Source organism: Cyrtonyx montezumae, unplaced genomic scaffold (genome assembly GCF_038088225.1).
Source record: "Cyrtonyx montezumae isolate F1298 unplaced genomic scaffold, pur_monq_1.0 scaffold_0, whole genome shotgun sequence".
In the NCBI taxonomy this organism is placed as follows: Eukaryota; Metazoa; Chordata; class Aves; order Galliformes; family Odontophoridae; genus Cyrtonyx; species Cyrtonyx montezumae.
The window spans coordinates 9,364,299-9,614,175 of NW_027071824.1; the positions used below are offsets into that span (position 1 = coordinate 9,364,299).

General features: G+C 39.8%; 4 protein-coding genes across 7 annotated transcripts; all 4 read right to left on the bottom strand.

Moving 5' to 3' along the window:
- Positions 1-1,316: 1,316 nt before the first annotated feature.
- Positions 1,317-69,716, bottom strand: SYT14 (synaptotagmin 14). The gene is made up of 8 exons (XM_065752079.1): positions 69,703-69,716; positions 51,537-51,701; positions 45,831-46,049; positions 22,279-22,547; positions 19,874-20,323; positions 5,702-5,891; positions 2,733-2,789; positions 1,317-1,630 (listed from the first exon to the last, which is right to left on the bottom strand). The coding sequence occupies exons 2-8, from the start codon at positions 51,646-51,648 to the stop codon at positions 1,317-1,319; spliced, it is 1,611 nt and encodes a 536-aa protein (XP_065608151.1). The 5' UTR covers positions 51,649-51,701; positions 69,703-69,716.
- Positions 69,717-110,581: 40,865 nt separating this feature from the next.
- UTP25 (UTP25 small subunit processome component) lies at positions 110,582-123,287 on the bottom strand. Its single transcript, XM_065750639.1, has 12 exons — positions 123,169-123,287; positions 122,496-122,535; positions 121,192-121,441; positions 120,196-120,408; positions 118,227-118,315; positions 116,657-117,067; positions 115,534-115,753; positions 113,764-113,966; positions 112,272-112,454; positions 111,790-111,902; positions 111,137-111,382; positions 110,582-110,858 (listed from the first exon to the last, which is right to left on the bottom strand). The coding sequence occupies exons 1-12, from the start codon at positions 123,267-123,269 to the stop codon at positions 110,612-110,614; spliced, it is 2,316 nt and encodes a 771-aa protein (XP_065606711.1). The 5' UTR covers positions 123,270-123,287; the 3' UTR covers positions 110,582-110,611.
- Positions 123,288-129,092: 5,805 nt separating this feature from the next.
- Positions 129,093-134,405, bottom strand: MRPS10 (mitochondrial ribosomal protein S10). The gene is made up of 7 exons (XM_065750774.1): positions 134,363-134,405; positions 132,587-132,645; positions 132,411-132,483; positions 131,085-131,224; positions 130,546-130,654; positions 129,514-129,603; positions 129,093-129,225 (listed from the first exon to the last, which is right to left on the bottom strand). The coding sequence occupies exons 1-7, from the start codon at positions 134,396-134,398 to the stop codon at positions 129,139-129,141; spliced, it is 594 nt and encodes a 197-aa protein (XP_065606846.1). The 5' UTR covers positions 134,399-134,405; the 3' UTR covers positions 129,093-129,138.
- A 1,820-nt stretch (positions 134,406-136,225) lies between these two features.
- TRERF1 (transcriptional regulating factor 1) lies at positions 136,226-234,599 on the bottom strand. 4 transcript variants are annotated; one of them, XM_065751692.1, is made up of 17 exons: positions 234,356-234,592; positions 207,045-207,100; positions 168,210-168,307; positions 157,100-158,734; positions 156,489-156,535; positions 155,622-155,772; positions 154,447-154,695; positions 150,909-151,278; positions 149,499-149,559; positions 148,615-148,754; positions 147,789-147,892; positions 146,537-146,612; positions 141,194-141,282; positions 140,263-140,376; positions 139,309-139,497; positions 138,612-138,820; positions 136,226-137,951 (listed from the first exon to the last, which is right to left on the bottom strand). In XM_065751692.1, exons 4-17 carry the CDS (start codon positions 158,468-158,470, stop codon positions 137,633-137,635), a joined length of 3,489 nt encoding a protein of 1,162 aa, XP_065607764.1. In that variant the 5' UTR covers positions 158,471-158,734; positions 168,210-168,307; positions 207,045-207,100; positions 234,356-234,592; the 3' UTR covers positions 136,226-137,632. The 4 variants fall into 4 exon arrangements, with proteins under 4 accessions (XP_065607764.1, XP_065607851.1, XP_065607933.1 ...); XM_065751779.1 differs by lacking the exon at positions 234,356-234,592 and adding an exon at positions 234,063-234,284; XM_065751861.1 differs by lacking the exon at positions 139,309-139,497 and having other exon boundaries at positions 234,356-234,599.
- Between the last annotated feature and the right edge of the window lie 15,278 nt (positions 234,600-249,877).

The window sequence follows — 249,877 nt, forward strand, 5'->3', positions numbered from 1 at the left end:
CTTGTGATACTGTGGCTTCTCAACTGTGTTGTTAGAAAGCTGTGCCTCCCAGCCTGAACATAACCAAAGAACAATTCTATTTTGGGCATGAACTTCAATTGCTGGCAAATTACCAAGAAGAAAATCCAGAAATTCACTATTGCTCTCTTACCTAAGAAGAAAGGTAAAAACTCCTGGTCCGCTCGATACTTCCAATGAACAGCACTGAGTAGTCCCTAAAACAGCTCAGAAGAGTTTCAAATGGATGTCTGTTGTAACCAAAGTCATAATGTTTCTCGCTCATTCTGCGTTGTTCAGCTGCTGCCACTATCTTCAGTCTTTCAAACCTAGCTTCTAAGTGCTGACATTTTAAATAAATCCATATCAATTTGTTTAACACAAAAATATTCTTGTAAAATCATGCTCTATGAGCTTCCTACATTGGAATACATCAACACAGGAGGTGCTTTCAACAGAAAGTTACATAGTTTTACAGTACAACCTGTCTAAGGAGATTTGGAAGGGACCAAACTACTGATCTGGTCTCTTTGGATTACGCAGAAGTACAGGCAAAGGGGAAAAACCCAATTTATGCCATATATAGAGCTTGTTCCTGTCACATATTGAAGAAACATTTATTTTATGTCAAAGTTCATCTGATGCCCAAATGCTAGTATTTTTCAAACTAACTGCGTATCAAAAATGAAAACTTAATTGTACTAAGCTCCTGGAAAGAAACTCAGTGTAAAACATAAGCATATTCATATGTGTCATATTAGTAAATGCTCTTCTCCCCTGGTGTGGGCTTTTCTCTGTTTGTTTGCTATTGGTGTTTTTTTTTTTTGTAGGGTTTTTCTTTCTTTCTTTCTTTCTTTCTTTTTTTTTTTTTGCTTTACAGGGCATTAACTTATTCTCATAGTGCAAATTATTGACCCTTACTCTGAATGCAGGCAGGTCAGAAGCTACAGTATTAGAGCACTATAAAAAGTACACAATAAGGAGCTTACAGCAATTTGGAAAACTTCACATAAAATATTACTGAATTGAAAAACACAAAACAAATCCAAACAAATACAGCCATCAGGTGGATGGGGGTAGGACTGCTAACATATCTGCATACAGCAAGACTCCTCTGACACCAAGGAAGTGTTTGATACTAAGTGAAGATTACATATTAAATCCCACCATTTTTCATGTTGTGCACTCTTCTGGATGGAATGTTGATCTCAATTTTCCTTTTTCACTTCCGCAACAGATCTGCAGATTGTGACTTGAAATGATCATCATCTTGAAAGACAAAAATTTCTCAAAACCACAACTGCACTTGGAACTGTTCATTAAGATTCTAATAAAGTATGCCATCTACATACTTGCTGTCCTTTAGACTCCTTCATTTCAGTCCAGTGATTGAGTTCATCTTCTCCTGAGCTGTTGAGACCTAAGGATATCCACCCTATCATCTCCTTTCGTTTCATGCTGCGCTTGTTATATACAGACAATATGAGCGTTACATCCGAAAGCTGAAACAGTGCCACCTGGAAAACGAAGGTTTCTTTGTACACCGGGTTTGGCTGTCCTCGTCGGATTGAAGTTTTGCATTTGGACATCTCTTGTCCCATGGAGTTCAGGAGTGTTAATTTAACATATGTATCTACAAAATAAATCAGAAATTTGAAATTTCAGATACCTTGGTTTTTTATCATGACATATTTACAAGATTCAAGGATATGGTGTATACCAGGCTGGCTGAACACAGCTAGACTAGACACATGAGAAAGATGATGTGTAAGCAAAATATTACAAACACAATAACAAATTAACTTGCTTCAGTACTATGTAAATGGCTTAAATCAAAGGTATACCTCATAATCCTTCCCATCCAGCCCCCGTTTGTTTCAAGCAAACTTACATGGCATTAACAGTTAGCAAGCTTAAACTAGCCACAACACTGTAAAGCATACCACTGAATGTTCAGAGAGTAACAATGAACAAAAATTGAATCGAGATAAGGTAGTGAAGAGAAAAATAAAAAAATAAAAAGAAAATACACATGTTGATATGCAGTGATGATATCACAACAGCCAAAATTAAGTGCTTCAGAATAATCTCTGCATGGATGCGGTTCTCACTTTGGGTTTTTTGATTTTATTCCTTTTAAAAACCAGAACCTCGCAAAGCTGGAATTTTGCACAATACAAGCTTTTAAATCCTAGATTCATGAAATAATACACTTTTGTTTTTTAACATAATTCAATATGCTTGCACAAAACATAGCTTGTTTAGTGATCTTAGGAAGTAGATTTAGGAATCTGATGCAATTAAATGTGAATGCTAGTATATGGGTATAAATGCTTCTTTCTAAAGCTCTGTTTTCACATGACTAGAAGCACTAAGTCATGTTCCTGCAGAAGGATATGTACTCAAAAAGTTATAATTTTAGGAAATACACAACTATGTTAAGAAATCTGTTTTTTTTTTGTTTGTTTTTTTTAACTGTACTGTTACTGAATAATGTTAAAAGATTCAAGTTTCTGTAAAAAGAAACGCATTGCACACTTTCACTTTGGAAGTACATTGAAATCCCACCATCCATAATCAGAGATAGATGCAACTTGTGAATGAGAGAGTGCAAGAAATAATAAGCATACACATTGATAAACCAGTATGGTAGGCAGCTGTGGATAGCTTTACTGCTGGCAAGTTTTCTTTTGCATGAAAAAGACAACATCCAATTAGTTTCTACAGGAACTCACCTCGAATTATATAAACCTGTCCACCTATCAAGTGTTTTAGACAACAGAACAGTCCATCTGACAACAGGGGGTGGAAAGCAGTAAAAGAAATAATGACCAGATGTCAATAGCTGGGTGAGAGAGGATCTAAGGTTAAAGTTTAAGAGGAAACGCTATTCACAGGACTGGAAGAACACAAAACCTTAGCAGCATAGATCAGGAAAAGGATTGAACAAAAGGATTGTTGGGTAAAATTTCATGAAATGATGCTTTTGTGCAGTTTTTGTGTAATCTTGAACAAAAATTACACTGCTTGTATAATGGGTTGTCTTAGCAGTTACGACTACTGGGTTCTAAAGCACACCAAACACAGGAAGAATCATGCAAATGGTTAGGCTATAGAAGACTGAGTAAAGAACACTACCCATTTTCTCAACCCTTATGCTTTTTCATGCAAACTCCAGCATATTAGAAAAACTGCATACAGTGCTTATACTTCTTACATGAAAAGCAATAAAATGAAATATCACTGTATTAAAACATAAGATTCTTCTACACTTAGATGTTACAGTTACAGCTACATGATTGTAATACTTCACTTCTTGAGTTGTGATGGAGTTGGGCATAAGAATTACTCTAATCTAAGTTTTGGAAAAAACTAAGGGAGGCTTATATCTGAATTTTATATATGGATCTCTCTATACAGAGTATACAGATCCCACTTATTAAAACTCATGTTTATGGATTTTGTGTGTGCATACACACGTGTATTTAACGTGCAAAAACTCATACCTTGTTTAAAAAAATGATTTAAGAGATACTAGGAAATATTCTTCTTTTCTCTGACAAAACATACACTGTCACAAGAGAACATCAAGACACATTCTAATATGCTTGGACTGCTTACAGGATTTGGTCTATCTGCTTGTACTTAGTTGCTAAATGAAACACTAAATAAGGTAAGAAATATGCAGCAGAGGCGTATAGACTACCAAGAAGCAGAAACGTAGAACTTGATCCTACTTGCTGCAGAAGCATTTCATAAAAACTAAATTAAATAAGCTAATGAACCCTAGAATAACTAAAGGATTATCTGTGGGAAAGAATAATTGCTACCCTTCCTATTCTAATGACCTTAACAAAAATTAACCTGCGCACATGCTTATCAGCACTTCTAAATACTCCAGACCACTGATGGTTCAAGAAAAAAAAAAAAAAAGAGGTCAGAGCACTTCATCATCAACCCTATGTGCTCTCTGTGGAAATTGTGAGAGAGGCTGGTGTATAGCCACAATGCACTTGGCAGGGAGTTAGGGAATGACAAACATGCACCTGGTTCCAGGAATTTCCAGGGAGTTCTCACTTGGTGAGGATGCACAAAACAACCCATAGGAGAAAGTGGAATTCCACAATATTCTCCACTGTCTTACCAGACCTAAAAGCTGCATTAGCTTCCAGCTTTCTAGAAATAAAACTTCAAACCCACATTTGTGTAAAAAAGACTTACTATGAATATCAAAACTTCTTCCTACCTTTCAGAGGGGATGACAAAAAGACACAGTGCATGAGTAGTTATTTAGAAACTTTTGTCATCAAGGAATCTTTCCTCCAAAAAGGGTAGGACAGAATATGCTAGTACAGGGCTGTGTGTCATGTTCTATGCAATCTGAAACTGGAAAGTTTGACCCCAGTTGTGTACGTAACTGTTAACACAAGAGCAATCTTTGGGAATTCACATACCAGGGCATTAGCATATCTGACTTCAAAACAAGTACAGACTCTCCACTCCCAACTAATATACATATTCCAAATGGAAAAACTTGACTGTCCCTAGAGATGCCATTGTTCTTAGCTCTTCTTGGCTTTTCCCATCTATCTCTATGCTTTGTCTCCCAGTAGGTGACTCTGGGGGAGCTACCTAATTATTAAAAAGTATATGAGATTCATCTTCGGCTTTCTTTCTCTGGTAGTGTTAATGAAGGCTGGCTAAGTCAGTATGGAAAATATACAGAGAGCAAAACAGAATACAGCTGAGCCAAATGTAATTAATGATTGGAATAAAACACAGGTCAAGAAAGAAAGACGACAGCGTCAGTCTCAAGTTGTTTGGCTTACTTCCTAAACTCTGAAGGCAAAGTGAGATGTGAAAACCGCTTACAAAATGTTGGCAGCCTGCTGGATAATCTAGTAGTGCCATACAAATCTGAAGATTAGGAAACAGAAAGGCTAAAACCTGAACCTTAAGACCAAACTAAGAGGAACAGGTAGGTAAGTCTGGCTACAACTTATGTAAATCAGGCTCAACATCTAACGAATAATTTTAAAAGTTGGCTACTGAGCTTTCTCAAGCTTTATCAAAGAATTAGAGACAGTAAAAATATTCCGCGTGTGACATTCCATCTGGCTCCATTTAAAAGTATAGAAAGTTCACAGATATTTCAGACAGACATATTTTTGAACAAATGCTGATTATAAATCTTCCTTCTGCACAGTATATATGCCAAAGGTCTCAATTTGCTTCTACATTGTCTTCAGTGACATTCTTAAATCAAATACGTTTCAACCACATACATGCAGTCGCATAAGCAATCAAAGGCTGCACTATCAAGCCCTCTAGGAACAGGGATAACTGTTCATAGTGTTTATGTTAATATCAGCTGGCATGTACTTTCTCATCAAACACTAACTTTTTATTCTTGGCCTCTGATGTGAGGCATTAGTAATTTAGCAATTAATCAGTATGATAAAGGTAATTTATTAGTCAGTCATCATGAAAAATTAAAGCAGTCTTGTCAACTTACAATTAATATTTTGAATTTTAGATTTTTGCTATTTCCCAACTGATTAGAAATATAAAACATGAAACAGATTAGTTGATGATTGCTCTATTTCATTTTGATAGGGCAAGACTAAATGATAGCATCGAAGTCCTTACTGCTAAGAGTACCACCAGTACAGAAGCGTTAGGATGAAAAAAGATTTTCACTCACTGGGTGGTCTGTTTGCTGCCAAGTTTTTGAAGTGGCTGCCTTTTATCACTTCTGCTGATAATCTTCCAGTTGTAGCATTATAAAGGAGGCCAATGAGAATTTCTGGAGCTGAGCCATGCACCAAAGACTGACAAGAGGAAGTACTTTCACTGCAGGACACTTCTGACATGCTCATTTGAGAGTCACAACCCTATAAAACACATAAGAATTTCTATAAATTCTATTTAACAATGTTATTGGGAAGGTAATTTTTAGAAAAACACATTAGAAACCAGAAGAGCAACTCACTGACAATAACAGAAGTTCCATTCAATCACCCATGAAGAAATGTACTTAATATACTATCAGTTCACACATGCTGGAGGTAACAAAAACTTGAAGTTGTCTGGAATTAAAATAATTCTTAATTTTGTATTTACATTGCCTCGTCATTCAGGAGAAATAATTGCAGAAGATGAAAAGAAGCTTTTATGGTCCCTATTTACTTCAACTGGTATGGTAAAATGTAATATGATTAGTTAGCTTCTTGGATAATATTAAACACTGCATCCTTCCTTTACTCTCCAAGAGTGAAAAGCAGTAGTGGAATTCTGAAGTTAACAAAATGCAGGAAGTTCTTATTCACTCCTTCTAAGTGTTATTCTCTAGACTGAGATTTTCTGACTAGTAAAATAACAGAATAGATGCAAATAGAAAAACATACTCTCTCTAGAATAAATTAGCTTACAAGGAATTTAATTGGTCCAGAGATACGGAAATGTAATAGAATCCTTGCCCTGAATGTGAAAGGAAGAATGTTACCCCAAGAGTCAGAAATGATGCATTAATTTTTACCATGCAAGCTCCCAGAAAATTCAGATCTCTCACACATACATTCTCACTATATCAAATCCTTGACTGGAGTTTCTAATATTCACGTTGATCATTTTAATCTCCCCATTCAAAAAAAAAAAACCCGAAACAAAACAAAAACAAATAAACAAACAAAAAAAATCAACCAAACTAAACTTTCTATAAACTGCCACGGGAATCACAACAGTTATTTCTACTTTCATTTCCTGATTTTGTGCACTGGCACATCGTACCTCTGTTGATAGCCAAGAACAGAACTTCGTATTATCAGCACAACCCTTCATGATTATCAGAGGGGAAAAAAAGACACATAAATTAGATCCACAGATTTTTAAAATATGGCTTGACTCATGTGGGAATCAGTCAGAACTCTTTCAAGGAGTCATGATGATTCTGTGAAGCTGATTGTTCCTGATTCCAAATGTCGCTACGATTTCCATCAACAGCTGACGAGCATAAGATCAGTCCTGTAACCTAAACAGCACCCATCCTCATCAAGATAAAAGTTAATTTCAAAAGCAAGCAACTTAATTCAACATAAAAATCCAAATTCATTCAGAAACTCTAATTATAGAAATGGTAACAACAAAAAATAAGTGATGTACCTACAACATCCTTCATACCGACATTTTAACTAGATCTTCTCTGCAGAACATTTCCAAGATGTTTGTTAGAAACTTCTAATAGCAATCTAGTTCCTCATTACTAAGCTCTCAGTGGTGTCAGCAAATACATTCTTACAACTAAAGAAGGGACTGAAGAAAATTCTCTGATTCCAACCTCCAAAACGGCAAACTCTGATTTAAAATCTTTGGTTACTTTTCTAAGAGTTCTTTACTCAATTCCAAGAATAAATTTAAAATGGGCTATAAATTTGAAATTCTTGAAGGTTAATTATGCATTAATTAATTATGCACTCTCAAAACAGGAAACTTCTGATTCAGATCTTCAGCATGAGTAACAAAGCAGAAAGTCTAAAGAAATGACGTATTGATTCAGCAGTCAGTATGTACTGCACACACAACTGAAAATCTCAGCTTGTCACTGCAGGTATTATTTACAACTTCTAGTCTTCCAAAATTTAATATTTTATATCTACGGTCCTTAGTCATCTTATTTTTTGGGCCACAAATTTAAACACAATCATCCTGACGCTGTTTCAAAGCTCTGTTGTCTAATTTGATTGCAATCATGCTGTAAGCCCACAAAGAAGACACAACACAAGGCAAACAGCTGTGCAAACACTCCCACCCAGTCCCTCAAATAGGTCTGATATTGGTACCAAGAAGATGATAGCACTTTTCCCTGGGTGCAATTTATCTATACAGATAGCAATATTCTATTACTCCTGAGCCAAAAGGGCTCAGTTTAAGCAAACTTATGCAGAGTTAAACTGATTACAATAGAATAGATTATAATCAGAATAACATTCAACTAACAGTAAATACTAAATGAGAGGCAATTGAATGGGAATGCGTCCTGAAGTACCTTGAATGGGAAGACAAGTAGCTTCCATGCTATAAAACAAAGAGGAAACAGCTAAAAAACTGTGGTATTTCAAAATTACATAAGGATGTGCAACCTGGTCTAGGGAGCCTGCTTTGGCATGGGGGTTGGACTATAGATGATCTATAGAGGTCCCTTCTAACACCTACAATTCTGTGATTCTGTGATGAGCTATATTATACTTTAGATGTTGTACTTCACAGTAGAATCCTGACTGACTGAGAGTAAGACAAAACTGCACTTGCCAAGGCCAGACAACAGGATCTCAATGGCTGAATAGAGATGATAGAAACTTAGCTGATGTTTTGGATCTGTAACTGGGGTGGAAAGTAAGTAAATGGATGTGCCATAGGACTGCTGAGCAGAAATAATGTGTAGATGTAGCCTTGATGAAAAACTAGAGAGGGTCAAACTTAAGTGCTTTGCTACAATATTTTCTAAAACAAAATATTTTGCCTTTTATTTTGAAACAGGAGGTAGGTTTCAAACATAAAGAATACCGCTCTATTCCCAAGATGTAATAAATTTATCAATATCTTTCCTATCACATGCTGCAGGTGACAAGTTTAAAGACTTTAAAATAACATGACTGAAGAAAAAAAATCACTAAAGAAACAACCTGAACAAATTGTTTTTTTTACCACTGCACACACACACACAAAAGACTCCAAACCTTTTATTTCATACTGAATTCAGCATATTTTTTCAGTTCTGAACTAAAAAATTCTCACATAGAAGAAAATGAGAGATAAGTAGAAAAACGAAGCAGTCAGATGTGAAGCAGTGTTGGAGACATGTCAAAACAAGGTGAAACAACATAAACCAAAACTCTAATTTCTGTGCCTGTAATTAGGGAGAAAGCAGAACTGAGGCAAATGGTTAAAAAAATGTGAGGTAATGAGAGGAAGAAGGTGAGGCTATATTTTGTTAAGGTTTTTTTTGTTTGTTTGTTTAAAGAAAATAGAAAGACTGTGTGGAAGTGAAAAAGAAACTGGAAAACTGTGGAAAGCCCTTCACTGTTTTAAGCAAGGCATTCTGTGATATTCACAGCCATTATCAGGTAAGTAATCTGATTTTGTAGAAGTCCACGAGCAACACTGTGACTGAAAATATAACAGACTTCTCCAAATTCAGTTCAGCTTTTTGTTTGTTTTTCCTGTTTACATAGACAAAATACAAGAAGAATGCTTACACGTCAAGAAACGAAGTTGCATTTTTTCCTGTTCAAAATATAAGCTTCATGATCAAATGGCAGATTATAAAATGTTAATGCTGTGATTTCTAACTGGTTCAACACAAACAGAAACTCTGCTTTCATATTGTGACATTACAGTACTACCAGACTGCTTTAATGTATATAAACCTGCACTCAACCCAACTTTAACTTACGTTTATTCTACTTGGACACTCTAGTTTCACTGTGAGAAATGTAATATTTAGACCCAAAATGTCCATTTCTTCGAAATAATCTGTCTACATAAATTTATCTTCATAATTCTCTCTTCCACTATAAACACGGCATGTAGTCTAATATGCAGGAAAAATAGACTTGAGGTTTTGTAACAGGAAAGTGCCTCTTAAGGTCAGTGAAGTACCAGAACAGGCTAGTGAGAAATGTAAAAAAAGCTTAACTGCAGACTTTAAAGAACTTAGATGAAATGGCAAGGTATAGATGATCTTGTCAAAGTACAAAGAGCTGAACTGCCTCTTGATGTTCTTTCCAGGACATGAATGAGAAAACTCTAACCTATTCTTCCTCAATTTAGCCACAGCAAACAGATTTTATTCACAATAAATGTAAACAAACAAAAAACTTCAGGCAAAGTCCCTTCTTAATATCTGGTTCAAAGTTCTGATGGTGAATTATAATTTTTCAGCTTCAATTTTGTAACACAGAGCTTAGCCCTAAACCTTTCCTGTGAACACTGCAAGATAGTACTTAATGACAAAGCCAAGCTGATTTTATTTGACCAACAATTACAAGAATTACTGCTTTTCACTGCATTACAGGAGTAATATATACTACAAAACTGTAGTTACTCCAAAACATTCTCCCTAATGACACTGCATGCTTTTATCTAGCAAAAAGACCATCATTTCTTAATATACATATAATAAAAACATTCCCATAAAATGATATTTCTATTTCACATATTCCTAGCATACAAAGTCAGTAATTAAAGATAACACTTTTTTTTTCTCCACCAGAGCCAATCAAATGGAACACATACCATACATGATGCAAGATCTGAACTTCTAAAATGTATTTTCTAATAATCTTTTCACTGCTCTCTGACAACACTGAGAAACCTATGCAACAACAAGAATTCATCTTCCTTGAACATAATTTTACTGAGACAAGGTACTTGTTGTTTACATATTCATATCCTACTGTTTTTTTACTCTGAATTTCTACTTACAGATTCTCTTAAGCCAACTGAAGTCGATCACAAAGAACAATGGGACCATGTTCTGAGGACAGTTAGAAATTCATTCCCCTCACTGGATAAGTTAAAATCATGCCTCTGCAGGCTTGCAAAACAAGAACATCTGAGTCTCTTGGCTTTCCAAAATATACACAGGAAAGATGAAACCTTGCTGACAATCCTTCAAGCAACAAAAATCTGATTCACAGCATGTTACTTGTCAAATTTTAAATGTTAATGTTATACCACTAATCTTATAAAGAACTTTTTTGCACGTTACTTTTTTCTATTTCTATGGCAATACAACTCAGAGATTAGAGAAGTAAATTTCAATCCTAACTTGGCAAAGCAGGAACTGAATTCAGGCCTCCAACATTTCAGATAAAAGCATTCATGCCTTCTAATCACCAGAGCCAGAGAGAAGAGAAAATGGAACCTGGAGCCTCCACGTACTCCATTCCTGACTTAAACACTATACACTTTATTAAAGCATGTTTCAAACCTAAAATACTTTTGAAAATGTATTGGGATCATTCCTGGGAAAAAACAACTTAAAAAAAAATAAAAAGGAGCATTTTAATTTTTCATTCTCGTATCCAAAACCCATTTGCATACTATAGCGGATGCTTTGATATCTCTTGGAAATGTGGACCTCAGCTTCCCAACCCTTGGATTACAGTAATCGTATTTCCCCTAACTCGTGGAATAATTGTGAGGATGGATATACATAAAAACTGGAAGTCCTTAAAAATACCATAGTTGTAACAAAACAGTTCCTTAAAATAAATGACTGATACTCTTTCTGTATATTAATACCTGCAGGAAGTATCAAGTTTTTGCTTTTAAAGGTAGAACTCAAAAGTTATGTAATCATTATAACAATGTAATATAAAATACTCTTCAAATAATATTATTAATAGTAACACCAATGATAAGGTTTAGTAAAGACACTGCAGAATACCAATTAAAGGAAAAAGCAAGGGTTGCTTTTTGGTGTTTTTCTTTTTTTTTTTTCTTTTTTTTTTTAACATCTCTTCCTGTACTGTATTCCGTTGTCATTTTGAAGTGTCAACAATTCCTAAGAACATCCAATTTTAAATGCCTGTCAATCTCTTCACAATCTAGTAAAATCACTTTATTTATTTTAAAGAAATTCAATACTTTTGAAGCTGTATCAAGTTATCTATCTTCACAACACACTAGGGAAAAAAACTTCAATTTCTATTGTAGTGGTCAGTCCTATAGAGTCTAAGTAAGAAAACACATAGTTCATTAGTATTTTACTTTAAACTAAAAAGAGGAATTTGGAAACAAAGAAGCATAGTTTTATCCATCTCACAAAGACTCAAGCTTAGGAAAGCATCATTATTTATGACAAGTAATTACTTGCTGGGTTGTTTTGGTGTCCTTTCTTTTTCTTTTTTTTTTTTTGCTCAACTGTTACCTTGAAGTAGATTCCAGTTAGGTATGGTGTGTACTTTTATTCATGTACTTAAACACTTTATGGTATTAATATCTAAGTCAACTTAAAACACTAACATGGCACTAAATGCTCTGATACTATGCCTCCTACATAGCTTTGTTTTAGTAAACAGTTCATTACTTATTTCAGGTAAAATGGTATGTTTAAAAATTACCATGATATTTTATTCACAAATTTCAATTGGAGAGACTTTAGCAAGTAAATAATTCAACATTAATGGCACTCCTCACATCAAGTATGGATGTTTAAAAATTATTAACCTATTATTGATGTAATTAAAAATATAAAAACTGATAAAATGCATATTTCTCATCCAAAGCTTTACTCTGTCTTGTTTTCGTAATTCTCAAGAAAACACTTATGGATGTAGTACAAAACAAGTTGTTCTGTCATAAATGGAGGACTGGAAGATCAAATGAAAAATGCAGCCATTTCAAACACTACAGACAAGTGTGATTTAACCCAGCAAGCAGCTGAACTCTGAACCCAGAGCAGCTGAACAGCCCTTAGCTCACTTTCAGCACTTCTGGTGGGATAGGGAATAGAACTGGAAAAATAAAAAGTACAACTTGCAGATTGAGATAAAAACTATTTACTAAAACATTGGTGTTTCGTCAATGGTTCATCTGCTAAAGCTGAAACACAGCATCATACCAGACACCACGAAGGAAATCAGTTCTGTCCTATCTGAAACAGGGACAACAGGAAATAAAAACCTTCCATTTCTATATACAATTGTAATTTACTTCAGAAACTATGATGTTACTGACCACAGAAACACAATGATTATATGCCAATTTTACTTCAATGCATTTGCCAATAAGAAAAATATAGTATTACTAAAGTTAGCTTTCAAACCTTAGGATGCTATTAATAATTGAGTCATAAAATGACAAATATTTAGCAATGGCAAAACAGAATGCCATTTTCCTGAAAGAATTCAAATAAGTTCACAGTGACATTTCCATTGCTTTTTGTATTTCTTGAGAATTTGCTAGTAGTGCTTTCTGTCTGAAAGTTTTTTAAACTCCACAGAACGAAACATTAACTGGCTGCAGATACAGAAGCATTTTAAGTTCACTATTACTTGACTGTTTGCATTTTAAGTTACAGCTTTGGCTTCCTTGCCATATTGTGAAAACACACCTAGTTGCTCCAGACTTAAAGGGCCTGAAATTTGCACAGCAAGCCTGAGCAGCAGAGGAAGGAATTCAAAATAAATGTACAATTGGATTTACAGCATTTACAAAAGCGTTCTGTTTTTGCATTGCAAAAGCCTGCTCACTGTTTATACAGCCATAGGCAAGGGAGAGAAACTAAAATTCTGTTTTCTTAACTAAGACACGCGACATAAAGAAACACTGAAGTACTAAAAGCTGTTAGCTTGTGCTAGCAGCATAGTTAAGAATACCTGACACAGAACTGAGACATTTTAATTGAGACATTTGTGTAACAGCTCCTGCCCACTCACATCTCCTCTCTTCACTCCCTCTTAAACATGACAACAGAGGAGATGTTACTGTGGGACAGCTTGAGACCACCTAGCTCTTAAATGGCAGACAGTTACTTTTACAGTTCCAAAGCCACTTTCAGAGCACCCAGGCTCATTACTCAGCTCTGCATCCTTGCTTCCTGCTACTTAGAAAGCTTCCTAAGCACATTCATCTTTTAAGGTATTCCAAAGCATATGCTTACTAGGGAGAGAGAGCAGTGGCTAATAGTTTGATTTCTCCCTTTTTTTCCTCTTGATTACACTCTTCCAAATAGAGAATAGAGAAAAAGGTTCAGTGATCAAACAGTAAGAATAATTTATGAATAGTCAATCTAAGGACTAGTACTTGATTGCACATGCAATCAGTCATGCAACTGTTTTTCTACAATGACCAAATCTATAACATAAAACGCATGTCTATGATGAATTTGTCAATTAAATTATTTGCTTTTAGTAGTTCACCCAGCTCTAATTATGACTGCTAGAGGCAACCCTTTTGATTTATTCAGGTCACGTTTAATCTCAGGATATGAGGATCACTAGGTGCCTGCAGTTGGAAAGGATCTGCTTCAGTTCTTAGAGCAGTAACTACAAAGGGCAAGAACTGGAGACAAGCTAGGTTCTCCAGGGGCCAGCTGACAGCCGACTGAGCACAAAAGAAAGACAAACTGCATCACGAAAGATGCAGCTCAAGGTCAGGCACTGAGGGCTATGCCTAACAAGAAGCTCACACATGAGGACATAAAGATCCCTTGCAAAAGATACCCTATGAACAGAAATCTTAGTATGTGACACCAAACACAGGCAGCTCCAATATATCCCCCAAAGAAATTATCTGGGAATCAAGTCCAAAATGAAGAATGCTAACTCAGAACACTTAATGTTACACTGCAACACTCTGGAGAAGAATCATTTAGTAAATAGACTGAAAACTAACATTAGAAGTTTCACTAGTATTCAACTTCTGAATGCAGGCTAGATAACTTGATCTGTTTGTGCAGAATCTCTGTTCAGTGTTTCCCCTGGAAATGGAAGAAAACAGTGCACATGCCTTTGCTGAAAGGGGCTCAAAGCTGCAGATGTAAGCAGCAGCTTGTAGACTTCAACAGAGAAAATTTCATGTTAGTGATAACCCTGAGAGTACTTTCTTTTAAGTCCTACAAAGCTACATCTAGGAAATGTATAATGTTTTCCAGTTTTATTTTGCTTACTGCTCTTTTAAATTGCGATCTGAGTTCGGAAATCATACCTATGGCACAGAGAATGAGAGTCTCAGAATTTCACAGACACTTGATCAAATTCACATTTTTCGTAGCTTTATGTATTGATTTCTTCTAGGAGTACTTTAGCTTTATGTAGATTTAAAACAACAAAAACAATACCAAAAGAAATGTAGTGAGCCAAACTAAACCTCTAGTTTCAAGTAATATCTAAGGTAACTGAGTATTGCTCAAATGCTTTATTTTACTATAGAATGGTTATTCACAGTCTGGGACATTTTAGAAACTAAGAACACTAAAAACAGCAATACTCTGTCTGAAACATAGTTTTGATTATTTGCTGAAGCAAATATCAAAGACTGATAATCTATCTAAGTAAATAAGTTTTCTCTAATAACACTGATCAAAGGCAAGAAGATACAATTTGTAAATCGCTATTTTATACAGTTCACATTTAGTAAGATATAGACACAAGGAACGATCTTCATTCTGGCTATGTGACCAACTGAGGATTTTGACATACACATTAAACTCAAAGAATTCCCCAAATATCCTACATTCTGGGTCATGGAAGCATACAAAGGTTCGTCTCTACAGAACTCAAATGGCTTCGCATCTCAATGACCACAAAGATCACACAGACCCAAACCCCTACCATGATCAGGGCTGGCCCCCTGCCCTACCTCAGGCTGCCCATGCCCCATCCAACCTGGCATGGGGCACCTCCAGGGATGGGGCACCACAGCTTCTCCAGGCAGCCATGCCAGTGCTTCACTGCTCTCTAAGTGAAAAATTTTCCCTTAACATCTAATCTAATTCTCTCTTTTGGTTTAAAAAGGATCCCCCTTGTCCTAACACTATCAATATACAAAAATATAACTAAAATACTGTGAAAAAAATCATCTATTTCCTAGACAAATCTTAATTATCATTTTACTGAATTATTTAAAGTATCAACATGGTAGCTACTGTTTAGTAAAATGCAATAAACACACAAACTTTAATATTTAGCCTTCCAAATAAAAGCCTGAATAGATCATACTACAGGCATATAGCAGTGAAGTCATCAGTAGGACAAAAATACCAGATTTGCACAAAACGTGTCAGTTCAACTCTAGAGGGGCCAAGAATTTCCATGGAAAAAATGCCTTTCTGAAAGTTTTTTTCATTCGTTTATGAAATGATAGACATGCATTAGAAAGAATAGTGAAGACACTAAAAGCAGCGTGGAAAAAATTCCCTAAGCACAACACATAAGGAAGTCCATATGAGATGATTAACACAAACAAGTATTAAATTATTAAGCACCACTCTCAATACTGAAAGTATTTCTATATGTTGCATGAAGAAATACTTACATCATTCAAAAATGTAATTAAAATATTTCTCAGACAATCTGGTTATTTATAGAAAAGATACAAAGAATAATCCTTAATGCACAAATGACTGCTCTAACCATTCACTCCTTGACATAAGGGCCACATTTAGGAGTCCAGTATGGTAAAAATAGAGAATATTTTGGAAAGAAAAAGTTAAATTTAATTCTCCACAGCAAACATAAGGTTGTTGACAATGCAAGATAAAAGATTACTAAATTTTCTTAGCAGAAAGATATATGTTTTTATCTTCTAACTTCTATACTTCCAAAATAAATAAAAAATAGAAAAGATACATTTGTTTGTTTTCATTCTACACCAGAAAAGAAACCTGTGAGATAATGAAAAGGACTACAGTTTTTGGTTGTTTTTGTTGTTGTTGGGTTGGGTTTTTTTGTTTTGTTTTGTTTTTTGTTTTGCTTTTTATCATTTCCAAATTGATTTTACTCAATAAAATGCATATAAGGTTTTATTATCACATCATACTAGAGGCTATTCTTCACTGTCAGGAAAATTTCTTTGAGTGAGAAGAACAAAGTGCAACTGAGAACAATTCTACAGGGACTTCTTGAAGAAAAACAAACAGCACTGAAATGGATTCAGAATTCCAAAACAAGTGAACAAAAATTTGACTACTAATTCTACTGTATGAAATGTAGAATTTCTCTAACAGCATCAGGTCTTCCTAAGCAAACTATACTCAAAGTAATACAATGCACACCCCTGACATATTAACTTTGATGCAATGGCCCATTTCATTTAAATTTAAAAGGATCATGGAGTTTCAGATAACAGCGATGTATACACTCTGTCTAGCTCATTTTGGTTCTGTTGCTTCTTCCCCATATAATGAATGTGGAAGGAAGTCTGAGATATTTCAGTCAACGTGTGTTAAGTATGAGAGCTGAGAATAGTGTGTGAAGAGGAATTCCCTGGCTACGTGGGAGAATTGTAGCAAACATACCCAAGTGGTCTTAGGGAACATGATGGAAGAGTTAGAGTTATTGAGGCAGAAGTGGAGTAGAACAAATTCAATGGAAACCATGCAGAGGAAGAATGCAGTATTCAAGGAGGAACTATTAAATGAAAACATACCTTTTTATGGTACAGGAACAACCCAGTTAATGATTGTTAATGACAGCAACAAGACTGTGCTAATGCAAGACTTTATATGAAATGTAAGATGAAGAACATGCAGAAATCTTGGGTAAGAAAGTCTGTAAATATATTTGTAAATTTGAAGCCTTGTGAAGCTTTGAAACCTATTTAAGGAGCATATAAATATTGTGCATTTACCATGTCATGTACTTGTCCTCACTTTAACAATCAGCAGAGAAAGCAGCAGGCCCAGCTCATGTGTGCATACCACTAAGTGAAACACTTACCGTCTCCTGTAAAATAACTTCTGCCTGGCTTATGATTAGAAGGGCATAAAGATCATTGCTCTATTCTAGCAAAAATGAACAGTTGAGAAAGAATACAACCAGAGTGTATAACTGCACTCAGAGGCAAACACCTGACAACTCATGAAGTTGAAGGACAATGCTGGATAAGAACAAATGACTATAAGTTTGCCACGAAGAAATTCAGGTTGGAAATGAAACACCCAGATGTTTACTGATGAAAATTTGCTATCAAGCTGTCTTGACTGCTGGTAATAATAACAGCTTGAACACAGTGATAGAGGATGATACCCTGCTTCCAGTAAAACATTCAGAAAAAAAAAGACATTTTAACACTGTTCCAAAATAAAACAGATCTGTAGATCTATTTACTGAATAAGCATTACATAGCTTATTCATTATAACACAGAAATAATAGAGTAATAATAGAGAAATACATAAACTAATTTCCAAAGGTTTAAATATTGATTTGCATAGATAAAACAAACAAACAAAAAAACTACAGATCCTTATTTGAGCTATCAAGGCTACGAAGGTTTCTTTCAAGCAGTAGCCAGGTATAAGAGAAATGCACCTAAACACCACTACAGGAACAAATTCTGGAAGAACATTTCACTTCCTACAAATATTCCCTATTTGTGTTCAATCCCCCAAAATAGAAAGATGAGAGAAGAATGCACATATATTAACCCTTACCATCGCAGAAAATAAAAAACAACCTTATTGTCTATGATGCCTTCTGGAATTTGCTTATACTCTCTTTGCCACAAAAGCTCAAGAAAATTATAAAGAATGACCAATGCACAGATAGATATACCCACCAAAAGCCTGGTCCAATGCACACAAGGGACATACCCATCAAAGGCATTAGCCTCTTTCACTGACTCTAGTAAGAAGAATATATATATTATTTGGCTCAATTGAAAACACACACAAATGTAGCAAATAAATTTAAAGTATTATGTACACGTTTCATGGGACATTTATTTGCCTAGTTACTGAACTAGCAAACTCAGCATTAGTAAAGTTCACACTAGGTAAGGGAACAACTTCATCCTTGAAACAGAATGATTCAAACCTCTCAGCATATTAGAAAAATGCTGTTTTATTGGTAGTCGATCCTCTGTCAAATCCAAGTTTCAGTCTCAGTCATTGATTTTAATTAATCTATCTTTAGCCATTAAATAAAACGGCATTCTGTTGTCAATGTCTTTTCCAATACTCATATTTGACAGAAATGTTATTTCAGTTTCTTCAATTTTTTTCTGGAAAATGCAGAACGAACTCTTACCTTTTCCTACCTGAAAAAATATCTTTTTCTTTCCTTCCTTTCTCCTTCTCTAGTTAAAAAAAAAACCAAACACAAACGAACAGACAACCACGTAAATAAAGACGCCCTTGCTAAATCAACTATTTCTCCCAAAAGTCTATTATTTAAAACAGAAATCTCTTCAGCAACCAACATTCATGTACTCTTTGCCTATGAAGCCCTGACCAGAACATTGCAAACATTCCCATTCTAGACAAAAGCTTCTTTAAATATTTACAAGAAAGAAAAAGGAGATGTACTGCCCATAGAGATGTTAAAACCATTAAAATGAAGCTTAAAATCTTATCTCCAGAAAAATAGGAGATGCAACCTGAAGTTCCCTTGGGAAGAAGGGAGATTTATCTGGAATCTACTCTACCATTGGCAGCCACTCTCACCACTAAATGCTTGGACATAGCACATACAGTCAAACTCCTGTTTTTTGACAGTGTTTAAGTTTACCTTTAATAACAGTTACTTTGCTTTATTAAGAATATTACAGTTAGATCTTTTTGAGGGGGAAAATTGTTCATCAAATAAGTGGGCTTTTTTTCCTCAGTAAAAGTGCTTCCCAGTTTGGTTTACTTTTCACACTATTGTTGACTTCAGAATGAGCTAGAAATCAATTATTTACAAGGTTCTAATCTGAAGTTATTAAAAATGGCTTTGCACTCTCAGAACTGCTCTTTTCTGTATTTCTTTCATGAAAATATGTATTGAAACCAAGACATAACTGCAACAGATGAAGAGCACTGGCTAGTATAGCTTTTTAGCTTTTTTCTTCTTTAATTGAAGGTCTGTGTGTATCAGGGTAAAGATTATATTTATACATGTATATATACGTAATATGCATTTATACATACACACATATGCCTATTTATAGACTGGAAAATTCTAAGTAATTAAAAAGAAAAATGCAGGCAGCTTTTGCAGGTGGAAAGTAAACGTACTTACAGAAGCTTTAAAGAAATTATCTTTGTGCTAACATGATGACTGTTGAAAAAAAATCCAGCGAATGTGAAGGCTATAAATATAGATATCATTCTTAAAAAATTCAGGACAATGTATATCACCGCATTCTTACTCTGCTTCATTTAATACTTACAGACAGACTGTAAGAAGGTTCCAATATCACTGGCACTGACATCTTCCCTTGAAGATTCAATTTTGTTAAGTGAAAAATCTTTTCTCCCACAATCCTCTCCTTTTTCATGCGACGTACACTGTACAGTCTAAAGCGAACTGCATAATTCCCAATCATCTCTGACTCAACGTGATTAAATTTGAATGTCTCCGTGAAGACAGGGCATGGTCCCCGCTGGATGCTGGTTTTTGCTCTCTGTTTCTTTACGGGGAGAAGAACTAGGTGTACTTGCCACGAGCTTCCACCTGTCCTGCTGTATGTGGGAATGTCTGTGACAGCTGTCACTGTCACCAAAAGCTTCTGTTCCTGTGAGTCATAGTCAAAAGTCACATCCAGTGTGCCATATTTAGCTACTGGCTCAGGATCAAAAGGTTTAGGAAGCTGTGAAGATGATCCTCGAGCTGACATATCCTGAAGAAGAAAAAAAGCTTTTATTTATTTATTTATTGTATTCTATTATTAAATCTAGCATGGAAGTACGCGGCTTTCTCTAAGCAATATGAAGTGACTATGATCTTCTTGTTTATTTCATAAACAAGGTAATTAAACTCTGAAAGCCTGAAGAGATGCTGACTAGTATCCAAGAAAAAAAAATAAAATCAAAAGACTTTACCTGGCCAATACTGCCAAAAGCCAGGAGCCAATCAGACAGAGCTTGGATTAAATTACACAGTATTTATGATCTCTTCTTATATGCCCCACATGCTAAAATGCATACACATATGTTACGAGATATAATTACCTTACTTCATGCAAGTATACACACATTTTAACATTGGTAACATTTGGTTAACATTTTGTGGTACTTTAAGACCTGGCTGGCAATTGAGTGCATGGTGAAATGCCAGCAAGGGATATAGGAATTACAATACTTATTTGCACATGCAGCTAAAAAATGTTCTATAGATGTGCCAAATATTGTCACGACTTTATTAACGTAATTTTACTAACACTGCATATGACATGTCTGTTCTGAACACAGTTTCTGAACTTTCCATAAATGGTATAAGTCCTAAAACTTCATTGTAAGATTAATTTTTAAAACTGTTTATTGACGCTTTGAATTTTGAATAAAACACTGATACAATGTGTTTTTAATACAGCTAGTTTGATAATGATACTGAAACAACAGGTACAAGAGATCAACATCCTATGTATATAAGTTATCCCAAATATTTAAAATAAACATACTGTGTGTTTTCATATTATCAGATATGCTTGGTTACATAGTCACTACATATAATATGGCCTTTTTGATCTAAAAACATTACATTCTTATTTTAAACTGGACTCCACTTAGCTATGAGAACTCATTCCTCTGAAAACCTCACTCTACAAGTTGCTGTGTCTATAAAAAGTGTTGATGGTATTCTCTCATTACATGTACTTACACTATTGATTGGCGTGACACATATCGGGAAAAAAGTTAGATTTGCCATAATTTACTGTGGTTTGAGGATCATACGCACACACTATTTCTTTTCCAGCAATGAAATTCATGCAGATGTGATCCTAGCTGACCATCAGACACATGCAGGTGGCTGTCTGGTGAAGGACCTTGCATCCATATAGAAGGTGGGCCTTCCAGATACTGCACCAGCACCTCAGAATGGAACATCAACTTACCAAGAGGTTTACTAAGACAGAAACAGCTGCTGACACGTCAGTACTGCTCCCTGACACACACTTCAAAACTTCAGACAAAATCAAAAGAGAGATTTGTACCAATAAAAGCCTCTTCTGCACATTACAGCAGTAATGGAGTTACCCATTAAATGCCAGTGCAGTAACTGGTTGTCAAAGACTTGTCAAAGACAAGTCAATGACAGATTATTTCTTTGTAATAATGATTAATAAATACCATTATAACTTGGAAAAAGGGAAAATTAAGTGGTCTAAATCTCTACTGTTTCATCAAAAATTAAAAAAAAAACCCACAAACCAACAACACAAAACCTTTGTAATTGTTTTCCCCTCATGATTTAAAGATATCTTATGTATTAGGCTGCTTCAGCATGGAAAGTGTTAATCCCTTTTTTGTTTTCATTTCTTTGGCTTTTGCTTTAAGTTGGAAAAAATATGTGGAAAAAAAAGAATTTTTTTTTCAGTCCTTAAAATGACCAAGTTTTTGACTGGCTCCAGAAATAATTTGCACTCTTTAGGAACTTGCTTGAAAGTTAAGACATCATAACAGTAACTACAATTAATAATCTGAAATTCTATTATATTTTCTGACAACTTTTTTTTTTTAAGAATAAGCTGTAACGTTAGTGTTCAAATTTCTGTACACTATTTTTAAGGAAAAAAAAAGCTCATGAAAGGTTGCACTGCATGACACTTCAGAACACACAATTATTTTCACTTACCTCTGGACTAAGTACAGCTGTACTATCACTTGGTACATCCTCTTCATATCCTTTGTTGTGGAAGCTTTCTATTTCATGTCCTGTGCTTCCCTCACTTGGACACTTATATGAACATCTTGGACTGTTGCTACACTGGGAAAATTCACATTTACTGTCTCCAACTTCAGAAGGTGTACATGATAGATGAGGAGAACCACTATCATCCTGATATGGAGGTGGCTGCAGCTCATCGAGTGGAGGCGTTCTTCTCATCCTCTGAATGCAGTTAGCTGAGAATAAGTGAAAATTCTTTACTTACTTTTTGATTATTTACTGTTGAAATCGTTCTGTGGAAAATGGTAACTTCACATATCAGGAAAGAGTATTTAAAACAGTCCTTTTTTACAGTACAAAGTAGATAAAAGTACTACTGAGAAACATTCACTGAAAATGAAAGAAATGATCTTTCAGATGAAGGATGTAGGAAAAAGCAAAGTATTAAATACAGAGTAAAAATAAACTCTGAAATTCATATATAAATAAACACAACACAAATATGGTAATGGCAAAAAGTCTGCGTATGAATTCCTTAATGCTTACCTTGCAAAAACCTTTGGGTATCCTGAGGCACATTCTGCACAGGTGGGATGTAAACCAATTAAGGAAACAAAACACACTTCCTAAAGCCATGATATCTAATTTCTGATTACCTCCCATGCAGTTGCTCAGCCAGGGAGATAGTAAATTAAACTCAGAGGACGAATAAGTTACTAATAAAGGCCGAAACAAGCCTTTTCACACAGAACTCTGCTCACTTGTGAATTTAACAAAAGAAGCAGCGTCTCAGGGGCAGATTCTTTACCAGTTGTTAAAATGGCTACACTGTAGAATACCCAGTTTTAAGAAAGTAGACACTGTGTCCAGCCACTGAAAATAGCGCCATGAGCAACCGAGTATTTGGGTGAATGCCTGAAGCTCAACATCTTTTGTTTTATACTTATACTATCTAGACAGACGGAACTGCGGTTATCTGCGTTCTTGGAAAATCAACACAGAATTCAGGACTATGAATATGAAAAGTTGATTCCAAATTTGCAATTTTCAGTCTTAGATTTTATTACACAGCATTACACAGAGATGGGAAAAGACAATAAGATATGCAGTATCTGAAAAGAAATTAATACCAAGGATAGGTAAAACATGTATCGCATTTTGCTTATGTCAGCTACAGAAGTTTTAATGAAGATTTCAGTATACCTCACATGTAGGAATAACTTATGCAAAAATACTTCAAAGCAACATGTTCTGGTGTCAGACATACCACTTTCATATGTAGGAAAATCTACCAAAATGGAAGCTAACAGAGGTTTGAACTTTAGAATGACATAAGCCTTAATTTCAGACTCAACTAAGACAGAAAATACTTTTCTTTCCCACATGACATAGGTGGCACATTTTAGTATCATCATCAAATTTTTGCATACAGAATTGCCCTGCCTGTGTTCTAAACTCTCAAGTATACAAGCCTTTAATCATTTCAGTTGTAGCTACCAGCAGTTCAAATTATCACCTGGACAAACAATGCATAAGAGCTAGAGAGTTAGCCTTACAATGTTGAAGGTATAATAATGTGGTGCTCTCAGCCAATAAAAACTGGAAGGCTCCCTTTTTTTTTTTTCCATTGGAAGTCTGGACTATACCTATCTGAGCATGCAGAAACACTTCACAGCTTTTGGAGCTTGGGGCCTGATGGATGCACCAAGCACACTGGTGCACACAGTTCAAGGTGAGCAAACCCAGACACACTGGCTAGAAGGAAGTCACTGTTCACTGTAGATCTCCAAAGCTGTGATAGCATAGTTCATTATGGAGCATATCTACTGCACAGATTTTTCTCTGGCCTCAAAGACCACTTCTTTTGGGGAATTCAGAGTTCTTCCCTATTCCACTGGGCTCCTAGTGAACTTTAGGTAAGACAAACTAGTTATAAAACAATGCAAAGTGCTCCTGCCAGATGATAATGCTGTCAGGAGCCCTCTCTCCCCTGATGAACCCATCAGAGGTAGCCAACCATTCAGAGCAATCTCAAGTTACTGTTACAGCATTCATGCAAAAGGGTCTCAGCTGTTAGCTCTGTGCTCCTGAAACTTAAGTCCCATGGAGCAGGAAACAAAAAATGAACATGAAAGGAATCCTACACTCAACCTGCAGTCATCATTCCAGGAGATACACATATAGCATTTATGCATGAAAAGAAGTTCTCAAATAGTACAGTCAAAATCTTGACATTACATGGGGGAGTAATAGGAAAAATCTAATTGCAAAACATGAAGGGAGGTAGGGCAGTGCGTTTTCAGGGAGATCAAATTGCTCGTGCCTGTAAAACTAGATGACAAACGTTTCAGAATATAAACTGATATATTAATCATAACAAATATCTTTTGACTTTCTATACCATGAAAACAGGACTTTTCATTACTTACTTAAATATTAAATCAAATTCAGAGCAAAAGAATTCCTGCTTATAGTAAAAGGCAACAAATAGCCTTAAAAGGACAGTCAATACCATGACTCAGTTTGATTCTTTTTTACTTGGAGTCTCATCTGCAAAGACATTTTAACTCCCAGCTTTTCTGCAGCCTAAATAAATGAAAGTGTTCTGGATAACTATCAGCACCATTATTATCTCACACAAGTAAACAAATGGCTGTATAATTCTTCTTTTTTTTTTTTTTCTTCCTCTTTGATGAATTCCATTATATACCCCTATGGGAAAACTGCACAAGCTGCATGGCAGAAAAGGTACTTTAATCTAGGCAGGAAGGAAGTGAAGAAAGGCAGAAATATTAACCAGCTGTGATTTTAAAATCTCTGAAAAGCAGAAACACTGGGGCAGTTTTTATCTATATATTTTTGAAAGTTTATTTGCTAAACAGAAATAACATAAAAGTTTTTAACAATAAATGAATAAACAAAATCCGATACCAGCTTTAAAAATCTAAGGACACCTCTGTCTTAAACTGTTTCTGTAGAAAAGGCTTCTCTAACGTTATTTTTAAAATGACCTTCAATAGAATAAGTCCTATTTAAAGCTAATTTCCCACTCCCTAAAGAAGTGTCTCACTAAAATCATGATACCATGTTAGGGCTCTCTGAAAATGCTCAATTACATGATTACATAATTATTGATGACATCAAAGATGAATGATATGACAGACAGCAGCAAATACAGCAAAACTGAATGTCTGAGATGGGGTATTTTCCTTTAAAAAATTACATAGAACTAGGAACTATAGTCATAATCATTCAACAACATTTTACATACCTATCAAGTTTTAAAATAAGACAGCAGTGCAAATGCTTGCTGGTCTATCCCTGACCGTACTGGAGAAAGACATTTGGAGCTGAAAAGAAAGTATATCTGGAAATGTCTGCATATTTACTTACAGACTCATTGTTTATAAATATATATGGTATTTTTATTTTAAGGTGTATATTTATACATTGTTATATTTGCCCTTAACTGTACACACATACAAAGAATGCCTTCCAAAGACCACAGAACATGACTAATAGCATTTGCTGAAGAGTTATTCTTAAGCAAATAGTTACAGTGAAAACCCAAAATTAATTGGAGCATCTTTTCTACACAAGATTAAAGACACTTTCTGCCCTCAAACCAGGAATAAATTGTGCCAATTCAGAGAGCATAGGCGTCTTATCTTATCAATTTGGACTAATCAGTGGGAAAAAAAGAAAGCAAACAACAACAACAACAAAAAACAAACAGCAAACATATATCCTAAACTCACAATAAAAGAATAATCACAGAGAAATCTTGTCAGATTTAGCCAGAGGTACCTTCCAACTACAGAATGCCAGAACAGAGAAAAAACAAAAAGAAACTTACAGGATAAAGATCTCTCAACCAGTTTTTCACCTCAAGTACATAGGTTGCGCCAAAAGTAATATTTCCTATCTATTTCCATGGAAATTATAATAGCTACAAAGAGCACAATAACACTGTTTGATAGAGCAAATTCTTAGCTACAAAACAATATTTTTCAATCACTGGAAGCTATGCATTTTTTTCTTTCCAATTATCAACAAGAGCCTCTATGCCGTGCCTGTAAATGTCTGCACCAGCACAGGTTACCCATTGTTTCACAGCTGCCATGTTGGTGTCAATTATAGGAAAATGTTGCCCACGCAGTTCATCTTTCATTAGCCTAAACAGACAGAAGTCAGAAGGTGCCAAACCTACACTACATGATGGGCACAGTAGGACAGTGCAGCCAAAATTGGCAAGGTGCTCCACAGCCTTTAAACTGGAGTTACCACGTTACAAGAGATAAGTTGTTCTGTTGCCTGTCCTGAATCTGGAACTTTGAGTCTTCAGCTTCTGGTCAAAATTGCTGAAGGATCATCCCTTTCCTATCCCAAAGACTGTGCATACCACTTTACTCACTGAGGGCTGCATCCTGAACTTACCAAATGTTGCCACAATCACTTCCAATGCACTGAAGCCAATAAGAAATTACCCTTGTGGTTGTAATTCCCTTGTCTCATAAGCAATAATTAACTTCCCTTGTGCAACTTTGAGTTTATATTCATATATATTCTCATATATTCATATATATTCATATATATTCTATATATTCATATATATTCTCATATATATATATATATATATATATATCACTTAATATTCATGCAATTTAGAAAGGCAGTATTATCACAACAATTATTTGTGAATCTGGTTTCTAGTTCCTTTTAAACAAATAATCGTGATACAAATTAATAATTTTGCAAGTCATATTTTGAAATTACCATGAGTATCTTTATACTCAACACAATATTTTCTTCCTGTATCTCCACATAACACTTCAATTTTTTTTTTTTTTGTCTAAGAAATTTCAAGCTTTCACGCCTTCAAGGGGTTCTATGTAAATGTTAAGACAATTTGAATAAAACATAAAATGAAATACTTGGTTAAAAATTAAAGAAACCTTTCTTATTCTGAATGATTAAATACCCTTAGAGATTTCTGACATGCAGCACAGACAGTCCAAATGGAATTTTCATGTTTGAACTTTTTACCATCCAAAATATTACGTTGACTGAATTACTCCATGTTACAAGCAGTATAAAATCCAAACATTAAATATTGAATGAAACCTCGGGGCTCTCTTTCCCTTAAAATGAAGCTTACATGCATCTTTATGAGGGAAAAGCATGTATTTCACAATAAAATAAAACTACATTTCTATTCCAAAAGAGTTATGGCCTAAGTCTTGCTTAATGAAATAAAGGGAACACAGGATTGCTATGGTGTGATTACGGGCAATGGACAAAGTCTTTTATCAGCTTTCTTCTATTTGCCATATTTTAGACTTCTATTCATAGAAGAACTACTGCCTTAATCAAGCAATTCATTCAAAAACAAGAAATGTAATCAAGTTGCTTCATCTTGTTTTACAGTTTTCCTTTGTTTTCTAATGTGAATTTTCTAAATAGACCCTGTGAGTTTGATCCCGTACTTAACACTTAAAACAGTGTTTATAGATGTATAAGCTATAAACTTCAAGCTGCTTTTAAGTTTCTTCTTCGGGAAAGGTCTAAGACAAGCTGAAGCTGCTGATACTTGCATAATAATTTTTATTTGTTTACAACATCATGATAGTGCAGAACTACAGCTTGGTTTTGTTTACTGACAAAAAAAATTTACTCTTTTCTGCAATTACTAGACTACTGATTTGTAAGACAGTATGCTAGACAAGAAGAAATATTCCTTCTAAAGAACAGATTACAGAAAAGTGCTACACTGCTGGAGAATTTCAAGCTCTTTCTAAAATTTCCCTAAATTAGAACGCTTAACTACAAATGCATTATTAAAACATTATAGTGAACTGTCAAAGAAATTCTTTTGTTTCCTTCCCAAATATTTTGGTTGCCTTTGAATGAAAATTATATATTAGCATTCCATGAATTCATTTTCTTACAATTTAACTATCGTTCTCTGATTTCTTTTAAAGCATTTTTATTAATTTGAACAGAAAATAGTTCAATCCAGTTCTTTCTGAACAGCAATTCAAAATATACCTAAAGATTGTGTAAACTATTGGTTCAACATGTTATTTGCACGTGGATGTAAATATAAGTAAATCTGATCGAACATTCCCAAAGATTAATTTTTTAAATTATTTTAAAAGAGGTTGCAAAAACTCTGCTTTTCTAGGCTATATCCAACTCAGTTAAGCTTTTTTGGAGTAGCAGTCTTAAAGAAATGAAATCGTAAAATTGCCCATGCTCCCTCCCACAGTTTTATTTCCTTAGGTAAAGTATTTGCAATAACTATGTTCATTCAACATCCTAGACAGGAAAACTTTGTTTAATTTTGATGCTGTTTTCACTTTATGTTTTGTTGTTGTTGTTTTGCTTTGTTTTTATAAGCAGCCAACTTTTTACATTTCACTTTCAATTACTATGTTGGCTAACGTCCTAAAAGAACAGATAATCCTCTGTACCTCTGTTTACTGTTAATTTTTTCCAAATTAACAAAACTACCACTCTCAAAAAGTGAAAATAAATTCATAATGCTTTCTTTTTTTTTTTCTTTTTAAAATACACTAGAAGTCATGCTTGCCAAAGGTGACTGAGAATCAGCTTTGAAAACTTAAGAATGCCTTGGTGACAAGGTAATACTTTCATCATCTCTCTGAAACCTTACCCAAATTCAGCTTTCCAGCATTTGTTCATGCTAAAGAGAGACTTTTGAGTTTAACAGCTAAAAAGCTCTGAAGAATCTACATACTGTAAATGATTCTTAATGAGACTGCCACTTCTGACCAATATGTGAACTGTTAGTAGCTGGACGAGGACTGTAGAATATCTTTTTCTATCACTGCTATACTTCAGCTGAGACTTTCCACTCCAAAGTTTGGTTCAAATTCCAGTCTAGTTTAATACTACTACACAAGCAATACACAATGTGTGTAGCAGGATGAAGTGCAGAGAAGGTGAAAAAGATGCTACTGAGATCTAAAAATCAAATCCCAGTAAAATATTCTAATGCACAGCTAACCTTCCTGTAATGTTCTGCTTCTCATTGTATTTGGTCTAAATAAAGTATGTTTAGAAAGCAGGATTAATGTGCCCTATGTGCTGTTTTCTTCAACATTTTAATCCTTCTGGTTTATTTCAGGTACATCTATTTTTGATTTAACAAAAAATATAAAAGTTTCCAAATGTTACCAGAAAAGACCTCAAAGTTCACTGTAATTACTGATTTGATGTTATTAAATCCATGTAGTACACAGTGCAAGTACACAGTACAAGTACACTTGTACACAGTACAAGTACACAGTGCACTTAAACGTGTTCCAAAATCATCAGAATTTCAGTTTTTCGTACTTTTAGTTTAAATAACGCACACATACTACCTTTAGCAAGAACTCTTTCTGCAGTTAAAATAAATACCCCTCTTTAAAAAAAAGTTTCACTTCAGTAACCCTATTTTGTAATTCTTTTCCAAAAGTTCTGTAGAGTTCCCATGTGCTATAGCTCTCTCTTAAGTAGTATTTATTGCTACCTTGCTTGGTTAAAATGAATCAGGAAAGATACTTTAATCAATAACTGCTTCCAGAACAGAAAGGCAAAGTTGGCTTTAATTCCTTTGTGTTACTTTCATAGCAATTTTGAGAACAAATAATACTCAACAGATAACAGAAATAAAGCTGGTGTGGGACACTAACGCAGAGCCGCACAACAATGATTTTGCATGAACTACTTCTGTAGAGTATGTGTTAAATTTTCTGCCCAACCATTTAAGATACTTATGTGATGCTGATTTGGGTATCTTACAACTGCTGATATATACAAATATTATGGTGAAATAGTACAAGTTAATGTGTTTGGCATTTTACAGATAGAGAACTGAAGTACAGATTTAAATGAGAAGTAATAAAGATTGTTGTGAATATAGCTCTGAAGTGCTCATAATCACCCAGAAACCTTTCAAGGAAGTGTAGAATTAAAATCAAAATTAAAAGCACACAAGTCATTTCTTCTAGTTTATGTTCATTTTTGCTTCAAGCCTTCTAAATTATTATTAATCTAAGAATACAACCAAATTGCTTAACACGAGAATCACGCAAGCCTCCAAACCATGAGACAGAGATCTAATCCCACAGAACTTTCCATTATCATCACCTTTTCACTGTAAGAGAAGGAAAAGAAAACAAAGAAAAAATATAATATTAAGTGTGGGGAAAAATGGAAAAAAGGCAAAAAAGAGAAAGTAAGCACAACGACTCAGACAAAGTGACAGCTTGTTAGTAAATCAGCAAAGGAATGAGGAGAAATAAAGGGAGAGAAATTTAGTAGATCTGTACAGAAAATAAGAAAGAGCAAACAGTGAGAAAAAAAGAGAAGATGCAAGTAGGAAGGAAAATACATAAAACAAAATAACATAAAATAACAAAACAAAAAAGTGACAGAGAAAGAAAGGTGGAGGAAAAGGAAAATAAAACAGCACATGACATGCAAAAAGTGGTTCAGATCTGAGAAAATACAAATGTCAACAGAGCAAAGAGATAAAAGAGAAATATAAAGGAGAAATATACATAATAAAATCACAGAGAATGGACAAGGTTTCAAACTAAGATATCTTTCTTTCATGCATTCAGTAAGAAGATGCAGAGAAAAGGCACAGATTAAGCAACAAGGAATGTGTGAGTTTGCTCCACTTGGTCCAGCAAAGCCTCAAACGAGTTTCTGTATGCCCTGAGAAATATGATTATACAAAACTAAATTTCTTGCACTTCTTTGCAGTGTCTCCAGAACTCCTACCATCACAAATGAGTTGCTTTCTTAGGCTAATAAGTAATATATGATGTAGTTGTTGCTATGCTTCCATACTCACAATATAATGCACAAAATATGTAATTTTCTGAGTTTTGAGAAAACTAGATGAATGGGTGTCTTGCTGGTAAAGACATTTTCATTCAGTGATAGCTACAAGTCACAAGATTTATGCTTACAAGGGTCAGAGAACAGTGGCTAAGCAGCATAGATAAGGTGTATGTAATGATGTTAAAACCTTCATCAAACAGTAGGAGATGAATTGCTCTCCCCTGTCATCCACCCAAAGAAACAATCATACTGAACAGCATATCAGAGTACAGCATATCTTTCTCAAACCATTTCCCAAAATAATAACTGGATAACTGTGATGTCATGAAAATGGCTCTAAATTTAACGTTAAACATAATAGGTTGTATTACAGAATAAAAACATATGCATCCAACAGAAATTTGTTTCTCATGAACCTTCCTTGTATTAGTAAGGAAAAATTATATACTTAATCTGAAATTACTGTTTAATTTTGCTTGTTGAATAAGAGACTTAAAGGTAGTAAGCAGGAGCTAATTAGCAATCAAAGTCTGACATCTACAGCTGCAAAATGTTTGTATGATAATTTCAAAATTGAAAATGATTTATTTCTCTCTACATGAAATTAGTGTACACTCATTATAAAGTCTGTGATTATCTTGGAAACTACTACTGGAACATTTCATTATCTTTGCTACAGGATTAGAAAGTATACAACATATGTCTTGAGAACTATTACCATCCTACCTGTTCTCATAATTTGGTGTCAGTAGAGTATTTAAATCACTTCAACTGAAAATACAGACAGCAGAGTAATATTTAACATGGTTCACAACAAGAATGCTATTTCTGCGAGATTTTTCTTGTGGACTATTTTTTTTTTTAATCTCAACACCAAGACTTAGACTACATTTTTAAGTGGTATATAAAACTAATATATGTAACTGCATGTGCACTTTGCAATACAGGAAATTCTCATTATATGTAATAGGAAAAAAAATCTTAGAAATTAGAGTGGATATAAATTGGAAGAGGTTACTCAGACACTGCATTAACTTCTTCCTTGAAGGTTTTAAAAGCTCTGCCAGCTAGAGCCTGAAATTAGCTGCTCTCTTTCAATCAGGAGATCAGACCAGATGACCCCTACGGGTCTCTTTCAACCTAAGATTCACTGATTCTAAAATATATATTCTACAACATGTGAGGATCATGAATGGTTCCCCTCCTTCATTATGTAGCACAGAATTATCTCAAATGGATAAAGTCCCTTCTGTAATAAAGTAGTTTAAGAATTTACAGGTAAACATATTTCCTTTTACACATAGCTCTCTCTCTGTATATATGATAAACTAATTACATTTCTGCAATCTGACTTAATAAATACAAATATCTCACCAGCATAACCTTTCATTGTTTAATACAATAAAAACATATTAAAAAGAAAACAAAGCAAGAAGCAAAAGAAATTCAGAACACTTTGTTAGTCAGTGAAGTTCAGCTGTAGTACTTCTATATCACTGAAATTTTTGCTTTGATAAAATAGCCATGACAGCATACAGGTTTTAGAAAAAAGTCAACACCAACTAAAAAAACCCTCAAACTATATGTTAAATTTTTTTAAAATACATACCTGTAAACACAAATATATATGTAGACACACCCCAAGACCATATATTAATAACAAAATACTAAATATAATTAAAATTACACTGAGGAAGTAATATCCATATCAAAATGCCAATGTTAGACTGCAAATATTGACCTTTATTATTTATCAAGTGAAAGAGCCTTAATTTGCCTGTTATTCAAACTTTAACAATAAGTATGATAACTTAGATAGCAGAAAGAAAGAAAAACAGCATTTGCTATCTCTGCATTAACATTTTGACCAGTCAACAATTCCGCAGTGATGAAAAGCACAGATTGATTCAAAGTAAGATAAGGCTATTTAAATAACTCAAAATAAGAAATGGGTATTGAAACACTGGAATTTTGATAAGCGATCACAGCTGCACTAGAATTAGTTTCTATAGCAACAGAGGAAATAATGTGAAGAATTGCACTGCAATGCAAGATGGATTCCTTACAAACACTGCTGTTCAGATGGAAAACTTTAAAATTATTCACTGTATTAAAATATTTCTATTAAAATGGTTATTCAAACGTTCTATATCGTGTACTTTGTTCTATTTTTGTTCTCCAGGATTCAATTCTGGTACATCTATTCAAATTTTAGATTACATTTTCACACTTCACTTCTATTGCTTACCTTCCTTTTATAAAATTAATTAGAGAGAATTATTCTGGAAAATACTGTATCTTCAAACTGCATTCTCAACCTTTATTTATTTATTTATTTATTTATTTTAATATTATTCCCACATAGAAACGCTCATTACATTTATTTTTCCAGTGGTACACTTGTAAAACATTACAGGATGTATTGCACATGCTATTCATAAGAAGCTTCATATCTGCCACAAGAACTAATATCACTATGGAACTTCTACAACTTGTAGGTATATGAGACTTGCACAAGCTTTTATCAGTGTGCACTCTCATGCCCTAAGCATGATTAAGAAACCACAGCAAATCTCTTAGCATTCATGGATTGAGTACCCAAAAGATGGCAAGATAAAAGCCTTCCAGTTGAGCACATCTTTGGGTTTTAAATGTTGCTCATACCCAGCACCAAGAATTATTGTTTCATTGCATCATCTCTGATTCTAGCTATTTTTGGCAACTAATTAAAAGCACGTGCATGAACCTTCATTGTATTTTGCCCTTATAATGAGACCTATTACTCTGGCTTATTCTATCCGTTTTGAGTTCAAAAGTATCTTTTGAGTTACCATGGATACAAGTGATATGCTTTCTCTCATAACTGCTTTGTGTGCCTTATCAAACACCAGAAAGCTGACACAGTAGGAATCAGAGCCATCTATACAGGATGAACATCAAACCTCTTGGAAGTGTTCCTTCCCCCCCTCCTCCCAAAAAATTGACATATACCACACACAACACTTACAGTGAAATAAAGTGGCCGGGTCTTTTCTATCAAGGAAACAAAACAAAATGATACAGACACAAAACAACCTAATCAGATCAATTCTGGGACAGCATTAAGGTGAAAATAGAGTACACAGACTAATTCCAAGTTTGCAATTTGAGTTGACAGACTTTAAATATTTTTAAATCAATATATCCACAAAAAGCAGGCATTATCATAATTTGAATGAATATAAGAGAAATAAAGAGAAATATCCAGAAGAAAAAATATTGTAATATGAACTCAATATAGACTCCTTAAGAACCATCTCTCAACCCTGACTCCATTAAATTTACAGAAATACACCATTTATGTATAAATGGGTGCCAAAAAGGCAACTGAGTGCTGGAGAGCCAGAGAATGGCAAAGCAAAACGCTCCTCTTGGCCCTTTCCCTCAGTTGTCTAAACTTCTCTAAGCATTATAGCAAAACACTGCAAAAACTTAACTGGTTCTTTCATATCCACAAGCTCAGACTCACTTGAAAATTCACAGATTTTGAAGGGAAATATCTAAGCCAGAGACACTGAAAGATAAAACACAGCCTCTTATTCTTGTTTCTATAAACATCATGAGTTAAATGTATTATTCTGATAAGATTTCCACAAACAAATATATATCAAAGGCATATTAAACCTATTCATGTTCCTAACAGTGTTAATGTAGTTTTTGTATCCTAACATTTGTCTGGATTAGATAAGATACATTTCTTCAAATTTTTTAACTTTGAACTTTCTCATGTTATGTTACTTTATTTTGTGGATAAAAAACATTCCCATAACACTTTGACTGTGAACATAACTCCAACTCAAACTAAAAAATAACTTGTTTTTCCTCCTGAAATGTCTTTTAAAAGTCATTAAATGCTAGTGAACAATGAGAAGAAACTCAAAAAGAACTGCTGAAGTGGTACTTGCACAGTGACTCTTATCTGGGTCAACACAGTCATCTAGGCAATTAAAAAAATAAAAAAATAAAAAAGAAATAAAGAGGCTAACTATCACCTGATTAGATAGAAAATGACACCAGGAAAGTCAGGTGACCCCAAGCAGTAGCTGCCATTGTGAGGCGAAGAAATTTTGCTCTGATAGCAGCCATTATGAAACAGGATGATGAAAGAGAGCATCGGTTATTAGTTCTTAATAGAATAGTAATTCCTTGGTTAAAAGTGAAACTATGACCACCAACTCAAACTTTCTTCCCCAGCTTTACCAACCAAGTCTACTGTATTGTTCAAATTTTGAATGGACCAACATGATCAACCTATGACATGCAAAGAAGAAAAAGATCTCAAAGCAAAACAATCAACCTTATCATCAAGAGATGTTTTTCGTCATATATTTACTTGCAAATTTTCATGTGATTATTTCTATGCTGCTATGTAAGCAAATAAGCACTCTAAAATTTAGGGAAAATACATCATCATTCCCTCTCATTATTAGTTAAAAATCCCATTATTAGTTAAAAATTAGTTAAAAATTTAAATGCCATTCAGGCATTGCATGTAGAATTTAACATAACCAAGTAAAAGCATTTCAAGAAAAATAATTTTGAAAAGATGGTTTTAAATTGTTACCAAAAAAAAAAAACCCCAAAAAATATTTTTTTGTTTTGTATCCATTGCTTTGAAGTAAGCATAAAATATTTTTAATTTCTTAGAAATTTTCACTCATCAGATTGCCACAGATGTCACATTTGCAATACAAAGACAATACAAACACTTCACAGTATAATAAATTTTAACAACATATAACAAAGATGGCATTGTATTTTCCATTTCAGAGTTGTCTTTCAGTCATAACTCAAATGACCTCAGAAAAAAACTAAAAGGATACTAGCTATTTGGAGTCCTACTAAAAAAGTGGGTTTAGTGCTGAGGATTTCAAAATAAAGTCACACCACACATTACCAAGCTGCAGATTGCTGAGGTACAGGGAAAAACAGATAGATGAGTTATGAACAACAGGATCTACGAAACACTGGATGCAAAAAAAAGTTTGAGCAAAATCAAATGCAAGATTCCCTGAAGACAAGAAGAAATTGGTCTCAATAGTAGCGTAAATCTCAAGCCATTCAAAAAAAGTATGACCTCTCAGATATGAATGTGTTTTCTGGTACAAATGTCAACTCTTTGCAGTAAGAAACAGCAACCACGTCATCTGCTCAAGTCACGAACATAAGTGGTATTTGCTTGGGCTGAGTATTTTCAAAGGAAAGAAAACCACACCTGAAGTCAGCTTCTTGAAGAGAGATGAACCTTTTGTAGTTTTATTCTCCAAGATTTGGATTTTCCAAATACACATGCTCTTATCAGCTCTATTTTTAACCTGCCGCTCATATAGGATACTTAAAATTCTGAACATGTTTACATTATCCACACAGAAGGCTAATGGAACTGCATACCAGACAGTCATGCATAATTCAAATCAATATCCTCAGGCTTGCAACTCCAAGTCAAAGCTGCCTTTAAATAAGCTGGGTGTGACTTTAACATGAATAAAACGTATCTAATTTTTAACCTTTATCTGACAAATGGATACCTTCGCAAAGGAATGTCATAAATCTGCTTTAAAAATTGAAACAAACAATATCAGGATAATGACATCTTTTAAAACCATTTTTAAGGACAAAATTTGGAATGATTCAGTGATACCGAGCACAAAGATTACAAATAAAGAGCAGGGGAATTCTTACATAATTCTTAAACACAACATACAAATGTATACATAAAAACACACAATGTCAGAATATCAAACAGTGCAGAAGGAGAACGTCACAGGATTTCCAATTTACAAACTTAAAGATCAAGCTTTAATTGAATTGGGTATAGGTGACTCCACATAGAAAATCCTATTCCCAGTTAAGCACGTCTGCTAGCTTCTGTCTAAGGACCAGAACCAGAATTTCAGTAATAAAATATTTTTCCCTTTGGGTTCTCCCAGTGTGCTTCCACGAGGCCATTATTCCATCACAGCAGATAACCTTGAAGCACACTGAAATAACCAGAAGCATGGCAATTAAGGCAAGGATCTGTTTCTAGATTAGCCTAAATAAAGTGGAAGAAAAGTAACCGGAGGAGGGGGGACACAGCAAGGATGAGATGGGATGAGACTCCCAAGTTCTATAGCATAACTTACCCTCTTCCCCAAAGAGAATATCCCATCAAGTCTTAAAAGTTAGGGTAACTACATCATGGCAGTGTTGTATATAGCACTTTAACAAATGAGCTTCATTCAACAACAACAAAAATTAACACAGATCTTAGCCTTCATAGAAGCTACAAAAATAATTTCATGCCATATACTCAGATGCAATAAAGTCCCAGAAAATAATATAAACAATTAAGGTAGCTATGAAAAAGAAGTCTATCATTAGGGAAGTTAGAATAAAAAAAGAACATATTTGAAAAAGAACAAAATCTATCCTAACAATAAATTACATGCTACTAGAAAAAAATGGTTCATCTTCTACAACAACAAATTGTTCATTACATTATTCTGAGGGAATATAGGATATGCTAAAGCCCACATCTATAAATGAATATGTATATGCATATGGAAAACAATCCACACTGAATATGCAACAAATAAAAAAAAATTCAGTTACAACATCATTTTCTTCTACTGTAATTAGATAACAAAAAAAAAAAAGGTCCTAATGGTAACTGATCTTTAACCAAGGAGTAAAGAAAACAATTCCCTGAGTTACAGAACCACAGAATTACCAGGGTTGGAAAGGACTTCAAGAGATCACTGAGTCAAATCCCTTGTAAAGCAGGTAACCTACAATAGGTTGCAGAGGGAGATGTCCAGATGGGTACCTGAGAAATACAATGCCTATGCCCGGTAGTGTTTAGATCATATTAACAAAAGAAATATTGAGTTTTCAATGTAAGGTCTCAGATCAGAAGTACTAGGTTAATTGCAGAAGTGATTTTTTGGTTGATATATTACTACCTCTTACATCACAAATCTTTTTATTAATACGGAACATCAGTATCCAATACAAGGAATTACCCATAATCTTTTCCCAATTACTGGCAGATCTTGATCCTTTCATAAATTCCAGATGCAAATAGATGAGCAATTTAACTAAAATAATAAGTTTAAAACAAAATGGAAACTTTCCTGTAATTATTAATGTATGATTTACATCATCTCTTCAGAGACATCAAATTGCTAAAGGTGACTTTCTTCAAAGCTTTCACATCACTGCAAAATGGTATTCCTTCAAAGTCTTCAAAATGCTGACAGGAGGAACCCAGCTTGTGAGACTGTTTGGCTCACTTGCACATATCAGGAGAAAAATCCTTTCCATTGGAGGGCAGTTTTTCTCCTTTGGAATCTGATCTAGCTGGAAAAGGAATTTTCTTGTTGAAAATCTTACCACTGAATTTAATTACTAGTTTTCTCTCAGCAATAGATGACAATCATTCTGCAACATCTTTTTCCAGCATCTCTTCTGTTGATCACATAGTTAATCCATTATTTAACAATTTTAAAATTCATCCTATCAAATTATCTTGTGTTTCCTTTGGTTGACAAAATACTGTGTACATCTGGGACGTCATCTAACATTGCATCTCAGAAGTTCCCAATGTAACTCTGTTTTCTTCAAACTGTAGTTAAGCTCAGCCTTGAATCTCATAGAATCATATCATAGAATCAATCATATCATAGAATCATATCATAGAATCGTATCATAGAATAGCCTAGGTTGAAAAGGACCTTAAAGGTCATCAAGTTTCAACCCCCTGACCACAGGCAGGGTCACCAACCACTAGACAGGCAGCCTAGAGCCACATCCAGTCTTGCCTTGAATGCCTCCAGAGATGGGACATCCACAACCTCTCTGGGCAATCTGTTCCAGTACAAGTAAAAAACTTCTCCTAACCTCTAATCTGAATCTCCCCTGTCTTAGTTTAAAACCATTCCCCCTTGTCCTATCACTATTAACCCAAGTAAACAGTTCCCCCTCTGGTTTATATGCTCCCTTCAGGTATTGGAAAGCCACAATGAGGTCTCCCTGGGGCTTTCCCTTCTCCAAGCTAGGCAAGCCCTGTTCACTCAACCATTCCTTATAGGAGAGGTGCTCCAGCCCTCTTATCATTTTAGTGAATCTCTTTTGGTTTTATTTCCTATATTTACCTTTTGACAGCTACATAATATTACCCAAGAAAATTACAATAATATTCAATTATACATGGTACTTCCTATCTCTATCCAGGTATTTCATCTACTGCATATCTCTAGATTCTATTAGTAAATAACATGCTTGTGTGACATTTATGTGGTTAAAGAACCATGACCACAACATGATCGCATTCTAATATGTGAATAAATATTCATTTACTATCTGGAACCTTTCAAAAGACAAAGAATAATTGAATAGGAGGCAGAAACATATAATTGAGGATCAGAATTTTTGTTATCACTAGTATCGCATCATTACCCTTTCTCCTGTACTACATCTACCCTTAAAATAAAATAAAAATTAAAGAGTAGGTGTCCAATTAAAAAAAAAAAAATGGAGCAAATAAAGACATTTTGTAACTAAAAAAGAAAAATATTTTTTTCTCTACCAAAATGTTCAAAAGTGCACCAAGAATTATTAATTTGTTATTACACAAGTACATGAGTATCTGGAATACTTCATAGCCGTAACATGACTCAGCCTTCAAAATGCACTATGCCACATCTGGGAATTACTGCTCTGAAGATTATCTAAGACTTTTTAACTGTATTACTGAAGAACATTTCAAAGGTATCTTTAAGTATGTACTGTTTGAAGAACTATGTCTACTCAAAGCCTCAGGGAAAAAAAGAATATTTTCTCCCAACACACAACACACCAGAGAAATTTCACAGGTAATCTATAAAGAAACATCAGACAAAAATGTGGGGTCACCACCTTCTGAGATATTCCTTCCATTATATTTCTAATTTATTCTCAGTCACTCTGCAATCTTCCAACAGTAAATCTTCAGATTTGACTTGAAAACAGATCTGCTTGTATGCAAGGAATAAGGCTAGATATTAAATTGAAATACATGATTCTTGAGGGATTCATTGAGTGAGCCATCCTTTCTCAGCCTGTCCAGTGGCTTTCACCTTATCTTGAGGAAGGTATTTACTGAAAACAAATAAATAAACAAAAAACAACCTCCTTTAATCGCTTTAACAAACTGGTGAGATTCATCTGTATACCAGTTTTAAGATGCTTATGAAATAGCTTTTGCGAAAATATAGAAATAAAATCTCTCCATATGCCTAAGTTGTGCAGTGGAAAGAGTTTTCTGAAGACACAAACTAACAAGAGAGAAAGAAAAGGCAAAAAGCTGCAAAAAAGAAACAGATCCAAGAGATTCCAGAACAGTCACCTTCACGTGTAAAGATTGACACTGAGAAGCAAGGCAAACATATGTCCAACAGGCATGTCAACATAAAGTGCTGAAAGCCTAGAGAAGAACAAAAGTGGAGAAGATAAGCTACAAAAATAACATCATATTCTACCTTCACAATATGGAAAAGATGGATAAAATCCAGTAGCATATGCCTGCTAGAGCAGCAGATTCTCATTTAAGAGAACTTATGTTTTCTCACTGCAGTCTTTTAGTGCTTCCATATGCTTACAGAAAAACCTTAAGAAATGTAAGGCACTCAGGCCATTCTCAGAAATAGAGCCTCTGAGCAAATACGTTTTCAGCCACAAGACTTTATCAATTGAGACGTCAGAAAAAGACTTTAAAACAGGTTGCAGATGAAACTTGTAGTTGTATTGAGCTACTGATACATAGAGTACATTTAAGTACGCTAAGCAACTTTTGTACTTTTTCCATCACAATGACACTTATTCTATTTCAGAATTTGGATCAATTTCCTCAATTAGCTTGCTGACATTCAGTATTTTGCACAGCAAAGAGCAGGACATGCTTTAAGCTTTTATACCTGCCACAAAATTCTTATTTCATTTACCCTAACAGTTACACCTCTAAGAGCTCCAATTGTAAGGAACTTAAAAGCTTGCTTAAAGAAAGTACATTGTACTTGCCTATTAAGCTATAGTGATAACAAAGACAACAACTTGCTTGTATAAAGCTTTAGTTGTCAAATTCAGGAAGTAGCCATTATGAAGATACAAAGAGGCTCATTCAATATCACATTGTAAAATGTTTCAGAAATTGAGATTATTTAGAAAGCATGGTCTATTTAAGGTCACATCAGTACAGATACTCTCAGCTGCCGAAGTGCAAAAAAAAAAAAAAAACAAGCTTCAGATGTAAAGTTTGCAAACAAATGCACTTCTTTATTTAGATCATCATTTCATAGTTCACAGAAATATATTAATACGTTATTTTGGCAATTTTGTTCCCCCCTACTTCTGTTGGTTGAAGGAAATGTGTAATATCACAGCCTACATTAATCTTATAGTATACTCAACATGACAATAACAACATTTAAAAGGGTGGGATAAACAGGATGTAAGAGGAAAAAAAGCCACTTCAAGTATGTTTATATAATTTACTTGATAATAAGAGAAATAATATGAAGAAATTAATTAAAAAAAATAAAGATTTTTGACCTTCAGCTAACCCTGGAATTTCGTGCCTAAGCACTAAGTCTGGATTAAGTCCACATGTAAATAAAGTAATACTGTAGTTTCTTTCTCTACTGTGATTAAGAGTTTTGAGTCATTTGTTCAAGAGTCAGGCACAAAATATCTTCTGAATCATTTTGTTTTCTATGTGTACCATTATTTTGTCATTCTGTACCATTTTTATTTGTCCACATCTTTATTTTCTAATGAATCAGAGTTTCTTTTCAAGATACTCTGGAAGTAAGTCTTCCAATGAGGAGCTCATTGGAAAAAAAAATTAATGATGTGAAATCTGCAGAAACACTTGCATCTAAGTACTTCCCCCCCCCCCATTTAAAAGAGATATTAAAACTCACCAGAATCTAAATGCACCAAATCCACCATCTATAAATATATAAAGTGGTTTAGAAATTGGACGTGAGCAGGTATCTGAGACATTTAAAAACAACCTACAGTAGTATTAGAACATTTCATCATCAAAATTCACACAAAAATCCCACAAAAATATCTTGTTTTCCTACTTTAATGACTAAAAGGTTAAAAAAATGCTATGTCAGTTTGAAATAAATGTGTTGAAAAGGAAGATTAATACGGCCATCTAGAGGACAAAAGAATGATGTGAAAACATGCCACGCATTTTCAGACTTCAGATTCAGACATTTTTATAGACATGGAGCCAGAAAATGCATGCAATGAAGTAACTGACATTAACTGAATTTTAAAATAGTTTGATTGGACATGTTGGTGGCATATGTAATTAGTATTAAAAATATTTTGAGCAATGTGAGGAAAGTTATTAATACAAAGTGTATTCAGAAGGATAAGTATATATTTTCATCTTATTTTAAAATATCATGTGTGTACTGTTAAGTGTAGACGTATAAAAAAAAAAAAAAGAGGGTTAAGAAGTCTACCATACAGAATAAACAGCAAAATGTATTGACTCCATGAAAACACACAGCACACCACTGCAAAATACAGCACGTGATAAACTGCTGAAGAAAAAATAATACAGAACTTTCTGAAAATTAAATATCCTGTTTTAATCACTCATATTACTCTACTGTTAATGGAATTTCAAATGATATAATCAGAAACTGATTTCCCAGCAATGAGGAGGAGGAAAATAGAGATGAGAAAAAAATTCTCTCATCACTGTACTGCAGTACAGTTGTGGTCAACATACAGCCAAGGTCAACATATGGAATGATTGGTGCCTTAGGTTAGCAGTATAGCATAAATGTTTAAGTCTCAAAATAGAAATAATCAACTGCATATGACAAAACAGAACACACACATCACATAAATTTACTATTGTTTCTCATGTTAAACAACGCACACAGGAAAACACTTTTTTTTTTTTTTGCAATTATAAATCAAGAAATGGTTCTATCATTTGTCTTTAAACTTCTTATAAAAATAATTTAACGTTCATATAAACCAACAATTTGATGAAAAATTTCAAGGTGCCTATGGCATCAAGTCTCACAGATGTAAACCACGACCTTAAAAAACAATAAAGCTTTGAATTTTTAAAGATTACACCAAAACATCTAAAATGGCGATGGTCTCCATTTGCAACCAGAGATTTTTAACTAATAAAGTGTTTATCTGAGTACATATGAACTCTTCAATGATGTTGGTCAGTATTTCTTTCTTCATCTTTTTTTGACAGCCTGCATTCTTTTCATCAAAGTTCTCAGTTGGACAGATGACTTTCCCCGTTACGTGCATGACATAACAAGGCATACTCTGAGTTTTACTTTAGTCTAGATGTGTTTCAATTTTATAACTGTGCAAGGATTCTTGGAGTTAGACACAAAGAATATACTCATTACGCTAGTGTGCCACCTTCAGGTCACAGAAAAGTACCAGGTTAACTTGTCGCCACTACCACACAACATTATTTTTTAACAAATACCATCAAATATTTTGTTGAGTTCAATGGATTACAAAATGGAGTCAAAATCATCAGTCTCGTTTGAGAGCATTCTTAAAAGCAATTTTGCACAGATTTTTGCAAGTGCAGAATGATTGCAGGCTATCTGATAGTACTGCTGATGCTGGGAGAGAATGAATGCTCTCAAGTAGTAGCAAAAGTAAAATACAGACAGTAGTAAAGCTGCAAGTAAAAGTATGTGGTTAAAAATGTAGTTTTCTAAGTCAGGATGTTTTGATAGCTTTTGCTTCCCTCTTTTCGCCTCCCCAAACCCTGACCATTCTTTCATTATAATAAATTCAATTTGCATGCTAATTTTAGAGCAAGTATGTGTGTGTGCATGTATAAAAATGAATTTTGCATCCAGCCAGCTTCCTGAATGGAAACAGTGTTGAGAAGGGATAGCAGCTGGTGACAGATATATTTAGCAAGGGAAGGGGGGGGGGAAAGAAAAAGAAAAAAAAGAAATATAGGGAAAAAAAGGAGTAGTGAAACAATCGTTTGTTTCCTGCTGCACTTGCCAACTGGGTTCTTCTGTCTTACAGTTTAACTATAATACAGATTCCCAGCCTGGAATTTTCTATCTCCAAGAGAGAATAAGATCAGTGAGTGTGAATTTTGACTATGTGGGAGGATGGCAAAAAGACAACTATTAAACAACAACAAAAACAGACACATGCTAAGACAATGATACTGGAGCTTAACTTTAACATGGCCAAACTGAAAAGCTCAGATGACTGAGAACTTTGCACTAAGATGATAAAACTAGGATCAGTATTCTGTGCAACTGTGAAATATAAAGATGAATGTCACATATTCATTTCAATGTGACTATTTCAACAAGTGACCTCAATAGTCTGACAACAGACAAATATATCATTCTGGGTATCCAAGTGTTCTTACAGAATCTAATAAACTAAACTGAGTTTTTCATCTCCTGATAATATACATCACCATTCTATACAATCAGTGACATCAGCCATACACAAAAAGTAGTATCTTATTTACCAGCAGCACTGTTGAGAATATGAAAGATATCAGTAGACATTAAAAAATACAAATAGGAAAACATACCCCACCCAAAATACAAAATACATTTACTATCCTCTCATGTTTGTTGTCCCCAAACCTTACTGCCACCCAATCTCTCTTTTATCTCCATTCCTGTTGTCAGGGTTTTATGACACCTTTTTAGTGGAATGCAGTCTCCTAGCCTTCCTACAACTTAACAGTAAACAAAAGAATTGAAAATTCTCATAATCAGAAAATAATTTTCATATTCTGCAACTTACTTTGCTTAGGAATATCATGTCCTTTGTGTCATAGCACAGGAATCATGAATAAGCATGCACTAATTTCAAATTTTAGTGATAAGCAAACTTTATATAATTGAATCACAACATATAATATAAAGTTATTCAAGTTATTTATTCAAGTTATCCTGGACTGGATGCAATGTTTAAATATAGACTTTTCTATTACTGGTGTCCACTTTTTATTACAAAATACCAGTCTTTAAAATAAACCTGCACTTCCACATATTAAAAGGAGTGCAGCAAATATCTGACCACAATACAGTACCTATATTATAGTCTGACTTATGAACAACCCCCAGAAAGTTCAGATTAATCTAATCATTTCTTTCTGTGATTTCAATAAAAACGATGAAGATCACTCCATTACTTTATAGTGAAACACACGTGCACTAGAACCAATAAAAAACTCAGTTCACTTTCCTGTTACGACAGCTTATCAATAAAGGCATATCAAGAATTTATAATAGATTGAAACCGTCAAGAGTTATCACGTTTCCTTCCTAAACAAAAACAGTTTAAAGCAAATCCCTCAGAGAATATAATGTCTAATAATAAAATTGTATAAAATGTAATTTAGCAAGATATTACATAATTTTCAGTATTTCTGGAAGAATATGCAAACATTTCTGTGCTAATTTTTTTTGGAGCATGCATAATTATAAAAGATACCTGGATGTTCCTTGCTGACATTGATTATTTGCAAATCATGCTTTTTCTGCCTACAACTTAACGACATAATTCTGAAATTTGGAATAAAATGAATGCTTTTAAATCAATCTTACCTTCATCTATTGAGGCTTCACTACTGTATCCATCATATTCTGCAGACAGAGGGCTATATTTTTGCCTGGTTTCCCATACATAGTTTTTTTGTTGTCTGCCATCCACCACTGGCAGCCTGGAACTCTGGGTTCTAGACAAGGCCTCATGATATTTACCCAGTGCTTCATCTTCACTCTCAGATGATGAACCATGCTGATCTTTACTCATATAAGAGTTGTCTGTTTGAATAAAATAAAGCAAATCTACTACAGCTCAAAACAGAATACAAGAAAATAACCATGTGGTTATCACTGAAGATATTTAAGAAACTTCAATTAAAATTTTGTAACATTTAGAAAAATATGTATCATCTGGCTGTAATTAGAGGTAATATGTGATTTTGTAATTTGTGAGAGGTTTCTTTTTATTTTTTTTGTACAAAAACTGTAGGCTATTTAAGCCTCTAAAACGTTAGGTAATTTATACCATCCACCTTTGTAAGGCAGCATACAATGAAGTTCTCAAATGAGATTCTTCTTAAGGAAGAAAATATTTGAAGTGTTTTACATGAAGTAAATTCAGCACCTCTTCACTATCACATCTGGATACCTAACATATCAAAAAGGCAACTTCTGATGCACCATCCCCAACTGAGTTTTGCTGTGAGCATGCAGCGTGAAATAGAAGTGAAAACGATTTACAAAGAAAAGCCTACAACAAAGCTGCTTTAGGATATTTATGTTAGTAATGCTTAAACTCATTACAACAAATGGCAAAACGTCAGTAACAGATGTTTGCATGCACTATTTTATTTAACTTAAAAATAAACAGCCCCTTGCTCAATAACTGAAATTAAAGCAGATTCTAAGATACTGGACAACAGCAAAAGGTGCTCAGAAGAAAGTACCTAATTAATTTTCTTATTTCAGTTTCACTATAATGCCCATGCCAGTGGCCAACTTCATCCAGCTACATCTCTGAAGCACAGATTCCAACACAATTAGAAAATTTGGTTGAATTTTACCTCCGTAAAGGGAAAGATTTCCCCGCCCTTTTCCAAACTTCAAATGGATTCTGTACAAATTTATCATGCTATCTTTTGTTTTATAGACCTGAAATTCTAACAGGCACTAGAAAAGCTCACGTAAACATAATGAAGGTCATAATTATCACTACTCTACGTGAGAAAGTCAACAGTGCAAGATTTGTCATAGGGTTTTCATTATCTACTGAAAACAGAATTCCAGGACGCCTGTAATGCTCCTGTTCAGGGGAATGTTGTTTAACATGTGATCCTGTTGAGACCCTACTCCCTCTCATTCTCCCTTTTATGTCCCCCTTCTAGCTCCTGTTCAGCCCCACTAGTTTCTGTCCTCACCACCAGCCAGTCTAACTCCTCTGTGCAAGTGAACCAAAGGAATTATGGTAAAAAAGAAAAAAAAAAAAAAGCAAAAAAAAAAGTAAGAAACAACAATGCATACACACACACACACAAAATAAACCAACAACTTCATGTCAGATGGAAAGCATGCCAAATTTCAGCCCAAATATCTCAGATCTGGAATGTAACTATAAGCAACTGAAAGTAAGATATTAAAATGAAAAATGTCATGAAACCTTAACTGCAGATGGTGCTATCAGCTTCACATGCAACATGTACATAATCTTAATCCGCTGTTTGTAAAAATCTGGTGCCTCAAAAGACTCTAGGCTATCAACTTCAATTCATGTCCAACAGGTACAATGTTCCCACTGCACGTATGGCTCTAGAAGCAAATTCCATTCCACCATTCACTTGTAGAAAATAACATGTTAAACAGGAGAAATCCTTGCTGGCAGATCCACTACCAGAGGTATGATAAGAAAGCACCTCCTTCAATGCTACAAAAGAGTAAAATTTTGTATCTCGTAAATACTATCAGCAAGATCTCCATTGCTGTATGTAAAACAGGGCATGCCAAGACTCAAACATAATGCCAGACATCAGTACAAGGTACATCATTTATCGATACAAAAAATGTATTTGCAAATATGAGAATAGGTTCTTTAGTAAAAATAAAGTATCAAAAATTAAACAGTATAAAACATGCTAGCAGCATATTCAAAACAAGTGATGAAAGATATACCACTAAAAATACACCAAAGCTCATAAGCATCCAAAATTTTTCAGTGATATCTGACACTTTTTCCTCCAGTTAGCAGCATAAAAGAACAAAAAAAGCGAGGATGCATACTAATACAAGACATGAAAAAGAGACATCTTCAGAGGACTTAAGAACCTATTTAGAGTTAAAAACACACTATTTATGGAAACATTTTTTAAATAAACAGTACAAATCTGTTTCAGTTTCTTAGAAAAAAATAGCTTACTGCAACATGAAAAAAAATCCTCAAGGTTTTATTCCTTCCCTTGCCACTTGTCGTACAATTTTTCTACCTTAGTTTGAAACCTGCCTAAATAGAATGCATAATCTTATCAAAGACTTCCATTCATTTGGCTAACAGTTCATGTATTATTATTAATCTATTGAAACCTACTTACTTACTTATGATGGTACAGCAAACGCAACTTTTGATACAGAATATACTATTTCACAAACATTGATTCATGAGATATCAACAGATAACATCACACTTTATCATACAAATACACTGATCACCTAATAAGTGGAGCAAACAAACAAAAAACTAAAGTTTTGAGATAAAAGAAAACAATAACAAATTCCAAACACATGCTGGAAAAAAATACTTCCTTGATCAGATTATTCATTTCTCCACCAAAACAGCATCACAAGAAATTTTACATTACATTCTGAAAATTTACTGCAGAGCCTGTAAAAGAGTTTTGTAAAAATGCAAGATTTCACTTATGGTTCACGAGTTTTCATCACAACCCCTTCATCATATTGTTTAAAATTAGATGTTGAAGACAGCAAATTCAGCATCCATATCAATATATAGGTTATCTCTGTAAGACTACTACTTTCTTTAAGACTTTCTTGCTCAGTTCCTTCTACACTTAAAATCACTTAATTGCCATTTGTCAGTCACTCTGTCTTGAAATTATGCTACATTTGCTGGAAATACATTCTGAAGATCCAGCATAATGCCAACGTAACAGAAGTTCAATTTTTCTCCCTGTCATTTTTGCACATTTTATGCAATGTTTTTAAAATATGCAAAACAAATCGCACAACAGAACAAGTCTTAATTTTCAGTATTAATTAATCCCCAGTTTTCACCAGAAATCACACAAGAAAATTGAGAAACAGCAGGACAGATAGTATACAGAAAAAGTTAGAGAATAGGGAAGACATTTCCTAACTAGTTCTTTTGACTAATAGTTGAAAAGTAATAACTTCCAAGAAATATCAGTATAATTGGAGAAGAAAAGCCTGATAAAACAGACCTATCTTCATCCACAGGAAACATCATTATTAAAGTGAAATGTGTAAGTAAGGTGAAAAAAAGTAGGAAGTATCATAAAGTTTCAGGAAAGGCTGAAGAATGCAGTTTCCTGACAGACTTCTCACCTTTTCCTGCTGTCCTCTTATTATACAGCCCTCTTGATTTCTTCTCTGATTTCTTTGAGGTTTTCTTGTTACCTGCTCTTGAAACAGAAGGTGATGCATCATCTTCATCTTTTATTATGGATTTTTCTTTTCTGTCATCAGACTTCCTCTCTTTGATTTCATTAATGGGATGATTATAGTGCATCTTCATGCTGGAGTCTGATAACTTTTGCTTCTGTTCTTCAACAAATTTTGTTTCTAAATCTCGTGAAACATTCATACCACGCAATTCTTCAGAGTCATTACAATCAATTCCAGAATGTGGCTTGATTTTTCTATGCAAATGATTCTTAGAATTATCAGGTATTGTTTGTAGACAACTATCATGATTCTCAACAGAATCCTCCATAGTAAATTTATTACTTTTCAGGATACTATCCCTTAAAAACTTATCATTTCCAAAGTAGTCATTTCCTCCTACTGCTTCCCTTTTAAAAGGTCTTCCTGCATTCTTAAAATCCCAAGGTACTTCTGTATCTTCTAAGCTATCTTGACTTCTTAATTGGTACTGGTTTTTACCCACAATGTGGTTGGATACTCCATCCTGAATTGTGTTTTCTAAGGAAGTAGAATACTTAATCTCCTGTTCTGCACCACCTCTCTTGGCTTTCACATTGATTTCCTTAGGCTCAGTTAACCATGGTGCATTTTCTTCTCTATCTTGAGCTGGTTTATCATTCTGCATTTTGGAGCTCTCATCTTCTGCACGAAGGCCATTTATCATGTTTGTTACCTGTTCTGTCACTGAATCAGCTACACTATAGCCGACTTCTCCAACAACACTGGTCAGATCATCTACAGCACTGCTAAGAGTGTCCACCAGAGAAGACATAGAAGGGAGGCTCAGATTTTGCTGGAATTGTCTGAAAAATGCCATTTTTCCCAATCTACTCAGTGGCAAGAAAAAAAAATTATACAGAAAGATCTTCTGTTTCTAAATGGATCAACTCCATTTCTTCAACTTCTATTTCATAGCTATTTGCTTTTGCTACCTCAAATTCAATAAGTTTACCAGGGGAGGCTTCCACTTTACTCTTTCCATTCAATATGCATTGAAAACAATAAGAAAACGGCATAAATAAATATCTTGAAAAGAATCCACAATAAACGACCAAAATGGCAGTCTTTCATCAACTGCAGCATCAACTAGCCACAAGAAAATCCATTATTTTCAAAAATAAGACAACTGTGTGTGGGAGGAACATGTATTTATATTCTAACCTGCAAAGAAGAAGTTGTAAGACATTTAAATGATGGCTTGCAAAGAACAATGCACTTTTCATACTATGCTAACCTTTTAACACACTAGTTGCATAAAAGCTCACATCACTAAGACTTCCTGATCCCAAAAATTGTTTCAAACATTTCAAATCATGAAGACTTGTTCTGCAGCAAAAAGAAATTTAAGAAGGAACATTTGACTTCCAGGGGCAATAGCTATTTCTGACTCAAAAAAAAACTTGAAAATTCAGCAGTGCCTTTCAAAAAAGCAGAAGGGAAAAAAGCCTCAGATTTCCCATTCTGTTCTGTAGTGCCTGCCTCTTCCACTCAAGACAGCTAACAAAGCCAATTCAATATCTGCAGCCCAGAAGTACAAAAGGGGCTATCCTACTAGCCCTCAATATATATTTAGGAGGTCTGCTCTTCTCTGATTTATCAATGCTATTTCTAAGGACAATTCCTAAAAAGTATAGAAAGGACTTACTAGCTTGATTGATTGATTTTTCTGATGTTTTACAACTTTAAAATTATTTTCCAGGTGAGTAAATGCCTTATACAAAATGTCAGTGAAGGATTTTAAAAAGCTTAGTGAAAAAAAAAAAAAAAAGACAAAACCAGGAGTTTCACTCACAGATTTATTTACGATTTAATTCTAAGCAATTATAGGATGTTTAAAATGCATTCACAAGAGTATTCGCACAGCACAAGAGAAATATCTTTCCATAAGTAAATGTCAGCTCTTTAGTTATAAAGCTGTTGATTTTCAGCAGTTTTTGATTACAAAGATTTCCTCCTTTTTACATGGTGCAAAATCTCAGGGAAAAGTCAACATTGTATTATTTCACCACTTAAGTGATGATTTGTGTACTTCTGTGCAAATTTTCTCAGTTTCTTATAACTTCATGTCCAATACTTTATATTTCAGATACTTACAGAGCTTATCTTGTGAATTCTTTCTTGTAGTGTATCCTGAATCAAGATCAGGGAAACCACCAACATTTTCAAAACACATCTTCTTATTAATATACAGGAAAAGCAGCAACATGAGGATAATGAATACCCCGACAGCAGACAGGAATCCAATTGCTTCAGGAGATACTAAAAGAAACAGAGACGGACAAAAAAAATAAAATAAATAAAAATTAAAAAGTTTCACATTTGTCAGAGTTGGACATTAATAAATACTACCAACATTCCAAATATGTATAAGACACAACTGAAACACCAGCTTTTCCGTTTGAGTAAATATTCAATATTTGAATTTCAACACATTTTTTCTTCTTCCAGTCATCTTTTCAAAGAACAGAAAGTATGTGGTCATAATAAGGGACAATTGACACTGTAAGAGCTTCCAAGAGATTCTGCAGTAGTATTAGATATAAACAACAAAACGGGGCCTCTGCAGAAAATGGAAAGAATGATAACATGAACCAAGGTTGAAACTTTTGATTAAACACCTGAGGAAGAACAGCATAAGGGACCCAAGAGTGTTCCCTCTTCCTGGAAGGAGCTGGAGGGTTGGCTATCTGGACTCAGAGCCAACTCGGAGACAGCACAGTAGGGGAAGGGACTCTGTCCTTGCTAGTAAGGCCATTGCCTCTGCCAGCTTTGTTATGCTCAGCTCCTGGCTCTTCCTTCCTTTATAATCAGCTGATCCTTACTGCTCCTTGACAAACAGGATTCTATGTGAGCAAGAAAGCAGAAAGAAAAAACAAACAAACACATGTAACAGTATGTTCTTTAATATGGTATTTGTGCCACTTGAGTATAAAACAGGAAAGAGCTAAGTGAGACACAGATAGAATATACTTCATTGAAACAAGGCAGTGGAACCAAAGCTGAAGTAGTCTGACATGCCTCTCTGTATAAAGAATACGTAATCATTACGAAGAAGACAACTGAAGGAGATCTTCGGACATCTTTCACAGGGACAGAGTCTTGCAAATACCTAAGTATATCAGTAATGACATAGTGGCCAAGATTACTTAGGAAAATATTTTTTAAAATATAACATTTGGATGTACTAAGTGAGACCACTGGGAAACGAAGTAATTAGGAGCAACTTGATTATTTGAAGGAGATTTCTGCTAGTTACGGAAGACTTACAAAGATTTATTAGATACATTAATATCCTAGTACTTCATGTTAGGAGTGTAATACTGTGCGCCACCTTGCCTCTTTTTATATAGTGAAATAAAAGTTATTAGCAGACTCCATGTTCATAGAGATGTAATTGAAAAGGACAAGAAGTAGCAACAAGGAAAGTTCCAGCTGGATATGGGGGTGGGGGGAAACTGAAAGTAAGAGGGAGTTCAGCACTGGAACAGAAGGCAGGCTGCAGAACCAAACTTTAAAGTTAGTCCTGCTTTGAGTAGGGGGCTGAACTGCACATGACTTTCCCACCAGGAGTCTTCCAAACTAAATTACTCTCTGCATCTGCCTATGACCTTTGTAAAACTGGGCATACTCATCAAGGCAAAAGTGCTTACTGTGAAACACAAACAGATCCACAAGCCCCTCAGTTTTGGCAGTGCTTGGACAGTGATATTTGCAGGATGATAGAGAACATATTTTATTGTTGCACCGTTTTTAAAAACAAAAACAAAAAAAACCCACAGCAATAACAAAAACACAGAAACAAAACATCAAAGAAATGCACCTTTCACAATCTAAAATGAACAGGTCTGATTTAAACTTCTACTAACTCTGAGCTCAACATTCAGTCCTATCTGAAACAGTGCAAATTATTTTTGTTCCAATTTCCATTTTCTTTTGTTTGTTTTTAATCTCTGACCAAAGAGATCACGTAATATTGTGCTTAAATTCTTCACTGTTCCAGCTAACAACTTTCAAAAGCAAATGAACTTCCCAATAGTTTCAAAGCACCCATCTGGACAAAACTAGTGAAGAAATACCAAAACCTAAGCAAAAGAAGTCCTAGAGGGATAAAATAAAAACCTCAGTTAAACTAAAACTGGGTGCCTCTATTTAGTCAAACTTCAGTAAATGCTTTTCAAGTTCTATTGGATCAAATAAGAAGAGTTAGGAAAAACAGGAGCAACTCTTAATTAAGTTAATTTAAGTCGGGAACATTGTCTTACTAAAAACTGAAGGCAAAGCAGGGAATGACTGGAGATTTTTGAAATTTGACCTTCACATTCTAAACCATTAAGGTCCAAGATAAAACAAGAAATGAAAGAACAAAGCATGTCTGCCGCACAGGGTAGAATAAAACAAAGGAACGTAACAACAGGGGAGAGCAGATGTGTCATTCACAATTTTAGACAGTGTAACAGAAATGAATATTTACAAAGCTACAAAGTTCCCCATTAGTACTTCAAGATGAGACACTCTGCTGCCACACAGAGCATCAAGGTGTAAAAAGGTGGGATTGCAGTCCAGACCAGAGAGGAGAGAGGGCTATATCTATGATTTCATTAAAATGAACAAATATACAAATAATTTCACTTATGAAAGATCTTGGAAGTACTTTCTAATCGAATTACTTGCCATTCTCTTCAGAAGATTGGAGTTATTACTTAATTAAAATCACTTGTTACAGTTTAAACTGATGGCAACTCTGCCTCAAATTGAAGGATTTTTTTTTTTTTAATTTAGGTTTCAAAAGATTGTTATGTTGTAATGAAGAATGAGCAGAAAAAGACTATTTTTATTTTTTAAAGCTTTAGTGCTCCCTGACTGAGGGCAAGGTGAATTTGGTAAACATCAGGCATCCATTTATCATTTTCAAGAAACCTTCCTAAATATAGAAAAGCTTTAAAATTTTTAATGAAAAGTTCAGTTTGTTTATTTCTATCTATTTCACCTTTAAGTCTAACAGAAAATCTCTCAAGATTCTGCTGGAAGGAAACATGCTCCATCCCTTCCCAAGACTGTGTATAGATAACAGAGAAAGTCTAGGGCTGACAGGATGACATTCAATTTCTTTGAGTTACTGATTCTGACCCTTAAAGGACTAGAGAGTGGGTTGAGAACAGAGCACCTTTCTTCAGTAACTTCCAGGTCTAGTATCTATCAAACACAGAGGCAGAAAGAAGAGGCTGCAATACACAAGGAGCCAAGTGGTAATAAGGCACAAGCTAATGAGGCCCAGCTTGGAAACAGAAAGTATGTTTTAACATTAGGATAGAGTGCACAAAAAAGTTGGAAAGTTAAAATATAAAAGAAAAAAGAAAAAGATCAGGTGGAAGAAACATAAAAAAAAAAAAAGGAGACTACAGAAATTCATCTATGAATACAACTGCTTTGCTACTGGAGCAGGTCATTCTAAGCAACTTCGTGCAAATTCAACACCAGAGATGCACTGAGCAGGAGACTCAACTGTAATCCAATCATTCTATGAGCCTATGACTCACCTAAAGGAAGAGGAATGTTTTCTTTAAATAGAGGAATGTTTTCTTTAAATAGATTAACTAATACCTTATGAGAAAAGTAGCTTGAAAACACAATGCTTTTTAATTTTTATTGAGTACTTCCTGGATACAAGTTAGTTAAGAGATGCTGTACACAAACTGTGTAGCTCTCTATGGAAACACAGTATCTGATGCCATCTTTCTGAAGTAAAATAAAATAGTGGCCGATACTTTGCAAAAGGGAAAGGATGTAACTTTAGCTGCAGCAGGACCAATAGTACATGTAAATCAGCATGAATATAAAACTTGAAAACTATGTTGTAGATTCAGTTTGATTCCATGTAAAGAATGTTAGGATGCTTGTTCGCAGATTAAACGTATCATCAAGTTCAAAGCCTTTGCTGTATTACCATTATATATCCAGAAAAAAAAATTATACTTCAATTTTTCACGCATAAATGTGTACAGACTCCCATCTGTGAAAGAATGTTTTATATATCACACCAATCCTTCAATTAATTTCTCACAGCTGAAGTTATACTTCAACCAGTTACAGTCATAAATAGAAAAAAAAAATGCTTCTACTCAAAATCCATCCATGCCACATTCACATCACAGGAATTAATTCAAAACACACTGTGATCAGTTCAAAATTGGTTTGGGCAATGATTGTACTGTGAAAAGCATTTATAAAATTCTCTGAGATCCCCCATGGTTTCTTCTAGAACCACTAAGCAGTAAACGGGCAGTACTCCAATGGGCACATTTCAAATTCAGATTTCAGAAAGTTCTACTTTTTGAACTTCATAATTATCCTCAACTCTTCCTAGAAGAGCAGCAAAGAATGTTTAAATTTATAACAACACAACAGCTTTACAAACACGAAAGAAACAAATGTCATACTACAAAGCTATTAGGATTAATTTAACTGATGGCTATGGAAATGACATAAGTTATGTTTATTACTGAAGTATTAAATTAACCTTAATTTACTTTTGTTATAATCACTAGAATTATAATTATTAGGAAACAGAAACTTACCATCTCTTCATCCTAAATACTGAATTACCATCTCTTTCTCAAACAGAAAAATATAGCCTCCCTGCTATTTAACAATTCTTCTTTTCCAAAAAACCATTTCAAACTCTTCAGAGAACATCTTCAAATAAATGTCACAAAACAGCAACAAAAGTCCTCAGATGTATTAAATAGCATGTAGTTTCATTACTACGTATCTACATGCACCAACCTATACTATATTTAATAACTGTTTTGTCCAGTCAGTTATTTCTGGACTTCTCACTCCGCATCATGCTGCTCACTTAACTAGTACAGTAGAAAGCCAGAGATGTTTTAATTATTCATTTACAAATGCAATACTATCTCTTCTGTGTACAAATTAAAGCAACTAGGGGATGATCCAAAGAAATCCAATTGCCTTTGAGATCACAGCACAAAAGCATTTGAAATGAAAAAAAAAGTATGCTTGGTTTTTATTTACAAATACAGAATTTAGATTTAATTTTAAATAGAATTTAGCTAACCTAACCTCTACACAGCAACTGCAGAGAGAAATACTTCACACAGTGTTCCGTTGGAAGACATGGAATTCTTACCTACATGTACTGTTTTACAAACAAGACAAACTCCATGTGGCAGCTGATGTTATTATTAAAATACTCCTCCATATTTAAAATAAATAAATAAATAATAGAAGCAACTTCACCACAAAAATTGAGTAGCTGATGCCTGCTAAACTTGGTGAAAGACCTGGAGATCTCAAAAAATGTTACATTAAACTTGTCAAAAGTCAAATTGTAACTCCTAAGCCTTCTGTGTCAAGTTCTATTAATCTTTCTTCTCTGATCAGAAACACCAGAACTTTCCTAAGACTTACTTATTCCTTCTGTATTTTACCAAAATAAGCATCAGGAAAAGTATTTTAGCATACCTCAAATCAAAACAACCAATAAAATATCCACCTATTTGTTGTGGGGTTTTTTTCTTTTTTGCTGCTGCTGTTTGTTTTTACAAAAACTCTAAATTTTGGTAACATTAAAGCCAAAAATCTTCCAAATAAAGATAGTGGCTGCTCCCTTCAATTCAAACCTGAATTTGCCTTCCATCTGGAGTACAGTCTTCTTAATTTAGGCATCTACTAATGACTGTCAGCTGATTATGATAAGGCACATGTTATAATGCTAGCCTTAGGACATTCTTTCCTATGCATTTGTTTCTCCACCATCTCATTATACAGCAAGTTCACAAACTCTCTGGTACAAATTACAAGCACATGCAACACAACATACCTGTATTTCACACTTCAAATATCTATGTCCAGTATGTTATCCAGTGTTAAGCAGTTTCAAGTGAGGATAAACCCTGAACAACTGATTTTCAGTGTACTAATGGAAAGATTATTCCCTAAATAAGAAAATTTTTTAGTAACATTAACCTTTCAGCAGTTTGAAAGACAGAATGAAATTAGGATGAGAGAGCTTATTTAATTTCCTATTTGGAATAGCATTATCCTTTAAAAATTCTATTTACACATTTTTCAAAGTAGTTCTGGGTAAAACAGAAAACTGGCATTATCTGAAGTGATACAAGATGCAATTTAAAGCATGATTTATAAAGAAAAAGAAGTCAAACACACCATTAAGAAAAGTAAAAAATAAATGTGCTTGTTTACATGAAAAACATTACTAGAATTACAGTATCACTGCAGCTAACCTTCCATAACACCAGTGTCATCTTTATTCTAGTGGAAAGCCATCTGGAATAACAGCACTTTTATCACCATTTGGATTATGTCACTTCATACTGTATGCAGTGATACAGAGATAATGTCTGACTTTTTCCCCTTCTCTTCTTTAAATCTAATTACAAATTCTAGTGTGAGAATACTAGTTTTTAAACATCTACACTCCATGATTTCCTTCATATGGGAAGAAATTCTGAAATATACTTGAATTCAAAAAATAAAAACAATGTAGGTAATTTTCATTACTTTAGTTGTCTAAATATCTACTTCAAATAGAATTCAACATACTTTTTAAATTAGTGTTAGAAAGATTTTGGCTTGAGGTTAACTAATCACATACATATCTGCACAAAATACTTGCAGCACCTTTTGCATTGCCATTGCAGATGGTTGTTTACAGGATTTTCTCCTGTTTCTTCTAAAACACCAAGCCAAAACTGTCTTTTAAAGATAAATTTAATTGTACGAAAAGGAGAACCTTGGGCTCCAAAGTACCACTGAACTAAGAAAAAATGTAGAAATTGCAGAAGCCACAGTCTGAAGGGCAGATTTCAACTCCTGACAGAGATCTTTTAATTCCTAAATCCTGAGCCAGTGCTCAGCCTGCCACCCCTGCTGATTTACCAGTCCCTCCGTATCTTTTCCTAATACAGAATCCATCAGCTTTTAAGTAGTATCTCAACAGAAATCTCTGAAAAGAAACATTTCATTGCTCCAAGGAAAAAACATAGAACAGTGAATAGTCCTGATTACCTTCAAATCCCATTAATCTGTTGCAATCACACAGCAGGTTAGATGCCTGTATTCTCCACACGGTGGATGAGAGAACAGCAGTGACTACTAACATTTAAGGGAACTCTCAAATAATCTCCCAGTGCAAAAACCAGAAGACCTGCACATCTCTAGATATTTGTGGTGTACACCTTCACAACTACCACAAAGGAACCCTCCAGTACTGGGGAAAAAGTTACATACTAAAAATCTTTTAAAGAGAAGATTTCCATGAAGTCCCTACAATGAAGTGTGAGACAACCCACAATCACTAAACAGCACAGTAATTAAATAGCACACATCACAAAGTATTGGGCAGTAAAAGCTATAACACAAAAGTGCTATGTGAAAAAAACAACACTGGGAACTTAGAACTAGGATACAGCAAAGCTCTTAGCAGGTTTTGTGTTTAAGGAAGAAAAGAAACTGAGATAGTTTGAATTACAAGATTCCATTAGATGTTGCTTTGGACAAGACTACAAAGCATAGGAGAACAAACAGAAATATGCTCTGCTTCCCATGTGTGGATCAGTAACTTCAAGGATAAAATATTTACTGCACATTATACTTTCATTAGTCCAAAATGGAAACCTGGATTTATACAACAGAGAGTAAGATCTATTATTTACTCTTGTGTTTACTCTTATTAACTCTAACTTGTATTTACTCTATTAAAAAATCACATTTTTAATCCTAATGCATTACTTTCGTCTTTTGAATATGTAGCCATGCTCGTGTTACCTAAATGTACTAAGTTTAGGACTCCTGGAACAAAATACATATTTTTTTTCAGGCTAGAAGTACATTAAATTTGATGTATTTCTCTACTTAAGTTAACATAATAACAAATAGGCTAATTACTACTTTCTGAGTATATTACAGAAGTAGCCTGAGTTGCATAGACTTTTAATACAGGGATCTTAATCATATCTGTGTAAAAAATAAGAAAGCAGACAATTTTCTGCTTTCCATTTGGAACTTCTCTAGTTGTATGTTTCTAGTTATAAAGGGAACCTCACTGATAAATACTATTGTCACGGTGTTGTCCGTGACAGTGACCCAAGGGAAAACCGAGAAGGGAGAGGGGAGAGAAAAAGAAACTGCGTCAGTGGCCGCGCGGCCGCCCGAGCAGAGCCGCGCTCCGGGAGGGGGAGGGGGAAACGGCGGGAAGGGATGGGTCGACAAGAAAACAACGGCACGATCTGAGAAGGAACGGTAACTTTACTAAATCTAATAAAATTGAACAATTGAAAGAGAGAGAAAAAGTTTCAAACCAGAAGCTATGAGCTTACGCTAAGGAGGACCCGCAGGGGAAGCACACGTGCTGAACCTCCACGGCAGCCCAGAGCAACGCGCCCAGACCGAGCGCCGCCTGCATCCGGTGCGGAGCTCCGCCCCTCCCCTCTGCTGCTCCCCCAGCATTAACTCCTTCACTGCTGCATGATGCTCTGATGTGGAATACCGGCATCAAAACCACAAAACCACAACATTCCACCCCTTATTCCACATCATCACATCATGCTTAACACACATCTATACATAACCAAACAGTAATAACATGAGTTACATAGAAACATATATACATATATATATACATACATACACACGTAATTACAGACTGCATTCCCCCAGCATCAAATTCCCTTGTGGGACACACTGGACGTCCCCATTTTTATCCATTACCCACCAGGTGCACCCAGGTCCCTGCGCAAAAACGGTTCCACGGAGGGGTTTGCCCTTTCCAGAGGCTGGAAGGACCCACACCGCTTTTCCCAACATGCTCCTCACATGTACCACAGGGACCTTATCTCCCTCTATGGTCTGCAGGGAGCCGGACTGTGTAGGACCCTCTCGGTTGACTGATCCCCTAGTGTTGACCAGCCAGGTGGCTTCTGCCAGATGCTTCTCCCAGTGCTTGAATGTCCCACCACCCATTGCTCTCAACGTGGTTTTTAACAACCCGTTGTAGCGCTCGATCTTACCAGCAGCTGGTGCATGGTAGGGGATATGGTAGATCCATTCAATGCCGTGTTCTTTGGCCCAGATATCCACAAGAGAATTTTTGAAATGAGTCCCATTATCGGACTCAATTCTCTCTGGAGTGCCATGTCTCCATAGGACTTGTCTCTCGAGCCCTAAGATGGTGTTTCGGGCGGTAGCATGGGGTACTGCGTATGTCTCAAGCCACCCAGTGGTCGCCTCCACCATGGTGAGCACGTAACGCTTACCATCGCGTGTTCGTGGCAAGGTGATATAATCAACCTGCCACGCCTCCCCATATTTATACTTTTCCCATCGCCCTTCCTGCCAGAGGGGTTTCATCCTCTTGGCCTGTTTAATTATGGCACATGTGTCACAGTCATGGATAACCTGTGCAACGGCATCCATAGTTAAGTCCACCCCTCGGTCTCTAGCCCACTTATAGGTCGCATCCCTTCCTTGATGGCCAGAGGTCTCATGGGCCCACCGAGCTAAAAATAGCTCTCCTTTGTTCTGCCAGTCCAAATCGATCTGAGACACCTCAATTCTGGCAGCTCGATCTACCTGATGGTTATTTTTCTGTTCTTCAGTAGCTCGATTCTTGGGCACATGAGCATCTACATGGCGCACCTTTACACCCAACCTTTTTGTTCGGGCAGCAATGTCTTTCCACAGTTCAGCAGCCCAAATAGGTTTACCCTTCCGTTGCCAGTTGTCCTGTTCCCACTGCTGCAACCACCCCCATAAAGCATTTGCCACCATCCAAGAGTCAGTATAAAGATATAGCATGGGCCACCTCTCCCGTTCAGCCACATCTAAGGCCAGCTGGACGGCCTTTACCTCCGCAAATTGGCTTGACTCTCCTTCTCCTTCGGTGGCCTCTGCAACTCGTCGTGTGGGGCTCCACACAGCAGCCTTCCATCTGCGATGCTTCCCAACAATACGACACGATCCATCAGTGAAGAGGGCATACGTCTTTTCATTCTCTAGTAGTTCGTTATATGGTGGGGCCTCTTTAGCACGTGGTATCTCCTCTGATGGGGATGTTCCAAATTTCTTGCCTTCAGGCCAGTCCATGATCACCTCCAGGATTCCTGGACGGTTGAGGTTCCCCATCCGAGCTCGCTGTGTAATCAGTGCAATCCACTTACTCCAGGTGGCATCGGTAGCATGATGGGTGGGGGGAACCTTTCCTTTGAACATCCAATTCAGCACTGGCAGTCGAGGTGCCAGGAGGAGCTGTGTCTCAGTACCAATTACTTCAGAGGCAGCCCGAACCCCCTCGTATGCGGCCAAAATCTCCTTCTCAGTTGGAGTGTAGCACTCCTCTGAACCCCTGTACGCTCTACTCCAAAATCCAAGGGGTCGGCCTCGGGTCTCCCCAGAGGCTCTTTGCCACAGACTCCAAGTGGGACCTTTCTCTCCAGCAGCAGTGTAGAGGATGTTTTTCACATCCTGTCCCAACCGAACTGGCCCCAGGGCCACAGCACGGGCTATCTCCTGCTTGATTTGCTCAAAGGCCTGCTGCTGTTCAGGACCCCATGCAAAATTATTCTTCTTCCGAGTCACTTGATAGAGGGGGCTTACTATGAGGCTGTAGTTTGGGATGTGCATCCTCCAAAAACCTACTACACCCAGAAAAGACTGTGTCTCTTTCTTGCTAGTGGGTGGTGACATACTGGTGATTTTGTCAATCACATCTCCTGGAATGTGACGACGTCCATCTTGCCATTTTACTCCTAGGAACTGAATTTCTTGGGCAGGTCCCTTCACTTTGTTCCGTTTAATAGCAAAACCAGCACCCAGAAGAATTTGGATTATTTGCTCTCCTTTTTTAAAAACTTCCTCTGCTGTATCACCCCACACAACAATGTCATCAATATACTGGAGGTGCTCAGGTGCCCCACCCTGTTCCAGTGTGGTTTGAATCAGCCCATGGCAGATGGTTGGGCTGTGTTTCCACCCCTGGGGCAAACGGTTCCAGGTGTACTGAACGCCCCTCCAGGTGAAAGCAAACTGTGGTCTGCACTCTGTGGCCAAAGGAATAGAAAAGAATGCATTGGCAATGTCTATAGTGGCATACCACTTGGCTGCTTTTGACTCCAGTTCATACTGCAGCTCCAACATATCTGGCACAGCAGCACTCAGTGGGGGTGTGACTTCATTCAGGCCACGGTAATCTACCGTCAGCCTCCATTCTCCACTGGCTTTACGCACCGGCCATATGGGGCTGTTAAAAGGTGAGTGAGTCTTGCTGATCACTCCCTGGCTCTCTAGCTGACGGATCAAGTTATGAATGGGGAGCAAGGAATCCCTGTTGGTGCGGTACTGCCGTCTGTGCACTGTTTTTGTAGCGATAGGTACCTGCTGCTCTTTCACTTTCAGTACCCCCACAACAGACGGATCTTCTGACAGGCCAGGTAAAACAGACAGCTGCTGAATGTTGTCTGCATCTACAGCAGCTATTCCAAAAGCCCATCGGTACCCCTTGGGATCCTTGAAATGTCCCCTTCTGAGATAGTCAGTACCGAGTATGCATGGAGCCCCCTGTCCAGTCACTATGGGATGCTTCTGCCAGGTTCTACCGGTGAGGCTTATTTCTGCCTCCAACACAGACAGTTCCTGAGAACCCCCAGTCACTCCAGAAATATGAATCAATTCTGTCCCTTTATAACTCGAGGGCATCAGAGTGCACTGTGCACCAGTGTCCACCAGTGCCTTATATCTTTGTGGCTCTAATGTGCCAGGCCATCTAATCCACACAGTCCAATACACTCTGTTATCCCTTTCCCTCCCCTGGCTGAGGGCAGGGCCCCTCTATTGGTTACCTGCAGTGACGGGAGCAATTTCATTGGTGGCTGATCTCTGCTGTAGTTCTCTCACCCGTGCTCGCAGTACAGGAGTGGGTTTTTTATGCCACTTCCTCATGTCCTCTCCGTTTTCTCGTAGGAAGCTCCACATGGCCACACGTGACATGATGTTACTGCCGTCATTTGCTCGTGCAGAGGGGCGGTTGCCTTTGGTGGCCGAGACTTTCAACAGTTTGATAAATTGCTTCATCAGATTCTTTGCGTCATGCTCGTCTTCATCAGGTGTTTCCAATACTGACACAGGTTCATCCCTATTCATCAGTAATGACAGTTCCTCCAGTATAGTTTTCTGTGTCTCCTTAATCTCACCTACTTCTTCTGCTACTATAGCTGCAATGGAAGCACGTGATGGTGGAAACTGTTGTTCAAAGTTTTGGAGTGTAATAGTCAATTCATAAACTGGGAGTCTTCTGTCTTGACCCTCGAATCTATGGAACATTGCTACCAGTGTACTTGCGTACCTCTCTGGTGCTGTTTTTGAGAGCTTGCGATATACATCAGGTGTGCACCTTACTCTATCAGGATCACGGTCCTGGTGTGGATTGTTAGGGACGAAATTGGGATCATACAGCATCTCTACTACGGCTGTTTCTCTCAAAAACTGGATGCCTTTCTCCACGGTGTTCCATCTTTCCACCTTAGGCTCCAGATCATCTTTGTAAGGGTATCTATCCTTTACAGCCACTAGTACTCGTTCCCAGAGGGTAGCGACTCCATTCAGACATCTGCCAATTCCTCTGTCGATAGCTGGGTCTCGGGCAATGCTTGCCAGTTGGCGGGCTTCGCTGCCATCTAGGGACACGCTGCTGGCACCGCTGTCCCAACACCGCAGCAACCAGGTGACAATAGATTCACCCGAGCGCCGTACAAACTCCTTTCTTGAACCTTGTATTTCAGTCATCTTTAGGGGCCGACGAGTAGTGGTAACAGTGACTCCATCATCATCGCTGTCTTCTCCATGTCTCTCACTTTTCTTAGTGGCCTTTTTAGGTGGTGGTGGTGGTGGTGGTGGTGCTGAGGAGGGCCCCTCGCCTGGATCTTCCTTTTTTTTCTCTGCTTCTTCTTCTTTCCGTTCTAGGCGCGAGGACGGCCGTGTCCATTTCTGGCCTTCCACAGGGGCAACCGACACTGATACCGGTGCTTCCTGTGATTGGTCAGGTCTAACTTCGAGGTTTTCATTTTTGCTTTGGACCTTGGTTTGGAAACCATTTCTCTCCAGAATATCAATTATGGCTCGATAAGCACAAGCCAAACCCCAAACAATACATTCCTTCTCAGATCGTCCTGAGTCACATGACTCCTTACCTAAACACTCACTGAATTTCTCAGGGTCCCACAGGTGCTCAAGATCAAAATTGCATAACACCGGGGGTCCCCACGCTTCCAATTTCTTTCCTAATTTTTTCCACCTTCCCTGCCATTCAACACTCTCTGGTTTTGAGGAACGCTCCCTCCACATGATGTAAATTACTATTGCAGAGAGTGCATTCAGAAAAACAGATAACACAGTTGCCGGGCTGACATCTTGAATATAGGTAAAGACCTGAAAAGAGTAATTGGAAACCGTTCCAAATGCCGCATAATCTGTCAAGTTAGCCAGGGTGTTTAGGTAGGAGGCATGTAACCCCCTCAGCACACTAAAGTAGCTGTATATCCACACTACTCCGGTGCTGAACGCGAGGAGCTTAAAAAGACGCCAGCATGCTATGAGGTACATGAAAAACCTTAGTCCACTCTGCACCAGATTTACAATGGAGTGCCAATACTGCACTGCCCGCATTCTCCACCAATAATTGTCACGGTGTTGTCCGTGACAGTGACCCAAGGGAAAACCGAGAAGGGAGAGGGGAGAGAAAAAGAAACTGCGTCAGTGGCCGCGCGGCCGCCCGAGCAGAGCCGCGCTCCGGGAGGGGGAGGGGGAAACGGCGGGAAGGGATGGGTCGACAAGAAAACAACGGCACGATCTGAGAAGGAACGGTAACTTTACTAAATCTAATAAAATTGAACAATTGAAAGAGAGAGAAAAAGTTTCAAACCAGAAGCTATGAGCTTACGCTAAGGAGGACCCGCAGGGGAAGCACACGTGCTGAACCTCCACGGCAGCCCAGAGCAACGCGCCCAGACCGAGCGCCGCCTGCATCCGGTGCGGAGCTCCGCCCCTCCCCTCTGCTGCTCCCCCAGCATTAACTCCTTAACTGCTGCATGATGCTCTGATGTGGAATACCGGCATCAAAACCACAAAACCACAACAACTATTTTTACCACTTGAGAGAAATGCAATTGGCAACAACATTCAGACACATGTGAACAGATGAGGACAGTTGTCCAGGAAGTTAAAGAGGACTTTGTTCTACTTAGAATATATTTCTGACAAAACAAAAATTCATACCTTCTTATCTTTTCAAAATTGTTATTAAAAATGACATCTTACATTGTCAGCCAAAGACATTGTCTCCTTGTAACTTCTTTCTTTTGCATATTAAAGAGCACTTCTGTTCCATTATTAGTCACAAAGACAGTTTGCAGAATAATTTCCTTTGTTTGTAAGACTGCTACAACAATAGAAAGAACATCTCACAAAAGTAAAAAGGTCTTACAAAAGTAATTATTAAAGAAATCTGTGCAACTCAGACCTTAGATATTCAATGTAGGTTTCCACGGATTAAACAGATTATATTACAGAGTTAGAAGTATCACTTTACATTGCTTCAAAATATAACAAATGAACAATGGAAGATGAAATAGAATTAAAAATACTGCAGTCATTTATTTTTTGCTTTAACATCACTTCTACATATATAGTGAACACGATGCATATCAGAATACATTGAAGAGTTCTTCAGTTACAGCTCAACATCATAAAAACTCATCACCAGTCCCTCATCCGTACAAACAGAACTTGAAAAGCAGCCTTAATTAAAATATTAGTCCATCTAACAAAGCTAACTCGAAGCTAAACTAGCAGCCTAGCTACAGTGCACTACACAGCCAGAAAAAGACACATTTTTCTGTTCTCAAGCTCCCTAAACTCTGCCCATAGTAAATAAACAGAGGAACAGCTTACATAATTCTCATGGCTCTCTTAAAAATACTGGGTGTTACCAGGCAGAAAAAAAATGCAAACCCTTACCATGTTAGAATAAACAGCAGATGTATACATTCCAGAAAACTTTGTTCCTCTCTTCTCCTATTACAAGAATCATTTGGGGCTGAATGAAGTGAATTAGCCACTGCTAACAAAAGTAAGAGGGTTTTTCTTTCCTTAGCTGCACCTTGAATTCATACTGTCAAACTGGTATGAAATAGAAAACAAGTATACGTACAAACTGGCATTAAATGAAAAACAGAAGTAAACAAGACATTCATCTATCATAGAAGAAAAAATATATTTTTCCATTTTTCAATTTTCAGAATTCAACAACATGAACACAAAGGCACACAAACACTGCAACCTGTGGGCTACATTACACACACAAGTCACAAATTTGAGTGCCGTATTACCAAATTTCTGAGTAACCGATCTCGTTTCCCTTAGCTGGGAAATGCCTTGTTCTATATTCTGAAGCCACTAGATGTTATATAATTGCTTCCAAATACGCACATTTTCAAGACGTGTAGTATATTTACATACTTAGAAGAGGCATTTATTCTAAAATGCATGCAAATCAGTTTTTTGAGGTTTTGCAGAAAAGTCTTCCTACCACAATCAGTTTTTTAGACATGCCTCTCAAATGAATCTGCAAAAGGAAACTTCAAGCAAGACACCACAAAAGTACTGCAAGCCTTCTTATGCAGACTACAGAAAGACCCACCACAGTCCATCTTGCGTATCTATGAAACCATGACAACGTTACATGAAGTGGATCAAGTTCTAAAGAAGACAACTGCAACACCTTTAGTAAGCAAATCTGAGTTCTGTACTGACACCATACCAAAATATTCACGTAAGAATTCAGATAACCAAAGATATTCAGTAAGCATTACAACTAGTACTGGGAAACGTTTGAGTATTAAAAGCTAAAAATAAATCTTCAACCAAAATTAGTTTGATTTATTTCAGTGGAAGCATTGTTAACTTCAAAGAAACTTTAATGATGCTTTGAAATGAAAAGCATGAAAATGAAAAACTCTTCTGCATTGTTTGCAGTCTCAGCACTGCAGCACAGAGTATCTAAGAAAATGAAAATAACGAGGGCAAGCAGTTAAAAAATAAAGAGTTCTACATGATTTTCATTTTAACTGAATATACTTAAAGGCAGAAATTTCTTTTGGGGGCTTTAGTTTTACATAAAGAAGTCTTAACTGAATAATTTGAGCTAAATAGGCTCACATAGCCTTGAAGACATTTGCAGTTCCTTACCCCATTTAAGCATCAGGTTCCTACTTCCTAGCAAAAATAAGCTGGCGAATAAATCAATTTAGGAATTTAGGAATACTAACCAGAAAGAAAAATTAATCAGCACCAACAGCTATATTTCAAGTTTTGTAATGCTTGTATAAATTCTAATTACCCTACATCACTTGAAAATGGTTTTTCTTTGCATTATTCATAGAAGACACAGGCTTGCTTGCTTTTCCCTTTTCAGTACAGGACAAATAAGATGGAACATCCCTGCTTACTGTTTTAGTTGCTTCTTGAGAAAATAAATTGAAGGACTATGAGAAATATGGCAAATGAAACACAAGGTACTTGGGTTCCTTGGAGAAGTCTGGTTACTCACACTGGTTAGTATTTACCACTAACCTTTCCTTCAGAAGTTCTACTTGGGCACTCCAACTATAGTCACCTGGCAGCAGGAACCAAACATACCACAAGTACAAACCGTACTAAGGGGACACTTCTCTTTAAATCACACTTACCCTTAGGTTAACCTGTAACCACCAATGCTAAAATACATTCTAGGCAACTATGATTAAAATTTTGTTTATAATATCTAGCCAGTGATAAAAGGAACTCAGATACCAATGTTGAAACACAATACAGAACCTTAACAGGAAAAGATGTACTTCTCCTCAACCAAGCTTCCCAGCAATAACAATAAAAAACAAACAACTGCTGCCTCCAAGTACACAGAAAACATTTTTCTTAAATCAATACAACACCCTGAAACAAATAGGGATGAGCAAGATTAATGGACTTTGCAACTCCATCAAGCAGGCTTTCCGAACTTTCTAGTTCAATGAGTTTCATTATTCAGAAAAGAAAACAGAGCCCATTAAAGAGGGAATAAAGAGCACTGTGAGCACTGACTTATCCATCAATGGAAAGACAGAGACGGCTATAAAGGCTTTGATGTTTTGTTGGTTTTATTTATTTATTTTTAAATGGAATAACTTAGAGCTTAAAAGAGAAGAAAAGTATTTTTTAATTGCAGTACCATCAAACGGCATACAACTCTGTATCACTCCACCAATAAATTACTTGGAAAAGACAACTTGTGGCCATAAAGCTAGTTTTTACCTTAACTGGTAGACTTAACTTTAAGGGTAGCAGACTGTGTGTACGTGTGTTTGGGTTTCTTAAAAAAAAATATTTTACTAAAACTTTCGGTAATTGTGATGGAACACTTTTCTGACCTAACGCTGAGTCAATTCAATGAACTAATACCTGAAGAAACATCTTTTGTTTTTAAATAAGATTAGCTTTCAGATCAGAATACAAAGATTCATCAGCAACACCACTGCAAAGGAAGCAGAAATGATTGCAGGGCTAGCAAAGCAAGGGGGCAGAAAACAGAACTGTATCTAGTCATTTTATCAACTGAACTGTACCATCAAACTGCAACATCAGTCATTTTTAACTCAGCTTTAAACCCATAAAAGCCTTCTCTTGAGCACAATTCTGTTTCATACTCTATCAATTACTGGTTTTATAACTGATAAAGTTGTTATCAAAGAATGAGTCACATTAGGATCTCAAGAAAATACAGGAAGAAACAGGCAGCCCACTGTATCACTTATTTTAAATAACCCCACAACATTCAATCATTACTTGAAATCAAATCAATCTACACAAATCTGAAAGTAAAAGGCAAAGATTAAAGTTTATGTATTTTGTGGTTTTCTACCACAGCTGAACAACATCAACAGCTTCCATATAACTCAGTGAATATTGGAAATACTTTCCTTTCCATGAAAACGCACGTTTTATTTTACAATTTCAAATTTTCACTTTATTTCTTTTTTTTTTTTTTAATTTACAGTGTCAGGATCAAAAGATTTTGCAATACAAACAAGCAACACTAAAATCCAAAACAATTAAGGCATTAACATGAAGGAGCTGATTACTCACTAATACTAACCACAAGCTGGGAAGGTAACTTTTACAAATCCTTGCTTACCTTTTCTAATGCAGATTAGCTCATGTACACCACAAGTTCGTTCTCCACCTAAATGGAGATAAATAATCAGAAAATGTTAATAAATTAAATGTAATTGGCTTCTCAGTAAAACTTGTAAGCAGTGGAAAGAAAAAAAGCAGCAAAATCTATCATTTAAGAAAAATGCAAACAATGGTTTTATCAAAAGGATATTCTATATAAATTGAAGACTTGCTAAATAAGTAAATGTATCTTTGCTTAACATTGCAAATTATAATCCAGTAGTAAGAGTTCTACAGAAAATATATACTGACAAAATTAAAAAGGCAAGCAAATTAGCAGAAACCATTCTAGAACTATTTGCGAAGTATAGAGCATAATTTCCCCTTCAAAGGATCCATCATCTACAGAATAATTTTAGTAATATGCTGAATAACAAACACAACAAAAAAGAAAGCCTGTAACTAAAGGGAGGAGGGGCTGGGCTTACCCAGAATTTCTCTTCACAAGGTTTCTTGTTGTTGCTGTTTTCTTCTTAATGAACATAAACAACAACAACAACACCTACAAATAATTTGAGAAACAAGCAAGGGAATAGCAAAGTTGTTGCAAGAAATATTGAGCTTTAGTTTAAAACATTCTAATGTTAGAACTGGTATTATGTGTTGTTTTCTTCTCTACACCTTGTAAGGACACTAAAAGGAACCACGTTGGAAGAACACATTTTCAATTACATTGAAGGAATGATACTTTTCATGTCACCTATGACACAGGTGGAACAAAACCTAAAATGACCTACACCTAAACCCTCCTAAAGGAGGAACAGGCAAAACTGGTGAAAAGATTCTTTTAATGATATTGAAGAACTAGTGAAAATGTTTACTTTTATTACAAATGTATTGAATAAATTTACACTATTCATGATCTTATTCTCTGTTAAATTGATGCATTTTGGAATGATATTCCTGAATGCCAAACCTTAAGCACACTCTCATGCCCACTAAGCCAGTTTTCACTGACCAGAAAGTACTGTTTTTATTGGAATACAGAACTGAAGGGTTCTGTTCACTCATGTTATTAGGCATGGTGCTCTGAAACTTCACAAAAACACTGTTTAGAAAATCCACAAACCACCTGTTTCATATATATTAATCACTATAGGGCTCCAAAAGTTTCAAAACACTCTAAAACAAACTGTAGGTAACAAAATAATTTCCATTTCATAAAAAGGTGGAAATGTTATACAGGACTTCCTTCATTCCATGATAAAGAAACAATGCCATACAATAAAGGGTGCTATAATCAGAGCTAATATTTAAATCTCATAATTGCTAACAGTGTCAGCTGCTGTTATAAGTTTTAAGAGGACACGTGTCTTGTAGTGAGCTTTACATTATAAAGAAATAACTGTAGGAAATCTGTCTATTAGAGAAAGATAGATAAAAGGGATGAAATAAGTGGAATAAAACATAACTCTTCTACAAAAGAATGTCTATGAAACACGAAGTTGGAAAGCATCCTCATTTTATTCAAACTTCTTTTTAAAATGCTCAGCAATCTAAAACACAACTCTTGAAGATACTTCTGAAAGGGAAACCAAATACCAGTCAGTCAGCCCAATGTTCTGTACAGTCATCATCATCACAAAAGCGAACAACTTAATAATACTCCCTTTTCAGCATCCTCTAAGGACTGACCAGTACCATTCTTGCATTTCTTTTTAAAGAATCTTTTCTCAATTAAAAAAAAAAATGTTTAAAAGAATCTTGGCTTATGACATGAAAGAAATCAAATTTGGGAAGATTAGAATATTCTTTAAAGTAGTTGCAGTCATCTTCAGGCTAAGAGAGAGAGAATGAGTGACCAAAACACTTCTCCCTCGATTCTCTCCTCCCAGTATACTTAAAACCAGAAGTGAAAAACAAACAAACAAAAAAGCCCTAATAAAAAAATATTTTTTTCATCACACCACGAGTAGGTAGTTAAAAATAAAAGATTCACCTAGAAATGGCTGTGAGAGGACCAATGAGCAGTATTATACATTCATTGTATGTTGCAGGCATTGAATTCAATAAGCACAAATTTCCATCATAAAATATTAATGTTAGTTATGGATTTTGCATTGGTTTCTTTTGTTTTGTAAAGAAAGGTGTCACTTTCAATCATTTACATTCTAAGGTATGATGAGGTTTCACTAAATAAAGCCTTTGTATTAAGTATATTTAATCGACTACGATTTTACATAGAAGATTTGAACATCATCTTTTAGTTAACCACTTAAATGTTCTAAGCAATTTTGCATAGAAAACTGCATAACAAAACAACAGACAGCTGAAACATTTGATGAACTTTCTCTCAATTTAAAATAGAGGTTTTGTACACTGAGCCTCTATTTATAAAGACAACTATCCTATCATAATTTCTTGGACCAAAAAGGTGAAAAGACATGTATTAAGGAAGATAAAACCACACCAGAATTATGCATCAATTAAATTGTACAATTCTGTATACTTCTAAAGATAGTACAATTCAAAATTCAAAGATCTACTATGTTTGGACTTTAGCTGTACCTCCACGCCACTAAATTCTGAAAAAGACTAGCTAGAAAATTTTGCATTGGCATTGTCAGAGATAATCAGACTGGGAGTGACTTCTGGCTCTATGAGGGATTACAGAGCAGGATCATCTTGACAGCAGGTTTCTCAGAGCCTTTCTGTGAACATGTCTTCCTTACACCCCACTGGGATTTCACATTTAGTAGCTCATGCCAGTTACCTCATGCTTTCACAGCGCACGTCACTTCACAAGTCAAGTACTACAGCCTTCACCAGCTCAACAGCACTCTGCTGGAATCCCTCTTTTGCTGGTCCCTCTCATACTGGGTTTACAGCCCTTTACAGAGAGTTGACATTGCTACTGAAGTGTACCGCTGATCTATCTTCAACTTTCTGATCATCAGAAATTCAGATTCTTTTGTGCATAGATGCTCCTGCCAGCCTGCTCCCAGTTTGCAGTGCTGCATATGTTTGCCAACCCTGGTGCAGGACTTCACACTGGTCACTGCTGAAGTTCACAATGGCCCCATCTTTCAGCTTGTTGAGCATCTGCCTGATAGCATCCCTGCTCTCCTGCATACTGACTGCTCCTCTCTCTGCTATCACCCACAAGCTCAGTGAAGGTACATTCCAACCTTCTCATAAATATGAGAAAGTTTCAGTTCCAGAACCAACCTTGGGGTCCAAGTCAGGACACTGTATAAAACAAGTTGTTCTTCAGTTTGATAGCAAGTCCACACATTAGTACTTGCAGCAGAATTACATCACATCACTGAAGTCTGTCATCAAGTGTGACTTTGGGGGCAGATTTTTTATGTGACAAATTGCTTTCCAACTGAGGTTTGTATTTTCATTATCATTTTCATATGTTTGGACAATGTTCAGCAAACATTCACGTAACATGAGACAATTGCTTCTTCCTTTGGCTAACCCATGACATGCTGGTGCAGAATTACAAAGCCATGCATGCTAAGCAGCATAACTGGTGAAAAATCTGGTTTTAAATGAATGGATAGCTAACCATAAAAAAAAAAAGAAAGAAAAAAAAAAGAGATAGCTGAAAACAGTTCACAGAAGAGTAATTCTTTAGCTGGTATCAGCATGGTATTTTTCTTATAAATAAATAAATAAATACAATCACAGACTCATCAACCCACATCATCCACAGTGCAAAATCACCTCTGCATTCCTGCGTCACTCTTTATAATTTTAGTCTAGAAGTTTACAATACTGCACATATAAAAAATGAAATTTTTACAGCTTGGTATAAGTTAAAAGGAAAACACTAGAATTTATTAGTAAAAAGACATCAAGTACGAAAAAAAAATCAAAACTTTCTACTTCATGCAATTATTACATGTTCACACCCTACATATTTTATGCAGTTTGGGCCTCCTCTCTGTCCCTCTACCTCAAAGGATAAAAAAAATCCATAGCAATACACAATATTTTTTGTATGCAGAGTAACATAATGAAGAAGACTCTCAGATGTGGAAAAAAACAAACACAGCAGATGGAGGACATTCACAGGTAAAATAATGATTATTCACAGCCTAACTCAATAATAGGAGAAATAAGTATCTGAGTAAATTACCAGCAAAGGTGTTCAAGGCAAGAAGTTTCAAGCGTAACAGTATTACAAAAACAGAAGAATGATTTCACGCTTCTGCTGTAAAGATCTCTCTCTGCTAGCAACATCTAAAATTCCTATTAATTCCCTTGTCTATAGATAAGGTAATCCATCTGAACCTGACATAAGAATATTCTGTCTGTTATCTGACAAGAAAAGCAGCAAGAAACATCTTTTTTTAAATATAAATTATTTAATTTTTAATTATACCTCTATTCAGCAGACAATAACCAATGAGTTAGTAATCAATGACAATTAATTAAAAATAATATCATTTCTGTTTCTCAAACAAATTGTTTGTTCAACCCTACCCCACACTGAAACAAATGGAAGATGTGTGTCCAATACTACCCACAGTGAAACAAATTGAAGCTTCTCCACTGGTTATAAGAACATGAAAATATTATCTCAGCTTCCTTTCTACCTGCAATCACAAGGCACTTCTCTTTCCTTGCTCTTCTGACAACAATTCAATTTTACTTTGGTGTCAGTCAAGTACTTCTTTCAATAAGTCTTACTAGTGAAAATGAAGAGGTACAGGATATATAACTAACATTACACATAAATGTTTTAAATGAGACCTGATAACAAAACCTCTGCAACGGTTCATTTTTTTAATAGGAGTAGAAAGTCAATCAGCAGCTACAGTAAGAATGGTTACCTCACTGTAAATGTCAGTAAGACAGAATAAACACTGTCAATCAACATACATTACCATCAAATGCTCTGGAAAAAAAATAATGTAAACAACAAAAAATTATAGTAAAGAGATGACAAAAACATTTAGTATGGCTTTCAGCTAATTCCTACAGTTTGTAGGTAGTTAATACCACTGAATCATCAGTCTAGATGAAAGTTTCATAACAGAAAGCAAGCCAAGAAACATATTCATGATTTATAATCCATGGACTTATGCATATTTTATTTTAAAAGTATACACTGTAATAAAATAGTTAAATTGCCAGAAAAATACGCTCATCAAAATATCATGCATAACCACCTTTCTCTTATTTCACAGTAAGTTCATGACACAAAGAGAAACTGTTAGCAAAAATTTATATTTCAAAAGATTCCAGTTAGAAAGACAAATGCTTATTTTAGAATACAAAACAAAAATACTTGTAAGATACGTGTCAGTCATTCTGAACTCATCATTTTTTCATATCAAAGGATGCTCCTTTGCAGAATGTAATATATTTGCCCACAAACTCAACATTCATTTGCTGTCTTACAAACAATTATGCCAAAGTTTCTCCACATCCCTCGAGAGACGAATTTACACAGACAGCAGAAAACTTCTCTCACCTCCAAGAGTTAAATACTCAAGGATTAGTAATGGTAAGGATTGAAAGCTGACTTGAAATCCGCACTCCAATCCCCAGGTGCGCATTTAGTTTGACATACAATATAAGACCTTTGCCCTCTGAACTGACAATGTTCAGGAAAAAGCCTCAAAGTGCCAACTGTGGGTTGCTCCCACCCTTCGTTACAAAAACTGGAAGAAGACTGGTGTGTTGCTTGGGGAATAACGCGAAGAGAAAGTCTGACCCAAGAGTTACAGCAGTTGAAAGATCTCCAGAAGACACCAAGACTCCTCTTAGTTAGATCTGTATTTCGACAGACGATGTAAGCCAGCACTTTTAATCAAGTAGACACTGGGTGTTTGCTTTCCTGCACGTCCATCCTGAACGCCAAAAGTTTCAATCTGCAATAACGCCAAGTATTCAAAATGAACTGGATTCCGGAATTTCACTCTGAACAGATCACCTCTCTTTTATATGAAGTATGACAGTTTCATCTCAGCCCATGGAGAATACGTCAAAAAGATGTCTGCAGAGCATTACAGATTAGGTTTAAAAGGCACTCTTCTGTGTTACCTCGAAGTAGATAGAGAACTAATAATATCAGATACCTCAACAATTGATCCACCCCACGTTTAAAAAATGCATTTAAAGTAGGTCTAACTTGTGTACAAAACGTGGCTTCCTACATTCAGCCTTTACTCAATACTGCTGCTTCTCCTTGAGGCCTCCCTTGGCTGCACCAGCTTAGATTCAGAAGCACAACTCAATCTCATTCAGCAGTCAGCCTATTCAGGTCAGCACTAACCTGAGGATCCACTTGCCATCTTACACCCCCGTAAAGCCTACAGCAGCAGTGCCTCCAGGTAAAGCAGAAGTCAAGACAAAGCTATTCCCTAGGGCAGATTCAACCTGTGGGCCACACATATGATGCCCCTACATAGGCAGTGCACGCAGCTCGTTCTTCTTTCCTTGGTTTCTTGCCTGGTTTATGAAGCTTATGACTATGCATAGTTTTAATGTAATCCTTATGAAGCAGCGTTCTAACACCTCTCTCTTACATTCACAAATGAAAAGTAGCTTCACTTGGTACTTTGGCTTTGTTTCCCAAGAAAGTGAGGGTTATATAACCAAACAGTCTGTTTCCCACCCCATTCTTCCATTGCTGATGAGTTCACAGTCTAATTAACATCAAAATTGATACAAAGTTGTATCACAACACAATACTTCTAGGATTTAAAGCTTCATGAAAATCAACAACCATCTACAGCACAGCCGCAGATCTCACCAAGCCCAGGGGCAGCCAGCCTGCTGCCAACCGAACAGCTGGCAGATGAGGAATGAAAGGGATGACATGCTTGCCAGAAACATCGGGAGCTGAGAGCACTCCAGAGACACTCAGGAGATACAGGGACAAAACGGAAGGTATTCAAAAGCTTAGACATGTGGGGAGGACCTCCACACACTACAGGAGGAACCATAAGCACATGGGAAAGTGTTACACTGGTGGGATCACGAGGAGAAAATACGAAAAGCCATCTTCATTAGCCTCATTACTCAAGCAATAATTTATAAATTAGAGCACTGTGCTGTAAATCTTTCTTCACTACTACATTCATCTATCTGTATGGCTCACTATTCTCTATGATGCTGCTTCTGAATTCTTAGCACTAATTTCACGAGGAATAAAAACTACCTGAAATGGTTCACCCTTAAATGCATTCCACTCCTCAACAAATGTACTGTTTTGCACAGCCTATACCATGTTACACGCTCAAGTGAAGTCCAAACACAACAGAAATAAATCCATGTGGGCGCACAATTCTGTTTCAGGTTACAGAGCCTCCACAGTGACCTTTACATTTCTTTTCCATCCTTCCTGCAATATGATTTCCATTGCTAGCTCCTCATCCAGAATCAAATCAAAACTCTTAAATCAGGTACCAAAGTCTTGCTATTGCTCAGAACGGGATAAAGAAACCAAATGACTGCTGCTATGAGGAACATTACCATGATGAGGCTGAAGGACTCTCAGAAACAACCCCCAACTCTTGCTCTTGCCTGTCCCAGCAAACAGCCACAGCACCCCAGGCCCAGGCAGCTGTAGGTGAGATGACCTCTATCAGACTGTCAGCCATTCTGTCTTACTGCTCTTCTTGCTTTTGGCAGACTCCCAACTGTATTTGCCATTCCCTCCATCCTGATATTCTCTGTATTGAACAATTTTTTTCTACTATAATTTGTGGAAATTTAAAACAATCAATCACATTGTATCTCAAAATACACCTGCTATCAAATACAAACAGTAACTTCATGTATGAAGAAAAATATACCAGAAATGAGAACTGTAAATAAAATTGTTTAATACCATTTACACTCAAAATCTTCCTACTAGGTTCCCCTTTGCCATTCCCTAGCAAATCTGAGATTGCCTGAACTATGCAAACTATATACCTGATGCCTGTAAAACACAAGCAAAAAAACCCTCAAACGCACAAAGAAAACAAACATTATTTTACATGACATTAACTGCCAAAAGAGAAAGATTTAATTGCTCTTGCAATGGCTAAACAAGAGTTATGAGACTGGTTGGCTGAAGAATCTTTACTTCTTAAAGGTCCAACACTAACTATAATGCAAAAAAGTAACTAAGTATTGTCACTGACCAAAACGATAAGGGTCCCTAGCCATGGACAATGGCTCCTTGGCTCTCACAAACACTTGATATAAAAAGCCTTTTTAGTTTTTAGTGTAAGATCCGATGTAAACTGGTATGCTCACATAGCAACAATGAAAAAAGTGCTTACAGACTTCTAAAAGCAGCCAAAAGCTCTACATTTTGTGCAGATCACAGAATCATATTTTAATATGAGCTCTTTAAATTCTGTGCACTCTTCACAAAATGCATATATCGGGCTTCAAAGGAATTTTGAACTACTTTACATTTATTTTTCAATTGTAAGTTTTTAGTCATGCTTATCTCATATGGCTTCACTGAATATTAAACATCCCCCTTTCTGCCCCCCCAAAAAATCTATGCAACTGCACAGTCTTTAAAACGATGCAAAGTATTTTGTTCGCTTGATTAAAAACATTTACATATTTACTTGGACATGAATTCTGTATTTTGACATTTTGGGGTGTGATCCTGCCTGAGTTCAAGAGTCTGTATTCACCCAAACCAAGCTGATGTTTTTAAACACCACTAAGCCACAGACACTGCTCATCATGTGGATACTGTAACACAAACAGGAGGGGGAGAAGTACACTGAATAAAAATTGGAGCACCTACTAACAAACCTACAGCAGTCAGCTCTTCCATTGAGAACATGGAGGATTCTTGCTGCAGAATGCACCAGAAACGTTTTGTTTTCTGTTTTCAGGACAGAAAACTAAGTGAAAAACCTGGCTGATCAGTTTCACGATCAGATACTTCTACCCTGCCTCAGCTTTAATCGTGTAAACTATAAAACAAATTTTGGACTCACAGGATTGTTTGGGTTGGAAAGAGACCTTAAAACCCATCCAGTTCCCAGCCTTGGGCATGGGTCCCTCCCACCAGGCCAGGCTGCCCAAAACCCCACCTAACCTCCCCTGAAGCACCTCCAGAGCTTACGTCCCATTATGGTTGCTTCAGATCTGCAATTTGTTCTGTTTCTGTAGTCTGGCCCTGGTGGAAAGCTATGCATTCTTTTTACAAGTTAGAATACTTCATTAATTCAAGAGCATTTATTTTAAATTTTAAGAAGTAATATCCTAAATTGTCAGAAAATAATAAAAGTTACATTTGCTGCGACTAAAAAAAAAATCTCGAGGACTTCTGAAATAATGCAGCCTAAGAGGGAAACGGAGATTTTGAGACTCTGACGATTGCCTTTCCGAGCTTGAGTTACTTAAAAACTCCAGCTCCAGCAGGCAACGCTGCTATCTATCCTCACGCTAACACGAAGCCGGCATTTCAGCACTGGCCAGCTCCGGTCCTGGCGCGCGCAGCTTCCGAGGCAGGCTGAGCGGGCAGCCCTGCCTGCGCAGCGCAACTTCTTCCGGAGGCCTGATTCCCTAATTCAAAGCAGCTGACGGCACAGAAGCATCCCGCACGCAAAATAAACGGGAGCAGCTTGTTTATTTTCCCGATAGTTCCCCTAGAGCCTTTCGGCTAGGGCGACCAGCCTAAAGGAGGCTTTCAAACCCAAGCACTGCGGTGGTCGGAGCGGCATACCTTAAAACCTAGAACTGAAGTTCTAGGATTATATTTAAGGATACACAACGAAGTGTACGATCGCTGCCAGAAGGGAGAAGGAAGGCTTCAAAACAAAGCCCACCCTTTCCCGGCCACCATCTCCAAGCAAACCCAACAAGTGCCGAGCGCGTCTCACTCCTTTGTTGCCGCTGCTCTCCCGAGTGACGGGCAGAGAAGAGAGCAGCGCGGACGCACGCAGCCCGCCGGCTCCCAGCAGCCGCGGAGGGAGCACCCATGCTCCGAGGCCATAGGGGCAGGCTGGCTGTAAAGCAGCACACCGAGCCCCGCGGGAGAGGAAGGTTTACACCCTGCCGAGCGGCCGACACCCACCCCCGGGGCCGCTCGCCCGCTCCTGCCGGCCCAAGGGCGGCTGGCGGCAGCGGGAGGATGCTCCGGGCACGCCGCCCCTGCAGCGCCCACGGGCGCCCGCCCGCCATCCGCCCTGCACTCCGCGGCTCTCGGGCCGAGCAGACGGGAGCGCGGGGAGGAGGCGCCCCTCGGCCCACCCCAGCCGTCCCCCTCCCGGCGCCCGGGGGAGGGGAGGTGGGCCGTGGGAGGAGGGGAGCGAGCGGGGACGAGGGGGAGCCCGTTATTGGCCTACTTACCATCAATCGCCATGATCCCCGCGGTGGGCCGTACCAACTGGAGCGCACGCAGGAGAGGCGCTGCCGAGCGCCGCGGTCGCCAGACGGGAGCGCCGGGCGGGGGTGGCAGGGAGCGGCTGTTTGGGGGTGACTCCGCCCCCCGCCCTGCGCGCGCTGCCGTTGATCGGGCGAGGCGCGCGCCCGTGAGAGCTCCGTCCCCGCGCGGGGACGCCCCGCCCGCTGCGCTCTGCCGGGGGCGGGGGGGGGCGAGTTCAACAGCGCTTGAGATGTAGGGGGGACACGTGACCTCCCTCCACCCTCACAGCTGCGTCGTGGAAAGGAAGAAAAGATCGTTTCCTTCTCCCGACAAATTCCCCACTTTGGGGGGAAAATAACTCTTCCCAGCAGCTGGTCAAGCCGAAAAACGCTGACGTGTTAGCTTCCCTGTGACTGAGATTCCATCAACTCCACGCACAGCACCTGAGCCAGGTGTGCGACGCTCCTGCTGTGCAGCTGCGAATGCCTGCGTGTTCCAGCGCTGAAAATATCCCCCTTTTGCCAAACAAAGCATACATCAGAATTAAAGCTACCCCTGCGCAGTGCTCGATCACTGTGCCATGGCTGAAGTTGCTCCCTCCTGTCCCATCCCCAGCTGACTGGATGCACATGGCACCTGAGAGTCAGTCCAGATTTTGTAGCAAATAAAGATGCCAGCATTCTCACTTTTTAGTTACTTGTTTCCTGCTTTAACGTTTTTTAACCATAGTGTCTTGATTTCCTATAGTTTGGGGTATAAAAACGTCATCGTGTTCACAAGCACCTTAGGTATCTTCAGTATCTTATAAACCCTCACATTTATAATTACCTCCCACAAATACTTGCGGTATATGTAACGCTAAAAGTGAAGAGATGAATTCAGAAGGGGTTAACATATTTGTGGTGCTGAACATAGCTGTTTTGGGGGTAGCAGGTTGCTGTCTGGTGGGAACTTGCCCATGGAGGTCCTCTGCTGTGGCTCACACCTTCCCCTCATGCCTTCCTGCCTCCCGCTGCTGCTCCTTCCCCTTTCAGAATCACAAGGGTCATGGAGCCCAACCCACAGGACCACCCAAAATTCAAATCTTATGCCTGAAAACATTGTCCCACCTGACTCAGGTCCTTCAGTTCCCTCATTGCTGCTTCTGACCTCCATCACCTCCTGCACTCAGAGCAGCCTCCAAGGATCTGCAGACGCAGTACCACCCCAGATGCCTTCTGCACTCTTCACCCTGCAGACATCCCCTATAAAAAATAAATAAAACCAGCAAAAGATGTGCAGTCTTTTTGCTCCCTGCTCGTGCAGCATTCAGCACAGAGTGCTTGGAATAAGACAGAAGATCTTCAAGTAACTTTTATGATTAACAGAGTGAACAGAAGGACTGGACTGTGTTGTGGATGAGAACGAGAGGAGGCAGCACATATGTAACACTCCTTTGCTGCACAGGAAAGCTGCTTGTACAGTGCTGCTATTGTTTGGAGCTGTAAGGGAACAGAACATGTTTGTATACAAAAGCAGTTTTTAGGGGTATGTATAACCTATCCAAATGAAAATTTTCACAAGACCATCAGAAGGAGCATCTTTGGCACCAATTTATTTGTTCTGCTAAATTTGCTAATAATAATTCTGCTAATAATTTGCTGTTCAAACCATGGAAACATTAATTTCCTCCAGCCTAACCGCCTTCAGAAATGTTGTCATATGGAAAATTCAATGCATTTTCTCAATTTTATTCCTCACAAAAGTTAGTAAAAGCAACATAGGAGCCAAAAAGCCAAGTCAGATTGAGCAAAACGGCCATCTCAGCAAATGTGTCCCAAAGGACAGGTGTTTGTCCAGATTAAAGTAACTGTAAAAAGGATTTTAACAGAGAAAATGCCAGCAAAGCTTACGAGCAAATATAGTCCTCTGTACCACCACTGACATTTACCTCAAATTACCCCTATGATTTCCTATTCTTTCCTAGAAAGTGTTCCAGACCTAAAGTTTTCTGCACAATTTGTCTTGTTCACTGTTTTACTGACAGCATTACCGTGTTCAGGGCAAGAACCAAGACTCCTGTGGGAGCGAGTGTGTAAGAGTTGAGTTATTCTTCTTCTCACCTTTCTTGTTGTTGGCTGTTTTTTTTTTACCATTTTCTTCCCCTTTTGGCAGTATCCCACAGCATCCCAGAACAAATGAACTACTAGTTATCAATGTCAGAACATCAGAAAACATTCCAGGGTGCAGCCACCCACCTGCAGAGAATCTGGGATTGGTCTGCCAGGTGTATAAATAGTACTATAGAAGTTTCTGAGACCCTCACAAGCTGACATATTTATGTGGTTCACATTTGCAATTAACATCATGGAATGCTTTATTTTCCTAAGGATATGCTCAAAATCTAGATATTAGATACTACTGCCTGGTACCTAACAGTCTAATTTTGTAACTGTTACCAAGAGGGACGAATCCTGAGCAAAGCTCCAAAATCCATCTATTTTGGTTTTGGTCCTATTGCAACAGTGCAAGCTGTAGCTTCATCCATTCTCCTCATAAAAGGAATGCAGCCCATCAGTCCTAAATGCATCAGAGGCTTTCTACAAAATCCAGGGGTAATTCTGAGCTGAAGGCACTTCTATGTGTTGCTACTCATCTGCCACTTGAACAGAAGTGCAAAAATTTGCAAAAATGTGAATACAGCTCAAAGGGAGACCTTAAGTAAATCAATAGGATATACAAATGATTTGCTTCTTGTCAGTGCTTTCCTGTCAAAGGGAAGAACATCACCTGTTGTGACAGCATATTTGCCAACAGAGGGTTTACCACAGTGGCAGCGCTAACTGATGCACACATACAAGTTTTATCCAGAAAACCCTAAAGCTTTCAACAAACTGCCCACACAGAAGCTTCTCCCACTGCACTGATATGAAACCGCTCCGGTGATTAATATTAAAAGCTGCTGGAAACTCTAGCATGAGGATAAATCCATTAAAAGTCATGAAGGTCTCAGATACTGCAAAAACAAGGACAGTAATACAGCATTATATAAGTGCATATATGAGATACGATATAGCCTTACAGATGTAGACTAGTGACACAACTGTGTTTTAAGACTGCCTAACATATCTTAGTTTCACCGTTTACATAAATCTCTCTGTGCTACATAAAATATTTGATCTTTCTGAGTAGAACTCTGCAACTATTTTTCTCACAACCAACACGTGCTTTTATTTTACAGGGAGAATACCCTGGAACTTTGAGTTACCTGAGCCCTGTTATAAACTGATTCTTTGCACATTTTCTTTGCATCAAACCTATCCAGATTTTCTCTTCTGCCTTAGTCATAGCCATCAGAGTATTAGAAAGTATATATTTAAAGAGTCTATGCTTAATGAAAATATAGAGCATATGAATGAAAAGTCTAACTGAAGGGTTAGGGAAAAACAGACTATCAGTGATCAGAGAGGTAGTAGCCCCAGATTAATAATCTGCACATTAAAATGCTGGGCAGATATGCTATCTATAACTGCCATGATGTGTACAAAATGGACTCATGGTTAAATAAACAGCAGAAGAAAGCTTCAAACAGCTGAATGTATATTTTCCAGTGGGACATCGCCGTTTCAACCAGATCTGTGGGTACTTTGCAGATATATGATTTCACTGAAATACTTGTGGGAGGGACAACGTTACGAGCATATGCGAGGTATTTCATTTCAGAAAAAAATGTGTTTTTCCAAGTATTTTTACTTTTTGTATTTTAAGATAACATTGAAATTTAAATGTACCATCTTAATGTTATCAGAATAAACTCTTTCTGTTAGAAAAATCAACCTTTTGCTGAAATTTTACTTAACGAGGCGTTCCAAGAGTATGTTTGTATGCATGTTCATGCAACTACTTGTGTGTGTGTGTGTGTTCCTTTTGCCTGGTTCTCTTCCAGTCTGAAATGAAAACAGATTTTGAAAGAATATACTAAAGCTCCCACAAAACTGAACTTCTGTTTTTTGGGGGCTTTTGAATTGTTTATTGAGTTAGTTGTGTTGCGTTGTTCTTTTTTTTTTTTAAACCAGGGGCCTTACAAAAGTTCCAGGGAGAAACAGGATGATGTGCAGTTCTAGGGCACTTCACTCTTGCAGATTATTTAAAGGTATGTAAAAATATCTGGTGCAGCAACATCAAAACAGACAATCCCAAAAGCTCTAAACCAGAACACTGAAGTTAAAAGCTGACCTCTGAGGTATCCTCAACTATTAGCTCTCAAAGCTATGTTTGCCCCAGCAGCTGAAAGGATGGCTAAGCTTTATAATACAGTGCTGTTCCCTTAATTGATTTGGGATATCAGTTTGCATCTCTCCGTAAGAATTCTGGCACTGTTCTTTAAGAACAGTGCCAATCAAATTAGCAACTTACGTCTGTTCAGATTAGTTTCTCGCACAAAGTGCTCTTTACTAGAACATTAAATACCTGACCTTTTAGTATTAAGGTTTGCACGATCAGGTTGTTGGCACTCAGCAAACAATCTGTGACTCCCAGCCTTAGCTTCTCACGATTTTTGAGAGGAAGGGTAGGAAAGACAGCATGGACCCTCTGTCAGGAACTGCCTAGCTATATCTGTTAACAGTAATCTACCAAATACCCTCAAGTCTGCTGTTGTTGGATGAGGATCATAAACCTGACTCTTGAAGCAAGTGATCTGGCTAAATACCACTCAGCATATGACTTCACGTTCATGAATAAATGATTGAGAAGCTCAAAAAGAATGTTTCCAGCAGTACCTTCCTTCTGTCAAATACAGGGCTCCATGAGGTCAGATTTCCAACTTAAATACAGTTGGAAAGAGACCTATAAGCTATGGCAAAGTGCAAAGATTTTTGTTCAGTTTCACATTGCTAATCTATGAGTACTGCATCTGCTACGGAAATAAAAATTGAAAATGTAAATTAAAAAAAAAAAGGATTTTGGTGCCTGTTATTTTAGCTGCCATTCAATTAGCCACGTGTCGTGCAAACTTCAGGGCTGGATAAATTTGACAGTGACTCTTAGTGGTACACTCACAACGAGCTCAACCAGCTCAGGTTACTTGAGGCAAACAGAATTCTGCTGTGTCGCCCTGCACTGTTCTGAAACAATAGCATAATGAAGACACAGTACCATTAAGAGAAGAAATGTAGGGAAGTTACAACGAAAATGTGCCTATTAGTGAACTTATTGCATCTCGCAAACAACAGAAAATATAAACTAACACAGTGTCAAAAAGTCCAGTGCCAGAAATAATACAAAACCCAAGCGGACATACCAGTTTTTCCACAAGAAGCAGAATGAAAGAAGGGGGATTCCTGCACAAAAAGACCTTCACTGGTTATCTCTTTCCTTTTGCTGAGGGGTATCCTTACCCACCCCCATCACACACCCAGAGGCAACAGCACATGCTGCAATTATTCCAGAGCTCTGTGTGCGCTGTTTGGACAGTCACAAAGCTGCTGAACAGAAAGTATAAATGACAAACTGTCATAACTGATTAATTCTCTTGGCCTTTTCTTCAATGGGGGCACTAACTTCATTTTCTCTTTCCTCTACATGGAAGTTCATTTTCATGAAAGTAGAAGGAACCTAATTATCTCTGGGATCTTGAACCTGATCAACTGTTTCAAAGCTGAGGCTCCCCTCAGCTTCGACAGGCAGAAGCGTTTGGCAAAACAAGCATATTCACATAAGCCTCATTTGCTTGGGAAATCAGGCTAGTAATTTCAAATACCAGTAAACAGCCAACACAACTTCAGCAAAGTAGGAAAAAGCAAGCCATTCAGCTACAACAGCAAAATCACATGTGCAATTTAACATACATGTGACATGAACAGCAACAAAAAAAAAACCTTGATTTTTCAAAGAGATATCACATAGGAATCTCTCAACACACAAATGGAAAGAAATTGTGGTACTTTCTTTAAGAACAGTTCTGTGGACTTCTAAGAAATAAAACCACAGCATACAGCAGCAACGTGAGAAGAGGCACAAGTGCTGCATGGACGAACAACCATCTAGAAAATTATGTGCTTTTTCACAGAATTAAAATTCTTCATCAATAAGCTATCAAAAGTAATTCCATAGAAGAAAACAAAAACAGTTACACTTATTCATACCTAAAAGATAAAAAGAAAGTGGGAAGATATGATCCAGCTTTCCTATTTAGAAAGAAGGTGATCCTGAACGTTACCATCATACTGCACTGGTTCCTGACAGCAGAATAATTGTGCTTCCAGGACCAGATCCCATAGTACGAGGAGAGGCTGCAATGGGTTTTTGTGCAGATCATGCTGTATCAACCCCTGACATAACACACACAGAGTCAGAGTTCAAGATGTCACAGTGATGAAAACTAAAAGATCACTTTGAATGGTATGCAGGATTTTCTGTGAGGATGTTGTCCAAGCTTGTTGTCCAAGTTCACCAGTTGCACTGAGAATATGCCAAAGGGAGAGATCCATCAGCGGTGGCCCAGGCAGCTTGTACAAGCAGTGCATCCACAGGCTGCTGTGGCACCGTGAAGCTAACTGCCCTCACAAGTAAAGGAAATGATAACAACATGGCAACAGTGCCATGTCAGCTGCTCCCAAAAGCATGCAATCTCTGTTTCACTGACTAGCCCTGGCTAAAACTGCTTATGGCTGCTGCTCTTAGGTAACCTTGGCCAAGTCCCCTGCTGGATTGCAGGGGCTGCTCTTGCATAGCTGATCTGTACATGGTGGAGGAGAAGCCAGTCTCAGTAGAGAAGGATGATGATATCAATCCACAAAATAAAGTGCCTGACAAACACTGTCCCCTGAGCAATCGGTGATGCTGTAGCCACAGACAGACCTCTTAGGGTCTGTTCTCTGCAAGGAACTTGCATCTTCAGCCAGTCTAATTTTTTTGCCTAATTGCAGTGACTTATTGTTCGCATCCTCCTGTGCAGCTGGGAGCTTGAGCCCAGCAAATTTAGCACCTGGCTAAATTTTTCTTCTACTGATAAAATCTTCACTGTGCCTTTTAATTATTCTGAATATACCTAAGATACATAGCAACATACGATCTACTCTGATTTCTGGACTTAGCAGAGCTGTTCTTAATTCTGTTTCTGAACATATGTTCTGTTCTTCCTTTTAAAATAACTAGCAGAATATGTCATTCATTCTGATGGCACTGCAAGTATTCAATTGATATATTAATGACACTACTGAATTTAAAGATTTTTTTTCTAAAAATATACGCAACCTGCAAAGTTGTTAAAAGTCACTGTTAAATGTGAAACCTATTTAAATATATTTCATGATTAATCTCTCTTTTGCTTTATTATTAAAAGAGGGTTTTTTTTCCATAGGGGAAAAAAAAGTTCAACACCACGTTATATATAAACTGGAAGTACAGCCTTAGTTCTTTAAAAAAGCACTTTTTTATAATGCCACAATAAGATTACGAGTTCTGCAGAAGACCTGCAGAACTGAAGTTGCAGTGTTATTAGTATGAAGTACCCAGGCTTTATTTACATCTCTTACAGTAATTAAAAAACATTACAAAAGCAGTTCATTAAAATCATTTTGTATTTCGTAGCTTTAGCACATGACTTTGAAAGTTGCCCAACCTCCAGTCTGGGTGCTATTTAGCAGGAACTACAACAAGGATTTCTGAAATGCACACACTCATCAACAGGGAACTTCACACTGAAAAAAAGATTGCTTTCTTTTGCAAAAAGAATCAGTAACAAATTAATCCAAGATTAGTTTGCTATTGAAGTACACACAATAAGCTGTTAGAGCCACCTTATTCCATAAGAAGAAACTGATCCAGACCTGGAGCAGCAAAGTAGCGATTCCCCAAGGATACTGGCACAACTGATAGCACGTGGTGGGACTAAAGCATTATTAGTTTGTAGGGGCAAGGATGAGGTGAGTTTGTAGGGTACAGAAACATATGAAGGGCAGAAACGCATTAGACAAATAGCTTTAACAACATTTTTTCTGCCTGACGAGAGCTTGACTGGCATAAATTACATTAGCCATCTAAATGTTTTTCACAGAAAGATGTATCTTAACTTCTTTGCTATCCAAAAAGCTTTAGATAATTATATTGAAGGGAAACTGTGTTTACTTTAGGATTTATTAAACATCCATCTAGTGCTCACATTGTTTCTCAGACAGGCAAATAAGCAAACACCTTTGGGCAAAAATGTGATGGAAAATTCAAAGGAAATAGGGAAAACATTCACAAATCCACTACAGAATATTAAAAATGATCAAAAAAGCAGTTACCGTGCGATATTGTTATTACAATGCTGATAAAACTGTGAGGCAACAGCTGTCTAGAATGATTCTAACTTTATGCCTTCTTTGTCCTCCTTTGAAGTATTAAATTCATTTTTTATTCTCTCCAGCTACATGCTACTCTCTATAACTGGGACCTCCTCACTGCCAATCTTAATCTACTCAATTGCACTGCCTTGGCAGTGCTTTTTGGCTTCCAAAATTGCTTTGGGTCCAAGACACACCCAAGCGAAAACTGTATCGCTCACCACCATTTCCTTTGCCAATTCTCACAAAGCCATTGGTGCCCATTGCTGGTTATCATCTGTGTGTTTCATTCCCTCTCCTCCACATACACTGTCCTTGGGAGGTCATTCTTTGGCTTAGCATTTCATTTGAACGCACTCCCAAGCCTCAACTTTGATATTCTTCCAACTGTAGATCATCCGACTCTCCAAAAGAGAAAAGTACCGAAAATACAGCACTGTAGTTTACGATGGAATCTGGCCCTTCCTCTTTAAATTATTTAATGAGACACTTACCTGATTAATCATTTGTTGCATTACAGAATATTTTGGTCAACGAGAAATCAAGACCCTTTGAATAAGACCCAATACATAAAATCTCATTAAGATCTTCTCAAACTTGCAATAATTACAGACATGGAATGAAGCTTTTTCACCACTGTTAAATTTTATAAATTCCGTAGTATTGTGTGACTGTTTTATTTTTTTTTAATCCAAAGTCTGTACTAGCTGTCATTAATACAGCAAATGAGCTAGCCAGACTATTCAGAGTTACACTGTGTATATTCCAAATGATAAGCAAGAAGAGTTGTTTTTGTCAACATCTCCTTACGTTTTACATTGGTTACAAAGGAAAAATATAAATGATGGTCATCCTAAAAAATGTTTTTGACAATCCAGGGTTTTGTGCTTGGGAAGATTTAGTTGTATTAAGTAAACAAAAAGTTGAAAACATAGTAGAAAAAAATATGTAGCAAATCATTTGAGAAAAATGGAATTATGTCTAGACTAGAAACATCAGTGAGAGATTAAATCAGATGCAACAATGATGAAAATGACTGCATCTCAAACAAATTTGAGCCTTAAATACAAGTAGTTGCTACATGAACAAATGTAGCCAAGTCTGCTCTAATTTCACATCATGTCCGTAGTATCTTACACCTTACTATCTTCATTGTATCCATGTTCATAATATTATTGCAAGGGAAGGATTAGTTTTACAGACAAATATACAGTGACATGATAATGTCACGATATACAGATAAATAACAGTGACATGGAAGCTGTAACTACAATGCTCAATAAAACAGGAGCAAGGAACCATCCTGGGTCTCTGGGATCAATTGGCACAGGCTAGTCGTCCCCACACTGTACAGGGCCCTGAGTTCTACTTTGGACTGTAGAAGCCCTGCGTAAGGTCAAAGATATTGCATACACATTTTTTCCAACTCAGAACGTCTGAAATAACGTAAGAGCTACATGCTGTCCATCCCGAGTTTATATTCATGGCCTTTTTATATGCAGGTGTGTGTTGCGTGTTGGGCATGTTATGACTGTAGAGAGATAATTAAGGGTGAAAAGTCTACTAGGAACATATTCAAAAACCATATAGGGCAAAGAGACCTGATACAGAGTTTTCTGTGCCACCTAGTAGCAAACTTTTGGTGTGACAAATGGCTTACAAGCTTTTTATGAGATTAAGGAGCTGTCTTCCCTGAAGCAGGGATCTGTATCTTTTAAATAAACCAAATGAGTAGTCTGGATGTATTATGGTCGCCTTCTCCAGCCATGAAAATCCAATGAAGTCAATTTTTTCTCACACTGATTAAGTGCAGAGCACATCTCTAGGATGTAAACCTACAGATTACAACTTGTTTTTCAGAAGACAGGTAATGCAATGATACTGATACCAGGCAATTCATACTGTGGAAAGAGACTCCCATAAAACAATTTGACCTTCCTCTGTGGAAAAGTTCCTCCCATAAGACACGAGGGAAGTTACTGTCAAACAAGTCTCATCTTCAGCAACATTTCTTATAGTGGCTGAATTCTGTTGTCATTTTGTTTTTTACTGAAAATACACTGACACCAATCTTATGCTCTACATTTAGTTAAATGGTTTGAAATGGAAACAGGTACTTAATATTTAAATAAGTGAATAAGATTTGCAATTAATGAAGTGTGAATTATTATACAAACGGAATTGATGAACTTATATGAATTCATACACTTATGTTAAATGAATTAATATACAGATTCTAAAAGGAGAGCATATGGGGCTTGATGTTGCGTGGAAACGCTTTGCCACTCAAATATATATTAACATTGCTATCAGAAATAGACGAACAGAAATGCAGTGTATACAGTCTAGTAGACCAGTACCTTCATTTAATCCATCTGAATGAACAGCGCTTCTGGACACTTACCTTGGCACAATCAGAGTACAATTCCCTTAGTTAAATCTACGTTAAGTCTGGACAGCTAACATGATAAAAAGAGGTTAGAGCTTATATTCTGGAAAAGTGATGAGGTTTAGACTACAGAATGGCCTGATTTAATGAAAATAAATAGTTTGTAAACTAGTAGGCATGATAAAAAATATGCTTCAGATGATTTGCAAACCAATCACTCACATGCTGTCAATCAGCACACTATCAACAACTATGAATGTATAGTTTCTGTTTCAATCACTAATCTACTCGGTATCTCTACTTAATATTCAGACTGATTATATTCAATTGCAGTTATTTGGTAAGCTATTAAGGAAAAGAGTAGTATATTTCTTAGTTTTATACATTAGTTTCTGTAGCATCCAGTTAGAGGGAGGACAACCCACAGGGTTTTTTGGTAGAAAAACAAACCTAATGAATGTACTGTTTTTCCAAATTCTTCCTCAGATTAAAACGTGCCCATTAAGATTATTGGTGAACAGCTTTATGAAATTACTGTTTCATTTTATTAGAGTACTAATACTACTGTTCACTGAAATTAATGCTATTATATTGAACAAGAATGATAGAAGTAATTGCCTTTTGCAGTAGTCACATAATGAAGGACAACTGATCATACCAAAATCACGACATACTCTCCTGCCATTCATAAGAGAGGAACATGCTGTACTGCTGCAAAAATAACAGTGTGCTTGGATGTGAGCCAGAGCCAGTGAGAAATACATTTATGATTACAGCCAGCAACTTAATTTACAAGAATCTGATTTAAAACAAAAACAAAATAAATGAAAAAAACACACCCCTCTGAGACAGTGCATCCAGATAAACAAGACAATTGCAATCTACTGCACCGAACACAAGCCTGTAGTTCTAAGACTTGGTTTGCCATACTTCCTGTACAACAAGCAAGCCATTGGACAGTTATTTACCATTGGGCAAGCCATATCTCAGTTGAATTGATTTGGTAATTATTTGGTAATTATCAACTTTTGGACACAGCTTAGATCTCTGGGCTTCAACTGTGATTAAAGGCTAAAGTGTGTTGCTCATACAGAATAAGCTTCAGTTGTTTCCAGAAGGAGAGATATACATTTTCAACAGTTTAGACTTTTGAAATGAACTTCAAATTTTACCTTCTCTGAAAGTATTTATACTAGTGAATTTTAGCAGAATTCTGTGCCCACATTATATGATTAAGGTCAAAGGGAGTTGAGATAATCCACCTTTATGCAAAATGACATCTATGCTGTACAAGTCCCACTCATAGGTTTTGCCACAAAATATACTGTTCTTCTAAAAGTCTGCTTTTGCTTGAAGCCAGCATATTATAACTGTATTAGAGCAGTCAGACCAGCAAAAAGAATACCATTTTCCTTCAGAATTAGTGATTAGGCATTTATATTTAAGGATAATACAGTGCTATCTGTCCTAAATGAGACAGCGATATGTGGCTGAACAGAAAGTATGCAATTACAAGCTGATGTTCAGTAGGCAGAGAATAGTCCTGAGTAACTTCAGTGATAAATGTTATCTAATGGTAGACAAAAAAAAATGCACTGAGGCACATCAGAGTTCACTGCCAATCCTTTAAAAGCTTCTGCTTCTGAAAAGAAGCAAACATTTGTCTTCGCTGCCTGAAAATGACCATAAATTCTTCTTAGTAAGAACTCTAATTAGAGTTATCCTCATTATCTTCTCCATACTATCTTGTTTTCAATTGCTTATGGAGTTGCCAAATTCAAAACATTTGATGAACATTTTCCATCTTTAGTTCCAAATTTCACAGTAACATTTGGAAAAGTTTAGACAAACTTTTTGCTGTTGCTTAGGATAATAGGTTGTGTCAGCAACATTAACCTATTCATGTCTATCTTTCTCCATCTTTTGGCTTCCCTGCTTCAATACTGGACTTGTCACAAGTCAAAGGCTACATCCAACATATTTTTTGTAGTCCCCTGTGGAAGCCACAAAACCATTCCCACAGATGCAGCAGAATCTGGAAATTTGCTCTGAAAACGTAGTGGAGTTTAATGAAATGTGCCCAAGTGATCCTGAAGTAACGAAAGACACCCAGAACACATGGGAAATAGATCTTTGTTTTCCTGTTACTCGCTTGTTTTCACTGGAGCCTTCTCTGATTCAGAGCACAAACAGAACAGAGCCCTTTAAGCAAAATCAATCTTAATTTGAAGGCAAGTCTTCTCTATAAATCTCATATTCTTTATCTTAGAAACCGAGACATGCACAGCAACAAATGAGTTGCACAGAGAGAAAGAATAGTTTTCTCAATAAAGAACTGGGCAGGCACTGGAGAACTGGCACTTATTGCCAGCTCTAACACATGCTGCTCATGCTATGCTAGACACAGCAACGTTTTTTAGACAGCTATTCCTCATACAGCTGATAGAGAGGAAAAAAATAAAGCCCATGGCTTGTTTTCAAATTGTTCATCAAAACAGTTTTTCAAGGGTTATCTTTCAAAATTTTCTCAGTTTCAAAATAATTTTTCAAACATCATTGGAAAAGATGTTTTCTTTTATGGTTTGGATGGGAAGGAGACGAGAAAGGAAAACAAGCTTTACTTTCACATGTGCATAAATTAACTTCGTAAAGGAAGAAATTCAAAGGATCTGACTTCCAAGCTTTCAAAAGCATCATCCCATATGGCTTACATTTTTGCCCAAGGGAATAGGTTCTTCTAACAGGGGACAGCGAGAGAACAGCACTTAGGCGGCATGGCATGTTCAGCAGACTCTAAGCAGCCTCTGACCTGTGAGGCTGTGCACCCACGCAGCTCCACCGTGACAGTACAGAAGCGCGTGTAGGCAGCGAGGGTGGGTGTGTGGCTGCTGAATCCATGCCAGTGCCGTCCCTCTGGCAAAGTCCCCTCTCGGGGAAGCGGAGCTGCTGCAGAGGCTCCCGCACACTGACAGCTGCAGCTGCGTGCGCAGAGTACTTATGCTAATCCTGCACAACCTGGGGATTGATCTGGGGGTGGCTGTATCACCAGCACGGTGCCTCTGCGGAACATTCCCAAAACAGAATCTATTAATATGAATGGAGAGAAATAATACATGTATTTTCTATGACAATACTTCAGCATGCCCAGGTCCATTCCCTGCCCTTTACAGCACTGCTGCCGTTGTAGAACAGAAAGTGAAAAGAGTGCCACTCCCTGAAGGGTGAGCTCTGGGGAGCCACCGAATGCCAGTTCAAAACAGCCAATTACAGGAGCTGCAAGGAAGTAAAACAGTTTGTCTTTTATCGCATTGCATGTGGTTTCTGCTTTGACACCGGTAGCACAAGAGTGAATACTGAGGACAGAAACTGAATCTACATTCTGAGAAACGTGATTTTCAAAAGACGGATCGAATCATATCCTTAATATGCTGCCACAGCGCACTCATAACCAAAGACTGCTTCATGTAAAAACAGTCACAGATCAGATCCACCTCCTGAGTTTTATCCCAGGATCAATATATTATTGAAGCACTAAAATTGATGTCTGGGGCTTTATTTTCAAAAAATAAAAATAATAATAAAAAAACTTTTAAGCTGTATTCATCTGATCCTCAGTTCTGTTGGAGATCATTAATGCACAAAAAAAGACTGCCTGTCTTCAGGTATTTCTTTTCAATAATCTGTTACGTGGTTTCACAGAGTATATTTCATGGCCTGGCAAGCAGAGAACTGCTACGGTGGGACCCTTTTAGAGTTGGAGAAGACAAGGTTAAACTACTACCAAGCACATCCACTGTGGGTCTGTTTGCATAAGAGTTACCTAATGCTAAATTGGACGATTTGACTTTTTAAATCATGTGAACTTACAGAACTGCTCCAAGATAGGTTTTTTTATCCAATGCTCATTAAAGATTTCCATCTTTAACAGCAGCAGGATGGAATAATAACTTTAATGATATAGAAAATTATAGAGAGTTTTAATTCTGTACATACTTCATTTTTCATCTTTGAACATAAATTAATTTTGCAAACGCAGAATGAATACACCTTTATATTTCTGCCAACACCCACCTTAGTTCACTCCTGCTAATAGAAAAACTATTACAAGTGCTGAGGTTCGTAGTATAAGAACAAAAACCTCCCATGTCTCTGGGTGGCCTGTCACGGAAATCCATAGGAGGAGTTTTTAAGAGATCTTGGGTGGAAAATTACAGTGACAATTATCAGCTTCCAATCTGTGTTCTCACAAATTGATGCAGTGACATGTATTTGCATTTCTCTGATAGGGAATGATAGAGCATGCTATAGCTACTGAGTAGTCTAACAATTATTTAAATTCAGGTTAACCCTAATTACATTTTCTATTAAATCCAGCAAGTGATTTCCCCACCTCCAGCGAGAAGAGCCTCATGATGAGGCTTGCACACGGAGGTCCCTCCAGTCTATCTCCTGCTGGGCTGCACTGGGGAAGCCCTGAGCATGCCATGGCTTCTGAGCCCCTGCTCCTTCCCCCAATCCTAGGAAGAGATCAGAAATGATCAGGACAGGGGCTGCTTCATAACAGCTGAGCTCTGCTGATCCTCTTTGGCCTGACAGCCCAGGTGCCCCACTGGGCTCATCCAACCCATGTGAACAGCCCAGAACCCACATTCTGCCATAGAAGTTGGGCACAGGGAAAACAGCGGAGCTGCAAGTGAGGACAGCAGTGCTGGCTCACACAGCTATCTTCGTGCAAACTCTGATTTGAGCCTTCAGCAGGAGGCTGCTGAGGCCATGTCACAACCCTATGTGCAGCAGACATCTGTAGAAGTGCTTTCTGTTCTTCCCTAAATGCCATGAGGAAGCCCACAGGCACAAAGGACCTCTTCTGCTGAGCAGAGCTGATGAAGATTTCCTCTCCAGACTCCTTTGTGTATTTTTGTTCAGCAACAAAACACAAGATCTTAAGGAAAACAATCCCCTCTACATCCAAAAGAACAACAACAATAATAATTAAATATCCTAGAATGTCAGCCCTGCATCTTCTTTACCCTGCAATTCATTTATTACTAGGAGATAGTTATTGAAACACACACACACGATCCATCTCTATTATTTAAAGTGAAGGTTTTCTTCAGAAAGCCTTGACACGGTATAATCAGAAACTTGGCCACTGTTCACTCTCACTGTTAATTAATTTAATTTAGATTTAAATGTACGATTAATTTCAACTCTGTGGGGCATTAATTATGTTTGTGTTCAAATAATCGGCATTAACCTAATTAGTGACCATAAAAAATCCCAGACAAAGCGATTATATCAGAATTAAGATTGCAAATATTTTCCTAATGGAAAACTTCTAGTAGAAAACTAACACGCTTGAAGGCTGCAGCCACAAAGAATGTGCAGCTTTTGAACAATGATTCACATAGAAAATCTGTGGTTGTTGCATAAGATAATAGGGTTTGTAACACGATGTTAGAAACATAGCCATACATAACAAGTAAGATACACAATTACTTAAATCAAGGCATTTAAGCATCACCAAGCTCGTAGAAATCCTTTTCGATAACCTACTTCTCTGCCTGGCAGGCAGAGCAGAAGCCCTGTCTCATTCCTAAGGCCACTGAACAATGTCCTGCAGACAGGACCAATCCCACCCGTCAGCCACTCCTCCTTCACACCCAGTTCCCTGCCAATAGCTCCATTTCCTCGGGCTTCTTCCTTCATGCTGGTGTTTCCCGATCCAGTTTTGACACAGGAAATACTTAGTGCAGAGGCTGCAGCAAGCTGGTGCAGAAGGCTGCATCACTATGGATGGCAAATAACTCAGACATTTGCTGCTAGGTCCTGGAAAACACAGGCCAGAGGCACAGACTAGATGAGTCAAATAGAGAATGCCACAGCTAAGTCACCACAAGATAACAACTGGTTTTACAAATAGAATGACAACCTGGAAGAGAAGATCTGCTCCAGGAGATGCACAGCCTTTGCAACCTAAGCATGGCTCTGTTGTAAGGAGCTTCCTCACATGGTGCTCACAGAAAACCTAAATCCTCTTTCTTTGTCAGAAAGTGCTGCTCTGCTATGTTACTGCTGGTATGCTCTGCTACACAGCTCTTCTTGGAATTATGTGACATTGAATCATTAGTATTCCCACAGGATAATGCAGTTATTCATACCTTAATCTGACCCTCCTTTCATTTACTGTTAGAAAAAGCTTTCTCTTACATGACTCGTTAAGAGCACTATCCCAGACCTAAGCCATTTCTTAATACAGGGAATGTATTGCTCAGTATGACACCACACAGGCTACTTAACTGTTCCCAGGTACTGCAATGACTGCAACTGAAATATTTATTTAACATAAAAGCTTTGTGCTTTATTAGAAATTGATCTTTAGCTTAACCAGATAGTATCGTTTTATGTATCCATACACAGGTCTCCTTTAAATACTTCTGCATGCCACACATGAAAAAAATAATACTTTAAAATGTAATTTTCAGCTTTTGTGGGACTTCAAGGTGAACAGGAACTGGTGCTATCGTTATGTCACCTTCCATATCTGGTTCAACACTTTATCTCAGTTACCAGCTGTATGCAAGGAGTGCCAGGTCTATGCAACAAGTCAGTAATGCATCTTATCAATTACACGTTGTCTCCTAACACAGAGCAGATCGTGAAGACATAAAAAATACATGCACCTGTTCCTGAGCTTGGTGGTAAACACACTTGCATTTTTTAGTGGTGTCCAAGGCAGTTATACAGGTGGGTGCACTAATGGATGGCTGTGTTCCAGCACATGCCAGGAGCTGCTCACTATTCTGTCTTTCACTCCACTACTTTCAAGGTCTTGTGATAGGATATCATTGATGATAACGTTAACACATAATGGAGTTGTTCTAGGCTGGAAAGATCATTAGGAAATGCTTTATGGAGAGCAAGAGTCTGATGACAGCCTTCTGGTATTGAGTTTTGGGGACTCATATCCTAAAAAATCTGTATCAGTTTTCAATATCCCAATGTATCTCACAAGACATACATTTCAGAAACTTCTATCACACCAATCTCTGTGCTAATGGAGCTTTGTGGTTTTCCTTTTTTTTTTCCAGTCATCTTTAGGTTGAAAATCAATTTACTCTACCAAAACCCTGTTGTGTTTTCAGCCCTGGCTTCTTGAAAATCAAGAAGTTAAGTCATGAATAATTATCACAATCCATTTATCACAACAAGAAATAATTCAAAGCCAACTTTATGAGTGATACTTATTAATGGAACAACTTTATAGCTATATACTTAATTTTGAGGCTAGTGACATAAAACTTTATAAGTGCTACATATGACTGAATTAAAATTTCCTTTTAGGTAGTGCCAGTCCCTAAAGCCCTGCTCTGTCTCCTTCAATCACACTTCACAAGTTTAACCATCAGTTTGGCTCCAGCATGGCACTCATATCAAGCTCACATGTATAGGTCTAAAAAGACCTAAACCCCTCCAGGAAAATGGTATAATGCTTGCAGACACTAAACTTAAGGGTGTATTTAAGATACTAATAATAAACTCATAATTCTACCTTGGAGAAGTATAGCATATCAATTTGGATATTATTTACTAACGTGAAATACTTCTCGCTGCCTTTCCCTCTACCATCAGAATTGTAATGTCTAGTCTAGGCCTGAGTGTTTTCAGTTCAACTCAGATGTCAACAAATGGACAAGTACTACATGAATAATTAAAATTGCAAAACAGGAAATGGAAGGCCTAAAAGCATTATACAGCAATGTAAGCACAGACAAAGCACAACTGTTGTTATCTTCTGTGCTGCTAGCAGAGCAAATGAATGGAGATGCATTCAGGAAACAGTGATGATATTTTGTGCCCCCCCCCCCCCCACTTGCTTGTTTTGCTTTTCAAGACCGCTTCCAGTGAAAGTAATCTAAGATAGCTCTAAATTATTCACAGAGACCAGCCCTGCACGTGGCTGACAGACCACTGGGAAGCAGCCTACCTTTGCACGCTTCACACTGCCCTCCAGGGAGGCCTCTGGGGTGGGTCACCAGGACCATCTCATTCTTCTAGTCAGCTGCAGGGTGAGTTCTGAGGAAACAGGATTGCTTCCTGCACAATGAGAGTTACAAAAATAGCTCTGAATTGCACAAATTAAAGTACCAGGAACTTTTATATTTCACAGTGGGGAAAAAAAAAAAGTACTTGCTTTTGTTCTTCTATCAGGAAAGAGCAGCTTTATAAATTCATTTCACCATTTGGAACAAACCCAAACACATAATCATATATATAAATTCACCTTTGAGTCAGCGTCTCGTGTTTCAGCACTTCTAGTCACAGCATCTTTCAGAACAGTACACCACCCATATGCTTCATATACATCACTTACCTTCTCAGTAAATCATAAGATGAATGCTAAAATACAGAATGCAACCTCAAACATTCCTTGGCTTCTTTAGCAAATCTTACTGATAACGTTAGTCAAGAATGTATTTTAGTATGAGATGGCAAGATTTATTTTATAACTCAAACAAAAAATTATTGGAATGAGAAAGATTATCAAGTGAGGAGAACTTGCAATACCTATCCAAGAATCCCTAAACTAACAGTAAAAACAAAAATGCATGCAAATACAATGAAGAATAAACTCATTTTAACTGTAAATTGCATGCAGTGTGAGAGAGAGGTATAAAAGCATCAGAGATTCAAAATAGTGCTTTTGTTTCAAGATCTGTGTAGGTTGCTCTTTTTTGTTTGTTGAATATCATAATTATCCTGCCCCCACTCCCAGAAAATAGCTTCAGGATGAGGTCTCCTATAGAACAGATTTGCTTAAAGTACATTTGCTCAGTAGCTAGCACAAAATGGAGGCTGGCCATGACCAATAACGAATGCAGATCGTAACTGATATCCTTGTGAGCTTGTTAGTCTGTATCATCCTTTGAACTTTTCTTCAGATTAGATCCTTCAGATTAAAGGAGGCTAACTGACAAAGCTTACTGAACTTCCTATGGCACATGATCAAACCCCTTTACTTCTATAATGCCCAAATAATAAATATTTCCGTCCTTCAAGGCCTGTTGCCTGCCACTTTAACTGTGTGGACTATGTCTCCATTACTGTATGTCTCAAGCATCTCTCAAACCAAACAATGACATTCAACCCTAAGTCACCTTCATATCCCACTAATATGATGCCCCCTCATACATATTATAGGAACATAATTTAGGTCACAATGAAAAGTTATTAAACGAGACTGCAGAATGATTTGAATATCCATAGCCCTTACAGACCTTCAGAATCACTGCATAATGTCTTAAGCGTACTTTTCAAACTGCATTCTTATTCAAAATCATCTGCTTTACACTCACAGCTTGTCTCTTTCATTATCTGCTTCAAAGCATCACATAATAAACCAGACCAGTTCTGTTAATGCTTTATTGACAGAGGACGCTTTATACTCTGTGTTTCGTGCCTTCCAGAGGTCAGGAAGGAAGGAGGATTTGCTGCATTTCCAAGCAATCGGGCCGATGATGGATGTAAATGTTAATAATAAGATGAAAAGTTATACCTGCCCTTACTGAGGGCTCTAAACGTAATCGGCTTTCTTCCTTCCATTAGGTTAAAGAGAAAATTAATGCTATAACTCATCTGAATAGGAACCTCAGGAAAGCTGTCAATTTGCAGCTTGTGACTGAGCTAAGAGGATGCCAGTTTTGAATTGGTTGTACTTTTCCAGACCAGTCCTCTTTTATTTGACATTGAGATTTTACATGAAGCAAAGCTGTTAATTTTACAGATTAAGCAGTGATGTGTGTGATCTAAGCCAGTGTAGCTCACAGTTTGAAAAGTAACTGTTGGTCTCAGTAAGTTTCTTCATCATACCATTCCTTTAGGTCAAGAGCAGAGAGCAAATAGATTCACAACAATTCTTATTTCCTGCCCTGCTTCTATTGGTAAGGAGCTTAAAAAACCAAAATAGCAGTAAATTGTATAAAGAAATTAGAATTATTTCACCCGTATAGTACTTTGTGTGATAAACATGAGTCTATGGAAATAATTTCTCCTCCATTTAACCACTTAAAAGGACTGCCCATTTAGTACAACAGGCAACTTTGTGGTTTAAGACCAGAAACAAAGATCATTTTCCAAATAAAGGCTCACCCAAAACTCAAGAAAGCAGAAATGCCTTTAGGAGCAGCACCTAATCATCACACCACTCCTGAGCAGCAAAAGCCTTTTGCAGAGTTTTGGAGGAGGCAAACTGGTCAGGAGCTGAGCAGAGCATCTGCCAAGCAGCTGTTTCCTCCTTCCCCACACATATTTGTAAGCAGGTAGTTTCATCTTGTATTATTTTTATTGACACTCTACTTCCACAAAAGATGCATACTCACAGAAACAAATATTCAGCTACAAATCTTGCATTAAATCTATTTCAGAGAATTTAACATAACTTTATCAACTGTTTTAATATCATTTTGGAACATTTGTTCTCAAAGCAGCCATGGAAGCTTGATTTCCAAATGTAATGGTTTTCTTTTCAGTTAGCACTCACAGTTTTTGAGAGAACAGTTTATTAGTGGTACATCTTTTTTTTTTTTTTTTTCCACAGAAAACCTCCAAAAAAACCAAAACAGAGTTTGAAGAAGAGGATGAGTAATTTAGTGGGTTGTATTCAGTTTGTGAATACTGATACCCACACTGAGAGGAACACGTTTTCTCTGTTTACTCTTCAGTTGATTGAAAACTGCCTTCAAATATTGTTAGCGTACAAGTACAAGCAGGAAGGGTTAGAGCTGGTATAGTTAAACAGGCTTGCAAACATTCAAGCAAACCATGAAGACAAGAGCTATTCAGGCGCACTAGCACTCTGTCCTCCCTCCAGTCCTCATTGCCCCGGTTTCCTGAGCACATCCATTTGGTTTAAATGCTGGTCTATACCACGTATTAACATGTTTGTTTGCAATAATGTTTGACTAGATACCACGCTGTGTGTGACAGGTTGCTTGGCAACTTAAATTCATTTGGCAAAATTTAATTTCCTTTACATTATTATTTTTATTCTGTAACATGCAGGGCCAAGTTAAAATTCTTACATTTTGCTACCAAGAAAGCACAGCATTTGGTAAAGCTTTCATTTGGAATGAACATAAGAGCAACTCAAAAAAGGAAAGGAGGGAGGGAGGCACGTTAATAGACCAACATTTTGACCCAGCTTTAAGTTACAGCGCAGCGATCGAATGTCACAGTATGCTGATTATTTAATCAACCCACACCTTCTCCACTGTTCATGTATTATTCTATCAGTTGAGCACCATCTGCCCTGACAGAAAAATGTTCCTACAGTGTACAGAATATTTAGCTGGCATGTAACTAGCACTGCAGTTGTGAACCTAAGAAAGCCTGAGGAGCCTGGGGACACTCAGAGCACCCATAAGGTCAAGAGATAACTCCTATCTCAAACAGGAGAACAGCCTTGTGTTGAATGACAGTCTGGTAATGTACTCCAGAGAAAGAATTTTGGAAAGGCTGTTTAGTAAGTGCAGGTTATAAGTGAGTTTTACCATGAACTGATGAAAAGTGTAAAGCCTCACTGTGTGCAGTGAATAACACAGAGCTCATGTGAAAATGGGATAATGTTATTTGACTACTTTTTTTCCCCACTATTACAATAGACAGACACTTCTGAAACTTGGACCTAAATTGCTAAAGTTAGAAGAAGCACAGTTGGCCTCCTCATCATTTTTCTAGCAAATACTGCTTGTTATGGAATCCTGGCCAGCACTCCAAATAAGTAGGTAGAAACATTGCATATGCTGTATGAAGAAAAACAAGCACTAAGGCAGCCAAAATTTCTTCGGGCATTGTTTAGGAACAATTTTTGGAAGAAAACAACTCTAGCTGATAGATCAGTTACTAAATCTTGATCCGTTGCCTGGTGCTCTTTAGTCTTGCAGGCTGGTAGGGAGCAAGTAAACCCAGCTCCAGGTTGGAGTTACAAAAACTGGTAAAGAGCTGCCAGTAAAGCACGGGCAGATCCACCTACCAGGTGGAACAGCCACACCCTGACAGCTCTACTGTCCTTGTACTGAATTCCTTGGAGAGGGACCAGGGATTTCCAGTGGGACTGGAACTAGGCCCAGTGTGTCAAAATCCCAACCATCCATTGGTTAAACAATGACAAGGGAGTCTCAGCTGGATGCTTGTTTACTGACTACTGAGAAAGGAAAAAAGAGATGTCAGATGCTATGGTTTGGGGATGTAAGTTGGACATATTAATTACAAATTACACGATACATTACAAAATAGAGATGAGCCATGAAAGTCAGTTTGGCTGCTATTCTTGGTATATGAAAAAATGATAGTTCAAGAATAACTGTAGAGACAAACAGAGACATAGATGAACAAAAAAAAAACTGCATTAGGTTATTTCATTATGGGTATCTATGTGTTAATGGAGATAGTTCTTCTTCTGCCATACGGGATAGTGGACTAGAAAATTGTTTATGTAGCATAAGTGCTTCCTATAGCAAAGCACGTGCTGAGCCAGCACTGCCCCAGCATACCTCAGCAAGAAGAGCAAATTAGTTGCCAGAGATGGCAACAAGGGCTGGCCAAGGGGCCAGCAAAGCCCAGGACCTCACAGAGAAATGTCTGCAATGTAGTCCAATGGAAGGAACAGGAAAGAAAAAAAGGAAGACACGCAGCATTTCTTCCTGTGGCCAGGCACAGAGCAGCAGCTATTTCCAGACTAAGAGTATCATTTCAACCTTGTCCTAGTAGAACTTTTTTTTTCCTCTTTCTTCCAGGTCATTCTTTGAATTCATTGAGAACTTGTACCCTGCCCTTTTTATCATTTATAAATGTAGATGTAATGCTGTAACATGATGGAAAGTACAGCAAGGATAGTAGAGTAGGCCCTAGGCTATGAAGGTATGCTAAAATGTGCTAAAATGTGGCAGCTGTAGACACGGAAACAATGGAAAAAAACCTTCTTACCCTTGAAGGCCTCAGGTATGCAGGGATCTCCATCAAGACCCCCTTGCCTCCGCTTCCAACCCTTAAATGAGGTCTGGGAAGAGGTGGATCCTGGCCCTACACCTTCTGGTGCAAACATTGCATGCACCTGAGCTCCCCTGGGTTGGCCCTGCCATCCCACCAGGTGCTCAATCACTGCTTCAGGCCCTGACTTAGCATTTCTGCTACAGTAGATAAGCACACTTCACTGTCCAGCACTAGTTACCTGTTAACATGTTAAAAGACTTGCTTGAGAATGGATTATAATAAAAAGCTGTGACAGCTACCTTCCAGGTATACTACCCACCCAATCTGCCGTCAAACCTCTTCTTCATGCCTTTTTTTCCTCACTTTTCTAAGAGGAACACTGTGCCACAGCATCACAGACCTGCAAATCAAACTAAAGAACATCAGCATTCTCTGGCTACTCATAAAAGCTTTGTTTGATGTAGTTTTTGAAGCTTTGAGCCGATGTGAACGGCTTTACAAACCTCCAACTTGGCTCCACCCCCAATCCACATGCTTCTTAAAGAGAAGCACTACCTCCCACTTTTCCCAGCCTGCTGATTCCTTGCTCATCCAATGATCAGCTTTCAGAAAGTCCAACCAGAGCTCCTGAGACTGCTTTTGACAATTCCCTGTATGCAGTCAGGCCTGCCTCATCTTAAAACAGTCTGCTCAAGTCTTCCCCAGGTTATTCTTTCCTTTCTTAGGCTCACCTTATTCCTTCACTGCTCATGTTAGCTGCACAAGCCATCTGTTCCCTGTAACTCTTTTTCAGTGAGGACAAATGCAGAAGAGGCACCAGATGCCCAGTTCCTCAATACTGCCTGTAGTGAGCTCTTCCTCTCCACTGAGGAGCAGGCCAGACCTTTTCCTGGTCTTCCTGTTACTAATGAGATAATGGCATTTTGTTGTAGCAGGAATCTTTCAGTAATAGCCATGAATGAAATAGGGCATCCAGAAGGTGTTCTTAAAACATTCCTAAGAGCTGATTTCAAGGGGGGGGGTATTTCTTGTGGCTTTTGACTCAATAAAGAAGCACTGCGAGGTGAATGAAGCAAAGGAAATGCAAAACAATTGTGTAAAACTCCGACTCTGATGGATCTCCCACAAAAACTGGGCGGGAAATGATAAAGAAGGTGCTCAATGCAGCTGTTTTCATTTCCCTTCTCCCAGCACACTGACTGTGGACCAAAAAAAAAAAGTCTCTGGAGCACACGGCCTGCACCACAAGAAAATCCAAGTTTGTTTTGAAGATGGGGAGAAAAAACCCTTCCTGAACTTTCCCTAACGCCAGCGAGATGCTTCTTCCCAGCAGAAGCGGGCTGCTACCCGCCATGCCTGCTGTCAGCTGGAGGAACAGATGGCTCCGTGCTTCAGCTCTAACTGCTCGCTCAGCCACACAGCACAAATTGCTCTAATTGCCTCACAGCGCGAGCAAAGAGCCGCACGGCCACGCTGTGAATCACTGAGACTTCTCATCATTATTCTGATGTGACGGGTCAGTCGGGAACCCACCTGTATAGAGAAAGGAGAGGGGAAGGGGGAGCACAGCACAGGGGAACACCTGAGCACTCTGCAGGTAACTGCGGGTGCCAAAGGGCTGAGTTGTCCCTGGTTTGGTTTTCAAGTGGTTTCCTATGTACAGTGCACTTTTTGGAGTATCTCTTAGCACAAAAAACTCGTGCAATAACATGCCTGAATGTAACAAGGCCCTGTATCCTGAAACTGGGAAGTAAAAGGAACTACAGAAAATCCCACCCTGATAGAGCTGAAAATTTTGAAACGCGTTACCCCACGTATCTGTTTTGATGTTCCCTCTGTGAGTTGGGCTCCTTGTATAAGTTTACCTCAGTAGCACCCACGGGTGAATCTCTGAGAAGTCTGTGCAGAAGATGAGTCCTGGCAAAGAGCTGTGGTTTAAGAGACAGCTCTAAACCTTGCAAAACAAAATGATTTACGAGATTTATCTCATTGAAAAGCTCAGACAAATGGAAGGAGTCAGCATTCTGCCCGCTGAGGACATGCAGCCTTATGTCCCTTGTGGTTAAGGAAGGTTTGGCAAATTCCCATACAGGCCAGGAAGCCTAAGGTTACAGATTTTCCACTTGTTTTGATCACTTCTCTGCTGCATACCAAATTTATTTTCACTAGTTCAACAATTTCAGTAGAACACAGTATGGTGAAAGCACAACCCTCAGCCTCCCACAGGCTGCTGGGACTCCTGCTGCTCCTCCCTCTCCTCACTTCAGAGGGAGCAGAAACACTGTGTTTGCCACCTGAGGCAGGATTTCTATATTGTAACTCATTGCAAAATTCTGTTTTGAGCTCCTGCTGCCTGAAAGCATATACAACAACTAAGGGAAAACTAAAAGAAAAACAATACCTTATACAAATCTAGACCCACCTGCTGTGCTGTAAGCACTGCTTGCTCCCACCCCAAACACACAAGTTGGCTTTCAGTCTCATTACTGTAAACAGAAACAGCTGATGGTGGTTCACTTGTCCCACTCCAGCTTCCTTCTTACCTTCCGTGCTGACCTCAGGTCCTACATGTTTCTAGAGGAGCGACACCCATTCCTGCTAAGTACACGTCAGCAGAAGGGAAACTGTATCTAGTTGAGAAAAAAAAAAAAACACACACACACACAAAAACCCACCTATTTCAGAGCTCTCATCATATGAAAGTTGCCTCAAACCATTAATTTTTATAGATTTTGATACTGGTGCTCTGTATTTTGCTGTCTAGGTCGGGCTGCCCTGTTCATGCTTCCCTTCCACCAAAAAGTATTTCTGCACTGCCTGAAGCCCCCAGTGCCGCAGGTACCACTGTTGGGACCCCTTCCATTAACTTGTCCTAATGCATTTCCCCATTGTCAAGCAGGTGGTGCAGCTGCAATAAGGCACACTGGTAGCTCTGTCATTTGGGTTTCTTTGGAAGCAGGATCTGACTGTGTCCAACAGCCACTTCAGGGCTCACCCCAGGAGAACAAGGCAGCCAGCTTCATACCCATGGCATCCCATGAACTGGTTTCAGCAAACGAGCCCATGCCAACACCTATGGTAAGCTGCTTAATACACTTTGCACACTTAATACACTCAGAGAGCCTCCACACTGAAACAAAATCTTTGTGTGCTCCCTTTTCTTTGAACTCAAGTGAAAGCCTCTGATACCACTGGCAAGTATTCCACCTGCAACAGGAATGAACTCAGGTGCTGGTTTATTCCTCCAGGCCTTCTTCCTGCTTTAGCTGCTTTTTAAACACGTACAACTCCTTTTATAAAAAAGTTTTCATGGTACAGGAGAAGAGAAGCCTGAGCTGAGCTACAAAGCAACCTGAGAGATAGGAGGCTGTGCTCCATGCCATGGACGATCTCCTGCTCTTGGGTAGGCTGACTGGTGGTGCAGCAGCGCCTTGAGCTGCAGGTTTTGCTCCTTTCTCACTCACAACAGCTAGATACTGGTGATGCTTTTTAAGCATGACCCCTGCTACCATGCTTTCCCTTTGTCAAGACAGAGAGGGGCCTTATATAGCACACTGTCGGAGTCCCATGTTAGCAGCATCTCTTCAGATTTATGCAGATATCAGTGGCAAGGGCTTGACCCAGGAAATGTAATTGTCGCATGCTGTGCGTGACATTAAATGTGATTGAGCTGTTTTGCTTCAAAGACCATGGCCAAGCATCTCCTTACCGCTGCAGTGGCAGCATTACGTTGTTAACTGCTCCGAGGTTACCATTTCTGCTCTGCACATTGTTTTCCCTAGATATGTCACAATCCTTCTCTGAAGATCCCTGCAGCTCTTTTGCATAATCACATATCTATTTTTTAAGCACCGTGCAACATTACAACCATTCCAATGTCTTCATTCTAGACACAACCCACCAACCCTAGTATGCCCAGCAAAACAAACACCACCACCTACCACAAGCACAACTGAAACTAATGATTAAATAAAATATAACCAGCTAGGGGCTAATTAATTACCCTCTACCATCAAGCTCAGCACAGATAATGAAAATTAAGTTCAGGAGAACTGAACTACACCTTGGATCCAGTGTGGGCAAAAGCATCCCCAACTGGGAAAGCCAGGCAACGGTAGCACAAATCAACCCTGTGCTGCACCTCTGAGCTAACACAGCAGCCCAGGGAGCCCTCAGCAGAGCAATATGGTAAAGAGAGGGGTCCTGTGCTGACAAGACCCCTGGGCAGGAGCGCTACCCGGCACTTCTCCCACACCTCCCATCTGGCACAGCCTCCTCTTACACCCACTGTACGTGCTTTGTGGGCCAGCTTTCTGAAAATCCTCCTGCAAAGCTAACCCTTTCATCATGCACACCTGGCTACCAAATGCAAACCAAACATCCCCTGGAAAGGAACTCCTGGGGCCAAGGCCACAAGAGCATGACTAACGCAGAGCTCAGCAATCCTGGCAGCATGGGGCAGCACAGCTGTAAACTAATTGCTAATTCTCCTGTTGTTAACAAGAGTGCTCCAGTTTCTCCCTCCTGTGATTTGTCCTGTGTCTCCCACTGGCTGCTACGAAGCTAGCAATCTGCCCCCTTACAGCCACTTTGTTGCTCTATAGAGAAATTGTCCTTAAGTCACCTTTTCCCTCCCTCAGCTGCATTAACACAGCCATGAGCTGGCTCCTATCCTAGAATTGCATTTTCATTATAATAAAAAAAAATACAGAGCTTTTTTGTCATCTTTGAAGGGAGTAACAACACATAACAAACCTATTATCCTGATTAAGTTTTACCAGTGAAGAGATCCATTATGAAATTAGCTCATCCGCTGAAAGAACATTCCTACAGAGACAGATATTTAAATGCCTTTCTCTTGGCCACATTACTAGCATTTCTTGAGACGATGAAAAGGAACTCCTCTTAAACACCTTAATCCCAATTTATTTTCACCCTTGAGTCTGAATTGCCAAGAGCTGCTAACTCTTTGGCACTGCTGTGTGAATGGCTGGAGCACCTTCTGCCTGCTGCCTGTCCGACAGCTCTCACTGTGACACTGTTACCCAAAGAAACTCAGGGTTTGGTTTTCACACTCAGAGATTCACTTGAAATGTTGATGAGAAAGGATTTTTAAGAAACTTCACCGCCTTCTTCAAAGCACAGTGTTGAAACCAAAACAAGCAAGGTTTGCTTTTAAATTTTCACTTCCCCAGGCAAGGTAATTAAGACGACATTGTTGAACTGTTGGGGAGTACTTTGCAATGCTGAGATCAGGTGCACACAAGGAAGAAAACAAAAAGGTAAAATATTTCTGTCAGAGAGCATCTTTTCTTATTTCAGGTATGTCAAAAATTAAAAACAAACAAAACCCAGATTAGATATTCCATTTCTAACAGGGACTAGGAGTGCCCACAGGAATGAACCAGGCTCAGAGCCTGGCTCACCATCAAAAACTCAGTTTTGTGCCTTGTCCAGAGCCAGCAGCTGCTCCAGCAAGTGTAGCTTTAGTATCAGTGAACATGTATCAAGGAAGGGGAAGATGCAGATTTCAGAGCTAGCAACTCACTGTATTTGGAGCCACTCTGGGACAAATTGCTTTGCAGAGCCCTGCTGTGAACTGCACAAGGGAATTGTTAAGAATAAAATGAGGGCAAAGGAGGAGTTTTAAAGACAACAAAATCCTACACCTGGCTCACCATAGCTCTACTATCAAGCAGGGCAATAGCTGAGCTGTGGGATATCACAGCACAAGGGTAGGAAGCACCTGGGAATGGCTACTCCTTCAAACCAGCACAGAGGCAGAGTCCCCTGTACCAACAAACCTTGATCTGAGGACTCTTACTGCCTCCTGGTAGAATTCCCAGCCTTGGCTTAAAGGCTCCCTGTCACAGCACATGAAGTTGTGCCAGCACAGAACAACCACCTGCATGAGCATTCCAAGGACAATCTCACATAAAACGTGTGACTGCATCTAAGGGCATCTACAGAGGCAGTAAGGAGGTATTTCCTTGTTAGTTTGGAAATCAGTATCAGGGTAATCAGCATAAAATATATACAATTTGCCTATGCATTTCAAATTTCAAAGCATAGTGCTCTTAAGGACAAAGCAGATAGGCAACAAAAATCATGAGGGTCTCCAACTACAATCTGGCCATACTCCCAACACAATGCCTTGCTGACAGCTTCAGTGGGGGAAGAAAACTCCTCACTAAGGCTCTGGAATGCAACTCTTGCTGTTTCTTTAAACAGTTGCTGCACTGTACCAACTTATCTCTGTAAGAAGCTATACTGCTTTAGTTTCCTCAGAGGTCAGTTACTCATCTGGGCTAAGCACATCCGGAGCAGGAAGAAAATGCCTTAATCCTGATTTGTGTGCCTGCTTTTATACACACATCCACAATTCTCCCACACGCAAGAGGAATCTTCTTTTGCTGCTCTGGCTGTCCCTGCTGCACAGCTGCAGATGTCCATGAGGAGAATTGGGCTTTGGCTTTTACTTCTGTGCTACTGTGAAGATACTTCATGGAAATCCTAAATTAAAAGGCAAAGCAAGAAACTGCATGGATTTATTTGCACATCTGCTGAATTATTTCAGGACTTCAATTAATGGCATTAAGTTTACAGCCTCTGAGAAATACGGGAGCCAAGAATGTAAAAAATCTTTACTGATCATTGAGTTTTTCAATATATACCAACAACTCTGGATTGATTTTCTTTATATACAGAAGAAACCTTGCAACCCATGCTTTCTTGAATGACAGCCTTTGTGTCCTGTTGGACAGAAACTTGTAAATACAAAAAAGTAATACTGTATGAACAGAACTCTGAGCAAGACGGACTAGAAAGTGTAAAATGTTTCTTTTTTTTAAGGTAACACCATCAGGAGTAAAATCCAGGCCCATCCAATTGTCACTTATTCATTTTCTCCCGTAACGAAGAGGTGCACACTTTTCTTGGACTGCAGCATTTGGGCGGTGCGATCTATGCCAACCACTGCAGCCAATTTCTGAGCATCGTACTTGGAGTAGAGCACAGTGCAGGTCCAAGTCGCATCCGCTCCACTGTCTGTGGCCTTCATCATGTTACAAATCTCATTGTAGAAGTGGGAGTAGGTTGGTAGCTCATAGAAAATGAGGTTCCTAATGCCTTTTATTGTGTACCTGTAGTAGGGAGGGGAAAAATGTAACTCTGTTGCCCATTTTTATGAAGCAACACTTACCTCCCTGAACACAGACCTGTGTACACCAAAGCATTAAGAGCTCTGCAAGGGAATTCAGGCAACATGCAAAAATGTTAATTTTTTTTTAAGAAAGAAAAAGAAGTCCTCAGTGAGATCCAGCAGGTTCAGAAAGCAGCAAAGCCCACCTGTGATTAAGGTCATTGTACTTTCAAAACAGCACACACACAGCTCGGAGGAAAACCTCACACCACAGTTTACCTTTTGTAGAAGTGGAAGCGCTCGGTGAGCAGTAAGAACTGCTTCTCTCCCTTGAGGAAGGCCCGCCTTGCTCTGCACACGCTGGCCTTTTTAGAGTATTCACAAATGTGAGTAAAATTCAGCTCCTCTTTCTTGAAGTGGTTCCGAAGTCGCACATAGTCAAAATACGATGGGACGTAAATGAGTGTGTGCGACATGATGGCATCGCGGTACTCAGGCAAAACTTTGTCGATGAAAAACTGAAACCTAAGTTAAGAACACATGCATGTTTTAAGTAGAATAACACCTGGCTTTCACCATGTCAGACAGGATTATCATCAGACACAACAGACTACTGAAGATTTTGACTATACATTCCCTTCTTTAACTTCTTAGGATTTCTACACCGGTAGAAAGTAAATGGTTAAGGCTGTATCAGTTCCAACAGATGTTGCAGAGATTGGTATTGCTTTCAAAGTTTCATTATCCAGTGCCTTTGGCAAGGAGAAATTCAGCAATCCCCTGACTGTGCAGAGCCCAGCGCACACCAGAAGACTAATGAAGACTTCTGCTGCAAAATCCCACTGGCCCTATGTTCTGCAGGAAGCAGTACGCGCCACTAAATCTGAAATTGCAGTCACGAGGGCACAGCAACATAGTCTGGAACACAGTACCTTGTATCTATCACAGAAGTTAAATTTTCAGCTTCTATCCTGCGAAAAACGTGAGGGAGCTGGACCACAACACGGCTGATGGAGCCGCAGAGCGGCACGTTGCGCACAGCCACCTGCGGGAACAAAGCAGGGTGGTCAGGAGAGCAGCGTGTCCAAGGCAGCCTTCTGCCACCAGCACACACCCATCTGCAAACTGTGCTAAAGGCTTACACGTAACTTACACGCACCAAATTAAGAGAAAACAAAACCCGACTAACGCCTTGAAACAAAAGAACCCAATAACTTGCTGCAGGAAGAGCAGCTCTCCATGCCTTTGGCACAGTATCAGAGATCATGATGGAGATCCAGACAGGAACACTTAGGTAATGGAAATTTCTGCCACACAAGTGCTTCTACAACTAAAGTATGGAATTTTTCCACACTGGCTTTTCTGTTCCTCTCCTCCTTCATTACGCCTAAGGAAGGCTCTGACACGAACTCACCTGCCCCATGTAATTGAAGCAGTGTTTGTTGAAGACAGCATTAATCTGGGGATCTGGAAGAGCACTGAACAGCAGCGTCTGGCGGTAGTACTTGGACCAGTTATTGAGGTTCAGCATTCGCACTCGAGAAAAGTCTACCCCATGGGAATCCAAGGGCAGCAGGTTCATGTGCCTCATCAGGTGCTGCAGAGACAGAAACACACTGCTGCAGACTGACATAATTGTACCCAGACTGCAAAGAGCCTTAACTGCAGCAAGAAAGTGGACAATGATGAACAAGATAGCACAGAATGTAACAGCAGTGACCTCCCAAGACACAACTGCCTAGGATTTATTGGCCCTATCAAAAGTAATTTCCCTAATTTCATTCCACAGGACTCAAAACTGCCATTTCCTCAGTCATCAGTAACAGCAGCCTTTGCTTCTAACCCTCTCCCATGGGGGAAGCCTAATGGATTTGTTTGTATGCACTGACGTCAACGGGTCTGAGGTTTCTAAGCCAGAAGCAGCCCAACTGCTGCTCACACTGTATGCAGGGGCAGCCTGGGTGCAAGTCAAGAAGTTCACTTGATTTTGGCCTCACTGAGTGATGCCTGCAACTGGTACTGCTGCTGCGTGGCAGACAGATGCACCCAAACCCAAAAAACAAAGACACTCCAGGGGTGTCATGTAGGCTCATGAACCTTCCCCAGGACTCTTTGGGGAAGGATGCTTTCAGGCTCATTCAAAGTGTGCAGTAACACCATGCTGCCAAAATGACAGGCTCAGATCCCTCAAAGGTGCTTCTGCGTGAAACACACAAAAAACAACCCCAAACTTCAAGCTTGAAAACTTCTATTAACCTACAGCCATGAAACATGGGTACTACCACATGCTGGCCACAATCCTAAAGCTTTATTCATTATACATACAGGACAAATCTGATTCACTTCAGACTTGACTATTGCTTGGCATCTCTAATGGTGGTGGCAACGAGCACCAGTGCCCACTGCTTTCTAGAGGAACCTCAGTGAGGTTGGACAAATACCTCACACAGCTGCAATCTCACTGAGACACTGTGTAGTCAGACAACTGGCAGATTTTCTCCCTGATGTGATCAAGGAACTACCACTATCTCATTCTGCAAGATAATTATAGCTGTCCAAAACCAAAAAACAAACAAAAAAACCCCACCAAGCCAGTTAACCAAAAACCAACAAACAAAAATACCCATCCCAACAACCAAACTATGATGAAATACAACAGTGAAGCACCAGATTCCAAGATTTACAGAGAACGAGTACTGAATACTACCAAAAGCTGCAGGAAAATTATTTCTAGTAAAAGGAAAGTAAATATCAGTGGATGAAAGAAAAGGAATGAACAAATGCATTTTGAAAGAAAATATGAACAAATAAAGTCAGTAAAAAATAGCAAAACTATTCGTTCTTAAAAATAATCTGTAATTGGATGAACAGGACACAGTGCAACACAAAAAATATGGAAACTGTACCAGAACATGTTCCCAGTTCTGCATTAGGTAAATATCTGCCTGATCGATGATGAGCATTTCTATGGATGACAGAAAATCAAAATCTCTCTTCTTCTCTCCCTCTGTGCCAATGACAGTCCTCATACCCAGGGGAGAGGCAATGATGATGTCTGATGAATAAAACGGTGCATATAATCTCATGCTCTTTTGAAGAATCGCAACCCCTGTCAGAACAAATAGCATTTCTTAGTCAAGGTTAAGTATCAACCATTTTCTTCCAGAAGACTCTGTAACAGTAACTCCCTACATTTCCTCTCCCTTAGCACACACTTGTGATTATAGCAGGACAAAAACAATCTGCCCAAAACTTCTTTTCCCTGAGAACGTGCTTATCCACTCATCCTCCATTTCAGAAGCCTTTGGCAGACTTTCATTGTTAGAACTCTCTCATCAGTTCCTTTTTTTTTTCCCAGCTTTTCCATAGCTTGCATGACATCATTGAGCCAAAATACATTTCTCTTGATTTAATGTTGGAAAAAAAAAAAAAAAGGAAAGGAAAGGAAAGGGGGGCTAAAAAGACAAAAAAAAAGCAGAAGTAGAAATGATTAACTACTCCTTTCACCCCCACCTCTAGGCTTTGGTCCATGCCATTATCTACTACAATAACAGTTATCTCAACCTGTCATGAAAGATTTAACATGGATCTCCTCAGTGTGGATTGCTTTCATTCACAAGGCCACTGGAGATGCTACTAAAATGCCAAGGACAAGGTTGATGTTATGAAGGCAGAAAGCATAGCCAACCCTGCGCTTCTGCCAGGGAAGGTGCTACCTGGCTTCTCAAGGAACATGCTGCAGTGTCAACTAGCTCATGCATCACCTCTCATGATAAAGAAAGGAAAAGCAAGGAAGTAAAGGAGACTGTTACCAATAACTATATGGCCTCACAGTTTTCTGATTTTGAAGTCCTGATTTGGACCAGGTTCAAACTGCCCACTACAGGCTGCCCAGCACAGGTGTCTCTGCAGCTTACTGCCCTGTCTGCCTGAAGCTGCACAGCTGAACGCACTTCAAGAATGTCACACAGACACCCACAGGGACACCTCCCACTGGCTATTTTTACCCAACAATAAAAAGAGAAAAGGTTCAATTTCCAGGAAGACACCACTTATCTCAAAACACATCGGCATATACACATTATAGAAATTCTAAGTGGTTTTGGTTTAAAAATGTGAAAGGGTGGTTTCAGTAAGGCATAACAAACATGCCCTGAATTAAATCTTAGTGCTGAAGTAACAGGATGCAAAGCACATTTGGAAGGAATAATTATACTGCTCCTATGATTTGCTTTTGCAAGTAACAGCACCCAAAGTTTCTTCAAGCATTTCTTCACACCTACTAAGAGGATCAAGGAGAACGTGCTACAGGAGAGGACTGAAAGGCAAACTATTTTGCTACAAAAACTAAGATGTTCTCAGCAAGACAGATATTCACAGGGGAAGCACGAAAAGACTGAGTGGGAACGACTTGCATCTTCCACTCTATCATTAAACCTCTTGGTATGCCAATTCATCTTTCAAGGGACAACAATTTCAAGAACCTCTTAACTGTCAAGTTAAGTTAGGAAAAAAAACGGCCTACTCACTGCGGCAGCTCCAGGAACCAAGCTAATTCTCTGCACACTGAGTTACTAAAACAGCCTGAATTTACTACAAAATAATTAAGGAAGAACCCGTTAAGATTACTCCTCACTTCTTTGTAAGCTAAAGGCATCTGTTCTGAAGCTCATTACCTATTCTGAAATGGTCATCAATGTTGCCAGCAAAGACAGCTTCGTAATCTTCAGGTCTTCTCAGGTTAGGGGGCTTCTCATCTGGGTCAGAGCCAAACTCCCCTTTGAAGCGCTTTTTATTACTTACATCTATTTTTCTTTTCTCATTCACTTCAAGAAGACTGATGAAAATATGCACGATTCGCAGAGCACATTCCCGGAAGGGCACTATCATCAGCACCTGCACAGACCAAGTTACAACAGAACAACCCAGAAAACATGAATACCCACAGCTGAGCACGTTAAGTAACTGTTTTGTCTTTGAACCACCCATACTGGGCCTCCCAGCAATCAAAACAAGCATCAGTCTCCTTCCCCAATATAATCACTGTGCCTACATGGCAAAACAAAACCCCCCAGATAGGTCTGAGCCCTACAGCCAAGCTTGCACTTCTGTCCTGAAACAGACTTACTTCCTTACTGCACATCACCAATTTGCTTCTGAGAGGAAAGACAGATATAAATGCGTCTACATGGAAGCAGAACAAGCCTAATTCTAACACACGGCAAGGAGAGGATGTGCTGGCAAACAGTATGCTCACAAACACACAGTGGCCAGCAGCTGTTTGGTTCTCCATCTCATATGCCCAGCACAGTTACAGGCATACACTTCTCTCAGTCCCTCAAGCAAACACCAGCTCCCTCAGTACGCAGATAGGAACAAAGGCTAGCACCTGAATGGCTGGCAACAATCTCTGCAAAACTCTCGGGGGTTCAAAACAGAAGCCAAGAGCAGGTTGTCAGGGGAGCAGCAAACACTGAAATCTAGCTTTGAAACTGTTCAGCAGAGTGTTGGCACAACCAGAGACAGGCTAGTCCAAGTGGAAACTACTTGATTATCAACCAGTGGGTGCAGTGGATTAGCAACATGAGCCCCATCACGATGATACTTTGGACTCTGCAGCAGAGGCCTTACAGCAGATGTCTTCCAGGCACGATCAAAAGACATCGAAAGGCATATGCCTAGGAACGAATCACGTAACAGCAGCAACAGAAACACCTCCCCGTAAACTACTGGCACACTTACAGAGCGTGACCAGACTCCCAGAGCATGCAGGGAATCACATTACTGAAGGGCTCTCACCTTTGGTCTCGTGAGCCCCTGATCCCTGTAGTCGTCACTGTCGGTCCCTGGCTTTTGGTCTCGTTTTTTGGCATTGTTGCTGAGCACCTGGGCATTTGCCTTTAGAACGTGGTTCAAGGCATGCAAGCAGTAAGCATGCCGGATTTCTTCTCCGTTTGTTAAAGCATTTCTCTCTGGATAGAACAAGTCCCTGTAGGTATTCATGATACAGAAGAGCTCTCTTTGTAACGGGGTAAAAGAGGAATCGCTTGGTTTGCTCGCTGAGGACAGGAAATGTTTATTCACTTTTGGCCAAGTGGATTCTAAAGGCTTGTGAAGATAAAGCTGTTTCACGTTGAATTCTTTGTCTGGTTTTAAAGCTGTATGCTTCTCCAAAGTGGATGAAAAAGTGAGCTGACCCAGCCTTGGCCACTGAAGGAGAAAGAAAAAAAGCAATAAGAAGAGTAGAATAGCTTAAAGCACATCACCACAGCTTGTGTAATCAACTTAATGAAATGTGAGCAGTTATCTTTTCATAATACAAGTTGAAATCTTGAAATCTTTTTTTCAATATGCAATCTCTTAGCATTTAACTTGAGCTCCCTATATCTGGATGTATTTTGCAGTGATATGGCTACAACTGTCACCATTTTGCAGATGAGAAAACTGACATCATTTCTGACAACACTGGAGTCTGACTACACGTACAGATCAGTCACACCAATGCACTGATTTTATGGGTGAAACTTTTCAGTGTAATAAGGAAAAACTCACAACTTTGCCTCCTGTCACACAATTCCCTTTCTATTTCTGTAATGTGGCTGCATCAAATTGAGCAAAGATATGCCATACAATGATTTAAGTGTCACCAGTATTTTTGGCCATCATATTAAAAAAGAAAAAACAGAAAGAAAGAGAAAAAAGGGGAAAAAAAATCCTAGCTAGCTCTCTGACTGTGTTATCATTGGGTATCTTCCAAGGAATGTCACCCAACATATGGGTGACCAGAATGTGAGGCAACACTCCAAAACAAAATCAGATGTGAAAAAGTTAAGAAGCAAAAGTTTGTCTAAAAAGAGTATTTGGAAAAACAGTATTTTTTCAAGTAATGAAATGGGTTTTTTCTCCCCATGTATTACTTCCAAAAGTATTAAATTCCTCTTTGTTTGTCAGTGCGTACAAAGATAGAACCATCTTGTTTAAGAACACGACGGTGCATCACAAGCACTGCCACCCCAGGAGCTCAGCTGCAGCACAGCTCTCTGGCACCCCATTGCTACCACCCCGACATCAGTCCTGCTTCCACCCAGTGCCAAGAGTAGCACCAAACCACCCATCTCAGGATTACAAAGCAAGTTCTAAAGCTCTGGTTTTCAGCCGTGTCACCATATGCTGACCTAACAGCAGACTTTGTATCTCAACTTTCGCTCAGCATTAAGCAAAGAAGAAACACTTCAGCAACAACAGTGATAAAACCTTGACAACTCCAGAGCCAATACCTAGTAACAGTTCTGAAACTACTTCAATTGCATACAAGAAGTTATTTTTATCCCAGCATCTTGAGGAACTCAGGCTCGCTACAGAACGTTACCTTGCTTTGACTTGAAGTTTTAGAAAGCGTAGATATTTTTTCTACTTCTTTTTCTTCGAGTTCTCTGCTCATGTGCTGTTTAAATGGATCTGTTTTAAAATAAAAAAAAAGAAAGGCCTGAGAACTATGGTAGCAAACAGCAGAATCAAAAGTTTCAGAACAGATTTGCAAGCGATATGTACAGTTTTTATGCTGGCCAACACTGCAGCTCAAGCTAGCTATTTCAAAGCTCTGGGAGACAAGAGAAAGGATGTCAAATTCTCTCTACAGAAAACAGAACAGATTTGACAGATTGCCTAAATAAAAGTTAAAAAAGAAAAAAAAAGGAACGTGGTGAAAGAAAAAGCACTTATAAAGTACTCGAACTTTATATCACAAAACAAAAGTTGGACAGAAAGGAAAAGCAATGCGCAGTAGAAAAAGATTGGCAATTTTCTGCCTGAAGCTCTGACACTGATGAACATCAGCTAGCACTTCCACTCCTTGCAGGTGAAGTGGGATGTTAACAGTAGAGACCTAAGTGAGCTTACTGTCCTCAATTTAAAGTTCTGCTGAAGGCTTTGCATTGCTGGGCTGTGATAAAGCAGATAAAGATAAGATCAGAGGAAAGGTGGCAAGGATTGCCAGAAGCGAGCAAAGGTATGTTTTATCCAATCAGCAATTCTTTCTGGAAATGAAAGAGACAAGGAACTGTAACATCATATTATATTCAGAGCCTGGTATGCACAGTCAACATGCAAAGCTTATCTTGAAAACCAAACCCTGTATACTGCTTGCAGCATGGTAGCACTCACTGCCTATGACCAATGATGGGACACTAGTGCCTGCCAAAAGATATCCAGTCCACATAAAATTATCCAGCAAAACGGCAAGCATTTGCTAATCACAACACTTGAAAATACCCTCCCAGTAACATGTGTGAACACAGTATCATTCACTCTTTAAGTTTTACTGATTCCAGCAGCTGTAAAGTCAAGGAACAACACAAAGCATTTCCAGCCATTCTAGTGACCTCGAGGATTCACTTTCTGCTGTCTCAGGTGACGCATCTTCCATAACCAATTATAAAGCCACTTCTAGAAGAATCCACTGAAAAGTCACTGTTTTTCATTTATAGGTTGCACAAAGCTTTCAGGACACCTGGCATGCAGTTGGAGAGCAGTGGTTCTCATTAAAACACAATGCCAACAGACCAAGCAATATTCTCACAGTAACAAGAATGAGCTGTTTCTTCTATCACAGGGCCCTTTGATGCTTCCACACATTTCGTGTATCAACCAGTTTGCCTCCCAGATCTAATGTCAGCTGTTGCTCTAAGATGACAAGCCAGCATCACTAGGGATGCTACATACATATTCCTCTCTCTCAAGCTACACCATCTGATATTAAAACCACAGAGCATGAAATTTGAATAGGAGCTCTGTAAGTGCCAATGTGCAGCATACCACAGAAAGATCACACACCCGTGTGCACAGCTATTTGTATTACATGTGGTGGGACAACTCCAACACTGGAGCTCAGATTTCACCCATCGATGCACTGCAGTACTGGCATTCTGGGCTACACCCTTAAAAGATACCACACAGACACTCTACTGACACCTCCCTGACCCTGGTGTAGCCAGACATGCTTCAAAACCCAGAAAGCCCTGAGCATTTGTCTAAATGGTAACCAACCATTAAAACAACACAACAAAATACCATCCACCATGTATGTTTCTAGTTCCTGCTGGTTTGGGCTTTACCAGTTACAGCAGAAACCATGCACAAATCCCCATCCACATGAGCTACAGGAAACAAACAGTTCAGCTGCTCGCATGTGTTAACTTCAAATGTCCCTTATGTAACAGGCTCACATGTGGGCAACACAACAAATAGCATAGACAAAGAACTTGGCAGCTAGACAGCAACTCATTAGAGAGTTTGATAATTTGCATGTTTACTCAAGAGGCAATTATACTACATTTTACCTTCTGAAAAGGCTTGTGAAGAATTGCTCTCTCTCTTGTCTGCATGGCAGCCTTCACTCTCCTCTTCCATGAAATTGGTTTCCAAGCTAAATTCAGCTTCATGTTTCACATCGGTGAACTCCTCAATTGCTCCATGATTCGGATCACGGGAAGTTTCCGCCCCATCAGCCTGCTCTGGGCCTAGCAGCTCTTCTGGTGGGCCTTCATTTGTGACTTTTTAGTGAAAAAACAAAGCAAAACACATTATATGCTCCTGGAGAAGCTATTATCAATAGCCACTTCTGGCTGCCTATGTCAGACACTTTTGAGTTACACTTTTTTCTTCTAAAATCTTGTGCAGAAAAATAAAAATAGGCTTTGTATTTTACTTTTTTTTTTTTTTTAAAGCTAGCTTTGGCTAGCATGCCCAAAGTTGAATAATCTAAAACACAATTTCCCTGAGAAAAATTAAGGATAAAACTTGTTTTCTCTGAATATATTTTGTTTCCAAAGAATCTAATGAGAAACTAAAGAGTGGACTCCTCCAATCCCAGAATTTCCTTGGAGACTTCATGAATGAGGATGTCTCCTCATACGGGAGGTCTCTTTAAAATGTAAACACCCTTCCCTCTGCTGTGAGGCAAACCTTTCCCTTTGCTCAGCAGCAGCAGCCAAGCCAGATGCTGTGTGAGAGAACAGCTTGCGTCTCCCAGCGCGTGGGTGAGAACCCCTGGTATGCTGCTCCATGTGGATTCCCCCTGTGCTGCCGCACAAACAACATCTGAGGAAGAAGCAGCGGGCTGGCTGCCGGGAAATGAGCACAGCTATCCTTTGCCCTGCTAAATACTCCAGCAGCTGCTGCTCACACTCACAAAGTGGCAATGGAGCAACAGAGTCTTCCAGCCAGAAGAGCACCCAGCCAACCAGCTGTCTGCACCAGCATCAGGGCTAGAAACAGACATTACTCAAACTTTCTAACTGAAACAATAAACACCAAAGCACACCAAAAGAAACTACCTTCTTCCTGCTCCTGTACATCACTCTGCTCTTCTTCATCTCCAACTGCTTCTTTGAGTTCCTGGGACCCTTCACTGTCCAGTTCCGCCTCACTCTCCTCAGCTTCTTCTGATTCACTTTCATCTTCCTCTTCCTCACTCTCAGACTCGGGAGGTGCCTTCAGAGTAGCCAGGAGCTTGTGATAGACAGATTCTTTTTCCACCTCAGTCTCAGAATCGCTTTCCACACTTGATTTATCAGAACTGTCAGACTAAAAGTAAAAACAGTAACAACAGCAGCAGTCTATTAGACAGCAAGCAAACATCCCCAGCTCTAGCTCCCATACCACATTCTCCTCTTTCCATTCCACCCTCATGTGCATCTCATTGCATCCACCTAGGTCCTGGTGCTGTCTGCACTGATTTGACTCCGAGCATCACCAAGTTTGTTTCTTTCAGCCTCAGAAAAACGCACTTGTACTCTGTGGACAAACAGACCCTTGATTTTCCTACAAAAACCAAATGTGGAAGGGCATACATACTGAAAATGATTCTGGCTTTCAAAAAGAGAAATGAAATAACCTTCAGTTGACCAAAGGCCACCAAGGAATGGTCAGGCCTAGCTCAGCATTATAACTCTAAGCTCCAAACAAGCCAGAGTCCAAGTCTGTTCTTAGTTTGTGCAAGGCTGGGACAGGACTAAGTGCCAGGTTACAGTCAACATCACAGCAAAACCAGGACTACAAGCACAGCACCATTTACTTCTTTCTTACCTCCTTTCAGCACAAAGTGAAAACTCAGTAAATACAATATAAATACAAATAGTACTAAAGGAAAAAACTGAGCAGAATCATTAATTACTTTCTCCACACTAAGACTTTGAAGCCTTTAATTAGTTTGATGATAAAGGAGGTTAACAAGTCCTAACTGAAAAAGACAAAAAGCTGAAGCACTGTAATTTGAAGAACAGGAATGAGCATCAACAGTTTTCCATTCACCAGAGAACAAAGCATCCCATTCCATAACTCAAGCACCACTGTGTATTAACAAAATTAAGTGTATTTTACTTTTTGCCATGGCTAAGTAGCACTAAAAACCAAACAAGCAAGAATAGCAACACTGTATCCTGCTTCTTCTGCTGCCTCATGGCATTGTAGTTATGAGTCTGACACTAATTTGGAATCACAAAGAAATCATCCATTTTTTCCTCCTAAAAGCAGGTTTTCTAAAAGGAACAACCGAATCGGCCAGAACAAGAAAGTCACAGTGTCCCACTTCATTGAGCTATACAATGGGGAAAGCGAGCAAGAAATAAAAATATATTACCAGTTCACATATCTGAGCTGCTTCTGGTCTTCCAGAAACCCTGAAAAAAAATCACCAAAACATCTTGCTCTGTCAACGATATTATACACGGGATAAACACAGATTAAGGGGGGAAGAAATATGTTGAGTATTAGAGCAGCTGAAAGAAAGCATAAAGCCAAAGCATCATGTAAATCTCCTTACAGAAACAGGCTCAGGACTTGGAAAGAAATTCCTTCCTCTCTCCTCGAGGGGCCAGGCTAGGCCTGAGCTACGCGAAAGGAGGCCACAGGGAAACTTCGCAGGGCTCACAGAAGTTGGGGAGAGAGCGAGGACTCGCCGGAGCTGGCAAAGCAGCAGTGTAGCTTAGCACACGTGCATTTATGTGGGTAAGCTGCACTCGGGGCACCGCGCCGTAACTCTGCCGGACGCAAAGCTGGAGCTGAGGGCAGGCTCGAGCTGGAGCACCAGCTCCCCCTGGCAGAGGCCTCAGCACGAGCGCAGCTACCAAAGCTGCCCGCTGCTCTGCGGAGCAGCTCGTACAGCAGCCGGCCACAACGCGGCCCTGCCCGCGGCGCGAAGCACCGACCCGCGAAGCGGGGAAAACAGACACGTGCTGCGGGAAAAGCGCATCGCTCAAGCAGCGCTGGGGATCCCGCAGAAGGCGCACGGCCTGGGCTCAGGCAGCGCTCACCGATCGCACACGGGGTGCTGCTCCCCGAACTGCCGCAGGTGCTTCCTCTGCCGCTTGCTCAGCCCGCGCGCCAGCTCCCGCCCGCCGCGCCGCTTCCCCATGGCGGCAGCGCCGCGCTTTACGGCACGGCCGTCAGGGGCGACCGTCGCACTGCCGCGCGGCGACCGCGCCCTCCTCAGCGCCCGAGTGCGCACCTGCGGCCCGCGGGAGATGGGCTCCGTCCGGCAGGCGGCTTTCGTTCACGAGGAGGGATGCATGTATGCGTATGTGTCCGCTCCCGTGTGCCGTTAATACCGCCTATTTTTTTGCCTTCTCACTTTACTGTATACGTTTTCACTGTATACGTTTTTATTGAAATAAATGTATCGTCACTTAAACCGCAGATGGTAGAAGGGAATTTTAAGTTCCCATTTATTTCATATACACCATTTTGTTGTGCATAACGAAGACACAGACCTCTTAAGACAGGGATCTTAAGTAACACAGAAGGCAAGGCAGTTCGTTTCTTCTCCACAGTCTGTGCTTGCCTACCTTCTGCTCTCCATCCCGTCCATCACCGACAGTACCTGGCACTTGCTGCTGCCTTCCTGTTCTTTCCCTTACACGAAGACAATCAGTATCTTGACGTTACCTTGATGTGCTATTCACATAAATGCAGAGAACAAAAGGGAAATAACAGTGAAGATCCAAAAGCAGAGCTGTGGCAGAACCTCCCGCTTTCCTAACTATTGCTGATCACTAAGTTTGACAGCTGCTGCCTCAAAATATGAAACATACAGCACAAAAACCACCTGAACTTTCTACTCTCTCACAGGCACACCTTTTAGGGTGTGCAGTTTCACCAGGTCAGTTCAGTTGAAGGACTTTCAGGATGATATATTTTCAATTCACACAACAAGCTTTAGAATATACACACAGAACATTTTAAAAACAGAATGAATTTTACATTTCAAATAACAAAATTTGGCATGATGCTATTTGGTTTGAAGGGGTTGTTTTTCTTCACTGTACTTCTAGTGCTCTGAGGGTTAAAAATTAATTGGATGAGGTGTGTAAGCACTGGTAGACAGTTTCTGTCAAGCACACTTAATGGATGTCCACTCATTTACTTAACAAGAACAGAGAAGAGGTCCTTCACTTACATTGCTACCTGTTTTTAACTTCAGGAACCTGCCTGAGAGGTCAAGTCAGAAGAATGAGCAGAAGATATAGGAAAAAAAAAGACATTTTTCCCAGAGTTCTCCCACATGATAGAAAGAAAATATGAGGCAAAACATGAATGGCATTAGACCTATATGAGATTTCATTATATGCCGTTGCCTGACACGAAGACATTTTAACTACTGTTTTTGAATAGAATATACAGAATAAATATGTTTATTAAAGAAAAAGGAGTGTAAAGTTCTTGTATTGATGCAGCCCTGAAGCCCGTGAGTGACACAATGAAAGATCAGTTTTCAATCTGTATTTTTGTGATAAAAACTGGGTTACAAACTACCCTCAAAAGTCTGATTTTCAATTCAATGTTTGGGGACAAAAGTAAAAAATGAAAGGAGAGAACAGATGGTGGATACCAGAAGCATCAGAAGAAACACCAAGTTCCTTTTATAATAATCTTTTGTGTTGCTGTGTCACAAGAGTGACTTGTATTCTTGCTCTACAAATTGTAAATCCTTAGCATTACAAAAGGCATTTTAACTGAGTAGAACGAAGTATAATTCTTCTAAGTCACATTTTTTGTAGTTAAATAAATAGCATTTCCAAATAAAGGTACTTCTTTGTTAAAGAACAGTAGGAATTTGGATTGAATAGTGATAGTGATTTCTTTCTCAGCAGAAGCAAAAAACAAAACCTGGTAATGCAGTCATCCAGGCTGTAAGAAAATGGATCTTCTAAAACACTCTTCTGTGCAAACTTTACATGCACTGCATGCAGCTACCTGAGTAAATTCAATTGCCTGTATTGAAAGATGTGGGGTATATATAGGCACTACCATGGTACACACATTTATATGCTGTCAAACACTCAGATCCTCTGAGTGTCCAATCAGTTTATTATGGTTGGCTTATGCATGCCTGTCAGAAAACCTGAAAAAATGAAGCATCTGTTTATAAAACTATTTATGTAATATATGAGTCTGTATATTCTCGACCCTCAAAGTGGGCTGGCAGCCTTTAGTGAAGAAGAACTTGCATCAGGAAATCCAACTTACATTTACCAATGATTCTAAAGACCGAATGGACTTGAAGACTTGTTTACCTACAGTGCCAGCATTAACCCAGTTCTATTTAGACTGAGAAAGTCCTACTGATAGCATGCTGAAGGTCTCTGTCATATTAGGAACTGCTTTCATGGTACTTTTCTTAATACTTACTACCACTGTTTGGGTCTCCAGGACAGCTTTATACTGGCACCTGTTTTCTGATCTATGGAAAATTATTTGCTCACATTGGCAGAAAATGCTAGAAATCTGCCTAAAAAAGCTTGAAGATGGTTGTAAAGTAGCACTCTGATTGCAAGGAACTATGTTTTAAAAACACTGCTGTTCTCTTCCTGTTAAAGCAATGGTTTGTGTTGTTTGTCTCAGCTTTTAAAGTATGGGTGAATATTTGTTCATTGTGTAACTGTCTGCATTCTTGAGCATTTTCAGTTCCCTTGCATAAGAGATGTTCTAAACTGCTCGGTGAGAGTGTACTGCAGGCTGGAATTTAAGTTACATGCAAAGGGGCAGAACTGATTTCAGACTACAAGTGCCTATTTATATGCAATGGAACAGAGGGAAACCTGAATTCTGAACTGGGCAGTGGAAAAGCAAAAGTTGGAAGGTTTATTGTTTTATTGTTGCCTAAGTTCATAAATAATAAGACTGTATAGAAAGAAAAAAAAAAGAATTAGGTTATACATTTTAAAGTCTGGCCCTCTGAATGACTGACATGGATTAATACTTGTTTGTTAGATGGGGCTAATGAAGTATCAGATAGAGATGAGAGCAGCAAGATGGAGAATCTGTGTTCTGGTTAACAGGGTGAAACTGTGCGCTACCACATACTGGAAGTTGAGCTTTGTAATGACAAAAAAAAAGGAATTGATTTTGAACTGATGCTAAGGATTCAGTTCAGTTCCATGACTGAAAACCTCAACAAGAGGGTAGAGAAAGAAGGAAGTGCTCGTTTATACGTACAGCAATACTGACAGTGCCTTGATTGATTCAGACTCAGTCTGGAGCTCTCAAAATGTAGGAATATTTTGTTGTGATGTGCAGAAAATCCTGTGTGGAGTACACTGCCTTTACTTCAAGGCATGAAATCATCGATCCTGGTGATTTTGCTGTATGAATGCAAAAGCAGGCACTTCAGACTGATCACAAATCTGTCTGGGTGTCATTTAAGCTTTGGATATCCATCTTAAAAGAAAACAATACAGCATGCTCAAATACTGATGTGTAATAGTAGTGTGAACTTCCTCTAAAAGTTGACTTTTTTTTAATCAAAAATCAGAGGAGATGGTTGGTAGGTAAAAAGGACTTGAGAAAAGACGTGGAACGATGACTGCAACGTCGCTTTCAGCACTTGCTAAGAAAGCAGCAAAAATGCAAAGCTGTAGAAATGTGTACTAAAAGAACAGGAAAAGAAGTAAAGAATTGGAAGGGTTACTGACAACATGGTTAATCCAAAGCTCTTGAGAGGATCAGGAATTTGCTGTGAAAGTCAGAAACCACAGCAGTGGGGGAAAAAAGTGATCAGAACACACTGCAGTTAACATGTTATGCAAATGCATAACCAGAGATAAAGGTGTTGCTGTGCCTTTGGAAATCCCTAATCATGGAGGGAAGGTAATGAAGGATTGCAATCTTCAAAAGAAAAAAGCTTTGTGCAGGGAAAAATAAGGATGAGAAGTCTGGCCTACACAGCAGTGCTGTTAAGTACTGTCCTGTAACAATCAGACTCTGCACAGGCAATTCTGCTTTCTCAGGGTGGAGGCAATCTGCAACAGCTGTTAAGTACAGTACTGTAAACATCGGTGATGTCCAGAGATCCCTTTAAAGGTAGGCTGGCTTTCCCTGGTATATGGTGAGGCTGCAGGCAAAAAATTCTCCAGTAGTAACACCTTTCCAAAGTTAAAGTATGCCTTCCTGCCTGGGGGCTGCTTATGTGGGTTAATATTTACTGCAGCTGCTAGCTAAGTCTGATCCTATTAAACTCTGACAATTAAAACTGTCAGCCAACTGAAAAGCCACACTGACTGGCCATTCAGCCAGGAACTGGAGGCCCAGAATAGAACACCAAAGACAATAAGAGACAACCCTTTAACCTTACTAAGCATCAAACTAAGAGGTGGAAGACAGCACTGAGCACAAGTGCATTTTGATACTATATACAGCTGGGATTTGTCAGGTGGCTTATGCAAAATTAAGACATGGCAAATTGTGATGAAAATATCATACAGAATTGAAAGGAGCTGTTCTTCTAAAGCATCAGTTTTATTTAACCAGGTCAGCTCAGAGTATCTTCCTTCCTGTTACATAATATCTGATATGATTTTAAGAAGTGCTTTTACTACTGTAAGGAGGAACAGCTTGAAATTGTGGAGAGCAAATACTTTCAAGGGATAACTAGGCAGTGTATCTTCTCCTAAGGGATTTGATTAACTACATTTTCTTGTTTTCTGGGGCATGTTGCAGAATATGCTCAGGCAGCTTCCCTTCTGTCGTGAATGATACTAGTTTTACTGTCTTGAAACATCCATCCTAAAACAGCTTTGGGCTACTCTACAACTAGAAAACACAGCTGATCTTCAAGCACAAGCTTGGTTTCCCATCTTTCAGCTACTTCCCATTAAGACTGTGCACTTCTGTCTAATAATAACACTAAGCTTCTTTTCTTTTGTGAATGTGACTTTGAGTACTGTTGGCAAGTATGGTCCAAGCTCTTTGGCTGGCTGGTCCAGGGTATTCCTTATGTAAATTACTTTAATAGCAGTTACATTACAGCCAAAGTAGATCTCCACAGCTCTGTCCTACCTGATAACCTAGTAAAGCCAAAGAGCTTAATGCAGTCTGAAGTCACTGACTGTTTTGCACCTAGCATTATCTCTTTCGATTTGCAGTGAAGTAGCCTTCAAGTCAGTTGAGCACCCTTTTGCTATCTGTAGTCTTTTTTCTCCCTCTAAGCATAGCCAGTGTCCAGCCAGACTAGGTTTCCTGAATAACCAATCCACCACTTTAGAAAAAGGCTACACCTTTCTCTGCAGTGAAATAAAGCATTTAATGCACTGTTGGTCTTATGTACAATGACACTTTCTAGTATCCATTTACTTATCAATGTGGTCCTACAGCTACGTCATAAAATCAGAGACTTAAACCTGTAGAAAGCTCACATTAGTACTGGAATTGATGTGTTCTTCTTTTAGCAAACAGTAAAAATACTGGAAATGAGGTTATTAGAACTATAAGAGCCTAGAAGTCTCATTATGCCTCAGTGTTCCTTAAGATTGCATTTTCTGACTTATTACACGTTAATATGTGATGGTACTGTAACTAACGGTAACTCCACAAGCATATAAGCTGCACGTGCAAATGGGATTTAGTTATTTCAAATCAGTGCTTACTAAAAAAACATCTAACAGTCTGGAATCCTTTACCTTAAACATTACACTAATGTGAGCAGGATTTTCTAGGTATTTCAGAATTCAGAAGCCACTCATTATCAAATGGGGATCTAGGTTATTTATAAATAGATTTTTACTTTCTAAAAACATTACAGATGGTCACAGTTGTTGACCAGAGCATGCAGACAAGCTTCTTCACTTTACAGATGTTCAGTCGGTTTACAAGTTCTGGAGCTATATTGGATCAAGAGTAACTCGGTAAAAAAAGAATATCTATGATCATTTTATAAAACAAAACTTTTATTTATCAGAGGTTGATATGAGCAACTAGTTCCAGCACTAACAGCCAAGTACCTGGAGAATTCATGATTTGACTTCTGTTTCTTCTACTTGAGGTAGCGTATCCCACACTGGTTGCTGGATGTGTTCAGGTACTTTCTCTATCCTAGTCTAGTAGGGAAGCAAGGAAACAATTTATTATAGCAACTAGTTAACATCTAACTCCTACACTCTGTTTATTTTGGTTTCAGATATTTATTGGATTAGAAGTGCCACCTAGTGACGTTTTTTAAGTAATACAGCCTCCTCCTAATAGTAAAAATGGTCTTAACAAAACTGTATGTGTTTCCTCAACTTCAAAAGACTTCAGGAATTATTAGTACTCGCATCTGGACTTAATTGGTTAACAGCATGTTAACACATTAACAGAGCAGTTAATAACATGAGATGGAAACTTACCTTTTTTACTTCCATGGCAACCCCTTCGGGTAGGTTTCGTTCAACATACTCTAAGTACACTGCAGCAGTACTGCCCGTTAGGTGTTTTAACTAAAACAGAAGTAATGTGTTTTTTAATGGTGGACTATTACTAATACTTCAAACAGAATACGAGAAAGAAGGAGTTTGCTCTGGCTTCTCTAGTTTTTGCAGTGGGTCCAAGCAAATTTCGTGCACAACTGTGTATACTGTGTGCTCACGTGTATGGATTAGGATAGAAATGGTGGCCCTTAATACTGCAGGTATCAGATCAAACTGCAGGTTATGCAAGAACTCATAGCTTTTTTATACCTTCAAAATTCAAGCTGGATAGAAAATAACCCAACTCCAGAACTCTATAATATTCTTGATTTTCTAGTTTCCCTTGGAAAGTACAAGTTGTGCTTATGGTCTGTGGGCAGCCATCAGCACTGCTCCACTGTCTGAGGACTGAGGGCAGAGACACATTTTACTAAGCACTGTACAACTGCACTGTAATAGAGCCAGAGGCCACAAAATTCTGGCAGTAAACCTTTCTTCTAAGAAAGTCAACCACAGCTGCATTCTAAACCATCTATAAGTCTTCGTCACCAGCCGCAGAGCTGGTGGTTTGCACACACTTCCTTTCTGGTATTTCTCCCCTTACAATTTTAGTTTGTCACATGATGTTGCATAGGGCAAAAGCGTTTCCAATTAATCAGGCAAACTCATGGAGAACAGAACTAGCAATGACCTGCAGCACCTTCCCTTCCTTAAGGAAGTTCTTAGCCCACAGATTAGTGGAAATCGAGAGCGTAAAACATAAAGGTAACTGTGATATCTCCCTTATTCTCAAATCATTCTTTTATACACTGGTCAAAATCAGCCTTGTAGGCAAAAATTAGATAGGGGATACATTCAGAATAATTTGTGCTACCTTTGATGTACCTAGGTCAGCTCTCTTCTACTACATTCCCAGCACTCATCTCCCCTGACTAACTGAATCAATATTTCTTCCTTTAACATCTTTCTTACCTCCAAACACAAGTAATGCGTTCTCATTTCATACTGAACTCTGTGCTTCTTGTAAATGTGTACAGATTTTAAAAGGGTAAGTCGTTCTATCGTCTTTGGAGGTCTATCTCTGTACAAAGAACAAAGAGAAAATGTTGTAATATTGAATTTTATATAAATAACATTAGTATAAATGATCTGAGATTATGGTGAAATCTCTGTTCTTATCTAACATTCAGAAGATCCACAAGGCAGCAGGTGGTACTGGTACAGTTTCTTATTAATGCTACAGCACTGATGGCTGTAACAAAGAGTACTCCTGGTATCCTTCACGCAGTTAACATACAGCCTCACTACGGCAGCGCTGCGAGTCGCACTGCTTCTGCTTTCTTATCACCACGCTACCATCTAGGAAGTGTTAGATTTATAATCTGAGAAGGAAAGTCAGATTACACTCATTTCTTCTGAAAAAGGAAATACTTGTGAGCACAGAACTTGCGATTGAGTAGATCATGTAAAAAGCATCTGACACTACATCATGCTAGAGACAGGTTACTTACACTTTTTCAACAGTTATGCCAAGTTCTTTAGCTGCAAGCACTGCAAAGAATTCATAGCTGTCCAACACAGCTTTATCATGGCCTTTAACTAAAAGGGACAGCCTCCGGTACAGTATTTCTGGTTCATCTGAAACAGACACCTGCATTTTTAAAGAAAAGGTCAGTGTTATAACTCCACATTCTTCTTTATTAATCCAATCACTACATATCTTCTCAGCCTGTGTGCCCCGTTTGTAAAAGAGGAAAAACACACACACACACACTGTTGGCTGCTCATTTGATATTTACCTGCAGGATGGTAACTGTATTAATCTCTACCAATAATGCTTCATCTTATCGTCCATGGTAAGCGTGAAGGGAAACCTAACTTCTGAATAGTCAGGAGAATTTATCAATCAAAAATGGAAAGGGAATGCCAGCTAAAAGGACAAACTTGCAAAGGCAAGAATAAAACTTGTTAAAGCAAGTCTGGAGCAGCACTATAAGCATTTTAAATAAAAGTGTGAAAATACCTGACATTTTCAAACCCTTCTTGGATATCATTATGGTCAGGTACAAGAACTGTCACTTTCCTAAAATAAGGCTATTTAAATTTACCAGTCTTCCCCAGGCATATTATCCTTTCTATCTGTCCAGGTTACAAGTCTGTGACTTTTGAGTTACAATTTTATGACTCTCAGTTTGAGCATTCATTTCTAATGGCCTGGGCTCACTGTTCATCTGAAAAGCCCTACTTTACTCTCATGCAGTTCAGAGCAATAACTCCAGCATGCAGCAGATGTGGCAGGAAGGCTGGGTTTGTGTTGTGGTTGAACCTGGCAAACAGCTCAGCACCACAAGGTTTTCACTCACTGCCCTCTCCCAGTGGAGAATGAACTGGGGGGAAACGAGATGCCCTATGGCATGGAATATTCTTTTGATCAGTTTAGGTCAGCTGCCCTGGTTCTGCCCTATCCCTGTGCCCCCCAGGCCCCCTGCTGGCAGAGCAGTACGAGAAGTTGAGAAACTGTACAGTGCTGCTCAGCAGTAACTAAAGCACTGGTGTGTTATCAACATGGTTCTTCTCCTAAAGCCAAAACACAGACACTATGAAGGAGGAAAGCAACAAAGAGGCTACTGTGAGCTACAGGAATCATGCTGAAAATAAAATCTCAAATAGCAATAATCTAAACTGTGTCTTACTCTAAGGCCAATTTGACATCATCAAGACTTAAAAAATAAGTAAGTAAATAAATAAAAAAATAAGCTGAAATAGAGGGATTTACTTCTCTCTATTCTCCTCATAATTATGATGACATACAATATCCTGTTCTATGAAACACTTACCAGAGGATTAATCTTAGGCTCCTGAGCAGGAACATGGGATCCAGAGAATCGTACTCCCACCAAGTCAAAGTTGCTACATTTATGGTAAAGGGGAGAGCATAAAATAAATGCTGATACTGCACTTTTTGAGGGAGTGTAAAGGAAAAGTTGAAGGGAGGAGGCTCTTTTAAACTTACGGAAGAAAACATTGCTTCTGCGTAATTCTGCTCGCACAGATGACTGGAAAAGACGATCCCTGTATAAAACAAATGGTCAAATTACTTTTTTTTTAATTCTCTGGAAAGTAGCTAGCTAATAACATAGGTTTATCAAAGGTTACTTTTATGAGCAACAGAGCACAACGCATTCCTTAACAGCAATTTGTCAAACTCTAAAGCTTGCTCCATTGGAAAACACAGGAAAACAGGAGCATGGAATTACCTACAATGGAGTAATAAAACTAACAACAAGGCCCCTCCACACATACACAAATCTCACAAGGCAAAGCAACAAGCAATCATCAAATGAAAACAACCAACAGAAATCCCACACATTAGAAAAATAATACAATGGTATGCAGCTATTATTAACCAGGCACACAAATAACAAAGCAACTCTTTATTAGAAAATACATTTTGTGTGGTATCAGATACCATTTTTATATATAGTAATGTTTTCTCTATAGTTTACTTTGACAGCACAGTGAAACCTCCTTAGATAAACATAAGTGAGACTTTCTGCTGTAAAAGCAGTTGAGAAGTGTCCTATGTCATCACCTGTCATCATGTCAGAGAAGACATGCCCCTAACTGTAGAAGTCAGCATTCAGCAAAGGGCTTACATTGTGTATGTGAGCACATGGCACAGAACCTACATGGATGACAAAGGGGAAATTACAGAGTGGGCAGTCATCAGGTAAGCAAAATGCTGTAACAGACAGGTCAAAGAAATAATCAAGAATTGCATCACTGCTTTGTTTTTATCCACACAACAGTCTCTGCTATATAGTCTATTACCTTATCTACCTGGCCTTAGAGAATAGATAAGTTATTTGCAGGCAAAGATGCCTTTAGGATGTGCTTTAGGACACATAAGCTACAGCCCTTGTACAACAGACAAATAAAATAGAACATGAAGCAGTAAAGCCCCACCCCACATACCAAACTCTAGTCTTAATAGCACTGCATGATTGTGTATATTATCCAAACAACACACAGACCCCTTTTGTCACTAGTACTGCAACTATGCACTGAATCTGAAGTTCCTGTGAAACTAAAATTAAAGAGCTCTTTGCAAATCTGAATAAAGCAATATGTGGAGTATCCCACATAACAAAGACGACACTCAGCACTAAAATGCTTCAGCAGCTTCTTTTGCTATCTGACTTAAATACCTGATGCCCTCTTGGTAATGGCTGTCATAAAATGTAGAAGAGACAATCAAAACAATATCAATTTGAAACACTTCCTCCTACAAAAGGTCACTCCTTCCCAGTGCCAATCAGCCTGGGTTTGTTGGAGGAGATCCTGGAGCATGCAGGAGATGGGTGCCTGCAAGGGGAGCAAGTCCACAAGCCAGCACAAGCACACAGGAGAAGAGTTTGGGGCTTCAGAAACACAAAGGGAAACAGATCACAATAAAATTCTCTCAACGTGCGAGAAGACAATTGCTTTTAAAAGCCTACAATAGCAGAAACGCCACTACTTTTTATTTGAAGAGATCTCCCGGTTTTCACGCTGTAGGTTCAAGACCAGAAGCTGTAAGAGCAGAAGCGAGCTCGGTACCAGACCTCCCGATCCCCGTCACCTCCCCCTTACAAACAGAGCAACGGTCACGACAACAGTTACAAAACAAGGCGTTCCGGAGCCCCGACACGCTTGGCGGCGGGCAGAAGCGCGGCCCCAAGCCACGGCACTCTAACCCGCAGTCAAAGGGACACCGCTGAGCAGAACCAGCCGCAGGAAACATCCCCACCTGGCACAGCCTCCTCCACACGCACCGCGCCGCCATCTTGCCTCCCGCCAGCGCAGCGCGACCCGGAAGCAGAGCGCGGCCTCATCCGCCTCCTTCCGCTCCTCGGTGTCCTGGCCATACGGAAGAGCGCCCCCCGCAGGCGGGGAGGAGCCGCGGCCCCACCAGGCGCGCACTGCGGCACTGGCGGGCAGGGCCGCGCGCGGGGGGGGGGTGGGGGCGGGGCGCCGCAGCCGGGCCGAGCCGAGCGCGGGCTGTTCTGAGAGGCCCCAAAGAGCCGGCCCTGCCCGCCAGGGCTCTGCCGCCTGTCACACGCGTTCCCTGCTGACAGCAGGACCTGAAACCAGCACAGATCACAGGCTGTATGAAACGCATCGATATTTTTATTTTGTCACTTCCTCTGCCGCCTAAAATTAACAGTTTTTTTTTTTTGCTTTTTGCTTTTTTACACTAAAGCGCCTAAAATATGTACAACCGTCTTCTAATAAAATAACAGTTAAATACTGAAAATAAGATTTTTTTCTCATAAAATACGTTTTTCTGTATGTACAGGTTTTAGCAAAGAGGACCGAGTTGAACAGTGAACAGTTTTTCCATCATCAACCATAAGAAAACAGCTTGTCTGAAACAAAACTGTCCCACATATGTACAAAGAGAACAACATGTGTTTAACAGCAGCCAGTGCCTCACTCAGGGAAGGCCGTGGAGGCCCAAACCGTGTGCTGCGTGAGAAATATGCTTCTTTTTTCCTTTGTGAATGGTTTCTTTGGTTGCTGTACGATGGCCGAACAGTACAACGGCAGCTGATTGGTATGACAGAACCAGGCACATAGACACACGTGTATGGGTATATCCACGCCAGGTGTAGCACAGGTACCCACCCAGCTGTTGCTGGAAAGGTTTCACTGTAGATTCATTAGCTGCTCTTCAGAATGGAGCCCACAAGTTCCTACTGTACTTCATTCCATTCTTCAAGCAGAACTCACGCTTCCATGGCCATTTTTGCTTACACACAGCTTTCTTCCCACCACCAAGAAGGGAACCTGAAAATGTTTCCATTTGACCAAGATAGCAGCTTTTCTCAGAAAGATCCTTGAAATTCAAAATGATACAGGTTTGGAAGAGAAAGCAGGCTCTATGCAGACTGTTGTGCCACAGTCCCCTAGAAGACAACCTGAGTCACAAGAGCTCCCGCTTTACAAACACTAAGACTTATGCAGGCTACAAGATTTACCATCAGGGGATTTAGCTGGCAGCATACAGCTGAGTATTCAGCCAGCTGAACCTGGGTTGCATGGGCCCTGTGAAAGTGATTTGTCACAGCATGGGCAGAACTGCTTTGGGAGCATGCTGACAGACAGTTCAGGAAAGGAAAGAAGGCTGGTGCCTCATCTCCTGAAACACACAGGCACAGTAATTGAGAACATCATCCATTCCATAGCAATGGGAGCAAAATCCCACCTTCTGGTCAAAACTATCTAAAAAGTCTCTGAACCCCCAGAGGCAACTAGAACAAACCAACACAGACAGGAACTTCACTAACCTGAAATTGAGAAGTGACTGCTGTTCTCCCGAAGGGTTGTTCTTTACTAAACATTTTATGCGAAGTAAAAACTTCATGTCATTTGTATTTGTGTATTTGGCTTCGACAGAGAAGTCACATCTCTGCTAGTGAGCCCCACTGGTTTTGAAATTGTGGTCCAGTACTCCTATACAAAGGTACTGTGGTTTACCCTCACTTTGCATAGTTACACAAAAAAGACAGACAGTAGAAAATAAGATCCTCCATCTCCAAGCCCACTTCAAATGTTAGAAATGTGGCAAAAAGACCTCAAAAAAAAAAAAAAAAAAAAAAAAAAGCCAAAACACACCCATAAAAAAACTGGAAACTGGAAGATCTGAAATCATTCTTACAAAATATTTTATAAAATTAGCAACACTCCTCCACTGTGCAAGAGTCACAAGAAAATCAGTGCTACTACCTGTGAAAGTTCAAAAGTCAGTGCTCGTGTTCTGTAAATAAAGGCCCATTCAGTCTACCTCAAATTCTTCCTATGGTTCTACATTTGCTAAAGATTTTGAAAGGTACAGTTATTTTGAGATTTTATTGAAGTAGAAAACCAAATCCAAATTTATATGAGAGGATTTAGACATCAGGTGGGTAGAGCTGAGCCTGAAAGAGGAGAAACAGTAATTAAACAGCAACGTCATCTCACCTTTGGAGTATGTTTTACGAAGGAAACAACACTGAATTTGATGTAACGAGGCAGCCTGAAAATGGCACAAGAACATTACACGCGTAGGGATAATAACTAACATATGCTGAAGGCATATACTCCATCAATCTCTGTTCCACAGGCAAGAATGCCTCCCTGTATTTGCCTATTAAGAGAATAAGCTCCTGCATTGCTCAAAAATAGGTACCTAAAAATCACTGAGATGGCTATTCAACAGTGTGATTTATTGTCACATCAAAATATATTTCCAGTGCAACCTGATTGCCCAGGCAGTGTTCTTGTTCCCATCAGTTGATGTGAACCACAGCGCAATCATCTCTCTTCAGTCCTTGAATTAGGTCATTTTAAAATCAGCAGATCAAAGCCTTGTTAGAAATGAAGCTCTAAAATGTACAGTGTAACCAAAGCTTTTACGAACTGCCTAACATATATGCATTAAGGCAAGACAGAACTGAAAAAGTACTGTGATACTAAAGATGATACAGTCAATCCCGTATTTATTTCAAAGTTAAAGCAGATTTTTTTTCTCTACTTCCCTTAAAATGACAGCACAAAGAAAAAGAACCATAATCATCTCCTTAATAAAGATGACATTTAGTTTCTAGAAGATGCTGGAAGTGATCCAGTGCAGGCAAAAAATTAAATTAAATTAAAAAATCCACCAGAAGTGTGTGAAGATATCCTTGTAAGTAGGGCAAAGTGAAACCTGGAAGAGTTAAAGACTAAAGATCCTGCCGAGGGAAATGACAGCAGAACCGTGAACCTCTCCGATTAGTGGCCTTGGAAAATACCAGCAAAATAAGCCCAGATAAAACACCTTATAAGAATATTTGTACCAAGTATTTATTTCCCCCCAAAAAACACAAATTAATAAAAAAGGGGAAAAAAAAGCATATTTCTTTTCTGGACCTGGATAAAAGAATTATCATTTTTCATCAGGTAGTTTACAATCAGTGGGGAATAAACGAACAGTCCAGGTTCCCTGACTGATGCGTTCAGGGTGTGCTCAGTAGCTGTCTTTATCAAACAACTTTATTTACAACTCAGCATCATCCTGCAGTAGATCTGCATCTTCATCATCCAATAAAAGGTCAGCATCCATGACTTCATTCTCTTCCATGACGCCACCTAGCTCCTGAACAACATCGTCATCGATGTCGCCGACATTTCCAACGTGTTTAACCAAACTCATATGATCCAGAGGGATCAAACTATGCCCAGCTGGCCCAGTAGTTCTCACAATAGTGGCTGCCATTTCTGCTGCCACTGCAGCTTTCTGAGCCTTCTGCCTTTGCTGTTCTTCTTGTCTGTGTGTCTTCATATGAGCATTGCGGCTTTTGATTTTGAAAAATACTCTAAAATTTTAAAGGAAAAAAAAATCAGATAAAAGTACATTGCTTTTGATGAAGGGAGCCAAAAAACACTCAACAACCTATCAGTACATTTGCCTCCTTGTCCTGAAATAGAAGTCTGCAATGCCATGGTGAGAATTTCAGGGACAGACTACCAGATTTGTACATCCTGTCAGCATCAGAACGGCTTACTTTGACTCTGCTGAAGCTATTTTGCAGTTCCCGCAACTGCTTCAGTATCTATGCACATCCTAAATCTGCCTGAGCTTAGTTTCACTATATTCTTACACAAAAGTCAGAAAGTGAAGGCATCTCACGTTAAGAGTGGACAAACTCAAGCAAAGAAATAGAGAAAGTTACCACACCCATGCCATGCAAGTCTGTAATGAAGCAGGAAACTGCAGTGTCGCATGTAGGAACTCTAATGGGGAAGTAAATTCAGGAATATTAGATTAAATGCTGCAGGGGAGGCATCCAAACTGTCATGCAAACCTCCAAACTGTCATGCAAAACCTCTGAAGAATTTGGTAAGAGAACATGACATCTTATGGGGAAACTGTTCTTTCGAGACCATGAGAGCAACACAGTTTGTTGCAACACTATTCATTTGAAATGTAAATAGGCAAATGTGGTGCAGTACTGCAGACAGTTATATTCACTTACCTGCCACACTCCTTACAAGGAAAAATTGTTGTTGGGTCGGTCTCACCACTTGTTGTGCTGTGGGCAGGTGAGCTCTTGATGGAGCAGTACCCGCTCTGTGTGCCAGATTTCTGCTTCGTGCCTGCAATGGTGCATCGTGGCTTTGTCACCTGATTTGTACCTCCATGGATGCGAGCGTGGCCATTTAGTGCTTGTCGGGAACTGAACACCTGATGGGGAGCACAGTGGAGAGAAGTAAAAATAAAAGTCAAGACAGACTGCATTGGAACAGGAACTGCATTAAGAAGTACACCAAATGCAGGTTATAAAAAACAAACGTACGTGTCAGAAACGCACACAGACAATTTTCCTGTTCAAATGTTGCTTGCTCTCAGCTATTTCCCATTAGAATTAAACTAACTTAGTCACAATAAAGGAAAATCAATGAGCTATCTTATTATTATAGTTATTTAATAAGAAGGTGATCGGGGCTGGTACTATATAGCACTTCTCATCCCTACATCATACAATTTTATGGACAGGTCAGCACACTGCCTTACTGAATGATAAGGGATTTCAAAGCAGACAAAATCATTCATCCAAAGATATTCTGCAGGCATCACTGGCCAGGAATAACCTAAACATCCAATTTCCAAAAATCACTGTATGTTAAGATACAAAGCCCCTGCTATTATTTGAAGACATCAAACACACATACAGCACCACAGTTTGGCATTTCACAGATGAAAGAAGATGAAGAAAGTGAAAGACTCTGAAGGGTAGGCAGGTCTATAGGTCCAACAAGAGGGATAGCTGGTGGGTCAGGAGACTTCTGCATTTCCCTTTCTTCCTTTCTGTCTTCTTCAATCTCCTCATCTTCCTCTAACACTTCCTCTTCTCCACTTGTCTGAAACAGATGGAGCATTTAGGAAATACTAAGAATATGGTGAAGTACAGACACTAGTGGACAGCAGCACATGGCCAAGACTGCTTCCAGGGTTCACAGTTTTTCCCCATTCTGGCTGAAATTCTGGTTTCGCTGAAGCTACCACTCCTACACAGATAAATTATAGGTAATGATGCTTCACCGCTGCACTCAAAATGCCCTCTAACTATAGTACAGAGCTGTGGCTCCAGAAGCCTAGAGATGCCACGGTGCAATACTCCCCACCACTTTTAGGATGGTGATGTACACTATAGTCACCGTTTAATTAAATGATTTCCCTTGAAATAAATAAATCCATCATGCCTCTTAAGAATGCTCAGAGTACCCATAATTCAGACCCTGTATTGCTATGAATTCACTGCCAGCCTGTATAAGTGCTAGTTTGATCACAGTGTCTGAGCACTCTTCAGACACGTGTGGTCACACACACATACTCAGAGGACTGAATTATAGATGGTTATCCGTTTAACCCATAGCAAAGCCATAACTGTTGTACTAGAGTTAGACACTGCACTGCTCTAAATGCTTTTATCCCACTACAGTCCAGGAATAGACAAAACCTCAGTGTAGCTGAGATAGCATAATGATCATACAGAATATAATTTAGACTTATGGAATAATGTAGGTCAGAAGAGACCTGTGTCATCCAGCTCAACTTCCTGCTCAAAACAAGATAAGCATCAAAATTATCAAGCGTTACACTTCTATTATTTCTTCTAGACTTACCATGCATTCCTCTCTTTTCTTCTCTAAACGTGTTCTGTGTTTCCGCCCCCAGCGCAGGATTTTCTTCCAGGTATAGTAGTATTCCACACATTGTGCAACCGTCTTTGACTTAACCTGTAGTTAAGTAATTGCAGAAATAGCTCAATCTCAAGTTTGCATTTTCATTCAACACAACTTTAATATATTCCAAGAGGAAGGTTTCATTTACTAAACATTCAACTGGACAAATAAAGGCAATTCAAATTCAAACAAAAATGCTCTTGCAGAATCATTTTTTTAATTAGTGTTTCTCAGTCAAATTTGTGTTGACTGTTTCAGCTCCAGTACACTTCCCTGGAATTCTCCAGACTCTAGTTAGGTAATGACTGAGGATGTACACTTATGGCTCACGAGTACTGCATCACCAAGAATTAAGATTTGATTTTCAAAAGCCCAAACGCTTTCCAACATCTTAGCAAACAACCAAGGTTATTTAATTCTGCCCTGTCACACGCACAGTTTGTCCTTTTTGCTTTGTGACACAGCACAAAGATTAAGCTCAAACACAGTCTCCCTTCATGAACACATTTCGAGCCTTCCTGGTGCCAGGCACAACACTTGTGACACAGGTCAACAAATTAAGAAACCACTGGAGAACACGAAGGCACTCGTCGGTCACTGTGTGTGTCCCACACTCGCAATGCCGTGACTTCGATTTCAGATGTGCCAAGTTTTACATAGAATAACAAGAGGAACAGATTTTTTTATCTTTTTACTGGTGCTTTAGTTGCATAAAGAAGTACATCAGATGGAAAATACCACTTCTTACGGCATCCTTCTATCTGCTACTGGCTCTATGCCTGCAATAAACTGGTCTGTCACTGGAGGGAAACTGAAGGGGAACGGAATGCAGCAAATGGAAAAAGAGTTGGTAAAACAGAAACCACCTTACCATTTTCTGTACAAATATAAAATCTTTGCTGTAGGTGGACAGTGCCTCTTTGAACAGCCTCCTTTCTTGATGTGTCCATTTGTCAGAGCCTTAAAAATACAACACACACAGTGAATTCATTAAAAGCAACAAAAACCTACCACCTTTATGTTGATGTAGCACCTAGAACAGAAGTGGGAAACCTCAAGCATATGTTTGTGACTGCTGCTACCCAAATGCAAGTATGGCAGTACTGACTCAGACTTCAAGTCCACCTAACCAGCGTTCTGTCTCCAGCAGCAGTCACAGGCAGTTGCCAAGGAAACAGTAAAATCAGGGCAAGCAAATATAACGCCTCTCCCTAACTTCTCGTAGCCTCTGACCACTTGCAGTTCAGGGGATTTCTTGAATCTGTTGCAATTTGCTTATTTCATAACCATCCTTCTAAGTGCTGATGCAATCTTCATTCCAATTAATTAGGTCTCTTGCCACCACAACATCCTTTACCAAGGAGTTTGACAGATTAATAGACCTTCTGCATGAAGAAACCACCTCCTTTCCCTTGATTTCTAGCTCCCAAGTAGCTTCACTGGATGACTACTTGTTCTTCAAGTAGAAGAGAACACGAACCCATTCTCTACCATCAGCTCTATGCTATTTGGGGTTGCATGTCCCTTCTGTCACTTTATTTTTCCCCCTCTCCAGTCTAATCAGCCTAAGTCACTTCGACACCATCGGTCGTGACTGCTGTCCTTCTCTGAACACTTTTTAGTACTAAAACATTCCTTCAGAGACAAAGGGACCAAAGAAGCATATAATACTCAATCTGCAGACTTACACAGTGGTATTGCCATGTTCTGTGTCTTAACATCTGATTTGTGGGTGTTTTTCTTTAAGCTGTTGTAAAATACAAATCACAGAATCACAGAATTGTAGGGGTTCGAAAGGACCTCTAGAGATCATCTAGTCCAACCCCCCTGCCAGAGCAGGCAATGTAGAACTACCATCATAATCCCAAGGTAACTTACTAATGGACCTAATCTAACTAATCACCACAGAGCTCATCATTTTAGATGCAATGCTTGTTCTGCCTAGTCCTACATACACTGCTTTATCTTCAGCTACACAGAAGTCCATCTGTACTGTTTAATTCTCTAGACACTAACTCTCAAAAAATCTCTTTGCAGCTTTTCACTTGTATGGCTTGAGGTAAGACAAATTCTGTGTGATTGAGGCTGCAAGTAGACAGAGAGGGTATAGCAGTATGACAATCATGCAGAGTGCTTCCTGACCAGTTAATGGAAGCTGTATATAAAGCTTTCAAATATTATTATTCTGTTTGCTTCACCAGCCTAACTGCCCATGAAAATGCAAAATCAACATTTAAATTGAAATGAATTTCTGCTTCCTCACTATCGGTCAAACAGAAGGAACACAGATTTGCTCTACTGCATCAAATACCAGTGTCTTGATTGTAAGAGCAGGCATCACATACATTAAAAGAAGGATATACAAGAAGCCATAAAGCAGATGCCTTTGAAATGACACTGAGAAGATTCTAATGCAGTTTGTCTGAGAGTATGCAAAACTTTCATCATGAAAAGAAATCCAAAATATTCCTATCAGTGTTACCATTCTCCACAGAAATGCTTGCCTCTGCATTGAACTCAATTAACTTGGGCTTGCCACTATGTCTGGTATCCAACTCTGCAGGTTATTTAAGCCTAATTATATCTTATATATATAATACATATATATATTATTAACTGCAACTGTTTTCTTTTCCAGTGTCAATTCCCAGGCTCACAAGGCTAGAGAGAGTATCTCACCACTCTGTTATGTACTGAAAACTACACAATTAACTTTTCTGCAACCTGTTTTCTGTATGCTTTTCCAATACTGGCTATAAGCATGCATTAGCTATTCCCTCAGAGATTTACAGTAAAGCTCTCTGTCTAAGTGTCAGAAAAAGGCACTGGCTTCAAGCAGCAAATTTTATTTATTCTGTTATCACCCAAAGATCTTTCTGCTGACACACTGCATGGCTGTCTTTCTCTTCCTGTACCAGCGTTGTTCCCTTTCTACACTGCCTTCCAGTCATTTGCTTTCACCCTCCCTTTGAGAAGGGGCAAATGTACTGATTCAGTCCAGAAACCTACTCTACTATGCCAAAATAACGTTCAAAAAAGCTTGACAATAGCCAAGGATGGATTTCTTAGTTTTCAGCAAACCTCTCCAGTTCTCTCCCCACCCTCCTGAAATAATAATAATAATGATAAAAATCACTTCTTTGAACTAATTCTATTGTACAACTATGGAAAATTCAAGCCTTGCAGATTTTCCCCAATAGCTATGGTATTAGCAGAAACCCTTATAAGATTATGAGGGTTAATTGGAAGTAACCTAATTAATAGAATAAATCCTGCGTTAGGAAAAGAAACAGAAGAAAAGCTGTTTTTAACTCTGGTTGCTGGGAAACCGCTTTTGCTCTTGTTAGCTTGAGGGAGACATACAGAACGTGTATAGAGAAATCTGCAATGCAGCAAGAAAGAATTTTGGACTTAGGAATACAGATCAAATTTTAAAGCTGATCTTTATGCTTAAAAATTTACTATACATTTCTGCCATATTAAAATACTGGTTTTGCTCTGATTAACTCACAAAAATATCTTCTAAGGATCTGGGGGCTTTTGGCCCAATCTGTGGGTTTCGAGGGAACTACACTTCCACTCAGAGAGCTCCCCTTGAGAGGCAGCTCAAATTTATTACATTCAGCATATACTGAGTCTGATCCACGCCCTATAGCATCTATCAGAAGTTTTCAGACTGCCTGAGGCACACTATTTCAGAGGCCGCCTCTCCCGCCATCCTTAATGCAGGAGAACTTCAGACCTGAGAAATTCTACTGCTCAAATGAAAAATAAATCAAGCATCTGAAAAAGCACCCCTCTTGTATTAGGTATGTGCTCCCTCTCTCTTCCTTAAATACACCGTCCAGACAAATCATAGAATCATGAAATGGAAGAAGGGTTTGGGTTGGAAGAAACCTTAAAGCTCATGCACTTCCAAGCCCTTTGCTATGGGCAAGGCTGGTCCTGAATGCCTCTGAAGATGGAGTATCCACAACTTCACTGGGCAACCTGTTCTTCTGCATCACCTATGAGTAAAAAATGTCATCCGTATATCTCATCTAAATGTCCCTTCTTTTAGTTCTAAACAATTCTCCTTTATCCTATAACCATCAGACCAAAAAAAACAGTTGATCTCCCTCCTGTTTATAAATTCCCTTTAAGTACTGGAAAACTGCACTGAGGTCTCTCCAGTGCCTTCTCTTCTCCATCAGATAGCAAAGGATTAGGATGAAGAGATTAGGGTGCTCTTCCAAGCAGCCCTCAGTCAACATGCTCCACTCTCTTGGTGAACAGAAAGGTCTGTACAACTTCTTCTCACAAACCAACAGGTTTCAAGGACAAGCTATCACTTGCATCCTTGTCTGAGGGCAATGCTGAGTGTGGATATTTACTGCCTGTGGTATTGGTTGATTCTCAGGAGTTCAACGCCATGCTCAATTGTGGTCTACTCCACCTTAAACTGTGGCTGTTCCTGATAGCTGTTACTTCTGAATAGAGAGCAGGAAGCCCAAAGAGTTAACTGAAACAGATACCACTTGAAGTTATGTGAAAATATTCACACATTAGATTTTGAGAAATTCCCATATGCCTCAAGTGGCTGCTTATCAACCACAAAGACTATAATTCAAAAGCTATGCAGTGCTAGAACATAGCTGTCAATGTAAGCTGCAATCACATGCTGCATTCAAGAGCATTACTTAATAATGCTTTGTCTTGTTATTTCCTGTTGCTTAAATTCACACTGGTGAGATTTTGATGGGCGATATAGAGACAATTTATTTTCCTCCTTAAGAAGCAGAGTTACTCTAATGTCCGCAGGTCTCAGTGCTAGGTACAAGTACTAGCATCTTCTCATGTGAAAGACTAAACAAAACGATGTTTCCTAGCTCCTCCTAGCATCACAATAATGTACTTATTAAAACTACTGTGAATGTGCTTCAGCAAAGACTATCTCTCTTCTGCCACACAAGCAGAAATTTCTCATCTGCTCAGCCAATTGAACCTCTCACTGATGATGAGGCTGCTAGGATCTCTCTTCATCTTCCTGGTTTCTTCCCCTGGACTAGCTTACCATATGCTTTTGTGTTACCTCTTCAGACAAGAACCCCCAGGAACCCTGGTTACAGCTACGGGCTGACATCCTCCTCCATCCAGCCCCATGTCCATCCTTTGGACTGCAATGGAGTTGTTTTCAAAGGCACAAGGCATCTCCCCCAGCTAACAATCAAATCTGATCTTCACCTTCATTCACTCTTGTGATTAGCTGCCATCAGACATGTCTCTGTTCTTGTCTCAGGCCCTGGCTAGGAGTTCATTACAGAAGAGTCCTTGTTACTTACAAATCTCTGCAGTGAGCTGCTACAGTCAGCAAGTAACTTGATTCTACACTGAAGTGACACAATGAATATAACTGGAAATGAGTATATGACCCTGAACATTGTGATTGTCTGACTGACTACCAGAAGATTCTTGGCTTATTACCATCAGAGCCTAAACTGGAGATAAAGTCTTAAGTCCCACGTGTCAAAGTAGTTGTTAGGCACTACAAAGCCTTGAGCAACAACGTGGATGTCTGCAGAGACGAGACATTTGCTACCTTGAGCTGTGTTTAGGTGATGATAACATCACCCTGTGTATTTCATAGAGCACCAAAATGACATTCTTGCTGTGTTTGTTAAAGGTGACACCATTCCAAACCTGTTTCTTTTTAGGCTAGCTCCATGCAAAAAGAAGCTCTGTATTCAGCACTAAGACACAAGAGAGTTCTAACGTGTCCCTTTCAATGGATGCTCATGATTATCACATTCACTTTTCATGCACCACCTATATCAGAAGAGAAAGGCACTACAGCAGACATTTCCATACCAGAGGAGGAAAATCTTACTGTTTGTAAATCAAAAATCTATGAATAGTAGCAGTTTTAAAAGAAGATCAATATATTAAATTTTAGTTAAAAGAAAAAGAATTAGCCGAGGCAGTTTTAAACCTACAGAACCCTACACAGACACATGAATACAGGGTTTCTGTACAACATTAGTCAGGCAAAACTGTCAAACTTGTAAACAAAAGGCTCTGGAAGTACCACTCAGCACTATCCACAGTCACCCTCCATTAGAGGCTGCCATCCCAGCAGCAGACAGCAGAGAGTGCAGCAGGATCCCACACACCAGTCTAGGATGTCAGCCTTGGGCTCTGGATGCAGAGCAGATACAGAGATTGCAAAGAAACGTACCAGCGTAGTGGTAATTTGCCAAAGGATGACACTTCAATCTCACTGGCTTCCTCAACAGCAGCTTCTCAAGAGTTACCTTAATGAATAAGCAGAAGAAAAAAAAAAAAGAATTAGCAAATGCATTCAGTTGCTGCACAGATTTGTATTTAGAAGTCTATTCGGTAGGATAATATGAAATCAGTTTGTCTTTTTTTTCCTCATTAAAAAAACAACAACAAATTATTCCAAAGCCCATTAACACTGTAGCTCATGTACAAGCAACTTGTGCACACTTGTCTACCTTTAATTAGCACAAATGTGGCTATTACTCCCAACTTCCAGCAATTCCCTCCCTTTTCTTTGCAAATGATTACAGTGCAAATGCGATTACAGTGTCTAATTTGATAGTATTAATACTAATATTTAATGGCTGATTTGGTAGCTTTATTTTAGAACATGTGCTTAAGTCAACATCTGCAAGGAATGACATCAATAATTATTAATTCTCATTTGGATCATGAAGATGATTTGGGGGGTTCCTGATTTTAACAATGCATACCCCCACCTACCAAATTTCAGTTCCTGACAGTAAGCTCAGTCACCTGTCTCAGAGCCCTAAGGTATACCTAATGGAGCCTGCAGAAACTGAGATGTGAGCTGAAGAACACTATCAGCCAATCTTGTGAGAGTCATTCCAGCCCTGTGTTCTGTCGTATTTTGTTTTAAATTGGCTTTCCAGAAGCTGGGGCAAGACCTTGTCTTTCCTGAACACTGGGCAAAATGGAGGTTTAGCCTTAGTTAGTAATGTTCCCATCATGAAGCTAATGCAAATATTTGAAATACATTATTTAGATGAGAACTGTACACAATTACCTTGCAGTTCTGAATAAATAAGTAGACACGACTGCTGCTACAAAAAATGCAAGTTTTTGTAAGGGCTAAAAGAGGACTAAGCTCTCTGTGACCAAATACAAAGCTTGTAAAATATCAGGTCTGGAGAAAGCACTAGGAGACATTCAAAGCCCCAAGGCTATAAACTAAGTAATCTTATCTATCTGAAATATACAGTAAGCCTTCAGATAGGCAGCGCTTTGAAATTTAAATTTATTAAAGAATAGAAAAGTCATTCCCCAAAAATGTTACAGGATGTTTAAAGCATCACTGCTAATCAATCAGAGATCTCTTTTTTATATAACCGTATCTAAATCCATTTAATAAAGCATGCTAACTTATCTGCAAAGAGGAGCATCTCTCCCTTTTCAGCTTATCTTACCATAATATCTCCTTTTGCCTCAAAGAGAGAGTGCAAAGCATATTCTGAGTTAGTTCCTCCACCAGGTAACACACTGGAACAGCTCATATTTAAGAGGTCTTCCACTGTCAGAAACAAGTCCACATGTTACTGCCAATACAGTACCTGTCAGTTAAACAACCTGAGACAAAGATCCTGCAACGTCACTCATAAGACAGTGTAATTCAGGGCAGCAGCTTTCATATGCTCCCTCCCCAGCAACTATCTCCTGGATTCAAGATCACTTTCTGAGGAGAGGATGTGCCTGGATTTGCAGAGTGTATCCCAGAGGTGAGATGGGCTATTAAAGAGCTAAAGGCAGAGGTCTGGCTGTGAGTAGTGGCTTGCACAGGTATATATGGTCAGTGATGCAGCTGCACCAAGAAGATTCCAACCAGGGTAGAGAAAGAGAAATGAACTGCACTCAAAGCAGGAACAAACTCTGCTCAGGTCGAGAAGAAGTCATTAAGACTATCAAATTTGATCTATGTTATGGTCACAGGACAAGCCCAGGAGCCACCAACTGCATCGCATCTGTGATCTCTGCCCTTATCAAGCAGTTCATTGCCCAAAAACCTCAGCAATGACCTTTGCCTGTTGGCTACCAGAGAACACTTCACCCACGCTTCACTTTAAAGGCGTATGTTACTCTGAATCTGTAACACGCAGTTCAGGACTTTTGCTCTGAGCTCTCAGTAATTAATGCTCTCTTGAATGTTTTGTACAGTATACAAATGAAAAATCAATGGGAATTTCTTCAGCAGGCACAAGGTGATGTATGAGCTTCTAAACCAGCAAGCCATCGTACCTCTTTGTTGGAAGACTTTGTTCTCCAGTTCTGGCCAGGGCTTCCAAACCAGAGTAGCTTTGTGCACATCTTTGTCCATTAGCAATTTATCCTGCAGCTCAGGAATATCAGCCTGGAACCTGGACCCAATATTAATTCGTCTGTAACAACAAACAAACAAATAGGTATTCAACTATGCAACATGCAGAAAAATCTGCATTTTTGCACTAGGTGCTCACTTTGTTCCCCAAAAAACTTTTATTATATTGGAGTGGCAGGAAATTGTGTCAGATTGCTTTATGCAATGTTTTACTCTCAATAGGATAAGTGTTTTAAGAGAGAATTGATCTCTTCAGAGAAAACTAAAATTTCAATGCATGATTTACACTATATCAAGACATCGTACCTTACAGATACCCCGAGTGTGCCGATGCACGTACTGCCTAGCAAAACAGTGAGATGCTGGAAACGCTAACTTTATGTTCCACAGAGAATGATTCTGTGGTAAAGAGCAGAAAGACGTTACTGCTGGGAGGGCAACCTTGTGTGCAGACTGCCCCAAGGAATCCACCAGACAACATCTCCCTCCAAAGCTCCAGAGGCACTGTATATATAAAAGAGAAGTAGTGGAGCTGCACATGTTCTTGTGACCCTTTCCCTGGACTTTACCAAGAGCTTTCCATCTTCAGCAGCTCCCACTAAGCCTTTCCTGGCTTTTTAGAACCAGAACATGTGTACCTCCCACAAGCACTGCTCCACCATGCAGCAGTACCCTTAAACACATCCAGTCCAACATGACTTCAGGAAGCTGAACACTACCTGCTTGGTCCAAAATATTTCATGCACACTTCTAGGCTGAAGCTAGTCTACAAAAGCAAACACAAAAGCAATATTGTTTTTCTTACGGTTCAACTGTCTGTTCGCCAGGCCCAGGTGTCACCGGAATTACACTTCCATCAATACTATCTGAAACAGAGCAGAATTCCTGAGTTTACAAAGTACTTTGGTAACAGCTGCATCCCTGCTGATGCTCCACCTCCCAGGCTATATTGCCACATTCCTTTTAACATCCTGCAGAAATTGCTGAGACAAGAGGGTACATGTGAGACAGCCAGCAGGATGTGTTTGGCTCAAAATTACCTTGTTGCTACATAATCAGGTATATTTCTCATGAGAAAGAGCAATCGGGCACAATACATGGGATTAAGAAACAGCTGGGATGTTAAAACAAGTTCACTTTAAAGGTCGTAGCATCAGTAATAGCTAAAACTTTTCTGTGCTCTGCTGGTCTGCATCAGTCAGGGCAGTAAAACTGCTGAATATAAAGAACACGCAGTGTTTTAGGTACCTTAAAGCAATCCTTAATCTGGTATTTGGATCTGTAACTACAAATACAGAAATCAGCTACACACACTTCTCTTTGAAACATAAACTTAGTTCTTTTTTCCTGTTTCTATCTGAAAAGAGGTGGTTTTACATCAGTATGCTGTAAGTTTACACAGCTCAGCGACCACAGCTCTGTAAGGCCTCTCTGCAATGCCTCGCCCCTGCCTCTGACTGTATCCATCAACATTACATCGTTGTTACACCTTCAGTAACTGCTACAGCATTGTTCGACTTGTTTGCCACAGTCTTTAACCCCTTTTCAAAAAAGTCTCTGCTGTAACTCTCTCTGTAAGATTTCGTCTTGCTTGACTTAAGACTATAACCTCTGGAAGTCAGAGGGACCAACACTTCCTATTCTGAGAAAATCCTTTCACTAAAGCACCAAGAACTGCTTTCTTTTTTTTTTTTTTTTTTAGGAAACTAATGACTACATTTTACCAATATTAAAAGAACATAAAAGATTTGTGCACAGACCATCTTCCTGAAGAAAGGAAAACGGAGAAATATTTAGATATCGAAATAGTCTAAATTGCTACAGGTAATAGAAACGTCCTCACTTGCATGGGTTTCTACTACCATGATCAAACATGATTAGGTACCCTTTCTTGTGAAGCACTGAACAAAATCAGAAAATTAATCCTATGTCTCAGAGCAAATCTTTTCCTTCCACTTCAGAAGGCCTTTCTGGAGACACGCCCCATGGAAAAATCATAGCTCTTTTCACTAGTTAGGTTTCTCCACTCATTTTTTGCTTCCACTGCCACCTCTACAAAATCCAACAAAAACAAACAAACGAGGACGGATTTTTATGGCGTTGTAACATTACAAGCCATGCACACGTGTACATGTAAAATCATCAACATGATAACACCAGAAAAGACCACAGCAGCATTTGCTACGTACTGCCACGCTCCAAATATAACACTTACTGGACCGACAGAGGAGCACCCGTGGAGTTGGTGTCAGCGGAGTGAGAGGCAGCTGAGTGTGCGAGGTGCTATGAGATGATGTGATAACACTGCTGAAGAGACCAGACCCGTGGCGAACAGGACTAAGCATTGGTGGTGGAGTGTAGGGGGGGAGTTCGTGTGTTCGGTCCAGCAGATGGTCTCCAAGGACACGGGGAGAGCGAAGCTGGCTCTGGTACAATGTGGCACCAGAGAGGGACGTGCTGAAGTTGAAGGAAGGAGGAGGTATGAAGAGAGGTTCAGGTCTGTGCCGATATTTCTTCTTGTCTGGTAACGGTTTGAAGTTTTCTTCCAATTTTGCAGCATTTTGATGAGGCTTTTTGCTTATTTCCTAAATGAAAACATACAAAACTTTAATACTTAGCTACGCTTAAGTGTGGTTTGCATTGCACACAATCCTCTCCTTCCTGGGGCATATATTACAGCCACAGCAAAGCTGCTACCAGCGGGCAGTTATTCGGGTGCTGCCACAACAACCTTGGCTGGTACACAAGCTGGGGCTACCCAGAAGGCACAGAGGAGAGAGGAAAGTCAGACAGAACGGCCGTCCCCTCCCACATGGACCCCTCTGGGTCAAGGCAGGGCTGAGCCCCAGGCATGGACTTGGGGAGGCTGCTGCTATAGCTTTTGAAGGTACAAAGAGCAGTCCTCCCAGGGCTGCAATCTTAAGCTCAATCGCAGCACCTCAAGTACTTCTGTTTGCACTGAACACATATAGGCTATTGGAAATTGCTTCCCTATCTAGTCCCACTTTATGTAAGATGTTTTCCAGTGCATTTTTTTGTTAAGACTACGAAGGATGTATGAGCTCAGTGAAATTACTGCAGCATTCAGCAGCAGGGAAAGAAAAAAAATGTAATAAATTCAAATTCTTCAGCTCTTATCACTGCATTCCCATCAGTTTGAGTACAGTCCAGCTGCAACAAATCCTAAACTTAACTCTCTCCACTTTTCCTGGAGGAAAAAAGGGTAGCAGACACCCATTTGGGAAATTAAGGCACTCTAAACCTCTAGAATTTAATGTTAAAAATCATTTAACACTAAATCCCCCAAAATCATAGAAAGTAAAAGGTACAGAAATGGTGCAATCCTCAAATCTGGATTTCCTGAGGGCGAGCAAGAAAACAGTTCACAGTGTATACTTAAAAAATGGACAGAAGTTGGAAGGGTAACACAGCCATAAGTACACCACTTTCAGGTGTTCAGACTGTAGATCTTACTTAGGATTAACTTCCAAAGCAGAAGAAAATTTTTGACAGATACTCCAGATGAATTACTCCAGAATGCCTGTATCATCTATAAATACTATTACTGTATAGAAGTAAATTACTATGATGTATGTTTAGACAACATATATCTTTACACCATGGGTGGTTCCTGAGAATCACATTCACCCAATAAAACTCATGTTAAAGGAGCATTAGTGCTGTCACCCTTTATCCCTTATGTTAATGCATTCCAGCTTGTGGAAATGTTTTTGATTACAGAGGTCCTGTCCTCTCTGTTAGATCATGTCTGTATCCTCTCCAACAGCTGCTGACATTTTTGCTCTCCAAAAGTTAAGTTTCAGAAAATTCTTCCTTTTGTAAGAAAAAAAAGTAGAGAGCTGTTTTACAAAGAATTCTGTAGATAACGAGCACTCAGAATAGCAAGAGGGTGAGAGTCACCTACAACCAGAGACACAGTCCACCATCATGGTGAACATTCAGTGTTCAACAGAGGTCAAAGGGGAAAACTCCTAAACATAAGAAAACAACAAATACAAACTAATGCTAGTATTAATAAAAGAGATATGGATGTTCATGGGCTTTCAATGCAAAAATCACACCAATACTTTTCTGAAGCTCCAGGAACTGGTGTCCGTTATTCAAGATTGTATGCAATCTACATGGGCTCTGCTGTCCCACAACGACAAATGCAGTCCTCACCAGACTGAACCCATCACCTCACCATCCTGTACTCTTGTTGAATATTCACTTGCTTTTGCTGTTTGATTTTCACTGATTGCATCAATTTGTGAACACTTTTCTGGACAGCTCAAAGCAGAGTACAAATGCAACACAGCTCCTGTTCTTTAGTATAAAAAAAAAAAATGAGAACACAGTTCCTTTACAGAAGAAAAGGGAACTGTGGATCTTTTGATCTCTGAATATTCCCAGTGCTATTGCTTATATAAAAGATAGGATCTAGAGAGGAAACTCTCTGAATTTAGTTTGCTTGAGCAACGACAAAGGCTTGCGAGCATAATTTTGAGTGAATGAATGTGCATTTAGCCAGACACTGGTAGATTTAATCACAGTCACTTTATAAACGCTGCAGAAATACACAAGCCCAAGCCACCTACTCTGGTGTCTCTAGAAATCTCCCACTCAGAGCTCACGAATTCACAGAAGACTGTCCCTTTCCTCTCCAGAAACTAGAAATAGAAAAGTGAAGCTGCACTGCTGAGTTACAAGCTAAGTACTGTGACATGCTGGCTTCCAGAGTAGCATGGAAATTAATGCGTAAAACCTCCATCTGAACAGACAAAAGATTTTCTGTGTATTTAAATTAATGTGTATGTCCAAATGAAGGGCTAGGAGAGAGTGATAAATACACAGATACTGTAAAGAGTTCCTCACGAATGTACATGTTGTTGCCTCGTCTAGCCACCAGATTCATGAGGAGGAGGAAAAGAAAATCACCAGAGTATTTCTCTATATCACAGAGATAATACTGCAGAGTACTTATACTCCTCAGTAATCCTTTATTGTGACACAGTCCGCAAGTTATGGACTCCAAGAAACAAGCAGCATTTACTCCTGCACTGGAATAGGAAATAAACAATACTGCCTGCTCCAGGACTCTTGAGGAAAACAATGAAGAGCATTCTCATGTCTCATTCAAGGGCTCATCAGTTCCCTGTGCTGCCTGACAATTTCAGCTTTATGAGTGACATGGAAGCAGTAAGCATAAATATTTTCCCTATATCAGAACTCCCAGTGATTAACCCTCAAATCTAATGCATGCAGACAGAAAGGGAAAAATGACTTCACTGTAAAACTCAAGTCGGCAAGCTCCATACTGGCTCAGAGCACACACTTGGTAATGCACAGTGCTTTCCTATTTACAGCTGAAATGAGAAGCACATGCATTTGATTTAAAAAACAGGAAGAAATGAAACTGCTGAATTTAAGCAATAACGTAAAAACAAAGCAGTCTGAAAAGGAAAAACAAAACCAGTAAAAAGATACTAAATCCCTTTGTTTCAGTGGAATAAAAAGAATATCACATTCCGATTTCGAATGGCTTATTTTCAGCTCGATTCCTCAGTAAAGAGAAAATTAGTATCTTCAAAGGTCTGAGGACGAAATGATATGATGCCACAGACTTTTGTTTATTAGGCATCATTAAGATTCTCGAAAATGTTCTAAAATATGGACATTTTAGAGCACAGCAGCACTAGAAGCAAAGGGATTTAACAGTCAGCAGACTTAGTGGCAAGAAACGCAGCACTCACAGAGGATGAGCAGGGGTTGGCCACTTTTGGACTGCACGGTGGAGAGTAAGTCATCTTCACGAGAACGGGCATCTCATCATCTGACATAGAGTTGGCAGGCTTGTCTTTGACTGTGGCAGTGCTGGCAGAGGGCTGCGTGCTGGGCTCGGGTGACAGAAGCTTTACAGGGACAGAAACTGGCATGACGATGGGCGCGAGGCTATCCACCTCTTTAGGCAGCGGCTGCTGTGGTGGTTTCTCTCCTTCGTCCTGTACAGACAATTAAAGGCTTTCAGCCCAAGCGAGGGAGGGCCACTTCTGGGTTGATAAACTATACAATGTATGCACTGTGGCTTAGAAGAAGAGGCCAGGGTTACAAAACACACAAGAGCCTTGCTTCTTGGACTCTGTATTTGCCTTGAAGGAAGCTGACATTCTACCTGACTCCTATACAGAATCTAGCCTCGGTGACAAATAACCACATTAAGCATCTTTAAAGGATCACTTGCAGAAGGGGCAATAAAAATACATGCCCTTCTTTTACCACTACGAAGGTAACTCCCATCATTCACCTAGAACCAAAAAGATACAGATGGTGTGACTTGGGTAGATCCTTGGCTTTCTGTAGTACTCCCCCAAGAGAGAATTTTTAAAATATCAGGACGCTGAAAAACTGATTGATGGGGCAAGTTGTCTTTATTCAAAACAATTCAAACCCACATTTTTCATTTGGTATTTGTTGATACCTATAGAACTACAACACTTTGGAAGTAAGCTGTCAAAGATTCAACAATCCTGCTCCTTCAATTAAAGCCTGGGAATGCTTCCAATAAACATCCCTTAGTCATCTACATAGTCCAAATGAAAATAAGGAAGACTTGATGTTCCCGATATTTCTGATATAATAAACAAACACGAGGGGAAAAAATTCAGAAGCTTGTGCCACGATATTCTAGGATGTTTTTGAAATGTGCAGAGACACAAAGAGGCACAAATGTTCTTCTGTCCTCCACCGTCTCTCACTTTTAGGTGAGACTGTAAATGACCAGAATTACGTGTGCTTCTACATAAACAGGGTGTGACATAAAACAGTGCCGAGGAGAACAGGTTTTGATAGCAAAGCAAAGCGTGGCAAAGCAAGCAAACATCAACACAGAGAGAAGAGAGTCAAATACTGAAGTAAAATGAACTGCTACCTGTTTGAAGTTAGGAGACGTTCTTACTCCTCCATGAGACCTCATGTGACCATTCAGAGCAGGCAAACTCTTAAACTCCTTCAAGCAAACTGAACATGTAAGCTTGCTCTTCCCATCACCTCTCTCAGGAAGTGTTTCTCTGTTCAGGCCACTATTAATTTTTTTAGCATGGAACAGAAGAAGAGACATTAGTTTGGTATGTTCCCTTCGCTGCAGAAGAAGCTTTTTTTTGGTCAAGGAAGTCAATAAAATTTTAGAGCTACACCTTAATAAAGCCACAGGAAAGCTCTGAAGTTCTAGAATACATGGGTGATAATATAGATCAGCTGTTCCCAAGACAGGGAGAAGGAAATTTTGAGTAGATCATGCTTGTAAAAACATGATCCTTGCTATGGATAAATCCAAGAACCCAGGAGAACTATTGTTACAGACCTTCACAGACCAAACATTTAGATGTAATGTCCCTACACAGGGCAGACAGCAGTGCTGGAAGACACCTCAACCCTGTAAGGGTGAGAGCTTAAATAAAAAACAAAAAAACAGAAGGCTCCTGCTGTCAAGGTACAAATGCGAGCCAAAAAATGCAGTGTAAAAATGCAGTGTTGAGCATGGACTACTCCCCTGCCTGGCTCCTTTTTTGTTTTGTTTTGGTTTATTTTTTGTGGGCAAAGACAAAGCATTTGATTTTATTACGGAGGGGATGGGGAATGGAAATCACGCAACCTTATAGCCACAAAGCACAAAGATAAAGAGGTTTCTAGAAGAGAAACATCTATGATCTAAGCAGAGTGCACTCCTCTCTCTTTAAACAGCAGCACTCCACTGTATTTCTTACATTTAAACTAAAAACACACAAAAAAATAATACCTTTGTTCTGGGGACAGTGGCTGCAGTCTGCCATCTGACAGTTGCACCTGCCATCATCGGAAGAAAGGGGAAAAGAGGGGAAAAAAGCAAAAAGAATTTTTCAGGAAATACTGATATATAAATGAAGATTCTCACAGCTTTATTCTTGCACTTTGCATATGCTTCCACTAACATTACGTGCCTCTGAACTGAGAGCTAGAATTTTATCCAGCAAATCGGTGCCTCCATGAGCTCAGCTGGTGCAAGCTTTCTTACACTCACCTCCTGTTTGAAGCTTTCCCTCTGACTCAGCAGTATTTCCTCTGGAAACAAGGAGCTAAATCTATCCGCACATTCAGCCATATGAGTGTTGAAAAATGAGCAGGAGCACCTCGACTCCGAGCTCCCCAAACCCTCTCATGAGGGAACCAGTAGCCTTACAGCATGCTGCTGCCCAACTGGCCCAAAGCCAAGACAGTGACATAGACGTTTGTTAACACAGCTCCCCAAAACACCCCAGCAATGCCCACTGCTCGCATCTTGACAACCCAGCTCTACCGTAACGTTTCATTTCCATACCTGGCCGCTCTTCAGCTAAACAAGTTTGAACAGGGATCTGAAATGTCACCTACCTGAGGCCACCCAGGGCCGGGAGAGTCCTGCTGAGAGCTTTTGTTGTTCAGGTGTGCTCCTGAGGGTGGCAAAAGAGTTCGATGAGGTACAGCATTACCCGCAGAGTTGACTTCCGTTCGCACAGGATCCTCTGCTGTCCCTGGTGGAGTGAGGCCGATGTGGGAGTTCAGAGATGGAGCTCTGCCCTCACTTGAGTATTGCTTCTGCTGGTCGTGCTGCTGCAGCAAACCCTGTGGGTACAAATGCCTGTACTGTTCATGGGGGTCCTGGTAGCAATATGGAGGCGCTGCTCCCAACTGGATAAGCTGCACAGGATGACTCGGATCCTGGGGGTACTGGTGGGCTTCATGCACAGTCTTTGGATCAGGTTCCCTGTGATACGGAGGAAGCTGCAGTTGCATTTGTTGCTGTTGCTGCTGTAGCTGCATGACAGGTTGCGTTTGGTAATACTGAGCTATTTGCATTGGACACTGCCTCTGCTGCTGCTGCCGAGTTGGCTGTTGCTGCTGCTGTTGGATCTCATGTATTGAGAGTCGCTGATGTCCCTGCTGAGGCTGAGCATAGTACTGAGTCTGCTGCAAGTGCTGCATCTGTTGTGGTAAGAGCTGCTGGGACTGCATTTGTTGAACGTGCGACTGTCCTTGCTGAAAAGCAGAATGAATCTGCATTTGTGACAGATGCTGCTGGTAGTCATAGTACAACTGTTGGTGCTGCATGACTTGCATTTGCTGCTTTTGCTGTGTGCTTGCAAAATTCTGGTGTGTCTGCTGTGGCACTGGTTGATATCTTTGCACGCTGGAAGTTACAGGCTGTTGCTCAACTGCTGGCTTCTGGGACAGCAGCTGCCTGAGCGCACTGTCACCAGAATTATCTGTCATTGAAGTCTCGGTGTGTAAAACCTGAGCCATGTTGTTGACTTGAATTCTCAGATTTTGGTTAGCAAACACTTGCGTAAAGGAGTCCAATTTATGCAGGACCCCACTGGTAATTTTTTGTGATCGATTTTCGCTGGGTTGAGAATAAGAATATTGGTATCCATCGTGAGATTCCCCCTGCCCAAGAGGACTCCACATTGAGCTTTGATTACTCAAATTGTTCCGCACTGGGATGTGGTTTCCTGAGCCAGAATGTGTCCATGTTTGTCTAAGTGTATCCATTGACCCAAGACTTTTTGAACCTACAGGCAAAGCTATACTGTCTCTTGAATCTTGGGGAAACTGGGGGGAGAGAGGGGATGCCTGGGGAGCATCTACAACAGATGTCCCATAACTATGATTTAGAGATGGTAGGGAGTTCATTTGGTGTTGGTAGTATAAGTTCTCATTGCTGTTGGCAGTATGGTTAGTTTTATACAATTGCTGGTCCCCCATTTTTGGTCACTTCTGTTCCAATCTTACAGGCACGCGAACCATTGAAATCTCTATGAACCCTGAGATAGCTGAGTGAGGGAAAGGGAGGGGCGGGAAGAGAAGCTAGGATTATTTATAATTCAGCATGTGCGTGTGCAACAGAAGGACTAAGATTTTCTCCAGTCTGTCAGTAATTCCAATCAGACTTGACGTTGCTTCACATCTTCAAAAAATGGACCACAGCGCAAATCTTACACACGCTAATAGGTTCAGTGTGCCAGGCATCTATGGAGTAAGAGGAAGACAGAGTAAGTGCTGGCCTTCTACATAAAGTGTTACTGTTATTGCCTCAGAGGACACCAATATCTCCTAGTTCAAAATGCATAATCATATGCAAAATTGCAGTAGCTGGGCTATTCCAGTGCAGTTAGGTTACTTCATCTCATCCCATTACCCTGCTTCATATCTAGTCCTCATATAAAATCATTCTCCCAGATCCATAAAGTCCCATTCTTCAAGACTGTGCATTTTTTTTACTCTATTAATGCAGTGTTAGCTAGCCACATATTGCTCTTCTGTGACTAGCTTTAGATAGTTTACTATCAAACCAAACCACCTTTACTGATGTTAGTAGCAGTCAGAAGCGAAAACGCTCATTTTATAACAAAATAATAACAGATGTCTCCACAAAGGCCTGAAAAGGCAAGTAAAACAAAAGCCAGGTGTTTGACCAAAGCTGACAGTACTGCAAAGGACCAACACCTAAAAGTACAAACCAAAAAGTGAACTCCTGCCCAGAATTTGCACAGAGAACTGCAGACCTTCTCACAACCTCCAGGGTACCTACAACATGTTCTAGCGGTATGAAAATGCAGTGTCACTGAACAATAAGAAGCACAACTCATGTTCACTGCTGTAACCAAAAAAAAAAAAAAAAGAAGCCAAACCCAAAAACTCAAACTACAACCAAAAATCACAAGCACAGATACTCAAATGCATCTGTGCTTGTAGACTTATTTGGCCATCTGTTTGGAATCTGGTCAATGCTAAAACCAAACAGGTCCCTGGAAATCTGTTAACGTCACTCATCTTACACCAGGGATGCTGATTTCCAACTTCTGCTCTCCTCTCTCAACCTTCCTCAGTTTGCAATAATTTAACATACTAATTTACTGTAACTGCAACCACTTATATCCTTCTTACCATATAAACTGCAATTCAACATTTTGAAGATGCCTGTACTGTTTACAATGAACAAAACTACAACAAAAAATACAGGTATATTACAAGGTTGCTTCTCTGTTTTACACTGTGTAATGTCATACACACATGCACAGAGGCACAGTACGCCTACACACACAGAAGTGTTTCAGCACAAAATATTACTCTGAACTCTGACAAGAGAAAAAAAAAATCAGACAACCTTAACCTTGCCCCTTTCACATCTGCCTTTCTAAATGTAATACTTTCTATCAAGGGCTCCTTTGTACTTATGTCTTTACCTTTTCAAACTAAGAAGAATCCTTGACCTGGATGAATAAATGTGAGGTCACTGATAAAGAAAATTTTAACAATTGCCAGATGTATATTAACAAGATCTGTGCTAGTGACAGTAAATAAGGCTAATATTTAGCTGTGGGCACAAAAAAAACCCCAAAAAACAAAAAACACATTTCTGTTCTAGCATAATGTAAGAGAGAAAAGCACACTTTCCAATGAAGAAGGCTTTCAGTGTGAACATAGTTTTCATGTAACCAGTCACTAGCATGTAACTTTTCCACGTGACAAAAAATGGCAGAAAATAACTGCAAGCTTATTTCCCCTTTCAGAAATATACACTGCTTCCTATTTTCTCTGAACACACTCCCTTCCAAGGGAGTCAATGGTCACGTTGCCAAGAAGATTTTTTAGCCACAAGTCAACTTCAAAGACTTCCTATTAAAAGTTAGGAAGAGAAATTAAACAAAGCCTGCAAAAAGCATTCAAAGGGCATAAAAATAAACACTGTGTGGTATTTCACACTCAAAGGCCATCAACTTATGCAGGAAGAGGGGTGTGCTACAAAGGAATATGCATCTCCTTTCATGCCTGCCAAGTTCAGAAAGCTTAGCTGAGACTCTGAACATCTTTCCATGAGAACAGAGTACAAATGGACCTGTCTATGAACCTATGAACCTATGTCTACCTACCTTTTCCAGAGGACGTATGTCCTTTTCACATATTGATAATATTACAATTTACAATGAATGACTTTAGGTTTTGCCTCTGCTTTCTAAAGTTTGTTTGAAGTGAGAAGTATTAGCCAAAGGACAAGAACTAATACTGACACAAAGCAGGGAACTGAACAGACATCTCCAGGAGTCAATTAGAAGACCAGAAAAAAGACTTTCAAGAGTAGGACAATAGAAGCACTTACTCCAAAGGCAGAAAATGACACTGATAATGTAGAGTCATAAAATATCCTGATCTGGAAGGGACCCACAAGGATCATCATGTCTACCTCCTGACTCCACACAGGACCACCCAAAAAACAAACCCTATGTCTGAGAGTACTGTCCAAATGCTCCTTGAAGTCCATCAGCTTGGGGCTGTGCCCACTGCCCTGAGCAGCCTGTGCCATGCCCTCTACCCTCAGGTGCAGACCTTTTCCCTAACCCCCAGCTGCCCCTCTCCTAATGCAGCTCCGTGCCGTTCCCTCAGGCACTGTCGCTGTCACACAGAGCAAAGCTCAGCGCTGCCCTCCGCTCCCTGTGAGAGCTGCAGCCGCCATCAGGCCTCCCCTCAGCTCCTCTGCTCTGGGCTGAGCAAAGCCAGGGGTCTCAGCCACTCCTCATATGCCCTGGCCTCTGGATTCTTCACCATATTAGTAGCCCTCTCCTTTGGATACTCTAATAGCTTTATGCCTTTATACTGCACCAACCAAAATGCACCCAGTGCTGGAGGTGTGGCTTCACAGCTGAACAACCCCTCCCCTCACATGGTGGCAGTGTTGGGTCCCCAGACCCCAGGGTGCAGTTGGCCCTTTGGGCTGCCAGGGCACACTGCTGCCTTGTGTTCAAACTGCTGTTAATCAGAACCCTCAGATCCCTTCCATGTTGGGCTGCTCTCTAGTCTCTCATTTCCCACTCTGTTCATATACCCAGGGCTGACCCATCCCTGGAACAGAATCCAGCACTGCTCCTGGTAAACTTCATATGGTTGGTGATGGCCCAGCCTTCCAATTTGTTAAGATCTCTCTTGCAAGGCCTCTCTGCCCTTGAAAGAGTCAGCAGCATCTCCCAATTTACTGTCATCTGCAAACGTGCTTAGTATTCAACTCCTGCATTCAAATAATTGACAAAAGCATTGAAGATAACTGGCCCCAAAATGGAGCCCTGAGGAACTCCACTGAAGACAAGTCACCAGCCTGACAGAACACCCTTTGCGGCCAACAAGCTCACCCATCCATTATGCATTTGTCTAGCTGTAGCAGGACATTTTGTCCAGAAAGATACTGTGAGAAGCATTATCAAAAGCTTTGCTGAAATTCAAAAACATTACATCAAGTGGCTTTCCTCGGTCACTAAGGTGGGTAATGTTATCATAAACACAGATTATGTTCATTAAACAGGAATTTCCGTCATGAATTTGTGTTGTCTGTGACCGGTGACTGTACTGTCTTCCAGGTGTTTTTCAGTAACTCCTAGAATAACCTTTTCTATGATTTTGCCAAGCACACAAGTAAGACTGATAGGCCTGTAATCACCAGGATCTTCTTTCTTGCTCTTCTTGAAAACTGGGACAATATTTGCCAGTTTCCAGATGACTGGGACCTCTCCAGATTCCCAGAACCACTGAAAAATAATTGAGAGGTCTCATCAGCCATCTCTGGGATGAATCTCATTGGGCCCCATGAAATTATATATACTCAGCTGGAGTAGAAAATCCCACAGTTTGCAGTTCACTGGGACACTCATCCTCCAACTCAGGACTCCAGGGGTCCCAGAGCCTATCATCAGTGTTGGAGGCAGAGGCAAAGAAGGCATTAAACACCTCCACTTTGTCTGTGTTGTGTCCTATTTGTGTGGTGACAATCCCCATCATGATCAATGTTATGTCTAGTCCACCTTTAGCTGCTGACATATTTCAAAAAGCCATTTTTCTTGTTCCCCACAGTACTGGCCACCCTCAGCTAAGCCTTGGCTGCACAAACTTTCTCCCTACAACAATGAAAAGCATCTCTGTAGCACTTCCATTTTGCCCAACCTCACTTCCAGTAGCCTAACACTTTCTTCTCCTGCCCAAGCTCTAGAAAATTTTTGCTCAGCCAAGCCAACCTTCTACCCTGTCAGCATGACTTCTGACACTTTGGAATTGTCTTCTGTGTTCTTAAGAAGTCGTGCTTAAAAAGTGACCAGCTCTGATGGACCCCAATGCCTTCAAAAACATTTTCACAGGGGACCTTGCCAACTAGTTCCCTGAGCAGCCTTAAGTCTGCTCTCCCCACATCCAAGGCTGAAGATTTGGTGGCAGTTTTTGTCATGCTAAAGAATTTCAACTCAACTATTTCATGGTCACTGAGATAACAGATTTTTTTTTTAATACTTGAACAGGCTTAAATTCAAGGTCATGATTTTGTATACACTGAGCATCTGCAATCAAGTTTCACAAAATGCCAACAGAATACACTGCTTGTTGGATTAAAAACCTAACAAGGAAAATCTCAGTGCTGTACAAAATATAATTAAAGTCTAAAAGGCACAAAAAGTTAAGTCTCTTGCCAACTGATAAGCCATTGGCAGTGTATTTCTATTTCGTTCAATGACAGGAAGGAAAGATATTTTTTTCCCCTTTTAAGCATTCATGCTTAAACACCTCTAATTGCAATTTATCACAACAACAACTATTACTACTAAATAGTTAAATCAAACAACTTCTGAAAGCAGCAGTTTAAAAACAACAATGGTTCTGCAGTTTTATGTTTCTTTTCTTTCCAACAGTCACTTACACTACTTAACCTATTACATTTCTGACATTGCAGATATATCCCAATTACGCAATCATTACGAAGAAACAAGAAACAAATGTGAAAGGACAAAAACATTTCTGCAGACTGCCTAGGAAGAGAAATACACTGTTTAATATTACGGATGGAATCCGGACCCAAACTAATGGGAGTTCAATTGATTTCAGCAGAGACAAGGTTTCACTCCAACCCTTTTCCTTTCACTGTGGTTCCTGCAAGTTGCATGGCTTCGTTCTCCAAACTGAAAGCCGCACACTTTACACACTTCATCGGCCTTCCTCTTCAAACACAGGCAACTCTAAGGCAATACAAATAATAGTCACTCCTAGAAGCACACCATAACTTAATTCTGGTGTACATAAAATGGAAGAATATTCTGATGTTATCAGTCTTCAATAAAGATGATCTGATTTCACATCCTTCATAAATTCTATCACTGGACAGCCAGAAAATCTTACAGAAGGCAGGCAGCAAAATATCAAGGAGACAATAATTATAATGCATTTTTTTCCTTTTTCTTTCTTTTTTTTTTAAGAGCACTATCATACAACACAGAAATAGAAACCTGCAGAACATTTCAACTTCAATAAACAACAGATCCAGTCTGTCACGTTTAACTCCCTGAATCCACGTGAACTTCAGCAAGACAGCCACACCAAATAAGTCACTGGTCACAAGCTGTGCCAGGTGCAGCATGCAAAAGCAGTACTGAACGTCAGCCAATTTCAATTTCAGAACTATATTAATGGAGAGAGATGACAAAAGACCATAGGAGAGCACATGCCGAAAGAATCAGACTCATTAATAGACCATCAAAGTACTGTGACACTGATCTAATCCACTGCAACATACTGCATGGTTGCAAATCAAAATGCAATTGGATCCTATATTTTGTCCAATTCATTTCAAAATTTTCATCAGTGACATTAATCAAAAAAATCTACATGTTTTTTATAGATCAACTACTATTTAGTCTGAAAACAGAAGACAAGAAGAAAGCAGAAGCAAAAAACAAAACTACAACTCCTCCACATTCAACTGGCTTCTGCAGGACAGGGCACTTACAGCTACACACAAGCAGTAGCATTAGGAGATGCTAATTTGCTGGGGCACAATGCAGCCAGGGACTGTAGCACTTCAGATGAAATAAGTTTAACCACCACTTTCAGCAATCTAAACAGCTTTGTTTTGTTGTGCGGTTGTTTTTTCCTCTTTTTTTTTTTTTTTTGAGTAATAATTCAAGGCACGCCTGCTTACAAAAATGCATCACAACTTTGAGTTCTCCCAACACTGGAGATGTTTTAATCACGCCTTACTGCCCTTTAGTTGGACAGGCTGAGACACGGCTTCCTCACATCTGTAGTTTTGCTATTAGAATACAAGCTTCATTTTTAATTGTGCATAAGTCAAAACCCAAAACCAGAAGCTCTCTGTTCTCCTCCTTTCTTCCTTTTAACTCTCTTCTACCACTTAGCTTCAATACAAACAAAACAGGATTTATCTTTTTCAATGTTTAGCCTTGCTATTGGAATGTTTGTACTGGCCTACTTTGTAATTCAGAAACGCGCGACTGTCTGCCTGCTATTCCTACATTTAGCCAGCCATCATACACATCATCTCTGTCCCTGATTTCCTTAGGACAGACACAGAAATATACGGTAGTTCCTTTCCTGATACACTCTTCTCTCGTCACAGAACACAGAACACCAGGAGTCTCTACTACCTGGGCTACATAAAGTCCAACCCAGACAGGCATGATCTTCAGCTGAGCACTACTGATACACAGCCTCTACTAGGAACCCACCAAAGTGAGCAGCTTTAAAAACCAGGAGAGAGCTGTGTGAGAAAGGATATATCTGCATTACTCAGGGCCAGCCTCCAGGAGCAGAGCTGACACTACCCCTACCTTTTCCCATGTGATAACTGCAACAAACGGTGGATGGATGAGAAGCACAGCAATGGGAGAGGAAGAGTTGTAGGTTTCAGAGACGTCTTTGCTCTTGTATGCTGCTGAGATAACCAGGTTTGCCTCTGCAGCTCCTTGGTTAGCCACGGTCAAGCACAAGCTCCACTGTTTGTTTTGTTTGTTTGTTTGTTTGGCAGACAAAATAAGTGTGGGAAAAAAACAGAATTTCAGAAATTCTGTTCTGAAACAAAATTAATTATTTCTAATGCCAAACAAGGTGGTTGGAGGAATTGGCAGCAAGAAAACGAGGCAGGATGATAGTAATTCAAAGAACCACCCATTTTCCTACAGAAACTCTGAGGATAGATCAGATGTAACAATAGAGGCAGAGACTGAAAATAAGGGTGAAAAGATACAGAACCATGGCTAGAATAAACAGCAAAATAACAATATGAATTTCAAGGACCAACTATAATTTATATATCTCAAGGACAAATACTCAGGGCTGAAAATCCTTTTATCCTAGTTCTGGATAAAACAACTTGTATGTTTTGCACTGTGCTTGAATTCTGACTTTCTTTGAATGTCAGAGGTCACAAATCCATGCCCATATCTGCACATGAACACAAAAGTTGGAGCTGTTAGGTGAGAAGACTACAGGAGTACTCTAGTATAAAAGAAACATGAATAAAATAATTACAAAAGTGAAAAGGCGATGGAAAGGAATCAAAATATTTGGTATACTGATTTTATAGAAAGCATATAGGAAAGCTATACCCTCTAAAAATGGAAGGAGAGAACAGATTCGCTGCTTTTTAATATTAATGATAGTAATTCTTCAATAGTTGCACAAATCCTTCAAAAAATATAATTCCCTTTGCAGATGAGCTCCTACTGCAGTGCAGTTGGAAAGGCTGGTAAGTCTCATGTGGCTGCTCATTTGAGCTGCTCCCATTTCCACTCTTAAGAAAAACTAGACTAGAATGTCCTAATTCAATTTAATAAAGAACACACTGGACTTGAGGGAGGGGAAAGCAACGACACTGGGGGGGGGGAGGGTACTGAGTAATTTCTCCATTTCAGTAAAGTTTAGAAATACAACAACAACAACAAAAACAACAGTTGATCATCTCCGGAAAGTTTCTAGAAAAGGGGGAGGAGAGAGGAAGACAAACAAGTAATAACATTTTCCTCTCCTTTTGATCTAAGTTATAAGCAGAAAATGCATTCTGAAGCACTGGTAATTTAATGAAAAGTTTTTTCCTAAAACAGTACTCTTGTTATTTGAGAAGAAGAGGTTGAAGAAGAGGCTGATTTCTAAATAAAGCCAGTAACTCGATTTAGTTTAGGGCAGATAAAGCTCCATGAGTCCCAAAGAAATGAAGAAGGCTGCTTCAGCAACCCAGATCATCTTTGTTGTCAGTTGAACAGCGCTACAGTTTTGAGCTACTTTGAAGTGTTCTGAGAACTGTGACTGAAGCAGGTAGCACATTATTTCATAAAAATGACAGATATAAAATGGTGTGATCATCTCACAATACTGATGAAAAATCAAAACAAAAACCTTGATTGGGGCCAGAAAGGCACTGGAATTACGTATCCCAAGATTAAGTGATTAAGAAGCTTACAGAAGACAGGCTTTATCAAAGAGGCTGATCAGCTCTGACAAAAACAGATTTTTAATATTCATCAATACATTATTGCATATTTGATCAAGGCAGAAGTTGTCAATGAAACTTCATTTGAAATGTCTTCACCGAATCCAGGTTTACTGACTGCTTATATGAAGAAACAGTGACAGCTTCTGCTGCTACATCAAGGGCAAAACTTCCACATGCTTCTGGGAAGATGAACATGTCCTGTTATCCCTACTGCCCTCAAGTTCATACTCTAGTTTGCTGGTATTATTGAGCTGTGTGACTTGTTTTTCCTCAGCAAAACTAGCTCTGCAGACCTGGCAAGACCCCAGCATGAAGTTTATAAGGATAGACAGGTTAGATTTGCCCACTACCACAGATTAAAATCTCTGCTCACTAGTGCTGAACTAGGAAAGAAGGAGGACATTTTATGCCTTTCCACTCAAACATAAATCCATCAGCTATCATTGTGGCCATAGCAGTTGAGACACTATTTTAGCATAAGGTGAGCACTCTTATGCTACACTTGACCAGTTTCTTCCTGACCTCTTCAGTGTTTATACTCTAAAGCTTGTAAAGTGATCAACTTTTCTGTAACTGTGAATGCTGTGAAACAGTCAGTGAACATATGTGGTGAATTGCAAAAAGAGGCAAAAAGGAAACATCCTGAGACAGATAAACAACTAGAAAACAAAACAAAACAAATAATTATAAAAAAATAAAAAAGCAGGTAGAAGTATCATTTGTGGAATAGCATAAAGATAAGCTTTCTGTAGGGGGGTAGCAGCTATTTTGAGCCACTGCCTCTCTCAAAGGGGGCCAAGGTTTCCAAAATCCTGCTGATGGATCCTCTGAAAACTCAACCCTTCTAAATTATATTGACACCTAGCTATGGGGCCACAAAGAACTGAATGGCCATGCAGAACTAAGCACCAGAGCTTCTTTTCTTTTAATATGGTAATGTCCATTTTGTTCGTATGAGACATGGTGCAGGCAATTTAGGCCTTTAGGAAACATATAAATGCATGGGGATCTCCTGTGCGATACGAACTGGAGTACATAAAATGTCATGCCTTAGAGGACACAGTCAACATACAGCTAGCCTTATCTGAGAAGTCCATCAGTAAGACTACAGAGACTCAGAACCATACACCAAGCCTCATTAAACAACCCAGTCTCATAGAAAATGGACAAATAAGGTTTCAACATTACCTGATTTTTGATTACTTGTGAGACTGTTGTATCTTGCCGTGCTGTCGTCGCCATAACATTTCATGCCGTTCTCATTCTGTGATCTCAAAGTGATGTTTCTAAACATAAAGCAAAAGAACGGAAAGCTATTTTTTTTCCCTGAATTATTACCTTATAAAGTATCACCAACTCACTCCAAACAATCAGAGTGCTTGCAAGAATGAGTATCCTACTGTAATACAATAAAATATTAACTTCTTTTCATTATGGTATCCGTGCTATTCTGTTCAACTCAGCATTGCAGAGGACATATATCAACAAAGCAACTCCATTAAAAAACAGCAAGGAACCTCTTTTCCATATTGATAGTGATAGACTGCTTTGTTGTCAAATCTCTGGGACCAATACGTTCATGGTTCTTCAAATTACAAAGTAATACGAATAAATTTATCTTTTCTTCTTACTCACCTTAGCACCAACTGCAAAATGCAGAATAGGTTAAGTTGACTCAAAAAATAAAACAAGTCTGTGCCTGTTTCAGAGGGACCATAAAGATTTCAAAGCATCTGACACTTCTCTGACAGAACCCAAAGGCAGGCTGGATGCTCTCACCAAGAGGAGACCTTGCTGTCCCACAGTTTGCAGCCCAGATGATAAGCATGATTTAAACAAGGTGTAGCATTCAGGAAGGGAGGGATTAATGAAAGTCAAAGATGCACAGGAGATACAATCAGGTTGTCAACAAATTTAAAAGAGATACCTCAACAAAGCATCTTAAATTATTTAAATAAAAGCAACGCATTTGTTTTGCTGGTGCTGCTGCCAAGACAGCTTTTAGAGAAGGCCATGAATGAATCACAGAACCACAGAACCGTAGGGGTTGGAAGGGACCTCTGGAGATCAACCAGGCCAACCCCCAGCTAAAGTAGGTTGCCTAGAATAGTTTACACAGGAAAGCATTCAGGCGAGTTATGAGTATCTCCAGAGAAGCAGACTCAGCACCCTCTCTCAGCAGCTCATTCCAGTGCTCTATCAAGACATTCTTTCTCATGTTTGGACAGAACACCCCAAGTTCGAGTTTCTGCCTGTTGCCCACTGACCTGATTCTGGGCACCACCAGAAAGAGGCCAGCCCCCTGTACTTGACATCTGCCCTTTTGATATTTATAAGGATTGATAAGCATGGAAGCTGGAGTTAGGGTTCTCAGCTCGCTGATGTCAATGGAAAGCTTTCCATTCGCATCAGGCCCTGCTAGCAGATTTTGGAAAGCTGCTGCATCCATAAGGGGCAACTGTATAATAAATGGCACGCAGGAGGACACAGGTAACACCAGGCAGCTTGATAGGTATTTCCCTCCTCTCACCCACTGGCAGTTTGTCATCCCCACATCTGATCCACCTGCTGAAATTACTCTTCAGCTGTCTCTGCTAAGAGGCTCTTCTCAGTATATCCTACCTTAACGATAACTTCTTTAATAAATATGTTGAAATAAGAGATTTACCACTTTATCCATCTGGTTTTTATACCGGTATTTAATATCTTTAGATGTGCACCTTGAAACATCCCGATGACTGACTGCCATTGCTTACATTTGGAATAGGAAATATTCAGAAGCATGCGGAAAACCCATGGTTAACTCTGGTAGCATCAAAAGCTGCTCAACACAGTTGTTTAGAACTTGCCAAGATCTGTTTAAACTTCATTAAAAAATAACCGCTATATCATGAGCATCGACCACAGTCACAGTACATAGTTTTACTTACTTTTTAGTTTATCCATCTAAAAATGTCAAAGCATTCTGCAGACAGACCATCCCAGGCAGCTTCCAAGAGAGGCCAGCCCAACTGACAACAACAGCAACGCCCAAGAAAATCCTTACTTCGTTTTGTATTTCTTTTTGCTGCTTTTTCTCTACATCACCTTTTTTGCTCATTTGTTTCATTATGTTCATTAATGCTGCTGAGTCATTCACCTCCACCAGCAGAGATACAGTAATAGCCACATGCAGTTGTATGGAAATTAGCAGGCACACGCAGAGCTGTTCTGCATAATACCACAGGTAAAGAACAAAATTTTGGGCATCTCAGAGCCAGGGGTAGCAAACTAATGACTGATAACACTGAAAATAGTCCCAATGTAATTAATGCAGAATAAAACCAAACAGTACGAAAGTACGGAAAATTCAGAAATAATGTTTCAATTCCTTGAAAATAGCTTTCATTAAATTTTCATCAGCATCTCATTTTTTAAGTTTGGATCCAAAACCAGTATGAATTAATACTCCTCTATCATGTTCTTTGTTTTTTGTTCCTATCCCAACCCCTAGATTCCAGATGGAACCTAAGCACAGTAAGGAGAAGGAAAGCAATGTCTTCAGCAACATTTACAAATTAAGAGCTAAGTCAGAGATCAGCTATCCCATACACACAATATAAATTCTTCTTCTCTCTTCATTAGGATTGATGACACTGCTGGAAAATAAGGAGCACATAATACCTTTTATGGGAATGTAAAGCACGAGTGAATTAGTACGAAGAGAATGCAACTAAATCAATTTCTCATCTCAAGATAGTAATGAAGGCAATTTCTTGAACTTGACTACGTTTATACCATATTGATCAGCAAAGCTTTACGCTTTAAAGCTAAACTAGTTATTTTTCCAGGAATAAAATGGAAGCAGTCAGTAAACTCTAGGCAAAATACCAAGGGACTGGGAGCTGCACACAGACCAGCTATGTTAAGCTTCAGAAATGCAAAGCTTCCACCTACCTGCAAGTTACTATAAATTAAAGTTACTATATATTAGATGTCACAGGAAGACATCTAAACAAAGGATAGAGTGCAAAAGCCTTCAGAGAACAGACTTAAGGAGAAGCAAAAGACACACAGGTTCTCTATAAAGGATAGCACAAATGCTGGCACCGGTTCCACCACTTAGACATTACCCTGCAGTAGCAGCTCAGGATCAGCATTTTTGCTGCAACATGCCTACTCCTCTCAGCTGCAGTCTTCATTGTGACCACACCGTGCTCAAAGACATTGACCCCCTCCTGAATGAACTTCTGCTGTTGCTTTGATGTCCAGCAGCAGGCTGGGACAAGATGAAGCTTTCTCTGGAAGATGAAGTTGCGATGCCCTCCCACCACCATGAGCAGGGGCACTGAGGAAGCCATGCAAGTACACCTTACGTTATTTGAGTTGGTATAGTTTGGCCTACGTGTTTCCAAAAGCAACGCTAGACCTGCGATTGCCCAGCAGTTTTGACACAGAAAAGCTAGACAGATCAACGATGAGGATACTCATATCTTCTGTCAAAGTAAAATGACTAACAACACTGGACACACAACATTTAGAATAGTGTTATTTACTTGAATGTGATGGACTTTTATATCAATTGACATTAGGAACTCAACTGAAGTGCACGAGTTGTTAACTCAGATTCTCCACATACCATCAGAGCACCCTCAGAGTACACTGGAATAACTTATAATTTCTCTTCTCCTGTTCCATTGATTTCCACAGTTAGTCTCTTAGACAAATAGCAGATCTTACAGATTAGATGCTACAGCACAGACAGATTATGAATTCCAAAATCAGCTTTTCACGTGCAGGATCAGGCATGTCAAACAAAGGGTACTGTACAATATTGGATCATGTTTAAAGCAGTCTTAACTCCAGCTACTGGTTAGATGCCTGCCAGCCACACAAGCAAATGGGTGACTAAGGTGAAACCTGCAAGCAGACCACCATGGACATTGCTGATGCCTACAAGGGAGATGCCCACTTTGATTGACAGACACATCATGTAGCTGCTCTGCCACACTGGCCAGAAGACAAATCAGTTCCCTTGGGCAAAGTTCAGCTTGTCTGGAGACTACTCTCTGCTACAGTTCCTTGCATTTTTCATGCAGCAAACAAACTTGAGATCCAGCAGTCTTTTTCAAACGGAGTCTAATGGTTCTATAGTCTTCACAGCATATCCAGCATACGTAAAGCTGCATACGAATGTTGTAAGGAGAAAAAAAAAAGCAGTTTATAGATTCCTCATAAAGTTCATTTTGGTAAAACAAGGCTAAAAAGAAGTTATAAAAGCATATTCTTATTCTGGTATTTAATGCCAAAATGTAGCTTAATATCTTCTTACCTATGTGTTGACACTTAAAAAAGATATTCCTTTGCAGAATTGTCTAAAAGTTAGAACAGTTTTTCAGCCTGCAACATAGCCTCAATGCAGACCAGTCAAGGTGAACAAAGTAAAATTATACCAGTAATAGGCTGTCATCTGCTGGGGGAAGAAGCGCTGGCACGACGCTTATCTGAGTTTGACAGGCATTTGCTGACAGCAGAATCTCAGATTCTGACACTCCTTTTTCCATTCCCACCTTTGAAATGTGTTTCAGTAGTCAGAGCCTTCCCTGCCTATTTCTACAACTCCAGCACTCAGCTGCTTCCTTCCTTTCCCTTTTCTTAATTCCCTAACCCAGTCCTTTCTCCAAAAGTGATTCCACTTCCAAGATCCACATTCTTCTTCTCTTCCACATCATGCTTCATTGCTCCGGTACCCAGACAGTTTGCCCTCCTTCACCTTTTCTCATCTCTTCTTGCCCAGCTTCCCTCAGATCTATAAAACACACCCCCCATTTCCAAATGGAATTTGGCTAGTATCCGGGCCCAGCTGCAGGCACAAGCAAGGGAAGGCCTCCCCTCCACTGGACGGTATGTCCATTATGTGAGTACTGAAGTTCAGCTTCACAGAACATGGAGGTATGGAAGATATTCACTGCATGCAGGATGTCTATGAAATTGAGAAGTAGAACTAGATTTTGCAAATCTGACATGACACAAAATTTTTTGACAAGGTTGCCAAGAGGCTGAAAACTCACAAAAGCTCAGAAAAGCTGAGAAGGAATCCAAGAGTCATCTTACTGGTAAGGTAAAGACCAAGAAAACCACCAACAATCAAAATCTATTTCCAAAAGCAGTCAGCATCAGACTGTAAGAGATGGAGAGTAAAAACAAGGAAAACACACAGCAATATCTTGAATAAACATTTAAAAGAATATTCTCTCCCAGACAACAATGACCCTGCAGCTTCTGCAGTCAGAAGTGGCATCTGTTTTAATTTAACTGTCCACGAACCTGTCCCTTAGGTTTGGGACCCGCGCTGACAACCAGTAACCATGGACTCCCACCACAGTATCACAGTCCAAGAGCTGCGCAGCAACCACTGCTCTCTTCTATTTCACCCAGTATACCCTATTCCCTTCTTCATGACATTTGTGATTTTTGTGAGGGTGTCATGATGAACACCTCCCAGACTGAAGGTCTGCTAGTAGCTTTTTGTGCCTCTGCACTTTAAATTCTCCTTCTTCACAACATTTTGTGGTTTAGGGGAGATGAGAGGGTACTGCACACAGTACCCAAGACAGGTGAACGTCACACATTTACACAGTGGCTCATTGATGCTTCCTGTTTTGTTTTCTACTCCTCCACTAATGAATCTTGACACTCATTTTACCAATAATTACACTGCCATTTTTACAGAATTTTTGTAACTACAAAACCTCTTTCCAGAACAGCAACATCTGGTGCAGAATTTGTTTCAGCATACACGGAGTTGTGACCCCCCTCTTTCTTCCCACATGCATTACTTTCATTTATCTACAAGCAATTTCCTCTGGCATTTTATCATCAATTCACTCAGTACAAGGAGTTCTCCCACAACACATTGCTGTCAGCTCTTCTCTCCGTTATTCTTAATACCCTAAGCCTACCCTCTTGCAAAATTTCAGTTCTTTACTTTAAACAGTGAGGCGACTGAAACCGTTCAAACAAATCATCACCAAGAACGATGGCTGTAAACAACCCTACTTCTCTGAAAAACCCTCAAACAACACTTTCCCTCAGCAAAATTACTGGAAAACAACCACTCTCCTAAATGAAATTCCCCAGTCACTCAAAAATTCTTCAAGCAGGCACTCCCCTTAACAAGCTTTAACCCTAATTGTTTCACTTTGACAGAGTCAAGAGCTCGACAGCCTAAGGCTTGGAGCTATCACACCATGCCAATATGCCAGCTCTGCCCTCAGAAGACAGAGTGGGGACTCCACAGCTGAGGAAACCGCACTATCGGGTCAAAAAAAACCCCCACAACAAACAACAAATAAGCAGACAAACCTAAAATTCTAAACAGCTACTGCTCGGTTCCAGATCTTCCATGCAGAAAGTGGAAGGAGGGGAAAAAAAAAACCCACCCCTTTGCAGGCAGAATTCTATGCAGCGCCAAGAATATTTTGAAAGACAAGATGTAAAATAACTTTTTAACTGAATATTCATTTTTGAATTGAAGGGAAACATCTTCAGGGTGAGTGGGCGTAAAGAACGATTTCTCCTCAGCCATCGCACTATTTATTAAAGGCTGTGAATACCCACAAGAATTCAGCTTTGGCCTTTGTACTGTACACTAACAAGCTTAGTTTACTGACATTCACATCGCATATGGAGCTCTGCTTCAAATGATCCCTTTGAAAGGGACAATTAAATCAGACAACTGGAGATTGAACAACCAACAGAGCTAATTAAATTCCTAAGTCCTGTTTGTGTATTTATCCAAATCTTCCTTGCTACTCCTGCTGAGAAGTGGAATGGGTTGGATTGGGAGGTTGAGTGAACAGAAGTCTGCTTTTTTTCGTCTACAGTTACTGATCAGTTTGGAACAAAATTTTAGGCACTAAATCAATGCAGCTAGTGGTGGAATTTGTCTTATTGTGACAGAAATATTCCATTTTCCCTAGCTTACATTTTAAATTGCTTTCTGATATACCAAGTTATTATTTTTTAGCCCCTTTGGTTCCTTACATAATTAAATGCCATGCCATTCAACTTTTAGAATTACTTTTACCATTTTCAGAGGAACACTGACGCATAGAAGCTTTCTCAACTTTGCGTGATGAATTTATTCCCCCCAAGTATTAGCTCCACTGAGCATCTTTTTATTCACTATATTCAAAGCCCTTGGCTATCACTATACAAATCTCTTTCTTTCCTTGTATAGGCTTTTCTGTGCAGAAGGTGTTATTTGCTGATCCTCACGTTCCTCCACAACTATTCCATGTAAGCAGAAATAGCACACACAAAAAAAGCAAAAGAATTATGCTTTCTCATACCATGGTGCCTTCAGCTTGCAGGCAAGGGAGAATGGCCAAGCAAGCAAAATATAATGACTCATTTTGGTAAGAAATTCAGATTTTGCATTTTATAGTTGCAAAAACCAACACTTCCCAAATGTCTCCTAGGTCAGCTATCAACATTTTGCCTGATAATCCTATTGACACAGACACACAGCCTCTGAAGTTTTGCCCATGGACTCGTACAATTTGTCTGACCGCCTAACATTTGCAGTATGCCCGTTCCCATTCCTTCTAACTTAGCTTTCAAGGTACTTCCCACATTAACCGCAGGTCCAGCAGCACACTCTCTCTTCAATTTTGTGATGTGACACATCACAAAGGACACCCTACAAGAATACTTGACCAGTGCTGAAGTGAAAAAACAAACAAACATACATCACTCCGCAAGGAGCAAGCTCATCCTGCTTAACGCTCACCTGAGGGAAACAGAAGCAGAGAAACAGATGAGGGTAATTTCTTCTTTCCCACGTAGGCTATAGCGAATTATTTTGGCCACTGTCTTTGTGGTTGGTTTGTTTTAGTTTTTAATTTGGTTTTTTAATCTTCTAACTTAGTGGACAATCGAGGGGGAGAGCAGGGGAGAACAGAAGAGCACCCTTAGGAAAGGGCTTTTAGGATAAATAAGTGGTTAAAATTTTTGTTTCTGTCAGAACTGCCAACTAGTTTCTTGGCAGAACAATAGGATGCAGTTTCCACAGAGCACTTAACAAGCAGCAGGGAGGAAACCTTGATAGAAGGCACAGTCAAACACCATTGGATCCTCTTCCAGAAACAAATTAAGCAGGAAACAAGACAGTGATAATAATAAACTTACCTGTCACCTATGGCTCTACCTTACATAACAGGTGATCAAGTCATCTTGCAGAATTCCTGGCATGTTATCAAGAAACAAACTTCTAAGGGAAAATAGTATATGCCCGACCATTGCACACCATTTTTAGCAGTACTGCAGAACACTTGGCTAACTGTCACAGTTCAAGAAGCAAAAGGCTCTGCTCATAGTTCCCCTCTGCCCATCCAGTGCCCTGGCACACTAGTTTGCACAGAGGTGAGGAGCAGGGGGCTCACGACAGGGAGCCAAGGATCAGCACTCCTTTCAAGCCCCACTTCTGCCTGAGGTCACAGCGACCCGATTCCAGCAGGAATTATACATAATCACCCTCTAAGCAAGCGGATCTACGCCAGCTGAACCTCTCAAAAGTTTTGTTTGCTATAAGGTTTCAGACGACATATTCTAAGATCCTGTTTACTTGAACCCATCAGGTTCCTCTCTGGAATAGCCTTTCACACTGCTCCCCAGTTTCTTTCTCAAGCCATCAGATCTCTGCTATAATCTGATGAATTGCCCATCTGCTATCATCTAGAGACAGCTCTCTGAATTTCCTCTATAAACAGTCTGCAAAAGATCTCCAACAACATCAGAACAAGCTCCTGTCACTTTCAATAAATTAGGTTACATGCTTAGCATCAATACTGGTCAGATAAGTCTTGTATTCAAACCCTGCATTATTCAGATGCTCATGTATCAAGCTGAATCTCTTACTCCAAAGTCAGGAAAGCAGATGGAAGTGTTCATGAAGCAGTACTGGTCACCCCAGTACCTCTTTATTGAGCTTGCCTTCATTCTGAGCTCTCTGAAAAAGTTTCTCTCAAACTGATAAACATTATTTTTACAACAACATTTATCATCAATTGTTTTGGGGTTTTTTGTTTAGTTTTTTGTGGATTCACAGTGTGCTATCTGGAAATCCAAGCTGGTTAGATTGTGCTTTTAAAGACTTACCCTGTAATTTTCCTACCAGTTTGCAGAAAATACGTTTTATACTCTGATTTAGAAAAGAATAAAAAGATTTTCCATGGTTATCTCAGCATCAGAGTATTTATTTACTGCATTGTTTACATGTACTGTAAGCCATCTGATGAGGAAACGGGGGGGAAAAAAAGCAACTATCATCTTTAGAACACAACATTTCTGACATCATCTCTACTTAGATATCAGCACAGTTTTGGTTTGTTGTTTTTTTTTATGGAGGATAAAAGTAAGTGATAGAGACTTCAGTTTTTCATCACTTAACTGAACCTCTGGGATACAAGGCCCACTTACCATCAAGGCCTAGATGCAAGCTGTAATGCTAATTAAGGACACAAAAAAGGTAATGCTTTTTCAATAATTAGTAAGCAAGCAATTCTCAGAAGACTGTTATCTGATTTATCACAGGATTCTGGAAAGAAAATGGTGGTGTTGACACACTCGTGGTTTCCCTTCTGCTCACTTTTCTCTAACAGCAGCCTCAAGCCTCTCTGGAGTATCTGACCAAGAGATCTGACTAGAAAAGTAATTTATGACCTGGAGTAGGGTGGATGCTAACCTCTCACTACACACATCCTTGGGAACTGTCCAGGAAACAGTAGCTACAGGCACTGTGACCAAAGGATGGAGACGAAATGCCACGAACCTCAGGTATTTTTAGTTTTGAATGCAGACTTCTTCATGACTGAAGTATGCAACAGATAATGCCATTTTTAACAGCCCTCATTACCACAAATACCAGCAAAGATAAAACTTGGGCTGGAGCGATGAGGGAGGACACGTTCTAGGTTGATTTAAAAACCACAATTAAAACAGGAGACAGAAACAATTGCAACAGAAAAGAAAGGTGAGAAACTTCATAAACATGCTGAGCAAGCCAGAAGTAAAAGCAGTTCTCACAATACCAACCAAGCCTGAGCAGTCAGCACTTCAGCATCTCTTTGCCACAGGTAGCAGCTAACAATCTCCCCGAAGACAAGAGAGACGTTTGTGGGTGCAGGCATGCAGAGGCACAAGTGTCCAAGAGCCTCACAGTGAGAACTTATTCTCACTGAGTGCATGGTGGCACATTGCTGGGAGAGGACTGGCATTGCCACGCTGTGGCCTGAAGATCTCAAAGAGGTGAAAAGTTGTGCCTTCGATCCCCTGCACTAAGGAAGGCTCCTCCGAAAGTAATGCCTCCTATTCTATCACATCAGACCACTAAGTCAGACACAGATGTTGGTGGTATGGCAGTAGAGGCTGAACCTGCCCAACAATATTCCATTACACTTAGTTACCGCTCAACAGATGGCAGCAGAGGGGCAGTGTGACAAAATGGCATCTGACATGGAAGTGAGTATGGAGCAAAGCCATGTCACTGAACTCCTTCATGTGGAAAAATAGCATCTACTGACATTCACTGACAACTGCTAAATGTTTATGGAGATAAAACAGTAGATGTGAGCATGGTGAGGCACAGTTAGCATGTTTCAGCAGTGATGACAGCAACAGTGGGTCGCCTCTGCTGACACAGATTGTTAAGAGCACAGCATGCAGGCTCTTGTTCATCTCTGGTGAAAATGTATAGCTAGTGATGGTGACTGCATTGAAAAGTAGTGTTTTGTAGTTGAGAATCTGTTATATGAAGTAGTGTTAGTGTGATCTTTTTACCAGTTGTAGTTTCCACAAAAATAAACAGGAGGCAATACTTTCAGAGCAATTTATGTAATGTCAGTGGCACAGCACCTGTATTGAATGCTACGAGAACACCATGAATTCTCTTGGTCAAGCTGCACGGTCCTCAATATAGGTGCATACTGCAACACATTCTCTTTAGAGTGGTTTTTCAGCATTGATGTAAGCCACTGTAGCTCTAGAAAGGAATGCACTAGAAGTAGTCTCAGTAATGCTGTAAGAAAATGAATCCAGTGTTTACAAAAAGACACAAAGAATTCTTCTAAAAGTTGGCCGGTCACAGTACTGCACCTCTCCATCTGCAAGTCAAGATTTACCCTCACCAACAGCAAGGTCGATGGGACATGAGGTGACTGAACCCAGTGCAGCACTGGGGCATTTCACAACAGCCCTCCCTTAAGAATTTTTCTAAATGAGGAAATGTGAGCATTAGCTCACTTTTACTGCATGAATGTAATGTAAGCGTTCAAACACTGGTCACATCTGACACAGACTTCAAGCAAAGACCTTGTGAAGAAGGCTACAATATCATGAGCAGTTTTTCTCCTATGTACAGATAGCCTTCACTAATAGAAGTGCTCCTTCGTCTTCCAACAGAGACTTCTTATTACCACACTTCAGTTAAAAGGATGAGGATGGCCAACAAACAACAAAAGTATTGCATATATGATTTAAAGTTACCTCCAAATACTTGACATACAAGCATTTCTTTTCCTTCCAATGCTAAGCATTACACCAGAACAACAACTTTATTTCAGATTGTGCAATGTTTGTTTTTAATAAGCGATGGATATACCCAGAAAGAATAACAACTGCAAAGTCAAATTGTCTTTATTACAGAAGATTCAGAGATGAGGCTTCCTCCCTTGTCACAAGACCAAAGGTTATCAAAAGAGTACTGTTTTTTGCCACATTCTTAACATTCCTAAACTGCAACTTCAAGCTACATACACTACTAGCAATTGTCTGCAGAAAACATAGGATTACTTAAATCATAAAATCCTGAGATGAGTACACTTTAGATCTCTCCCATTTGAGGCTTCTGATGAATTTACTGAGAAATGCAAGATTTGAGAATGCTTGTACTTCTCCACACTTTTCATAGCCTAAAGACTAGCAAGTGCACTCTGCTCATCCTCTCCACCTCTAACAGCTATGCAGCTTCACTCTACAGTCTGTGGTTGAACACAATTTTAATTCTCAAGGGGATTATACAGTTCATTTAACCTGGGGAAAAATGACAGGTTAACTCTCTGGACATGATTTCAATGGTCCTCTGCCAAAGGTGTAGGTCTTTCACACATGCAAATATGAGCATATTTCAGATGCTTCCAAGCACAGAACACCTAGTCAGCAAGAGGTTTCTAGTTCATGCCATCTCAACATTTTCCCTACTTCTACCAGGCTTTATGTCTATTTCTGAGCTCCTTACGTGCTTTTAACAACATGATGATGCTCAATGAAAAATAAAATCACTATCAAGACATTGGACTCATTTCTACTGAAATTTTAACCGTGCCCTCAAACGAACAGTCTCCCAAGTATTGGGCTACGGTCAGAAGGAACTTGCTCTGGAGTTCAGAATGTGTCTATTGCCAGTGAGTTCAAGTCTTTTGGAAAGTCCAAAACTCTTAAGATTTAAAGTAAGATGGAAAACCCTGGCACACTTCAGTGTTTTCACTCCACTCCCATGCCTAAAAGCTCACCATAGATGGCTAGTTCTGGTCTCATGTGGCTGTTAGCATCTCTTTACTTGTAATAAGCATGTAGATGGAAAGATCATGGTATCTCCTATTCCTAAGTCTGGTGAATGAGTAAGAAAAGTGCATTCTTTCAATTCCTCCCCATGACGCCTTACAAAACATCATCCATATCAATCAAATAACTTGCCGAATGACTCATGACTGTCGTATCTGAACAAAACAGTAGCACGCCAATAACCAGAATCAGAACATTAAAAATTATATAACTACATGATTAGAGAAAAGTGTATGAGTATTATGAATTCTGAATCTTAAGAATGGGTGGCATACTGCATCTCCTCAACACTGGAACAAAAAATATACATAAATTTACCAGCATACCTCCTGCCTTACCAAAAATAGGAAAAGTAATATTCATCACAAGAGACAAGAATTCAACACATTAAGTAGTCTGCGATTAAAATACCCTGAGTAAAGTAGATAATACCAAATTAGTTAATTGAAGAGCACCAAAACAGTCATTTACAAATAAAAAGAATACTTGACTATGTTTCCAAATTAGCAACTAACTGGAATTACATTTATTTGCTGTTTTAAAATAAGCAAGGAAGCAGATACACAAAGACATCTGGATTCACCCACCCTCTCAGATACATTGGGTTTTAACATTTAGGGAGAACTGAAGAAAACACACCACCTCTTTTCTTTCAATTTAATGTTACATTTGGCACAAATCTTCATGCTCAGAGAGAGATTTGGCTAGACAGCAGATGGAGTATTCCATTAAAACACAAGTGGAAAAATGTGCCCACCCTCCCAGTCAAAAACAGCAAATCAGTTCACAGTAACATCTGCCTGCAGATCACAAGATGCTCACATGGATGCTTTCTTACAAAATACTTTTTCCTTACTCCTGTCTAGAAACATACTTGTTTATAAGTGAATTCTGAAATTAAGGAGAGATTTTATTTTTTTTTTAAGGCAGCCTCTGGTATTATTCCTAGCAACATTCAGCTCCCTAGAAATGTGTGGAGAAACTTGAATAGCTTCAAACATAGGCAGATGTACAAAAGGTGATGAACGTCCAACAGGGCTCTCGAGTACTCTGTTCAGTAACAAGTGACTATTTCTACGTAAGTGTAACTAGGAGGAAGAAAAACTTAGTTTGCCTTAGAAAAAAATGTGGCAACATTAAAAAAAGAAAAAGCAGCATATTAATTGCAATTCTTCTGTGGTTCTGCTGCATTTCAATTAGTAACCACTTCATTTAAAGCTCTCAGTTCAGCAGCAGGCAACCCAACGAGCACATTTTTCATGGTGCAATTTCTAAAGCAAATAAAAGCAAAGGTAACTCTGGAGTGGTTTGTTAACTTATATAATTAGTCAGGAAACAAACAGTACAAATGAATAACAATCATGTTAAATGCATTCAGGAAGACCAGGTGACTTAAAAAAAATAGAAAAGGACAATTCTATGACAAGCACATTTACATCAAAGAACTATCTAAAATAAGACTTTTTTTTCTCCAAAAACTGTATGAACACTTTTCATACAGGACACTTAGCATTTCAACAGCAATTTACAAAATCTCCCTTTTTGCCCTCAAAACCAAGATGTCACCACTGGAGATAGAAATCTGTCTCTCATGCTCAGCAAGTTCACTCTCAATGATCTCAGACAGATGGAGGAAGAGGCCTAACAGGTTCAGCACCCTTTTTACTATTTGCAGCTAGAGCAGGATACAAGAGGTGTGCAGGAGGAGTGTTGAAGATAAGTGGAGAAGCACAAATGTGGGAGAAACCAATATACACAAATAAGTCACAAGCAATTAATGTCTCCAAAAGGCAGCTGAAGTAACTCCCTAAAACAAGAGCAGCTCACCAAGGACCAGCCTTGCATCTTCAGGAAGAAAACTCCTGAAGCTGGTGTCTCAAATTTGCAGCTGGAGTCAGCCTGATGGCTTTGAGAGTAAACTCATCCATGCTTAATCCCCATCAGCCAGCTACTAGCCCTGTTCAAGCTTACTTCTCAGAAATGTAACATCATAGGGAAAGAGTGTTGAGCAATTTTTCATTTCATTTTTAAAATGGAAACTAAATAAACTTTGTCTGTTAGCAGCACCTTTTCAAATCATGCCAGATTCCAAATTTTCCACCTATTGAAATTCACAAGGTTGCATCAAACACACACACTATCTCAAATCCGCTGGCTTGTCAGTTCACTTAAGAAATAAATGCCTAAAAGAAAAAACAAATCCCAAATTTAGACATTTGTTTGGCAGAATGTTTTGAAACAGTTTCTAATATCCTAGAAAATGCCTATCAACAGGTGTTAGTGATGCAGAAATGGGATCTGTTTACACAGATGCTCACATGCTACTGAACACTTCACCAAAAGGAGTAAGTTATGTGTGTTATTGCACACCATCTGATTGAGTAGTTTCAGTTTGTGTTTTGCTCTTAGCAGCGAGCAGATTTAGGAGCTGACCTTGTATTTGGATCAATTCACAAATGTGTACTGCATTTACAGAAAAAATGCAAGGATATATTGCTTTAAGACGTAAGCAAGGACATTATGTTGGCTGTAAAAGTTTTTTGGTTTTTTTTTCTGCACTGGGCAAACTACTTATCCAGTATTTCAGACTCGTGCCTTCATTATTCACTCTGAAGACGTCCCACTTGACAGCCCTGGGATATAGGATGCCACTGATACCACCAGCTCAGTTGGCTTCTCCCTCCAGGCTTCCCACACAACCAGTGAAAAGAAAAAGGTTCCCAGAAAAGGAGGTGACCCAAAGCACTGAAGTTAAATTCCTACTCAGCTACCCTGAGGAAGGGCCCCTCTGCCGTTACTGATTGCAAAAGAAGCCTAATGAAATGAGCTGATCAAGTCAGAAGCCTAAACTTAGAATTGTAACGTGTAATAACCACTGTTATTAATACTCCTGCCTTTTGCAGTTGAGACCATAAACTGAAATTGCACTAAGTTCAAACCTTTTTTTATTTTTTAAACTGATATCAGCTTTTCAGGGACCAGATGTCCTTCGTTTTTCTAGATAGACTGAGGTACAATAACCCATGGCTAACAAAGACAAGTGACACACTGCTGCAGAGGTTATGAGAAAGTAGGTTGCAATAAGGCAGGTGCAATGGTACAGAACGTAGAGTAGGCAAAAGCTTCTGTAAGGCCCAACACTTTTCTGTTGTTACACTGGAGAACTGTGAGACAGCCACCTCTGGAATTTTATTTCACACCGAAACGCACAAAACCCACACACACAACTGAACAGCCCCCAAACATCCCACACACAAACACCCAGGCAAGTAAAGCTGCCCGCCCACCCCAAGCCACCCTCTAAAAGCACCCAAATTAGAACAACCTCAGGACATACCGAAGTGCTGTGTGCACTATCAGACCATCGTTGCAGCAAAGGCCAAGCAGCACCTCCAGCACAAGGCAGGACACCAAGCCTGGCCTTTCCCACTGGGCAAGGAGAGTTTCTGCGAGAATCTCGGCAGCCCTTGAAGCTGCTGTCATGTGTCTGGAGGAAAAAATCCCAGCACACAGTACCACTCCCACAAAAAAGGGGATAGAGCTTGTTCTTATGTAAGTATGTATATTATTTAACACCCAAAAACAACAGTTCCATCATATATATGCAAAACGAGAAGTTGTGAGGAGCGGAAGGACAGCAAAAAAAAAACCAACAAGTATTTCTACTCTATTGTATCTATCCATTTTGTTTATTTGCCTCAGGGTAAGTCAAGGGCCCTCAAAACAATGGAGAACAAGGACCAATATTGATTTTCCTTTTCTTCTTCTGTTCTAGCACAAGGTAGACTGAAGTGAGAATAGATGCAAACACTACATGAATTATAAACTGTTATTTCCTGGGAAATTATCTTCTGGATCTGGAAATAAACAGAACACCTTACAGGTGAGGTAAACAATTACATGCCACCATCTTTTCAAGTGAACAAGCGATCCTGCTCTTGTGGTCATCTAAATGAGTTTTGCTTAGATTAAATAAACACATGCTGCTGAAATGCACGCATTGCTTCTGAGGTGGATGTGAAGGAGAAGGCCTAGGTAACAAAAATAGCTTTCAAATAGATGTTAGTATATTCATATTGCAAAGAACATAAAAGGAGGCAGGAAGCAGGGGAGGGAAGCGTCTCTTTCATATCATATTTAAGTGACAGTACAAGTAACAGTGACTTTTTTCCTGAACTGTTCACAGATATGGGTCCATTGCATAATCCTGCAATAATCTTGTAAATTCTATTCACATTTTTTATGAACATTACAGGAATTCACAGAATTAAAAGCAAAAATCGTGATTTTTTTTTTACTCGTCACTCAAAGAAACAGATGCAAAATAGAGCAAGTTTTCCTGTAAAAACAGCTTTGTCCTACTTTGTGAACTAGTTATTCCTAACTGTAGCAGCCTCCCCTCACACAGAATATTCTGTAGTGCTAAGATTCTCCATCTCTGTATATTAGATGTGATAAACAAGTAGGTTTATTCCAAACACAAATCCACACACACAACAGTGTAACAGCTGGCTGATGAAAGCAGATGTGTCTGTCTATCTCAAGCCTAAACCCATTTGGACGAGCAGTGCTAGGAAGAGGCACCCAAGGGAAGGGAAAAGAGGCACAACTTGGCGAAGAACTCAGAAAAGGGTGAAGGGAATGACTGCACACATTTTTGAGATTTCTTCCTGGCAAAAACTTCGACTAAGATAAATTTCACTGACATTTCTGCAGATACAGGGAGAAAAATCTCTGGAGATTCAATGTGAAAAGTTATTTAAAACATGTACAAATTTCATTTGATAGTCAGCCTATCAGTCAACCTGTTTTCTGCACTTCAGTGGAACAGGGAAAAAATATTTAAATCCTTAAAAAATAATATGGAAAAAGCATTTTCAATTTCAGAACAGTATTTTTAGGTCCACGTGGAAAGTTTCCAGCAAGGATACTTTACCTCAGTGACATCTTAGATGGTCTGTATGAAACTAATGCATCCAATAAGCAGATAACTCAACAATACAAATTAAAAAACAAATGCAAGTCCAATTCAATTGTACTTGATGATGCGGATTTCTAAAGTATCACAGGAAAAAAAAGAGGGAAAAAAAAGCCATTTCTGCAGTAAAAACAAATAAAGCCTAGCAGTATTAAGTTATTTTATACTTCAATGCTGTAAGAAACTTAAAAATAAACAAAACCAAAACCTCCTACAGACAACTTTTCCGGTAGTAGTTTCAAGGCAGAACCAACACCAGTTTACAAGAACAAAACCCTCTAACTAAAAGCCACATCACTTGGTCAGGAATTGTGCCTTGAGAAGAAAAGCTGCTGTTCCCTAGCTCCCGCACTCTGAAGAAACTAAGAAATCTTTCACACATTTTACATAACGTTTTCTTCAAGAGATCTCAAATCATCCCCTCAGATACTACCATCCTACACTACTCTAACCAGACCAGGCTGCTATAATAAGACACCTCCTAACCACCGCAGAAGCTGGAGAGTTCTCACTACTGCTTGCCTTTGTAGTATTTACTTGAGAAAGATGAACACGCAGTATTCTGCACAGTTAAGTACAGGTTTTGTTTATTTGCAACTCCATTTTCACAAGACATAAGCACATTTCTTTGGAATTTTCAAATGGAATATATAGAATTACAATCCAAAATTTGATAATGTCTCTTTACCAGACTTTCAAAAGCCCTCCCTTTACCAGAGAGAGATACTTCTCACCTCAGCTACACATTATTCGTGTCACCACTTTTTGGCAGTACCTACATTTATGGGCAACTGCTGTCAAGGAATAAGCACAGAAAAATTTCATCCAAAAACTCTGACGAGCACCTTGAGAGCTCACTGAGAATTGCAGCCACTGCCATCAGACCAGCCTAGCCTGCTACTGTCACAAAAACAGGCTCATATATCCCATGAGCTTTACGGTTTTGTTGCTCTCAAAGTTAAAAAATGAAATGCTTTGTTACCTATACATATTAGCTATAATATACATGAGGCCCGCTCCGAAAGTAATGCCTCCTATTCTATCACATCAGACCACTAAGTCAGACACAGATGTTGGTGGTGTGGCAGTAGAGGCCGAACCTGCCCAACAATATTCCATTACACTTTGTTGCCATGCAACAAATGGCAGCAGAGTGTGACAAAATGGTGTCTGACATGGAAGTGAGTATGGAGCAAAGCCATGTCACTGAAGTCCTTCATGTGGAAAAATGGCATCTACTGACATTCACTAACAACTGCTGAACGTTTATATGCATGTGAGCACAGTAAGGCAGTGTGTGGTGAATTTCAGAAGTGGTGACAGCAACAGTGGGTCACCTCTGCTGGCACAGATTGTTAAGAGCACAGCATGCAGGCACCTGTTCCATCTCTGGTGAAAATGCATAGCTCGTGATGGTGACTGCACTGAAAAGTGATGTTTTGTAGTTGAGAATCTGTTTTATTAGTAGAAGTAGTGTTACTATGATCTTTGTATTGGTTGTAGTTTGCATGGGAATAAAATAGAGGTGTTACTTTTGGAGCAACTTTTGTAGATGAGACCCTAGACAATTCCTCTTCGCTTACTGTGGTCCAGGCAAGACAAAAGGTTGGACACCCATATGCAAGAGCAAAACAGTGTATACGTTAAGACCAAGAAGAGTCAAAGTCAACCTTGAAAACAAGATAACAGCCCTCAGTTGAGTTCTGGCAAAATGGATAGAAGATGGCATTTCTCCTATGATTAAATTATTTTAACAAATAGCCTAAATATAGATGTCCTGGCTTCAAGTGACATGGATGGCATCTTCTCAGATGAAGGTAGCAGGTAGGAGTGGAAAAGCTGAGGGACTTCCAGCTAGAACTCACCCAGATAAACTAAGCCACAAGTCCCTTTCAGGTAAACACATAACAGAGCAAGACATAGTCAATGGAAACAGTTTGAAAGATGTAGAAAAACAGTTCTCTGCATTCAAAAAGGACTGACAATAAATAAGATGATAACATTATAATAGAAGATTATTATTATTGATGCATTATTATTATATATAATCCAGACTCTTTTCAGCAGTGCATGTTAATAGGACAAAGGGAAACGGCCACAAACTGAAGCATAGGAAGTTCTGCACAAATGTGTGCAAGAACTTATGCAAGATAAGGGTGATGGAGCACTGGCACAGGCTGCCCAGAGAGGTGGTGGAGTCTCCTTCCCTGGAGACATTCAAGGCCCATCTGTACACCCACCTATGCAATCTGGTCTAGGGGGCTGCTTTGGCAGGAGGTTGGACTGGATGATTTCTAGTGGTCCCTTCCAACCTCTACAGTTCTGTGACCCTGTGATATGCTTAGGATATAACAAAGAGCAATGCAAACAAAGGCAACAATGTCCTGAGGGTGCATGAATTACAGATTTGATGCATGTAATTCAAATATTTTCAACATTATATAATTCCCCAAGCAAAATTTTCTTCAACAGAGGCAGAATTCCTACTTTTTTCTTTACTGCTTATGAGTATTCTGGACTTGTCAACATAAGTACATATTTTAAAAGGCTATGAATTTGACTTGCAAACAATACTTGACAAAATCCTTTTAGGCTACTAGGAAAAATGAGTTTTATTAGGGAGAGCATTTATGTAGATTAGAAAGCAGCAGAGACAAAGAAAATACATAAGAACATAAGAACAAAAGAAATAGCTTTCAATAAGGCAAAAAGAGATCATGGGAGGGACACCCTCAGCTCTGCATCAGGCATAGCAATATTTCTTATATTCTTACACAAACTGGAAAGAAGGCAATACCCCACCCCACAATAAAAACCCTGAACAGCTGAAAACTCACAGATGACAAAATTATTTACAGTTGTTCAAAACTGGAAGATTAGAAAGATTAGAAAGAATTCCAGATGAACCACACAAGGCCAGGCCAAGGGGCAAATGAAATCTAGTCCATATCAATAAAAAGCAAAGTGCATTTAAATGAAAGAAGTGAAGCACTTGTTGGGTTTAACACTTCTAGAGCAACTCAGTATCTGAATCAAGTGTACAGCAAATAAAAGAAAATCACTGCTAGATATGCAAAGATTCAGCTGAGAAATATTCTTTTGCCATTCTAAAGATGAAAACATTCACATGATTATCTGAGGGATAATACTGACAACACTGTTGTGTGGCAGCACAAATCAGTAGCATGTTCCCATCAGAATGATGCATTCAGCTCTTATAATTTGATCTCAAGAAGAACCATCAGATGTAATAAAAGAATCAAAAAATAGAGACAAGAATAATTAGGAACAAAAAGATTGCTGCACAGAAAGAAGCTGAGAAGTCTGAAGCTATCACACTAACAAGAGATGGATGCATTACCTGAGATGTACAAAAAAAACCAAAACAAAACACTGAAGAAGTATAGGAAAGATTGCAGTGCTCTAATATATTTTCTGCATGCAGAAGCAAGGATATCTTTGAAATGGCAAGATGCTTACAGCAGCTAAAAGAAAATGTGTATGTTTGTTTAGATGGTTTGGTACTGTGGTTGTGCTTTGTTGTTATTTATTTTATTTTCATTCCCTGCTCAACTTGCACCATCTTTTGCCACAAGCTATGATGAAGACCTCAAAAGTTCAGAGAAAGATAACAGTTTATACAGTCCACGACAATGAATAAATGGTATGAGAAAGATTTGCAGGGTAGAAGAATTCCATAGTGCAGAATCAAACAGAACATGTTCAGAATTTCCCTAGTAGGGCTTCAACGTAACTGCTACCTTAGGAAAAACAACATTTTGGAGTATCTGGTGCGACCCTCCTGACTGGTAGGCAAAGGACAAACATAAGTTGCAGAACTGGTCCACTAGGATTCCTAATCCTCTTCAGAAGTCCAAAGTGGTGTTTCTACACAGTAAAGCAGAGGAAGCTGAGAACAAGAAGACAGATGAAGCTTTACTATGAGGGTTCAGTCTAGGGATGCTAGATCCAGTGTAGCTGACTCAAAGATACTGTTGTCTTTGCAATGTTTGTAACAAAAACTGCATTTACTGCACAAGAGATGGCCGTCACACTGAAGAAGCCTGGCACAAATGGCCTCCGTCAGCCACTATCACTTTGCAATTTCACAAGTGTTCTCATACAAGGTGTTTACAAGGGGAGCAAAATATTTTTGCCATTAATATTGGAATGCATACTCTTCATCAACTTATTCTAGAGTGTATGAACCCTGTGTTCTTCATGACAGTGTGAGAGATTTTTGTATCTTGAAACCACACCAGAACTAGTTTTGCCTGGCAGGCTTTCAGCACTTCATTTACATATGAGTCAATGCTTCTGCAATACAAACATTAATGATGCATTCCCCATTGTCCTCCTATTTATATTCACTGTTTAACCTGCAGGCATCCCAAGTTAATTAAACAAATCAATCCCATTGAGATAATTGCATCTCAAGCAAATTAACACAATTATCCTTTTTAAAAGAAAATCCAAGTAGTATCCACTGTATTTATTCATATAAATCATAAGCTGGATCCTCTCATTCTAGCTTCAGTGCCATCTAGGAACTAAGTCTTAAAATGAAAGGTATAATGACACGCGAAACCAGCTATCATTTGTCTGCTGCACCCAGCAGCTTCTCTATTTTCATCATTCACTGCACTGAAGTCAGAGGTGCCAGTCAGAAGTAAAGGTTCTCGGGGAAGAAGGAAACGAGGAGGGATCTCATTGCACTAGGCATGCTGCAGCTGTATCACTTTGAAAAGAGTCCCTCGTCTGGCACAGTACTGGCCCTTACAACCTTGGCAAGATAAGCAATGAGCTAGTTAATTCTGTATGTTGGGGTTACAGACACTGACCATTCTTTTTTCCTTCAGCTCAAACCCTCAGAAAACAGAAAACCCTCTGGAACAAAACTGAAATTCTGCTAATGATGTTGCAATCCACAGACAAGTTTACTCTAAACAGGACTCCTTTTTATTGGACTCCTGTTCAAAGCCTCAACTGGTCCAGAATCATGGGAAATACTGTGAGCAGTCCATCAGAGGGGAGGATGGGAAGAAGGAGGGAGCAAACAGACAGAACAGCGTTATCATCCCTACCCACCCTTCTCCCCTCAGCACTTACAGGTGTTTTTGTTTTAAGATGCAGCCTCAGCACACAAAATGCACCTTGGCCTTTTCAGGTCACTGCCCACCACCCACCCAAACCTCTATCCAATTGGGACCTGGCTGGCCATGGCAGGGTACACACACCCTTCTCCCAGCTCTGATAGCCACAGAAGTCACTGTGCCCAGCTCAGGGACACAGCAGCAGGCCAAGGAGGCCTCACGCTATCGAAGTCAGCTTGGCAGGGCGACTCTCAGAGTCCTCAAGGAAAAGTCAGCAGAAGCACTAAGCACCCCATAAACTAAAAATGGGAAAATCTGTAGAAGAAGCTGATAGGCAAAACCACAGCCTTGTCAGCTGAAGTATCTCAACAATTCTGCTCTTTCAAGAGGCATGAGGGCACTTACACCCTGTCCCTGGAGGTGTTCAAAGCCAGGCTGGATTGGGACTTCAGGCAGCCTGATCTAGGGGGAGGTGACCCTACACAGAGCACAAGGATTGCAACTGGATGGGCTTGAAGGTCCCTTCCAAGCCAACCCATTCTATGCAGCACATTCACGATGGCATGGGCCAAGCCCAGGCAAATGCCACCTACAGTTACTGCTTTGGGCTACACAAGGCTGTTCAGTGCTTTGCCCAAACACAGGAAACTCCATTTTAAAGCTTGTAAGAAACAAGAGGCAGGTGTGAGAGCACGCACGTGTGTACATGCATGCAGGAGACAGACAAAAATTGTTAAGGAGCATAACCAGTAATAACTGTCTTCTCATGTCTCTTTGCAGATGATTCAGCACAGGACGAGCATGCTCCTCCTCACCGTGCCTCCCACTGGCTGCTAGGCAACTGCGGCAGCACAGGGCAGACAGGCTTCAAGCACCAGCTTGTTCCTCCTTCTGAAGGAATTAAGGGGCTTAGCAGTGCATTAGCTGCAGGACCGAGTGACTGACGACTGGTAACTGGCTCTGAGTCTCCAGGAATTGTTACAGGGAAAAACAAAAGTGTTAACAAAAGCGGTGGGTGGGAGATGGGAGGACAGCAGGGCACCAGGCACTGATGGCAGTGGGGCATGCAGGTGATTCAAGGGAAGACTCCCCCCTCCTCTCTGCAAAAGTAAAATAAAAAAAATATTTTTTTTTTCAGTTTTACTTTTCACAGGAGATCTGTTCCAGAGATGCCTCAGTCCAGACCTGCAGTCTTTACCCAGCTGGCAAGGATCACCTGTAAGCCATGCAACATGGAGTGGCACTGCGGAGGCACTTGCAGGTACACAAACACCACTCACTTGTGCTGTGCCAGGAAATGGTAGAAACAGGAACAGGTAGAGAAATCCCTTCTGCAACCTCTTGGCAAGAAGTAATCAAGAGAGACATTTAAAATATAGTAATAACATTTCGCAGAATGATCACAGGAGGTGGTTTATGCTCTGTGCTTCCATTGACTATCCTAAAAATCCAGAGAAGTTTCACTACTTTCCTGTTAGGAAACTCACTGTAAGAGAGCCTTACATGGATCAAGGTTTCAAGTCCTACTCAAATAATATAGATAAGCAACTGAAGAAGTTAGTTCTGAAATTGCAAAGTGGGACAAGCAGGCAATCCTCCCCACCTTTTTATGACCATTCTGAACTGCACACTACATTTAGCATCCTCATTACCTCAACAAACCTTTGGCACTGCCAGAAATGATTTGTTTACTTATAAAAATGTATGCTTCAGAAAAGTTAGAAGCAGAAAACTTAATTTATATGGTGCACAAGTCTTTCACTAACCTAATTTTACACGGCATAAAAAAAATAATTCAGAATGGCTAAGGATATCTGTTTCTTATTATAAAACAAACTCAACATCATGTCAACTCTCAAACTGCATAAACTTTTACCTATATATATCATTTATAAGCCAGGGTCAAAACGGATAATAGAGCAGGAATACAAAGTACTTTATTACGGGGCAGCCTGGAAAAAAGAATAGCTAGCTTATCATGAAACATATTTAGAAAACCAGTTCTGTAACACAGAATCCACAGAGGAGGGATACAGATGTCCTGTCATAAAGAATTCATTATTTACAAATATACTACAGAACACTCCATTTACAATGAAGTACCATAAATAATTCATGCTAAATATGCGTCATAAGAGCAGACAGTTCCACAGAACAGGCAGTGGCATTTTCTCTGCCATTCTTGCCAAGATCCCTATACTCAGTGAAACAAAAACTATGTGCAACAGGTATTGAATTCTCCTTAAACGACACCACTTCACTGTTCGAAGTCTCCCCCACTAACATAGTTCGGATAGAGACTTCTACACAAATACTGTCACTGCAGCCACAATAAGTGCTAATCACTTCTGTTTAAGGCATAGAATTGTGCATGAGTTTTAATTTCATCCCCGTAAATAATACTGAATTCACAACTTCAGTTCAGAGCCTGTGTGCAGGGTTGCACAGCTCTACCTTGTGTTCACTGCTTTGACCTGAAGAAGCAAACACAGAAGCAGACAGGAAACTCAAGTAGTGTGACCTCTGCCATTGTGCAGAAAATTAGGGCAGCAGTTATTGTACAAACTGTGCCAGAGACTTGACACAGTGATGGAAACATTCCTCTAGTTTAGATTAGATTGAGACAAATTTTATTTCTAAATGAAAACTGACAGACGCCATTAAAAAAATAAATAAATCAGTCATGCAGATTCATTCTAATAGGTGGAGGATTTCTAGAGCACTAGGTTTTATTTTTCCATGACCCATGCAGACACATCTATTTCCCAAAAGATTAAGCAAAAATTACATAAAGCACCTGATTGTAAGTTTGGGGGAAAGAACAGTTGCTGCTTTACGAAGCAAGTTCTTCTCCAGCAGGATACCTGTATGGATGCAAAACTTCATTTGTCTGAGTTCCTTTATCCTCCTGAAAACAAACAAACAACCTCAGAAGTCATCTTGTTCTAACTACAGATGCCCTTCTCAACACGGACAGATAGGCTGGACTAGATGACTGTTTTTCTTCTTTTGAAAGCACAAGTAAGTTTGGCAAAGAAAAAAGAAAGAACAAAATATAAACCACGCCAGCCTGGTACTGGTAATAAGTAAAAGCACAAACATCAGTCTTGGACAGCGTGTCATTGCACACCATCAGATGATCTCTATCCCTTCCACAGATCTTGAAAGCAGAACAGACCACTGTGTCCATCCATCTGACCTTCCTCCCAAGATGGGCTGAAGACCAGAACATATGTACCAGCAAAAATCTCCCTTGCTAACAGCATCTAGTTCCAATTCACAAGCATGTGATCAGGAATCTTTCACATTCAAAGGGATTTGTTTCAGTGAGTAATTTACCCTATTAAATAATTTGTGTGTTACAACTAGCCCAGATTCATCTGGTTTCAACTTTCAGCTATTCAGTCTCATTACACATCCTCCTACTAAACTGGAGAGCTTTGTGTTTTCTGTCTCCTCTATAGACATTCGTGAAATGCAGCTCAGCCACTTCCCTTAAAGTAGGCATGCTAGGCTTTTTTTTTTTTTTAATTAAAAAAAAAAAAAAGAAATCTAACAGTGAAAAAGGTTTTCTAACTGCAATCAATCTCTCAGCTTTCTGAAAATGTATGTTGTTTTTTTAAGCTTTTTTTTTTTCCTAAAGCAGGCACGTAAGTACTGGACTAAGCATTCACGTAACGATTTTGTGCTATTATACACTGGTAATACCATATACTCCTACAGTAAACATTTAGCTTTTGTGTCCAAAGACTGCATCCAATCTTTCAGTGGTATTACAAGCACTCTGTATTTTGTTAGCTTAACATTAACCCCCCCAACTTCTTTGTAATGTAAAATGCTTTCCAGAATGTAGTTAAGTATTTCCCCCTGCATAACGTACAGAGGTGGACTGGTCTGTGCAAACATACTACTCAAGTCCACACAAAAAGGGAATTAATCTCATGTGAGACAAAGAACATATCATTATTTACCATACCCCTGGTCCTTGGTGGCATTGTCAAATTTAACTAAAAGTAACTTTGTTTAGCATGACTATTGGTGATCCAGAAATAATTTTACCTCAATTCTTCCAACTAAAAGCTCATAGTTACTTCTCACTCCCCTTTGCAAACAATTGCATTGCTTCATCACTTGTTTATACTTACTGCCATTATTTCTCTACTTGTCTAATACACATAAAATACAAATCCTGGCATAAAATTTGTTCCTCTTTGCAGAAAAATATTGAAGAGTATATATTTTATGTCCTCACAAGTAACAGTACAGCATATTACTGTATACTGGTCCATTCCGAGCACTGGATATGATATTTTAAACGCAGCCTTCACTTTCCCACACACTAAAAAGATCCATGAGTTAAAATAAATCCTGGGTAAGTGCATGCAGGATTGTGGTTTGTTGCTTGTTCGTTGTGTTTTTTTTTGTTTTTGTTTTTTTTCGAGTACCTAATAAAGCATCAGCAACATTAACATTATGGTTATTAGTTTACTTAATATGATGATGTTCCATTAGAAAAAAAGATAATATAATTGTAGGCTGGAAATTAACTATGGAAACATGTTGATATAGTTATATGGAGTCATGAAACTTTTTCAAATGTAGGGGCACTGTGTCTACAATACAGTTTAAACAAGTTAACTTATCTCATCTGTATATGCATAATAAACTTTTGCTCTATGCTATCATATCAGATACTCATTATTCCAGTACAAAAATGTTTGCTTGTTTATATATATACATACACACACACGCACACACACTAGCTCACACAAACTTGAAGTTGAGAGAGCACAACTTGTTATAAAATAGTGCTTCCCATGCTTTGGCTCAAAAAGAATTCATGTTAATAGACAAAAGTACTCACACAGTTATACTTAATCTTTTTTTAAGAGTACAGAAGCTATCTTTTAGACAAACGAAACCAGCATTGTGACGCTGTGCTAGAAAAGGAGCATGCAGAAGTAGGAATGGGCAGAAGTGCCTGAACCCAGTGTCAAAGAAGCCAGAAGTCAGCTGATGTTACAGGCTCTGAGATGACTCTTGAAAACCAAGGACTGAGTCAAACCCCAAGTACCCACTGCTGCTTTAGCCCACATGGATTTATTTAGGGCACAGAAACACTAATGTAAGTCTAGGCTAAAGTTTAATAGAGTTTTAACTTTTTAACAAAGGTCAAAGTTTCAACACATCTCTTGAGGTTAGCACTGCTTCAGTAAAACCAGTGCAGCTATTCACTGAACCCCAGTTCAACACCAGATTAATTACTAGCCACAGAGCCTTGCCTAGAATATTTAACTGATTAGCTAACATACTTACCAGAGCCCATATATTAAAAAAAAAAAAACAACAACAACAAAAAACAACCTCAGCTTAATTAGAGCTAAAGAGCTCAAAATATGTCCAATTTCTCTATCAGAAGAGCACCAGGATCATCAGCACTTCCTAAGTAGCCAAGTTGAGGACTCATCTGATTAAGAGGTTTGGGTTTTTGTTCCAATCCACATAATTAACCCAAAAGGTAGTAATTTGAGTGCACTAGTATCCAAAGCAAGAAATGGACAGGGTTTTCAATTCTCACCTGCTCACAGGAAGTTCACACCTCACTGTTACCAACTAAAATATAACAGAAATACAAGCAGCTCCAACCATCTGCTAACCTTTCCCATTCGCTATGAGCTGGCTTCAAACAAACCAAGAGATCTTTTTAAAATGTCATGCCTTGGGTTGCAGAAGGGCAGCCTGGGCCAGGCAGACAGAGAAACTCAGGTCAAGTATAACTGTCCCAGAGGACAACACAGATGTCTCCTCACTACAAAACACGTCTGAGCTTCAGGTCTACTGAGTTGATCAGAGTCATCACCTGAAACGAGAAGCCTATCATGGACATGCAGCTTAAAATGCTGCTCGTTGTGACTCTGCTGGAAGGTTATATATTGGCCTTTTTGATGCTTTTCAAGTAAGATCCAAATGACAAAGTAGGCCAAGAGACTGTTTCTTTAAACACCAAATTTCTAATATAGGCTCTCTCCAGTCACTTAGCACTGCATTTGTCTTTTGTGGTTGAGCTTATTTCCTATTTAAGAGAAGGACTGTAATAGTTCCTGGTTTGTCACATTTTCTTCAAATAAGATGTTTCAGCAGCAGCTTCCTCTTGCAGTGCACTATTCTGTCTTGGTGAGCACCATGTTTCCCCTCACCCTGCTCAGAAGGACTCAGTCACCTACAAAAAACATTTACAGATGTGAGGCAATAAGACAAAAGAGTTCAAAACCCTATCTATGACAGTCCGTGGGATTTTTCCACCATAATAGATTGACTTCTCCCTTTTCCATCTGTACTTTCCAGCTATTTCAAAACTATGAACAGATGTTTCTCTAGCTACACAGATCGGGCACACTTCATTTTCCTTATCGTTTAAGGGATGCACATGAACTATTTTGTATTAATAATAAGAACACTCTGGACTTTGTAAAGCTTTATTTGAAGCATTCTGTGATCTTCCTCTGAAAGCACTAATTTAGCACCTTCACAGTAATTCTGAAGCCTGTATTCTAACTTGTTGCACACAGGTGGAAGCTCAGAGGCACAGTCAGGCTGAAGCAACTGGCTCCTGGTGGAACCATAGGAAGAACTTATATCCTGCCTTCCCTCATTCATTCTGTATTTCAACATGCCTGACCAAAGCTTGCTCCCACACTTCCTGCCCCATATTTGACTTCAGAAAACATAGCTGCTTCTTCCCTCTTTTAGTCACTGGCAGAACTTCCCAGAGAGCTTTTTTTTTCCAAGGATTTTCCAAGGTTAAATAGTTAAATCATTAATAGTTAAATCATATTTTCATCATCTCTTAATGAAACTACCTACACACACACAAAAAAAATTCTCCCAACAGCAATCTACATGGCTATGTTTTTAGATTCCAGGTAACAGCTACACTAGTTGAATATGAAAAGCTAATATTAACCCCTTTCAAATGAAAATAATACTCTCAGGATCTGTTCTTTAAAAATAATTTGTTTGGATATGCAAGGGACTGCTAGTCAAATATCATGAAAGTCTCAATTTGTTTTAAACAGGAGAGAAAGAACACAGGTCAGTCTTTGTATGTGAAGAATAGCTGAAGATGACAGAAACTTCCTATGCAATTGTGCAGTTGTATTTCTTTAGTAAGAAGTAAATGTAAGCATACACAAAAGAGAGGACAAGCAACCAAAAATGATTAACATTTTAATACTACGGTAATATCTGAGTAAGGAAGTAATGTCAAATTTAACCAATAATGAAAACCAAAATCATATATGAAAAGAAGGCAGGTCAAATGAGCATAAACTTGTCTTACGTAGCAGACATCACAGGAGCTCCTAACTGTACATGACTCACTAGCACATAAAGAACATTATTTGATTCTCACACAAGGATCCACCGCCACGGCATGTGGTCACACAACAGTCTTGTTTCGACAAAAGCACTTCAGTCATACAAGATAATACCTTGTCATTAACCGCTGCCAGCTACAGTTTTCCTAAATGATGGCCACTACTACCTTTACTCAAACCTCATGCAACAACAGGTCTCACCAGAAACCGTTGGTTGAACTTCAGGTTAATCTACAGATGACCCCCATGCATTTTGAAGCTAAATTAAACACAAAATAGAGCTAATCTCCTTTTTTCTCTCAAGTCTTTAAACCACAAAGCAGCCCAAGACTTGTCTCTTCACTAGGGTATTCAGAGCATGCCATCCTACTTCTTTTGTTCCCTCACATCATGACAAAAACTGGGAGAAGAAACAAGAACACACTTACAGACAGATCCAACTCTCAACCCAAAACTCAAGAACAGCTGGTTTCTCCAATTAATTCACACACAGTATGTACATTTACCTACTGCTAGAGAGAATAAAGAATCTCCTTGAGGGCTTCTCAGGATAAACGGAAACTTTCTAGGCATCCAGGTCCATCCAAAACGCTATTAAATGCAAAAGTACTTCATCACCTTCTCTTAAGGCTATAAAAGGACATCAGTTTTTTGTTTGATTGTTGTTGTTGTTTGATTGTTTTAGTTGTAAGCTTGCAGAGGAAAGCAGAGAAAAAAAAGGAGAATTTCTTCTTCCAAGCTGTCTATTTAAGAAATTTGGAGTAAGTTTAAGCGGGACACAAGCCTACTCATTTGCCTGTCTAAAACACACTGACTAGGAAAAGGGTCAGTGAATGTATATGTTTTCTTTTATAAGCAGCAGCATGTAATCAGAATAATATTCACACTTTCAAACTAGAAATGAAAAGGATTGAAGTGACACCACTAGTATTTAACATGGCTAAGATCTATCTAAGCCTACAAAAGGCAGATCCAAGAGAGAGTATTCCCTAGCCACCAAAAGATAGCTTTGGTGGGTGGGTACCCATTCCTCCAGCCCCCAGACTTCCTGGGCTGCCCTAAGCAAATTCCTCAAGTCACAAATGGGCAGTGAGATGCATAAAAAGAGGCTGCATAAAACGTCCCTGTGGAAACAAAGGCACTGACCTTTTTAATCTCTAAGTGGTATTCAAATACTATACTCACAGGTAATCGTTAAAATGACTCATTAAAGTAGCATACTGTTAAGGCTCAGCATTTGAAATCAAAAGGCTAATGAAGTACTGAGCAACAAGCTTTTTTACCCCTTGATAAAATGGAAGAGGAAAAAAGAACCCAGCCCTGTTTGCACACTTTGCAGACAAATTCCCTTTGAAGTTTTAACTTTTTTCCTTCCTGTTTAACAAAATTACTTCAACAATATAAAAGTTGGAAATAACACCACCTCAGAAGCAGAAAGTTCCTCTATTCCTTATTGGTAAGCAGCACACAGACCAAAGAAAAAAAAAGCCACAGGAAATTGAGAGCTATTTATTTAGTTTTAGCCAAGTCTTTATGAGACTGTACATTTTGACTATTAGTTGATGCTACTACACAACTGACTAGCACTCAAACCCATCAAACTAGACCAAAAAAAAAAAAAGCATCAACGCAAAATTTTACCTTCAAAAAGAACACAAGTGGCATGAATACAATTCTCTAGAAAATGCTACTTAGCAAAAACAAAACAGCAACTCCTCCACATATTTGCAATATTTAAAACAAAGAATACAAAGTAGTGATTAAGGTCACACAAGCCCGATCTAGAAAGTACAAGTAGCTCAGTTAAGAGAGTCAAAATCGTTTATACATTATCTCTAATGACACCATGTACCCCACTTCCTTTCACATTTTTTGAGGTCCTGAGGGGACGTCAGCCATTGCCTTTACCAAGGATCTGAAAGAAGGTGTGAAATCACTTGCCTGCACAGAACACACAACCTCAAGCAACAGTGAGCCATAACGGAATCAAGTTAGTTTCTGGTAATGGCTTTTTCTGTTTAGGTATAGTTTACCAAAACAACTAGGTTAAATATAGCAATAATGCAAAAGTTAACAATCTTACATGAATAAAAGAGAATCACAAGAAACACCCCAGGGCAACAATCCTGTAAAAAGCCTGCGGGACATAGCAGCCACAATGTAGACACAGAACTTCCTGCACAATCCTGCAGCTAAGCAAGGAAATGTAGCCACTGGATGGATAAGAACATGACTTTGTATGAGGCAGGGTGGGAGGGAGAGTATTATCTAAGATAAATAGCAGCAAGAACAACATGCGTTTCTCTTCTGTTCACTGAAGAAAATACAACAAGAATAGCTAAAGATTAAAAAAAAATAAACAGCACCACATTTTATATCGAGAGTTAAAGAGTCAGCGTATTTGGTTTATCAAAGAGGATAACAGTTATCAGTGACTTAGTGACAAAACAGCTAGATGTCTCTACAAAAATTTACTCAAAAGATAAGGAATGTATTAGTCAAAACTAAGTCCAATGAGATGCTGCTGGGCAGAGGAAAACATTTTGAGGGCTTCAGAATTAATCTCTTCTGTCTGACTATGTAATTACAGTTAATTGATATGATGTGTAGCATGCTCAGACATTTATCAGCAGCAAGCTGGCAAAATGTAGTATCCACAAGAAATACTTCATCTTACACAGCTGACTAAAGCTGTGTCCCATTCCTCTGGTGTTTACACCTTCTCCAGTTCATAGCAATACCATACATCAGACACGTAGACCTCTGCAGCAAGGTAAAGCCAGCCAGTTTAGCTCTCGAAGGACAACTTCAGAAGCAGAAGTTGTTCCCTGTGCAATATTTGAAATATTAAAACCAAAGTTCACCATTCCAGGTCTTTAACATTCTCTGTGACCTCAGCTTAAGGTATTTTAAGGATATTTCCAGCGCCCTAGGGCAGACTGCAAGCCACAGATCTGCTGCTCTAGCTAGTAATAACTGGAGTTGGAGACTCAAATTTTTGTGTGGCTATCTGAGGGACATGAAGTGAACTTCCCAAATAATTTCTGAAGGTAGATCTGAGCACAAAAGCTCACAACGCTAAGATCTCCTCTCCCCACTTTTCTGCTCATAGCAACTTGCATTAAACAAGGACGCCTGGACAGGCATTATACTACATTCACCTCATGGATAAAGAGACAACAGTTTTCCATACTTCTGCATTCTTGGCAAAACACTCCACTACTGCATTCCTAAATACCCAAGAACGCACAGAGCACAAAAAACCAGAACCATCTGTGTCTCCTGGAGGGAAACGAACACAATCTACAACTGCAACATGTTGCATGCTGTCATTTATAGTTGAGAGTGAGCAACTCTACAAAGTGACAACAGAAGTTACAGTCCTTCCATGGAAGTCACCAACTGAGAGATCATGATCCTTCACTAGTAAAGCACTGGAGAGGTAACAGAAGCTCATTCTGAGGACACACGTGGATAAGTGTATTTCACAGAACGTGTTTTCTAAAACTACAGATGATTCTTTGGCATTTATGAAGCCCACAGATGACCAGTTATCCCTATATTTTTGGGGCATGCTGGCTGAGTAGGCAGCCCGAAAGGTTTGCCTCTGAGGCTGCAGGCAGGTTGCCACCCAACAAGTGACACTGAGAGCTGACCCCCCCTCGTATCTCCTCCACCTAGACACATGGCACAGGGCAAGCTCAGCTTCTCAAGGCATCAGCTCTTTCAACAGGAACAGGAACGCACCGCTTGCAGTTGAGAGTCAATCATGAGCTAAGAGTACAACAGTGAGCAAACTTCTGGTGTTTTCAGAGCATAGCCATCAGCTGAACTAATATTTTCCTTTACTTTAAATATCTAGAGCATTGTAAGTTTAATTTCAAATGTGAATTCTGTAACTTTCCCCTCACTGCATTGTCCCCAACGTTTTTGGAAATTTTGGATTTTTTTTTTTTTGAACCCTGGAGTCACTAGCACTTCTCAGGTTGGCAACAGAAGCCAGAGCTTGGAAACTGCAGGAACTCCACCCAGAATGAGTTTCAGAGAAAAAAAGCAGAACATTTCCCTATCTCTCTACATCAGCAGTGAAACCTTAGTCTCTCTGCTAGAATTTCACCATCATTCTCAACTAAAATTTCTCTTTTAACCCTCCCAAACCCTGCCTCTAATTCACTTAGGAAAAGATTGGTATGAAGAGTAGAAAGCCAAGAGAGACATGGGGAAAAAGAAGGTAAGGTGAGGAAGGGTACAATCCAGCATTGGTGGTTAGCATTTTAGTATTGAGAGTCAATCTGATTTGTTTCAGAAGTTAAGAGGTAAAAAACTCCCCCAAAACAAACCCCCAAACCTTTTGTGTTTTTTGTAGCTAAGGTTTCTGAACAGGATCTGAGATAGGCTTCTCTGCACCAACTGTAATAACACATGGTAGCATCTCGATTCCTACAGCACCTTGTACAACAATTAATCATTTCAGCAATAAGCTACAAACGAGTATTATCCCCTTGTTACTGAAAGGAGAGCTGACTCAAAGAGGAGCTAGGGAGTTGCCCCAAACCACAGGGTAGTCATTAGCAGAACTGCAGTTACAAGTTCCTGGCTTCCAGTGCTATTTTCACACCTGAATTGTAGAGCAGGCACATAGCATGCTCACCAGGTGAAGGTCACCTGATCTGCATGCCTCATCTCCTGGCTCTGGCCAAGCTGTCAGTGCAGCAGATGCACCCAGCCCAGGGATTCAGGTCATAAAAATAACTCTAAGGAGAACTAAGAGCCAGTAGTTGTGTCAGGTTAGTGCCCCGCACTGGCTCACTGAGCAGTCACGCAAGTGGCAGAGATGGTGCTGGGGGCACTAAAAGATAGCCAACATTGCAACCCAACCCAAGGTGCAATGACAACTGCACTCCATCTTGTTTGTGCTTACGTACTCAGAGGGGAACTTCAGATCAGTTCACTTTTCAATCAAAAAGTGAAATGGCTCTTTCCATTTTAGCCCCAAAGCTTGACTGTGCATTTTACAGTGCTGATTACGGTTTCTCTTAGTTGTTTGATCAAGACTGAAGACAAGTTACCTGCGTCCTACAGAACCACACAGATCACCATGTGGATACCCTACAGTGAAAGGTGACCTTTATCGCAAAGATAGCTTGAGAAACATTAGATAGGTCAATTGTCCATCTGAACATTTACGGAAGCACAGATCTTAGAATAACAAGCATGGAAACCTAGTGCAAGAGATATGGGAAAGGGGAAGCGAGTATTCCACTTTAAAAGCAGAACCACAGATATTTGCTTTTCATAACATGATCAGTCTTAATTTATATATAAACTTCTAACTAGGCTTCTGTTATGTTAGTTGAATGTATTCTCCCACTTTCTATATTCTGCTTAGTATTAGCAGCGCTGAGTTCTCCAAACACTCCTTCTAACTCACTTCATCCTTTGAAGCTGACACTTATCTACACAGTCAGGCACTGAAGTAATTTATTCTTTCAGAAGTGTTAAGCATTTACAACTTGCAACATCAAGTTGTGCAAATATTCAAATTTTCTGGAAGAAAAAGAAAAGGAAAAAGCATTTACCTTGATGTCTACATTTATGTAGATATTTTCTCCCCCCAAAACTTTGTTATTTAGAAGCTTTTCCTTATGCATGAGAGATTTCCCATTTTCCTCCCTGTACATTCCAGGTACTTTCCACGTTCTGTGACAAAATAACACAAGAAAGGGAACTCAAAATACCTGTTGCTTTTTTATTCAAACAAACTCTCTTACTTTGAATGCTTCTCTAAGATGTCTTCTAAGGAGACAAAAATACTCATAAGCAATGTCAAAGGAAATTAGTAATTCTAATCTAACAGTGATGCCAAAAATCTGCACGTATGTGCATTAACATAAGAAGAATCTACATTGCACCAACCAGATTAGACAGAAATCATTCTCTCACTTTACCTCAGCCTGGTCTCATCAAAACCACTTGTTATTCCCCGTTAAAAAAAAAAAAAGAAAAAGAAATAACACAAGCAAGAACAGAACATCCAAAATGTGGAGGGGAAAAAAAACAACATAAATACTAAAGCGTGACACTTAACTTCTCAATGTATTAAATAGGTGTTTTTCACTGCCAAGAATCATTCAAAAAGAACAACCAGAAATGTTTGCAAAACAGATTGCTACTATAAAATGCATTAAAACAGCATGCCACAGCTATTAATAACAGAGTATACATCAACACACTGCTTTTCAGATAATCAATATTAATTGGCAATCTAATTTGGAACTGTTAAGACAAGTGACCTAGGAAAAGCAATCCATCAGGTCCAAGCTAACAGAAGGTGAAAGTAGGCCTGGTAACAGTTACTTCCCTGTCATTTCCTTTCAGAAACGACACAACGCTGTCTCAATGATCAAAGCCATTTTTATCGCACAGATGTACCTTTGAAAATAGATTACGTCTTATAGAAGGATTTTATGTTTATGATCCAAATTATCAGGCAACTCCTGTAGTTCACAAGGGCCTCGGGCTCCTTGGAAGAAAGCAAGAAAGGCACAGGGAAATATGGGGAAAGGAAAAGAATGTGTTGGGTGAAAGCTCTGGCATGCATCAACATCAGCACAAGCGCATCGTGTCTCACGATCATCTTGTGAATGCTTCATAAGTACTACACCAGAAGTAGCAGTAACAGGGAACAGGTTAGGAAATCTCCATTACAACTGTAAGCAACTATATATACGTAACAACAAGGAACAGCAGACAACGGTGGCCTTGAGTAAGAAAGAGTTTGAACAGGACCATCGTCTTCTTCCTGTGAGGAAGACAGGAAGTAGGACAGCATCACCTCTGTCCCAGGCTGCTGTAGAAGGAACAAATGACGTCCTTCTGATAGCCAAGAGAAGATAAAGAGGTATGGACATTCGTAGCTCCAGATTAATTTCAACCCTGAAATGGTATCACACAAAGCAAAGGCACAACCTTCTAGAGGTAAAAGACGAGAGCCAGCAGGAAGTGCTAACTTCACTCTCAGAATCTCATTTCAAAGCCAATCCTATGATTTCTTAGGACTGGACTCATTATTTGTACCTACAAGGGGCTGACAATAAAGCCATGGTGAGAAAAGGTATCAACACCTTAAGCTGCAGAACATGCTTGAGATGCAAAGGTCCCTCAGTGTCTGTTCTGGATCTGACTGTGTAGGCCAAATAAATAAATAAAACTGCCCAGCTTAAAGAACACAGATTTATGAATATCCACTTAGCAGCAAAGAGCAATGCTATTAAAAAAAAAAAACGAATGATTTAGATCAATCCAGTAAGTATGAGAAGCAGTACCTTAAGAAAGCTAGCAGCTGAGAGAGTACTGAGGCAGAGTCCACAGTACTGCATTTGCACCAGAAAAATAAAATGATTTCCAAAATCAAAAGAATCTGCTAGTCCAAATCAGCCTGAACACAAACATTCACAGTTAACTCACGCGTGACTCCACACGGGTAATGGCAACACCATGGCTGTGGCCCCCATCATGGTGATGCTGAAAGCCACCACTCAAGGGGATGGCAGTTCAGCTCAGCTGAACACTCTAAGAAGTCTTGAATGCAGATGTAATTACCCATTCTTGGAACATAGGTAGGCCAGTTCCAACATGTGGGAGTGAAGAAGATGGTTTACATAACAAGCAAGGTATGCATTTACATAATAGCACTGCAGACTGCCAGACCTCTCACCTGAAGAGCTGTATTTTACCTGCTATGTGCATACTGACTACTCAAAGGTGGACTCCTAAGCCATTAAATTAAATATTCATAGTACAATTCAACGGTGATATGGAAGGGTGTGTCTAGAACAGACAAAGGGAAAACTGTCCAACACTTGCAGAAGACTACGAAACAAGTGAGCCTTTGATTCTTGCATACTCCATGCTGGGCTAAGGGCCACCTAAAGTTTTCAACTCTTGATTGGGTAGCCACCCTCCAAAACAGTAACTCCACTAAGCAAACAAAACTGAAATGGAAAAAAAATAAATCACGTCTGGCTACAAGAGCTAAATTTCTGAATTGAAGGAAAAAGGCTTTTAGTCCTGATCCTCATGTAATGACATCATGCATTCAGCTCTTTTCATTACACTTTCCAACCAACGGCCTCAAAGAACAATAGGGATTTTGAGGCCTCCGAGTTACACAGAACTCAGGACAACAGGAGACAAAATGAAATACATAAATGAATGAGCAGGAGAGTGACAAGCTAGATAGACTGCAAGTTGAAAAACAGTGCCTGCATCATACTACTACTATGTTCAGCTGTTTGTCATTCCAGTATGGTTATTCCAACGCTTCAGCATTAAAGACACCTACTCCTCTGCATCTGGACCAGAAACTTTTTCAGTTTTTATCTGAACACAGCTTTTTTTAAAACGTTGCTATTAAAAAATCAGCAAACATACAGCTTCCTTCAGCACACTGGTGACAGAAAATTCTTGTTTCACATTCAGACTTGGAAGTTTTAACTCATACACATTTTATCTTACTAAAAACAATCTAATTTTGAAAATATTGCAACAGGAAAAACAAGTTTCAAAGCACAGGACCCAAAACAGCTCAAAGATCTTTTTACTTTTCAGACATCCTCAGGGAAGGAGGGAAAATCCCAAACCTAAACAAAAAGGCTTTTACCCCACTTGTAACTTTAAGAAAGCTCTACAATGCTAAGATAGGTAAAACCAATCTGGCTAAACCCACCCCTGAAAGACTGGTATTTCTGTTGTCTAGACTTCGTACATCAATCCAACAAGGGAAAAGATGGACAAAAGCAAGACAGAACTAAAATGATCTCTGCTCTGAGGATCAGCAACAGACAACGTAAAAATAAGCACATCAATTATTTGCAGAGTTTTGACAGAGAATGAAACAGTTGTCTTCAACCAGAATGCAAGACCAGTGATACTGTTTTGTGTAAGAAGATGTTTATCTTACCCCCTCTCTTACCTTATCAGACACATGTCCTTGCCCTATTCAGAATCCAGCCAGTCACAAAATTCCATCTGCAACAAAAGGAAAAGTCCATTAATACCACCCTATAACCTTACAACAAAAGACTAATAAGCAATTCAAGAAAGAAGTCAAACTTCTACTCCCATTCCAGTATAATCTCCACCCCAGGCAAATCGCCCTCCTGTCTGCGGCAATCTGGGAAACCTGGATATAAAGGTATTAATGATGTTGTAACATGTTCTGTAAGAAACACGCTCTTCCTCCTTTGGAAAGGTTAACAGAGGTGGCCAAGGCATACAGGTTGCCCTACCGAGTCATAAATAAGTCTGCAGCATCCTCTCATTAAATTAAATGAACATCAAATTATATAATCTGCACAGTTGTAAAATGAGACCAATGGTAATGGCTAGAAATAATCACAGCAGCCTTACACATTGTGGAGACAATTTTCTGTCAGCGTATCAAGCCAGGGTACAGTGCACCTTTTATCTGCAGGCCAAAAAACTGTCAGAACAGTCTTTCTTAAATATGGCAAAAGCGTGCAAGATACTGATAGAACAAAGCTCTCATGCACAACTTTAAATGATGTCCCGATCAAGTGCATTTAATTTTTTACTACCTTTACAAACCATCTTTCAATGAAGCAAAGCTTTTTTCAGGTAAGCAAAATGCAATTTAGCACACCGCAGATCCCCAAAGAATATCATGAACCTAACAAACAATGCTGCAACCTTGGAATTAATTATCTAAAACTGTGACAGACTTGGGCTTGAACAAACCCTGCCATGACACAGTTAAGTAACGGAGGCATGACCTGCTAAACTCAGCCAGTCAGTAGACTTCCAGTTGGAAAAAAATACCTTGAAAAGCTCATGAGACTACCTAGAGAGAGAAATGTGAGCCCAGGAGATAATATCCCACCAGACAAACCCCACCACTTGCACTGCTAGTGTTCTCAACACTCTGCCCACCAACATCAGAGCTTGTTAGCCCACCACCAGGCTGAAAAAGCTCAGAAACATGTACATGAAATGGCTCATTATGAGAGAATAGGGATGGTGTCCTTTTAAAAGACTCATTTCTCAGCCCAGTTATCCTTGGGGAGATATGGCAGGAATTGAAGGACTTAAAGCTAATTATTTTCACGTTAACTTATGTTTGCTGTAATGACTCTGCAAAGAGCACTCCCATGCCTAAAGCACAAACTCGTGCCACCATCTCCCCACCAGCAGGACAGAACAGTACTCAGGTCCTCAGCCAGGAGAACTGCTGCGAGCTGGGGTCCTGCTACCTTTCTGTGGCATGCTTTCTTTTTTTACGTGTAAGTTAGCACAGCCTTGTAGAGATAAAAAGAAAGCTGTCATATACTGAATACCATTTCCTCATCTTCTACTGGTACAGTTTACTCCCTCCTCTTATTTCCTCCTCTCAGTTGCCATTTGCTTCATTCAGAAATATCTTTTATTCATAAGGCCACTGATCGTTTTGGTTTTGGCATTACCAGAAACACCTTAGCAACATTATTTCACTGAAGGTGGGTTTTTTGTTTGTTTGTTTTTTGTACAAAGAAGTCCCTTAGCTCTCACAACAGAAAATGATGAGGAACTGGAAAACCACTGGCCAGCCGAGTATTGCTGTGCTCCTATTCCCCTGCCAGCCCTGACTTTCCTCATGGCTCAACCTCTTCCTGGCTATTTTCAGACAGTCTGCAACAATCGTACAAGAACAATGGAGAAGTTTGTTTTACTCAAGGAGCAAATGTTTTTCAGCTTCCAATGTAAATATTTTAATTAATAGACTTTAAAAAAGAAAAATATATATATTTTTAACACTCTACTGCCCTGCTAGTGTTGACATTCACCCAGAGCTGTGGGAACGGATTCAGTACCTGACAAAAAAAGTACAACACTGAACGACAAGGCTTATTGTCTTCAGGAAGAGCACTTTCAGAAGCAAATAAAAACTGATGGTGAATTTGCTGGGAGAACCTGGAAGGAAAAGTATGAAAGCAAAGTGAGTCTGCTCAGTTCCTGCACCAGGCTAGCTCATAGTACCTCCCATCAAGATAGTGGACCTATTTTAATAGCCAACTAATAGAAAACCACAACCTAAACTGTTTCCAAAGCAACAATATGCCCAGTGACCAGGCTACAAGTTAAAAAAAAAAAAAAAAGTGATGACTGTCTCCTTGCCTCAATCATCAGTACAGCAGCTCCAAACCACACCAATGTTGCAACCCCCTCCACAGAAATGCTGACACCTTCTCCTGAGTTTCATAAGTGTTGTGGATCCCATCAGTGGGAAGGGACCCAAATTCTCTTCTGCTGTGTACCACTGTTTTGGCACAACAGAAGACAGCAGAGCAGACACCATGCTGCACTGCAGGGCTGCTGTGGCAAAGCAGCTGGCCCACGTACCTGCAGCTCTCCCATCAGCCATGCCATATCCCTCCTCCACCTCGGACAAAGGGACACATGTTGGATGTGCTGCCATTGGCAGATGGCTGGCATTCAGAATTTTACTTTATTTAAAAATAAAGTGGGACACAGATGGTGCTGTTCCCGTTTTCTCTGAGCCCAATTGGAACGTGATCGCAGGCGTGCCTGAGCAGGGAAGCTCAGCCCTGTGGCGTGCTTCTGTACAGATCCATTCAGACCAAACAGCCCCTCAAATAGCTGTGCTTCCTTCCCCCTGCCTTTCTCTTGTACCAACCTCTGCACATCCGATGCCTGCTAGCAACAATTCCCTACCATATCCACCCAAAACCACTGCATTTGTGCAGAGTGCTTGTTATGCTCCCTAGGTGCTGTAATGCCACCCACAACCACCCATGCCAGCAGCCCCATCCCCTGCAGACCACCTGGCACCAGGCCCATGCTAGGAAGTGGGGTGGACCTACTGCCCACCCAGCTGTAGGGCCTACAAACTGAAGGTGCAGCGAGATCTCCAGATTGCAGTTCATTGAGAACAAACCTTCCAGACACCTAAATTAGCAAATGATAACTATTAACCACTCCCCATTAGGATGGGGAGATGAAGGAATGCCTGGCTCCTAATTGAGAGAAATACTCTAATTTGGCGGCAGCAGCAGGACACCCTGGGGACCACAATGCTGTTGCTGGTTCTGCAGGGGAAACAGAAGTGCCAGGGAGGCCAGTGCTGCTGTGGAAGGAGGGAGACAGAAGCAGATGTATCACCTGCACAGCATGCAACACCACGGTACATGCACTGGGAGGATGCTGAAGGGCAAGGATGGAGGGACGGATGGACAGACAGATAGATGGATAGAAGCTCCCCTCATGGCAGGGCCTCAAAAACATGAACACTGGGAAAACTCTCCTACCAAGTGCCCCAGGCTTGCACCAGTCCTTCCAATCTCCCTTCTGACCTCTGAAAAAGCACTGCCATGTTCAGCTTTTTCACATTCTTAGTGAATCAGGGACATACAACCAATGCAGTCGTACCAACTTCTCTGTGGTCTTCACATAGGGGCAAGAAGAAATGCTCCTGAAAGGAGCAGCACATTCATAAACTTCCTATGCCTATGAGATGGAAAAGAACAGATGAATGCTAATCCCTCCTCCATGCCTCCAGCAGCAGTTTGCACTCTCCCACACAGAGGGAGGCCGACCAGCCTGTAAAAATGAGTCTGAGGACAGATTGCAAACTCCCTTCTACACTGACCCTGTACAGTACGGAAAGTGAAAGTCAGCCACTGTGCTGCTGGTGGAAGATCACGGCACTCTGAGGGGCTGCTTTTACACAAACAACAGAGCTAGACTGCTCAGGATTGCATCAGTACAATGTATGTGCTATGTATAATATTCTGCTCACACACTACTTGCACTGTGTAACATTTCTTATGGGGATTATTATTAATGATAGAGAACACTTCTGCCTAATTGTAGGAACACAGCGGTCTACAACATAGAAGAACCACTCCATGTGAGATGTTGACAAATCTAGTACTCCTCTGCAGACAACCTGACCCCAAACATCCACCTCCTAACCATTAAGCAGGCCGGCAACAAACACAGCAATTACAGAGTCAGAGCAGCTGTTATCACATTTCTTGAGCAGTTCAGTGTCTAAAAGGTATTTCTGAGCATACAGTACTGTACATGCACCGAACCAGAGCCAGGAGGAAAAGCTCTAGGCAGGAAATCGAAGTGCATCTTAGATTAGCACAGTGCTATGCTCAGATTTGGTTTTGATTTGCAAACCTTGCTGGCACTGGCTAAGCAGCTGATTAAAGTTGTGTTGGAAAAAAAAAAAAGAAGTCAAGAGAGCTAAAATAAATTCCCCAACATACACGAAGTTGCCCTGGCAGCAGCCAGTACCTCTAAGACTGATGAAAGATGTACCTTTCTCAGCATGTTTCACAGCCCATGTTCAAATTTCTCTATCTCCCCCTTCAAGTTGCAGGCAAATACCACACAGGAGGATGCAGCAGTGGGAGCATATAGAGAGCCCCACCACCACCTCTAAAGCACTCTGCTGCCTGCTGAGATACCTCACAACTAACCATACTCCAGCACCAACTTGGCTCCAAACAAATATTCAATGGCACCTGGGCAGGCTTCGAGCTCTAACTGTCAATTCCAAAGCAAATGAACCCATCCCACAGCCCAAAGATGGCAGACCTGGTGCTCAAATGCACAGCCAAGTGATTGCAGCCATGGCTTTGATTCTGCTGAAACCTGCCTGGCAGGAGCCATTCTGGAAGGATTCGCTGCCTTGCCCTAGCTCACATAAGTCACGGCAGCAGGGATGCACTGCAGCTGGTACTTCCATCAGGGTTGGGATGGAAGTTTTCCTGTGGTAGCCTAGAGGAAAAAACTGAGCCCTGAAGGGAGAACTCAGATGCAGACTGAGAGGAAAAATGCATTATTTAATATTAGTGTTTATTAATATCCGGGCTTCAACCGTGGATAAACAGACAAGGATCTCTGCCTGTGCACATACTTAAGAGAACTGTTTACACATGAAGTTCAAAAGGATGTCCTCATTTTATAAATAATTTGATCCGATGGCTACATCAGGAAAAAAAAAGTGCAATTTAAGGCTACAGAGAGAGGCATAACACCTGGTTACTGATGTCTAAACAGTGGGGGGCAAAGACTAAACAAAGGGGTCTCTAAAGCTCAGCAAATAGTTTTCAGCACACAACAAACTGTGACTGTTCCAAATGAGGACTTCCAAAAGTTTGCTTACCAGCAAGTCATTCTAAACACTCAGTACTTCGAGGCCCCATAGAAGGCCAATGCTCCCTTTGTTGCTCCCACCCAACCACACAAAACCCCAGCCATGCTCTCCCCACACTGTTCCACATGCACAACATGCTAGGAAGGGTGCACGCAGAACCATGGGGTGTGGAGGCTGCAGATGGCAGAGACAGAAGTGCTCCTCTCCTCTAAGAAAGGGGAGAAAAATCTGAGCTGGACCCATCAAATGCTCACTCATGTGTGCATATATGGTTGTAGCTGCAAGCATATGCAATTTGCTTGAAATCAATCATTTTGCATGCCAAGGAAGAACAAACCCTGCACACAAGAAACTCATTACTCTATAAAGAAACAATATTTCAAGCAAAAATTCACTCTTCACTTCAGTCAAACGCACAAACTTCATTTGTTTCCAGTTTTGCTTCTCAGTGGGGAAAGGATCTGTGATCAGCAACAACAGCCTAAGTGGTCTCTAAAGATGTTTCAAGAGGTATGCGCTAACCAAAATTTTGAGCAGTTACAAAACAGAGCACATAATATTCTCCTGTGATATCCATTTCTATGGTCTGCTGCAAGCCATAACGGTGGGTCATACTGAGAACACACTATGGGATGTTTTCAGTTCAAAGGGAGAGACAATCAAGAAAGACAGAATGTGACTTTTTAAAGTTTGTTTTTAAAGAAGGATTAATGCAATTTTAGCATAGCTAAATGCTGTGTAACTGCACATACACAGCATCACTAAGATATGTCCAACAATAGAGTAGAACTACAACTTCTTGGTCCAGAGGAGCAATGTGGACTGCAAGCCTTTAACTTGAAATCAGTGACCAGACGTGGAAAAAAAGGCTCACCCGGCTGCAATCCTTGATGATGACTTCATCCTGCACTGCTCCCTTGAAAAGCATCAGCTGAGACATCTTGCCCAAAGCAGCTCCTGCAGAGCACAACTCAACCAAAGAGGAGACAAGGGTGCCAAAAATAACAATAAAAGCTTTTCCCTCAAATAATGAGGTATCCCTTATAATTCAGCCCTATAAAACCAGATTCGTCAAGTTCTAAATTGGGTTATAGCAATATTTCATTACAGTATAAATCTTCTTTACACCCTAGTAAAGATGCCTAATAATTTAATATGCTATAATTTTATTTTTTTACATCTGGAACTTGTCAAAATTATCTGAAATAGCATCTCCTTCATAGTCCATTTTCCATCCATATCTAGCTTCCAAAATGTAACTGGTTCACACTCCTTGCATGCAAAAACATTTGTAAAGTGTGTTTGTGTATGGACTAAGAAAGGTTGTAATTATCTCTCATGGGTTTCTTAGGTCAGTGTACATCCTACACAGGTTTCAAGATTACCCCATGCCAGTCAGAGTATTGGGTTTTTATTTCTGAAGGCAGTAGTAGCACTTGAAAAGAATTCATCTACAAGTTAAAATTTCAAAAGGAGAAAAAAAATCCAGATCCAGAACGTTTAGAGCATTTACTTTTAAATAGTAGCAAGTTTTGCCACACTTTTTGACTGAAATGCATTACCCCAAAGGATTCTAAATCAAAACTGTTTCATGTTATTGTTTCAGTGTCTGACATGCAAATGAAAGCAAATAAAACACACTTAAATGGGCAGATAGGAAAAAAAAACATCAAAAACCTCGCCAGTACTTCTTGTTACTGTCTTGTGACTCTCACTCCTTCCTAGCTAATCAGGTCTTCAATACAAACAGAAACCATTTCAATGCAGTTACCGTAACACGCCTGCACTTAACGGCACTGTGAGAAGTTCAGAACACGACCACATCAGTGCTACAGAACACAGGCATTTTTCTTCATCAAGTGGGAACGGTGAGAACTGCTATGAAAAGTTACGACTTGAAGTCTGCAAACAACTGATGTCACTTGCTTTCTGAATCCGAGAAGCGGGCACAGCTTGCAAACCTGCTTCCTGCTGCCTCTTTACTTGTCTTTAAGGCAGCACAGCACAACCAGCATCACAGCGCTTAGGTGCCAGGATCATCAGGGGAAGCTGGAATAGACATTCTAAATCTCAGCAAGCGCAATTCAGTAAAACCTGCACCAGCCATTATTAACAGAAAAGGCAGACTGCTCTTCTATTTACCATATCTCTAGGAAGCACACATGTAATTTTGTTCTTTACTCTACCAAGACAAGGGTCATTGATAGCGCATTGAGAAGCTCATTCATAGCCCAATCCCACAAAATCCCATTACAACACTCCAGAAAGCATCTATATGAAGTGTGGGCAACTGAGACACACGTGTGACCAGTTGCTTCTCATGTGGCTGCACAACCTGGAGCAGGGACTCAACAGGCTTCAGCTGAAAAAGTGAGTGGCCATGCCATAACCTGCTGCCCTTGCTTCCCAGGGCAGCTTTAAAGAAGGAAGAAAAAGTTTTACTTATGTGTATTAAAAAAGGAAAAGGTTTTTTTTTTTTGTTTGCTTTTTTTTTTAACTTGATATATTTTACACTTCAGTAGGGCTTTCACAATGATATTCTAGTCACATTTCCAACAAATTTAATATCAAACAATTCCTGAAGAGCAAAGACATTTTGAAGCTGTTCACTGCAACACACTGCAAATAAATGAAAATGAACAAAAAAAAAGCTAGGTTCTTGCCATCCCAGGAGCTTGCTGACCCTCATTCACCCAGCCTCCCGAGAGAGCGGTTTGGTTTTTTCCAGTCAGTGCTAGGACCAAGGCTGCAAACAGGGAGCACCTTAGCTCACTGTTCCTCCTCACATTCCAAGGAAACAATCTGTCTGAAAGATTTTATTTTTTCCCTTAAATGAGAACACTTATTTCTGATCAGTGTCCAACCAGTTTCCCCAAAGCTTTTTGAGAATGAGGGTAGTATTTCTCACCAATGAGGAAGTGAGGCTCAAATGAAAGCTGCCAGGCTAATGCTGACCTGCAGGAACTCTACCAAGTACACTGAAATTCTTCTGCATTTAGAGCTCCATTACAAATTCAAAAAAAAAAAAAAGAAAAAAAGAAAAAGAAAAGAAAAGAAAAGAAAGAAAGAAAAATGGTATTCAGTTATCAAAATGATACTGGCCTTAAAAATACACTTCTAGCAGATTTCTGCTGTCATTATAATTGCTCACATCAAAGTGGGACCCATTCTTGATTCTTGTCACTCTAAATGCACTTCGCCAGGCAACTCAGTTAATTGTAATAGGTGCCTTGAATTAACTTCACTTTTGTTATTCTACTCAGTGCTTTGTATTTCACAACATCTGCAGCTGTATATAAACCAAGTGCATGTTAGTATTCATTCAGTTTTAAACAAGTGGCACACAACAAAGTAAACATAAATACCTGGTCCTACATTACCAAATCACTAATACCTCAACCAAATACTTCTGCTCAGTCAGCATTCTTCTTTAAAGCATGCACATGTACACAAACACAAAAACTTTCTCCCCAGAATGGCAATTACTGGCTGTGGAAAAAAAAAAAAGTTTTTCTTTCCTGGAGCATTTTTATAGCAAGGAAAATAATACACAAAGAATTCGCTAAAATCATGTGCCTGCACACCGATTAGTTAAAATATCTCATCTAGAAAGTGTAACCAACAGTTACTTCTAACATGCACAGTCACATAAGTGGTGCTGTCCTCAAACTACTACTGACAAGCATCTGTATAAACAACAAGGAAAGGACTTGAGTGTTCATTACACAGGTAGATCACATCTCACCAATGAGACTCAGAGCTTTATAGATTTATAACTAGCAGTATACATTTTTAACTATTGCAGCCCTAGTTACTCTTCAAACCTGGCAGAGTTTGCATCCCAATGCACTTAATCTTGATTTTGAAATCAAGATCCACCAATTAAACTATTAAAATCCTGAACATTCACTACTGCCCTCCCTTTCTTCAAATCACACATGCACAAAAAACCAGAAAAGTCTCCCGCATCTCTTCCCAGAAGTATGCTTTCTAGGTTTTCACTTATACAACAGACCAGAGCCTGCACCAGCTGATCTGTGCCAACTCTGATGACTCTGTTTTCAAAATAAAAGACAGGAAATTAGTCATGGTAGAGTAACATCGCTAGGGGACAGTTTGAGTAGCCATCATCAAGATGTGCTTGGTAGGATGTGTGACAGAGGAAGATTGGTATCTACCACTTCCTCTTCTCAGATTAAAATTAAAAAAAAGAAAAAAAAGAAAAAAAGAAAAAAAAAGAAAAAATTAGAGAGGCAGTCCTTTCTTCCCTACTGTGGACTACCCCAGGAGGTGGAGAGGGTCAGTGCACCACCCGCAGAAGCTGCAAAACCAGAAATTTGGTGGTGAAATTCCCCAAAGCCAAACACACATGGAGTTGCACCAGGCTGGTTAGATAGTGGCTTTATTGCATGTTTCAGAGAGAGTTATCAAGACCACAGACCTGTAAGGCATCAGACTTGCAGAAGGACAGTTCTTTCTAGCCAAGTGAAACCTGTTTAGTTGAGGTAAACAGAATGTCTGTGTCCAAAAAAAAAAAATAAAATAGAACATCCTAAAAACACACAGTCTCTCTATAGCTAAACCAAAAGAAGAACATCACATCACCATATCTCAAACCCATAACAGGAAAACTTACTGGGGGAAAAGCTCGTTAGGAGCTGGGCTATGCCCCAGCACAAGGATGCACTGGAATATGGGTGAAGTCCCTGGCCAGCCAGGCTCACCCAGTGGGCGGCACTGACCATAAGGAAATTTTAGAAGCTAAAGCAATTGGCAGCTCCCCCTTAGAAAAACCTGAACAGCTTATTTTGGCTACTAGCCAGAGCTAAATCTGAGCTGTGCAGCTCCAATCCAACAGATTTCAACAATTACAAGAAGTACGTGCTGGCTGCTTGCAGTGCCGGCTCTATGCACCTTGCAAGTCTGCTCTCCTCAAGGATGATACCAGAAACAGCCAATGCTCAACAAAAATAGTGTTTTTACTGCTACTTGCAAAAGACCAACACCACAGGCAGGGAGACGTGCATCCTGTTTTCCTCCACAGCCCATTCGGACTGTCCCAGCACCACGCCAAGCCTACCCAACTCTCCAACACATGTGTACATGGGAGTTAGCAGAGGTTGCTGAGATTCTCTAGCCAACAAGCTCCACACCCTTCAATGCCACATACTGCCAGAGAGGCAGGGAGATGGTGGAGTCACCATCCCTGGAGCTGTTCTGGAAATGTTTCAGTGTTGTACTGAGGGTGGTGGTTTAGTGGGAAATACCGGTGATAGGTGGACAGGTGGACTGGATGATCTCAGAGGTCTTTTCCAATCTTGGTGATTCTATGGTATGAGGACAAGTACAGAAAGGCAGGACATAGCCCTGTCTGTTGAAAGAAGAGGAAGTGAGCGAAGGAACAGTTGTTACCAAGACAGAGACATACTCCTAAAGCACTGCCACACCAGAAGCACACCACGGAGACATAACACCCAACAGGCCTACTCTAGTGGAAGTGGTTTGCAAAAAATGTGCTTTTTTCCACACTTCCATATCCCTCACACAGGGTGAAGGAAGATCAGTAAGACCCTCTGTGAAACCAAGAGAAAAATCACACAGTAAAGAGGATAAGAGTACATTCATCATGGTTGAACTTGATGATCTTAAATGCTTCTCTCAGCCTAGTAGATTCTATGAAATGGGAAACCATAGAGAAATAGAAACCCATAGACTGCAGTAGTTTGGAAAGAGGGACAGTAAGGGAGCAGCTTCCCTAGATGCTCTGAGGGCTGCAAGATGGCTGTAGGAGAAAAAAGGATCTTTATTTTCATTCAATGACATCAACCTCTCAAAGTTATCTTAGGCAACCACTGCACAATGGCAACATCCTGCTCTGACATGTGCCTTTTAAAGCCCTCAGCACAATGCTTTGCCCTTCCTTACTTTTTCTCCTTGGCCTCTTCTCAGACCCTGCAACGGCCTTTGAGCTTCTCTTACTATCCCATGGATTTTTGCACGGTCCTGAACACACCAGCACCAAGGCACGATGAAGCCAGTCTGCTCCCTCCCCAGGAAGAAAGAAGCTGGGAGGAGGAGGGACTGGGCAAAAGAGCCTCTACCAACCTCAGCTGTAGCAATCACAATTTGGCCAAATCCAATTAACCCACCTGCAACCCTGCTTTCTGGCAGACTGGTGACTCCAGACTGAAAGGGCTTTGCAGGTAACTCTATTTTCTTTACTGATGCTGTTTTCCTTTATCCTCATTAACATTACTTGCTTATTCTATGAAAAGCAGGGAAGCTAACGACCAGTTATGCTGAGAGCTGTATAACACAACAAAAGCTTTTCCCTTTTCAACAGTGAAGCACCTTACGATCCAAATTTTAGTTGCTTTCACTTTGAAAAATAAAAGAAAGAAGTTTGTTCTCCCTGCAAAGCCTCCTCCTTCCAACCACTAGTACGAATTTTCCAGATTTCTAACCTTATGTTAATTATATAGCCTACTTTACTTGAAGCTTCAAATGGAGTTTAACAGTAAACATGATGTAAATAGTCTTGTTGGGTTTTTTTTAAGCTTACCGGGATCATTACTTTATTCCAGCTTCACACAGCCAGGAGAGAGGAAAATACATACAAGCAAACATAGCAAGAAATAAAGTAGTGTAAGGCTGTGATTTAGTATAAAAAAGAAAAACTGATGAATGAATAATATAGGAATGATGGATTAGGTTATTTGGTCGTATGCAGGGATACAAGTACGTGACAGGACCCGTATTTGTACAATGCAAATGTTTGGTGAATTGGAGTTTCTCTTTTGCCTCCTGTCACATTCATTTCTGCAGTTTGTCCCTGCAGCCTGGGTGCAGCACCATGCTGCCCAACATCTGCTTTGCCTCCTGGAGATGAGAAGCCTGCCTTTGGTCCAGACTCAAGCAGTTCTAACACCTTTCAACACACACTTCTTTAGGGATAAGACAATTAAACCCGCAACAAGCCGATTCTTTCTTGCCCAAATGAATTCACCATTCATTTCTGGATGTTTTTGGAACAAAATAAATGGTATTTTCCTTAGAAATAAATCTCCTCATCCCAGGAAAAAAAATATGCCAACATAAAACCATTCAATGCTATTTGTATTTAGAACTCAACAGTTTCAAGACCAATCTTCTTTAGTTATTAAAGCAAGTCAGGAAGATACTGTGAAGAGGTTAAACTTACACTTCAAATCCACTGCTTCTGCTATTTGAGAGTTTTAATACAGATACTATCCCATAAACCTTTCAGCATCATATTTATGAGCACTCATTTCTTTCCATGGAAAATACAGAGTAGATGACCAACACATCACTGGTGAAAACTGCTATGCAATAAAATAACCCACAGTCACCAGAATTTATAAATTCTTCTAAGAAAGTAATGTGTGCCAAGCCAAGCAATTATGATGAAATTACATTAGAAGCCTATAGATTACATAGAAATAATTTGCACAGAGCTGCATCTGCACAAAGACATACATGCATTCATGCTTTTGATGGAAAATAAATTCTGACTTCTCACATCCAGGTATTTTCACTTGAGCACAAACCTGTAAGATTATTAACTATAATAAAGCTCTAAAATGGATGCTAAAACCACGTTTGAGGGCAGCATCAGACATTCCAAAAACATATATAAGCTGAGTTCTGGTGCACTATATAAAGGCAAGTTTCAACTAGAAAGCTTTAATGTGATTTGTGGAACTTTAAAAGCACTCATAACAATTTTAATAGTTTAAAATATTGGAGCTTAGTCCCAAAGAGAAACAGCTAGTACTAAACTGCCATTTTAATGGAATTTCTGTACCCTCTCTCCACACTCTACTTTATAAATAAACCTCTAGACTTTATATTGATTTTTCTTAGCATGATAGATTGAGCCTCTCTCACAGAGAGGGCCAAGGACCAGCCCGTGAAAAATTACAGGTTTACAATTTCTGAAAGGGACAACAATAACAAACCCCCCACAGGAAAACTACTGCACTATAATGCATATATGTGCATGACTATTGCTCTTCAGATCTGCAGTACACAAGTACATATGCATATGAAGACCTCTTTACTAAGCTTACTGTCAGAAACAAAAGAATATCATATGTAGTCACATTGTGTGCTGTACATCTTTTCAGTTACAAAGCACAAACTCATTTCAGTATCTACCTAAGTAATGCTCTGAAGTGGTATGGGTCACACCACCATAACTGTCTCAGGGCGAAGGAAGTTCTGTAGTGTAAAATCCTTCCAGAAAGTCTCGATGGCAAATAGAGCAACAGCAAGCCTATGTTACTGCACTGAGCAGTGTGGCAGCCTCCAGGGTCCCGCGCCAGGCAGCTCATTGGGATACTGCCCTGCTGACCCAAATTCTGCAACTAGCTCATCCACTGTGAGTGTCACCAAGCACGTTTGCGGTCAAGCCGTGAGATCATAGCTCCTCCTGCATCCAAGCTAAGAAACACACTGCAGCAGCAGACTGAAAAGTTACTACTCGTGCACAGATGGGAGTGGAATGGACTCATAACCTACTGTCAGTTTTCTGACACAGAGCATGACAGCGTGGCTCACATGATCCAATTTTCAGTTACCAACATTTTGCTAAGGATAAGCAGAACAGCTGATGCCACAAGTTGGATTTCTTACATAAGGAAGAACATGGGGGACAACAACAACAACAAAAAGGAATCAATACAAAACTGGCAGCAAAACCTGAACTTAGTAAGTACAACCATTGATATTTTGCAGTAGTTCATCTTTATTTTATTTGGGTTGCGTCAGTTTATTTTTTTAAACCTGGATCTATTCACTGTACGTATGTGTGACCAGATGAAAAAGATTCCTCGCACAACTAACTATACAACTCATTCTTTACAGGATCTTGAAAACTCTTGTCTGCTTTAATTTAGAAACAAGGACAACAACAAAAAATAAAAAACGCAACATCTGCCATTTCCATATATGCTCTTTATTTTACTAGTTCTTTACAAGAAATGAAAACAACAACAAAACAAGAAGGCCACTCCAAAAATAATTTTATGTCTTCTCTGACTGTCTGAAATATGTTAATTCTGAATCGCTGAGCTGTAAGTTCCCCAACTGAAACACAAAAGGAATGGCAGTTCAGAGAGCTGTTCACTGGGATGTAGAGATGGAATGAAAGATTTACCTGAGATACTGGGGCATTATTGTCATGAAATGCCCCAAAATGATTTTCAGTGAACACAGCTGCAGTGATCCAAGTCCAGAGTGACTACAAGTCTCTCCCTATCTTCTCAGTAGTTGTGCTTCTTCAGAGAATAAAAGTTACAAAAAAAAAAAAAAAGCCAACTGTGGTAGTAATCATTGGTGATCTAATACACACGCACACAACACAACAGCAACCAGCGATACCACAAACAGCTCAGGATGATCTGCACTACATACAGGGAAAGGTGGGGTCAGAGATGGGGAAACAACCAACCTACAGATCTGTTAGCAGTGCTAACAGCCATGTTGCTGCCCTGTGAGGAACACCAACTTCAGAGGCCAAAATTTTCAACTCAACCTTTTTTCTAGCACTGTAGTCATGCAATTCTTTCTCCCCATTAGAAGTCTAATTTTAAAATACCACAGCCTCAGCTCACAGACACCTGCTTCTAACAATTATCAGAGAACATATGTAAGAGAAAATAACAGCATATGGCCATACAGCTAACTATGTTCATGAAGAGCTCCTCTCAAGCTCTAGAAGGGACACATGATTTAACTAGGTTTTTCTGAGGGGGCACCATCACGATGTGTGTGAGCACGCGCTTCTCCAACATGCACATACAACAATACCAACACGTGACCCACATTTCTCCCCTGGCCATGTCTGTGCACAGCCCTTCGGATGTGTGCATGCTCCTGCTCCCTGCAGGCATACCCTGCACTGCCTCTCCAGTCCCTTCCAGAGGACTATTTCAGAAGAGCTGAGCCAGGAAACCATAAAAAAGTACAAGCTGTGTGAATGGGACTCTGCAACTATTGCATGCTAAGAGTCTGGTCCAAAACTATGGATGCAAGCTGTTGTTGAACGTAGCCTGAAGGCCTCCTTCTCCTCCTCCCAAGACCAAAGAAACACAGGAAGAGAACACAAATCTCCATGTTCATTACAGCAATTGATGGCTTTGTTATGACACTTTTTTCTTTTCAGTAACTGGAATCAGTTCTTTCCTCCATCTTAGACCTCCCCAGATAGTAAAGATAAATAAAATCATGCTGTGTATAGAATGTTGTGCCTGGAAATTTACAAACACAAGAGTCTGGATGATGGTTATACTTTGCTTTGTCTCTGTGTGTATTTGGTGCCACCACCACCATCATCATCATCATAAACTGCCTGCTGCTTGTGATCACCTGAATTCAACATCACATTTCTCTCCTCTCTCTTCTGAATGTGTTTATTTTTCCTCTGGGAAGTGACTTACTTAAAAATTGCCTTATGATTAACAAAGGCAGCAATCAACTTTCCAAAATGCCAACTTTGATTTGATTCCTGTTTCCAACCTTCCAACCCCTCAAACTACTGTAGGAAGACCCCAGCCCTCTGTTTCACATCGCAACAGCTGCCTGAGCCCCAGCAGGGCTGTATGAGCTCTGCTGCATGTATCACTACCACAAAGCTTTCTCTAAGCCAAGCTTGGCTTTGCACATGGGACACTCAGGTTGTGACAGTGATCCCACAAAGTGTATGCTGCTAGAGGGTCACCACATCCAGTCGGGCACACAGAAATGAAGTAAACTCTACTTCCATTGACTTCAAAAGGCTTTAGACCAGATCTTTATTTCTCATATTTCATTGTATGAAGATGCAGTTATGGCTCTTGAATTGAGATGAAGTTATCTGCGTGCCTGGGGCAGCAGGGAAAGACTCAAAGCACTGAGCTAGCACTCAGTAAACAATCCAGCAGGGAGGAGAAAAACGCCTGAATGCTGTAGCATGGCTGACATAAACTGTGATGTCATTTCCATGCAAAGGCTGGTAAAATAAAAAAATAAGATCTTTTTTCAGATCCAAGCTACAGAGATATGTAAATCATCTGGCTTCCATTTCAAACAAATGGTGTGAGATAACACAACTTAATAACTCTTCCAGCCTTCATTCCTGCTCTTCAGAGGGCTTCCAAACCACTGCAGGATTAGATCCTGTAGAGAGCAGGAGCCAAGCCACTTGCACAGGCACGCAGCTCCACTGCAGTCCCACCCGGCAGTGCCAGCACTGTCTGGTTCTCACTCTTCAACACGATGTTTGATTGTTGGCTTTTTTTTTTTCTTTTGGGAGGAAGTAATTTTAAACAAACTATCAAAAAAAAAATTCTCGCTGTAACAACTATAAAGCAATTTTGGCACAATCACAGCTGAAATTAACATTTCTCTAAGGACACATTAAACAAGCCAACCAAAACAGGTTGGGATCAGAGAGAAAGAGCATCAAATAATGATAAAAAATACCCAGCTAAATTAAGAAAAAATAAATTTCCACCAAACAGACTAGAAGCCTCACACAATGCTACTGCATTTGAGAAACGCAGAAGAAGACTGCACAAGAATTTCACCTTTTTAATGCATTTTTTGTTACATTACCTTCTTTTTTTTTAAATAGTAAAATCACCTTCTCCCCAAAAAAGTAACTCTTTGAATACAAACTTTGCCTTGAGTGCTTTGCATACCTATTATGCCAGTAAATAATTTCAGAACTTAAGAACATTCATGAGAAAATTCAACCTGGAGGGTAATTTTCCTGAAGTTTCTACTTGGCAAATGAAAACAGTGCTTTTTACAGATGAATATCCCTCCCTGTAATTTTTCTGTTACCGTCATGTAAATTGGTATTTCACACAAACGCAGCTTGAAAACTACCTTATGAAAAAAAAAAAAAGGCAAAAAAAAAAATCAAACCAACATGCACAGGACAGGGCAGAACAGTACTAATAACATGTAGGCACAGGTTTCTACATTAAAAAAAAAGTGTTGTTGCATAATTTATTTGCTTTCTTACTACTTTCACAGATTAAGAAAGATAGCGACACTATGAGATAACTAGAAGATTTCTTTTGCCTTTAGCTCAGTAATTTGCAAGACTTAGGTTTTCTGTCTTTTCTTCTTGTTGCTGTTCAATGGGAAAATACTGTGGAAATAACAGTTACCTGAATTCCCAGCCTACAAAGCTCGCTTACGGCAGCCTGATACAGCCGCTCATCCACCAAGCACCATAAAGAAAGGCTTACAGTAAGTGGTGACTAATCTCCACAGCACATACTGTATGTGCATCACTGAGTCAGCCTGAAAGTTTGTTCATTCACTCGAATGTTGCTTCTTCCATCCCCTTTGCTGTGATCTGCAGACAGACCCGACATCTGGCTCCACTTCATTCAAGGAGACGTTCTTATTGTTTTAATAGGCAATAGGTGCAGGTACAAAATGTCCTGCTTTGGGACAAGACTGACCTAAATGCAAGGTACGTGCCTGAACAACTGCAGAAAAGCCAACCAACCAACCATAAAAGATCCCATGTTTGCCATGAGCGCAACGCTGAGACCCATAAGGAAGGAGGTAGCAAAAGAAATCCCCTGTTCCCACTTCTGGCTAGCAGTCTGACAACCTAGCTGTGCAAAACATGTGAGAAAGAACCAGTGACCTGGTCTGCTGGTTGCAAAAGCAGCAGCCAAACAACGCAGGCACATACTACAGACAGCTACAATGGCCACGTATGACTTCACATTTGATGGATGCTAAAATAAGATGCCCTGTTCATTTGTTCTCTTTTTTCATTTCTTGCCATTTACATAATTGGCGGTATGGATTTTCCAGAAATAACCTGAAAGTAAAAGTTCCACCTGAAAAAAACTGTGCTAAGTATAGCATGGGGCTTAAATTTAAGGATTTTCTTCACATCACTGAAGCACATCACCTGCTTTGTAATTACAACTCTTCAACTAGAAAAATATACTTACTACAGCATAATGTAACTACAGTAAGAGCTGCCTTAATACACTGACCCAATCTTGCACCTCCTTTCGAACAGTCACACAAGTAGTTCAGCTGTCTACAGTATGAACACACATTGCTGCAGATGACTAAAAATTGAAAAATGTGGCCCAATACAAAGAGCACTTAATCCAACAGAAGCTTCTCTATCAACCAGCTTCATGCAGCAGTCTACATGCCACTTCCACAAAGTCTGCATCGCAGCCTCCTGAGTTTTGGACCAGCGCCTACTGGCTGAGAGCTGGTCTTTAAACCAGATGAGCCTATGTTATTTTAATGAACCTCTACTTTAACTAACGATCGCTTAGTTAGCCTAGGGATCACATGCTAACAGACTGGAAGCAAGAAAGTATCGTTCCCTTCATAAATTATTGTAATTCTGCAGTACTAGGCTATCATTTATAACTGCACACTCAATATTCTGATTAAAATTTCTTCTGAAAGTTGGAAATCTTGGAAATAATAGTCTGCTAGCACTTTATCACCCCTGCTCATATCTGGCACAATCTTGCTATGCAGGCAGCCACAGTTAGCTTACCGTACATGCTTTTCATTAACAAAACAGCACTTAACCCAGTGTCTTTTTTTCAGTGCACCTCCCTTCTCAGGTGTATTATTTCTTTAAATCTAAAGCCATTTTTAACTTCAAAGGCTAATTTTTACTATGAGCAAAATGAAGGGTAAAATTCATCCTCTGTAACGCATTTTTGGTTTTTGAGCGTACAAATGGAGAAGCCTTTTTTCATTTTACCTGCAAGGCATATTCTCTTATTCATGCTTTTTCATTATAATAGCAGCAACTTTAGAAAAGTATTAAAGTTCATTATAATCCAGCTCTTTCAAAACTTCATAGCCCTGAAAAAAAAATCACTTTTCTTCAGGTAAATTTTTCTTCTCATTTTCTGCTTTTATCAAACACAAACGTAGGCAGTAGCAACTCGTTTTTATCTTGATCCATGCAGCTCAGATACCAGTTTACTCCACTGACAGAACAGAACAAGCCTAGATGATGAAAATATTCAGAGGATTTCTGTCTATCACCTCCACTGTGAAGTCTCTTCTACTCTTGAAAACACACAGCATCAATGAAACAAAAAGAAGAGGGAGAAACTACCAGCCTGCACCTCTGCAAACATTCTGACTTAGAAGAATTACTGCCATCTTAAATGAAGATATGTCCCTCCTGTACTCATAAAATTTGGTTTCAACACAGTTATGAATATGAATCTCACTTTTTCATACTTAAATTGTCTGCTTATTCAGCAATTTCTCTCCCTCCTCTCTGTAACTGATGCTTTGCCATGCACACTTACAGAAGCAGGTGTGGATGCTTTACAGGGCATTCTTGCAGATGAAGACTGCAAGGCAATGTATGCTTCACTGCCTGCATTTAGAGACGTTTAATAAAGCAGATAGCTGAATCCAAAAACCCATCCTATCCTAGCGTGACTAGGATGGTGAGGGTTCTTCTGGACAGAGGCAAGAATGCCACTGCTGCTCCTCAAATGCATACAAAAATACTGCATCCTGCCCTGCCTGGAATACTCCTGTTGAGTTGCACTGCCAAAGAAAGAACTTCAAACAGGTTTACTCAGCCTTTTATATAAAGCATCCTTGTTGAACATCTCACCACTAAAGCATGTCAATCTCTGAGAAGGTTTTCTGCCCTAATTTCGCCAGGAACTTATTAGAATATCACTGCAAATACTTGTTTATTATCATTGCTGTGATGCTGAATTCACACTTTTGCACTGATCAATAAGAACTAAGTCAACATACTACACACCCAGCCCACACATGAAGAAAACTCATTTAACAAGGAGATCAAAAGTTTTATACCTTCTATTGCTGTAAAATCACAACCAGCCTGTTGGTTTTGCCAGTTATCTTTGAAGAATGATTGGAAATGAATGAAAAAGTAATTCTGGAAGCACATACTGAAATTGCAGATATAAAACAGAGATAGGACAAATGCAAATAACCACGTGGGAGACCCTTGCCTGAATTCAAATTGCACGGCAGGCCAACAGACGGCTGAAGTATCAACGCTCCTGAAAAGCCTTCATGTAGGTGAACATGAAATATTTCTTTTGTTTCATCAGAATTCATAGGGTTAGCAACTGGATTGCTCCCACTCACTCCCCTTCAATACATCAGGGGCACGAGCAGCAACCAAACCACTGCACTCAAAGCTGAGCTACACGCAACGTAAACTTGCGGTTTGGAGGACTACAACCTCTCACATTCAGCAGACACAGCTTCGGTAACTGCCACAGAGCTTATCTGAAGTCCCACAGCAACCCAGGAGCTATTGCAAGTAGCTGCTTTCAGCCTCCAGAGAGAACACAAGGTGCGGAGCTCTTGCTGCTGATATAAGCGCACATCCAATCCAAAGACGACCACCCAGCTCGTATGCTCAGGATGAGACAAAACGAGAGGCAGCCAAAGGGAAGCAACGGAGAATTTATTTAAGGAACTCTGTCTACATCTCAGGGCTTTGGTCGCCTGAATTTTTGGGAAAAGAAAGCTCAGCTTAGCTACATAGGGTCTTCTAAGTACTAATCATTGTGGCAGATGTGAATCACGTGAAGAATGGCCAGCATCCCCATTTTATTTAATACCCCACTGCTGTTAACACTGCTGTTCAAGTCTTAACTTCATAAAATTAGCTAGTAACTAGAAAATTTGCATGCAAAAAAAAATTGCACTATTTACTATTTTATATTACTATTTTATGCTGATTTTCTGGTACAAACAGGCTCTTCCACCAATACGTTCTCTCTGCACTCAGAAGGAGTACATAGGGCAGCAGCAGAGACACAGCATCAAGGGAACATGCCCAGCAGGTGAAAGGGCCTCCTGCCAAACAATCCCACTCACCTGTTCCTGCATCATGCATTACTACACTGTCCAAAAGAACATACAGTCTTTATTTCTGATCAAAGTGAGTAGTAACAGCATCTTATCTTATGCCTTCAAACTTTCACAAATCTGTAATGCAGTATTTCCAAATCTGCAGGACTCTGAAACTGTATTCAAAATTAAAGTACATGGAAAAAAAAAACCACAAAACATTACAGTACATGAATAATACAGTTCCTTCTTACAGATTAATGACATTCAGTTCTGTATGCGTAGCGTAGGACTATTTCAACTCATGCAAAGCTCCAAGAGCATTCATTTCATCTGAACTCCCTTAAGAACATCATACTGCAAGAGTACCCATCTGCAATTGTGACACAGGACAGCAGTGTTTACCCCACTGACTGCTTCAAAACTATGTGCCAGGACTGTACTGCGTGTTCTGCTAAGAAAATGGAAGAAGTTACTATTTAGGTCAAGTGTAAGATTAAGAGAGAGAGGGAAAAAAAAAAAAAAGGCTTGTTAATATAGCTGTAATTGGCATAGCCCTCCAAATGTAAATAGAGATCCTTCCAAGAAAAGGCATTTCTAGTTTAGATTTGGCATGTGAAACATGACGATACTGGGAAAAATACTGTTCTGCTAATACAACTGGAGATCAGACAGGATTCTTACCCACCCAGAATGGTTGCAAAACCCCTTGATCCTCTACCATGCACTGTTTTATCAGCAGAGTTTTTATTTTAAATGGGAGAATGTATTCAAGGCCATTTCTAAACCCATGACTATCACATTTTTTCTTTTAAATAAAAGTCATGTACAGACTCCACTCCTACCCTCCCCACACCCCCTAAACACCCATACACTAAAATATGTATAAATAAAGGAAATGAAACTTCCCCATCAATGAAAATAGTGTATGTGGGGGAGAGTGGAGAAAAAAGACAAGAATGAGTCTGAAGAACATCTTTGTATGGTCAACTTTTTAAGATACCAAACTTCAGCTGTTTAAATTTAATAGTCACTTACTTCACAGATTTGGGTAAGGTTTGTTCATCACAGGTAGGTCCTGAAGGAGTTATTAAGGTTTTAAAGTTCATTCAAACAGAAAGGACTTGGTGTAGGCTCTGTATCTCAAATGGACTCTGTTATCCTTGAAGAGACCTTGTGACAGGGTGAACAAAAAAAATCTCCTTCCTTTGAAAACAGCAACTAATAATTCAACATTTAAACTATACATGTTCTGCTAGAGCAGTCCTTCCTCAATCCATGTTTTCACAGTCTTAACACCACCCCAATGTTAGCTGGAGCTTTTAGTACCTCAATCAACGGCTTTCCTCATTACCAAACAAAGATTTTTGACAAACAACATAACAACAACAAAATATAGCAAAAAAAAAAAAAAAAAAAGAACATCTACAACAGTCCTGCTTTGCTATAAATGCAACTAAGTCCAAATGTGGAAAAAAAAAGGCAAAACAAAACCTTGCAGCGCAGCACTTCAAGGACATATCACAATGCAGTCTCTATCAAAAATCTTACAATGAGCACTTGACGAGGGGAGGGAGGGAGGGGAAAGGCAGCAACCATTTTCTTGCTGGACTAAAATGACTTGAGAAAATTTGTGATAAGGCCCAGGATAGCTGCCCTGCAAAGGTCTCAGCGGTGGAGTAAGGAAACTTGGTGTCTGGGGCTGTGTACATGGAAAGTAAACTGACCAGGAGATGGAAAGCTGAAGGTCAGAGATTTGGATGAAATTCTAAAAAAATTTTGAACTGTAAACTAGAAAAAGACAAGCCTCCCTCTCCTCAACACCCACAGCCCCCGCCCCAAAAAATAAAAAAAAAATCTGCTACCTTTTGAGTTCACATCATATCAGCACCTTGGGTCTTTCCAGAGCAAATTATCAGTCACTATGAAAACTTAGGTGGGCTGTTTGTGTGAGACACGTTACCCTTTGTTACGGAGTAAGTTGAAACCACAAGACTCATTTCACTCAGAACCTCAAAATACACTCAACACTATAGAACTCACCCAAAATGCTGCAAGACCCTAAAGTCTAGTTTTCTGAAGAACACCCCCTTGCAGTGTAATGTAGCATCCATTATAAAAATGTGCTGTCAGTGCCCCAAATCACCATGTTCTTGACAAGAAAGTAACACAGACTGTTTGCCTTCTTATTTCAGAGGCAGCAGAATCACAGAACGGTTTGAGCTGGAGGGGACCTCAAAGGCCACACAGCCCCAACCCCAGCTGTGGGCAGGTCTGCCCCCACCACCATAGGTGGCCCAGGGCCCAATCCAACCTGGCATTGAGTGCCTCCAGGAACGGGGCACAACAGCTTCTCTGGGCAGGTTGTAGCCTGAAAGCATTTTCCAGCTTTTCTCCACACACGTATCGCTAACGCCCTTTTCTCAGCAGAGCTCTCTGAAAGGGAGCAGTACAGGAAAGCAAGGGGACAGCACGGGATTTGGGTACCAGTCAGAAGAATCAACCAAGTGCCCATGTTCTAAGGACAAGCTGTTCCCCAGAAACAGGTCTGCACTGGAAGGACCTGGAGCTCCTGTGGTGCTTTCAGCCCCTTGCTTCCAGCAGGCCTACACCACAAGGACACTACTGGAGACCCTGCAGTGACACAGACAAGCAACAGGAACACAACAGGGATGCCTGCCCTAAACAACCAGCACGAAGCAGAGCTGATGGGCATTCTTCTGGCTGGACTTTACTGAGACAAGCACAGAGAGGGTGCAAGGACTGTGCTAAGCACCTTGAGGACTAAGGGGAAAGGCTGCCCCAAATGCTGCAAGGTAACACCATGCATGCACACGCACTACTCAGAAGTGGGAGCAGTGCATCCCTGCAACCTGCCTGGTTGCAAGCAAAGGGTTAAAAATAAATAAATAACTAAAACAGAAGAAACTTAGGCCACTGTTCTTTGAGCTGTGTTCAGACACACTGTTTGAAGGAAGAGTGCCTTTCTTAAAATATATTTGAATGTGCTATTTTTGTCTTTATCTTAGAAGGCCTGATTTCCCCTTACAGCCCTGCAATTGATGACAATAATAGGTTTCTCAGAGCCGGACAAGTCAGAGAGGTTTTATACCTTCATATGCACTGTTTACAGAGTTTGCTGCCTTTATTCTTTTAGTGCCAAATGCAGCTCCCCACCCCACAACGCCAAAAGGCACAGCAATCCAGCTGCTCACTGCCACCACTGGTGCTGCTCAACTTGCTTAAGGGTGCCTGGAAGCCAAGACCAGGCAGAACTAATGCCTGCGCTTTTGGATGTGGCTATCTTCATCACAGAGGTGTGGGAGAAACAAAAGAATCCCTCTGATTTTAGGGGCAGAAAAATATGCCATTCACAGTTCTTCACTGGAAGCTACTCAGTACCAAAAAATGCCTAAGAGGGGAAACTTGCCCCATCACCACTTACTTTGCATCTATCAAACGCTGTTGTTTTTTGTTTGTTTTGTTTTTCAAAGTATTTCTAAGGAAGCTGAAATGAAACTGCCTTATCTCGCCAGTTGCTACGACACATCATAAAGAGACACAGCTTCCCAGCACCAGAATCTGACAATGACACTAGAGATTCCAGGGCCGTTCTCCCTCAGCTCACCATCGTCCTTACAGAACTGAGAAAGGGGAGGAAGGCCTTCACCAAGCAACTTTCTCAGAGACATATTCCCTGCTAGATTGGAACAAACCAAAAATTACTATAAGAGTTTAAAACATTCTGAGCAGAATATTATCTCACTGCTTTAGGAAACCTGTGGTACATTACATGACTGTTTTTTTTTTAATACTTTTCTCACAGTAGCAGATGCTAAATTACAATCTCAGTTTACAACAGCAAACCTCCTTATATCCCTGGAAATGGCCTGAAGAAGCACACACAATGGAATTCTGAGTTTAAAACACAGGAACTCCCCCTTCTCATCCAGCCCTGTTGAGTGCTCCCCAAAACCAAAGTAACCTGAAAGAACTACTTGCTCTGCAGTCCTAAACCCAAATACGAGGCATATGATCAGTGGAGGCCAACAACACAAAGTGGGTACCACATGGAGAGTTTTTACAGCCTCCAAACATGACATGAGTCATGAGGGAGGTTACTCACGCTACATTTACTCACTGGACGTTACCTGGCCCCACTGTGCCCAGGGCAGGGCACACATCAATGGCAGGGCTGCTGAGTGCTGCCTTATCACTGCACCTACAGGCTGAGCCCATAGTCTGTGCCCAGGCTGGCTTACACAGTGAAGTCCATGTGATTTGCTCTGCCATTCAAGTTGAATTACTCATATCTGAGCTTCTTTGGCTTTGTAGACATGCTCGTTTGACTGCTGCCCTCATAATGCTGCTCAGCCCCTTGCTGGAGTCTCCCAACTTCAGAAACTTGATCTACTTATCAGCTGCAGTGGAAAGGATCATAAAAGCATTTATTTTTAACAAAACCTTGGAGGGCAGCATGTAGGAGCCTTTCCTTTTTCCAAAGTACATGAGATTATTAGCTACAGAAGAAAAATGCACGACATGTTTTCTTCATGTGAAAAATTTGCTTATCTAAATTCTAACTTAACAGTCCATTTGGCATGACCTTCGTTTACGAATTACAAAGCCACGGGCTAACTTCCACACTATATACACATACGTGGAGCGTTGATGAAGCAGCACGTGGGATGTTTAAATTCCAACCTCGGATAAGGCTCAGAAAAGCAGGTAACAATGAATCATAGAACATCCTGAGTTGGAAAGGATCCACAAGGATCACTGAGTCCAAGCCCTGGCTTCACATAGCACCACCAAAAAATCAGAGCCCGTGTCTGAGAACATACCAGAACATGCCACATCCCCACAGCCGGTGACAAAGTGAAATGGGCACTCCTAGGGAAACACTGTCTTACCAGGAGTGTAGCAGTGACAGCACACCCTCCAGCCAAGGAAGGAGGCAGTCCCAGCATGGTGCCTGCAGGGGCAAGGCCCAAGCTGGCCCAGAGGGCTCTCTGAAGCACACACAGCAGAATTACAGCTGTCAGAGATATAAAACTTCACCCTTGTGATTACCTGCTTAACACACAATTAAGTGCTTTGTAGCATTTTCCATGAATAGTTCACCTATGGGTCACTGTATCTATTTCGCTGCTATTAGATTAAGTCTGTAAAGACCTACGAACATTATCACCGGAGGTTGGTCATGGTCGGCACGGCTGTGCCGGGACACGGCAAGAGGTCGGATGCTGCTGGGTGAGCGCATCGGCACCAACTTTCACACCCTGGCTATTCCAGGCTGGGCGGAGGGCACGAAACTGATCTGAGGAGCCGGCAGAGGATGAGTAGGCATTATCCACTTACTGACTGGTGAACTGCCAGTTCATTTCACTTGCAAATCATCCCTCCGGTACTTAAGCATCTGGCTGGCAGCTTTTGGTCATTACCCCGCACTGTGACGGCGCACAAAACCCAGCCCTCCTGCACTCCAGCACTTTCCCATTCAAGGGGGACAGCAGAAGTCATTCCCCGTTCCCGCGAGGCACCTCCGCACCGTGACCCGTCGGATGCCGACACATCGCACGGGGACGCGCGTGGGTCCCCCTCGGGGGCGCGGGGACACGCACACCCCGCCCGGCCCCGCGCCTTGACAACTTCCTCGCGGCCGCCCCGCGCCTCCCTCCCTCCCTCCTCCCGCCGCCCCGCGCGGCTCTACCGCCGGCCCCGCCCGCAGCAGCCCGCCGCAGCAGGCAGGTAGGGGCCGGGCAGCCCCCGCCGCGGCCCCGCGGGGAGGAGGAGGAGGAGGATGAGACGGGCAGGGCCTCGGTGCTGCGGATCGAAAGTCAACTGCAAACTTTTTTTTTTTTTTTTTTTTTTTAATTTTGCAAGCGAAGCCCCAGCTCATGCAAAAATGAAACTTGCGAAGCGCTGCCCTACCTGGCGCCAAGTCTGCAACAAGTGCACGGGGGCCGGCACGAGGGGCTGTGATTTTTCTCTCTTTTGAGCGCCGCGCTTGCGACTGCACTATTAATTGATCACCGCGCTGCCGGGGCCGGGTCCTACTTTACTTACAGCGCAGCCCGTAAACAAATATCGCTCCGCCAGGAAACGCAACTCCCCCGGCCCGCACGGCCCGGCCCGGCCCCGCCGCCAGCACCCGCCCCGGCCCCCGCCCGCCCGGCACATGGCGGGTCCGCGCCCCGCGGGGAGGCTGCGGAGCGGCCGCTTACCTCCGGCACGGCCTCCCGCGGCGGCTCCGGCCGCGCCGCCCTTCCCTCGCCCGTGATGCGCGAAATCCCGCTGTCAGCAAATCGCTGTCAAATTATTTTCTCGCAAAAGAGCGAGGAGAGGAGGGAAAAAAAAAAAAAAAAAGCAGAAGCAGAAGGGGGAGGAGGCAGCTGGAGGCGACGGGATCCCTCCGCCGCGATGGGTCTGGCCCTGGGTAGCGAAGCAGGAAGTAAGGTGTCGGCGGCGCCGCGGCCGCGGCCGCCCGGCCCCACGGCGGGGCGAGGGCGAGGGCGAGGGGCGCCCGCCGCCCCCGGGGCCCGCTCCGCCCGCTGCGCTGCGCCGCGGCCCCCTTCCACCCCCCCCCCTCCGCCCGGCGGCCCCTCCTCTCGGCGCAGGTGCCGGGGCGACCGGCGGAGAGCTGTCAGCGGCCGCGGGCTCCCGGCGCCGCGTGCCGCAGGGCGGAGGGGCCGGGGTCGGCTCCCGCCCGGCCGGCGGCACCGCCGTCCCTCCCCCGCGGCGTTGAGGGAGGCGGCGGCGGAGGATGGGGTCCCGCCGCCCGGGGAAGCCGAGGCCGAGGAGGGGGGGGGGCGGCGGCGCCAGGAGAGGAAAGTTGTTGCAGGGCTCTGTCAGGGGGCCGGTCGGCTCCGGGCAGGCTGAGGGTTAACCGGGAAGTTCACGCTCTCGCACAGCGAGCCCCGTGGAAAGTTGCCGCTCTGGTCGCTTGTTTTTGGCCGCTGCTAGTCTTAAGCTGTCCCTTTCTTTCCCTCTTAATTCTGCAGAAGGGTTCTGGTGGCGTTCCTTCCCGGCCCTGCCTCCCCTGAGCTGGGAACGTACGTTACATTGCACCAAAACGTTCCCTTGCGGGGAAGGATTTCGCATCTCGAGGACGGAGACGCGATGCGCGCGGCTCCTGCGGCGCTCCGTATGAGCTCAGGGAGTTACTGTGAGAAACCATGGCTGGGGAGAGAGAAACTGAAACGGGGTGGTGAGGGCCTACTTCTGCCTTCAGAAGAGAAGGAAGAATAAAAAAAGACAAAACTCTCCCTGGTTATGGCTGCAACAGAAATAGGGCTGTGGCGTGTTAGCGTCTCTGTTTCAGCCTGACGTTGTAATGGTTACCAGCAGCCTCATTTCGTTTTTATGGTCATCTTGGTTTCCTGGTTGCATGACGCTTCCATTGGGCCACTGTTCTTAATAATTTAACCTTTTATGAGATTGTTTTGATTTACGGTGCAGATTAGAACAGACTGAGGAAGCATGATATCACCCACTGGCTGTAAGCTCCTCTGCACCCAATGCAAAGGTCTCTGCTGTTTAAGATGTCAGGAGAGAGAGGTCTCATTTTCTTTCCCCAGCCAGCTAGTCATTTTCTAATTTTATTTTTACATTAGTGAAAAATCGCATTCAGATACTGTAACTTCGCCATGCTGAGCTGGGCAGAATCTACACTGAGTTTTGGATTCAATGGATGGCTTGTTTGCTCACTGGAGTCCCAAGTCACATAAACTATGTTGAAAATAGAATTAAAACCACAGCTCGACATGTGCCTTGCCTCTGTTTGTTTTTTGTGTCTAGTCTGAAGCACTGAAAATAAGCCTGCATAGCTTTCTCTCAGCATCTCAACTTGTTCAACTGATCGATACAAACAGATCCACATTGAGTTGGTGAGGTGGTACTTCATTTACCTAAAGCTTGCAGGCTTGAGTTGCAATTCTCAAAGCAAAAGCAAATGTGTGGTATGACTTAAATTTGAACAAAGGATCATTATCAGGCTGCTGCCTGACGTGCTGCAAGCTCGACCTGTGTTGCTCTGCCATAACGAGTGCATACACAGAATTTCTGAATGAAGGCAAGTAGGTTATTAGCTTTGGACAATATTTCAAGAAAAATGTGGGGGCTGGCTCTAGCTATTCCACATTCTTCATACTTATCCTGCAATTTATGAATTGGTCTTCATCAGAAGCACAGAGCCCTAGTTGATGTTCTCGGTTTTCCTGATCCTTCTTCTAATCTTTGAAGATTTGAAGACCGAGCTTCCCAGTTTGAATAAAAATCATATTCCTATTTCCAGTATTAAACCTCAGAAGAACTCTACAAACTTGCCATGGTTTTGCTTACCAGTAGTTTGGCCATGGAAACTAGCAAGTACATGCGTGCTGGCCAAGCACCCACTGCCAGCTTGTCTCCAGCCCAAGAGGGGGATCTGCTCACTCTTCCCTGCCTGACCATGATGAGCTGGTCCAGCTCCCCAAACCAGACGGCTCTTCTCTCTTTTGGGCTGGTTTCCTGCCAGCTCTGTGGTCAGCGGGGGCTGGAGCTGCAGGATGCACAGACAGAGCTGGCTGGGAAGACTGGGATGGCCACTTGCTGCAGCGAGCTGTCAGGGCAGCTCAGCTGTCTCCTGAAACCTCCCACTGCTTACAAACAACAGAGAAGCAGCAAATGTCTTATGGTAACTGCTATCGCTCTGTCAGATTTTTGTCAGAGATAAATGAATTTTAATTTTCACTAAGCAGGACTGTTTCAGAAATGAAAGAAATACTAAAGTTGGGAAGCAACAGAGGTCTCTGATCATCCTTCTGGTGAATTCCTCTGTAATACCGGATTGCTGTGTCATTATGTTCTCAAATGCCTCCAGTTTTATTAGTAGGCTTTGCCTTGAATTTGTGGGCTTTCCAAGAAAGGCTGCACTAAAGAAAATGGAGCGTGGTTGTGGTAGAAGCAACCAACCGTTGTTTAGCAGCCGGAGCAGTGAAAATACATCCCTTAGGGCTCCTTAGTGAATCACATCTGCATGAGTGTCGCTGGTCAGAGGCACAGCAGCCAAAGTATGGCTGTCCACCCAGATCCTCAGTTTTGGATGACTGCTTCCAAGCTGAATTTTGAATTGCTGGCATTATCTTAAAAAATAAACAAATCGATTAGAACTTAATTACCAAGTTGGTTGGACAAAACTAATGGTAGGTTTAAGTTTGTTTTGACCTGGAGTTTTGGGCCACTTAGCATACTGATGCAGAATTCAATACTAAAGCAAGTGTGGTCTCAGAATCTGACATCTAACATAATGTGGGCTGTGGCGTTCCTAACAAAGATAAGAAGTTGCTGAGTTAATTTTCCCCCAATAATAGCCAATGTGGAGATTTCAAAAAAAGATTGTCCCCTACCAACAGTTGTTTTGGTTTAATTATCAGTTGTCTCATGGCTAAATGTTTGAATCTGAGCATTCATTTTGACTTGTCAGTTTTCAAGCATGACTTTGCTGTTTTGTTTTGTTTTTTTTTTTCTCTTTAAAATCAGTTTGGAGTTGTCTGAATGGATTTAGTCAGTCATTTACCTTTGTCTTTTTCCTGTTACAAGTGAGAAACACCAGGGCCCCACAGAAGTGACACTAACAGTGTAAGAACAGCTTAAAACACTGATTATGTATTTTATGTGATCGCATTCGCTGTGCATCCAAGGGGAAGTAGGCACAGAATCCAGTATAATTAAATACAGTAAAAACAAATGATGGTTGGCAGTGTTTTTTCTCAGAAATCAACAAGTGTGATGCTTGCAGCCCCTCTTCTGTCTCTGTCTTCCTTGCCTTCGTGAGTGCTGAAGTGCAATCTTCCCCCATTGCTGCTTCGCTCTGTGGGATGCAAAGGGCATTGAGAGCTTTCAGAGAACAGCTATAGCTCTTTGTTACCACTTCTTATGACGTCTATTGCAAGTTGGGAAAAAGTGGTCATTTAAACTCACAGAAGCCCTTTCTGGCGGGTGTGCCATCTGGAACCACACTACCTTGCCACAAGTTACTCCCCAGTGCGTGGCTTGCCACTGGCTGGCACCACTGTCGCTACTCCTTGCTCCCCCTGGTGAGCCAAATCGACGCCCAGTGCTGGCAGGAGGCCCATACGATTTTCCCTGAATTGCCTTGCTGTATCAGCCAAACAAGCAGCGAGCGCCCAAAAGTGGGATTTGCAGCAGTGCTGGGTTAAATTGCCTTTAATCGGCATGCAACCACAGCTGCCGTCTTATCCAGCAGATAAGATGCTCCGTAACAAGGTCAACCCAAGCAGGGAGCCACGATCTTGGTAGGGAAAAGTTTTATTTTTAAGAAAAGCAGGAATGAAAGACAAACCCCCCTCCCCCCCCCAACACACACACACACACTTGTGACTACAGCCCCCTTTGCGTGCACTACAGTTGGCTCTGTAAGTCCACAGATACCTCTTGCCCTGCACTTTCTCTTGCCTTATACTTCACAGGGTTTTTACCATGTCTTGGCGTGGTTTGCATATGGGTATATTGCTCTGCTGCTCCTCCAGGAGCTTTGAGCAGGCTCTAGGTGACAAGGGCACTGTGGAATAAGGCAGCTGGGGCATGGAGCTGCTTTCAGTGGGACCCCAACCTTAAACCTCCTGTCTCTAGATTCATCTGTTTGCAGGGATTCTCTGAAACAAAGCAAGGCCCAAAGGGTGCTTCGGCATGTTTCGGTAAAGAAGCAGCAGATATGCAAATCAGAAATCATGCTGAGTCAGAGGTTTTTTTTCAGTGACTTTATTACTGTTTTGCAAGCGCGTGAGACCTGTAGGGAGGAACACAAGATAGAAGCATTGGGAGTTTTAAAGGGAACATTTTGTTTTATTTGCTGTGCCTTTGTTCCTGTTTCCCTTGGAAGAGCCATGTATTTGGACATCCTGTCAGGGATACTGTGGGCATGCACGTGTGTGCACAAGGTGCAGTGACACGGACCACGCTGCAGACGACATCGCAGGGAGTAACACTCATGTCTGTGTGGCTTTTCACACACTAGAGAAAAGGAGATGTTTTCTTTTATAAAATGCACAACCATATGTATTTACACATTTACAAATGCATATGACGTATACATATCATATACATTATGTAAGCTTATACATCATGATTGCATAAACATATAAAGCTCATTTATCTTCATAAAAATAACACAACTGATTTATTTTTTTTAATATAATTTTCAGATTTTAACTTGGTTTTGTGGTTTGAACCATATTAAAATCTGCTCAGCCAGTTACAGTTTTTTGTATCAGTAGATCTGAGAGGGTCTTGGAATCATGGGCCCAATAATGCTCTCCCCATTTTTCAGATGGATAAAATGGGGAACAGAAGCAGTCCAGCATCATCTTGGAAACTAGTTCCTGAGGTAAAGCAAGAAACAAAGTCTTCTAAGTCTTCTTACAGCTGTATGTCCAACTCACAGAATCATAGGAGTTGGAAGAGGCCTCTGGAGATTATCAAGTTCAATCCTCCTGCCAAAGCAGACCTACAGCAGGCTGCACAGGTAGGTGTCCAGGTGGGTCCTGAGTATCTCCAGAGGAGAGTTCACAACCTCTCTGGACAGCCTGTCCCAGTGCACCTTCACTCAGGCAGTAAAGGAGTTCTTCCTTGTGTTAGTATGGAACTTCCTGTGTTCCACTTTCTGCCTGTTGCTGCTTGTTCTGTTGCTGCGCGCCACAAAACTCGCGGTGTGTGGTGCACTCGTGGCGTGTACTTGCAAGTAGTTTTATCCTCCTGGCTTTGCATGCCCTCCTGGTGGTAGAAGTTGAGAACTGCTACACGAAGAAACGCATCTAAATGCCCTTCTGCTAGAAAGAAATACAAAGTCGCATGGGCAGACAAAGATTCTATTCAGTTACGGTGGGAAACAGTTTGAACGGAGGTCCTGACAACTTGAAATCCAGAGAAATGCAGTTGCAGATTTAAAGTTGAATCTCCTCTGACTTCTGCTGAGTGCCCCTACTAGTCCTTCTGAACTGTGCTCGCTTGGCTTTAAATTCCTGTCATGGAATTAAATCGACAAAAACAGGAAAAGGCTTGAGTATGGCTTATTGCACAGAGCTGTGTTTATTTATAAGGTGTTTTTTTGGAAGGGAGAAATACTTTCTGAGTATGAGAAGGAAAAACTAAGCTGATTGTATGCAAAGATTTTTTAAAGATAAAAAGTAAGCAGTCATGGAAAAGATAGGTGATGGGAGCAGAAGAAAGCCTGGCATCTTCACTTTAAGTTGCAGTTAATCTAGATCATTTTCTGTAACAGAAGGATAATACAGACATGATTAAGTCATGTGTTTCCCTACCACAATGTGTAACACGTCCATGTCCACAACTGACAGCAGAGATCAAAATTAAAATTTTCCAGTGTATATGGTGAATTTCAGTCCAGACACAAAAGTGCTATTGTTTCAGGATCTTGTTCTTTGTGGATACAACACTGTAAATAGCACACGATATATCGTTTGGAAAGGGCATCTAATCAGAACTATCATTGTAATTATATCATTACTTTCTCTGCTTTCCTATTCCTCAGCACGGAAGTGCATTATTTTGCTGATTTTCTGCAGATCTGAATATCCTCTATGTCTGTTTCATTGTGAGTGTTTAAAAGAAAACAGCCATCCACATGTTCTTCTCTGGAGTTTCCCATTCAGAATTGTAACCTGAATTTTTAGACCAGACTGTGACTGTCGTATTTACTGGTTACTTCTAGCTCTCACTGCTTCTTGCTTATTTATTTCTGACATATGTGACCATGGGTATATATGTTAGGATGCAAATGTCATGATTTAATAAAAAACACTATTAACTAACAAGTCTAGACTGTAACTGTGTATCTAGTGTATATACAATATGTGTGTTTATAGATACTGACATAGGGTACTATACATCAAATTGAAATAAGCAGTATTTGTTCATATATTTTTTAAGTGATGGAAATACGCTTTCAGTAGAGAATAAGAACATTTACATTTCTGTGTCACTGTTTTTGATTGGTTGCCCCAAAATATTTGGGGAGCTGAGTTCTGCACTGCCGAACAGAAAGCAGAGAATGCAGTGGAGTTACCGTATAGATGCAGAGAGGCTGGGATCCTGGAGAGAGCCTTGCAGAGCAGGCTAACATAAGTAATCGAGGAAAAGCAATTTGTTCTATAGCTGTGGAATTTTTGTTGGCAGGAGATGATGAGTAAACATGTAGAGTCCTACTGTATGTGTTTTCTGATGGGCAAATTTTGCTTGTAACAATGAAGAAACTGCCTCCATCCTATTCACATGGCTTATGACTCTGCAAATAAGTATGGAAGTTGGAAAACAAAGCAGAAGTTCCTCAAAACAATCTCTGTGCTGTGCTCCAAATGCAAAAGTTTAGGGTGAATTTCAGTTTGTGAAACAAAAACATCTCAGACTGTCATTTACCTGCCTGGACGCCTACCTGTGTGACCTGGTGTAGGGAACCTGCTTTGGCAGGGGGGTTGGACTCAATGATCTCTTGAGGTCCCTTCCAACCCTTATGATTCTATGATTTCCCATTGCAGAGAGAACTAATGGTGCAAACTGGGAGCAAGACTGTTTTCAGAGGGGAAAAAGAAAGACTCTCTTCCATGTCACTAAAGTGGGGAATTTTTCTGCAAAATCTCTGACGCTTTCTCTTAACTCTGTATAGTACCAACTTGCTCTCCTGTGTCTGAGAGCTCCCAGGGGACTCACCAAAGACTTTGTGACGTAAGGGCTGGAGCCTCATCCTTCAGTCTGTTGTACCTACAGCATTGCCAGCTTACCAGAAAAGCTTGGAATATGGGCAGTCACAAAGAGGGATGGAAAAAAGGTTTCTCAGTTTGACGTTTGCTTTAGATGATAAGTTGGTCTGCATAATCTATTTCTCTGTATTCAAAAGTTTTAGCAATGGCAAGAGGTACATCCTTATTTTTCTGGTTCTGTTTTATAAAATCTATGTCACTGTGCACATATCTCCTCCAAGTCCCTCAGAAGTACAGATACAGCCCCCTGACTTTCTGTTTTGAGACCGGCGCCGCTGAATAATATTGGAGCTAGTGATAGCTGGAGATTGAGACATCGATAAGTCTTCGGCAGCCCAGGGAGGGGCAGAGCAGCTAGTTCTATCTCCTGGAAATCCCCCAATGGGCAGCTGTGGGTGTATTTCACTTCTTTGCACTGCTTGAATGATGTGCTGGGAAGAAAGGAGTGTGAAAAGAAAAAAAAAAATCAGCCCCGGTGATTCATTCTGAACCTACTGCCTTCTTAAAATATGATCAGCCCAAGGAGTGAGTACAGGGTAGAGTGAGGCCTGTTCCAGACTCCTTCTAAGACTGTAATGTCAGAGGCTGTTCTTGAAGCATCTGCCAAAACCTCTAGAGCCTGTGTTTAGTGGTCCGTCCCGCGTGGAGGTCCCTGCTAGAGATGTGCCAGTGTTTTTCCCTTGCTACTACAAGCTATCTGAAGATCTTGGACCTGTTCCACACTTGAACTCCAAGCATTTTTGTTGTCTATCTGACCTTGCAATATGATAGGCTGGAAACTTTTACTGCCTGGCTTTCTGCAAGCCTTGTTTCACAATCTGGATAATGTAGGTTTCTTTGCTTCCCATTCCCACTTCTGTAATGTTTATCATATTCAATTGTATGTCTGGTTTGGTGTTCATTTCTGTGGCTTCTGCCTGTGTTTCATGCAGTTCTACATCTTATCTGCAATTGCTATCTGCACTTTCAATCAGCTCATCTCTTTTTATTAGTGATAGATCTTGTCGGTTTGCATGTTGCATATGCTTTAGGATGGTAACATCTTGCCACACCAGCAAACAGATTTTAAGGCTGTGATAACATATATATTTTTGTCTGAGGGATGGGAAAACAATTTTGTGAGTGCTGTTTATGAAAATTGGGGTTTGCACAGCCTCGGCTTTTTCACGCGCCGCATCTGACCGCCCTCAAAGAAATGACAAGTAGAGAGCTGATGGCACCACAAGCCCCTTGTTTATGTCTGTTTGTCATTAACCAAACACAAAAATCCTCAGCTTTTTCCTTGCTGAGAGGACCACTGTGAAGATACTTTTCTTTAAATTACCCTGCATTTCTTCACTATTTTTTATCCTCTGAATTTATCTTCTTTCCCTTTCCTAATTCTTCTTAAGGAAATTGGTGACACATTCATAGTTAATTTTTTATGCCTCAGACTTTGTGCCTGGTACATCATGATCCAGTTACATCTTCACTTGTGTGCTGTAACCCTGGCTTTCCTCTTTTCCTCTCTGCTGCCAAAAAAGTGAGTTGATTTTCTAATAACCTCGAGTGCCTCCCTTTATCCTTAACTCTCTGCAGATGCTTCCCTCCTCCAGCCTTGCTCCTTCCTCTCAGGGACCCTCTGCCTAGGGTTTTGCCCATCTCCCATCCGTGCGGTTCTGTGCTGCTGCCAGCTCGCCCGCTAGCAGCTCTTGTGGCCATCTTCGGGTAAGCACTTAAGAGGGCAGCTTAGGCAGTTTTCCCATTGCAGACAGGCTCATAGAAAGACCATTAATTACTTGGTGCGGGCTTAACTGTGAACAGAAAAAGGGGGCTTTTGTGCGACTGTCAGCCCCTCCCCATTATTTGTAGACATTGGTTTTGTGTTTAATAGGATTACATGACTTCTTTGCTCTATATGCCAAAATGGATGGCTCCTTTCAGTAATAAAACAAAGCCAATAACCTGAAAGGAACCACCGCTCAAAAGCACAAACTTGACCTCCGATTGACCTTGACATTTACAAACTCAAAAGAAGTTTTCTTCGAGCAGGCAGCGCAAGTCAGGGAGGCATCAGGAGGAGGAGAGAATGGTTTGGTTGCTTTTTGATTACATTGTTTAAACCAACATACTACATGGTTTACAATACTTCATTACAATGTACTAGGGCCTGGAGGTGATTTAATGTCTGTTTATAACTGAGGCTAATCTTGAAATAAACAAATGAATGTTTGGAAAATGGATGAAGCTGTTCTGCTGGAGACAGTATTAAATGCGTCTCTGAAGAGTAAATCATGGATGTACAGCAATAATATGCTTTTTATTTCTACCTTCAGTTGTATTTCAGTAGTTTTATCTAACAAAATTAGTCATGTTGCAGTAAAAAAATTCTGCTTAGTTAGGACCATCAAGGAGCTATGCATTCTGTAAAATTCACAGTTTAAAAACTGTTTAGCCCTTAAAAATCAGGGGAAAAAAAGAAAAAACCAACAACAACAAAAAAAAAACAACTAGAAAATACTGTAGCATTACACTAAGCACCATGGTGATCTAAATTAAATCTGTTACAACCTGTTCTAATTTAAAATTGCTCAAATTGTGCAAATGAAGAAGAAAAAATGAAGAGTTAGTTCACTTGTTCAAAGCTTTTTCATACTCCCAGAAAAATCTTTCATCCCCTCTGTCTTTGTTCATGAGCTTTGTGCTCCCATTTTCTCTGTATCCACCACGTAACTGAACAAGAGCACAGTTCAGCCTGAGCCAAGGACTCTTCCCCCAGCAGCTGGGTATCAGTTCACATCTACATCTGCTGAGAGCAAGCAATGTCATTGCAGGTCACCATCCTAGAGTCCAGCTCTTCCTGACACCAAGCAGCTCCTCCAAAGTGTGAGGGTTTAGGGCCTTGTGAGAGGGGGAGAAAAATGGTCTACTTCCAAGAGGACCTCTGCTTGTCACCCATGCCTTGGCCAAGCCTGCTTCTCTCCTTCATCATCCTTTCCTCATGCCCAAGACGCTTTCTGCTACTTCCAGGAATTTCACAACACACTTCTAACAACTGCCTCGTTCCAAAAATGCCTTGAATTTTCCTAGGAGCAGTCACTAAACAGTTAAAGCCTGATTTGAGAAGAAAAAAAAAAAGTGAAGTCGGACTGCTCCTCCATCCCCACCGCCCACACCCTTCCGGTTGCAGACTGGAGCGAGTGGGAGCCGGCAGGGCTCGGCGTGGAAGCTGCAGAAGAGGACTTCTGCGCTGCCTGTGCAGTGCATTGCCACCTAGTGCTGCAGTGAGGAAAAGCAAGATCTAGCTTCAGCTCAAGGCTGTGCCTTGCCGGGGGGTCACCGGAGTGGTCGCGAAGCTCCTCTTCTGGTGAGGAAGTGGGCAGCACTTGGGCTCTTACAGCCTGCGCTTAATCCTCATCTCTCTTCTGGCCCACCTACCTCACTGCATCCTGTTCCTGTTAGTACAGATTAAAGTCTCAACTTTGCAATGCACTTCTTTGCCTGGCAGCTGACACTAAAATCACGACTGCTCTCTTTAATACAGAGATTTTACGTCTGCTCCCAAGAAGCAGAGCGCACAGTTGCACTCCATGCAGGTGGCTACAGTCTACTTCCTACAACTTAATCACTTGCTGCAACACAGTTGGCAGAAGCTCAAGAATAATTGAGTCTGTTCAAGATTGAAAAATAGGTAGACCCTATGAAAGAAAGGCTGACTAGGGAGGAGATTGCAACATAAGCCTGCATGTTCACAAGTGTCAGATAATGAGCTTGGGAAAGGGCGTTAGCTACAGCAAAAATTTCAAGTGGTACTTGCATCTTCCTACGTGTCAAAGTTGACCACCAGTGAGCCACAAACACAGGCTATTAGCACAAGCTCAGGGTCTGTTTGTGTTACTGATATATCTAAATTCACACTAGCAGGATTCTGATTTTACAGTGAAAACAAGTGAGATGAGGCACATTCTGGTGTGTGTGTGTGTGTATGTGCGTGTGTATTTCTTCCTTGTGTTAATTTTTCCCCCCGTGTGTAACTCATTAATTAACCACTGTCTTCACTCCCCCAAAACCTCTCTTCTTCAGAGGCCGGCATTTTAACTCACCAGCTTGAATTCTATACAGTTGACACATTACACTGCAGAAAGCAGCAAAATTATCATGGATTGAATTTGCAGTGTATTTTTTCTAAGACACTGCGTGACAAGAATAAATCATGTTGTCATTCTGACATGCTACATTAATGAAGATGCACACCCTCCTGCCCTACCCTCTTGCTGGATGTTAAGTGAAAACCTTTTGCTGTCTTTTTTCTTCGTTTTCACTGTGGAGAAAGCTTTCCCCTTCTTCACATCATTTTGCCTAGCAATACTGCTGTTGCCTAATGCAATAAAAATCAGTTATGTAACTGCCTTTGCTAGACTTGCACAGGGGGAAGATGGACACAGTATCTTTATGCTTTCATCTGTGCCTTCTTTTCACTGCTACTATGCTACATATTCTGGTTTTGACATTTTTTAACCTTTTTCATGTGTAAACTATATATGCCTATAATTCTAAGATCATGCAAAGAAGGGAAAATAAATAAGCTGATTTGTGACTAAAAGAGCTGATATTCTAACATTATTGCTGCAAAAGAACAAAGCATTGCCTGCAGTTTGCCAGATAGTATTTTTAATACTCTGATTTTGAAGCAAATTCTTAAAATAACCTGTGTTTGCAGATTACTGTGTGCTCTTTTGTTCTGAATAATGTCTTGCTTAGTGAACTATGTCTTATCAATCCACCAAGTACTGGGTGTCATTGTTCACCTCATTCAGAATTCATCTTTTAATTAACATTATCACAGGAAAAATTCTATTCTGGTCAGCATAATTTGTCATTGGAATCAGCAGTACAGAAATAAAAGAATTACTATCTGAATTTATCTGGAGACAATGTAGGAGATGGTGACTACAAACCTACCTCATCCAGCACTGAAGAGGAAGGGATGGAATGGTAATGATAATGGCTTAAAAAATCACATTTCCAGTGTAAAAATTACTACTTCGGTTGTCATGTAAGTAAACTGTCCTATCAAAATTACTTTTATTACAAATATCTGAATCTTAGATACATACTTTATTTGGTAAAAATGATAGCTGGCTTAGGAAAGATTCAGGAGAGAAATGTTTTTGCAAGGTTGTAGCGTTAGATATAGATATGTAATATCAGCCTTATGCAGCAAAATGCTGATCATTTTGTTTAATAGATAAACTTTGTGCATACAGACATAAATGTTTTTAAATTGTCTTGTTTTTTGGAAAAGAATTGTAGCAGAAGGAGGACCTTTTACAGTGAACAGAACACATTTCTGAATCCTCTCAGGACCCTTTCTAATAATTGCCAGAAGACTCCTTTGATGTGGGGAAAAATAAATACCATTTTGTTTAAGTTTGCAGGGAAACATCTGTCCCTGCAGTCTAGATATGCAATAGTTTTATATTTGCATTCAAACTGATACAGTTATGCTTAACCAACTGCATTTAAGTGAATGTGCCAGCAAGCCAGATAATTTAAATTTCTCCAGCATCCCTTTATCTTATAATTTCATCCATTCCTATGCTCAAACATTGTGAAAGACCCTCCAACTGACCCTAAAGATGAACACGTACCAACAGTATTCAGCCAAGAAGCCCATTTCTGTAACCAGAGCACCTCTTTGGAGGATGGTGTACTGAGGCTCTTCTTGAGCATCTTCAAAAGGATGGCTCTTCAAAATAGCTAGACATCAGCTTGGCTGCTACTGGTAGCTTCTCTTATGTTTGTGTCAAGAGATGGTCTTCTTCCATACCTCTAGTGTGGAAAATCCTGTTTCATGAGTAGCTCTTAAATAGTTTTTAGTTAGGAACCACCAGTCCCCACTGCCAGGATTAATGCTTATTCAGTTATGCCATTTACATTGTTTTTAATGGATACAGCATTTATTACAAATAATGGGACCTAACTGAAGGAATTGGCCCCAGTCAAAGTGACATTCAAATTCTGATTTGTGCATTTTTTTTCCCTTTGGTTGATTGATTTGGTTTGACTTGTTGGTTTGTTTATTTATTTATTATTTGTGGTAAAGGGAAGCAGATGCTTAAACAGGCAGAAGATGAAAAAGAGACAGATGATGCTTTCATCTTTCACAACCACCACCTATTGCATTGTATGAACTATGTTATTTGTTGGGAGCAAGGTGAAACAGAGACATAACAGTTGGAGCAGGAAAATGCTCTGAAGATTTAATATTAGCCTGGCTGAAAGATTATATTCTATAGATTTATTTTCTTCAATTTCTATCTCATAATAGACCTGATATGAGTTAGGCTTTTTGGCAGAAGATAGAGGTGGTATGTATCCTCAGCTTTAACTATTGTTCTTGAATTTGAATAATAACTTCTATTATGAAGTTAATGACAGGGACAAAAAGTTATGAAATATTCTATATAGAATATTAGCTGTTACAGTCATATTGAAATAATGCCTTTACAGTCTACTTTCTGTTTGGGCCTCACACCTTTCTGGGCAAAATAAGATGCCTTTCACATTACTAAACCCCAGGATTTTCCTGTCATTTTCTACACAACTTGCAGGAGAAACCATTAAATCACAGCTTTCTTTCACCTTCTGCCTTCTTGCAAAGATGTCTCATCTTCTGTATTCCTTAGGCATCAACAGCACATGAATAAGAAGCAGTGTGGGCTTTGCCGATCTTCTGAGGAATAGATAATTATTTTCTGTATTCTAAGAACAATCATTCAAGAAGTGTCAAGCAATTTAAAAAGAAATACAGTAGGAAGATGTACTCTGCACATAGTAAGGGTACAATCAGATAAAAGGAAATTAAGCTTATTCCTAGAATGTTAGAAGGTTAAATTAATATTCTAAATACAATTAATATTCTAAATCTTGCTATAATTTTCTCATGGCACTGGCTAAAAGCATCTTTTTTTCTCAGTTCTTGCCATCAGTTTTTTCAGCTGTGTATATTCCCTCCATCATAAAGGTCATCAAAACTCCCAAACAGAGTATATAAGTAAATGTGACAATTTATAAACCCCCGAGATTTGAAAAATAAGTGCTTACATAGTCTGAATAACGTGTGAGCGTGCACTGCTGCCCCCTGATGCAAAGAGCATTAAATCTGTTCAGGAGGAGCCATGCAACAGCATGCAGCCCACCTTCTTTCTTTTATTAATATATAGCTGTAGATGCATTTGTCACTGTTTGGACAGATAAGGAGATAATGTACCTCTATTGAGTAACTCAATATTTAAATTAGTGGTTGAGAGGAGCATGGGGGAAGGAATAAGAATGAAGTGAGACATGAAAGTGAAAAACCAACTCTGCACATGCACTATGAGAATGTCCAAAAATTGTTAGGGAATATGAGGTGCTAACTGGAACTCACTTTTAATATATAGTTTTATTATAGTTTTATTGTAAATTAGGCCCCTTTGGCAATGACAACATGTATGGCCATCTCCAGCTAGTACTTCAGATAATTATACCTCTGTATTTCTCTCTCCTGTCTGTTTATTCACCTCTTGTGCATTGTGTACATTCAGAGGAGAAGAGAGAAGGGTGATGAGGCATGGGAACAGGTTGCCTAGAGAGGTGCTGGATGCCCCATTGCTGGAGACACTCAAGGTCAGGCTGGGGGGACTCTGAGCACCCTGATCCGCTGCAGGTATCCCTGTTCAGTACAGGGGTGTTGGACTGGATGACCTGGAAGAATCATCTCCAACTCAAATGATTGTTGGTGCTGGTTCCAGCACAGGTTTATGGCCACTGCTGGATGGAAACAGTGCCTAGCTTGCAAACAACACTTAGGTCCACACAGAAGTTTGTGACAGGGATACAGATGCTTTGCTCCAGTGTTGTGTGTGCAGTGTCAGGTGCATCTGCAGGCTGTAGTTACAGCCAGCACTCAGACAGGCCTGTGGGAACAACAGCGGCACTACAGGTTTG

Bases quoted from the DNA above. Each gene is read 5' to 3' on its own strand.
- SYT14 (XM_065752079.1), bottom strand. From the start codon at position 51,648: ATGTTGCTGCTTTTCCTGTATATTAATAAGAAGATGTGTTTTGAAAAT. The intron at 46,050-51,536 runs GTAAGTATCTGA...TTATTCAAACAG, and splicing joins GAATTCACAAGATAAGCTCT to ACAACTCTTATATGAGTAAA. The intron at 22,548-45,830 runs GTAAGATTGATT...ACTTATTCTCAG, and splicing joins TGAAGCCTCAATAGATGAAG to CTAACTGCATTCAGAGGATG.
- UTP25 (XM_065750639.1), bottom strand. From the start codon at position 123,269: ATGGGGAAGCGGCGCGGCGGGCGGGAGCTGGCGCGCGGGCTGAGCAAG. The intron at 120,409-121,191 runs GTAGTTTCTTTT...TTCACTAAAAAG, and splicing joins TGTACAGGAGCAGGAAGAAG to TCACAAATGAAGGCCCACCA. The intron at 117,068-118,226 runs GTAACGTTCTGT...TTTCTCCTTCAG, and splicing joins AAACTTCAAGTCAAAGCAAG to TGGCCAAGGCTGGGTCAGCT.
- MRPS10 (XM_065750774.1), bottom strand. From the start codon at position 134,398: ATGGCGGCGCGGTGCGTGTGGAGGAGGCTGTGCCAG. The intron at 129,604-130,545 runs GTAAGAAAGATG...CTTCTGTTTTAG, and splicing joins CGCATTACTTGTGTTTGGAG to TTAAAACACCTAACGGGCAG. The intron at 129,226-129,513 runs GTAAGTTTCCAT...CTTCCCTACTAG, and splicing joins TTGCCATGGAAGTAAAAAAG to ACTAGGATAGAGAAAGTACC.
- TRERF1 (XM_065751692.1), bottom strand. From the start codon at position 158,470: ATGGGGGACCAGCAATTGTATAAAACTAACCATACTGCCAACAGCAAT. The intron at 156,536-157,099 runs GTAGGTGACATT...CGATGATGGCAG, and splicing joins CCGGCCCTGGGTGGCCTCAG to GTGCAACTGTCAGATGGCAG. The intron at 155,773-156,488 runs GTATTATTTTTT...AAAAATTAATAG, and splicing joins CCACTGTCCCCAGAACAAAG to TGGCCTGAACAGAGAAACAC.